This window comes from Heteronotia binoei, chromosome 2, assembly GCF_032191835.1.
Source record: "Heteronotia binoei isolate CCM8104 ecotype False Entrance Well chromosome 2, APGP_CSIRO_Hbin_v1, whole genome shotgun sequence".
Classification (NCBI taxonomy): Eukaryota; Metazoa; Chordata; class Lepidosauria; order Squamata; family Gekkonidae; genus Heteronotia; species Heteronotia binoei.
The window spans coordinates 52,401,218-52,633,493 of NC_083224.1; the positions used below are offsets into that span (position 1 = coordinate 52,401,218).

The 232,276-nt window shown below is 42.3% G+C and overlaps 4 protein-coding genes across 4 annotated transcripts; 1 reads left to right on the forward strand and 3 right to left on the reverse strand.

The window, feature by feature from the left end:
* Window positions 1-496: 496 nt before the first annotated feature.
* Window positions 497-36,883, forward strand: PIGU (phosphatidylinositol glycan anchor biosynthesis class U). Its single transcript, XM_060230976.1, has 12 exons — window positions 497-763; window positions 2,868-2,932; window positions 6,659-6,718; window positions 8,281-8,343; window positions 9,893-10,002; window positions 10,679-10,779; window positions 12,058-12,155; window positions 16,358-16,512; window positions 18,362-18,505; window positions 25,414-25,538; window positions 28,156-28,298; window positions 36,347-36,883. Exons 1-12 carry the CDS (start codon window positions 634-636, stop codon window positions 36,458-36,460), a joined length of 1,308 nt encoding a protein of 435 aa, XP_060086959.1. The 5' UTR covers window positions 497-633; the 3' UTR covers window positions 36,461-36,883.
* An 8,965-nt stretch (window positions 36,884-45,848) lies between these two features.
* Window positions 45,849-94,218, reverse strand: MAP1LC3A (microtubule associated protein 1 light chain 3 alpha). The gene is made up of 4 exons (XM_060230982.1): window positions 93,897-94,218; window positions 75,768-75,823; window positions 49,819-49,925; window positions 45,849-47,066 (listed from the first exon to the last, which is right to left on the reverse strand). Exons 1-4 carry the CDS (start codon window positions 93,934-93,936, stop codon window positions 46,904-46,906), a joined length of 366 nt encoding a protein of 121 aa, XP_060086965.1. The 5' UTR covers window positions 93,937-94,218; the 3' UTR covers window positions 45,849-46,903.
* A 5,629-nt stretch (window positions 94,219-99,847) lies between these two features.
* DYNLRB1 (dynein light chain roadblock-type 1) lies at window positions 99,848-116,378 on the reverse strand. The gene is made up of 3 exons (XM_060232978.1): window positions 116,183-116,378; window positions 106,189-106,356; window positions 99,848-100,235 (listed from the first exon to the last, which is right to left on the reverse strand). Exons 1-3 carry the CDS (start codon window positions 116,376-116,378, stop codon window positions 100,192-100,194), a joined length of 408 nt encoding a protein of 135 aa, XP_060088961.1. The 3' UTR covers window positions 99,848-100,191.
* Window positions 116,379-122,997: 6,619 nt separating this feature from the next.
* Window positions 122,998-214,330, reverse strand: ITCH (itchy E3 ubiquitin protein ligase). The gene is made up of 24 exons (XM_060230983.1): window positions 214,207-214,330; window positions 194,576-194,666; window positions 184,166-184,307; window positions 177,247-177,371; window positions 174,539-174,676; window positions 169,972-170,014; window positions 163,385-163,554; window positions 161,709-161,943; window positions 160,736-160,831; window positions 159,564-159,738; window positions 158,537-158,597; window positions 156,006-156,090; window positions 154,287-154,415; window positions 152,421-152,493; window positions 150,847-150,918; window positions 150,119-150,207; window positions 147,416-147,575; window positions 146,499-146,632; window positions 144,825-144,965; window positions 142,858-142,978; window positions 138,848-138,952; window positions 137,507-137,603; window positions 135,974-136,046; window positions 122,998-127,239 (listed from the first exon to the last, which is right to left on the reverse strand). The coding sequence occupies exons 2-24, from the start codon at window positions 194,643-194,645 to the stop codon at window positions 127,140-127,142; spliced, it is 2,634 nt and encodes an 877-aa protein (XP_060086966.1). The 5' UTR covers window positions 194,646-194,666; window positions 214,207-214,330; the 3' UTR covers window positions 122,998-127,139.
* Window positions 214,331-232,276: the final 17,946 nt, after the last annotated feature.

Genomic DNA, 232,276 nt, shown 5'->3' on the forward strand with positions numbered 1-232,276 from the left:
AAACAGGATTATAACATTTGAGAACATGTTAAAAACTGTGTAATATATACTATGTACAATGCAATAAAAAAACTGCTGACAGCTTCACAGACTAACTGGTACCCTATTCCAGGATAAGCTTCTATGGGTCTCTGACCCACGAAAGTTTATGGAAGAATAAGTTCTGTCTGATAGTCTCTGGACTCCTGTTTAATTGTGAACTCTTGTCAGAGCTCTGGAAAGCAACTGAAAACTACCCAAGGCATGGAAGATTTAAAAAAGCAGGGTCTGGATTGAAAAACATCCACCTAACAAATTGTCTGGTATATGTAGATATGAAACAAGCATCTTGAGTCCCTAGAGCTGCTCGTGCTATAAAGCAATGTCTCGCCTGTCCGTAACGAGAACATGATGACCTTCTGAATGGAACAGACGAGAGGGTACGGCAGCGGTGGGAGAGATAACGCTTCGCCAGACGGCTTTTCTTTATTTTGACCCACTCACTTCGCCGTAGTTTTCAGGAAGTACAGTCGGCCGTAGCGCAAGACAATCTGGGACTTGTAGTTTTCTTTCCTATCCCGTGCAGTAGACGCCCAGCTCTACAGTCTTGCCTGCGAACTACTGCTGGTATTAGGCCGGTGTCCTACCGTTAAGATGGCGGCTCCCTTGGTCCTGGTGTTACTGGTGGCCGTTACCGTTCGGGCCGTGCTGTACCGATCCAGCCTGGCTGGCCTCATCTCCGAGAGGGTGGAGGTGGCGTCCCCTTTAAATGCTTGGAAGCGAGGTGAAGTCCTGATGGCAAAAACACAGGTCTTGGTCCTAGGCGTGGGTATGGAGAGGACCAGGTTTCCCGCCTGGCCTCTGAAGGAGCCCTTCCGCTGACAGTCTGGCATGTGGGTCTATCATTCCACCCCGAGGAGCAAGTCCTGGAAATGTCAGTGGTCCTGATGGGGCCACTCATTAGCCTTGCATGTTTTCTGTGTCTTAGTGAGAGATCTCTCTCTTCCTCCTTTTACCTGCCTTTAACAACCTCTGCGCAAATAGAGGATCCGAACTTTTTCTTCCCATGGAAATACATTAAACAGCGCAAAAGCTTTCTTTATTGGAGCTTTGCCTATTACCCTGGTGTGCAAGGCAGAGGAGCCTTGTCAGAAAAAGGTAGTGTCTATTCTGATTTCTTGCTGGTTAGTTGCTGCCAGTTGCTGTGTTGGAAGGGGTTGTGGATCAGTGGTAGAGCTTCGCATGCAGAAGGTCCAAAGTCCAGTCTTCAGCATGTGCACTTAAAAGAATCAAGTTGCAGGTGATATGAAAGACCTGAGACTTTAGGCAGCCACTGTCGGTACTGCAGATAACACTGACCTGGATAGATGAATATGAGAATGTGTTTGGAGAAAGGGGGCTTTATGGGAAAAGTGCTATAAGGAAGACACAGAGGAATTTAGAGATAGACGGTAACCAGTTGATCAGTAATCAAACATAGTACAAAAGCTGCATAAGATATCTAGAAAATAATATAATAAAATATAATTAAAAAGGTAAAGGTAGTTCTCTGTGCAAGCACCAGTCGTTTCCAACTCTGGGGTGACGTCGCATCATGATGTTTTCACGGCAGACTTTTTACAGGGTGGTTTGCCATTGCCTTCCCCGGTCATCTACACTTCCCCCCCCCCCCCAGCTAGCTGGGTACTCATTTTACTGACCTCAGAAGGATGAAAGACTACCTTGAGCTGGCTACCTGAACCCAGCTTCCACCAGGATCAAACTCAGGTTGTGAGCAGAGTGCAGTACTGTAGCTTTACCACTCTGCGCCATGGGGCTACTATAAAATATAATTACTAAGGAATTATTCCTTACATATTATATTGGATTGAAATCAAGTGATTTCCTGGGAGGTTTGGCGTTGGCAATACATCCCTTGAAGCCCAGTACAGTATTCCTTTTGGACTTTTGCTAACCTCTGGTCTGTGTTCACCTCAAAATGTATCTATCACCTGGTTGTGCTGATAGCATCATGGGCTTTTGATGTTGAGATACAAAATTCTGTAACTAGGGCATAAATCTACAATCCATAGATCATTCAAAGTCAATTTGCTAAGCACATCTGGCTTTGCTGAAGATATTTTCAAAAAACACTGGTGAAATGTAACTGGGCATTCTTATGGAACAAAACTTCAAATATGGAGAATGGCACAGACCCTCCAATTTTTAAAAGACCTTTAAATTCATCCTTCATCCCAGCTCACATTTATTTTATCTCACTATGTTTTGATGGTTTTGGATCAGAAGCCATCTGATAATGCAGGATCCAAAATATTTAGATTGCATAAAATCATCTCCATAAAGCTATTTTGACACCTTACATGGTGATTTTGTCACAGTCATGTACAGTTAGGAGCCTTTGTATTTTAGGTATGTTTTTGGTTTTGTGCTTTTGTGGTACCGTAAATGGTGCTGTTTTGTGCTGTCATTCGAAGTGCTGGAAATGAAATGTGTATTAAAAAGTAACGGGATAGCTCATGATGCAGGTATAAGAAATGAATTTTGGACGTTTGCATTTAAAAACAATTAAGAATTAGTGTCTATACATTTGCTTTATAAATTGCTTTATTGCATCCTTGAAATGTGAGACATGCAGAATACATGGGAAGAGGAATGCCTTTTACTTTCAAATGGTTAACTTCTTTGGAGCCCATTTTCTAAAATTTAGGCTTTTATGCCACTTAAGGATACATGAGGAACTAGATATTTCAGCAGGCAACCAGAGTAGTTATTAGTAAAATACAATTGTGTGAGGCCCTTCTTAAGAAATTATCAGACCCTATGGAAACTCTGTGCATTACTGTAACTTGTCTTAATTTTGGATACCTTCTGTTATTTCTTTTTTTCAGTGGTAGAGGGACTAGCCTTGCTTGACTTGGGTGTGTCTCCATATTCTGGAGATGTCTTTCATGAAGTAAGTACAGTGTTTTGGTTTGCTAAAATACTTGTGATACTATTATATTCCCCCCCCAAATGCCTTTTTATTATAAGAATGATAATCACCATGGGGACAATCTGTTTGCATGTGGGGACATAGGGAAACAGGTGGATGAATTCCCACAAACCCCTCTTTTTTCCCTGCACAGTTCTGCGTCAGGTAGAGTATTGGTTAAGAGTGCTTATTTAGTGTCAAGGAGACTCAGGTTCATATCCTTACAAGTGCCATGGAAGCTCGCTAGGTGACCTTTGGCCAGTCATACTCTCTCATCCTAACCTACCTCACAGGGTTGTTGTGAGGATAAAATGGAGGCGAGGAGGACGATGTAAGGCGCTTTGGGTCCCCATTGGGGAGAAAGGTAAGGTAAAGTACAAATTAATTAAATAAAATGTTTATTAAAGTAATAAATAAATAAACTGCATAACAGAGCAATCTCAGGCATGGAAGGTGTGCATATATATATATACTTACCATATTCCCATGATACTCTCTTTGTGACCATGCCATGGGCAATTACTCAAGCTTTTAGTATCATATAATTTCTATAGCAGGTGAGAGCTGGATAAATGATGATAGGAAAGGGGTGCATAGAACTCCTGGTCTCCGAACTGCCACACAACAAGGAAGGAATATGTCTAGTATTTTAGATTGACTGCTTTCAATGGGCACAATTCCTATGTGTGTGTTGTGTGCCATCAAGTTGCTTCCTGCTTATGGTGACCCTATGAATTAATGACCTTCAGAGCATCATATTATTAATACTCTTGCTTAGGTCTTGCAAACTGAAAGCCATGGCTACTTTTATTGAGTCAATCCATCACATGTTGAGTTGTCTCCTCCTACTGCCTTCAACTTTTCCTAGCTTTATTGCCTTTTCCGGGGAGTCTTATGTTCTCATACCATAACTGATGATTTGTGGGGGGGACTGTTATCTGCAAGAAGACAATAGGTGAACTAGCTATGATCTGTTGGAGCCGAGCTAGAAACTTTAAGAATAACTTATAATAGTTATTTTTTTTATTTGTAAAGGAAAATTAAAATCAACATATGCTGCTAAAGTGAGAACTAGTATAGTATAGTGGTTGGGAGTGTCTGCCTAGAATCTGGAAGACCCAGGTTCGAATCCCCACTCTGCCATGGAAGCTCGCTGGGTAACCTTGTGGGTAATCACTGTGTTTCAGCCTAACCTACTAAATAGGGTTGCTGGGGCTAAAATGGAGGAGGGGAGAATGATGTTGTAAACTGCTTTAGCTTCCCACTGGGGAGAAAAGCAGGGCATCTATAAATAAATACTTGACAAAAGAGGCCAAAGTCAGTCCCACTTACCATCCTTGATTCCTGTTCAGTCATCCAGTATGTTTAAAGACAAAGGAAGGTAGGAGAGCTATAACCCCTTACTTGTCTCATAATGTAGCAGGGAGTCAGAACTGTCCTCCTGCCCAGAAAACTGGCAAAAGCTGATGGTTGCTCATGTGTACTGCTCTCGTGCTGTCAGATCAGTATGGAGGGGCTGGCTGCTGTCAACAAGGCAGGGCTTTGTGTTCATGCCATGGGCGGTGACTCAAACTTTGAATATCAAGTAATTTCTACAGTATAGCAAGGGAGTTCAGGTGGTGGTGGGGAAAGTAGTAGCCTATCACACAGGTTCCATTTCTTGTTTTCCCAAATGATCTATAAAATCTCCTGCAAAGAAGATGGATGGGCTTTGGAGGTGAACCCTCTTCCAGAATCCATTCATCAGCTATGGCTGTTCTGCCTGTTCATTGCCAGAATGATCACAAGAAACCAGCATGGTTATTCACTGGGGTACAGACCTCGGATGCAAGTATTGCTGTATCTCTTCCTATTAAGCTGCTGTAACAGCACAGCTAACAGCATTCAATTATCCATAGTATAGATTATCTATAGTACAGAAGCTAGTTCCCTTCCAAAACACATAAAAACATTGTAAATTGAAAGCTTTTGTGGGGGGTATTGTCAGAGCTGAGTGTACCAGCAGTTTGGAGGGCATTGGGTTCTTCATGAATCAAAATCAAAAGAGTTTCTGGCTCAACATTAGGAAGAACTTCCTGACCATTAGAGTGATTCCTCAGTGGAACAGGCTTCCTCAGGAGGTGGTGGGCTCTCCTTCCTTGGAGGTTTTTAAACAGAGGCTAGATGGCCATCTGACAGCAATGAAGATCCTGTGAATTTAGGGGGAGATGTTTGTGAATCTCCTGCATTGTGCAGGGGGTTGGATTAGATGACGCTGGAGGTCCCTTCTAACTCTATGATTCTATGTACTATAGTAGCACATGCTCTGCTCACTTTGTGAACTAATGCTAGAAAGAAAGCACTAGAAAGATAGTACGTCACAATCCAAACAACAGAGTATTGTGACACCTGAAAGAGAAACATTTATTGTGGAATGAGCTTATGTGGATCAGCACCTACTTTGTCAGTTGCATGTGGTGTCCCATCAATTGGTAAAATGTGTGCACGGGTTTGAACAAGGGAGTCCTATCAGTGAGGGAATGGCCCACTATAGCTGATGATGAACTGCCAAAGCAAGATTAATAGTATACATAAAGAGACAGTTACTTTCCAAGTCAAATTCCAGACCATTCGTTGTCTCTTGTTGCAAAATTAAACAGGTGTCTTGTGGCACTTTAAAGACCACCAGATTTGTTGTGTTGTATGTTCTTCTGGACTAGAGCCCACCCCATCTGATTAAGTGAGCTGTTTCCCATAAAAGATTGTATTAGAACAGTGGCTCAAACCTTTTTAATTATGGGGACCCCCTTTTTAACCTCAAAAAATTTCACGAACACCCCCTCCCCCATTATAGGAGTTGTACTATTTTTATCCATTGAGACAAAAAGCTGCTATAAGTTTAGTAAGGCTGTTGAATGACTTTGTATTATATTAATCACTACAACATTTGTATACATGGAAAACAGTAATACATGTGTGTGTGAGTACAGATTATTTATTTCATCTACAGAAGGTATGGTTTGCTTATTTATTAGACTGAGTCCTTTAATGAGATGGCTGGTATCTGGTTGAAAGGTAGATAGTGCAGACCAGTGACGACACAGTATAAAAAAGCTTCACATGTTTGTACAGTTTGGAGTTAGTGATATAGCTGCCTAAAATGACCCCTTTGCTAACACAGTATTCTGTATTCATGGGAATTTGCTTGGATACTTAGTGAGCTTTCAGTGCTTGAGAGAACAATTGGTGGATGCTTATTTATTTGGATTTTAACACTGCTTTTCAGTAGTAAGTTGGCTCCGAGAGGTATCAGAATTTAATGCAAATAATGATTAAAGTGCAATGCAAAATTGTTTTTATGGAGAGAAATCTCAGTCCTGATGGATCCAGGAGTACCTGGCTGCTCTCTCACCCCATGGCTTTAGCAATGACACTTGGGTTGGAGGAAGGGGGACCTCATCTTCAGAATGTGCAGTCAGATCGCTGGGTGCATCTGTTAAACTACAGGTATCTTATAGGACTTGGCTAAATATTGTGAATGATACCTGAATATGGACTTACATGTTCGTCCATACTTTGTGAAAGCAATGTACTATCCAAAGCCAGATATGCTGTCTTTTTTGTCATTTCCAGTAAATAGAATTTTTAAAAATTTAACAATTAGCTGTTTTTATTTGAAAGTAAGTTGCCACGGTTAATTGTTCTTTTATCTTTATTTGTTTTTCTTAGACACCACTAGTAATATACCTCTTTCATTTCCTGATTGATTATTCTGAACTGGTATTTATGGTAAGTGTTGCTTTTGTTTACATCTACAGTCAAATTGCATCTTTCCCAGAGTTCATTCCTTGATTTTGTGATGTGTGGAGCAGGAATGATTTACATAATACAGTTTTCAGGCACCCAATAAGTGCTGTGCTGTGCAGTACTGGGTTCTTGTGATTGTTCCTGTCATACAAAATGACTGCTGCTTGTGTGATTCTCAGGTGGCAAATGGTTTATGTGAACAATTTTCCCAATGCATTTGAATTTGCATTTGGCTTGAAAATGGCTCCCTGTGTCATCAGGAAATACAGAAATCTGAGTGAAGCTGCATATTTAAGCATATTTTCTAGCAAGTAAGTGCCACTGAACTTAGTAGGATTTACTGCTTTGGCTCACACTGTTATTGTACACATAAATATTTGCTGGGGGAAAATGGAATGTTTGCACTTAGTATAAAAAGACACCTGGGCACTGGTAAACAATGCTCCTGCATTGTAATTAGCAAGGGATTTTGTTTTGACAACTGCTGTGGTTATGGCAACAACACCCTCCAGCTTTATTTATGTGATGTTCTCTTCACATAAATCAGATCATAGTGTACATTAAATTTGTTGACATTAGTTTTAACAGAATTGGTTTCAGTTATCATGGAGTGCTTGCCAGGAAAAACACAGTGAATGCAGATACCACAGTTGTTTCTAGAGAGAATATTAGAAGACACCTGCACAGTGGATGACCCTTTGAGAGTTTATTTAAGCTCAGTTTGCTACGGTGTGTGTCTGTGATCCAAAGCTTGAACATTCTTTGGATCATGTGTTTTTAGGAGTGGAGTTCAGTGGTTGGTTGCAGTAATATTTTACCACGATGTTAAGTTTTATCAAATGATACGCCTGGGAGGGATTAGGGTAATTGTTTATTAAGAAGACTTACCTAAGACCCCCTCCTCAAGTTTCAAAGTATCAGCTATGCTTATCATGTTCTTAATTAACATGAATCATCTCTGGATCACAGTTTTTCCAGCTCCTTGAAGTAGGGAGTGACTTGACTGAAATCATTTTTCCACAGTTTATATAAATAAATAAAAGCAGTTTTTATAAAATTGTGTTATCCATTAGATCTGTTTAGGAAGCAATTATGCAGCCTTTCCCTTCTCCAAATACCCCAGGTAGCTCACAATAAAACTTAAAATACAATAATGACAAAACGTTAGTAAAATCCAGAAATACCTGTCCAGTTAGGCAAAAATCAAGCTTTTTCTAAGACCTTCTGGGAGAAATACATCTTCAAGATTTTCTGGAATGCCTGTTCTTGAAACATTCAGTCTTCTAGGCCTTCTCACAGGAGTTTTACGAAGTGTTGATAATCCACATATCATGATTTTAACGTCAAAGCTTGAAAAATATTTCTGAAGACATTTCTGGCCGAGCATGTTTGTAATCTGAATTGCTGCTTGTTGACCCAGGTGTTGATTTTAATTTAAAATGTAACCTTTACAATGGAGATACTCCATGTTACATCTTTAAAAACAAAACAAAAAAATTTCTATGGTATTTCTTTAATCAACTTGTTGGTGATCCCTTCTTTAGATAACAGATATGTTGACTGCTGTAGCCCTCTATTTGGCTGTTCAGGACTACAACAAAGTTCTGGTAAGTAAAAAAGCATCCTTTGTGGTTCCATTTTTGTTCATGTTGAGGACTGTGCATTTGCTGTGCACCATCTGCTCCCTGTCTTGATCTCTGATAAACCATTCCTTTCTCTGGCATCTATTTAGGATTCAGGTTCTGTGGGCTCCTTCCTGCAGTGAGGTGCCAGTTGCTCATGTGTCATGCATATGTGGTTCCCCTTTGCATTTTACTTTTTAATGACTCCATTGTAAGAAGATCCCTGCTGGATCAGACTAGTAGTCCTCCATCTAGTCCAGCATCCAGTCTAACACTGTTCCAATTCTGGAGGTCCAACAACAGGACACAGAGGCCAAGACCTTCCACTGATGTTGCCTCCTGGCACGAGAATGCAGAGGTTGACGGCCTCTATCATGGAGGTTTCCTTTAGTCTTCATGGCTAGTGGCTTCTGCTAGATGTGTCCTCCATGAATCTGTCTAATCCCTTTTTAAAGCTATCCTTGTCTGTGGACATCACCACATCCTATGGTGGCAAATTCCACATCCTAAGCAGAGTCTGAGTCAGCTGAAGAAGGGTGTAGGATTTCTTTTGTGCATGTAACTGCAAATAGCATTGAAACAGTGGTTCCACACAGTGTTAACATTGTATATCTAATTCTGAACCTGGGCTGTGGACCCAGATAATGGAGTCAGTTGCGTGCATCAGACAATCAGGTTTGCAAAATGCCCCCCACCCAAACATTTTGGTTAAAATATTTTACAGGAGCGCAGAACAGCTGCCTTCCATCTCATGAGCCTTGCAGGCAGGAGTGGAGGAGAACAGGTGGGGAAGGAAGAGAAGGAGGAGCCATGACCACCATCTCCCCCCCCCCCCCCCCGCTCCAATCATCACTTAACCAGCTGAGCTGGGTGGAGTGGGAGCTGCTACCACCAGCCCTTTGTGCTGCTGGTGGGCGGGCAAGAAGGAGGGCAGGGGAGTGTGAACTGCCACCACCCCTTGAACCAGTCAGGCAGAAGCTGTGGTCCTGCAAGCAGGTGTGCAGGCAGTGCATGGAGATCTGAAGCAACCACGACCCTCCCCGCCCCCAGCAGCCACGTGAGACAGATTGTAGCCATGGCACATCTAAGCAGTGTATTGTTTAAATGTGGATGGATGCTTTGGATTTTTAAAAAAAAAATCATCACAAATCAGGTTTGAAGATAGAAAACAACACAGCAAACTCTGAAATGCAACTGGTTGATTATAGTATTGTCTGTAATTCCTATCAAAATTGTATGAATATATTGTGGGAGTTTATACTAAATGACAGAGTTGCCTCAGAGTACAGGCTAGATGCTTTTTGGTGAGGGGAGAAGGTTAATGGGGGTTTGATTGTATTGTTCATTTAAAAAATTATGTTCCACTTTTCTCCCTGAAGGCACTAAAATGACTCACAATAGCAAAAAAAATTACAGTATAAACTGCCAAGTGGATAAGCATTTTCCCAGGCGTTATACTGGTGGACAGAATAGCCGAATGTATGCAAATGCAAAGTGGTTTTTTTACTTCTAGTGTTTTTTCTCTCATGTTCAGTTCAAAAAACAGAAACTTCTCATAGAACTGGATAAATATGCCCCAGATGTGGCAGAACTTATTCGAACTCCCATGGAAATGCACTATATTCCTCTCAAAGTAGCACTGTTGTAAGTATTGTCTTTGCGGATGCAGTTCTTATGATAAACAGAGTGTTTAGTTCTACTTTTCTTGCTCCTTATACTGTTTTAGACATTTTATGTTTCTATCCAAACAAGTCACCTTGTAAGGTAGGTAGGGGCTGAGAGAGTTCTGAAAGAGCTGTGACTGGCCCAAGGTCACCCAGCAGGCTTCATGTGGAGGAGTGGGGAATCAAACCTGGGTCTCCAGATTACAGTCTACCACTCTTAACCACTACACCACTCATGCTCAAAAACTGGTTGGATACATCTCAGTATATTTCAGTTCAAGATTTTCAGTTCTGAGATGAAGAAGTCATGTGCATTCCAGAACTGAAAAGCAAAACAGCAGAATCATACCAGTAATATATCCAGTGAAGCAGAGGATGGTGATGCACTTTATAGAGTAACAAAAAGACAGTTCCCTTCCCCAAGGAACTTGTAATCTAGGTTTTTAATGTGGGAGTGAAGAAGAAAAGAGGGTATATGGCAGGAATATGAGCAAACAGAGTTACACACATGTAGGCTTAGTTTCAGCTGTGGGGGAAGAACTAAGAAGTTAGTCTTCATAGAAGAGGTGGTTATGAACAGAGATGTGATGGAAGAGAGAATGTTGGGCTCATGGAGGTGTTTGGGACTTTGAGCTTGACTGTCGCTTTGTTTTCAGCTATCTCTTAAATCCGTATACTGTGATGTCTTGCATTGCGAAGTCCACTTGTGCCATCAACAACACTGTAATCGCATTCTTCATTTTGGCAACAATAAAAGGTATTACTCTTGGAGAAATGTACACTTCCCTGTTTTGCTTTTTAATACACATGAAGGATGCACCACTGGCAGGATTGCGCTTTGATTTCTGGTCAGAGATGAGTGTGATGCCAAAACTGCGGTATGTTGAAACTTAGTAAGTCTTCCCTATCCCCCATTGTTGGGAGTGCCCAATACAATTCCACTGGAGTTCAGCCACAGTGAAGTCTTGTGTTCTGCAGAGAACAAGCAAACCAAAACATTGGTCAACAAGACATCATCTGGCTACATTGGATCACCATTGTATTGATGCAGTTCTGAATTCCTAGTCTCAAAATACTAAATGAACCTAAAGACTTTCTGCCATCTTGAAAACAGTTTTGAATATTCTCATTGGGAACAGTTATCTGAACTGCTTTAAGGCACATACTGTTCTGGTATACACAGTTTCTTGGATCCTAAGCAACATAAATGACACTTGCTCTTGAGGAAGGCAATTTCCCTGCTTTTCCATTCTGTCTGCAGCCTTCTGTGCCCCTTGAGATTGTGTTTCTGGAGGTCAGTTGATCTCCAGGAACAGTGTGTGTGGTGGGGACGACACAAATGGAAATATCATTCCATTGAAGGAACTGCTGCAGAAGGGCACTTCAGGATCCAAGCCTCTGTTTGCACACAGACTTAATGATCTGTTTAGAAGTAGTCTCATGTTTAAGGACTAATTATGTGTATGCCCAGAGGTTAGTAGAGCATTGCAGAAATCTAATTTTTTCTAGTGCTAAAATTGATGTTTTCTTCTTAATTATTATTTTATTCTTCATACCTTCCAGAAAGGGTTTTTTTGCTTTGTGTGTTCACCTGCCCTTCTGTGCAATTCTTGAATTCATTTATAATCCATTTGCAAGTTGACATGTAGTCCTGCAGCAAGTCCCTTTGCTCTCAGTTTGAAGCCAGAATGAACCGATAGGACAGTGAAGCAGATATCTAAAAAATAAAATAAAATTGGGTAGTCTCCCTTTTTCAGCTATTATGGTGCTGCTACAACCTTATCATATTTGTGATGCTGCATCCAATTATGTGTTGAGACTGGGCGGGGGGAATGGGAAAATAGGTTGGAAGTACATATAAATTATGGGATGCAGGTATTCACAGAAAACCTCAACCTGAATGTTCTTTTAATTTATGTGTCTTAGTCCTAACCATTCAGTGCTTGAAACAATTCCCTGAGATTATAGTATTGATGTTAACTGAAAGCTGGATTAATAACTGTTACATTATCCTCTTTGTCCTCCTATTTTGCAGGTAGTGCCTTCCTGAGTGCTATATTTCTGGCTTTGGCAACATACCAATCCCTGTATCCTCTCACCTTGTTTGCACCAGCCCTTCTGTATTTACTGCAGGTAAATATTCTAGAGGAGCAAGCATTACCTTTTCACGTGGCTTTCCTATCAGTAGATGGAAAGGCTAACAAATAGGAGCTTGATAGATACCACAGTGGCAGGGTTGCTAACATTTTGCAAGGCCTGTAGGTGGGCAGATGGCTAGAATTGGAAAGCAACCTGGAAACTGCTTGGCAGAAACACAGCACAATCTCTTGCAGCAAAAACAAAACCACTGAGCATATTGTAAGCGCTAGACTTGTGCCTGTGCTGATCTGGCTCAAGAGAGGTGCCTTTTGATGACAGCCCTTTTTCCTGAGTCATCTAACCCCCCCCCCCCCTTCAAAACACTGCAGTTTACAATGATTCCATCTGTCTTGTCCTTCTGTAGCAAAAGACAAATGTGGTCACTGAAAGCATCTGGTTTCTCTTTCTTTCCAAATGTTGAGCAGAGTCCTTCAGAGAGCAGGATGCTGATGGAATACTTAATTATTCATGTATACACAGAGCACTGTGAAGACCGAGCAAATGAGATCATCAGAGGGCACAAGACTCTTCCGCAAGATCCTAGGACTGCTAAGTTATAAAAGTGCATGCTTTTGTTAGTCTGCAGGAGGCCAGAGCATCCCACTGCATCCTGCCATCTCAGCTGTACAGGGTTTTATACTGACAGCTGTGACACACTATGCTCCACTTTGCTGAATAGGTCATAGTGCCCAAAGTTTTGGAGGTATAAAGACAACCCACAGGCATGCAACTGGTTAGATTTGCAAATCGAACTGGTTTATTAAAAGCAATAGTATGATAGTCTTAGCAGTAGCAAATAATCATATTAAAATGCATGCAGAACACATTAAGGGCAAAAAGGTACCAGCTGGATATTAGGAAAAACCTTTTTGCAGTAAGAATTGTTCAGCAGTGGAATTGGCTACCTAGAAAGGTGGTGAGCTCTCCGTCACTGGCAGTCTTTAAGCAGTGGTTGGACGAACACTTGTCAGGGATGCTCTAGGCTGATCCTGCATTGAGCAGAGGGTTGGACTAGATGGCCTGTATGGCCCCTTCCAACTCTATGATTCTGTGATTATCCTTTAACTGGAGATGCCAGGGATGAAATTTGGGGCTATCTACATGCAGTCCATGTTCCAGTGCATGTGCCATTGAGCCACAGCCTTTCTCCAAGCATTTTGTGTTGAATATTTGCACTGCTAGTTTGCTATAATGCCTGTTATCAAATTTATTAACAGAGTAATAATTTTGTCAAAATAGATTTTGTTATTGAACTCAATAGGATCTATTTTGAGACTAACCATGGCTGTAGAAGTGTTGAAAGCTTTCTAGTGAACTTCTTTGGTTCAGAAGGAAGGCTTGGTGTCACGTTAAAGATTTCACAAAAACCCTTCATATGGAGCTGTCATACTGAATCAGACCATTGGTCTACCAAAGTCAGTATTGCCTGCTTTGGCTGGCAGCAGCTCCCTAGGGTCTCAGCTACAGGTCTTTCACATAAAGCTCCCAGTTCCAGGCCTGGAGATTTCATGGTGGAGTCTGGGAGAATGGAGTTTAGGGAGGGGAGGGACCTTGGTAAGGTATCAAGCAATGCCGTCCACCTTCCAAAGCAGCCATCTTCTCCTTGAGAAGTAGGGTAGCCGGGTCCTCTTCACTCCCCAGTGGGGGGTGGGTTGCCACAGAGTTTTGCCTACAATACTAGAGAGCCACCATGTGGCATTCCCAGTGTGATGATGTCAGTTCCACAGATTGGAGCCCACCAAATTGGGCGATCTCCTGCTCCCACCTGGGGGCTGGCAACCCTAACAAGAGGGAGAGTAAATGTTTTAAACAAATAATAAGTGACATATGCAGTTTGGAGATCAATTATAATTCTGGGAGATCTCCAGCTCCCACCTGGAGGTTGTCAACCCTGCTTTCAAATCTCCTGTGACTGGAAATGCTGGAAACAGAATGTGAGACCTTCTGCATACAAAGCAGAAGCTCTATCAGTAAGCCACAGCCTTCCCTGTGTTTTGCTCCATCTTCACTTCCTATCTGTAGCCCTGGCAGCAGTGGTAGCTACATTCCCTGCAGCTTTCTTCTTTTTTTATTTCAGATGACACCAGCATGATGGCAGGAAGCTTTGTCCTCATTCTGATTTGGCTTCAGATGTCATCTCATGTGGCATCACCCTAAAGCCAAATCTGCGTGAGAATTTTCTTTTGCTCCCTCCCTCTGGCATTCTGACAGAAAAAAGATGTTGAACAGCATAAGGCAGTTTAGCCGCTGGGGCAAGCACTTCTCCCATTTGCAGAAATGTTATAAGTAGCTGAGGGGTGGATACTGTTTGCAGTCTGCAAACTGAGTGGATGAATGTTGTAGTTCAGGATCAAACTGTGTTTGTATTTTTTCTCCTGAAATAATTTTGGAATGTCACTGTTCACTTTAGATACTTGTAGTAAGGATGCCTGTGCAAATAGTTAAAACTGTTGAATCTAAGTTAAGTTCCTGCCGTCACACTTGGAGAGCTGTTGCTTTCTTCCCACCCAGCTCTGTGCTTAGGCTTTTATTTTTAAGCCCAGCATCTGTGAAAATATAGCACAGTTTCTACAGCTGCATGGTAATGTGAAACAACTGGACTAATAACAGGCATTTCAAAAGCTTGAAAGCTGCTGGCAGATGTTCTGTGTCTCTTAACTGCACAGGAGCTTCATAATTTATTTGGGGAGGGGTTTTTTTATAGATTTATTTTTTAAAAGAGCCCCCTTGCCTTGCCTTATTAATCCTGCCAGATTTTTATTCAGATTGTTGACATTGGATGTCAGGGCAATCTGGCTGCAACATCTGTCACCCTACTGATCACCAGGGTTGATTCAACAGATCTGACGGGCTATGCGGGTGTCCTCTACCTCCCTCGCTGCTCCATGTGTGCCCCCCTTCCCAAAGCTGTGCACTCTGTGGAAGAGGATGATCATCCCACATAGAAGGATGATACTGTTCTTCAGTCAAGGGTACATTGTTGAGATGATTCAGAAAATTGAGGTGTAAAACTCATTGTGATGCTTAATCCCCCTCTCCCTCTGTGGCTGTCAGGGGAGTATGCCTGATCCACCCTCATTTTATCCTCACAATAGCCCTGTGAAGTGGACTAAGAGACAGGGGCTGGGCCAGGGTCACCCAGTGAAGTCCATGACTGAGCTGGGATTTGATGTCAGATCTCCCTGGTACTAGTGAAACATTCCGTCTGCCAAACTTTGTGTGTTTTTGAGGCTGTTGTATCCACATATTTTGCTAACATCTAAAGCAGGGGTGTCAAACTCATTTGTTACGAGGGCCAGATCTGACATAAATGAGACCTTGTTGGGTTGGGCCATGTCAGGCTGTGTGTGTACCTATTTAAGATAAGGTAGCAATGATATAAACTTTATAAAGGACACAGACAAACACAATTAAAGATTTTTTTATTTTTTTAAAAACACCTTAAAATAAAATATGCTTAAAACATTAGTACTCATTGGTCTTAAAGGAACTGAGCAAAGGAAACTGCTCTTTCCTTCATTCCCCAGGGGCCCAGAAGGGAGAGGAGCCTCAGCCAATAGAAGGAAGAGAGGCTTGGCTTAGTAGCTCTGCTGTGGTATTGAGAGAGCCTAGAAAAGCAAGCTCTGCCTCCCCCCGCTTCTTCCCCAAGGGAGGAGCCGCAGCCAATGGAGAAAATAGAGACTTTGCTCTGTAGCTCCTGTGCTATTGAGCAAGCGTGGCAAAGCAAGCTGTGATGCGGAAGGAAGCAAGAGAGAGGGAGTAAGAAGCAGTTGCTCAGGGGTCTGATAGGAGCCCTCTGGGGGCCTGATTCGGCCCGTGGGATGCATGTTTGACATCCCTGATCTAAAAAGTTTTATTTAAAAGTGGGGTTTGCATAAGCTTGCACAGGGAATATACTTGGTGATCATAAACAACTTCTGCTTCTTCTAATTGTGATGCATATATTACCTTTCCTTATTTTTTCTTTAGCTCTGACAAATAAATTGCATGAGTCAAGATCTGAACTGGGTATTTCTAGACATCTAGCGCAGTCTTTTCATCATGTATCTGAAAACTATTATTTCTATTACTGTTAGTGCAGTATTCTTTGCCTTCACATAGCAATATGGGAAATAAGGAGGTTAGATCATAAAATTAAAAATCTCCTGATTTTTAACTGTCAGTGAATTTTTAATTTATTTTTTTCCTCCTCCCAGCGCCAGTTCATCCCAGTGAAAATGAAAAACAAAGACTTCTGGTTTTACACAGTGCAGTATGCAGGGCTGTATTTGGGAAGCCTGGTGGTGATTGTTTGCCTCTCCTTCTTCCTTCTCAACTCTTGGGATTTTATTCCATCTGTTTATGGCTTCATGTGAGTAGAACTTGTTTTTTGTGCCCTGGGTGTGTCCACAAATAAAATCACTGTCTTCCTCCCTAATGGCTTTTTGATAGTCGTTGTAATCCCAAACAAACATTTGACTCAAGCCCTCTATGAGTGACAGATCTCTTGCCTGAGTGCAGTTCCTTATTATTCACTGTTGTGTTTCCATGGGTGAAAGCAGTGCAACGCCATGTACCTGAATGACTTGGAGGATGTTGAAGCATTCATGTAAGCATGAGTTCTAGTTTTTGTGCAAAACATACAATGATGTTGGTTAACAGTCTCTGATGAATGAGCTTTGTGTAATGGAGATTTTATGGGCTGAGAAAAACTGTGCTGAGTGATTCCAGATGAGCAACTCAATAATAGAATAAACTACCCCCTGACTTGAATAGGCCAGGCAAGCCAAATCTTATCAGATTTCCGAAGCTAAGCAGAGCCGACTCTAGCAAGTACTTGGATGGGAGATCTCCAAGGAATATCAGGGCCAGGATGCAAAGGCAGGCAATAGAGCCATTTCTCTAAATGTCCAAGCCCCAGTAGGGGTCACCAGAAGTCAACCATGACTTACAGGCACACACATACGCACACACACAAAATACAAAAATAATAGAATAAACTACCTAAAAAAGATTATAAGCGTCATCTTTGGTAGCTTTTCAGAAAAAAGAAATTAGAGTAGCATCTGTTGGGGACTCCGCTTCAGAGTATCCTGCTTTGGGCAGCTGGTTGAGCTTAATGATTCATTTGATGTGTTTACTCCCTGAGAATTGTCCCTGACATTTGCCTACCCCAGCAGCGGTAGTATCAAAACAGTAAGTAAAGAATTTTCTGCTGACCCTAAGGATTTCAAATAGCTGTTACTTGAAACAGGCACCTGGTTTATGAATGACCATGGTCCCTGGAGATGCCAATGTTTGAAAACAACCTTAGGTGGCATACTGGTTAAACATGACAAAATGGTAACATGAAAGAAAATGCTCTAAGAAACTCAAGAGGTTGTCTATGTTAAAACTCTGCAAACAGAATTTATTCACCAGTATAAATGTCAAAACTGTTGTCACAAAAACACTCTGGACACATTCCATTGATAGATCCTTTGCTCCTTTGGGGAAAACACTAATGAATGCCCGTACGCCAAGGGAAGGCAACTTTCCTATTGCAAATCAGAGGGAAGAGTCAAAAATGTGCTTGGAATGGTCATCAAGTTGACAGTCCATTATCTTCCTTGCCTATCCTCCTCTAAATTAGATCTGAATTCAATTTACTTTCCTCTTCCAGTACCTGTATTCATACTGTGTTCATACTTAATCTTTCTCTGAGGAATTTTTAAATTTTGAGGTCTGAATAACATAAAAACAAACACACCTCACCTGCTGTTTTAAAGAATTTGGGGTTTATGAGAAACTAGAGGGCCAGAGTTTTATTGACGTGTTAGTGCAAAAGTGGTACCAAACAAATTAAACGTCACGTGTCATTTCTTGTTAGTTTTCCAGGCAGCCACTTCTGTCTTCCAACAGCAACAATCACTCTTGTTCCCATAACATAAGACAATCTATTCCTTGGATCTGCTTTTATGACCAGTAGGTGTCACTGTATTGCTACAGGAATAAATACGCTATAAATGTTTTTGTGACATAGAGACAGTTATGAGAAAGCTGCTTTAATTCACTTGTACATTAATAGCCACCAAGGTTTCAGGATTTTTCTAATGGTGTGTGATAGTGTGTTTATATATATGCATATTCCAGTCCATTTATTTATGAGGCTGCTGTTACAGAACAGTTTGGTATATATATGTACCAAATCAATAATTTCAATATTCCTGTATTCATTCCAGCCTTTCGGTGCCAGATCTGACCCCCAATGTTGGCCTTTTCTGGTACTTTTTTGCTGAGATGTTCGAACACTTCAGCCTCTTCTTTGTGTGCGTCTTTCAGATCAATGTCTTCTTCTACACCATTCCCTTGGCAGTTAAACTTAAGTAAGTAGATTCCATTTACCCTTGCTTTGTTTGGGGAAACAACCTTGTGTATTCATATGATGTGTTGCGGACACGTAACAAATTCTAAGAATATTATTTTCTGGAGAGCTGAATTGTTCTCACTGCTTTAGGTGAGCTACACCTTGTTAACTTTACTTTTTTTCTCTTAATTAACAAGTCTTACGCCTTGATTTTGATTATGGTGCCTGGAGTATAAGAAAAATTTACAGGGCAATCCCAAACCTTCCTAAATCCATTGTGGTCAATTGGCTTAGAATTTGTTCAAGATTACAGTGTGAATTTCCTTCCTGTGGAACTCATCACATTGTTACCTAGCACCTTGCTACTTTAATTTAGCCGGTAGTGCACCTCAGGGGTTTTTTTTGTAGCAGGGACTCCTTTGCATATTAGGCTACACGCCCCCTGATGTACAGGGCCTATTGTAAACTCTTAGAGGATTGGCTACATCAGGGGGATGAAGCCTAATATATAAAGAAGTTCCTGCTACAACCCCCCCCCCCCCAAAAAAAAAAAAAACCCTGGTGCACCTCAACTCTCATACTAGGCCTCTTTCACTTTATGAACCCAAATATAGTTAGTCCCTGAAGTTAGTCTCTGAGTTGCCACCAGAACATTGATTTTTTTAGAGGTTCTCCCCATGGTCTGCCTTGATGTACAGGCTAAAAGGGCTGTTTTCTATTAACTTTATTTTAGTCCTGGAAATGCAGTTTATGGAAACAAGGAACTCAATGTACTTAGCAGTGCAGGTCAGCTCTGAAAGCTAGTTTGTTATATTGGATACAGGGAGACTCAGCTCAGTTCACTTCAGCAGCAAACAAAGCAAATAACTTGTTCACAAAGATGTATTCAAAAGACATGGTGACCTCATCAATGAATTCTCCATGATCAGAGTTATAAGAACTTAGTATGGCAGAGATTCCTAGTCTTGCATTATTCTGAAATTCCCTCTCAGAGGGGTTTGTTTTTTGTTTGTTTGTTTTAAAAAAATTCAGGAAACCAGTAGAATGTTTTTGTAAGAAGTATAGTATAAAAGCAGTCCTTCAAATCTGAACATTCCAGCAAACAGGCAGGATGGTCCACTGCCAATCATGCTGGCCTCAGGTCATGCTGCTGAAGTGGCACAAGATTAGTTTCTAGGAAGCTGACTAATTCTGCCTTTTTGCCCTCTGAGTCAGAAGGCTGTCACCATCTGTGGCACCATTGTTTCTCTGTCATTTCAGCAGTTTGTACTGGAAGCTGTGAGTTAGAAAGAGAACCTCAGAGTGGCTACAGAAAGACAGGAGAAGCTTCAGGGCACTGAGACTGGTGGTCCAGATGTCTGGACCAGCAATGGCTCTCCAAGATCTTGGGCAGAGGAATTTTTTAGCCCTGCTCTCTGATATGCTATGGATCAAACCTAGGAGGAAACCCCAAAAGTTGCAGTAATTTGCATTTCTGTATTTGTGTATGTGCACAAGTGCAGGAGAAAAACAGTAGAAGATTTGCATTTTAAACTATGTTTTGCTTTTTATTTTTGCAACTGCCTGGAAGGAATGTTTCTCTGTACTTCATGTGCTCATTGTAACTCTTAACAGCAACACTCTATAAATGAATAGCCTGGACAGTACTATCCCCTCCTCTATAGAAATTCCTTGCCATTTCAGATTGAGTTGGATCTGAAGTACTATGTCTAGATTGAAGCATGCAGAACAGGACTCTCCCTCCCCCAAGCTCCACCCCCTCCACTTCTGCTCCTGGTAGGCAGAAGAACCCGCCCAGGCAGTTGTCTGTAGGTGAAGAGTGTGCATCTTTAGTGGGATGTATGAAATCAGTAAACAGCCCTCACCACCTCCACTAACAGAAATGCCATTCCACTGACAGATGTGTCATTCTGCCAATACGAAAGCAACTTTTTATCCAACATTATTTATTTATTTTGAAGGAGATTAATTTTATTCCTGAGTAGGAATGGGCACAAACTAATTTTGGCTGGTTCACGGTTCAAACAAAAGTTTGCAAACTGAAGTGCCACCATGAATTTCCATGAATTTTGAGTCAGTTCATGGTAGTTATATTTTTACAGTTGTCGTACTTCATGGCTTGGCTAACATTATAATAGTGCCAAGCCATTTAAACCCCTGCTTTCTGCTCCCCACCACTTTTCACAGGGAGAACCTCTACTTTCTGCTCCCTGCGAAAAATGGTGGGGAGCAGAAAGCAGGGGTCAGGAACCGCTATGAACCAGTTCAGTTCATGAACCAACCTCCCAGTTTGTGTTGGTTCATGGATCCGTTCATGCCCATCCCTATTCCTGAGCCTCAACTCTTGATTGCACATGTCTCTTGTGAGATTATTGTTTTTTTAAATTAAATGGGCAATGGGTCTATGTTAGCCTCTTCCTGCCTCAGTGTTAGCTCTTCTTGCCACCTCCCAGTTACACTCTTACAGCTGTCACACTTCAGGGCTTGGCTAACATGATAATAGTGCAAAAAATGTTACCACTGCTTTCACAATTGAACATTTGTACAAAGTGTAACAGCTTCAAGTAGGGATGCGCAATGTCTTATCTGTTTGTCTTGCTTTCCATTTGTCACTGATGATCAGGCAGCCAATTAATCAACAGGTTATTCTCATGGTATGTATTTGCAGGAACAGATTATTTGCAGCCATCAAAAGCTAATTCTTACCTAATGAGGGATCATCTCAGAGTTGGCTTCTAGTCTCTTGCAGGAGAAACTTTACTCTCTACCCATCGACTTGTGTGTTTTTGGGGGGGGGGGGGGGGGGGTTAGAAGCCAACTCAACACTGATTAGCTGGAAGTTGAGTTCTTCTGATCTCACATCCTGGAATCTTTGCTGCCTCCTTGACTTGCTGAGATGCAGAAATTGAAGTGGGGTGGATTATTGAAGCCTAGCTGATGTTCCTTCTCTCCACCCAAAGCTGTGGCCTGGGACTGCAAAGGAAAGGATAAAAACAAGCTCTCTCCCCTCTCCATTGTGTAATGGAGAGTTTTAAAAGCCATGCATCTGTCCCCTCCAGGGTTGCAGAATGGTACTGAAAACCAGTGGGAGACAGTGGGTGCAAGGCCATATAAATTGCTATCACTCTGACAGTGCGGTGTCGCTTCTGGCACGAACCTGGAAGTGATGTCATTGCATTTGTGCAATGCTCTAGGATTCTACTGAAACCCTGGCACAGTGACATCATGTCTGGATTCACACCAGAAGTGACAGTGCACTGCCAGAGCAGTTTTGATTCCCCCCCCCCACCAGTTTTTCCCCTGTTGTTCTACAGGGTGGTGACAGGGGATCAGGGCTGCTAGACTGGAAGTCTTCCACCAGAGTAGGCGACTTGGCAGCCCAAGTCCCTGTTCAGCTTGTGCTGGAGAGAAAACAACTCTTTCTGTCTTCCCTTTTATATGCTCCTACCCAGCTTGGAGGGGAGGGAAGAGCTGCCTTTTGCAACTCCACTACCTAACTATTTTGCTGAGGGAGGCAGAGTGGATAATAAACCAACTCCCAGCTCACCCCCTTATTAGCTGTGCATCAGTTTCTGACCAGAAGGCAGCTGCTAATTTGTCTGGCAGCTGGTCAAGTTGCTCCTTGCAGTCCAAACATATCCCTCATTGGCTCAGTCTGAGTGTGAGTGTCAAACAAAGTAAGTTCATCTGATGAACAAGTTTGCTGAGAAATTTGAGGCATTCCTTAGCTTGAACCTACATCAGCACAAGCATATGATTCCATGTTGCTCCAGCCATGCTCCCTTTGTGGTTATCTCATTTGCAGGTCATGCATTTCTGTACAAATCTGTGAATTTCGTGTAACAAAAATACCATCCATGCTGTCGGTTGCAAGACTGTGTATTCTGTAGTGAAAGTGGACTGATTTCAAAGCCCCTGATGTTGCCAGTAGTTGTTGACCTTCTGTTAATGCTTGGAAGTCTGATTTGATCCTTGAACATCTAAATAGAAAGGACTTTCAAGGAAGCAGTTATTTAGTGTAGCTAAAGGATGCAATTTGCAAGCGATCCTAGTCAATAGCTTATAGTTTTCTTCCTCGTGCTGATCCAGGATGGTTGGTTTTTTTCTTTGTATCATATTTTCTCTCTCCCCCTTCCTTTTCTATTTCCAGTCTCTAAAGAAGAAGGGTTAGAATTAGATCTAGTTAACCAGCATATGCAGCAGGCAACCGTAATGAAAGCTTTCCCCTTAAATATAAAGAAGGATATCTCAGGGCCAAGAAGTGAGGGTTAAAATAACAGGAAAGTGGCTCTAGATTCAGAATTAAAGAAAGGAACCTTCCTTACTGGAAAAGCAGTTTCCAGAAATGGACAATTTTATTTGCCTTTTTGTGTGTGTGTATCCATGTGTGTATGCATGCCTGGAAGTCAAAGTTGACTTCTGGCAACCCTAGCAGGGCTGGGAGGCAAAGACATTTGGAGAGCTGGCTTATGGCCAGTGTTCCCTCTAAACTGAGTTAGTGTGAGTTAGCTCACAGTTTTTTAGCCTCCAGCTCACACATTTGTGTCTTAGCTCCAGAAGAATGATCCCAGAGCAAACTAATTTATGCAGTAGCCAAATTTCTCACAACTTTAATGCCAGTAGCTTACGAAGTAGAATTTTTGCTCACAAGACTCCACAGCATAGAGGGAATATTGCTTGTGGCATGCCTCTGTGTCCCAGCCCTTGTATTCCTTGGAGGTCTCTCATCCAAGTACTTGCCAGGGTCAGCCCTGCTTAGCATCCGAGATCTGGCTTGCCTGAGCTATCCAGGTCAGGGCTTCCTGGACAGTTTTCAAGATGAGGCCAGGCAGTCTCAGTCAGTGGTGCTTTGGCTTTTCACATCTGACTCCACAGAAGGAGTTGGGCAGGACTCTGTGAACGATGTTTATTGCCTTAATTCCTTTCTTCCCAAAGAGGGATCTCCTTTCAGCCTCCTGTAATAAGTACTAGAGGTTTTATCATTCCGCAGTATCCTAGAAGCTTCCATCCCTTTTCTCTCACTTTAACAGTTGCAATCTTAGAAGATAACAGGTGTCCATTTTGGCCCCCTGCTCAGCTGAAGCAGTGCCACATTCTCTGCCTATTCCATGTGTTTGGAAAGCTAAGAATAGTGTGAGAGGGACTCATGTGACTCTGCCCTGTGACTGTAGTGTGATAACACCTCAGTATCCCTCAGCACGAAGGTATAATTCTAAGTCTCTCTTAGGTCATATTTACATCAGCCAGCCTGGCTTGATGAGAAATTTCACAGGCTTGTTTTTGCCCCCTGTCCTTTCCTTCTTTTCATTAAGATTGGAACACGTGCTTGTAGACACAGCTTCACATGAAGGGAAATATAGCTGCTGTCCATTTTGCTGTGGCAGGATAAGAAGTCAACCTTGTTTTTAAATGTGGACAGCCAGCATGGTGGGTGAATGGATAGAGTGTTCAGTTTGCAGCAGGGAAGTCATGGAGCTATGAAGCACAGTGGGTGACCTTGGCTCAAATTATCATCTCTCAGCTTGGCCTACCTTGAAGTGGTGCTGTGAGGATAAATGGAGATAACCTGTGTATTCCACAATGAGCTCCTTAGCAGAAATGTGTGTGTGCGTTTATGTTGGGGAGGGGTACAGATATAAGAGATACTGCTGAAAAACCACCAGAGAATTCAGCCCACCTTAAGACAGTGTGGCATACAGTGTGATAATTTCATTGTTGGAACAAAGACTTCAGTCTGTTCCATTTAGCAATATAGGAAATACGAAAACTGCCAGTAGGGCTATTGTAAGCCCTCCGCTTATATAACTGAGGTAACGGTGGACCAGAATTAATGATAAATGAGGTAATGTGGGTGAGATCTCTACCAGAACTGCTCTTGAAAATTAGGTGTTGTGAAGTGATTTGGTAGATCTGTACAGATCCAGGGTGTGCTGAATTTCCTTTATTCTGGGTCATCAGATGATGTTTATTGAGCCAAGTGCCTAATATTAATAATAGTAATAATGATAATAATAAAACAAAACAGGAAAGCACTGCTTCTTGTTTCATCAGATCAAGTGGGCTCTAATCTACCCCTAAAAAAATAACAGTCTGTAAGCTTAACACAGGAAGTGTTCATTGTTTTAGCTATGATAGAGTAAAATGTCTACCTGTTTGGTAAGTGCTCCAGAAGAAAAGACAGTTTCACACATTCAAGGGAGGAGCCTGTTCAAGCAAGCTTGATGTATGTGACAATAACAATCCAAGGGCTTGTCCCTTCCCACAGTATGTTGCTATGGCTGTTTTATTCCTAAACTGTAAAACACGTCCTCCTGCTCCTTCAGAGGCCACCCTGAAGATGCAGGTGCTCATTGCTTGTGGTGATTATCTGGACCGCACCCCTTGCTGCCATGTTTTCTGACAATACTGTGCACATGCCCATGTGCATGTGCAGTAATCCTGTGCTGGCTGAGGCTTGCAATGCAAACAGTGGAGATAGGTGTGATGGCAGTGAGGGAGAGGGTCAGATCTGGCCTGAATGTTCCTCTATCAGAGAGGGCATAGCTCTCTCGAGTCTGTATTACTTTTTGCTAGCAGGAGTGGGAAGAAGGATCTTATTTGTACATGTTTCATCTAGTTGAAGAGAAGAAAAATCTACTCTGTTCCTAGCAAACTTGCACATTGTACAGCTTGACAGGATAGCTTGCCACCTGCCATGGATTTTGACACTGGAATGTATTCAAACAACATACGATCACCAGCATAGTGTTTTGTGGCACAGACTTTACCTGTTAGAGGGCCAGTTGGCGAAGTTGATGGCCTGTTTGCATTTCATTGAATAACAGGAATGTGTTACTCATCTTTATCTTACACCTGTGCAGGCAGCCTCAGGCATTCCCATAGCATATTGATACCATCCAGTTAACAATCTTTTTGTATCTTTTGTAGGGAGCACCCTATGTTCTTCATGTTTGTTCAACTTGCTATCATTTCCATCTTCAAGTCCTACCCAACTGTAGGAGACATCGCACTGTACATGGCCTTTCTTCCACTCTGGAGCCACCTATATCGATGTAAGTTCTTGATGAGATGGTTTTCTCCTTCCAGCTGCTACTAGCTCATTCACTCTCCCTTCAGAACTTCACAGTCCCTTCTTTGTCGAGTCTGGCCCTATCAGTTTAATCGCAGAAGGCCTTTCTGGACATCCAGGACAGGGTTTGCTCATATTCCCAACATGGACAAGCTGCAGCAGGATTCACAGCAGGATGCTTAACTAACCAGTATGCTAAGGGTGTTGAAATGTTTGGGTTCCAGCCTTATCTTCTTCACTATTTGTTATTATCTGGGAGTTCTCCAAGCACAGGGAGAGTCCAGTCTGCTTCCAGCGGTGTGTTCCTTTAAACTTCTCAGTGTGTCAAAACAAAGTGGGTTTGGCAATGACTTGCCCTTCCCATCATGTGACAGGAGACCAAGGGTTGCTTACTGTTGATAGCATGCCTAACTGAACAGTCATGTTCTTCTGTCCAAAGGGTGTGTGTTTGTGTGTGTGTGAGGCTGCTTTTGCATTAAAAGAAAGCTTCAGAGGAGAGAGGGGGGTTTAGCATCCCCAAATATAATGGTGCAGGTTCTTCTGAATTGGAATTCAGGGCCTAATGACATAGAACTACAGCTGCATGTCATAGGGGTGCTGTTTCCTAACAGCTAGGTCATATAAATTCTATTTCTTGGTGGCTCAGGTGCCCCTTTTTGGAGCTCACCAACTTTACCAGGGAGAGAACCTGTGAAACCTGTTGTCAGATGTTGAAAAAGAATTAGCTACTCAGGCTCTTTCTTTCACTGATTCTTTGAATGTATGAGTCAGTTCAGGATGTTGACGGGTATCAGGTAACTTAGGCTAGAATTTGTCGCTGGCATTTTCAGGGAGCAATCCTATGCGCAACTACTTGATGCAAGCCATGTTATTTAGTGAGGCATATTTCTAGAAAAGTATCTTTGGAATTTCAGCCTTAAAAAGCATTCTTCCTTTTAGGTTGAACTGGGGCATGTTTTGCTGCAGCCAAAAGCAGTAACATCTCTCCAGCTTATTCAGCTTAACTTTTGCCATTTGCACTTGTTCTGTCCCTTTGTAGGTGTTCAGACTGAGAATAAATCATGCTTCTGGATTATTTTAACCGGCTGCTGTGATGATATTTGCAGAGGCAAGCAATCCAGAAGCATTAAACCAGAGGAGGCTTTTTGCTTTGCATTCAGGAGTGATTTGCCTTGGGGGCAGCCTTTGTATTAGCAGCCAGCCAGCTGTTCTTGACTGCATTTTGGATTACATTAGCCCATTTCTAAGGGCCAAACAACACAGTATGTTTGGCCAGGAATCCAGTCATGATTCTCTGAATAATATACATGCCCCCCCCCACAGCAAGGCAAAATGTCCCCCCCCCCCCCCACAGGCCTCTCCTCCCCTAGAGCTGCGGTTCTGATCAGATCTTGTAGCATTGGAGTAACTACGTTCCCTGTGGGTCCGCATGGAAAGACATGTTGTACCAGAATTCCCTCAATCCAACTCATAACTAATGTATCAATTAGCTTGGCCCTAAAAGAAAGGAGTACCTGGCTTGAGTTTCATCTGAAGTGCAACCTGGATATGCAAAGGCATAAGGTCAGTTATGTGAAACATATAAACATGTATAAGAGCAACATGATGCTCTACTTTCTTTTGTGCCATATTTATGATATTTTGTAGTAGTGGCAAAATATGCTAAAATATGGCATGTTCTCTTTTTGGAATAGCTGGCCTGTTCTCTTGAAGAGAGGACATACGAACAGATAAACAGTAACTATATTATTTGCAACTCAAAAACTATAATACACTGGAAGCAAAGGGAGATTTAAAAATCGCTTCCATAATTAATCTCAGCAACCTGATTGAGGTACGAAGAAGTACTGTAATATATTTCTGGTGATGGTGGTGGTGATGGGAGAACTTTAGTGAGTCTTTAGCAAAAAAAGGGTTCAACACTTTGATGATTACATAGCCAACATTGATCCCACCTCAGGGGAATGAGACTTTCAGAGCATTTGATGGGAAGAGCTACATATGGAAACATCAATGAATGAACGAAATTTTGAGAATGTAAATGTTCCATTTCTGGAACAGAACATTTCACAACAGAATGCTTTATCTGAACAGATTTTTACCTGCACATTTAAACAAAATCCTTCACCAACAGCAGATATTCACTGTATACTGTTGTCTTGGCATGATCAGGAAAAAGAAAATTCCCTTCATAAACCACAGAAGAAAGTGCTAACATTTTGCTGCAGTTTAGCTTGGGTGGGGAGGGGAGGAAGCCCGCAGTCCAAAAATAGCTTCCCATTCAGTTCCCCCCACAGCTCTCCACCCTTATCCACCAGTTGTATGGTTTGCACTTTTGTCTTTTGCACCTGTTTAAATCCAAGAAGTGGAAGCGGGGGCTGTGTAATGGGTGCAGAATAAACCTGTCAACACTCTTGTTGCACTCTGGAATTGCCATTAATTATTGGTTCTTGCCAGAGGGATTTCTATAGCTGTTGTCTCTAGAACCACCCTTTAAATTAGTATCTGCCAGCCCATTATAGCTGGTATAGTACAAAGGCAAGGGCTCATCACCATATCATGGAACCCATTTTAATTACACCTCTGCTTTCTCATTGCAGTCCTCCGGAACATCTTCATGCTTTCCTGCGTACTCATCGTCTGCTCTCTGCTCTTTCCTGTTTTATGGCATCTCTGGATCTATGCAGGAAGTGCCAACTCAAATTTTTACTACGCCATCACATTGACATTCAACGTAGGGCAGGTTAGTAAAACAAGGCGAGTACGGCTTGAGAAACCTTGAGTTCCTGGCAGCCTAACCACATGATGCCCTACGAGCACAGAAAAAGCTTTGAATTCAGTGTCTGTTACAGAAATCAATATAATTGGAATCTTAGCTTTCATTTATATCCATTCATTTTTATTTATTTACTTAATAGTCCACCTTTCTTGCTAGGGTTGCCAGATCCCTCCTGGCCACTGGTGGGGGATGCAGGGGTAGGGTTGCCAGATCTAGATCAGGAGACTCCTGGAGATTTGGAGATGGAACCTTGGCAGGACAAGGGCCTCAGTGGGGTCCAATGCCACAGAGTCCACCCTCCAAAGCAGACATTTTCTCCAGCAAAGTTGATCTCAGGAGACTGGAGGTGAGCTGTAATTCCGAGGTCCCACCTGGAGGCTGGCATCCCTGTTTCTTTCTAAGGCAGATTGCATTTTCAAAGGGAGGCTAGATAGAGTTTTCTTGTCAGACCTAGTGGTCTACCTTAGTCCAGCATTCTGTTACATACAGTGTTCATTTACTTCATTTATGCTCAGCCTTTCCTCTCAGTGGGAACAAAAAGCAGTTTATTACGTCGTTCTATTCTCTTCTATTGTATCCTCACAACAGCTCTGTTAGGTATGTATGACTGGGCCAGAGTCACCCACTAAGCTTCCATGGCAGAGTTGAGGATTCAAACCTGAGTCTCCCATATTCTAGGACAACATTCTAACCACTATGACAGACTAGTCAAGCAGATGACCCAGAGGGCCCACAAATAGAACAGAGGCCAAAACTTCCCTCTGTTGTTGCCTTCCAGCCACCAGTATTCAGAGGTATACTACTACTGCATACTGTTTAGAAAAGAGCAAGAGTCCAGTAACACTTTGAAGAATAACAAAATTTGTGGCAAGGTGTGAACTTTCATGTGTCACTCCTCACTTCTTCAGATACCTGTTAGTTTTTAAGGTGCTACTGGACTCTTGCTCTTTTCTACTGCTAGATGGACTAACATAGCTACCCATCTTTTTTGTTGTTATTTTGTGTGTGTTTGTGTGTGTGAGAGAGAGAGAGAGCGTGCAAATGCCTGGAAGTCATGGCTGACCTCTGGTGGCCCCTAGTGGGGTTTTGGATGTTTCAGAGAGGTGGCTTGCTTGCCTGCTTCTGCATCCAGCGTTGGTATTCCTTGGAGGTCTCCCTTCCAAGTACTTGCTAGGATCGTCCCATGGTTAGCTTCTGAGATCTGATGCAATTGGGCTTACCTATCTTGTTTATTTAGTTATCATAGCCAATAGCTATTAATAGACCTATCTTAGCAGCCATCTTGCAGTTGTGGCCTGTTGTCTTCTTAGAAGATCCAGTATGTTGTGCCAGATTATGTTGTATCCTAAGGTCAAAATTTCTTTCAAATTAAATGTTCTCTATTTATTGGGAACCAACTGTGTGTGTAAAGTGCCGTCAAATTCCAGCCAACTTACAGCAACCCTAGGAAGGTGTCAAGCATGCAGTTATCAATGACGAGTCAAGTAGATACAAAACTACGTTTATTGATAGACTGATATGCTCTCGATACAGGTTCTTAAGAGTAATGCCAAAAATACATTGCTACATTACTTTTAAGCCATACTTCAAAGGATTCCCAAGGGTAGGGGCAAGCGGGGTGCTCTAACACATAAACTATCATAAATGACTACATTCTCACAATGTTATCAGTATTTCGTCCTTGCTTTCCCCAGATGTTTCACACTCCCAAGGAGGAATGTATGGAAAGGTGCCGATTGCTTCTTCTCAAGTCAGATTCGTTTCTCTCTAGTCTACTTTCACAAGCAATAAAGCAAGAGGGGGGAAGGGGAAAGAATAACAGAGTCAACATACCCTGGTCCCCCTGATATTTCACAGACCAGCTTTATGGGGGACCCTAAAACAATTAATTACCAGTGGAATTCTACCATGCTTGACAGAAGGGGCTTTCAAGCCAAATGAGGTGGTGTGCCATTGCCTTCCTCTGTAGAGTTTTCCTTGGTGGTGTCCCTTCCCAGTACCAACCCTGTTTAGCTTCTGAGTTCTAACGAGATCAGGTTATAGTATGCCACCTTCCTCCCTGGAACCAATTACAGTTATGGAAATAAGGAAGTGTGGATTACAGATGTGATCATGGTTCTGGCATATCTAAATTAGCTGAACACTAATGTAGGATTAGGATGCTGTTTGTTCTTCTGAAATTCAACACTTCAAGGCAGTCATCCACTTAAACTTCAGTGGAAATTTGGCTTCTAAACTAGGTCCCCTATGCCTAGTTAGCTCCCATCTGTCAACTTTAATTATGCTTTTAATTCCATGGAGCAACTCCCCTCTCCAAATTTTATCCTGACTTCTATTTCTGTTCTATTTCAAGTGACAGCAATTATTTCTCTTCATTTTGCCAACCTCCAATTTGCTTTCAAGATATGTTCCTGCAAAACTGTTTTTATTTTCTCCTGAAAATATCCAAATGCCTCTTTTAATGTGAAAAGATTACACAATTGACTTTTATTTTGATAGTAAGGAATGTGATTAGCATATTTTTATATTGTATCCTAAAGGACATCATGCTTTGAGGCTGGAGTTGACCATTTACTGAACATATTGAGATAGCTTTGAAAGAATCTGATGTGTAGAGAAACCATCTACAGAATAAAGAATTGCTGTGAGTGTTCAGCATGAAGCTGGAGAACACAGTTGCAAAAACATGGCTCAGAGTAAACACAGTGGTCCACAGTTAGTAGTGGATAGCAGCTGTAGGCCACATATCCAGCTTGCACCTTGAAAAGTATGGATTATGCAGTAAAACAGGCATTTCCGGTAGACATTCACAGTAAGGTAAATGCACAGAAGGTTATAGATAACTGACAAACTAGAATCTGTTTTTTGCTAGGTTAACATAGGTGTGACCTGTGCATCATTTAAAGGAATGTATCTGATATATCAGCAGATGAGTAGAATTTATTGTGTGATAAATGTCCAGTGCACTTCTAAAGAGTTAAACCTTTATAAGCCCACTGATTTCAGTAGACTTAATAAACTGTAACTCTGCTTGAAACTGTACTGTTAATCCGGAATCACTAACTTTTAAAAGCAAAAAATGAACAGGTTCCCCAGCATTAAACAGAGTACAATGTAGGCTTCAAAATGACAGGAAGTTGAAAATCATGGTTAATTTTGAATTTGTTTCACCTCTCTCTCTCTCTCTCTCTCTCTCACTTGCTTCATATATTACCACCTGCACTTCTCCATAAGGGCTTGCAGTTTTATGCAACCATCACCACCACCCTGTGGAACTAAAAATGCTTTGGAGGATCAAGTAGAGCTGTAGTCTAGGCAAAGTGTTCTCTGAGCTGTATGTTCCCAAATCATGTTGGCAAGAGCCACCATTTGTGCTTGCTTCTATTCCGCTTCTTTACTAGCAATCTCATCCCTGGCATGTTTACTCAGGAGCAAGTCCCACCCAGTTCAGTGCTCCCAGAATACCTTGCATTGGACTTCAGCCCAAGTTGCAGCTATCCTCTTTGTCTAGTATTTTATAAAGAAGTAGATCGGCACTAGCATCATCTTATCCAAGTTCACAGCAGGAAAAATACATCTGTGCAAATCCAGATGTAGTGGGAAAACACACACACAGACAGCTAAGTTTCAGTGCTCTGGAATGAGCCCCACTATAACTGTGCTGGTCCATGTACTGGCTGCCATGTACAAGCTGCTGAGTATTTTGCTTGTTTACCTTTTCTTATGAATGGATATGCCTTCTGGGTAGAAAACTTATTGTTCTACATTACATTTGTCAGCAGAAGAGTCCTGTAGAGTTTTTCATCCAGAGTTTCTTATTATTGTTTGTCTCCATGGCTGCCTGGACAGCAGGAAGCCAGGAACCAAGCAGATTGTCTTTGTGATGTCACGTTCCTTGCCATTAGTTTTGCAACAAGGATTGTTTCCTCCTGTCTCATCTTTCAAGCTTTCCTGGTCCCTCTTTCAAAACTGGCAGGGCTGGTCCATCTGTCTTGGCCAGGATGTCCTTAAATAACACCTGGAGGGTGCTGAGCCCTCACTGAGCAGCAATTTGACTCCCTGTGCACATATTTGTTCTAAATCACACTTCTTGTGAAAACAGTCCTTGTTCTTCAGACAAAGAAACTTGAAATGAGAAAGCTGCTGCTGTATCTCTTTGACAGACTGGTACATGTGACCACATTATGAGTGTGTATTTGTTATTAAATGTAGCTTTCCTGTTGCCTGGTGTAATAGGTTGCTGAAGATTTGGCTTGGTTGCCCGTTCTTGTGAGTGGATATTCCCTCCAGATAGAAAAATATATGAATGTTGTTAGTCTCACAAATGCCAGGATAGCCCTACAGGGTGGGCTGATAAAGAGTTGGGTGGGCTCATCCAAGGCCATTAAGAGAGTTCAGAGATGATAGGCTCTTAATGGGTGAGCTTTGTGAGAGCCTTTGAGAGCCACATAGTACTTTGCACCAAGCAGAACTGTTGTGAGGAAGTTGCCTTTCCTAGCTTTGATCAACATTTACACGTGCATTATGGCTTCAAAGTCCATTTATCCTAGGTAATTTTGTAGTAGTCATCTGTGTTAGTTTGTCACCAATGCTCCCTCTAAACCATGGAGTCTTGTGAGCAAAAATTCTACTTTGTGAGCAGTGTTCCCTCTAAGTTGTAGAGTCTTGTGAACAAAAATTCTACTTTGTGAGCTACTGGCATTAAAGTTGTGAGCTACTGCATAAATTAGTGTGCTCTGGGGTCATCCTTCCTGAGCTTAGACAAAAATGTGTGAGCTGGAGGCTAAAAATCTGTGAGCTAGGTCACACTAACTCAGCTTAGAAGGAACACTGTTAGTGAGCTACTGACACTTGTTAGTGAGCTACTGGCATTGAAATTAGTTCGCTCTGGGGCCATTTTTCCTGAGCTAAGATAAAAACTTGTGAGCTGGAGGCTAAAAAACTGTGAGCTAGCTCATACTCGCTCAGCTTAGAGGGAACATTGTCACAATCTTGAGATCCAGCTGCTTTGAACTATAAACTGACCCAGAGATTCCCATGCTGGCAAGCCACTTTCCAGGAAACAACAAACTGCATTATCCCTTCAACTGCAATATAATGCTTTCCAAATGGATGTGCCAGCTAAGTTAAGTTATTCCTTTTCTGCCCCAATTTCCTTTAGTAATTAACAAGACATCAGGAAGGGCTAGCTTCAAAGCTGTCGTTGGCTGTGATCACACACACAATAATGCACTTTAGTGTGCTTCCCAACTGTTTTTTTCTGTCTGAACTGGCAAAATCCGGTTGGAAAGTGCATCGAAAGTGCATTATTTAATATGTATGATCCCAGCCACTGTCATTGATTTTGTCCACATTTGCAAGTGACAGTTCTGGGCCTTGTTGTCTGAGAATTCCAAAGCAATTTCTGCCTTCAGTAGTTTGGGGGGTGAGGGGGAGTTGAAGCTTTTTCTATGAAAGTGTGTCAGAAATCATCCATCTTGAGAAAATACTGTCCATTATAGTCCTAGTCCTGTTGTATTTGAATATTGACTTTTAGTTGAGAAACCCGCAATATCTAAACTGCTGGCTTAGCAAACTGCCATCCATGCAGAGGCAGATTAGAATTTAGAACTATTTTAATTCCTGGGTTTGTTTTGTATTTACGTTAATATTTATTTCTCTCTGTTTCCATTTCATTAACATGATCCACAGCAGTATAGGCCTGCATGCTTAGAGATCTACATGCTCAGATGCTCATGCAATGTCAATGATTTGAAGAAAGGTTGGGTGGGAAGGGGGATCCCAGACTTGGGCTCAGTGTGTGTCCCCTCCTAAGCAAACTCTCCAAAAGTAATCATTCCCTGCTTTGGGGATAAAAGAGCCAGGAGTGTGCTGGCAGGGCAGTATCTCTATGGTAAGGCCCCAAAGGAGGAATTTTTAGCCAGAACTTGGTTGGTAGATGGCCCCCAGGTGAACAGGGACAAGATACCACGTAAAAAGAGAAGTGGCCAGAATAGGGTGTGCTTGTTTTGCCAGTTAAAATTCTTTTAAGCACTGTACAAAGCAGGACCAGATCTACATATTTTTTGAGATGGGAGGGCAAAATAAAAAATGGCGCCCCCTTATGGACCATATTATGGTCCCATAGAATACAATGGACTTCATACCCAATTTGGCACACCACCCCTCCGTCAGCGCCCGGGGCAAGCACCCCCCTCTGTTCCCCGCTCCCCCAGATCCGGCCCTGGTACAAAGAATCATAATGGCTGGCTGCTACTGGAATTGCTGACAATTTAATAGACTCTGCAGAACAGGGAATAAGGAACAGTGGAAGGTCAGATATGATCACTTGAGAACCGATGAGGTGGAGTGTCCATTAATGGAATCTGCTCTAGGAGAGAGGAGTGCAGCAGTGGTTGCAGGGGCCTGCCAGGCTGATGGGGGACAGCCAAGCAGTCTCTGGTCTCCAGAATGGCCGCTGGCGAAGTCTGCTTAGAAACCTGGATGATCCACATTCCAAACCTAGATCTCTACTCTGTTAACAGCAGGTGGGGGTGGGAGAGGAATAAACCACAGCACCAAGAAATGAACCAGAAAGACAGCAGGAAGAATGTAAACGTTAGAAGGAATGGAATACAAAACGAGAGAGGAAGACAGATGAAGGGTGGATTGAAAAACATTAGTCCCCTGAGATTAAAGGCTGCCTGAGTCATACCGGTGAATAATTATAGATAGTTGGAAATGCACATATAAATGAAACTGAGCTTGTAGTTATTATGAAATCTACTGTAAAGAAAGTGTTACTGGGAAACCTATTTCCTCTTCCAGAAGTGACTGAAATTATGCCTTTTTATTGTTCTCATGGCTGCCCATTTGTGTTTGTGGTGGCATTTTGAGATTTTGGGATGTACCTGAATTTTTTTTATTTGCAGCAACAGCAAAACTCAGTTTTTTATGATGTTTGTGTTTATGGTTATTTTCTCAGCTCTTACTAGTGTTTTTCCCCTAATTACTCTTAGGTTCAAAACTGTTAATGCATATACCCCTCAGTCTGCTTTTGTATAGATCATTTGTATAGATCATTTTGTGCCATCATATAGTTACCTTCCGCCTCTTTTCGCATAGGAGAGGTGTGGCTTTTGGATATTAATTGTAAGAGGAAAAACCAGGTCAAGTGCAGAGCTTAAGCCCCAGAGCTCAAATGCAGCATGCTGGAAACCATTAAATCATTTGCTGCTCCACTGGAGAAAGAGAAAGTGCCTATATTCTGCATGCAAATAAACATACATAAGGCCTGCCCCTTCCAGTGGGTTCCACCTGCTGTTGCTGGGTGTAGACAGTACATAATAACAATTGGGGGGAGGGGAAGAGAGAGAGGAAGGACTAGTGAAAAAGAGCAGATGCTCCTTGAGATCTCTTTGACTGGAGATGCCAGGTACTGAATTTGAAATGTTCTGCATGCAAAACATGTGCTTCACCACTGAATCACAGCCCCAGCCAAGTATTAGGGCCTCCCTCATATTGTAAGTAGGTAACTAAAGCTGTCCTTGTGAACTCTTACAGGGGTAAAATTGGAAATGTGGGTTGACAACTTAGTCTGTTTATCATTAAGTTATCCTGGGTTATGCTAGCCTGATGAAACAGCCTCAGAGATCTGCACAATTTATATCTAATTGTATATATTTTATTTTGAATTGTGGGGGCTTCAGAGTGGGCTGAGCATGGTGGGTTCGGTATAAAACAACACAACACTCTGTCTTTTTGCTGTACCACACTAGCAATTGGCTGTTCCTCTAGAATTAGATTAATGACTTTTTTGTACTATGGTAAGAGTCATGGTTTAAAAGAGAACACAAACCCTTTATGGGTTTGGGGTGTGCTTGTGATTATAACTTTGGTCTCGGGATAAGTTTAGATGATACCAAACATTGCCAAAGTTATCACAGGGGCAGTCTTTGAAAGTTGGTGGGCTGTACATGCATCCATTTTGTTTTGAACGGATTGATGTGACTCACACTTGGTTTCTTCTGCAGATTCTGCTCATCTCGGACTATTTCTATGCCTTCCTGCAGAGGGAGTACTACCTCACTCACGGACTCTACTTAATAAGAAAAGACGGAACAGAGGCTATGCTAGTTCTCAAATAGTCCCGATATCTGACACAACCTGGAGAACAGACTGAACAGACAGTGCTTGGGGCGAGTGGGCGGTTCTGACAGTTGGGAAAGTACCTTTTGCAAGTGGAAAAAGGGCTGCAGTTTGTGTGGGAATAACCTAATTTATACACTGGTGCAAAGAGTTTGGTTCAAAGAACATAACAGGATAAGAAGTCTGCTTCTGTGGATCACCATCTCTTTTGAAGCTTCTACTTCTAACCATATTTTTGCAGAACACAAGTGATCAGCTCTGAGTACTTCATCAGGAGTTGGTGAAAAGCATTTGAACTGCAACAAAGTCTGTATCTTATGTACAGGAGCAGACAAGGCCATAGATGATTATTTGTACAATTTTTGGGAATGCTGTTGGAATTACCTTTCCTCTTTCTGGAAAGAAATAGCTTCAATAAGCAATTATTTGGTTCTTCTTTTCTTGGACTGGAGGCTCACCTGCCTGATGTTACAGGGTTCCTTGGGCACTTGAAGAAAGGGCATTGGGCTTCAGACTGGAATACTCCGCTCACACTGGAAAACTGGAAGCCTCCAATGTTCTACTGTTCATGATAAAGTGGTTGATTCAGGGTAGTAATTCAGAATGGAGCTGCTGACTGGACCATCCTTGGAGACATGGAGGGGTCAACTCCACAGCCTTAGATACAGTCAAAAGTTGGGTGGAGTTTCCAGATGGGTGGAAGTTTCCAGATAATTGGAGCTTACTCAGTTTTCTTTAGTAACACCATTTACAAAGTCACTTGTGCAGGGTCTCAGAGAAGAGAAATCTGAGTAACACACAAGGTATACGTGGACCAGAGAGGTAACAAGCGGACTCCGTAACCATTTTAGCTTTCAAGTTTCATACGCAAGTTTCTCCAGCCTTCCTCACCCCTGACCATCACCAGTCTTTTTATTCTGGAAGCATACTCTGGGTTCTCTGATCTCTGGGATTTGGGGACAGGGGCTACATTGTATAGAAATTCTGGTCTTCTTCCAAAGGGGAGTACCAGCTTTCCACGGGCTGCTTGGAAGGGGTTTGCAGCAATAGACCATTGCAAATAGCTATTCAAAGTGAAACAAAGATTGTGTCCCGTGGCATCCTTAAGACCAAAGTTTTATTATCAGTATAAATTTAATGTGCATGTACATGTGTATGCACATGAAAGCTGGTAACCAGAGTAAAACTTTGGTCTTAAAGATGCCACTGGATTCAAACTTCGTTCTGCTGCTTTAGAACAACATGGCTACCCACCTCAATCTATCTACTCAAAGTGTTATTCTCTCAGGAGGATATAAATGTGATTGTATTAGAAAAGTGGTTCTGCAAAAATGGCTCTCTCGTCCCACCTGCTTTCAGTGCAGGGCATTCAGTCAGATCTCCTTCCTTTGGTAACCAAGCCACATATATTTTTGTTTGGTAATTGCTGCTATTTTTGAACTGTTCTGACCTGGTGCAGCTCCAGTTGGCTTCTTTCTCTAACTTCTGTTTTACCAAACCATGTGTTTCCCCTTGCAGGGAAGCCAAACGGGATCCAGCCAAACTCCCAAAGCCCTGAAGGGTTTCACAAGGCTCAGCATTATAAAACACATAGCTGAAGAGACTGGACATAGGCCTGCTGTGTTTATAACAAAAATGTGTCCTTGCCCCATTGCCATTTTTGCAAAGCCATTCTGCAGGGCACAATCTCCTTTCTCTTCCAATGGATTTCTTATTAAGGAACTGTTTATAAGGGATTTTTAAAAAGAAAAAAATAAAATATCCTCGCCTTATTGCGCTAGTTAGTGATTTCTAATCTAGTGTCCAGAATGTGGGGGTGCAGTGGCAACTTTCACATAAGCTGAGCTTCCAGTAGCCCAGAGCCCTACCCCAAGGAACTGTAGGAAGGAAGCTGCTCTCCAGACTGATTCAAAAGGGCTGCCAGAGTCAAGCCTTTCCTCAGTTTATGGGGTGGGGGTGGGTGGGTTCCTTGTAGCCAGAGTACTAAATTATGCATTTTTTTCATTTTCTCTTGTGACCTCTTTAAAACTGTGGTATTTACTTTGGGGCTAGAGCTGCTAGCACTACAAAGCTTTAGCCTGAGGTAATGATCTTGATGTTTTTGTTTCAAAAAGAAACCTGCAGGTGCTTGCATGTATTTGTTAGTTATTTAAAATATTTATATCCCACTTTTCTGTGATGGTTTCATTCAGAGGTAGGCTTTGCTTTGATCACCAAGTACCAGAATGTACTTCTTTTCCAAAGCCCTGTCAGCATTCACATTATGTCACATTTCCAGGTAAGCCATTAGACTGTTTTGTCAAGAATGTTGTAGACTGGAGGCACCCAAAGGCCATTCATCCCCCTACTCCTCCTGCAAATCTGGCATCTTCTAATCTTACACTGATAACATTTCTGCAGCTCAGAAGAGAGCATGAACTCTACAAAAGATGTCTCCAGGATAAATTCTTTTAAGATCACTCAAGTAATTTTGTAGATCTTAAAATCTGGGGTGCTTTCCTAGCACCAAATGAAAAATCTATTGGCAGTTCCAAGAACCACAAAAAGAGGCCACTGGGGTTCAGATGTATGTGGAATAGTATTGCTATTGTCCTTTGGCAGAACTACATCTCATGAAACTCCTGCCAAAAAAGTGGTCTGGGTGACTTTGCCTTATGGCATCAAGGAATACATAACGCACAGGCCTCAGATTCAGCAGGAGCTTACAGGACTGCAGCTCCTGAACCTTTCTGAGGGTTCCCCCTCTTCCACCCCACCTACCTTTTCCATTGAATAATAAGTGCAGCTGCATAACAATCCCTGAATTAGGAGAGTCGGCAGCCAGCCACCAGGGACTTTGCCATGCCCCCAGCAGGCCTCATTAACCCCTGGAGAAGCCTGTGCCACCCTTTCTCCACTTCTTACGTGATTTTGGGCGGTGGACTCTGCATATCGCCCCTGGGCTTCCTTGGTGGTCACCCATCCAAATACTGACCAGAGGCAAGCCTGCTTAGCTTCTGAGATTTGATTAGATCAGGCTGGCCTTGGCCATTCATGTTGGGGCTACAAACGGAATAGTCACTGATTATTTTTCCCTTTGAGAATCAGAAAATGCTGGCAGGGGGAGGGGGTTGCACTCTGCATGCAGGGCAAGATTAATGTGTCTCAACCATTAATTACAGCAGATGTGTTTGTGACAGGAGCAGTGAGTGCTCTGCCAAGTGTCCTATATATACGTTTTGTATATTTACTGAGCCTGGGAAAACCAGAAGCTTGTATGTTAGCTAGCTCTTACTGAAGTGCCATAAAACCTTTTTGCTAAATGTAATTAATATAACAATCTTTTCCATGGCTAGCACAGCTGTGTCCTGATTCTACTATTTTGCCCCCTACATTTTCATCCTTTTATTTTCCCCCCTTCATTTTTATCCTCTTACATCCTAATCTGGGTTGGCATGCAGAAGGCCCGGAGCTGCAGTGTCCTGGTACTGAGCAGTTGCCATAGCATCAGCCATTTTCTTTCCTATGTCTGAAGGGCATCTGTCTGCAATAACAGAGGATTGTCTTTTTTTCCAAAGTCAAGTGCCTCTCTTTGGTGACCATTTTAAAGTGGCATGTATATGTGTGCTTGTGTATGTATCTATATGTGTGTATATACACATACACACGTGCACACACACTCTCTTAGGTTATGCTAGAAATACATCTGAAAAGCCCTGAGATTTATCCTCTGTATTTCCTTCCAGTTAATTAAAGTATGTTTCTTTTAGGTCAATATCCCCTCGCCCCCAATCTTTTTATTGCTGACAAGAGAAGGATATAGTTTCCTCACTCCTATTTGGCAGGGCAGGGTGGAAAATCAGAAGTGGCTCAGTGGGCTTCATAGCTCAGGAAGGATTTGAACCTAGATTGTCTCAGTCTCAAGTTTGACATCCCCTCCATATATTTTATTTATTTAGTATATTTTTATTCAGGCCTTCCTTCAAGGAGCTCAGGGCGACATGTTGGCCTCCCCTTCTCCCATTTTCCTGAGGTAGTTAGACTGAGAGAATGTGACTCGCCCAAGGTCCCCCAGTGAACTTTACAGCACTGAGGATTTGAGTGAGGGTCTCCCAGATCCTAGTCCAGTAGGCTAACTAGTCTACCAAACTGGCCCTGATGCACCATAGTGTCTATGCTGATATGTCTACTGAGGAAACTCTCGGTGTCAGAAGAGCTCTGTTGGATAGATTAAGGGTCCATTGAGTGCAACAATTTGCTTGTAAATAAGGCAAGCCAACTGTTTTTGTAAAGCTCAAGAGTTCATATCCTCCAACTATCTCACATACAAAAATGGGGGAAAAGCAAGCCCCTATTCTCACACTAAAGAGCAATATGTGTACTCTTGATTCCCTAGGTTGTTGAAGGCAATACTCCTATGCTAATTCAACAAAAAAGGGAATGTTTTATTGAAGATAAATAAAAAAAATGTAACTCTTATAATATCAGCTAGTCAAAATAGACCCCAGTAGCTGTACTGTGCTCAACACTAGACCAGTGCCTTGGGGCTCATGTGTATGCATTTGTTTGATGATCTTCTTAATGTTAGACTGGGGCAAGGCTGAGCCCTGAAGAACAGCAATTTGATTGTATTAAATCCTATTTTAATTTTTTTTTTTTTGGCCACTTTGGAGATCCTGAATGGGGAGGATAGGCAAGCACCAAAATGTTTTTAACAACTCACAGCTCAAGAACCCTGCATTAACAAAATTTGAACATGACAGCTCCCAAAAAGCAAAAGTAACCATGAAATAGAGACAGAGACAGTAGGGACTATCCCTGGTAAAAAGGGATCACTGGAGCATATGGAAGCCCAGTGTACAAAAAAGAATTTTAGTGCTTGTTTCAGGGTTAGCTCATGGTTGTGATGGTAAGAAAGCTGAGAATGTACCCAGCACTTCCCTGCAGAATAAGACTTTCAGGCAACTGTGGCTGTCACTACTGATCCCATGGAGGAATGCTCCCCACCCCAGCATAACTGCACTAAGACAGCGCAAGTTTTAGTTGTGTCCTCAAGCAACCTACCACACTATCCCAAATGCACTTGAATTCACATATGCAAGACTGGGACCATGCAACTTATGTCAACTCTTGCTTAAGTTAATAGTCAACTTTATTCTGCTTGGGCAATGCTTCAGGGATGGAGATGGGGCATAGCAACTTGTTACAATGAACATAAAAGTGTTTTATCTATATATGAGCTGGCTTTTCTGCAAACAGGGCGTTTAGGGAGGGCTGTTAAACTGGCAAGATTTAAAGCTGTAAGCCCATTTAAAAAACTTGTACCCATAGAAGAAACGGAGAAAAGATTTGACTTTGTAAATAGGGTTGCCAGGTCTGTGTTGGAAAATACCTGAAGACTTTGGGGTGGATCCAGAAGAGGGCAGGGTTTGGGGAGGGGAGGGGCCTCAGCATGGCATAATGTCATAGACTCTACCCTTCAAAGCAGCCATTTTCTCCAGGGAAATTGATTTCTGCCAGCAGGAGATCACTTGTAAAAGTGGGCGATCTCCAGGCCCCACCTGGAGGCTGGCAACCCTCAGAGTTACTATCTGGCTCAAAATCAGGAGACTGGGTCTTAATAGCAGCCCTCTGATCCAACTAACTACCCTACTGCTGATGTGGATTACTCAACTCAAGATTCTGCAATCTTCAATGGAATCACTTGAAACTATAGTTGGAATGTTGCTCTTAGCAATTTCCCTTCACTTGTATGATCTAATTGGGTCTTGTGTTCCATCTGCAAATCTGTTGAAACAAAACAAAAGCCATAGGATATGGTATTGATGCAGGATCCAGTGTATATTTTTTTAAAAAGACTGAGACGCTAATTCCAAGCTTTTCTCTTTTACAAGTCAGTTTCTAGATGAGTTTTTTTTTTAAGTGCATAGGCAAGCTAGGTGAAAGCTGGCAAGCCAGTAGGATTTGCACAGCCCAGTGCACCTGCAGAGTTTGGTGCCCATCCCTGTAATTAGCTGAAGCACAATAAATTGTGCCAGCTTACAATGCAATTTTGTTTGCATTATTAATATAGGTCATGGGTCTAACTCTCAAGGCTGGTTTCTGGCACAGTAGGCAAACTAGGACTGCAGCAGCTCCCCTCCACATGCACCAGCATACACCCATTCTATACAGAGGAAAATAAGAAGTTAGGAATGACCTTCCCTTTATATACGATATTGTTAATATTTCTGTACCAGAGAAAAGCCACTTTTACCTTATTTGATGCCCATTAAAGCCTATTTGCAAGAATAGCTCTGCTGGATGAGATCAAAGATCCATTTAGGTCGGCAGTTTCCCCACAGTGACTGTGTCTAGGAAGCCCAGAAGACAAGGTAATCACCCTGCCTCCCATTGCCCTCTACACACATCTGGCTTACAGAGGCATAGCACCTCTAAAAGTGGAGGACCACTTTAGTCATAATGACTAACAGACATCAACTGACCTATCCTCCATGCATGCCTGCCTTTGATCCACCGTGAAAGCCTTCCATGCTGTTGGCCATGTGTTGTGGAAGTTAATTCCATATCCAATCAAACATTGTATGAAAAGCTTTATCTGCTCTTTAGCTACTGCATCTCAGTGTCATTGGGTGTCCCTGACTTCTAGACTTATCAGAGAAATTCTATCTACTCTCTCCACATTATACATACTTTTATAAATATATGCCGTTACAGCTCTTTTCTCTTTCTCCTGAACTAAAAAAGGTCCCAACACTTCAGCATTTGTTCATAAGGACAGCACTGCAATCTCATGCTCATTTTGATTGTCCTTTTTGGATGCACTTGTTAATTAGGCCTCATTTTCTCCAAAGGAACTCTTTTCTGACCCTTGTGCTCTTTCTTGACTTGCCAACACCACATAACAACTGATCTCTAGACTGCAGATCAGTTCCGCTAGAGAACATGGCAGTTTTTTTGGGGGGGCGGTGTGGACTCAATGGCGTAACACATCCCTTTGAGCTCCTTTTCCTGAGACACCACCTCCAAATCTCCAAAATTTCTCAAGTCCGAGTTGGCTGGATGCTTTAGCTTCTGTGTATAAGCAGATAAGACATCTAATGCTATTCTGTTGCATTCCCCCCCACCCCCATTATGGCTTCATGAAGATACAGTCACAGTCAACAAACAGTGGGCTGTTCTTATTCAGTCCAAACATCAACAGAGCATCTTAACCTCCTTCCCCCACTGTTGGCCAAGCAGCTAATTCATGGTCAGGGTCTGTTGGCTGCAAATGGCTGCTACTGAAATAGTTCTTGATCAAGTGTTGCAGAGGAACAATATGGTTAACAGCACAACTTTCAAAGATATTTTCTAAAACATTGAAAATTAGCCCTTTTTAAGAATAAGGATTAGTAGCAATGTCACCCCTAAAAAGGAGAATAAAGGGCCACAGTTTCCATATGGATTTCCACAGTTGCTCTTCAAGAAGCTTTTTGCAGTTCAAAAGAGAGATTCTGCTGTCCCCGCCAATCATTGACTGTATGTTTCCATTACAATTTCCTGTAATAAGGACATTTCAAAACAGAGATGCTAATGTGTAGGGCAAAATGTCACAAGTTTACATCTCACAACTGCTGCTCATTAGTATACCACTCTCGTAGAAAATGTTTTATTTATGATATCCCTTACTAAATTACTCTGCATATACTGCTAACATTATATCCAAGCTTTGTTTTTCCTAGGCTCAGTCCCGCCTGGGATTGAACTAGTAGGGACCAATGGTTTTATAGTAGCACTAAAACGAAAAGATGTTCCTTGGCTTAATGCACAAGCTTTTTTTCTGCAGGAAAGAGAGGAATGTGAAGGGAAAACAAACCAATCCCAGTGGCAAGGAGGCCCATAGTCCTGGGGCCAAAAACATTAGCAGCAGGTTCTGGTTAAGGCAGGAGATGAAATTGTGAGTAGACTGGCTGCTAGTGGGGCAGGATGGGTCATAATAATAGGGGCCAATGGGATCTGGGGCAGGGAGTAATCATTAAAGGATCTGCCTTCTTACACTCTGGTTATTTGGCTCAAGAAAAATCTCAGGCACATGGCCTTTGTCAGGCACATGGCCTTCTCATATACTATAGCAAAGAAGCCGCCAATGAACTGATTCACTTCTCAGAACCCAGCTTCTTCCTGATTTAAATAGATAAAAGACAGCAATTTTCATTTGTTGCTGAAGCCCTTTACCACCTTAAGATATTTTCCTGGGTGAACAGGCCCAAGTAACGCGTTACAACGCCAGATGCTACCCCTGAACTGCTCAAACAAAAATCAGCCCAATCCACAATTGCAGGCTAAGCAAACATGTTGGACAAACATCTACCTTGTCTCCCCCTCCCACACACTTGATGCTTTCCAGTTTTAATTATTCAGAGCACTGAATGCTGATCATCATATCCCTTTTTCTGTAGCAATACAGTTTACGGTGCAATGCTGGCATATGAGTACACAGGAGAAGAAGTAGAAGTGCTTAGAAGCATTTTAACAGTACAAAGTTGAAGGACTGCCTTCTCCCATACAACCTTGTCCATCCATAACAACAATATGCCATCATCACAACTGACTTAAGGCAACCCCTCAAGAGGTTTTCAAGGCAAGAGACAAGAAATGGTTTGCCAATGGTGTTCTCTACATAGCCACACTATCTTTCTTGGTGGTCTCTGGCCGACCAAGTACTAACCATTGGCAATACTACTTAAGAAAGCCAGTTTGGTGTTGTGGTTCAGTGCACAAACTCTTATCTGGGAGAACCAGGTTTGATTCCCCATTCCTCCACTTGCACCTGCTGAAATGGCCTTGGGTCAGCCATAGCTCTCATAGGAGTTGTCCTTGAAAGGGCAGCTGCTGCAAGAGCTCTCTCAGCCCCACCTACCTCACAGGGTGTCTGGTGTGTGTGGGGGGGGGCGGGGAAAGGTAGAGGAGATTGTGACCGCTCTGAGACTCTGAGATTCAGAGTCAGGGTGGGATATAAATCCAATATCATCATCATCTTCAGTTCCATGCCCTCAGGCTAATCTGGATTATTTAGGCTGTTTGCCTATCAATATATTCAAATGACCCTTTTTATAGATGGGTCTGCCCAATCCATATCCTCCCACCAGTAACCCCATCATGGCTACTTTTAAAGACCTAGTTTCATCTCAGGAATTCCAATCGCAGAACGTGTAAGTTTCACTTTGAGGGTCATTCTAAAACAGCACTGTATTTGTGGGTAGGACCAACACTGCTAGAGCAGAAAATTAACATCGTGAGCTAGTGAGTTAAACAGTTGCACTATCCTATTTACAGCAGTAGCAAAATCTTCCAGAGAGGTCAAAACAGATACCCTTGATCAAGAGACCACAGCTGGGGAGAGAAATCCACGGCTCTCACAACACCCAATTTTAATTTATATTTATTTATATAGATATTTGCAGAGACTCAACTGGGTGTATTTCGTTCTCCTGTCATACACACTTTTTTGGTATTGTAATTTTTTTTAAAAAAAAAAAAAAGGGAAGGGAGGAGCAATATAAATCCGTACATTCCTTGAGTGAATGATCTGAAAGGAACCAAAAGGAAATAAAAGGTTAAGAGAAAGATAGAAATCTCTGCATGCAAGATTGTAAGAAAGAAAAGGAGGCTGGCATTTTTTTTTTTGGTAAAAAAAAAACCCCCACAACAAAATATCAAAACTAATCAAAGACAAAAGAACAAATATCGACAGAAGCAGCACAGGCTTCAGCAGACATGTCAAAAACACGCTAAATCCACTCTCACCTCTACTACATTTTAAAGTGCAAAGAAGCTTGGGTTGTTTTGTTGCTGTTGTTTCAAAACCTACATAATACAAGCAAATTATATCTCCCCCCATCCTGCTTAAAAATAATAAAATAAATCTAAGAGATAGACATTATTACACAGTCCTGTAGAGACGCCTAATTCTACTTCGTAGCACCAAGAATTGATATGCATGTAATTAAAATCAATTAAAACTCAAGAGCAATGATACTTTGACTGTTCTGCAGACTTCCTTTTTTCTAATAAAGGTTCAGCAGACAAGCTCCTCCTCTTCCCCAGGCAGGCAAGGAAATGTTTAATTTTTTCCTCTGCCTGCCAGAAGCCAGGTTGGTTTGGCATTGGACTAAGAAAAAGGACATTATGACAACAGAGAAAGAGAGAGAGAGCGCAGTAGAGAAAGTGAAACAGAGCAATGAGTGTCGCACACAAGGGGTGGAGCGATGGCAAGGAAAAAGTCAAGACTCGTGGGTCACATGTTCACATACACACCGAACTATCTTGGTCTGTTGCACTGCGAGGGGTAGAGGAGCACAGGTCACTTTTGTGCTGCTCCTGGGCCGCAAGCCTCTCTCGGCACTGTTTGCTGAAGTGGGGGGAGTTGGGGGTATTATTTATGCAACAGTTTGGAGTCAGTCCTCTGGTGGCTTAAGAGCTCAGTAGCCAAAGGTCTCCTGCGAGGCATAGACCATGTAGAGGAAGCCATCTTCATCCTTCTCTTGCTCGTAGATCTCAGAGATGGGGGTAGAAACGCTCACCATGCTGTGCTGGTTCACCAACAGAAAGAAAGCCTGTGTAGGATTCAGCTGCAGCCGGCGCCTGGCAGAAGAGGACAAAGGATGTCATTGCAGCTGAGGTAAATACAGAGGCCTGGCACATATGCACAACTCACTCCAGCAACGATTAAGACATGGATGGTCAACCTGTGGCACATGGGCCAAAAATAGTAGGGCTCTGTGGCATTGTTAGACAGAATCTGGAGTGCTGATAGTCTTGACAATGGCACAGACCCAGAGATACAGTCTGGTCTTTCCAGTTCCAGTCCAAGACAGTGGACTGCAGCCTTTCCTGAACTGGGACCTATTAAGCTGCAAGCACATAAGAGGAAGTCATGTGATATCAGAGTCACATGACAGGAAGAGGGGCAGCAAGGGACAACATGAAAGGAAGAGAAGCATTATGGCATGTACCATAATGAGGATCAAACCAAGAGTCAACATCATAGAGGCATCCTCTCCAACTTCTGCATGATCTTCCCTCAACATACTGCTGCTCTTCTTAGTGTTATGTTTGAAGAGCAGCAGCAGGTCTACATAGGCTTCCCAACCCTCCCGCCCTGGCGGAGGACCCCAGGATTTCCAGCCTCTTCCCCCGCTCCCCAAAAAAATGGAAGCGGGGGGAGAGGGGGGAAATGGCGCCAACCAGCGTGGCGAGCCGCCCCATCTCGGAGCGGCCACGCTGCTGCGCTGCTGCCTCTTCTCCGAGGACCCCAGCTCAAGCCAGTTCTGGGGGCCTGAGAGGCCGTGCTCTTCGCCGGCCCCGGGGAACTCAAGCCGCCGCTGCCCGGAGCCAGAGGAGGCGGGGGAGGAGAGCGCCTGCCCGCAGAGGAGATGGTGTAGGTAAGAGCCCTTCGGGCGCGCAGCTCGTCCCGGGAGAGCCTGCTTGGTGTGCCCCCCCTTGGGTGGGGCCGGGTGAGGGCGTGGGGCAGACAGCCCGCTGCAGCTGCAAGTTTTAGAAGCAGGGCAGGTAAGAGGATCCCCCGGGGAAAGGACGAGCTGCGCGCCTGAAGGGCTCTTACCTGCACCATCTCCTCTGCGGGCAGGCGCTCTCCTCCCCCGCCTCCTCCGGCTCCGGGCGGCGGCAGCAGCAGCGGCTTGAGTTCCCCGGGGCCGGCGAAGAGCATGGCCTCTCAGGCCCCCAGAACTGGCTTGAGCTGGGGTCCTCGGAGAAGAGGCGGCGCAGCCCTGCTTTTAAAACTTGCAGCTGCGGCGGGCTGTCCGCCCCACGCCCTCGCCCGGCCCCACCCAAGGCCGCCGGCCGCTCCACAGCTGGGGGGGGCACACCAAGCAGGCCACACCAAGCGAAGAGCGCGGCCTCTCGGGCCCCCAGAACTGGCTTGAGCTGGGGTCCTCGGAGAAGAGGCAGCAGTGCAGCAGCGTGGCCGCTCCGAGATGGGGAGTTTTAGAAGCAGGGCAGGTAAGAGGATCCCCCGGGGGAAAGGACGTGCGGCTGCGCCCAGGGCGCAAGGTTGGGTGATCCTGAGCGCATTTTCGGGGTTTCCTCCCAGTGGGGTGTCCCTCCCAAGCCGCACAACTTGGGGGGGGGGGGGTTTGAAGCGGAGGCGCTGGTCCTCACGTGCGCTTGAACCATCATTCATAATGTTAATCATATTTCTCATCTTCTTCTTCCTAAGTTAAAAAGCACCAGCCTTTTTAGCTTTTCCTTGCAGGGAAAAAAAACACACAAACACACCTCTCTCTCTCTCTCGCATTCAAATTTATATTCCATTCTCCCCACTAGCAGGCTTAGGGTGGATCACTGTACCTTTTCTAATAAAAATACTGACTCTGTCCTTTTCAGTGTCAAGATGATATTTTTTTTTAGTTTTGTACTATGACCCCAAGATCTCTTTCTTGGATAGTCAAAGCTAATTTACTCTCCTTGACCTCAATGTGCAGTATTTCACCCCTTGGGGACCCTATTTTGGGTGGAAAGATAGCATAGAAATGTTTTAAAAATAAAATAAATCAAATTTACAGATTAAATTCAAAGTATCATCATTCCAAAACCTCCTTAAATCTAATCTCAATTTAGGAAAGATGGAATTGAAAAGGTGTGCTGTCCCTTTAAATGTGATGGCCAGAACTCCCTTTGGAGTTCAGTTATGCTTGTCACACCCTTGTTCCTGGCTCCGCCCCTAATGTCTCCTGGCTCCACCCCCAAAGTCCCCAGATATTTCTTAAATTGGACTTGGCAACCCTAGGTCTACATGGGCACACTAGTAGCAGATCCTTCCAAAGGGCGGGAAAATGTGGGTCTCTATACTGGTCTAGAGAAGAGGCAAAAGCAACCCAAGCACAGAGGGCTTTCATGCACTGAAATAAGTACCACAAAGACAATCTTAATTAACTCTGAATTTAGGTATTATGCATATGTTTTAAATAAATACATTCAATTAACCCTTTATACTCGATCTGTGACACACTTTTTGCCAACCAACAAGATTTCTATCCTGCTTCTTCCTTATCTATTGCATTTTTTCCTCATCCTACCAGCAATGGCATTCTTGATAACAGCCCTGTGGGACAGATTACACAGATAGTGACTGGCTGAAAGTCACCCAGTAAGCTCCATAGCTAAGGGCTCTCCTATGTGTGATGGCCTCTTCCATGCATATTTTATACATTATTCTTTTCATTCCATAAGGGATGAAAAGCTGTTCCCATGCTAACCAAAATTAAATTCTGGCATTATTAGGAAACTTGCTGAACAGAAACAAAAGCCTATGATGCTTAGGTTGTAATGTTGGGGGTAGCTCACTAAAGGTTTGCTTAGAGGCATATCCACTTACCGAATTATTTTTACCAGTTCACTCATATTGACATGATCAGGGACTAGAAATTTGGTCTTATCCAGCACAGGCAGCTGTTTCTCTCCCTTGTATCTTTCAATAATGACCTGGTGTGAGAGAAAAACAGAGTTGGGTGAGTTTTTTGTCCTGCTTTATAAAGACAACTCCAGTGGAAGAAGAGTACAGAAAGAAATTGTTGAAGTGGATCTTTTCCTGACCTCCCCTTCCTCACAAAGCCTGTGTTTGTCCCAAAATTCTGCTCAGAGCATGAGGAAAACATTGTAGGCAAAATGTGCTACAAGACAGAGCACTGCAGAAGGGAACTAGGCAAAGTCACCTCCCTTTCCCTCTTCATTGACACAGCCTGTGAGTAGAAGAGGGGGAAGGAGGCAAAAGATTTCCCTCCAGTTCGCTTTGTTATCTGATTCACCCCATCCTATACAGGAGGTTCTCTACATCCTCAGGGAAGAGTTTCTGGACAAAAGGTAGGCAGCTTGGGGGAAGGGAAAGGAAAAAAAATATCAGCTCCCACCATCTCCTTTTGTCAGATCCAACCCAATGCAACCAGATGTTCTGAAGACAAACACAAGAACTAACTGGTTACAAATGCTGGTGGCAGATTCATGAAGGCACAGAAGGTTGTGTCATTCTTTACATCTCCATTTCAAACTGAACCCTGCGACATATCAGCAACATCATGAATCAAACCATGGTAAGTAAGACATTTTTTATTTTTGGCTGGCAACATGCAGTTTCCTTATTTTTTTAAAAAAACAAAACCTGATACACTTTTTTCCCTGTTGCTGCTGTACTTTTTAAAAAATGATTTACTTAATTGTTTTCAATTGCTGGTTTCATAACTGATATTGCATTAAAGACTTGGCTGAGATACAGGATATACATTAAAACAACCCGTTAATATCTGTCAGAATACAATATGCCTATATCCCCCAAATGCTGTTGTACAAACACAAAATGGAGGTCACTCCCTTACAAAAAGTGGGGAATATTCTAAGCCAACATAAACAGACAATGGTAAGATGATGCAACATTTTCACCATGTTGACTGATAAACAGGAAATGGAGAACTCTGAGACTGCCAGATGAAATAAGGCCTCCAACATAACTCACCCATCCCTCTGCACTTCCTAAATCACAGAGACCACAGCCAGTGATTACATCAGGCCTGCTGAACCTCCATCTTTCCTTCTCCACTCATCATTAACTTCTTACTTTTTTCTTCCCACCCATGGCTTCCAGAATGAAAGTCACACAAGAGGCTGCATATACCTATAGAAATGTTGCTTTTCCAACTCCCTGTTCTACTCCAACTGTGGCTGCAAATGCAAAGGAAGTGCGGTAGGCTACTTGGCAACAACCTGCCTGGTGGGGTAGGACACACCCTTGGGCCAAGCAGCAAAACTCACCTGGGTGGTGGGGTGGGACAGGAGTATGCAGCCACGGTAGCCTCAGCAACAGGACAACTTTGGCAGTTTGACCCACTTTGCTCAAAGGTATGGAAGCTGTAAACAAGCCTGGATAGGAGAACAATAGCTCTCTTGGCCCAGTGTTTTAAGGGAGGGTGTGGCTGTAGAGAGCAAGGGAACAGAAAGGGGGAGGGTGGAGTTAACATAAGCACCAGATGTGAAGGTGGGATTCTAAAGACAAAGGAAAGGGATATGGAAGGAGGCTGGAGGGAGGGAGAAAGGCACAGGAACAGAAGGGAAAGTCAAAATGGCCAGTAGGAGAAGGGGGGAACAAGCCAGAGGAGGAGAAGAATTATCTCAGGGAGTTTCCTAGGCAAAGAAGCAAGCTGCAGTCTTTCTTCTCCTTTATAAAATATATTGTAACCCTGAGGCAGGTGAAGATAACCACACCCTCATGTAACTGGAGCTGTCAACTGGAAAGAAAACCATCTATGCAAGGAAGCAATGACTGGGCTGGTACTTTCAAGACCCTATAGACCGCAGGTATGTTCCCTTGCCCCCAGAGGGTACCACAGGCATTCACAGTGACAATGGTGCTTTTGCATGGAGATTTACTCCATGCTTTCTCCCCCAGCCTGCAATCCTCCACACACCCCTCCCCATAACTCCAGAATGCTTTTTTGCTATTTTTAAAAGGCGTTGTTGGCAGTTGGTATACAGGTAAATTTATGACAAAAATCCTGCTGATGATTGAAGGGAAGGGATAGCACCTGATTTGGCACTCCTTCCCTTTCATACTTTCCCAAACCCACTTTAGGTACAAACTTCCAAGAAAGCATACCAAAGCAGGTTTGGGGAAAACTGCAGCAGAGCCTGGGAAAACCTGGAAGAAGCACAATAATGTCATGCAAAAGCTTAAGTTAAACCCACTGCAATTTGTGCATGCAGCATGAAGCAAGCACTCCCATGTGGTAGCAACCCATGTTTTATCCTTATACAACTGGCTCTTTCCCCATCCAGCCAGAATACTCCTATGAATGCTGGCTGCATGCTCAAAGACATACTACTGTACTTTTGTTGAAGTAATACAAAATGAATTTCTGTCTTCTGATTACATACTCACAAGTAGAACAGGACAATTTCCTTCGTCTATCAGATGACTGTTCCAGCCATCCCAATATTTTGTTTCCAACAGAGCTTGTCAGATACTACTAGAAGCTCACTACCAGGTAGGGTTGCCAGTTCTGGATTGGGAAATATCTGGAGATTTGGGGGGTGGAGCCTAAAGAAGGTGACCTCAAGCAGGGTACAATGCCATAGATTCCACCCTCCAAAGCAGCCATTTTCTCTAGGGGAACTTATCTTGGTCATCTGGAGATCAACTGTAATAGAGGGGAATCTTCAGGAGCCACCTGGAAGTTGGCAATTCTGCTATCAGATCATGATGAAGTAGCTATCTGCTGATGGTTTTTTCCAGTTACTGGTGATCAGAAGTATACTGCCTTTTGGGGTTCCATTCCTTACCACGGCTAATAACCAATTAATCGATCTCCATCTGTAAACATAATATGTTTTAAAGCCTTCTATGAAAATGGTAATTATAACATGTTGTAGCCACGGAACCAAGCTAACTGCAGAAACATGCTCGTCTGCCATTGTGTGACTTCCAAGTACTATTGCTTCGAACTGGTTATCTCTAGACAAAATCAGTTGTGGTCCAGAAAGTGAACACCTGCTAGCCACTGTGGGAAATACAGTACTATGAATTATTTAGTCACTGAGTGCATAAAAAATACGCCTCCCGTTAACCAGGAAAGAGGAGAACAGGCTAAAGGATAGATGTACACTGTGAGTGGATCCACTGCATTACCAGTCCACACACCAGACAGCAGTAGTCACAAACAGAGCTTGGTGAGTGATCTAGCCAACGCAACAAGCTAGATTTTTTTTTTTTGCATTTAAAAAGAGATTTTATTGAGACTTGCATAAACAAGTACAATATATAAAAAAAGAATAACAATAAGTAATGATGAGCAAATAAGAAACAATAAAGAAGATTTCACTCCTGTGATTAGGCTGTTACATTACAAGGTTGAATAAAAGCCTAAAAAGAACGTATCAATAAACACATTACAACCAAAAATATTACTAATAATAATACTGCCCTCCACTACCTAAGGTACTTTGTAATTCTAAACTAAGTAACAAAATAGAAAAATTAACAAGGACCAGATACAATAAACTCAAACACAATACACACACACACAAATAAATACATAAGAATCAAGGCTTCTCTTATGAAAACAATTAATGTGAGGGTATTAATGAAATAAATTCATCTTGTGGTAATGTTGAAGTGTGAAGACAAGAACCAAAATTCCTTTTCAAAAAAGGTTCCCATTTACACAACATAGAAGGAGAAGACTTAGACCCACAATGAGATTGAAAACTAATTAATTTATCTAAAATAAAATATTCCCAAAGTTTAGATGCCCAAGTTTGGACAGAGGGAGACTCAGGTTTTTTCCAAGCTAAAGCTATAGCATATTTGGCGGCAGTGAATAATAGGGAAATAAATTTCCTTTGTAATTTAGAAATTAGGATATCACCCCAAATATTTAAAAGGATAAGCTTAGGGTCAGATGGTATTACAATGCCTGTTAACAATAAAACCTTTGACTGAATTAAAGACCAAAAAGGCCTAATCAATGGACACAGCCACCAGCAGAGAAGGTACATGACACGATTGCCACACCCCTTCCAACAAAGGGGGGAACTAGATGGGAAGAGATGAGACAAACGTACTGGTGTTAGGAACCACCTGGCTAACATTTTATATTCCTGTAACTTAATATTCATTGATCTCGATTTGAGAAAAGGGGATTGCCAAATGCTGAACCAGTCTGTGTCATCAAACCTACATGATAATTCTGATTGCCATGCATTCCTACAAGATGAATTAGTACAATAGTCCCTGTTAAGAAGCAAAATATAATCTTTTGAGATTATATATAATCTTTTGATCTGAATGTCCTCAGAACACAAAAGATGTTCAAAGTCCGAAAACTTTGCTCTCAATGCTGGCTTAAAGGAATAACGGGCTAAAAAGCTTTGCACTTGTAAGTATTCCATCCATGGCAAATCAGCAGTGGAAATATGATCAAGTGAGATCTTAGGCTTTGCCCCCCAAGTCGGAATAAAGAGACGGACACAATTAAATTGGTGAAAATATGGGCCACTTTTATTAAAATAACTAGCAACGGCAAGGGCAACCGAACTGCGGCCAGGTCAGGGCCAGGGGTCTCCTCAGACCGCTCCCCTGCCTTTTTCAGCGGGCGAGAGACCCGGCCCCCCAGCCGGAGCTGTGAGCCACAGCTCCCGTTAGGCAGGCCCAGCAGGGAGGCTCGCACCGGAGGGCCCAAACACCAGACGCGAGTCTCAGCGAAAGGCACCCATCCAATCGAGTCTCCAGGACAGTCTGCATTCACAAACCTCGAGCCACACCCAAGGTTGATCCTGACAGACCCCTAACTCCCCAAAAGGGGGAGGCTAACCGGTCCTCCCCAGGCCGCATGGTGCCATAACCCCGTAGAACCTGCCCTAAAAAGTGACCAAACTCTACCAAGGCACCAACCCTAAGCCAATTCCTCAATCCACTGAAATGTTATGCAAGGTAGGCAAAAAACACCCCCCAGTCACATGCCAAAACGCCGGGGAGTGAAAAAATTCCTACCCGGCCCCTCCAAACGGAAGCGACCAGCAATTGCCTGCATAACAAACAGGGCGGGCGGGTGGGCCGAAAACGCCGGGAAGACTGCCGCGGCGCCGAGCGGGGCTTCAGCAACAGCGTTGAAGCCCCGCCCCCTCAGGACGCGCTCAAAAGCGCGCTGAAGATTCCGCTCTCCCTCCAAGGGGGGGCAAAACTTCCCCTTCAGCCAGGCTGCGATGCAGCGGGCTTCAGGAGGCTTCTTTGCCCCCCAAGTCGGAATAAAGAGACGGACACAATTAAATTGGTGAAAATATGGGCCACTTTTATTAAAATAACTAGCAACGGCAAGGGCAACCGAACTGCGGCCAGGTCAGGGCCAGGGGTCTCCTCAGACCGCTCCCCTGCCTTTTTCAGCGGGCGAGAGACCCGGCCCCCCAGCCGGAGCTGTGAGCCACAGCTCCCGTTAGGCAGGCCCAGCAGGGAGGCTCGCACCGGAGGGCCCAAACACCAGACGCGAGTCTCAGCGAAAGGCACCCATCCAATCGAGTCTCCAGGACAGTCTGCATTCACAAACCTCGAGCCACACCCAAGGTTGATCCTGACAGACCCCTAACTCCCCAAAAGGGGGAGGCTAACCGGTCCTCCCCAGGCCGCATGGTGCCATAACCCCGTAGAACCTGCCACAACTAAGGCCAAGTCTCTACTTAGGGCTTAGCACCCACAAAAAGACCCAAAACCCAACAAAAGCCCTTGCCGCAAATCACTCAGAAAAAGCACATTACCCTTTTCCGAGAGATGCACACCATCCCCTCTGTAGAGGTCTTTAGAAATATCCGGATGGGGCAAATAGTGGCCCAAACCACCCTCCATAAACTTGCAAATTTCCTTATTCGCTCGGTGGGCAACAGAACTGCGGCCAGGTCAGGGCCAGGGGTCTCATCAGACCGCTCCCCTGCCTTTTTCAGCGGGCGAGAGACCCGGCCCCCCAGCCGGAGCTGTGAGCCACAGCTCCCGTTAGGCAGGCCCAGCAGGGAGGCTCGCACCGGAGGGCCCAAACACCAGACGCGAGTCTCAGCGAAAGGCACCCATCCAATCGAGTCTCCAGGACAGTCTGCATTCACAAACCTCGAGCCACACCCAAGGTTGATCCTGACAGACCCCTAACTCCCCAAAAGGGGGAGGCTAACCGGTCCTCCCCAGGCCGCATGGTGCCATAAACCCCCAGGCACAGCGCCACACCAAGCGCGGAATCATGGCCGACCAAACTATAATGGTACCAGGCCATCTGTTCCTTATGTACCTGAAATCGTCTCGAGCCTGCAAGATCAATGCCTTGCCCTTAATCAGCCCGAGATCATTCCCTCCCAGGTGAAAAATCAATACCTGCGGAGGAGGGCCCCCAGACCCATGAAACAAAAGGGGAAGCAAGCCAGGCCACTGAAGACCCAGGCGCCCCCTCCATTCTATCGTGACATGTTTGCTGAGCCCCAGCTGAGAGCCAACAGCAGTTCTCCGAGCTTGATGTGCCTCCCAAAACACATAACTGCGCCCGCAGATGAGAACTCTGCTCCTCCGGCCAGGAACAACAGCATCTAAAAGGAAGAAACAGACAAGTTATACAACCCAAACCTCAAAATACCCCCAGCTCCTAACCAAAACTTATTAGCGGAGCAAAGGGCGAATATAACCTTTGTAAGCTGGAGAACGCCAACGGCCCAGGCGTTGAATGGACGAAGTAGGATAACCCAGGGCGTGAACGGACGAAGTAGGATAACCCAGGGCAGCAGCCGTCGAGGCTGCACCGATTCTGAAGGAATGGGTACCAAACCTCAATCCAGACAAACCCAACAGGGCTAAAGCCTTTGATATCACAGTCCAAAATTGATGCTTTGCCAACGGACTGCCCCCAGCGTGACAATACAGCGATCCTTCGCAGCCCTCCCGCAAAGCCAAATAGTCAGCTAATGCGGAAACTGGGCAAAGCTCCGCCTCCGAACACGGACCTAACTCTAGCACAGTCCCCGTGCCCTCTTGGGCAACGTAATATCCTTCAATAACAACGCCCTACCCGAAACATCATTCTTGGAGCTTGCCACCAGTTCACTAACCCTCGGAGCCCCAAAGGGGTACCAAAGAGGCTGCATGGAACAAAACTGCCTCGAAATGAGACGCACACACTGCGCTCCAAACCCCCTTTCAAACCCCGAAGAATATCAGGAGACAAAGGGACCCTAGTATCAGGCATAGGCCTAGCCTCCCTAGGACCACCCTTCCAGCATCTTTCGAATACGAAAATCTGCTGATTCCTCTTAAACCCCAAGGCCTTGCTAGCGAAGGCCAGCGCAGACATGCGTCCCCGAATTGATTGCATGGCCAATCCCTTACCTCTCAAGGAAAGACAATAATGGAGCAACTGCTCCACTGGGAGGGGCCAACAATGCGATACCCTACCTCAGCCCTAAAGTCCTCAAACTGCCACACAGCACGCTCATAAGACTTCCTGGTGCTAGGTACAATGGCTAAGCCTATACACTCTGCAGGCCTTGGCTCTCCAATCAGCCATAGCTCCTGGGGCATTGGCGCCGCTTCCAGATCAGCGTCTGTGGCCAGCTGAGGTGACATCACCTGCAGCCACACTGTTGGTGAATCCGATCCCAAGGGAGTGAAGGGTACAAAGCGGCCCTCATCCTGAACTCCTGGTCATATTGGATCCAGGCCAGGCCGCTGAACATCGTATACCCCTTGTATATGATGTCCATATATTGAATCAACGCGGCGGCCCGCCAGGGCTGCGCACGAGCTATCACTCCCGCATATATGAAAAACCCCGGGAGCCAATTGGCCAAGGTCAGATAAACCTTCCTCTTCCAGAGCTTCTTCTTCTCTTTATCGTCCAACTCCTCCTTGTCCCCCTTCTCCACTTCCCTAATTAAAAGGGGGAATACGACCACATATTCCCATTATAAGATTTTCTGTCTTGTGGCAGGCAGCAGGTGATCACCCAGCGGCAGAGCCACCTCCCCAAAAGGCATAGCACTAAAGGGGACCGCCCCGTATGGAGATGGGAAACCCCAACCTCCAGGCCAAGTCGCTGCCGATCCCTGCTGACCAACCACGGGCCAATTACCCAAAGGACCAACTGACCCTGTGGTTACATCCGGTTGCTCTGCTGCTCTAAGCCCGGAGTAGAAGGAGCCCCCAGCACTGCCCAATGGAGCACCCACCCCACCAGGACCAGCAGACCCCCAAGCCCCCCAAGGCCACACAGGCCCAGGATGAGGCAAAGAGCCTTCCCCCGACTTACCAGCTGATAAAGCAGGCACCAAAGCTGATCCAGTACCTCCCGCACCGGACGACGTGCCCGCACCAACATCAGAGCAAGCAGGCCCCACAGCTCCTCCAGCAGCAACTAAAGCAGATCTGCCCTCCAAAAGAGATAAGCGGGTCAATACATCTGCCTGCAAAGCACGCTTGGACAACCGACCCATCTTGGGCAACTGAGAAGGTGGAAACCCCGATGCCTGCTCAAGTGCCCGCAGCCTCTGAAAAATGGCTGCATTAACTTCATCGTCCCCTTCAGTGTCCGAAGACGAAGGGGGGGGGGGCTTAAAAGGAGGCTTAGGAGCCTTAGGGGCAGGCTGTTTCCCTTTTGATTTTCCACTGCCTTTGCGACCCGACATGTTTGCCAAAGAGCACAGCAAACAGCAGACTTTCTTTAACTAGCTTAGCCAAGCCTGAGGCCAGCAAAGGAATAAAAGGAGGAAAACAGCCCTCAAAATGGCCACCACCCCAGTGACTCTAAAATGGCCGCTGCCTAAACACCTCGTAAAATGGCCGCCCCAAGAGCAAGGGTGTGATGAAGAAGAAGCAAGGCCAAAATGGCTGCCAAGCACCAGGGAGAAGTACAGCACCTCAAAATGGCCGCCCCAAGCACAAGGTGTGAGGGAGAAGAAGAAAGGCTAAAAATGGCCACCCAGCCTCAGGGAGAAGTACTCTTACCAGCACCCCCGAATTTCAGCCTCTCAAAACAGCCGCCCAGCCCTGCCGTTCCCCACAGTCCTGGTCAAATGGCTACCCAATCCCCTGACAGCACCACAGTCCTGAATAAGGCACCTAAAAAAGTCTGCTATGAAAACGCTGTGACAACAACGTCACCCCAGAGGCGGAAACGACTGGTGCTTGCACAGGGGACCTTTCCTTTCCTATGCTAAAGCAGCAGCCCCGTGGCACAGAGCGGCAGAGCCGCAGCACTGCAGTCTGAGCCCTCTGCCCGCGACCCGATCCCGGCGGAAGCTGGGCCCAGGCAGCCGGCTCAAGGTCGACTCAACCCTCCATCCTTTTGAGGTCAGCCAAACCAGTCCCCAGCTTGCTAAGGGGAAGGTGCAGATGACTGGGGAAGGCAATGGGAAACCACCCCATAAAAAACTCTGCCATGAAAATGTGAAAGCAACGTCCCCGCAGAGTCAGAAACGACTGGTGCTAAAGCAGCAGTCCCGTGGCACAGAGCGGCAGAGCCGCAGCACTGCAGTCTGAGCCCTCCGCCCACGACCCGATCCCGGCGGAAGCTGGGCCCAGGCAGCCGGCCCAAGGTCGACTCAACCCTCCATCCTTTCGAGGTCGGCCAAACTAGTCCCCAGTTTGCTAAGGGGAAAGTGCAGCTGACTGGGGAAGGCAATGGGAAACCACCCCACAAAAACTCTGCCATGAAAATGTGAAAGCAACGTCCCCGCAGAGTCAGAAACGACTGGTGCTTGCACAGGGGACCTTTCCTTTCCTATGCTAAAGCAGCAGTCCCGTGGCACAGAGCGGCAGAGCCACAGCACTGCAGTCTGAGCCCTCCGCCCACGACCCAATCCCCGCGGAAGCTGGGCCCAGGCAGCCGGCTCAAGGTCGACTCAACCCTCCATCCTTTTGAGGTCGGCCAAACTAGTCCCCAGCTTGCTAAGGGGAAAGTGCAGATGACTGGGGAAGGCAAGGGGAAACCACCCCATAAAAACTCTGCCATGAAAATGTGAAAGCAACGTCCCCGCAGAGTCAGAAACGACTGGCGCTTGCACAGGGGACCTCTCCTTTCTTCCCATCCAAGAGCTAAACAGGGCCGTCCCTGCTTAGCTTCCAAGACTGGGCAGTCCAGTAGCAAGCAAGGAAAAGGGGGGGGATCCAAATGGACTACTCTTTACCCCAAAAGGCGACGTTCCTAGAGCCCCTGCAAAAGAACAACCCAAAAGAACACCCTATAACAGCCCCCAAGACAAAAATGCTCCAGGGCACACAGCAAGCCCCGGCAATCAAACTGTTCAAGAAAAATGCTCCCGCGACGCGCTCCGCTCCTCTCAGCCGCTCCACAAGACGCTCCACAGGCTCCACGGCCCAGACAGCCCCGACGCGTCAAGAGCTTGCAAACATGCTGCGAGCCCTCCGAAAACGCCGGGAAGACTGCCGCGGCGCCGAGCGGGGCTTCAGCAACAGCGTTGAAGCCCCGCCCCCTCAGGACGCGCTCAAAAGCGCGCTGAAGATTCCGCTCTCCCTCCAAGGGGGGGCAAAACTTCCCCTTCAGCCAGGCTGCGATGCAGCGGGCTTCAGGAGGCTTCTTTAGACGTCCATGTGACAGAATGTCAAAAAATCTGGTGAGATTCGATTTACGCCAAATACTAAATGAATTGATGATAGTACCTGGAATGAAAGGCGAGTAATTTGTAAATTCCACTAGCAATGAAGTAGGAGGGGCAATCCTAGCTGAGCATCTGTTCCATACCCTAAACAAAGCTTTTAAAAAGGGATTACAGGAAGAGGTAAGACATCTGCGATGACTGTTCCAAAGCTATAATGCAACAGACATAAGTTTTCTATCATCTTCCATTAAGCAACACAGGAGAATCGGTAGAACTTAATTACATTGGTTAACACAATGGCTTCATAATACCTCCGAACATCGGAAACTGCCAGACCACCGGCCCAATTGGATAAATGTAAAGTTGAAAAACATATACGGGGTTTTTTATTTTGCCAAATAAAATTGTTAATATCTTTCTGCCATTTTCTCAAAAGAGAAAGGGGGAGTTCAATAGGAAGAGCACGAAAATAAAACATCATTTTAACCATTAAAACTCTTTCTAAATGTGACAAGTGTTTAGTCAACCAAAGCGCAACAAGGTCAGAAAGTTTTTGAAAGCTCCTTATGATTAAATTTTAATACGTCAGACATTGAAAGTGGAATAGAAACACCGAAATACTTCCATTTAGTAATCACCCAACTATAATGATATTTCCTTTTAATGAATGAAGAAACATCAAAGTCTAGATTTACAGGATAAAGAGTAGATTTATTTTGATTGATTCGAAGGCCTGTTACACTACCAAAAGACTCAAGGTGTGAATGAATTTTGGGGAGAGAAGCTATTGGATCTGAAATAAAAAGAACCATGTTATCTGCAAATAGACTAATTTTTATACCAGAACGCCCTACTGGAATACCCTTAAGAAGTTTATAATTTCTAATTAGGACTCAATTGCGAGTGCGAAGAACAGAGGTGACAAGGGGCAACCTTGACGCGTACCCCTAGAAAGGGATATAACCCATGAATTGAGGGCATTAACACGAAGAAAAACACAGGGAGATAAATATAACACTTGTAAGACAGAGCAAAATTTAGGATCGAAGCTCATTGCTCGTAGTAAAGCTTGCAGATAAGAAGGCTCTACAGCGGCATTTCCCAAAGCCAGGGTTGCGACCCGGCACCAGGCCACAGAGCCCTCAAAGCCGGTCCGTGGGGCCTCCAGTCCCCTGGCCGCCCCTCCCACATCACGCCGCCCTCCCCCGGGTAACACGCCTCCGTGCCTCCTTTTCCCTCCCTTCCCCACCTTAGGCAGGTCAATTTCATGCTGAACAAAGCCCTTCCTCTCCCCCCCCCCCAAATCGCTCGAAAATCGGCATGGAGCTCATGCCACACCGGGCCAAGCCGGCGGCACCTCAAAAAGACCACGGCCAAAAAGGGTGCTTGGCTCCTCCCTTCCTGGCACTTCCTTCCCATCCAGGAAGTGCCGGGAAGGGAGGAGCCACGCACCCTTTTTGGCCACGGTCTGTTTGTTCTGCCGCTGGCTTGGCCTAGCGTGGAATGAGCTCTGCGCCGATTTCTGAGCGATCGGACCGGTGAATGGGGTGGGGCAAGGGGGAGGAAGGGCTTTGTGCACCATGAAATTGACCTGCCAGAGGTGGGGAAGGGAGGGAGAAGGAGGTGCACGACCGGGGGGGAGGCGCGATGTGGAGGAAGGCAGGGGAGGGGCGGCCAGGGGACTGGAGGCCCTGCGGCCTGGCATTGAGGGCTCCGTGGCTGGATTTCCCAGCAAGAGTGTTCTTTCTTTCACTCTTTCCTTCTTTTCACCCTTTTCCTTCCTTCCTATTTCCTTTCTTTCTTTCTTTCTCTCTCTCTCTCTTTCTTTTTTTCTAATGTTTCCAATTCTCCCTCCCTTCCTCCCTCCTCCCTTCCCACCTTCCTTCTCTCTCACTGTCAGTCAGTCTTTTTCTGTCTTCCTTCCTTCCTCTCTCTCTCTCTCTCCCTTTCTGTCAGTCAGTCTTTTCCAGTCTTCCTTCCTTCCTTGCCATTGCTAATCTGAGTAGACCTGGGGGGGAGGGGGAGAAGCTTTAAATGCCCCACCATTTCATGTTTTCCCAGGCTGAGAGCATTTTATATTTTTAGTTTTCTGCTGTGTGGTCCTTGTGCTTTTAATTAATGTTTTATTTTTACAACTGCATTGCAAAATCCCACTATTACCCTACCTTTCCTAAACAAAATACTGCAAGAGTTTTAGGCTTGTTTGTACATCATTTCCTGTCTCCCGGCTACACCCCCAAATTTTAGAGGGCCACGAAGGAGAAGTGTAAAAATAACCGAGCCATGGGGGAGGGGGGGAAGTTTGGGAAACCCTGCTGCTACAGTATTGAATGGTTTATATCTAAAGCCAACGCACACACATTAGGTAACTTATGTTCATGACAGTACGAAATAGTGCTGACGAGTTTTTGGATATTGTCTGTTATGTCACGAGATGGTATGAAACCAATCTGCTCAACAGAAATATACTCTCCTATAATCCTGTTAAACCTGTGGGTGAAAATATTAATAAATACCTTGTAATCATGATTCATTAATGAAATCAGACAATATGCTTTCGGCTCGGTCGGATCCCTATATTGCTTGGGTATAACGATGAAGCTAGATCTTTCTTAGTGGAGGTACCAACTCCCCCTCTCTTAGGTTGGAACAATTAAAAGCAGTAGACCTGACCCGAAAAGATCTGACTCAACTGCAAGAAAAGCACCTAATTGTATTGGACCCCTGCATAACAAGATTTACAAGATTATGCATGGGATGGAGAAGGTAGAGAAAGAAATACTTTTCTCCCTTTCTCACAATACCAGAACTCGTGGGCATTTAATGAAATTGCTGAGCAGTCAGGTTAGAATGGATAAAAGGAGGTACTTCTTCACCCAAAGGGTGATTAACTTGTGGAATTCACTGCCACAGGAGGTGGCGGCTACAAGCATAGCCAGCTTCAAGAGGGGGTTAGATAAAAATATGGAGCAGAGGTCCATCAGTGGCTATTAGCCACAGTGTGTGTATATGTGTGGGGGTGTGTATAAAAATTTTGGCCACTGTGTGACACAGAGTGTTGGACTGGATGGGCCATTGGCCTGATCCAGCATGGCTTCTCTTATGTTCTTATAACCAGGCCTTTGCAAAAGCTGCCATCTTAACCTGGCACCAAAAAGATGATAAATTTGGCACCAGGCAGACAACAGCAAGGAGGCTGTTCCAAAGATATGGGGCCACCACCAAAAAGGCCCTTCCCCAGTTGCTGCTCTCCAAGCCTCTTGAAAGGCTGGCAGCTGGACGAAGGCCCTGGGTATCAGGGTAGATTGGGGTCAGGAGGCACTCCAACAGGTATTATGGTCCCAAGGTGTGTAGGGCTTCATAGGTTAGACCAGCACCTTCAATTGGGACTGGATACATACAGGCAGCCGATGCAAGTGGGCCAGAACTGGTCTTATATGTTCGGACCTGCGGGCCCCAGTTATTAACTGCAGCATCTGAATTGTCTTCCAAATGCAGCCCCACATAGAATGCATTGTAATAATCTAGTCTGGAGAGTACCAGAACATAAATTACTGAAGCCAGGCTATCCCTGCCCAGATAGGGGTGGAACTGGGCCACCACCTGAAGCTGGTAGAAAGCACTCTGAGCCAGTGATGCCACCTGAGCCTCAAGTGACAGAGATGGATCAGTACCACTGCCAAGCTGTGAACTTTCTTCTTCAGGAGGAGTATGACACCATCCAGAACAGGCTGTACACCCCCATCCATTTAAAGAAATCACCTATCAACAGCATCTCAGTCTTATCTGGATTGAGTCTCAGTTTGCTATCCCTCATTCAGTCCATTATAGCAGCCAGACACCAGTTTAGTACATCCACAGCTTTACCTGATGATGATGAAAAGGAGAAACAGAGCTGTATGTCATCAGAATACTGATGGCAATGCACTCCAAAACTCTGGATGACCCCACAGCAGTTTCATGTAGATGTTAAAAAATGGGGGGCATAACAGATCCTGAGAAACTCCATGCTGGAGAATGCACGAGGCTAAACAATATTCCCTAAGCACCACCTTCTGGAGACGGCCCTCCAAACAGGTGTAGAACCACTGCAATGGGTCAAGGGAGGGTTTCTTCAGAAGTGGTCTAATCACTGCCTCCCTTAAGGCAGAATGGGACCACTCCCTCTTGTAAAGAGGCATTTATGACCTCCCTGGCCCAGCCAGTTATCCCTCCCTTGCTGGCTTTTATAAGCCAGGAGGAACAAAGATCCAGTATAAAGGTGACTACACCCTCTCATAGATGTGAAAAAGCACCCCACCCCATTCTAGGAGATGCAGAAAGGACTACACTAATTTTTCTTTGTACACCCATACATCCTCAACCCCTTTCCAGGTTTTCCCTGCCCTGCTTCAATCTTTCCTATTCCTGGTTTAGTATAATCTTTAGTCAAGGCACCCGTTCTGTTTCAGGCAGGTGTTGATGTACACAGAGTGAACTCAGGCAGATAACTGGAGCTGGTTATAAGAGCCAGGATGCCAGAGTTTTATCAATAGAGTCTATAAATTGTACAAGAGTTGTCTAAGCAGGGCAAGGTCAGTGTTCTGAAAAATACAGCGGCAGCAGGTCAGTATCTAATGAAATGTGTTGAAGCCACTCTGAAGGGGTCCTCCCTTATAAGCTTAGAGCCCTTCATCACGCCTGCGACAGCTGCTTCATGTCTCCACTGATGAGGTTTCTCCTTCCTCTGCAACTGATTGCTGGTGCTGAGCTCTGAGGTGCACTAATTTGCGTTGAGACTGTAACTCCCCTCTACAGCTGGGCCAACGCTGCTCTTGCGGACCTGGGGATCCTGGAGGAGATAGGGCAGCAGGCTGACCCTAATCTGCCAGCTCCAGGGCGGGGAATGAAACACGCACCTCTTAGCCTCCTAACCGTGATTCCTCATTTGTTTGCTCAGCGGCATCTGTTTAATGGCTGACAGGCACAGAATCCATCCAGCTATTTTTCATCACAGGAGTCAGAGCTGTCTCCAGTGCCTGGCTGATCCACAACAGCACCTTTGTGCACTGGATGGATAGGAAGGCTGAAGGTCCCACCCACACTGGCACCATTTTTCTTTCCTCAGCCTCCCAGGGCCACTATTTTCCTTGCACCATCAGAGATCTTTATGGTTTTTAAGTTGGCAATTGTTAAGATTGATGTAGTGCAGGGGTGGCCAAACTTGTTTAACATATGAACCACATAAAATGAACATCAGATGTTTGAGAGCTGCAAGACATGAACATCAGAGGAAGGAAGGAAGGAAGGAAGGAAGGAAGGAAGGAAGGAAGGAAGGAAGGAAGGAAGGAAGGAAGGAAGGAAGGAAGGAAGGAAGGAAGGAAGGAAGGAAGGAAGGAAGGAAGATAAATGGGGAGGGGAGAAAGAAAGAGGTAGAAAGAAAACAGCTTTAACTTTAAATCAATTCTCCATGCTGCCAGTTGGCTTGGAAAAATGATTTAGAGACAAGTATCTTCTCCAAGCTGACGAACAGGGCGGTGGGGGCTTTGAGAGCCACATGTCTGTCTGAAAATCTACTGGCCAATTATAGTTTTTGAAGGCATGAACATGAAAACTGGTTCAGCCCATGAACCCATCTAGTCTAAAGCTCTCAGTGGTGACATACAGATGTTTATAAAGCACTCTCAACACAAAAGGATAGAGATAACCACCCTGATCTTTGCCCATATCATATAGTAATATACAGTCTGAAGCAGTATATCTCAGAATACTGATGTTATCGATGACTATTACTATGTATCTACCTATAGCTTTTTTAAACTTCCAGAGAAATTTCACCAGCTCTTGTAGCAATAAATTCCAAATCTTAATCATTTGTCATGTGTATGTAAAGGAACTTTCTTTTGTCAACCCAGAAACTACTGAAACTCCATTTCCCAGAATGTACCCAACTTCTGATATCATGTGTTGGGGGGGGGGGTACTTCTCTCCTTCTTGCCAAATTGTTCATGCTATCATAGGCTTCTAGAGCCTTAGCAAAGATAACATTCCGTTTATGAGAGGTTTCCCAGAAGTGGAAATAAAAGAACTATTAAATCTATTGTTCCAACCTCACTGGATGAAGCGATCAACTGTTTTCTTCTTCTCAGTACCCTGCAGACATTTTGACAACTGAGGCTTGGGGCTCTAGGAAGTTCCTCCAGCTTAAAGGAGCCTTCCTCTAATTTAAGTGGTTCTTCCACTGAAGAGACGGCACTTAAGTTGGAGGAAGCCTTCAAACGTTGCTTGGTGGATTGGCAGGAAATAAGCCAGCGTGTACAATTCTGCTTGCCCCATCTCAAATTGTATAGCTAAGGATGGTGCAGGAAAGGAAAACCAAAAACGATCAAGGGGCTGGAGGACTTTTCCTAAGAGTTTAAGGCTAAAGAGTTCAAGGACTTTTCAGTTTAGGAAAGACAGTTACTAATGGCATAAGGGTTTATACAATAATGCATGGATCCTCACTCAAAACACTAGAACCACTGGCTATAATTCAGAACAAACAACCTCACCTCATAGCAAATGACAGGAAGTCCTATAAACCTCCAATTACTGCAGTAGTTACTCAGGCACTCTCTCATTTAGTGCTAAGCACCTGCTGGGCAAGAACTGGTACCTCGTACAATTAAGGGAAATGTCACAATTGATCCCATGAACGCCTTGCATAAGCAGCAATATTTTGCAGTAAATGAGTCACCATGAAAGCTGGAGGGAAGTCGTTGGAGGGAAGTTATGGTGGCTCCATGAAGCAGTCAAAAGGGGTAACTTTGGCTGAAAGCCTAGCATGCAATGTGGAGGGAAATACATTAATACAGTGGGAAGTTGCAAACAACTGGCCCCATCCAGTCCCTTTCAGCACTACAAAAACTTTAAGGGCCTCTCCAAGAGCACACCCATTACATGTTCCAGCTGTATTTTGCCGGTATCTGAAGCCCTTTGCAAAGTAATGTCCAGATCTCAAATTACAGGGGATTGCCTTGATGCTGGGTGGGGGAAAGCAACGGGGAATTACTGAAGGCGAAAGCATTGGTTTTTTTTTTAAAAAAATAATAAGATGACTTCCCAATGCAAGCTTTAACTGAAGAGAAAATACACTAACAAAACACTAACACCAGAAGTGTTTTACTATCTCAAACCAAGCTCTATCTAGTCCAGCATCCACTTCCAAATGCAGCCAGCCAACCACCTGTCAGAGCTTGCTAGTGAGCCATAAAATGCATACCATGGGCATGAAATCTCACGTGCTATCACTCTTCTTGCTATGCAACTATTAAGAAACGTAAACAAGTACTGTCAGTCAACAATTTGTAGCTTCTGCAGAGTCTTTTGACTATCATGGACAAGTGTTGTCCTCTCCTACTGCTCACTGCTCCATGCAACTCTGCTACATAATTGTAACATCTGGAGCAGGATGGTCATTATTAACAAGAACCTTAGCTCATTTTAATAACTTCAGCTTTGCCTTCATCAATAGCATCAACCTCTTGAAGAATTTACTTGGCACTAATTTCCATTTGAATTACATTTGAGAAATGATGTTTCCTGATCAACTGAACAGCATGGGAGAACATCCTGGCTGAGCGTTCCAGCCCACAACAGGAGTATCTTGAACTTCATAAACAGAAATTTCCAAGTCATTTTTATTCCTTTTAAAAGGGTCTGCAATATAATAAAAATATAAGTGCAATAAAATGTAGAGCAGGGCTCTTTAGGACATAGAACTGTCTCATTTTTAAAAATAAAATCTCTCAAGTTTGTCCCCCCCCCCCCCCAATACTGTTCCCTGCAGCATCCAGGAAGGAGAAGGTGTCTATCAATGATAAAAAAAGCCACTACTCCTGTAAGAAAAATAGCAGATAAAAGGACCTCCCCCACAAATCTGGCTCTGGATGTGGATTAGTGCAAGTATACCTTCAGAAACTATGCCAGGCCCCAAAGGGGATGAAAGCTTTGAGCCCATGGGGGATTTTTTAGGCTGAATGGAGTGTTCAGCCAACAGAAGGATCTGTCATGGGAAAAACAACTCCAAATATTCATTCATCTTTTGCCATTGAAAAGATTGTGGGGGAAGGGGAGAGAGCTGGATCCTACATCAGTGAGATGAAGACAGAACGAGTCTTCCTTCAAACCCTGACCATTTTAATTTCATTTTTTAAAAAGACAATTATATTTGAAAGGCAGAAAAGTATGCAGAAGCTTGCAGATAATGCTCAAGTGTCTTTCAGAAACACAACTGGTGATGGATTACAGCCGACTTTTCCGATCTAGGAAATCCATCTGCATCACTAATAGAAAAAAGACAAGCAAACAACGGAAGAGCATAATGCCTGGCTGGCTTCAGGAGCTCTCCCTCTGTGAATTCATTCTATTCATCAGGCTCACAGATAGCTCTTGCTGATGTCTGACAGAAACAGCAGAAGACGTCTCCTCAGTTAACTGCCCCCCCCCCACCGCCCCACAGGAAGCAAACATTTGTATTGGAAGGAGAGGAGGCTGCACTGGACCCCTCACTGTTAGGCAGCAGCTGGCAAGTGTCTGGAGGTGACACTGACATGCCTGACTTCTTAAGGATTTCTGTCAAGACTCTGTTTCAGCAACCCAGGACTGAAAGACACCTGAGAGAAGCAAATGGGATGTTGTTACTACAGCAAGTTTTATTTAACTCCAGCAGCCTCCTGGAGGTGTAAATAAGTTAGAGGTGATGCAACTATGGCCTAGTAGATTTACAGCTGAAGTAAGACAAAATGTACAAAAAGGAATGGGCCTGGTGATGGAGTTGCAGGAACTGACTAATGAGTCTGTAAAAGAGCTGGTGGCAAGTAAGAATCTCCTCCAGATAGTGCCATGGAGGCTTAAGGTCTCCCCATCCCCATCCCCTGATTTTAAGGCCATAAATAATGTACTCAAGATCTCATCCAAGAAGCTGACAGCCCAGATTCTTCACAAGTGAACACTGAGGAGTCATAAGATTACGTCAAATCTGGCATGGACAGAGGACACTGTAGACAGGAGACACTAGTGAGGGACAAGACATGAGTAAGCTGGTGAAATTAGAGAAGGAAGAGACAGCTATGGAAAAGGAAATTATTCTGCCCTGTCATTGCAGGTATGTAAGAAGTAGTTTCTTAAGTAGTATTTTGGTTTCTTTGTTTCAAACTAGGTAGAGCAGAAGGTGAGCTATACAATATTAGTCATGACCTTAGGTCAGTCACTCTCTTTCAGTTTAAACTACGATGTGTTTATTTTTTGTGCTTACAGCCCGTTTTTCTCCCCACAATTGGGATTCAATGCGGCTTAGAACATTGTTCTTTCCTCCTCCATTTTCTCACAACAACTCTGTGAGGTAGGCTGTGCCAAGAGTTCAAAGTTACTCAGTGAGCTTTCTTGGTAGATTCCTTGGGTCACCCGGGATTCTTGTTTACCACTTCATCCACTATACAATACTACCTCACAGTTAATGGAAGAGGGGAGAACCATATGGGCTAACCTGAGAAAAAATGCAACGGACTGCCAGATGTAACAGCAGACGCAATCTATGATAAAATACGAAGTCTTTAAGTATGATAGCTAAACTGAAGATACTCATCATAATAAAATCAATCACTGATTCCAAAGGTACTTTCTGGGATCAATTAATCTATCTGGCAGAACTTTTACTTTTTTTCAAATTACACTTTTGACATATTTAGCCAGGAAATACAAAGATGACTCACAAATGTTTCTGTACTTGCCTTCAAAATCAAGCCAAATAATTATCTTTTCCATTATATAAAGAATTAAGATTCATTCTGCAATCTTACATTAGTAAATTGCTGGATTTGATTGAGGACCAGAAAATGTGTTACCTTCTTACAGATGTAAATATGTTTGTTATCTACAGCAGAGCATTACTGACTCAAGAAAATTTCAAAGATGAGCTGATGAAATAAACGGCTGTTCCTTGTGTTACTGTTAGAGTACTGGCATTTTAATACATTTCATATACTGTATGTGTTTGCCTCTCTTTAAAAGAAGCTTGTAGTGACATTTGGTGTCACAAAAGTGAGACAGATTCCGCCCCCCTAAAAAAAAAATTCTGTTAACATCTAAGAGCTGTAAAGCTAAGAACCCAAGGAGACCCTGAGAGAGACTACATCTGCATGGGAACATTTACAGCTGTAAAAGGACACCTGTGTCCTGACTACAGGAACTATTTTAGAGCAACAGAACGAAGTTTGAGTTCAGTGGCACCTTTAAGACCAACAAAATTTAATTCTGGGGATAAGCTTTCACGTGAAGCAGTTTGTGATTAAACTGGTCAGAAGTTCATAGTTCATTCTTAGGAATCATTCCACAGGAATGGTCTGGACATTCAGGGAAATATTGATCAACTCAGTGAATAAACACTGGCTAAGCAGAATACTTCAGGCAGGAACAGGTGATGTGCTAAGAAGTCACATGGAAGTGAACCAGAATTGCTTAAGCTCCTTCTTCATCCAGTCACATGAATGAGAACTGCCTTCAAGCAGATAATGCCAATTCATGCACAAAATACTCTCTTCAAGAAGTTGTTTCAAATCATTTACAGTCACACCAGAGACAATGGGAGAAATGGGGGGAGGCGCCTCAGCCATGAAAACTCAGCTCAAGAGGGAAGATGCTATGCTTTCTGATGCAGAAGGGGCAAAACTAGACATGACTATGGATACCTGGCTTCCTCCTCACAATCTTTGAGAAGATCCAACCTAATTCAGTACTTAGTAACTGAAGCTGAAAGTCTGGTTACTAAGCAGATTCACAGAGAAAACACATGTTATTACAATCAAACCAGCTGATTAACCACAGTATTCTAACAGCAAATATCTAAGCACACACACAAAAATACATTCTAGTAACCTTTTACATTTTTTTTCAAATTACACTTTTGACATATTTAGCCAGGAAATACAAAAATAACTCAAATGACAGACCATCAAGTTGAGGTATATGTGTGTATATATGTCAAATTTGCTAGAATAGCATGCATAATAAGATGGTTTGATCCTAACCAGTAGAATGTGCCTTGATCCCACTGGAATCCTGAAAACAACTTGGTGCCCTGCAGAACTAGAACACTGCCACTCAGATCAATGTGTATTCCAGGAATATACCATTCACATCTGGAATTATGTATCAGAGTTTGGCATCAAGGAGATATCGCTTTCGTAAAGAGCAAATATGAATTCTTAATCCCTGTGGCTATAAGGAGACTCTTAAAAGCATGCAGCTATGACTGGTAAAGTTGAGGCAGATAATGCCCCCTGCCTCCACCATTTCGATGCTGTCAAAGATATTTTTGTGGGTGATACTCAGGGCATATTTTTCTCTGGTGCTGCTATGGAGATTCTCCAGTGATCACAGGTCACTTACCATGTGGATTGGCTCAAACATTTTGGCCTCTCATGCCATTCCAACAGATAATGCAAGAGATGCAAACAAGAATTCCAGTTTCACATGATCACTAGATGAAGCAGTATGACTGACAAACGAATGTTTTCTATTCACTTATCTAGTATATTATTGAATTCTTCTTCCAAGGTTCTTCAGTGAATATGACAGCAGAATCAGGATTTGAACCCAGACCTCTAGGATCCTAGTCAGACATCACATATTCTATCCACTACACCAAGCTCTCTCATTGGCTTTTTTACAGCTCTTATGTCACTTTCAATTGCTCCCATGATCTCACTTCTTCCATGGATTATGTTATTCTTAGACATCTGACTGATATACCTAGAATTATAATGCTAGTTTCATTTGAATTACTTTATCAATGGGGGGGGGGGGCAAGAGAGAGAGAACAGGAAGATGATCACATTATTCAGGGAAAAAAATGCACTGGATCACTTCCTGAAAAACCTGGGCATTTTGAAGCCTTTGTTTTCCACACAGGGCAGTGCCTGAGGCAGATTTTAGCCACATCAGAGAACCAGGCACAATTTTACTGCAGCACAACCAAAACTGCCTGTAACAATATTTGTACCAGAGATAATCAAATCTTCACAGAATTCTGATTTTTCTTCACCATTTACTCAAATAATCCAAGGTTAAAGGCTTCAGCTATTCATGACTACAACAAGCCAAAGGAGAAAAAAATTTCTTTAAGATCCTGTGATTAACACTCTGTGCCCAAATAACTGTTTTGAAAGGTGAACTCCAAGCAAGTGAGGTATGCTAGGATGCAGGTAGGAAGACAGCTACACACCAGGTTGACCAGGCACAGCCTTCTAACAAAGGACAAGAAATAGACAGTTATGTGCCTCCAGTTTGGTTGGAAATCATGGCTGGTCACTGATTTCAGCACTTGGCAGGTTCTGGGACATTAAGGGACCCAATCAAGAATCAGCACATTCCTCTTTGCTTTTAGTTGGCAAGGGGCCTTGCCACCAAGGTCCAAGAGCAGGCAAGGCCTCTCACCCTCTCACTTATCATGTTCCCCCACACAAAGACAATCTGCCTTCCTCCCCCTTTAAATGTCCCAAGAGATCAAAGAAACCTGGACCCCACCTGGGAAGGTTAACAGAAGCCAGCAAATTCACTAACACAGAAGAAGAGAACTGAGTAGAGAACTAAGAACCAGATCAGACAATGTTGGGGGTTCCAGTTCTGTAAGTGTGCTCACATGCAGTTTTTCTCTTTTAAAATTCAGATATTCTAAGCACTGGATTAAGACAGCAGCGTGAGTAGGGAAGAGGGTAACAATTTGTCTAATTGTAGCAAACATATCCTTACATAATTCATACCAGATATGTGTCATACCTAAGGTCCTAAGGCTGCATCCAGCCCTCCAAGAGTAATCTTGCTGCCTGTGAGGCAACCCTGTCCCCATACCAGCTGCTGCCACCACACTGGTCACAGGCTCAGGACAAGAGAGTTATTATAGCAGCATGCTGCTCTCATCCCGTCAAGCAATCCCACACAGACTATATTTCCTTTCCCTTCTCTCTTCCCTCAGAAGGACAGAGCAGCATGCTGTAAGCTTTCTTGTCCCGAGCAAACAGTTGGTAGGATAATGGCAGTCAGACTATCAGAAACAGGCAAGATGCTCACTCCCTGCATCCCTAGGGCCATGGCAGCTGGGGACAGGCTCAGCACCACAGGGGAAAGCAATTTTCTCAGACAGTATGTGTCTGTATGTGCCATGTGTGCAGACTTCAGTCTGCTTCATGATGCCTCCTGCTTTTCTGTATTACCACCATCAGCCACTTTCTCCAACTGCTGTAGCTGCAGTCTGGGCCTGGCCAGTTCTGCAGGCTAAGGCATGATGGGAGCAGGATGAGTTACTGTGATTTGGGAAATGTCAGAAGAATTTGGAGGGGGGTGTTCCCATGCAAGTTTTGAAGGAAAAGTTAGACCTGTATGTGTGTGCATTCAAGTCCTGGATTCTCTCTCATTCCTGAATGCTTAATTAAAAATTAGTAATGTGGTCCTATGATACAAAGACCCACACATTAAAAGAATATGAAAAGAAACTATTGGGCAGGCACTTCTGTTAACAAAAAGGTTACATTAAATAATTACTAATTTACACTATTATTGATATTATTTAATACTAGTGGCTTCAGTAACACTAATTTAAATCTGAATTAAATTATTCGTAAAGGTAAAGGTAGACCCTTGTGCAAGCACCAGTCATTTTCGACTCTGGGGTGATGTTGCTTTCACAATGTTTTCACAGCAGACTTTTTACGGGGTGGTTTGCCATTGCCTTCCCCAGTCATCTACACTTTCCCCCCAGCAAGCTGGGTACTCATTTACCGACCTCGGAAGGATGGAAGGCTGAGTTGACCTGGAGCCGGCTACCTGAACCAGTTTCCACTGGGATTGAACTCAGGTCATGAGTAGAGGGCTCCGACTGCAGTACTGCAGCTTTACCACTCTGCCCCACGGGGCTCCTAAATTTTTCGTACTAACTAAATTAAATTAATATAAATAAGTACCTTTTATGATTTAATAAATTATGGTACACATGGCACGACTGAATTATGCTTCTGACAGATGGGCCCTCATACAAGTTTGACACTCCTGGGTTTATAGAGTTTCCTTTATAAGAAAACTGCCCAGGAGAACCTGTCTGACATGTATTACAGGTTACTATTTAACAACTGCGCAACAGCTACCAAAGTGGTATTTAGTTCCAAACAGAAGTAAAGTGTGTCAACAAGTTATGCATGAGAAGAAATACACCAAACAATATAGAACATACTAAAATTTAAATTTTCAATGGAAGCCAAGACTATGCTATTAGGTATTCTGCCTAACAAATTACCAGACATTTTAGAAGAGATATTTGAATATATGTTGACAATGGTTAGGAGTATTTACACAGCAAATAGGAAATTAGATGTCTGTCCATGTTTAGAAGAATGGGAAAATAAACCTGCTTAATATGCAGTAACAGCAAAAATAACCACCTACTTGAGAAACAGGTCTATTACAAAATTTGAGGGAAGACAGAGTGTGTATTGTGTACTATGTTATCAGGAGACAAACTAAGAATGAGAAGCAGTCTAAAATATTACATACAAATGTATGGTAATGAAATAGAAGTAGAATTAAAATTTGTTTTAAACTTAACATCTTGAACACAAATGGATTCTTGATATGTAATATATAATAGACCTTCCTTCGCACCTTGATATATTTTTTATCTGCTAAGGGTTTTAATGAATATGCAGAAGTGGTGAAAATACATAATGCTGAATATGTAGTAATGATAGAACTAATGGTGAAAATACATAATGCTGAATATGTAGTAATGATAGAACTAATGATGTAGTCAAAATAAATTACAAAGTGTTGAATACAATCCTATCCCAATAGAAGAATTATTTTACATTCTAGGTAATACTTTAAAATGATAACAAAGGGGATGTAAGGGAAAATATTTTCTGTCTTATAAATTTTGTATTGTATGATTGTCCTCAACAAATGCAATTATGTTGTATAACCCATTTTCTTTTTCTTTTCTGCACCTCTACTGTTTTCTTAAATAAATAGATTCTTTTTTTAAAAGTTGCATGAGAAAGATGAGCAGGTTCAAGAAACTGGCATACATGACCAGCAACATGGCAAACAGTCAACCTGTACAATTGTGTCCTAGAATTCACAGAAGAAGCACTTGTATGTGCACACCCACACCCACAGATGAAGTAAGATACTCACTGGAATTTTGTTTGGATGCTGCTCCCGGATCTGCTGCACCTCTTTACAACGATCCGCTGTGAAAAGGGGGTGGAAATGCAGATTAGTTTTCAAGAAGACACTTACATTTGCAGTCTCAGAGGGCAAATATTTATCATATGAGTACCTGCAACGGTCACCTCAGTGTTTGGATATTATGAGCAATACTGGTTTCAGGTTTACCATAGGTTTCCTGGGCTGGCTGGAAAAATTCGCAGCAACCAGTTGCCCCAGCACCTAAGAATTTACTACTGACACGGCGGCCACTACAAGACATCACAGATCCTCAGACAAATGCTCTCCCTGAGCCCCTCATCCCATCCTAAAACTAAACCCCATGACTAAAACTCAAACACTATCTTGAAGTGAATCACATCCAAAGTTGCCCACCTCTATGAGTTTCAAAATTCCCTGGAATTTTGTTCCTCTAGTGCCCCCACACCTTCTTAATCATGGCTGGCATCTGGGAATCAGAAATAATTCTTTCTGGCCCATGTAAAAATTTCAGAGCACAAGTTCCAAAATGCATAGGCTGTTCATGTGAGAAAGAGAGAGAGAAAGAGAGAAAGAAAGAGAGAAAGAAAGAAAGAAAGAAAGAAAGAAAGAAAGAAAGAAAGAAAGAAAGAAAGAAAGAAAGAAAGAAAGAAAGAAAGAAAGAAAGAAAGAAAGAAAGAAAGAAAGAAAGAAAGAAAGAAAGAAAGAAAGAAAGAAAGAAAGAAAGAAAGAAAGAAAGAAAGAAAGAAAGAAAGAAAGAAAGAAAGAAAGAAAGAAAGAAAGAAAGAAAGAAAGAAAGAAAGAAAGAATCAGACAAACAAAAAACCTTGCTAGCAGAAATATAAAATCAGGCCAAATTGACACAGCAATTTGGATACAGTTATACAAATAAAGTCATAAATTGTAATTTATTATTCATATGGCACAAATTCTCTCTCTTCCTCAAGTGCACAAATCTCTTTGCATACAACATCTCGATAATCTTTACTATGAAGCAGATGAGTTGAGAACAATTCCGAAAGTTTTACAGCAATGTGGTTGATAACTGTATCCTCAGATCATCTATCTAAAAGGCTTGCTTGCAGGATACCCTGATTGACAGGACAACCAGGGGAGCCACGCAAGCTGGCATTTACAAGTAGCTTGTAAAATAGCCTTGTATTATTGTTGCAACATTAATGCATGCCTAATCTGTCCCTCACACAGAGCTGATGACCAGCTTCCCAAAATCAGAAGCTGTAGACAGCCATCTCACCCTTGTTCAGAGACAGGCACAGTTTTGGGATAATGCCTAAATGCTCTTGATGTGTTTGGCACTGCAGTGCAATATGAACAAGTGCCTCTGTTCTAGCCAAATATAATCTGCTGCAGTGATACTCTTCCAGCATTATTTCATGCATTTTAAGAGCCACACAATTCCTCTCCCTTCCTATAGGAAGGCAACTGTACATTACAGCTTTCCTTCAACCAGCTTCTGGGTTCTTTTTCCCTACCTCCTAAGACCATCTCTTCTTCCCACTCAACTTTCAGTCCTATCATTACTCAGATATCAGCACAACTCTTCTAGGTGATGTATTACGACATCTGACACAAAAGATTAGCTATGTAGATAACACAAAATACTGAAATGCTGTGGCAAGGAGGTGGTTGATCCATATGTAACTAAACTGGTCTGCATCATCTACATTGTCAAAGCTGCAATTATAAGCCTTCTACTACACCAGTTTCCCAGGGAAACATTCAAAGTGGAAGCCAGGATTCTGATCTAAAAACATCCATTCGCCTATTTGGAACAGCTGTTTGTAAACAGAAGTAAAAACCAGGACTACTTCATACATTCATGTACTTATTTAGAGGTATCCCGTCTTCTACTGTATTTGCAACCCCTCCCGATTCAGTATCATCCGCAAATTTAACAAGCATTCCCTCTATTTTGGAAGAAGCCAAAAGATCTTGCCCAAGACTTCAGGAGACCTCATAAGTGTGGACTTCCAGTGCACAGCTGGTGCACACTGGCTGCATCCCTCTAGCTCATATAACATATTTCCAATCATCTCCTCACTGGCCTTTTCTGCATAAAATGGCAATGGATACTGCAGCAACGCTATATTTTTACTGGGTTTAGTCTGAGAGCATATTTGTGAGTAGTGAGCCAATCCAAGTATGCACCTTGGCACCAATGTGCTGTCACAACAACTCAATTATGTATAATCTATGCATCACTCAAGTGTACTTTGCAAGCACATTCATTGTCTGCTGTTCATGCCATACCATAAATACCAAATTATATGCATGACCATTTTATAAACAAAGAATCAATGTAGTGATATAAATAATAAAGACTCTAAGACTTAAAAAGCACTTTGGGATCCATACAACAGAAGAAATATGCTAATTAGGGATGGGCATGAACCAGGAAAATGGTAGTTCGTTTGATTGCACGAACCATGAACTTACATGAACCACCATTTTCCTGAACTGGCTTGTGGTTAGTTTGGTTTGGGAGGTGGTAGAACAGCCTCTCATGAGTCAGAGACACCAAACTCATTAGGAATCTTCAGCAAACTCTCCTCCACCTGCCCTCCAAGTTTAGTGAAGACTGGATTTGGGATGTTAAAGTTACAGTACACCAAACCAGGTGTCTCCAGGAAAGCTCAGCTCTAGCTTCAAGTCCAGATCCTGAAACCACAACAAGGAACACATTCCCAGCCTGGAAAGATGTCTAAAATATTGTCCCACTGTGTGTGTGGGGAAAAGGAGTCCCTCAAAGTCTTCCCTAAATCAGCCACACAGCAAACAATTCTCCTCTCATGACAACTAACTCCCCTCTCTTAATGCAAAGTGAAAGCAGCTGAGTCAGGGTCTGAAATTATACTGGTATATAATCTGCTCCCAAAGAGCAGAATTGGAGGGCCATGATTGGCTCCCAGAGTTGTGAATCAAGCTATGGACTACTGCTTTGGGTGTCTCTGAGCTCTCCACCAACCCACTGCCAGTGTTACCTAGGAATTAATTGAATTGGTGCCAGGCTGTCTGGAGAGCAAACCACAAAAATGAACCACAGGAACCTCCATAGGAAAAAAATGTGGTTATTTATGGGTTCAGGAATGATGCAAACAAAGGAACCGGTTTGAAATGAACCATGGATCGACCAGGTTCATTCTCATATTTTTTATTTTGTATAAACAATACAAACACTGAATAAAGGTAAGATAAGATAGAATTATTGCAGTGTTTCATTTATACATAAACAGTCATATTTTGAACAAAAGAATAAATATCAATAAATGAGAAAAAACCATCAATATTGTCTAATAAATTATAACTAACAACATATTTCTATCTATAAAACTGCTAAACAGATCATACATTATTATGTACAATTTACTTATATACTTTTGTTTCAGTCTGGTCTACATTCTATTACTTTTTCATTCCTAACATTTTTTACATGAGGTCATTGTAAACATAAGCATTATAGGCATATGTTGCTCAATCCTGTCTCTTAATCATTCTGGGCTTTGGTTCATTTTTCAGTTCATGAGTATTCCGAATGCTAATACTTTTGATTTTGCCACATCCCTGGAAACAAAAGTTACACCCTGTGAATTAAACAGCTTTCAACTGGGAAGAGAAAAAAAGAGAGCTAAGTAGCTACAAAATTTATTTTAAAATACTTCAAATCTGCTTAAAAAAACAAAACAGAATTAATACAACAAATCTTGAATGCATTTTGTATTACTGGTATAAATAAATCAGCAAACATTCACATAGGTTCCTATTAAAAACAGCAGATAATAACCAGACCTTGAATCATAATAAAAGATACTGAATCAATTGCCATTTCTGCCTGATGTGCTGGACACAAAGAAGTAGTAAGGAAACAGTGAATAAAGAAAGTGGAGAAAGACTGGATGGAGAAGGAAAACTCTACTTAATTCCTAATGGATACTCCTTCATTGTCAGAGGAGGCACAATCTTCAAGATTACTATGGATGAAAAGAAGTGGCCAATGGGTAAAAGATGGGACATCCTTGGCCCTTGACAGAAAAGGACAACCATTTCATACTGAAGCATATTATTATGCCAAGGACAAACCTCAATGGTTTGCTCTCTTAGAAAAATTGAGGTGATATTATTTATTTATTATATTTGAGTTATAGCCTGTCCTTTCCTGAATGAATTCTGAGCGGGTAACAACAATCAATAATACAAAGTTAAAATTGGATTCATATAGTAAAACAATATAACAATCTAAAAACAAACTCTAATTCTGCAATTGGTGGTATCAGTTGCTTTCACTCCTTCTATACATCCCCCAGGTTGCATAAGATATTTCATCAGGGCTTCTGCAGCTGGGAGAGGCCACAGAATAAATTATGCTTACCAATATAATGAAAGAGCAAAAAATTACTTCCACGCAGCTGCTAAATTTACTTTTATATTGCAGGTAACATAGAATCTATGGGGCAGCGTTTGTGCCTAGCTGGAAGCCGCTTTCTTGAGTGCAATGTCTGGCTCACTATTGAGGGCAGCAGGATTTGGCATAAAAGGATTCCTGGTCTGATTCAGCAGGACACCTCTTACAAGGTCTGCTTTGCAGTAAACCCTACACAACCATTCTGTGCACACACAACAGTCACCACCAGCCCTGGGAGAGCTAGCAGAAGAGCTCAAAAGAGGTCAGTATTTGCAGTGGGATTTCAGTATTTGACAGCAATGGAGATAACATATTAACTTTGTTTTGAGGGTAGGTAATTGTTATGGTTCCACATGTTCTCAATGAAGAACAGCAAGTTCCCAAGAGAAACAAGGTAGAAGGTTGCTTCCATCTGCAAGTGAAGAAGATTACGGCCCAGTAATGCCTTTATTTGCAAAGTATTTTAGCATCAGGTTTACCAGCCATCTCTGCAACAGGCTGCCAAAACAGGAGGCAAAAGTACCAAAACAGAGTCCCACAACTTTGTACTGTATTTTGTAATATATTAGGAGACATTTTTAAAATGCAACTGAGCCATTATTTGAAGATTAATTAAAATACTCTGTCAACACAAACATTATATCCTGTCTGCTTTCAGATCACTATAATCTGGATGATGCAAAACACAACTGAGGATGCCAGGATATGGTAATCCATTTTGCTTAGAAGACAGCCAATGTTGTGGAGTCCCACATTTCTAATAGTTTCCTTAATCTCATTAAAGATTTTTAGATGGAGGAACCAGTTTATGAGCAAGGAGAAAGTTCAAAGACACTATTGAGTTATGCAGATTTTTAAAGTTTTTCCCTAAAGATTTTTAAAAGGGAGAAAGGGTTTATGAGCAAGGAGAAAGTTCAAAGACATTATCAGGCTAAGCAGGTTTCAAAGTTTCTCCCTAATCAGAGCAAGACACAGAATGAAGAAGACTAGATTTATACTCCACCCTTCTCTCTGAATCAGAGTCTCAGATCAGTTTACAATCTCCTTATCTTCTTCCACCACAACAGACACCCTATGAGGTGCGTGGGGCTGAGAGCGGCTTACAATCTCCTTTATTTTCTTCCCCATAACAGACACCTTATGAGGTGGGTGGGGCTGAGAGGGTGCCCTACCTTCTGTGCTGCTTTTAGCATTCTTAGGAGAGGAAATATACTTGTTTTGTGCATCTACCCCAGGCCCTCAGGTGGAGCTTTCCTGGGGGACAGGGGCATTTTTGATCAGGGAAACAGCATCAATTCATGTTGTTACTGCTCCCCGCCCTCCTCACAACAGCAGCCTTGTGGGGGAGGAGAATCCTTTCTCTCACCTCTGGCCTTTTGAAACAGTCACAGACTTGCTAATAAGGGAAATTCTCCTCTAGCTGGCACATTTCAAGAGCTGGGCATGCCAACAATAGGAGGAACTGTCTTGCCTGGTCATAATGTGATACAGGAGGGCTAGGGTTGCCAATCCTTAGGTGGGGACAGGGGATCCCCCAGTTTGGAAGCCCTCCCCCAGCTTCAGGGTCATCAGAAAGTGGGGGGAGGGAAGGGAAATGTCTGCTGGGAATTCTGTTATTCCCTATGAAGACTTACTCCCACAGGAAATAATGAAGAATTGATCTGTGGGTATCTGGGGCTCTGGGAGGGCTGGGTTTTTTTTAGGTAGAGGCATCCAATTTTCAGTATAGCATCCAGTGCCTCTCCCCAAAATACCTCCAAGTTTCAAAAAGATTTGACCAGGGGGTCCAATTCTATGAGCCCCCAAAGAAGGTGCCCCAATCCTTCATTATTTCCTATGGAAGGAAGGCATTTAAAAGGTATGAGGTCCCTTTATATGTGATGGCCAGAACTCCCTTTAGAGTTCAATTATGATTGTCACACCCTTGCTACTGACTCCACCCCAATGTCTCCTGGCTCCACCCCCGAAGTCCCCAGATATTTCTTGAACTGGACTTGGCAACCCTAGGTAGGGCCAGGTTGTGGTGCACAAAATACAGTAGAAGCCTGCCTCGCTTTGGCATTCTTTACCAATCTCATTTCAGGTAGTACAGGAGCAGAGAGCAGTTACCAAACTTAGGAAGAGGATGGCTGAAGATGTCTTTTAGTCATCATAATAAGACCACACGCTGGGAAGGAAGTAGCAGTCTACAGAGGAACCACTATACATTAGTCCACTTATTGATTATATGGGCACATCCAGACTCACTGCGCTGCCAACAGAAAGGAAAAATGATCACAGTACACTGCACGCTTTGATCCTAAAGTGCAAGAAATTAGGAAGCAAAAGCAAGTAACCCAAATCACATAAGCCAAAAGAGAACACAGTTAGTTACAGGGAAAATTTTTATAAAATGTTCCATAGGTGGTACATTACACCAGTACTAGTGTCCAAAATGAACAATAGTCTTTCACCTAAGTGTTGGAAGTGTGGAATTAAGCCAGGTACATTTTATCATGCATGGTGGACTTGTGATATTGTTAAAAAAAATTTGGGTGAAAGTTTATATATTTTTAAAAGAAATGTTAGGTATGAATTTTCATTTTGAACCAGAGACAATGTTACTATCTATGATAGGTAAGGAGATACCAAAAGAAGATGAACATTTGGTGATTTATACTTTCACTGCTGCTAGAATTTTAATAGCCAAATATTGGAAGAAAGGGAATTGCCCAAATTTGGAGGAATTGGTGGGAAAAGTGCTTTTTGCCGCTGAGGCAGATATACTTTCAGCACTTCTGAAAGGGCAGGCGAAACCAGTAGTAAGTAATAAATGGAAGAAATTGTACAGATGGATTGAAAGGAAGACAGAAGGGAAAGAAGGGGAGGAAAATTAGGTTGAAGAGGAATTTATGTTATGATAATAATCTACTTTATTTAAAAGTGATAATTAACGTGTTGTTGGAATCCACTTTCACTCTCTGTTTTTTGTTTTATGTTTCATGTATAGGGATTACTCAGAATTACCTGGATGAATGTTTAACTCTTTTGTTAAGATCGTTTGTTTATTCTCAATAAAGTTATAAATTTTTTTTTAAAAAAGCCAAAAGAGAACAAAACTAAGCAAAACAAACCTGACTCAGTCACTGCACTCCTGTACTGTCTTGATAACCTGCATAATTTATTCCAATGCTCCCTTGTTTTCCTTCATGGACACACACATGGACAAGAATGTGAAGGGCACTTGCAAATCTAAAATCTTGCCATCTAGAGATGCCAACTTGGATTAAATATTTTGCAAATATAATATACAAGATAGAGCCCAACAACATCCATTTTCTTCCTACGCCTTACAACCTAACCTGACAAAATCTTTTATGACTTAAGCTTACACCCGGAATTTCAAACCTAATTGACCCCAATAAAGTTACTATCTCATCTGCTCAATTTCTAGAACTGGAGCTTGTGAATCATCACCTGCTTACTAATGAAGACATTCCCTGGCTGTGGCTCCAATTTAGCTGGCCTACTGGGTGACAGGTTTCATCAATGGGTCAATGTTTGCAGGCCTGTAGCTACAAGGGGGCCTGTGGGGGCACAGCCCCCAACTTCTGGGGAAGCTGGTTTGGGGCCCCCAACCAGCCCCCAGGACCTCTGCCACCCTTCTTGCTCTCCCACTGCTCTTCTTGCTCTCACACTGCCTTCCCCGCCTCCATCTCTCCTCCCTTGCTCTGCAGGCTGCAGAGGGCAGTAGTAGCAAGTCACAACTTTTACTTTGGAGGCTGGGAGAAAGAAACTCAAGAAAAGAAAAAGAATACATTCAGACTTCTAAGAGAATGTTATGGAAAAAATGGGTTATTATAATACACTATCAGAGTTATCAAAAAAAGTTATAAAACTTATTCAAGTCCTTTGTTCCCCATGAAAAACAACTATCGCCAAGGCATTCCTTTGCTGAAGGTTACACACTGCTGACTACTAAAGTCCACTGCTACTGAGCTCATGGAGTGGCTAGGTGAGCAGGCTGTGAGACTGAGAATCCTCTGCTTAAAATTTCACTGCGAACTAGAATTCACTGGGAGGAGTCCCTAAGGCAAGCCATAGTTTCATGTCTAACATATAAGAATAGTAACACTGGTCTAGTCTACAGGTTTGTTATAAAGGTTGATAACGCATGTGAAATATGAGGAAAAGAAAGGTACTTGTTTGTTATTCTCTTGTTAAGCCCTGCCCACATGATATCAAGCTATTACACACCGTGAGCAAGATTTGTGATCATCTGTCCTTTGGTCCTGGCACCACCTGGGCATGTCACATGCATCCAGGCTGAAGAAAGCAAGGCAAGGGGGAAGACCAGGTTTTGCAAGATTCTGACTTTGTTTTCATGTTTTTATCACAATCTTGAATTGTATTTTTTTCAGGTCTGATTTACAAGCATAGAGTATATATGTTGTTTTACACAGTAGCACCAGCAAAAAAACAACAACCAAAAAACAAAGAGAGAGATCCCTGCCTTCAAGGAGCTTACAATGGAGTCTAAGCATGACAAGTGTAGCAGAGCTCATAAAAACAGAATTCTCCTCTCTACATCCCTGCATCTACATAAGGAGGAATTGGTGGAACTCCTCCCCCTCCCTACTTGTGAGCAGAAATATGACTTGAACCCACACAAAAAAGACAATATCCAACTTCAGAGTATAACAGGATAAAGGAGAATGGTTTAGCCAGTGGAAGCAAAGAACGAATGAGAGCTAGTCTAGAACAACGCATGGATGTTGTCACTAGAGGTAAAGAGGAAAAGGGGGGAAGAGCACTTAAGGGCTTTGTATAAAAAGGAGATTTCAAGGAGTTATAAAGACTGAAAATAGAAGCTCCTCTGCCACAAAAGCTGTGGGCGAACATGGTAATTTCTTTTAGTGTTGTACATATCATTAAAGAAACATTTATGACTTGCTACTACTCTCATCAATAAAATGTTTATTTTCTGAAACAGACCCCAAGCATTTCAAGTATACCATTTCTTTATCAAGAGCAACATAAAATAAACATACCTCTGTATTGTTGGGGGAGAGCATTATTTGCCATAACTAATGCAACAATTAAATATCTACATATCTATAATATAAAATGTATTACTATGAAACCATGCCTTGCAAAATAGTCTGTCAAACCACAGGTCACACAGAGGACAAATGATTGGCTCTCCTAACATGTAAGTTAAATTTAAAGCAGCTGTGTGTGGGGTGTGAATGATTGGATTTGGCCTGCAGCATAGGAAAGGGAGAGTCAACCCATCCCCCAAGGAGAAATCCTCTCTCTGGTAGGGAAGACAGACAGGTATGAAGGTTTTTTAAAAGACAGATATCTTGTTTTTCTCCCCACTGGAGACCATTCTTCCCTCACAATCCTGTAAAGTAGGATAAACTGAGAGTGATTGGCCCAAGATCACCCAGCAAGTTGCAGGGGTTTCACATCTGGGTCTCCTACTCTGACAAAATAGGAGTCAATTGCACCTTTAATACCAACTTAGTTTTATTTAGAACGAAAGCTTTCGTGTGCTCTAAGCACACTTCATCAGACGAGGAATTCAGCACAGTGAGCAGAGTCGCACATAGCTGGCAGGCAATGGCTCAGAATGTAAAATGGTATAGATTTAAGATCCAATGACAGAATAAGCTGGTCTTAAAGGTGCAATTGACTCCTATTTTGTTCTACTACTTCAGACCAACACGGCTGCCTACTTGGATCTACCCTACTCTGACACTAAGCACTACAAAAATATTGACTTTCAGGTACAATAGGATGCCTTTGTTGTTCTTCCCTACTGGGACTTATAACAGCAGGGATTTTTCTTAATGTTTGTTTTTAATGCGTTGGGCCAACCTCAGAAACCAACATTTTGTGCTTGGCTAGATATAACACCCTTGCTAATCTCTGCGACATCTTCCTTCCTTGTGTTTGTCTCAGCTGTGCATCTTTCCCACCTCCCTGGATGACAGCAAGCAAAATGGAACAACACAATCTGTAGTGAGTCAGGCCTGGGAGGTAAAGACGATGCAGTATCACCTTGGCAGCTCTGATGCTGGAACAAAACATGACCAAGGGTTGTCAAGTTGTTGTTTTTGTTAAAGCACAGAAATAAAAACAGGCAGACAAAACAAAAAGGTTTATGGACTACATCCAAAATCCTGCCACAAATAGAAAGGGGAAAAAAATGTGGAAAATCAATCTGAACTGTAAAAAGTTTTAAAAGACTGTGGGAGCAGGAGTATGTGAGGCTAGGATGTCTTTTAACATTGCATGATACTCTCTCCACAGGCAAAGCTGGGCTTAACATGTGACATGTAAGGAGACAGAAGGGCACATAGGAGCGTTTTGTAAACAGGAATCTTTTGACAGCCCTTGCTTGCTTTTCAGCATATCCCAGGCCTGTAAACTTTGTGCCGTCTGTAAGGAGCATGCCTGACCTCCCCACACTCTGTTTTGCTTCCTGATCCTTTCTTTGGCCAGCAAAGCAACAACAACAACTCTCGTCCCAGTGCAAGATAGATGGTTGGGTGACACCCCTCTCCTTCCCAGAAAGTATTTAGCAAAGCAGTCAGCTGAGGGAGCAAAAAGGGCATGTGCAAAATAAGCTGGAAGAAATACGTAACTGGTGCAGCTGCCTTGCCTGACCCCGCTATCCCAGCTCCCTGCTCCTCTTGGGCTATTTTAATCCCTGCTTGCTTTCAAACAAGATGCCTTAGTAAAGGGGCTGAGCAAGCTGCCCTCCTCCATTTCTCCACATTTGAACCAGCTGTCCTAACAAGAGAAGCCCACATGAGGCATCTGTGAGGGAGAACTCAAACTTCAGTTCTTGCTTGTTTTCAAGGAGGATATGATCACCTTCAGAGAGGTGGCATACAACTCAAGTGGAGATGAAATCTCATACCTAAGAGGCAAATCTTGTGTTTGTTTTCCTGTCTTTGATCAGGTGTGGAAGAAGAGTTTTAGTCTTTTTGATAAACAAGCTACTTCTAGTTATTTTCAGCATGATGGCACAGCAATCATATTATGAAAGGGAAAGAATCCACTAGATAATTATTTCACAGCACCATTTGTATTATTTCTTTGGACCATTTGTCTCACCTTCCCTATTCCGTTCTAGTGGACAAAAATTACCAGAAACAATAAAAGAAAAAAAATCCAAGCCATGAAAAAAAGAGCAAAACAATGTTAAGCAGTAGCAACAAAGGACAGCATCAGGATAAACCAATAACAAGGAACAAATAAGCTATACTACCAATGTAGCCACCCCAAACTACCCAAGTCTTAGCATCTGAATGATAGCAAGAAAAGTGCTGAGCAAATCTCTCAGGGGCGGCCGTTCCACAAATGGGCCACTAAAAGCCCTGTCCCCAGTGGCTCCACACCCTCCTCAAATCTGTTGGTGAAGATACTTGGAGAAGGACCTTCCAGAATCATTTGAATGAGCAAGAAGAACTATATATTATTTTTCCATATGTAAAGAATGACTTGAGAATATCTTTCCTGTGCTTGCACAGTAATTTTACAAGGCAGATTATTACTAGTCTACCTTTACAGTTGCTGACGTAACATATTGTCAGTGAGAACCAATAGAGTGCAGTGGTCAGACTGTCATTCTAGGACTGGGGAAACAGGGCTTCAAATCCTCACAGTCATGAGGTTAGTTTGAGACAGTCACCTACCTCACAAGAGTGCTGTGAGTGTAAAACTGGAGACAGACCCATGAGCATCACCCTTATGTCCCTGAAGTGCAGGCTAAAAAGTGTAAAAAAAACCCAAATAGTATCTCTCTGCCCTGGTTCTATGGTTACACAAAAAAGCAGGGAACCTCGATGTAGGTCAGCACAATATATAATTAGCCACCAAGGAAAATGGCGCTACTATAAATATCCCAATGAACTTTAATGAAATATGTTATTTGTATCTTGTGTTTTTCTTTCTTTTTTTACATATGTTCATTGAAATCTTACTAGAGGTTACAAATTATCTCATCATTATACAAAGGTCAATAGCCATTGATTTGATTGTCATACATAAATAATGATAAAGAACACATATGACAATATTCTGACACAAGTCTTACTTAACCATATCAGTGGAACCCTTGCAACGCCATTAAATTCCTACAAGCCTGATGCCTCCACCAATTTCTAATGTTGCTAATGGGATCTTACGATTGGTTGTTGATGAAGACATCTGAAACATACCATACCAGAAGCATGTCCAACAACTTCAAAACTGAACTCTTTTTGAATAAACACTTCACTTGTTGAACAACTTCAACAATGCCAAAATTGAACTTTTTGAATAAGCATTTCACCTGCTGAACAACTTGGGACTATTGCAGGGCTGGATCTAGGGTGGGGCAGAGGGGGATGCTTGCCCCGGGCACCGACAGAGGCAGGGGTGCCAAATTGGGTATGGAGTCCAATGTATTCTATGGGACCATAAGACAGAATGGCCCATAAAAGGGCATCATTTTTTAATTTTGCCCCCCCCCCCCTCAAAAAACATGTAGATCTGGTCCTGGACTACTGGCATATGTATTCGTTATTATTTATGTATGACAATCAAATCAGTGGCTATTGTACTTTGTATAATATGAGAAATGTGATTTGTAACCTCTAGTAAGATTGCAAAGAACATATGTAAAATGTAAAACATGGGGGAAAAGAAAAAAAATGCTAGATACAAGTGAATATCTTACATTAAAGTTCATTGGGATATTTATAGTAGCACTGTTTTCCTTGGTGACTAATTCTGTAATATTGTATTGGTTCCAAGGTTGCCTCCTAACAATGTTAAGGCAGACAGTGCATTCCTTTACTTCTGGCCTTCAGATAAATCACTCTTTGTTAGAGACTATGCTTCTATGTACAGTGTACACCTCAAAGTGCTGGTCTTATGCTCCCACAACTGCCAAGTTTACTTTAATATACATAAAAGAGCTACCTTTATACTTCTTTAAAAATACCAACAGTTTAGGAATGTGCCTTGATTACTGCTCTGTGTTTTAGTAGGCTTTGATAAACATGCTTTTTAAAAAAAATCAACAGGTGTAGCCTTTTCCCAATACAGTGATGGGGACAACTGCACTTGTTCAGTTTCTGACATATGCAGTTGTTAAAAAACACAGGGAGCTGGCTTGAGGAAGGGTCACCTTCCCAGAACCAAGAGAAACAGTGAGTAGCTTAGGGCAAAGGAAAGGTTTTCACCTAGGTCAATTTGTTTTATGATACTGGCTCAGATCATGGATTGCATTCTCAAATGTGCTTGCACAATACTTAGAATGCTAGACAGATATGCAGTGCCCAGCTCTCCCTGTACCTGAAACAATTCTATGGACTGGTTTACCAGTCAATTACCTATCGAACAACACCACTGAAAAAAAATCAGACTTTCTGAGGGCCACTCTGTTGCAGTGTTGCCCCCTTGGTGGTGTCTGAATTTGATGGGAAGCATACCATACTAACAAAAGATATTTTGCAAGTACTGTAGAAAGACATCCTAGCCTTTCAGAAATGTCAATTTAGTATGGTTTCACTAACACAGGAAGGAGTCCACACAAAATACACAATGTTTGGATACCACAATACATCTAGTGGTACAATTCTACACAAAGCTACTACAATCAACCTCCTGAAATCAATGGTCTTAGACTGAAGACTGCACAGGTAACTGCACTGTAAGATAACTAATGTTCAGGTAAGAGGGGACTAATGTACTTGTTTTGCTGAGATGCTTCTCTGCCCAAGTTTGGTAACATAAGGTATGGACACCAATCCAATTTCAACTAAAATTGACTGGATACCTTTAGTCCAATCATTCATTCCCTTTGGGCCTCATATTCTCAGTGTTCATAACAGGACTGATGGTGTGAAGTTGAAAAAGTGTCAGACCTTTTCCCTAGAAGTCTGTGGAAAGTATGGATTACACCCAGGAAGGAAAGTTTCTGAACTCTTATAAAATACCACAAATGACTAAAACAAGCAGGTGAGGCAGTAATGTTGTTAACCTATATGGATTGACTAGAAATGTTGTTTTAAAGCATTCTGCACTTCCCCAGAGGAATACATAATTAAATCATATGCATCATCAATACTTCCTCTCAAGATGAGACCTATCAAAGGCCCATGAAAGGGTACAAGAGAGACCACATGAAAGGTATGCAGGTGGAAAGAAAATGACAGCTGTACAGATACAAAACACCACCACCATGCAGGTCCTTAAAAAAACAAATATAAACTGGAAAAGGGCAGATAAAGCTGTGAGTCAAACCTGGCTAACTATATGCTTCTAACTGGCATCCTGGCATCAGGAAAAAGGGGTCTCTTTTCCATAACAGGAGCGTTTTCAACTAAGATGCAATCCTTTAAAAGCTGTTCTTTTAGAATACAAGTCTCTTGGCTTGAACACCACAGAAACCTTTTACTTGGAAGAAAATTAAAGCAAATGGATTGCCAAAAGAAGAGGGAGGGGTGGTTAGAAGGACTGAAATCAAATAAATGCACAAATGCAAACTGTTTGGGGGGCAAGTATCCACTCACCAGCTGACACTTATCAAGTTCCTTTTGGAAGCCTTATTTAAAAAAAAAAGTTGAAAGGAGGACAAGAAGTACAACAGCACTGGGGCACAGTTGATCTTTGTGGTCTGAACAACCACTTTTACTCACATATGCAAAATGCAAAGTGAACAAGCACAACATTTTAGATAAAAGAAAGCTTTTGCCTGGCATTTTCTTTGATGAAATGAATACCTGTCTGATAAGCACTCTTCCAAAGAATCTCATACATAAGCAACAAGAATTGTCTGTTTACAGAAGGGGGTGAAATCACACAACTGATCTTCACTAACAAACAGTTATCTGAAAGCCCTTGATGTACTGCTGCAGTTGAAGCAGGAGGACTGCAGAGTTCACTGCAGATTCATCTCAATGGGAACTTCCCAATGGGCTGTGCTCTCACTATATTCTGTGCCAAAGGAAGCCCTGATTTTGCACTCAGAACAAGCATTGTCAGCTGAGCATGCTTCCTTGTTTTGCATAATTTATTCTGCTTCCCACAGCCAGGTGGTCCAATTGGAATGTGCTGGCATGCGCCAGGGAAGCTGAAACTAAATTAAGAGAGTTATATAAGTTAGTAACCCTAAGTAAGGAAGGAAGTTGTGGTGAATGGCACGGAAGTCCCACCCATCGAGAAATTCACATCATGCTCACTCTCTCTGGCTTCTATCACTAGATTTATTTTTTTATTTTATTTTATTTATATCCCGCCCCGAAGGCAGGCTCAGGGCAGCTCACAAGTTAGGGTCAAAAAATGACCAAACAAGATGTTGCCTACTTTTCTTCAAACATCCTTTTGCATTCATAAGGACCAGAAACTTCACCTTCTTTAAAAAGGAAGGTTCTCATTTAAATTCTCAGGATGCTATAGTATGTGCAGTTTCCATATTCATTTAACAATCCCCATTCAGAAATGAAGAATAAATATGGCTCACTACACCACAAGAAAAGGTCATAACACGAGAAAGAAGCAAATCTTTCAAACTGGGCTGACCAAATGACAAACAATTTCTTCCTGAAAGGAAGTGAGGGTACATTCACGCACAAACACCCCCCCCCAACAACCGTTGGAGAAGTATTTCCATAAAATATATACACTAGTCAAGATAATTAAGGATGAAAGAAAAGGTTGTATGAAGACAGATGTAACCTCAGAAACTTTTCAGAACACACATTCTGTAAAGTTTTGATCAGGAATGTTTTCAGTGCAGCAATTATATGCACACACCATTTCCTTCACATGTGTTCTCTGATCCACTGCATGCTGACTCTGCATTAAGCCTCACTGCATTTGACCAGAACAGTACGATTCTAAGCAGCATTACATACACCTGTCTACGTTAACTGAAGTCCATGAGCTCAGAAGGATATAACTCTGCTGAGGTCGGTACTGTCAGTTTCAGCAAAGGGTGCACAGGTTTGCTGCCTCAGATCACCTCCCCCTGACAACACTGAGGATGAAACTTTACAAGCCTTCCTATTTAAACAAATATCACCTGTCCTAGAATCATCATCCAAGCAGCTGAACTGTGAGGCAAACAAGGTAATGTGGACTTTCCCTTGGAGTTCTCTATTACTTTTGTCTGGATTCTCTTTGTAAGTGAAGAGGAGCAATAATTCAGGAAATGGGATTGCTTAGAAACATGGTAATCATATCTGCATAGACATTACCCCCCCACACACAAACAGTATATAAAAATGACCCATGTGAAGACTCGCAGGCATAACAAAGCTTTCAGAAGAGGAGGCGGGGCTCTGCTTACCAGCTCAGATCCAATCAGAAGCAGGAAAGATTTCCACCAGAGGGGAGGGAAGTGGCTCCGTTCCAGCATAGCTCCTTTCTTAAATGCCTCCCCCAAAACAAAACATTTGCCTTTCTCTAAGCAGGGGTGTCTCTGGGCGGGGGAGGTGCTTCCCAGCTCTGCCTCCCTAAGCACCATCATTGCAGCGATTAGACCACAAGAACACCTTATTCCCCTCCACACACACATTTGCAGGCATTACATCACCACCGGGGTAAGGCTGCTGCAGCTGCTAATTCCCTTTGGCTTCCTTCCTGCTTGCCCTTCCTGGCTCACCAGCAGGGAACTTGAGCGCCGAGGCAAAACAAAGAGCCTCCCTTCCTTGGCGAGGTCCAGCGTGACAAGTCCCCCAAAGAGAATGTATCTTAGGGCCTAGAGAACAGACACCCGGGGGGGGGGGAGGGAGGCTGCACCAATTTGGATGGAGACTTCCCAGATGCCGCCGGAGGGGGCTGGGGCACAACGGAGCAGCCGCTGGCACTGGGAGGACTGCGCCTCCCCCCCCCACTTAGATGGTAGAGGAGGAGTGACAACACCTCCATAAAACGGGGTGGGGCGACTGTTGACACTGCAAACCAAAGCAACAATTCCCCCCACCCCGCCGCCGCTTTTTCTCCTGGGTACCTTGGCGCCGTAAGACAAAGGGAGTACTTCGTTACACCCCCCCTCCCCAAACACACCCACCAGCTCCAGGATGCGCCCTTTCCAGAGTCTGATTAGACGGCGTGGCAAAAGATCTGCTCTCAAGCTGCCTGGTTTTGACGCTGGGTGTGGGGAAGAGCGTCTGCCCCAACCAGAAGGACACAGCCAGGGAAGCAGCACCTGCCCTCAAGGTCTCCGTGCCCTCCTAACTTGCCAAGAGCGAAGGTCTTGCTCGGAATTAACATTGGGTGACCTACTAGGGAGGCACGAATACCTGGACGGGTGAACACGCCTTCCTCGGGATTTCTTACCCAGTTACTCCCCCGAAACACAGCTGACGCGCAAGAGGGAGCACGGGGCGGGGGGGGGGGGGAGAGGAAAGAAGCGCCTTCGTAGAAAAGAGAGAGGCCTCGGAGGGACGCAACCCACCCCACGGGAGCGCAAGAATGGCTTCTCGGGAAGCGATGGCCCCTCTCCTCTTCTGCCAATAACCTGCACCAAACTGGGGCGGCGGCGAGGGGGGGGGTGTCTCACTTCTGCCCCTTTTTTTCTTCGCGGGTTTACGAACGGTGGGACGACTCGGCCGCTTCCCCCCAATCGCGGCGCCGGCCACCTTCCCACCTGCTCGCTGCTTTCTCCCGGGCCTGCAAGTGAGCCCATCCGCCCTCCCGCCTCTGGCACTTACAGAAGCTCCGCCGCTGTTTGAAAGGCCGGTCCGAAGGCATCTCGGCCGGGGGATTCGGGCAGAGAAAGCGCCGCGGATCAACGGGGACTCAAAGCTCCTCGGAAGCGCCGAAAAATCCCGACTTCGGGGCGCGGAGCCGCCTGGGCTGGGGAAGACGCCGCCTGAGCGTCTGGGCAGCAGGTGCCTGGAGAGCCGCTGGCTGCGATGGGATGACTGCTGCCTTCGTCGTCGGCTAGCCGAGCGAGAGCGAGTCCCGGAGCTGGCCAAGCGGCGGTGACTTCATCTGCAGCCTCCTTAAAGGGGAGGCGCGGCGCCCCGCCCCGCCCCTTCTGCAGTGCGGCCTCTTTGCCAAGGGCGCACCAGCGGGCCGGGGCGCCTGGGGCTCTTTGCAGCCTCTCTCGCCAGGACCTGGGGGACGAAATGCAGTCGTGGAGCGCGGGGGACAGTGGCACCGGACCACGGGGCACAAAAATGGGATTGGGAGAGGGCAGTTTCCTGAGAAACTTGAGCCCCGACTGCTCTCTGTGCGGTAGTGAGCTCTCCAGGTTTGCTTGGGGTTTTTTTAACTTTTGAAAAGAACGGAAAAAATTAAACGGATCTAAAATTCACATCCAAGCCTCAAATCACATCCAGAGGAAATCCCTTCCCACTTCTAGTTCCGTGTTGATAACAGCATGTGATGTCAATGGCCGCGATCAGAAATTTTGTTTAACTTCGGGTCAGAATCAGCCACGAAGTAAATAAAAATGCCTCTGCCTGAGCATAAGCAGAGTACTCTTCTTGTATTAGTGATAAATCACTCGGAGTAACCGGGGCCTAAGAGGCAACACAAAGTTCTTGGATCAGTGCCCAGTTTTCCCCAGGAATGACTTCCTCCCTTCCCGCACAAATGGAAAGATGAAAATCGCACGCCTCCCAAGCATCTTATGCAACTTCCTCTTTTCGCAAGATCTATTTAACGCCAGGGGGCGCTTGCTGTCGTCACTGAAGTCGAACGGCGTCTATTACCCCTACTGAGCTTTAGTTTTACGTTGCTGGCCCATCGCCTGGGCAGGATAGCCGCTGTCTGGATCTTCCTTCATCACAATGTCACAGTGCAGGTTTGGATGTAATAATCCTACTCATCTGCAGTGTTGGAGAGTGTCTTTATTGAGGGGTTCCCTCCTCCCTACTTAAAGAAGTGGGAACTCATGGCCCCCGCTCAGGTATATGTGCCCCGCAGGAATTGGTTCAGCCTTCTCATAGGTTGCTTCCAGATTAGACTTCCAAGTATGGACCTGACAGCAGTTGTCAACTTACTTGTAACAATCCTGACATTACTGGCAAACTTGCATTTCAGTTACTAGCTATTTCCTTTTCCACATATTTCCACTTCTCCTGGGTTGCAATTTTATTTATTAATTGGGGTTGTATAGTATGTTACATACTATATGCATGCAAAGGATGAGATGGCTGGACAGTGTTACTGATGTAATAAACATGAATTTGAGCAGACTTTGGAGGATGGTGGAAGACAGGAGGGCCTGGCATGACTTTGTCCATGGGGTCGCAAAGAGTCGGACTCGACTGTGCGACTGAACAACAAGCAAACTACATTACAAGACCATGACATGTGCAGTGAGATTCACTTAGAAACCCAGCAACATATTATCAGACCTACTGAATATCTGTGATTATCTTAATCTGTCATCTTAACTCTGGCTTTTAAAACAATGGATTTGTGCCAGAGCTCAGATCCTAAATCTGGTTGTCAGCACCAGGTCCAACCCTTACATACGTCCTTAAACTAATAAGCAGCTAGGAGAAGCTGCAGGATTTCTGAATGCTTGAGTGCTTCAACTCCAGTATGCCTCTTTTTAGAACTCAAGCAGAGCTAGGAGCACACCCAAACATGCCAAGTGGGAACGTGCATCACATAAATACACTCAGCAGGAAGAAAACCATCACAGGCTCCAGCTTCCTGTGGTGTACACTTGGAAATAAACTGGGATTTTTAAGCAATGTGTTAAGTAGGCACACAGGTGTGACTTAATATTTTCTATAAGAGCTGGTGCTGTCTCATTCATTCTTCACTTTAATGGCAAATAAGCACAATGAACTACCCAAATAAGATACATTTTATCAACGTACAATCAACTTTTCAAAATTGTTGTATATTATATTATTGATCCACCAACTATTTTATAATCGTTATTCAATTTCCCAGCAGTTGTAGGAGACAATTTACGCATTGTACAGATCAGTGACGTAATCTGAAAGACAGTGAAATTCAGATTCTATGGCCACATTCTGAATATCCAAAGTGATTCACTGCCCAAACAGATAGAACAAGTGGGAACCCAAGAATGGAATCTGTTGCTTAAAGCTCCAGGTGCTCATTTGCTCATTTTCAAATTTTTTAAACTGTCCAGTGTGTAGATAGTTAGATAGATGATAGACAGACAGACAGATATTGCATTTTTCTGCAAACATGAGACCCTTTTCAGATTTATAGAAAAATCTGTCTTGCCTATTCAACAGCTCCAGTTATTGGATTTAAATATCCAAAGATACACTGAGTTTGCTATTAGAATATAAGTGATATTTGGTAACTACTTTTAGATTTTAAAGATTGTTACAGAAACAAGAAAACACATCAACATAAAACATTCCCCCCATACTCTGAACAGTGAAGATGAGTTTTTATTCAAATAATCAATAACAAAAGTCAACCTAACACAAATACATCAATAATGTGTTTGGAACTTTAATTTCTTATTAAGAAAAGTAGCGCAAAACCATCCAAACGTAAATTTATGGGGTCTTTTCATCATAATTAAATTATGCTGTATTTTTTCCTCATTGCCTCTTAAATACTGACATATCTTTCCTCTGACAGTTGCAGTAAGCACAGTAGCTATTAGTAAGCACAGCATTAACTCCTTGTGAGATGTAGATTATTCATTTTGAGTTAAAAAAGTTATTTGCCTACAAAAAAGCCCTGTGTGAAACAATGGTGACATCAGGAGGTGTGGCCTAATATGCAAATGAGTTCCTGTTGGGCTTTCTCTACAAAACAGCCCTGACTATGGGTTCCTATTAACATTATTTAATTCTTATTCATGATTTCTAATATTGGTGGACTATCCTGTTGAAAAAGATTGGGAAACAGGTGGGGCAGAAGTCGACAAGTTGGTTGAGTGCCAAGTCGTTTGAAGGAAACAATCTTCACTGAAGGAGTTTTCACAGCGTAAAGAAGACGTCCTCATCTGGACTTTTGAATATATGAATTATTTTCCTTTGGGACTTGATTAGGGATTTATGTCTCTTTATTGCTTGTTGCTATAAATCATTAGTTATTTGTCATTATAACCTTCTGGTTGTGTTATTAATTCCCAGGTGGGGGCAGAGGATCCCCCAGTTTGGAGGCCCTTCCCCTGCTTCATGGTCATCAAAAAGTGGGAGGGGGGCAGGTAGGGAAATGTCTGCTGGGCACTCTTTTATTCCCTATGGAGACCGATTCCCGTAGGATATAATGGAAAATTGAACTGTGGCTATCTGGAGCTCTGGGGGGGGGGGTGTTTTGAGGTAGAGGCACCAAATTTTCAGCATGGCATCTGGTGCCTCTCCTCAAAAAAAAAACCTCCCCAAGTTTCAAAAAGATTGGACCATGGGGCCAAATGTGGTCTTTTAAATGTGATGGCCAGAACTCCCTTGCTCCCAGGTCCACCCCAAAGTCTCCTGGCTCCATCTCCAAAATCCCCAGATTTTTCTTGAGTCAGACTTGGCAACCCTACTTGATAGCCATCAAGTGAAATTCCTATCTGTTCACTGTTAGAATGGAAGTGCAATTAACTGTAAAATTTAGATCCATAATGGTCTGCAATGTACCAGGAATCTGTCCAACTGCAAAATTTAGCAGGATGTGTTTGAACTCAGAGAAGTGTAACTCAATCGTTGAAGATTAAAATATCCATCTGTAGAGAATCCAGTTTCCTAAATACATTCTAGTCACAGAGAAATCAGGAAAGAAAAGGATCTTTCCCCATAATAAAATAGCCAAAAAACTGGACTGTTCTTTTTCTTTTTATGCTAGAGTATAGCATTATATTTTTGTGCACATACAGACTTTTTTTTTAAAGGGAGATTTTGCAAGTACTGAAAAAAATTCTTCACTTTGCTCTGATATACACATTTACCAGTTGTTCAGGGGTTGTGTGTGTGTGTGCGCACACTGGGATGATTTGGCCTCTGTGCCCCTCCTTGTGTCTTTCTTGGAGGTATCTGGTTGGCTGTTGAGGGAAACAGGATGTTGGACTAGATGGGCCACTGGTCTGATCTAGCAGGTCTGTTCTTATGGCCAATGATGAATAGGTTATTGTAACTGAGCTACCTAATTGTTACTGGAACTGGGGGAGGGGGGGTGTCCTAATATTTTGGGGGAATATTAACTCTTAAGGAAACTTTGGCTTGTGAGAGGCAGTAAAAGGGGATCTTTGCATCAATTGTCTACCAGGATTGTTCCTTAGAGAACTCTCAGAATAAACCAGACTGTTGCTTAACCAATGGAGGTTTTATTAATACAAAATAATAAAATAATCCACACATACAGAAAATAGATTCACACTGGAGACAAACACACAACCTTAAGATAATACAGAGGTGAGAGGGACACAGCAGGGATCTTGGGGGAAATATAGTTACTATCTAGAGGTTCAGGAGTCCATGAAGCAGGTGATATGAATATGAAAAGTGACTCAAATAGAGTTTGGGGGTGCAAGTCTGTAAGAGGACAAAACAAGACGCATTAAGTCTCTCCAGAGTATCTCCTTAAGTAGGCAAAAACATAACCTGGAGGTATGGCTGGGTGTGTTAAGTGGTTTATACATAGTTTAATGGAAAGCCCATTGTGTAGTGAGGGTGAGTTAAATGATTCCCAGGTGCTAGATACAAAAGTATAATGTTCTATGTTTGCTCAGAGAAGAGGGCCAGGAGATGGGTTTGGGGTGTAAGCAGGAACTGTTAATATTTCTTGATGTAATTTGTCCAAGGTCAGAATGCTAATGTCTGCTGATGATCCTAGATTGCTGGAGATAAAAGGCTGTCAAGTGGTATGGATGATGGCCCATTAATTAAGTTTACAGGATTAGGAAGGGAGGACCCAGAGGTCTTGGAGTTTTGTGAGAGAGAGGAATTTTACCTTTCCTGTGGGCTCTACAATAGATAAGAAATACCTCTTTTGTTTTCAATGGTGGGGGGAACTTGTAGCCTGGAGTCGCCCTACAGTTACACTTGAGCTTTGCTGCTAGGAACCATTTTGTTTGGTCCTTCTCCATCTTTGGTTTATACTGCACACTTCCAGACCACACTCTGGCTTACTCCTAACCTAATTATGGCTGGCACTTGTACATTTAGAGAATTGAGGGTGAAGGATGATGAGGAACATCTTTTTCCCAGTGTACCCTTTTCATGAGGCCAATGAGGCAAAAAAGACAATATTGCCTTGGCAAATACTAAGTAGATAGTAATGTGAGATACTGATTGCCCACTGAAAGACTTCTGAAAGAAATATTGTGACACTGTGGCCAATCTGAAGAATTAACCTCCCACATTTTTTTTACCAAAACTGAGTAAGCCAAAGAAGAATAAGAAGATGATATTGGATTTATATCCCGCCCTCCACTCCGAAGAGTCTCAGAGCGGCTCACAATCTCCTTTACCTTCCTCCCCCACAACAGACACCCTGTGAGGTGGGTGAGGCTGGAGAGGGCTCTAACAGCAGCTGCCCTTTCAAGGACACCCTCTGCCAGAGCTATGGCTGACCCAAGACCATGCCAGCAGGTGCAAATGGAGGAGTGGGGAATCAAACCCGGTTCTTCCAGATAAGAGTCCACACACTTAACCACTACACCAAACTGGCTCTCCTAGGCCATTTTAATTTGTAAAAATAAAATAAGCAACACACACCAAAATAATTTTGACTATGCTTTTAATTCATTTCAGAAGAAAAAGCCACTTTGTATTTAAATAAATGACAAAATAAAAGGGGGACAAAAAGAAAAACATATTTAGGGATTACAAATATACAGACAATAGCAATGTTAATTAGGTTACATTCTTAACAAACCTATCTATTTTTGACATTTAAGTCACCCTGATTATGTCATCAGATTCCTCCATGGAATGAAAATTCAGTCATATTAATCTGCTTACAATTAAAAAAGGATCTCTTAAACATTATTAAGGTGGCACAAGCAGTAAAATACTAATAGCTGTTTTGGATATTAAATAAAAAAGATGCATTAGGAGTTTGTTTTCACTCAGTTGGGTTCTGAACAACGATCAGGAAATAGTCCTTATCTGCAAGGAAACACATAATCATTATCAAACCTTCTGTTGTTAATTCACACAAGATTTTTTTTTAAAAAAAATCTGTACTGCTTATGCTGGCAATGTTGACTTGTTTATATTCACAAGTAAAACCTTTTGACATCCCACTTGGGAAAGTAACCTGCCACTGTTCTCTCCATCACCACCCCTCCCCTTTTCCACAAACTGCTTGTTCCTTAGGTCACAGAACAATGCCTCTCAGCAAAATATGCAGCCACATCCTATATAAAGTGAGGTGTGCCAAACCCACTGATTTCAGTGCTCTTTGACAATGATCTCCAACACAGTACCAATGGACACCACAGTGCCTAGTTACTTCTTCTCCCAAACAAAGAGCCAGTCTTGGCTTTCCTCTACCTGTCTGGAGCAGGAGGTACTTCACAATATTCCAGAAGGCATCACCTTTGGGTCTGTAAGGAGTGTGCATATGAAAACAACTGCTCCATTATAAGGGTGCTTAACTCCCAACATTTTGTAGTTGCTTCCCACGGCAGCCATTTGTGTGATGAAACCCACTACTCTGCCTCAATATTCCACAATCCACAGGCTCAATAAAGTTAGGGAGTTCTGCTCTTTGCTGTGTTCAACTCTGCACAGGATTGGACTGTTTGTGTTTCAGGGCTTCAGGAGGGGATGTGGCTGACACACATGTTCACTTTCAATAACAAACCCTCTTCATGTTGTCTGCCATTTATTTTTTAATTTAAAAAATCTGTTTAAAAAGTCTGGGGGAAAATGTCTGCCATTTACATTACAGTAACTGAAAAACAGGTATGACTACAATGGGAAGGGTGCTAAGGAACTCTGAATCAGTTTTTTTGGGATGACGGGCTTTTCTCTAAAATAGTACTGTGGCATTGACAGCCAATTACTGATATCATATTACTCTGAGAAGCATAGCTCAGGGTCTACCCCACAAAAAAAATTTCCAGATATTTCCCAACCCACAGCTGGCAACCCTTACCAACTTTGCAAGCTAAGCAAGGTTGGCCCTGGTCATTCATTATTTGGATGGGAGATCATCCAAGAAATAGCAGAGTTGCTATGCAGAGATAGGCAATGACAAACCACCTCTGAATGCTTCTAGCTTTGAAAAACCTACCAGGTCAGTATAAGTCACTGTGACTTGATTGGGGAGGGGGGGAGGGGGAGGGGAGGCTGTAGCTGTAACAAAGACATTCAAAGCATTTTAGTTTTGTGGCACAGCAATAACCAGGAACACAGTCAAATATTACAGCTCTTGATTTAGGTTCAATGTTACATTTGAGCAACCTGCAATCACAGTATCTTGGGACAATATCACCTCTAGCAATGTAAGGAAATAGTCAAGATCTATATCTTTAGCACAGATATTCCCTTAACCATGGACTTGAGGGTCTGGTATTTTAGTTTCTGCACTGTCAGACTGCAACAGTGTATAGTCTTTAAAAAACAACATGAAGCATTAGCCTTAAAAGAGTGATATCATGTAGTGTACTGGGAACTAAAACAAGAACCAAAAAGCCTCAGGAATGGAGACGTGTCTGTCTCCTGTTTCTATATTAAAATGTTTAATATAGATCTGGTGTATTAATGAAGAGATTTTGCAAAAAAAAAAATTACACTTCAAAACTCAATATTGGTGTTGATAAAACAGATGTAAATGAGGATGACCTTAGGCCACTCAGCCTAACCTATCTCACAGGGTTGTTGTGAGATTAAAATGATGATGAGAATGATGTCATAAATCAGTTTGGGTTCCCATTGTTGAAAAAAGCCAGGTATAAATGTCCAAATAAATAAATAAATTTGAATAGATTCAAGGCCATAACGAATTTAATAGAAGCCACATTTCTAGCACTCTAGTCTCTCAGAAAGTCTAAATGTGAATTTGCATGATGTCTTTATCTAGGAAATTCCATACTGCTCAGCTCATGATTTTTGGTGATTTTAATGCTCGGCTAGGCAGTAATAATCAGAAACGGATCTCTCATTTTGGCTTTGAAGCGGCTGAATCCCTTCCACTATAATTATGTTTGCCCCGTTGTTCTAAAGATACTTTAACCAATAAGGCAGGTCTTAGATTAATTGAATTCTGCATAGCACACAATACTATAATATTTAATGGTCTCTCCAAATTTCCAGCCACAACTGATTTTACTTTTTTTTCCACACGGGGTTGCAGTGTGATAGATTTTTGTTTGGGTTCACCCAACCTTCTGTAATCTATCGATAACTTTTACATTGATTCCTGCACGGAAAGTGACCACTTGCCCCTAATTCTATCTTTAAGATTGGATCTGGAGGTTAATAAGGTATCATCTTCCCAATCTGTGAAGGCCTCTGAGAATGTTCTAAAAAAAATCAAATGGTCCCCAGCCCTAGAAAGGGAATTTTCTTCCCTCTTTGGGTCTGAAGCACTGTGCAGATTAAGGGATTCAATCATAAATTCCAATTCAGATGATACAATCCTTTCAGGATTCTCATTATTAATTGATTACTGTAGTGCTAAAGCTAAACCTGTGATCTTGTCTAGGTCTAGTTTCTCTAGCTGGCTCAATACAGAATGTTTAGCTTGGAAACAAGAACTGAGAGCACAATTTAAAGAGGCCTGTCACTCCAAAGACCCAACAAAAATTAAGGCCTACATTGCTTGTAAGACAGCCTATCTGGAGCTTATTACATCCAAAAAGAAAGTTTTCTTTCAGAATAAATGGGACCAACTTGACCACTCGATAACATCTAATGATAATAAGGGTTTCTGGAAAATCATTTTAGGTAATCTAAAAATCAATTCTGTTACTGACCCAAATATTTCTGCGCAAACATGGGCTGATTGCTTCTCTAACATTTTTGCTGCTCCATGTGTTTCCCCTCCTATCTTAGCAAACCCCAGTTACTGATATGCCGGTTTAGCCTCCAGTAACTCTAGAAAAAATCAGTGATTTATTGAAGGATTTAAAAGCGGGTAAAGCACCAGGCCCTGATGGCCTTCCTGCTGAGGTATTCACAAAGTTTGCCGATTGGTGGCTCTTGCCCCTTGCAAAATTGTTCTCTTTCATTGATCTGCATGGCTGCATCCCAGACTCTTGGCCTGATTCTATAATTATCCCAATATACAAAAAGTGGGGGTTAGTGTTACCAGAAAATTTCCACCCCATTAGTTTATTATCTATAGTGGGCAAATTGTATGCCAAACATTTAGAACTCCGATTAACTGACTGGATGCGCCTAGGCAACATCATAGGTCCTGAACAGATTGGCTTCTCCAAAGGCAAATCTGCTATGGACCATTGCTGCACTCTGGCCTTCCTTGCTGAAAAATATATGCATACCGGGACTAAAAAATTATATACTGCCTTCATCAATTTGAAGGGCGCTTTTGATTCAATAGATAGAGCCCAACTATGGATCAAGCTAGGTTACCTGGGAATGGACCCTCGTCTGCTGTTTCTCTTGAGGAAACTTCATTCTAATACTTTTTGCCAAGTGAAATTTTCTTCTAGGGGTGACTTGACTAGCAAAATCCCAGTGTTAAAGGGGGTTAAACAAAGTTGCCCCACATCTTTTTAATTTATTTTTAACTGATCTGGCACAATTTTTGAACCCTATTAATGGTCATCCGCCTAAACTAGCAGGCCAAGCGGTCCCCTTATTACTTTATGCTGATGATACTACCATCCTCTCTTGCACAAGTGTGGGCCTGCAAAGGTATTTGAATGCCTTCTATGACTACTGTAATTGTAATTCACTCTCTATCAATTATGCCAAATCTAAAGTAGTTGTCTTTTCAAATTGCTGGCGCCCACAGAGATGGTTTATTGGCAACTCAACAATTGAGCAAACAAAAAATTTTAAATACTTGGGGATCACTTTTAATCATAAGTTAAGCTGGGTTTCACATTGTAACAACACCGTCAACTTGGCCAAATGTTCGGCTGCTCAAATTGAACAGTTTTTCTTTGCAAGGGCAACCAATTAGTTCCAGCAGCAATTAAGGTGTTCAAAGCCAAAACGCTAGCCCAAATTCTCTATGGTATCCCTATATGGATCTCAGCATTTACCAGGAAAGTGGAGGGCATTCAAGCCTCATTCTTTAGACAAATTCTGGGTATGCCAAAATGTGTGTCCTACTTTGATCTCTGCTCTGAAGTGGGTCAGTCTTTGGTGGAGACAAAAGCCTGGATTGCAGTGTTTAAATTCTGGCTCAAAATTCACTTTAGAACAGAGCCTAACAGCCTTCACTATCAATGGAGGCCCAGATAGCAGCCACCGCCAAGTCAGCATTCTTCCATCTGAAGCGGGCAAGGCAGTTGGCCCCTTTCCTTGAGCGCCGGGACCTCGCAACAGTGATCCACGCAACCGTCACCTCAAGACTAGACTACTGTAATGCCCTCTACTTGGGGCTACCTCTGTGCCGGACTCGGAGACTGCAGCTAGTGCAGAACGCGGCGGCCAGGCTGTTGTTGGGACTCCCAAAACGGGAACATATACGGCCAGGGCTACGTGAACTGCACTGGCTGCCGATTATATACCGGGTCCAGTACAAAGTGTTGGTCATTACCTTTAAAGCCTTATATGGCCGAGGACCTGCCTACCTGAGGGACCGTCTTTCCCCGTATGAACCCCAGAGAGCACTGAGGTCAGTCGGGAAAAATCTAATGACCATCCCTGGGCCAAAGGAGATTAAATACCAGAACACTAGAGCACGGGCATTTTCAATCGCGGCCCCTACCCTATGGAACCGACTCCCCGAGGAGGTGCGGGCCCTGCGGAACCTTGATCAGTTCCGCAGGGCCTGCAAGCAAGACCGCCCTTTTAAACTTGCACACTTGGACTGCTAAGAAGATCGGTAATTAAAGATCCGCCAATGCGGTTTGAAGACCTATACCGCTGAATAACTGCACTTATTGGGATTGGTTTATTGTTATTAAGTTTAATGTTTTATATTGTTAAATTTAAGGCTTTTATCTACTATCTACTATTGTATGTTTTTATAAAATGTTGTTAGCCGCCCTGAGCCTGCCGAGGTGGGGAGGGTGGGATATAAATAAAATTTATTATTATTATTCTTGATTGTATGAAAAGAGACCCATATATTTCATCCTGGACAGCAGTGCTTATGTCCAAACTTAACCACTTGGGGATAGAGGTTGATGATTTTTTTACTTCTGATGAGTCATATCTTCAGATGTATTAAACGGAGACTGTGGGAGGTGGAGGAAACGAAACTACGGCCAATAGACCCTTATATTTGCTCCCCAGCTTCCTTAGGTCTTTATGCTTTCTGCAGCAAAATGCCCCATTATCTATCAGACTTAACCATTCCAAGTCATCGCAGAGCATTTATGTTGGCTAGACCAAATGCGTTTCCCTCCAAAGTATTACAAGGGAGATATCACCGAGTCCCTTTAGGTGACAGACTCTGTTCCTGTGGAGCGAATATTCCCGACTCAATTCAGCATATATTGCTTGATTGTTCCTTTTATCATAATCTCCATAAAGATTTATTTTGTAAGCTTTCTTTCTCCCCAGATTTGTCTATTCTGCCACCCTGTTATTATTTAATGAATGATACTGAGGGAGAGGTTAGCGAGGCTGTGGCAAAATTTTTGGCTGACATCCTTAAATTTAAATCTGACCATGTATGAATGCATCTATAAACTCAGTTTCATTTTGATTTTATCGCCAATGTTTAAATTTTTATATTCTGTGTCTTTTTATTTGCAATTGTTATGCCATTAAAGGTTTGGTATGGTCTAAATGTGCTTTATATAGCTGCTTCTCTGAAACTAAGTACATTTGGGCCTGGCGGGTATCTGGATCTTTTCTCCTTGAAGCATGGGCATAATACAAAGAAGACTGACACAGAAATACAACACACATTCTGAGACAAGGAAATCCCACTTCAAGATTTCAAAACTGAAGCTGTCTTCTGCTTTACCTGGTGCAACCATGATCTCATTTTTCTTGGAACGAATCCGCAAGAAGGTGAGGTCATTCTGGGGATCAATGTCTCGCACGGTGCCCCTAGCCTTCATGATTAAGCTGTGCATCAAGCCTGCATACTGCACAGTGGTGGAGTTGTCCATGGTGCTTTTAATGGGAATACCTGCAGAGTTCAAAAAGGATGCTGGGGATAAGTTAGGCTAAGACATTCCTTCCTACCAGCTACTGATGGACTAGCCCAAACTGTAGGTTCTCATTTAAAAAAAAAAATGCATGTTAAATGCCCTTGCCAGATGTCTGTGCTTTTAATAATTCACAATTAACATGTCTGTGCTTTTAACTCAGTAGCTTGATTGTGTGAACACAGCTACCAGAACTGCTTTCTTCCCACGTGAATACGGTACCCATCAAGAGGAAGCATGTCTCTCATGTTATAAAACTTGCCTCTCTTACAAAAGCACAGTCTCCAAATCAACAGAAAGTGTCGCCCTTGTTTTACGAACTCATCTGGTATGTGCAGCAACCTTATTACAAAGGATGTGACAAGCTACCCGAGAGCCTGGGTGGTAGACAATCCAATATGTAAAGGAACTTGGACTACACTCTGATATACTTACTTGGGAGTAAGCCCCAGTGAAATCAGTGGGGTTTACTAGTGAGTAAACATGCTAAGTATCAGGCTGTCAGTTATGCATGCATAAGTCCTTTATTTGCAATGCAAAAGTATAAACTGTATTTTAAAAATGTCATTCATTTTTAAACAATCAGTAGCTTAGTAGTTTCTTACAGATTAAGAAATGTATCAAGGTATAATGTACTCGCTGCAGTAAAGAGAGCCAGTTTGGTGTAGTGGTTAAGTGCATGGACTCTTATCTGGGAGAACCCGGTTTGATTCCCCACTCCTCCACTTGCACCTTCAGGAATGGCCTTGGGTCAGCCATAGCTCTGGCAGAGGTTGTCCTTGAAAGGGCAGCTGCTGTGAGAGCCCTCTCAGCCCCACCCACCTCACAGGGTGTCTGTTGTGGGGGAAGAAGATATAGTAGATTGTAAGCCATTCTGAGGCACTGATTCAGAGAGAAGGGTGGGGTATAAATCTGCAATTCTTCTTCTATATTTACTCCTGTTTATTTTTAAGAACAAGAACTTCAGTGTAGACAGGCTCTAGTCCATGAAAATGAACCTTACATTATAATAAAAACATAAAGTGCCATATCTGTTTATTTTTTTGCGGCAGCGGATAAAGGGAGCTGCTGCCCTGGAAACTTGAATCGAATAGCCAGTGTGATGCATTCTGGTGTGGCTACTGGGTACAAGACACCCTTCACCCTCTAGCTCAGCTTCTCCACATCAACCAATTTATACAGGAGCTCAAGAACAGAAACTGACTTATATTGGCTTGATAAACTGTAACAAAATCCTGAACTGCCCAAATGTCTGGGTTTTTGGGGAAAAAACAGGTTGCTTACCTCTAACTGATGATCTTCGAGTGGTCATCTGTGCAGTCTCACACATGGGTCTTGCCTTTGGCAATGGATCCTAACCTTGGAGACTCCAAAAGCTCGTTTGAGTGTTTTTTTGGCATACTTTCCAGCTCGCCCTGGGGAGCAGGCACCGACTATGCATGGCTGGAGCGAGCGGAAGGTGCCCCTCCCACTCAGTTTCTTCCAGCCGCTACTGACATCCATGCAGGAGAGAAGCAAAGAGCCAGCAGAGGGGAAGGCTGGGTGGGTGTGTATGACTGCACAGATGACCACTTGAAGATCATCAGTTACAGATAAGCAATCTTCATCGTGGTCTCTGTGCAGTCCCACACATGGGTGATTAACAAGCTAAACACAGGAGGTGGGTGCTGGCAATTGGTAAGCAAAACATAATAGTTACTTCACATATAGGCACTCACCTTGCACTCACCTGGAGGAGGATCAGTGAAAGACTGAATGGAGGACTGCCTGACCGAAGGAGGAATCACGTCTAGCATGAGAGTCCAGGGCATAATGAGCGGAGAGGACCAAGTTGCAGTGGCACAAATGTCCTCCAAGGATACTCCATGCAGAAATACCGAAGAAGTCGAGACAGCTCTAGTGGAATGAGCTTTGAGTCTGACAGGTAATGGCTGTTTAGCAGTCTCGTAACACAACCAAATTGCACTAGACACCCATTTGGAAATTCCTTGGGTGGATATCTTAGAGCCTCTATGGGGATTGCCAAAGGCTACAAACAAATTAGGGTCCTTTCGAAAAGGTTGTGTACATGCAAGATAGAAGGATAAGGCTCTCTTCATGTCGAGAGTATGCAGTATTTTTTTACCTGAGTCCTTGGGTTCTGAAAAGAAGGCTGGTAAGGAGGTTGCACTTGAAAGGTGGAAGGGGGAAGATGATCTTCGGGAGAAAGGTGGGGTCTGCCCGAAGAACCACCTTGGAACTATGAAAGACAGTATAAGGTGGATCAGCGCGGAAGGCACATATATCACTAGCCCATTTGCCTGAGGTGAGGGCAACCAATAGGGCAGTCTTCCAAGAGACTAAACATAAGTCAACAGATGCTAAGGGCTCAAAAGGTGGTTTAACAAGCTGAGCTAGGACCAGAGATAAAATCCAGGCAGGAATGATGGGTTTAACTGGGGGATGTAGACGTAAAAATCCCTTGAGGAACGCTTTAGACAAACGGTAAAAAAAAACTGTCTGACCATCAACAGGAACGTGGAATGATGAGATGGCGGACAAATAAACCTTTAGTGAAGAGCAACTACATCCTGAAACCTGCAGGGACAATAGGTACTGTAGAATGGAGGAGATGAGAGCGATGTCAGAATTAATGTCATGAGATTGTGCGTATGCAGAGGAGCGCTTCCATTTAAGAAGGTAAGAACGTCTAGTAGAGGGCTTCCTTGCATTGAAAATAACATGTTGCACCTCTGGGGGCAGTGTTAGGGACGGATTTTCCATGCTGTGAGGCGTAGAATTTAAGGATTGTGGTGCCAGACCTGGCCCTGATGTTGCGTGAGAAGGTCAGGTACCATAGGAAGGAGTGGTGCAATAACTGAAGAAGTCTTGTGAACCATGGTTGCCTTGGCCACCATGGAGTGATGAGAATGCAGTCTGTCTGATCTCGGACGATCTTGAGGATCGAGCATGTGATAAGGGGAAATGAAGGGAATAGGTAATGGAGACCTCCTGTCCAAACAGAAAAGGACAACTAGAATGATTAAAGGTTTGGAACACTTTCCCTATGAAGCAAAGTTAAAATGCGTGGGGCTCTTTAGCTTGCAGAAACGTTGCCTGCTGGGTGACATGATAGAGGTTTACAAGATTATGCATGGGATGGAGAAGGTAGAGAAAGAAGTACTTTTCTCCCTTTCTCACAATACAAGAACTCGTGGGCATTCAATGAAATTGCTGAGCAGTCAGGTTAGAAAGGATAAAAGGAGGTACTTCTTCACCCAAAGGGTGTTTAACATATGGAATTCACTGCCACAGGAGGTGGTGGCGGCTACAAGCATAGCCAGCTTCAAGAGGGGGTTAGATAAAAATATGGAGCAGAGGTCCATCAGTGGCTATTAGCCACAGTGTGTGTGTGTGTGTGTGTGTGTGTGTGTGTGTGTATATATATATATATATAAATAAAATTTTTGGCCACTGTGTGACACAGAGGGTTGGACTAGATAGGCCATGGCCTGATCCAATATGGCTTCTCTTATGTTCTTAAACGTAGAGAAATGCATCATTGCTCCCCCTCATGTAGAAGCGACGGCATTTGGCATTGAGTCATGTGGCAAAGACACCTACACTGGGCTTCCCAAAGCAACAGAGGATGCAGTGAAGATGTGCAGGACTGAGCGACCATTCGTGGTCATCCAGTCGATACCAGCTGAGAGAGTCCGCTAGAACAGGGGTGGCCAACGGTAGCTCTCCAGATGTTTTTTGCCTACAACTCCCATCAGCCCAGCCAGCATGGCCAATAGCTGGGGCTGATGGGAGTTATAGGCAAAAAACATCTGGAGAGCTACCGTTGGCCACCCCTGTGCTAGAGTATTTTCCACTCCGGGAAGATGGATTGCAGTCAGGTAAATGTTGTGCTTGATGCACCATTTCCACAGGGCGATGGATAGACAGCAAAGGCGAATAGATCTCGTCCCCCCTTGTCTGTTTATGTAGAAGACGGCTGCCATGTTGTCTGATGTAATTTGAACATGACGGCCTGTTAGAGAAGGGAGGAAGGATTGAAGAGACCTGTGGACTGCTATTAGCTCCAAGCTGTTGATGTGGAATTTTCTCTCTGAAGGAGACCACAGACCCCTGATAGTCTTGTCCTCTAAATGGGCTCCCCAACTCCACTTCGAGGCATCTGTGGTGACATTTGTAGTAGGGGAAGGCAGGATGAAGGGCATCCCTTGAAGCAAATTGGGCTGAAGGGTCCACCAGTGGAGAGAGAGTAGAACCTCCTTGGGTGCGGTGAGAATCGTATTCTGAGGTTGTCTGTGAGGATGGAAGGCGCGGACAAACCAGAGTTGCAGAGGCCTCATCCGAAGCCTGGCGAACCTGATAACAGATGTAGTCGCTGCCATGTCTCCCAAGAGATTCTGAAACAAAACAGCAGGTTGAGTTGGAGATTGAAGAATCGTAGTGGTGATCTCGACAATTTGCGCACTGCGCGGTAGAGGGAGGAAAACCATGTGAAGGTATGTGCAGAAGTGGACACCTATGAACTGTAGATCTTGGGTAGGGGTGAGTTGTGACTTGGCAAGGTTCACACACAGACCTAAGGATGCTAGAAGGGATAGTGTGGCTTGAATGTCCCGTTCAAGCTGTTGAGGTGACTGAGCAGTCAGGAGCGGGAAGGTACGGGAAGATGGTGATATCTTGGAGGCAAAGAGGTGCAGCCATCACTGTCACACACTTCATGGAAATGCAAGGGGCCATGGACAGTCCGAATGGGAGGGCCCGGTATTGGAAGTGGTGGTGGCCCATGGAGAATCTCAGGTATTGCCCGTGTTGAGGCCTTATTGATATGTGGAAATAGGCATCCTGAAGGTCCAGGGATGCCATCCAGGTGTTTTGCGGGATTAACGGCAGGACTGACTGAATGGAGATCATTCTGAATTTCTTGTAAATTATCTGATCGTTGAGTTTCCTGAGATCTAGAATTGGGCATCTGCCTCCGTCTCTTTTTGGGACTAGAAAGTATCTGGAATAGAACCCCGTCTTTTGGAGATGGAGAGGAACGGATTCTATGGCCCCTTTGCAAAGGAGATCTTGGATTTCATCGTGAAGAAACGAGGATGGTGGTGTCAAAATAAAACAGTGCTGGCGAGGGGGCGAAATGAATTCTATCGCGTAACCTATCCGAATTATGGTAAGTATTCAGGTATCTGTGGTGATCTTTTGCCAAGTCCTGAGGAACGGGAAAAGCCTTGTGTGACTTGGAGAGAGCAGGAGAGAGAAGTCAAAGAGACTGCTTAGAAGGTGGTGTAGTCTTCTTGCTTAGTTGTGAGCGTGACTTTTGCTAGTAGGACTGGTAGGGCTGTTTGGTTTGAGGTCCCTTCCAACGCCAGTATTCTGACTGTTTAGGAGAATGCTAGCGCTTCAGATAGGGCTGTTTCCAGGGTCAGGAGCGGTTGAAAGTTTGAGGCTGCTGTTGTTGGGTGACATTTAGGCGTTTAGCATGCTTATGTCCATCATCTACGGATGTGAGGACATTGTCTGTGGATGCATGGAACAACCCTTGACCATCAAACTGTAGGTCCTCTTTCTTCTGTTTGATGTCAGTTTGAAGGTTGGTTGAGCGAAGCCATGTATGGCGTTGAAGCGTGACACTGAGAGCCTCAGCCATGGTGGAAATTAGGTTGAGATATGTCTTAGAGCCATCGGATGGAGAAAGGCAGTCTGGGCATGGAGTATTGGAGGCAGGGGAGGCTGGGGAATTAGTATGGTCGGAGCCGGAAGACCTAGAACTCACTGACTGAGTCGGAGTTGTCTGGAGGAGGCAGTGGCTGATCCGGAGCCAAAGGAGACGGCCGTTTGTTGGGATCTTTCGATGAGGCTATGGGAGCTGAGCATGGTAGCAATTGGTGAGCGAGGGACTCAGATCACAGCCGAGGGTGTCGTTGCGATCGGTGAATGCTTGTACTCAGCGTAATCACGGTACCGAGTGTGTTGGAATCTGTCATGTGACGGGGATCTGGAGAAGTGCCTGTAAGCCCTTCGGTACCAAGGCAAAGGCGATCTTGATGCCAAGGAGAAGTCGTAACAATAGTGGTAGTCATGACAGAGTTCTGAGTGGATAGGAGAGCGAGAACAGTGGTGAGGAATATCCCTGTCATAGGAAAGAGGTGCCCTGTAGTCCCGGGTCAAGAATTGAGTGGATGTCTCTCAATAAAGCTGTGTTGAGACTTGGGTGGATGACTCATGAAGCTCTCTATACAGGGGAGAAACCCCAACATCTCGATATGTGCTAAGAAAAAGAAAGAAAGAACTGAAAATTATCAAAGACTAATTTCGCAAGCAGGAGAAGCTGAAAAGAATTTAAAAGCACAACCTACAAAACAGGAGTTTCAAAATAAAGTTAAAAAAACACAACACCAACTTAATTTACTGCTCATAGAGGAAATGGAGAAAAAATTGAGATTTGCCTGACAAAACTTTTTTGAACACGCTAACAAACCTGGAAGGTGGTTGGCCTATAGAATGAGAAAAGAGAATGCCAAAAGAATAATACCGGTATTGAAAGATGAAAATGATAAAGAGAAAGTCCAAAGACAGGAGATATGCCAAACTGTGGAACAATTTTATAAAAGATTATATGAAGATAAACAAGTTCAAAAGGTAGACTTGGAAGAATATATTAAACGAAATAATCTTAATAAATTCACAGAAGAATAACAAAATTTTTTAAATGAACCAATAACAATAAGGGAAGTGGGAGATGCAATGGCATCCCAAAAGAATGGCAAAGCTCCATGTCCAGATGGCCTACATGCTGAGTTCTATAAAGCTTATGAGGAGCCTTTACTGTTGCCATTTAAACGTCTTATTGAAAGGATTGAAGAGGAAGCCCAAATACCGGTTTCATGGCAAGAAGCTACAATATCTTTAATTCCAAAGGAGGGTGCAGATTTGAAAGATATAAAAAACTACCGGCCAATTTCTCTTTTAAATCCAGAATGCCTTCGGATTCAAAAGATGCCTGGGGTCAGGTTCCAGGATATCCAGAGACACAGTGCTGTGGACCAACGGAGATTTGGATGGGATCAGAATCACATCTGCGGGTGAGGTTCGAGTTGGGGCATCTCAGTGATGACATCAGTGGGAGCTGCAAGTTCTGCAGGAAGGAGCGTCGGGATGGTAAGCTGTGTCGAAGTTGAGGCCATCGGAGTCGAGGAAGTCATCGGATGGGTAGAAGTCGAGGCCATTGAAGTTGAAGGTGTCGACTTGGTGGAAGGCTTGTAGGTTTTAGATGTAGATTCCTGATGTGTTTTTTTTTTAGTGCTGAAGCAAATGAATCTGAGCGGTGGCTCAACTTCTTGGACTTGTGGCTGGACTTGGAATGGCGGGAAGCAGATTTGTCAGGCTTATGCTTTCTTAGTGATGCTACAGTGGCCGACACAGCCGAATCTCCCTCTCGAGATGGGGGAGGCGGCGAATTGCTGGAAGTGGGCATGGCCTGGAGAGACTTTTCTAAAAGAAAACTCTGAAGTCTGGCGGCTCTGGTTTTTTGCACGTTTTCCGAAGCTGGCGCAGTGGGAATGCGAGTTGACCCTATGAGTTTCCTCAAGGCAGAAAAGGCACTGGGAATGGCCGTTGGTGGATGGGATTTTAGCCCCACACCTGTGGCACTTTTTGAAAGTGGTTTTCCCTTCCATACGCTCCAGACCAGGCCGGGGGAGGGCAGGAAAGAAAAGCTCAGAAATAAGGTTCCTTAAAAAAAAAAAAGATATGGACAAAATATAGTAAGAGGGAAAAAGGGAGAAGAAATACGATACCAAAGGGAACACGAAGACACAAAAAGAACGAGCTAAGGAGAGGAACGCAACAAGGAAGGTGTTGTCCAAGTGGCAGTTAGGAAGAAACTGAGTGGGAGGAGTGCCTTCCGCTCGCTCCAGGCATGCGCAGTCAGTGCCTGCTCCCCAGGGCGAGCCGGAAAGCGCGTCCAAAAAATGCTCAAGTGAGCTTTTGGAGTCTCCAAGGTTCGGATCCATTGCCGACGGCAAGACCCATGTGTGGGACTGCACAGAGACCACAATGAAGATAGGTGTGTTCCATTGAGAACATTTCTGGTATTTGGAACTACCTTGCATGTTTGATATTATTTTAAATGCTCGTTCCCCACAATACATTGTGTGTGTGTGCGCGCGTGTATGTGTCTGTCTATTTATCCTTATCCCTCTCCCCCAGTCCTTGCCTAGGAAAATCATATTTGTCAAAAATGATCTCTTAATAATTATTAAGTACCGTATTTTTCGGACCATAAGACGCACTTTCCCCACGCAAAAAAAAAGGGGGGGGGGAGTGTGTGCGTCTTATAGTCCGAAGGTACATACCTTCGGGGGCAGGGGGCGATCCGCTGCCTCTGCCTCCGATCCGGCGCTTCCCCTGCGCCTGCCTGCCTGGCTCCATCTTCTTCAGGAAAGACAGACAAGGAGGAAGCACACTGCCCTCTCCACAGCTGGTGCTCGCAAAGCGCTGGGTTTGCGGAGGGGGCGGGTGCTTCCTCCTTGCCTGTGTGCCTGGCTTCAGCTGTGATGTTTAAAGCAAGAGCTGGGATCGGAGGGCGGAGGGAGCGATCCCAGCGCTTGCTTTAAGCATCAGAGGTGGAGCCAGGCAGACAGACAAGGAAGAAGCACGCTGCCCCCTCTGCAGCCGGCGATTGCGAAGCGCTGGGTTTGCGGTGGGGCCACGTGGAGCGATCCCAGCGCTTGCCTGAAGAAGATGGAGCCAGGCAGGCAGGCGCGGGGGAAGCGCTGGATCAGAGGCAGAGGCAGCGGATCGCCCCCCAGGAGGAAGGTGCGTCCTATGGTCCGGAGCGCCTTACGGACCGAAAAATACGGGTATATGTAGGTCATGCCTTTATAAGCAGGCACATTTTCAATTCACTTTACAAAATTTATACCCCACCTATCTGCCCAAATAAGGGTCATCAAGGAAGCTAATAAATTTAAAACATACATAATAAAACCACATTTAAAAAAAAATCAAAACCAACAAAAACAGATCATTACAACAATTATATCCAGAGTAAAATGCATACAGAACAATGAAAGAAGATAAATAGTTGATCTTTATACCCGGCTTTTCTCTACCTTAAGGAGTTTCAAAGCACCTTCCCTTCCTCTCCCCACAAAAGATACCCTGTAAGGTAGATGGGGCTGAGAGAATTCTGAGAGAACTGTGACTGGTCCAAGGTCACCCAGCAGGCTTCATGTGAAGGAGTGGGGAATCAAACCCAGTTCTCCAGATTAGAGTGCACCATGATGTGTAAAACTAAACCCCGAGTGTAAAACTAAACCCCGAGGCTCTTAGAACAGAAATGAGAGGCAATGGAAGACAGGTCTCTCTCTTTTTTTGAGGATTCCTTAGAGTGAATATGGACCAGGCTGGAAAGTGGGCCTTATTCATGAAGACATTCACATGTGTCCAGTACATATGTGTCTTTCCAACCACATGCAATACAGCACAAAAATCAACCTTTGACTTTCAAAGTAATTGCGTCAGTAATAAGGACTAGATACTTCACTTTTACCTTTTAAAAAGTGATGCCCAAATGACCTGTGATACAAGAGACCAGAGATTCATAATCCCATTGTTTTTGCTTTAGTTTTTTAAAAGCTGAAAGGTACGGGGGACTTTCAACCGTTACGTTTGTGCTGTTTCCTGATCTAAACTGCTCTTTTCCAGGAGAGGCTGTGGGGGAGGGGGATTTATTTATTAAGAAAGGTATAATGGGTTTTGTGTATCCAGAATGGACAATCAAAAACAGTTCTAATGACACAGTACCTTCTGAATTAACAATAATGATTCCTTGGACTCCCTTCTGACTCTGAATTCGCTTCAGGGTTTCTTCCACCTCAGCCTGGGGGAGAAAATATGCTAATTTGTCATGGAAGCTGCAGTTTGTTTTCAGATAATGTTCTGCAATAACACATTTCAATAAAGGATTCAAAGATATATTCCTCTGAGCACAAAAGTGCATCTGTCTCTACCATGACCATGCTTAAGCTTCTCCTTAAGGCCGTAATTTTCCTCCTAGCATCTGAAACTAAGACCTTGGAAACCAGAAACCTGTTTCTTTTATCTTTCCCATCAGCTTCTCTTACAAAGTTCAAACTTAGCACAAGGTGCAACACACAGCTCTCCTGGACTGAGGGAAAATCCTGACACGTTTTATGGACGAATCTCTCTCTGGCTGCTTTACATATGATATATGAGATTTATTATGCGCTACAGGCATTCATCATCTTAACAAAATCCTGGGACTCCCCACCTATTTTAACTAGCTATACAAAACCAGTTAATACTCTCCGCATGTTTTAAGATTAGATCTGCATGTCACAGAATTACATTCTACGCCATACCTCCTACGTTTTCCTTGACCATGAAATTTGTTTTCATACCTGCTACATAAAGGGTATGCCTAGTAAGGAGCCACTGCACTGCATATGAAGACATAGGTCATGCCCATTCACTGAAACTTAGTTCTATACTCCCTTCTATACACTTCCCCCCCTCTTCAATTCTTTTTATGAGAATGAGATTTTTATTTAATACTGTGGAGAGGAAATATGAGTAATTGTTACTTCTGGATTTTTAAAAATTGTTTTGTGAGGGTTTTTTGTCTGTTCCACATAAACTAGTAAACAGTTCAGGAGATTGTTGCTCCATTTGTTACAATTACAAATAAATATTATTTAAAAAGTAAATGATGTTTGTGATAATTGTTTGGATACACTATATTTTTAATATGCTAATTGTGATAATTTCATGCCAAGTAAAATTGCCCATAGTCATATTTTATGTTCCAAAAGTAACAGAAAGACTTTCAATCTGGAAAAGAAAAAAGAAGTGCTACTATAACATTTTTTTCCAATTTTTCTGAAAATTTCCAGGGTTTTTTTCTGGAAAAAACTGGAAATTTCCAGAAATTTTACATCTCTAGTCATGGAAGCTTGTTGGTGACCATGAGCTAATCACCCACTCCCAGCCTAGCCTACCTCCCAGGGTCATTCTGAGGACTAAATGAAGGAAAGGAGTCACTCTGTCAGGCACTCTGGGTTCTCACTGTGGAGAGGAAGGGTATAAATGAATTAAACAAATATGCACATGACTGCCATGAATTCTGGGAGCCTGGTTGTATCAGATTATCTAAATTCTCAGTTTAAAAAAAATAGCCTTTGCTGTTTTTATTGCAAAGATCTGCCTTTTTCTTTATATATCCACAAGGAAAAGAGCTAGAGACTTTTTCAATGTATGGGAATTCAAAGAACCCAGTAAACATATTTGCTGTAACTTTACAATATGTTATTCTAGTGCCAATTAAAAAATTAGAGCTGCCTGTGGCAAGAGAAGGAAATACTGCTGCGGGGACAATCTCAGGGAAGATCTGAGGGATTTGGCTAACTTACATCTTCTCCATGGAGGACACAACTAACATTTCACACCTCACCAGTTTTCCTTTTCTATTAAGCATCTTTATGTTATTGGGTGAGTCAAAATATTTTTAAGTTTTTTTTTCAGTTGAGTACTTCAGTTTGAGTACAACAGTTTGCTGACATTCCTGCTGAACAGGATTGTTAGAGTTGGCATTTCTGTACACAGTGTTTCTGTTTTCTACTAGTTGCTGCAATTGTCTCAATGGGTTTGGTTAGCCATTCTGATTCTGCACAACTAGAGGTCTTGTTTGCATTTGCTGTTTTGATATTTTGGACTGCACATACGAGGTAGTGACAAAGCACTGCTTGTGTTCAATGGCAGATAGGGAGGAGTGTGTAAACTGGGGGTGAATACCAAGGTTTTTATTCCCTCCTTCAGAAATTCTTTGCTTACATTCAGGGGCCATTTTGTAGAAAAATAGGTGGTGGAGCTCATCCAGGGATTGTTATACAGCTGCACATACTATTCAATGGACAAGGAGCTGGAACTCTCAGAAGGAGGAGGAGGAACTCTTAGAAAGGTTCAGGAGCTGTGCTCCTGTGAGCTCCCACTGAATCCGAGGCCTGCTTACTTTGGATGGTAAAGGTGGGGAGACTGCAAGGGTACAGGGGCAGAGATCATGGCTTTGCCCCCAAGCTCTTGTTATTGACCACCTGACTGCTGAGAGAACTGAAGAAAGGAGACAGAGAAAAATTAAGGCTATGCACCCTCCAAACACTCAGCACCTCATTCATAAAATAGAGTATGGGGTTTGTAATGAGAACAGGTCAGTGCATTAGAGAAAATCAGTGAGTCAATGTTTGAGGTTTCTCAACAACTTTAATGTAAAAGCAGCCACACTTCATCTCTCCAATACAATCCCCCCACTGCTCTGTGTTACCAGAAACCAGCCATGCTAGGTGACACAGTGCATTCAGTCAAACATAAGCACATGTTACAGTGAATAAATGCACATCTAGCATGTACGCACATAATCTGTTTGTGACAAAGAATCAACGTGTTCAGTTTGCAAATGAAACTGCAAAATGGTACCTGGATAAATGTGAGTTTCAGCTGTAAATGTAATGACTAATATGCATAAAGAAAAATCAAGTATACACTGAACATGGATTGTACATGCATTCACTATAATTTGTGAACAAATTTACAGTGATGAAAGGTATACGTTTAGCTCTCCTCACTATGGATTTGTTTTTGTTTAAAAACAAATCTTCTCCTTTACCTCCTACTTGAGCATCTCAGAAAAAGAGGAAAAAACCTTGTTTCATGCCAGTGTGCCCGCTAGTTAGAATTGTCATGATTTCTAGAAAGGGAAAACTTTTTTCATAACCTGAAATTTGGCATGGAGAACCCCATGTGTGGTTACAGTCTCCAGGAATGTAATTGTGACTGCACAGTAGACTGCATCCAGATGAGAACAAGTGACCTGGAGCTGGGCATGTTTCCACAGAAGATAAGACTAAGGGGAGACATGATTCCTGTCTTCACATAGAAGACAGAGTAGACTTGTTCTCCCTGGTTTGGGAGGGCAGGACTAGAACGAGTGGAGATTGAAAGAAAGCAGAATTCAGTTAAGAGCTGTTCAATAGTGGAAAAGAGTGTTTCAGCAGATGGTGGGTTCTCCTTCAGTGGTGGCACTTAAGTAGAATATGAATGGTCATCTGTCAGGGATGCTGCCATTGTATATTCCCACCCTGGGCAAGCAGTGTACAAGATGACCTCCAAAGTCCCTTAAAATGCTGACACATAACAGCACACTAATCCCAATGATATGTGAACAGATCCAATATGACAATATGCCTGCCCAAAGCGGTGAGTCAAATCACAAAGGCAGCTGGTCAGGACTGCTCAGTTCTCCCCAAATGCCATGTTTGGCCACCCAACCCCACCTAGGGAGGTTCCCTTCCCTTCCTTCGACTCCCGAGTCCTAAGGCAGCTCGAACCAGCGCCAAAAGCAATGCCTCCCTCCTTTTCTATCAGAATTTAGAAGGGACGAAGCTACCCTGAGAGAACCCCCCTCCTCATCCTCTCGCTTTTACTCACCATGTTGCAACTGCAAGGGGGAGACAGAGACGTTCACACTTTAGGGATCCTCAGCTGGCACCACAGCCCCCGTCTTTGTGACCAAACGCGCACGCGCGCTGTTCCCAAGCTTGCAGGGCTGGCTGAAATCTGAACCAATCGCAAAATGCAAAAGGCGGGTTCCTCATGGGTCGGGACCTGTCTCATTTCCTGCACCTCCTTGAAACCGGAAGCTCTCGGCACAAAAACAGAGCTGCTGGGAAACGCTCTTCCAAGACCCGGGCAGTTTTGTGTAATATTGCTGCGAGGCGATGTGCAGTTTTCTTCGATGCACTTTAAACCTAGATATTGGTAGAATTTTTTCTTAAAAAAACAAAAGAATTTTGCCGTGGTGTGTGTGAGATTTTCGGAATGCATTTGTTCTTTGTGAAGAGAGAGGAAAAGTTGAATCAGTGCATTGAATTCATGCTGCTTTGAACTAGAACAGGATAGTACAGGGGCCTGGCCAAGGATAATTCTTTTTTGGGGAGGCTAAGCTCAACTACTTGGACAAAGGAATGCTGTACAACAGTGATTCCACAGAAAAATCAGCAAAATCTTTAACCTGTCTCTCTACCTATATGTAATGGTTGGAGTTTTGTTTCACTGTATCTGAAGCAGTGTGCGTGCAAATGAAATATGAACATATGAAGCTGCCTTATACTGAATCAGACCCTCTGTCTACTCAGATTGGCAGTGGCTCTCCAGGATCTCAAGCTGAGGGGTTTTTTTTAAAAAAAAAAATGCGTACTTGCTTGGATCCTTTTTAGTTGGAGATGCAGGGGATTGAATCTGGGACCTTCTGCTTACCAAACAGATGCTCTGCCACTGTCCCTCCCCTTGAATAAAACTTCATTGTCTTAAAAGATGCCACTGGACTCAAGCTTTGTTCTTTTATCTCAATACCAAATAATGCAAGTCCAAAAGGTAAAGGTAGTCCTTTACTAACTGTATAACCTATGATTGCCAGGTAGTGATCTCCCATAATTGTAGCTGGTTTCCAGTCATCAGTTTTCCTGAGGAAAATGGCAGCTTTGGTTGGTGGTATTATACCCCACTGAGATCCCTCCCCAACTCTGTCCTGCCTAAGCACAACCCCCCAAATCTCCAGGAATTTCCTAACCCACAGCTGGCAATGCTGTTTTAATCAATTGAGCTCATTTTTTCATGTAGTGATAAGGCTCATGTGTCTCCCTAAAATCCACTGTGTGGGAAATAAAATGGTTTGCCTGTATTATCACATCCCTAGATGCTGCCAGCTGGCAAAAAGTGAGGTCGTTCGAAGGAATTCTTAATTCTTACAGGTTCTCCCTGAAATCCAACAGTATTAGAATTTTATTTTGTAGAGATGCCCATTTGGAGGTAATGTCTTCCCAATCTATTAGAGCACCATCCTGTGGTGAGAAGTATAAAAACTGCAAGGCTTTAAGTTAGAAGAGGGTGCGTGGAAGAGAAATCCCCCTTTTAAGAGAATAAGGTGGATCAATAGCTATACCTTAAAGGTGAATTTCATAAAAAAGTAGGGGCCCCCCAGCAGGAACACTCAGTGAGTAAGCAGATGTCATTTCCCAGGAAATGGACAGATACCCAACGTTCTTGGTTGGATAGCTTGAACGACCTGTGAGTGGTCCCCAAGGTGAATGAAGAGGAAAATCTTTCCCATTTGCCCACTGAAACTTTGCTAGTTGGTCAACTGATCTCTAAAATTTGTATCAGTTCACCTGGCTGTTGGCTTTGATGTTTTGTCCCTGCTGGTGAAAGAGGAAGAATCTCAAGTGTTTAAACCATCAGCCACCTGGTATTTCAAACATTAGAAAATGTGTTTAATTAGTCTGTGTTTAACTTTTATTTTCCATTGCCTTTTACCAAAACCCATAACATTCTAGTTAAGTGTGCATGACAGTTCCTGCCCAGAATAAAACTTTGTTGGTCTTAAAGATGCCACTGGATCCAACCTTTGTTCTTTTCATTTAAAGTTTTTTCCACAATACCTCAGCTTGTCAAATTCCCAGAGCTGAGAGCAAAAAGGAGAGACAATGGCCACTCAAGTCAATCTGCTGCTGGTGGCAGTAGACTCTCCCTCCCATCTTGGGGGGGGGGGTCTCCTAGCCCTTTCTCTCCTTCCAACCAATGGTGCTTCCTCCTAGGTCTGGAGAGCCAGTTTGGTGTAGTGGTTAAGTGTCTGGACTCTTATCTGGGATAACCGGGTTTGATTCCCCACTCCTCCACTTGCACCTGCTGGCATGGCCTTGGGTCAGCCATAGCTCTGGCAGAGGTTGTCATATGAACATATGAAGCTGCCTTATACTGAATCAGACCCTTGGTCCATCAAAGTCAGTATTGTCTTCTCAGACTGGCAGTGGCTCCTTGAAAGGGCAGCCGCTGTGAGAGCCCTCTCCAGCCCCACCCACCTCACAGGGTGTCTGTTGTGGGGGAGGAAGGTAAAGGAGATTGTGAGCCGCTCTGAGACTCTTCGGAGTGGAGGGCGGGATATAAATCCAATATCTTCTTCTTCTTCTTCTTCTAGGTCACCACACCCCACAGACCCAAATAATAGCCATATGGATCTCCAAAAAAAAAAAAAATCCAACGGTCAAGCTGAAGTTTGAAGCAAGACTCACTGTTCTATCCCATAGCCAAACTAGCTTTCACTTGTTGAGAACTGCTGAATGATGGCAATCCAGAGAAGGTATTCCTGTTGGCAGCTGTGGGAGGGATGAACCCTCTGCTGGATTCAAACAAAGACTAGTTCTTTGCAGCTTTGTGGAAAGCTTCAAAGTGTCTTGGTTCAAGCCCCAACCACATGTATAAGAGACAATCTGGCAGCATGAAGCAAGAGGAAAAACAATTGACCCAGAGCTTTTGTTTCCTCACACAGATACACACTTTGTAAATATTCTTAATTCCAACCCCATTGATGCCAGTTGCACTTTGCTCAGAGCAGATCACCACTGCTGTCACCTCATCTGAACAAAAGCAACTGGTACAAAAACCCTGTGGAGTGAAGGGATGAGGAGGTTTGTGAGGCCTGAAGAGTCTGCTGTGCTGTTCAAGGCTCTTAAGAGAAATTTTTCACAGACTACAAGGAATGACAACAAATACCAGCTTTTTAGAACTTTTATAAAAGTTTGACTTGGTGAGAGACTTTTGACAGTTACCTGAGTATTTGAAGTTACAGTTCAAGGAAAATTCAACAATGGGATTCCAGTACAATATTTTACAGTCCAGTGCTTCAGATCCCAGTTTGTGTACTAATTAGTTAGGGCACATATACATAAACAATGATTCTGGAAAAAAAAATATGCAACCGACCACCTCACAAAAGGGGCTGGAGATACCAATGCACTGACAGCAGCTTTGATTTCAAACCTATTGCAGGATTTTTGTCTGCAATAAAGTGGTGATGGGTCATAAATTCTTATGCACTGAATTGGAAATGCAGATTTCATACAAGCTATCCTGAGCTTTTTAGAAATATAAGGCTTAGAAAAAATTAACATCAGTATACTGAACTGCGTGTCTTTATAAGGCAGTTTCAAATCAGTGTGTCAAATCAGATTGTGACATTCTTATAAGCACGCAACAGCATGAGACAGTAATTGTTGTCTATAAACTGTTGAATCTGGTTTATGCAGACAAGTTCTAATCTTGTGGAAAATGTTGTTCACAGTCCAATTTGCCCAGTCAGCCACCCAGCAAACAGCACAGTATTAGTGTCCCAGATTATGACAATGAGAAAAGTGCGCCAATTGCTCAAATTACTTTTTATTGCAACGTAACATGGCATAAACAGAATTTACAAGGCAAAGGGGACTTTAAAAGCAAACTTTCATTCTGGTTTTAGAGATATTGCTAGCATAATGCTTACAATATATCTATTTGAAACAACACTTCATGGTCAAGATTTCATTTGCTAAATATCCTGTTTTGAGTGCTTAAAATACTTTCCTGTGCTTGGGATATCCAGCCCCCATTTCCCCTGGAATACAGCAGTCAAGACAAACAAGTTTGCCATTTAAATTAAAAGAAATTGAACAAGCTAGCCCCCCGATTGCAAAAATATATACAAGCATTTACCTGTTTCTGAACTAAACATTTGAACCATAAAAATATTAAACAGCCATGCCCTATAGAACTAGGGCTTCAGCAGTTTCAATTAGCACTATCCTTTATTTAAAAATATAGGGCAGAAAGCCTTTTGAGTGATATTTATACATTAGCATTATTCTAGGTCCCTATACAAATCATGAAACATTATGCAGAACACGAACTATTTGCCATAGTTACTCATTACCTCACTTAATTTAGTTCCATTTCTGTCTTATAAATGTTAGATAGCTAAGATTTATTAAAATCAATACACAAAGTATTTCTAAGGCTTTTTCTTCCCCCATCAGCTATATTTCTAACACACTTATCAGGTGCTCTGGCAGTGCCATAAGCAAACATAGCCCTAGAATTCACACATGTGCCCTGTAACTTCTTCTACTAATGGAAAAAGTGGATAATTATTGGGAGAAAACAAATTTTACGTGTATTCCTTAGAATGCACTCTGGAAGGCAGGGGACCACTGATCTTGCCTGTCATTTCCCTTTCTTGCAACTACCAATTGAAGGAAAATGGACAACATACATTACCTCACAGAAAAGCCCTCAAGGTCAGTCAGTTACAAAAAATGGCTTTCAATAGCCTGGAATCCCATACCCTGCCTCCCCCCCAAGTCTGGCTAGGTATTTGCTATCCAGAGCAAGAGTCCACCATGTCAGTGTGCTTCCCTCACACAATAGAGCAATGCTGGTACAAAAGCATGCACTACTGCTGTTTCAAATGTCACCATCTCTCCTATATAGGTTCAGAGCAGCATGCACACCTCTGAAATACAACAACCTGAAGGAAAGGATACAAGGCAGTAAGCTGGGGACAAGAACAAAGTGCTTTCATTCCAAAATGGGAGTGTATTTAAAATACTGTCATAAGTGGCAATGGAAGAAAAAGAATAGCGATTATAAATAAGAGGCTGTAGAATGAGACTTAAAACTAAAATGTGTGCAAGCACCAAAAGGAAGAAGCTCCAGAGAGCAAGTTTTAAGAATGCACCATTTCTACTTTCTGGTGAGTTACTCAATATTCTCAAGTAACATTTGGAAGTCTTCAGGAATTGTCTTTGCAAGGACTAGGTCTCTGAATTATTGAACCTCAGTTTGTCAGAAAAGTACAACTGATAGCTTTGTAGCAATATTTAGGGCACAATGGGAACAAATTCCAGAGGGATGGTTGTGTCACTCAATTGTAGCAATGAACAGGAATCTTGTGGCACTTCAAGATTACAAGTTTTCATTCCAGACAAAATTTTAGTCCACATTGTCACATGTGTGTGGTAGATCCCCACAAGGCAGATGCGAAGACAAAAGCTGCAAACAGTAGAAGTGTGCATTTGGATTTACCATACTGGTATTTTAAGGTGTATTTTGGTTTCCCAAATGTATTTGGGTTTTCTTGGGACCCCCCCCCCAAAAAAAATTCTGAACCAATCCCAAATATAGTCAAGAATCACTGATCAAAAGATCAAGATTCAAAAACAGCTGCGAGGTGGGCCAGATTGCTCCCACATCTCAGCTGTATGTGGGCTTCTGCTGCAGTCCCTTTAAAGTTTAAAGGGACTACAAAAGACATCCCAAGGATCAGCTGTTCTCACCAGCTTGGCTTTGCACAGGCTTCTCCTGCAGCCTGGTTTAAACTGAGCTGCAGGAGAAACCCGCCCAGCCAGAATCTAAGTGCCATGGGGAGTGATCTACTTCCGAAGTCACGGCAGATCCTGGAGCTGGCTTCTACTGTAGCCAAGCCAGCTCCAGAATCAAGGCTAGCTTTTTTTTAAATCACTGTTTTTCTTCTTGCGTCTACTGGACCCAGAAAAATTTAGGGTTTCTGAAAAATCCCCAATCTGATTACCATACCAGTATTGGGATCTGGGATTTTTCAGAAATGCCAATTTCCCCCAAGATCCAATAGACCCAAACTGGAAAATGCTGGTTAAAAATATTTCACACCCCTAGTGAACAACTCAGTCAAAAAGACTGCAAGATTAGAATTAAGAAGCTGAACACCATCTCCCAAGATTTAAAAATTACCTGGTCTTCCTGAATCATGACAGGTGTTAAAGAGTTTAGCAAAACTAGGGCAGCTGCATTATCACCAATTACTGCTCTTACTATTGTTATACTTTTCTTGATTACAACTCACTTTTACATAACTATATCATGCTTGATGCTCTCAAGATTTCTTGCCTTTCAATTCTGCTATTTACATTTTTTTCTCTAACAAGAGCCATCCCAAGGAAAATTTATGCTGGCATAAAAACATGTCAGTCATTAAAGGACCACAAATCTAGATTATTTGTATTGGGGACTAGTAAACCATATCCCTTTTTCCAGATTAAAAAAGAAAGCTCAGCACTGACAGCTAAGTCCAGTCCAATGGCCATTTCTCTGTGTTAGCCATTAATCTACAAATGAATTCACTGAAGAGGCCCAGTGTTTTGTTCACCCTGGTGTACCACGAACAAACTGAAGTTAAAATACACAGACTGGGTGAGAGCAAACTCAAATGTAGAGAAACTTGAGGAATGGGATCCTCATGCTAAAATTAAGAACAGTGCTGAGTCTTGGATGTGTACCTTTGCTCCACATGCCCCCCTATGGAGCTAGCTGAGATGACATGGGAATAAGCTTTGGGAGAGAAGAAACAGTCAAGCTACACTTGGGTAAGAAATGGTTAACACAAGCAAGGGATCTGCTTGCAGTATCCCCAGGCTGAATGCAAGCAAGTGCTATTAGAAATAAGGATGCTGCAGCACTGCAGCTACCAGTGGACTTTCCAGTGCATCAGCAGCAAAGAGATGCTACTAAAATGGAAAGACAAAACAAGTAGGTTTTCTTTAAAAAATAATTCCAGTTAATGAACACAACCCAAGATCGAGATCGAGAAACAGTAACCCTCCTGTTAGTTTTAAAAAAACAAAACAAAAAAACCAGATGCATCAATTTTGGATTTTTCAAATGACTAATGAGAAATCAATAATTAGTAGGCATAACACTGCAGGGTAACATCTATTTGCTTACACACTAGCAATTATTAAATAAAATCAAAAGTCTTCTTTCCTGTAAGATGTGCAACAAGCAGAGGCAAAGAAGAATGCACACCATAGATTAATTCATGTTCTTTGGGTGCAAATCCCACTAATGGTCACTCTTGCCCAAATCCTTCTGTCTCTTCTATGGCAAACAAAAGTTTCTCCTTCAGTTGTTCATAACTCTTGTATGGTGGCAAGTCCAAGCGGTTGAAACTGAAAATAAGCAAGAGTTTCTGCTTGAATTCTTAGCATGTGCACACACACACACATCCAATCACAGTGATTAACATTCCTAAGAATACCATTACCAGACTAAAGAATGGGAGACACATTTCTCTACCTTTATGATACCTCAGTTTTGCTTCACACCTGCAGTCTGGTTAGAAGGAAGATATTATAATTATGCCTAACTTCTATATTATCCTGGCTTTATGATGACTCAGTTTTGTCTCAAAACTGCAGTTTGAATATTATACTTATGCCTACCTTTTATATTAATCTGCTGCATTTCCCCCACTAATTTTAGGAATATATTATTCATTAACGTTTATAGGTTTTATTACATTTTTATCCTACTCGTCCTGCAAGGTCAAGATGGTGTACATGTTACCCAAATAGGCAGTCTTATTGTGCAGGAATTAGCAAAGGAGACTGAGTGAGAAGTGTGTAACTGGAATCTCCTCCTATGTATACCAGGATTTTTCCCTTTAAGAGAACTCTTGAAATAAACCAAGCAGATGTTCAATTGGAAAAGTTTTCATAGTTTGTATATCACTTAGTTGAAAAAACAAAATCTTTAAAATGCAAAAAGAAAAGAAAAGAACACACACACACCCCAAAACCCACACAAGAACTAACTTAAGAGAAGCAGGGAGGAAGGGGAGAGATGTTTAGAGAAGGGTGATAATTACTGATCTTGAACAGGTCTGCAGAAGAAGCAGTTGAAGAGCAAAATGGCCAGAGTTTTGAGAAGCAAAAGAGTATACCCACAGGCAAATGGGGATGTGAGGAGGGATCCATACATACACACTGCTGAATAGCTGGGTGCCATAATTATAGAGCAAAATGTACCTTTATGCAGGGATGATATGCTTGCCAGAACACAAAGATTTTATTGGAGGTGTACAAAATGGTGTGAAAGGCTTGATGGCTCTACAAGTACGGGAGGGAAGGCAAATCAGGAGGATGGACAGATTTAAGTGTTGGCTAATTGCCACTTAATCAAGGGGTAATAGGTGAAGGGAAGCAAGGCTGAGGCTAGGACTGGGGCAAGGACAGGTTTCTTACCTGTAACTGATGATCTTCGAGTGGTCATCTGTGCAATCACACATATGGGTATTCCTCCGGAATGGCCCTGACCTCGGAGAGTTCAAAGCAATCTTGATCGTAGATCTGGCGCGCCTCCCCCTCGTCCCGGGGCGGAGCCACCGTTTGCGCATGCGTGGACGAGGGGGGAGGCGTCTAGCCACTCAGTTTCTTCCCGCCACCGGACAGGTGGAAGACGTGCTAGATGAGTGTCCAGCAGCGGGGAAGGCTGGGTGGGTCTGTGTGATTGCACAGATGACCACTCGAAGATCATCAGTTACAGGTAAGAAACCTGTCCATCTTCTTCGTGGTCTCTGTGCATTCACACATATGGGTGATTAGCGAGCTATCCCTTTGGAGGCGGGTGCTGGATCTGTAAAAAGTATGCAAGGTTAGACCAGAATGTAATGAGAGTGGTACTTACAGTGGTCAGTCGAAGATGGAGCGAAGTACAGCCTGTCCGAAGGAGGCATCACGCCGGGCACGAACGTCAAGAGCGTAGTGCGAGGCGAAGGTAGATGTGGAGGACCAGACCGCGGCATCGCAGATGTCCTCTATAGGGATGCCCTTCGTGAAAGCTGACGAGGTGGCGACGGCTCTGGTAGAATGAGCTCGTATGTGTTGCGGGACTGGTTGTTTCGCCAGTTGGTAGCAGAGTTCTATGGTGGCAACGAGCCACTTAGAGAGCCTCTGAGTAGATATTTTGCTGCCCTTATTATGGGTGGCGTAGGTGACAAAGAGTCTCGGATCCTTACGGAATTCTCGAGTTCTGTCTATGTAGAAAGCTAGCGCTCTGCGCGCGTCCAAGTTGTGGAGAGCCCTCTGGCCTGCGTCCGAGGGGTGCTGGAAAAAGGCTGGTATGGTTGACTGTTTCCCTAGGTGGAATGGAGAAACGACCTTTGGTAGGAAGGTCGGGTCGGGGCGAAGGACCACCCTGTTACTGTGAAAGATTGTGTAAGGTGGGTCCGCCCTCAGGGCACAGATGTCGCTAGCCCTCTTGCCTGTGGTGAGAGCCGTGAGTAGTGCTGTTTTCCACGATAGCAGGTGCAGTGGAATAGATGCCATGGGCTCAAAGGGTGGTTTCATGAGCTGGCTGAGCACTAGAGAGAGGCTCCAGGTTGGGAGGAGTTGTCTGACTGGAGGGTGTAGACGAATGATGCCCTTGAGGAATGCTTTCGTGGCATGATGAGAGAAGACTGTTGTTCCCCCGATGTGGGGGTGGAAGGCAGAGATAGCTGCGAGGTGTACCTTCAGGGAGGAATATGAGAGGCCTGTTCTTGAAAGTGCTAAGGTGTAAGTTAGTACCTGAGAGATGGTAGCGCAGTTAGGGTCAAAGTTGTGTTGAGAGGCGTAGTGAGTGAAGCGCTTCCATTTTAGTAGATAGGCTTTCCTAGTGGATGGTTTTCTACAGTTCACTAGGACTTGGCGGACGTCCGGGGAAAATTCTAAAAACTGATTCTCCAGGCCGTCAATTTGAGGGATGCCGGGTTGTGGTGTAGGACCTTGCCGTCCTGTTGGGAGAGGAGGTCCTGTGTTTGTGGGAGGATTAGGAATGTCCTGTTGGACAGGAACAGGAGGGTGGTGAACCAGGGTTGGCGTGGCCACCATGGGGTTATGAGGATGCAGTTCGTGCGGTCTGTTTGGATTTTCTGCAGGACCCTTGTGATGAGTGGGATGGGGGGAAACAGGTAATGTAGTTTTCCCTTCCAGGTTTGGAGGAATGCATCCCCTCTGGAGAGCTGGGATGGTGGACCTCTCATGTAGAAGTGGGTGCACTGGGCATTTGATGGTGAAGCAAATACATCTATGCTCGGGGTTCCGAAGGTTCTGAAGATTTGTCGGATGTATTGAGTGCTGATAGACCACTCGTGGTTGTTGGTCGAGTGGCGGCTCAGGGCATCTGCCTGGGTATTCTCGGTCCCTGGTAGGTGAACGGCCGTGAGGAAGATGCCCTGGGTGATGCTCCAATGCCACAATGCCAAGGCCCTCTTGCAGAGTCTGATGGAGGCGGTTCCTCCCTGCCTGTTGATGTAGAAGACCGTGGCGATGTTGTCGGAGGTGACCTGGACGTGCTGATTCCGTAGCGATGGGAGAAAGGATCTCAGCGCTTTGTGTACTGCAAGGAGCTCTAGGCAGTTGATGTGAAGGGATCGCTCGTAGTCCGACCATTGGCCTTGGACTGTGAGGGTTCCTAAGTGGGCTCCCCATCCCCACCTGGAGGCGTCCGTGGTGACGATCACTGATGGAGGGGCTTGTTTGAACGGCATGCCCGTGCGGAGATGATGTTCCATAGTCCACCATTTGAGGGATGTTGCGATGTGCGATGGGAGGGTCAGGAGTGTGGACTGGTGCTGTGTGTGAGGATGAAAGGTCCTGACGAACCACATCTGCAGGGGTCGCATGTGAAGTTTCGCGAAGCATAGGACTGCGGTGGTTGCTGCCATTAGGCCTAGCATCCTCTGAAACGTGAGAGCTGTCTGGGAGCGCCGGGCAATGATGGTGCTGGCCAGAGACTGTATGCTGAGTACTCTGTCGTGCGGTAGAGAAGCTGTTTGGGAGACTGTGGAGATGTCTGCTCCTATGAACTGAATTCTTTGAGTAGGGATTAGTTTGGATTTTGATAAGTTGACCTGGAGACCGAGTGTGGCCAAGAGGGAGAGGGTAGTGGAGACGTCCAGTTGGAGTTGTTCCCTTGAGTGGGCGACGATCAGCCAGTCGTCTATATATGGGTATATTGATATGCTTCGTTGGCGTAGTGATGCGGCAACCACTGCCATGCATTTGGTGAAGACTCTCGGGGCCGTCGATAGGCCGAATGGGAGAGAGCGGAACTGGAAGTGCTGCTCCCCGACGGCGAATCTGAGAAATCTTCTGTGATGGTGGTTGATTGTGATGTGGAAGTAGGCATCCTGTAGATCTATGGATGCCATCCAGGAGCGTTCTGGAATAAGCGGAAGGATTGCCTGGAGTGTGATCATACGGAATTTCTTGTAGGTGATGTGGAGGTTTAGTTTGCGAAGGTCGAGGATCGGGCGAAGACCTCCATCTCTTTTCGGCACCAGGAAGTAGCGGGAATAAAACCCGGTGCGATGGTATTGAGGTGGAACTGGTTCTATCGCGTTCTTGTTTAGCAGGGACGCGATTTCTGTCTGTAGAGGTGCGGACGGGGGGGTGGTAAGAAATCTGTGATGTTTCGGGGTGGATGTGAATTCTATTAGGTATCCTCTCTGTATGATGGCGAGGACCCAAGCGTCCGATGTTATGTCTCTCCAGGCAGGGTGGAACTGTTGTAGACGGGTGTATGAGTGGGGATTTGGCTGAAGGAGGGAAACTGGACGTCTCGTGGCAGGGTGGTCAAAGAGACGGTTTTGAGGTAGCTGTGGTCTTTTTGGAAGTTTGAGTGCGTGGTCTGTATTGGGATGACAGTTTGGACTGGGGGGTTTTTCGTCTCCATGAGGTTTGCTGTCTGGGAGACTTGGTACCCTTATGGTAGGTGGACTTCCAGTTCCTCTGCCTGTTGAACTGGGGTTGGTGTTGGGAGACCCCCAAGCGTTTCGCCCGTTTCCTGCCGTCATCGACTGATGTGAGGATGTCGTCTGTGGCCGCGTTAAACAGGCCAAGGCCGTCGAAGGGTAGGTCCTCAATCTTATATTTAATATCCGGTTGGAGTGACGAGGACCTAAGCCACGCATGTCTGCGTAAGGCTATAGCTGAGGCCAAGGCTTTGGAGGAGCACTGTGCAGCATGGCGAGCTGTGTTGATCTGCTGCTTGCTCAGTCTTGCTAATTCCTGTAGGGCGTTAGTGGCTGGTTTTTGTGATTCCTCGGGTAAGGAGGGTATCAGGGTGTTGAGGTAGGTGGTTAGATTGTATGCATATGCTGAAAAGCATGCCGTGTAGTTTTGTATCTTTGTTGCAGCTGTAGTGAGCGAGTATATCTTTCGCCCTATAGTATCGAGCTTCTTGCCCTCTCTTTCCGGGGGCACTGGATGTCTCGTCTGCTTTGACTTCGAGGAGGAGTGAACTATTATGGAGTTGGGAGCCGGGTGGGTGAACAAGAACTTTGCGTCAGGTGCGTGGATCTTGTAAAGGGCTTCGACTCTTTTGGAGGTTGGAGGTACCGATGCCGGCTTGTCCCAGGCTTCCTTGAGTGTTTCGAGGAGGACGGGAAGCATAGGAAGAGAGGAGCTTGATGGGAGGTCTGCATGTACGAGGTCAAAAACGACATCAGAGACCCTGGGTGCGTCTGTGTTGAGTTTCAGATTCAGCGCGTTCGCCATATTGGAGACTAAGTCAAGGTAGGATTTCGGACCCTCTGATGGAGACAGGTCCGCTGGCTTAGCTATGTCGGAAGCCGGAGATTGTAGGTCCGATCCCGAGGAGCGGTCGGATTCGGAGAGTTCGGCTTCGGAGTCGTCGTCGGTTCCGTGCTGCAGGTCTGGTTGGGTTTCTACAGGTGGTAGCTGTTTGTTGGGCGCAGTGTGTATGGAGCCCGATGGTGAGGGCTGTTTCGGTTCGAGGTCGAGGCGACTGCGTTCGTCATGGGGCTGAACGAGCCTGTCGTAGTCGAGGTGGTGTGCGCGCGGGGATGCTTCGTAGTGTCGGGTTCGATCGCGTCTGTCCGCGTGGTCTCGGTATCGAGGGGAGTCGTGGTAGCTGTGGTAGTAGCGTCCTCTCGAATCCGAGCGGTAGCGGTCGTGAGAGAGGGATCGTCGGTGCCCTCGTCGGGTCCGGGGAGAGCGAGATCTAGACCTCGACGGGGAGTAGTAGGAGTATCTCTCTCTACGGCAGCTGTGGGAACGGTGACTGCGGCGGCTGCGGGAACGTTGACGGCTGTCCCTACGGCGGCTGCGGGAACGTTGCCTACGGTGGCTGCGGGAGCGTCGGCGACTGCGTGAGCGTTGGCGGCTGTGAGCTCTTGGTGTGGGTTGCCGGGGTAAAAGGACTCTCGGAGTCGAAGGTTCCCTGATCAGGGATTGGGCTTCCAGCGGCTTAGAGAGGTCTATGAAGGCGCGGGGGTCGAGTGGTTGGTGACTCCTTGCAAGGGAGTGGGCCTCGAGTATTTGGTCGGGTGGAGAGTTCGTGATTGACGGCGACTTGGAGGAGATGCGCACAATCTCCAATGGTGTGATGTTCGGTGTCGGTGTCAATTTCACTGTTGGTGTCTTGGGAGCCGAGGCGGAGCTCGTGGTCGGGTTCGATGTCGATCTTACTGCGGTCGAGCTCGTGGTCGGGTTCGAGCTCGTGGGTTGCCCAGATTGGTCGGAGGGTCGGTGCACAGACTTGGGTTTCTTTATGCTGGCGGTGCTCGTCGGATCCACGTGGGCGGACTCGGAGCGGTGACGCTTTTTGGTGCCGTCCGACTTTGTGGTGTGTTTACCGGACTTAGGCTTGCAGGGACCTTGAGCCACGGAAGCTGCCGGCTGCGCCGTTCCCACGTGGAGTGGGGAAGATGGCGGAAGCTGGTGTTGCGCGCCATGCGGTCGGAGGGAGGCTTCCATTAGATGGCTCCGGAGTCTCGCGGCGCGATTCTTGCGGGCCTGTTTGCCGAACTGGCTACAGTGGACGCAGGAATCCGTGTGGTGGGTCTCCCCAAGGCAGAAAAGGCAGAGGGAGTGCCCGTCAGACGATGGGATCTTGGCGGAGCAGTGCGTGCAGCGTTTGAAAGTGATCTTGTCCCTTCCTTCCATCCGCTCGCGGGGAGGGGGGGGGTGAGGGAGAAAGTCCGAAAGATAGTGAGGGAGGTTTTTTTTTTTTTTTTTTATACGATACCAGGTGAAGATGAAAGACTGAAGTTGGAGATTTGAAGAAAGAAGTAGGTTCGCTGGAGATTGCAATGAGGAAGTTGGAGATCAACGAGGTAGGTGCGATCGGGTCAGCGGTAAGGAAGAAACTGAGTGGCTAGACGCCTCCCCCCTCGTCCACGCATGCGCAAACGGTGGCTCCGCCCCGGGACGAGGGGGAGGCGCGCCAGATCTACGATCAAGATTGCTTTGAACTCTCCGAGGTCAGGGCCATTCCGGAGGAATACCCATATGTGTGAATGCACAGAGACCACGAAGAAGATCCCACTGTTCTAAAATCATGCATCTCACCAGGGCAAGGAGGGGGCAGCAGGAAGCCAGCTGTTCTGACTTGAGTTTTGAAATTGTTTTCTCAGGCTAATGCCTGGCTGGCATTCATCTTGGTCCATTTTGGCCCAAGCAGTACCCTGCACTAAGATATTGGGTTGATACATGGAGAGGTGTTTCTGCTCTATAAATGATAAACTATCCCTCTGCAAGAGGACTGTCTGACTGCTAACATACACACAGCTGCTTCCTTTACCCACTTTAGCCTCACAAGGTCACCCTGCGAGTTCCATGACTGAACAGAAACATCTTTTGTGCTGCTAATACAATGGTCTTTCTAGGCTCCAGCACTACAGCACAAGGGCTATACCCTCTTCTGTGCTGTTAGTATGATGAAGCCCAGTACCTTTGTAACTCAGAGGGTGCAAACTTCCTGTTTTGCATTTTGAAAAACTATCATTTTACAAAGGGTTTTTAAAGTTTAATCATCATGTGACACTATAGTTCTGGAATATTTTTAATGAGGATTTCCTAAGCACCATCATCAATGATGTCACGATTTATTTTGTCAAGTGTTTGTTTTGTTTCCTATGCCACGGCATTGCCTGTTCCTGTTACTTAGATCTTCACTCCTTTCAGGGATAGGATTCATGGCTGACCCCAGCCTCCTCCACATCATCAGGGTTTTTGGTAGAAAAAGCCCAGCAGGAACTGATTTGCATATCAGGCCACCACACCCCTGACACCAAGCCAGCTGGAACTGGGTGTTCCTGCTCAAAAAAGCTATCATCATCATCATCATCCAGGGTTTTTTTGTAGTAGGAACTCCTTTGCATATTAAACTACACTCCCCTGATGTAGCCAATCCTCCTGGAGCTTACAGTAGCTGTGTACTAAGAGCCAGCTGGCTTTGTTCTGTATGTGCTAGCAAAGTTACAGAGTTATACAGAGCCACTTGTTAGTTTCAAAATGAATAGATAGCTCTTTATGAAGATGTGGAGATGGCAAAGATGGAGAGCAACATGCTCCTTCTGTGTGTGTGTTTGTGTATGTGTGAGAGAGAGAGAGAGAGGGAGGGAGGGAGGGAAGGAGGGCATTCCCTGAAAGTACCAGTGTGTACTTAGATCTTTTGATGCTGGCTTTCACCTGTATGCTGTATTTACTGTAATTTTAGTTTGTATCAGAGGAAATAGAAAGGAAATGGGTTAAAATCATTAGCTAATGGAAATATAGGATCCTTTGCTGTCTGTGTTAAGATGAAGTTCAGTTATATTCTCTTTATCAAGTATTAACTGGATTCCAAATCTGAACCACTGATCAATTCATGCATAACAGAGGCAAACCCACATTTGCCAACAAGTATGTCCTCAACAAGAAACTGGAATAAATCATGTCTCTGTGATAAACGTCCATGATGCGTTGACAAACTTGTGACACACTGATATACATCTGCTACATTCTTCAGAGTACAGAGAAAATGTTTTGCATGAAGTAACCCTCAATACCTTGTTAGAACAGTAACAGGAAAAACTGATTAAAACCATCATTTTCTCATCTAATATAGTTTACTCACCAAGTATGGCTTCTAGGTAACCAGTTTTCTTTACCAACTTTTTCAATACAAAACTTTTGGGGTCCATTACTCCCTATAATAAAAAAAAATCAGATTTAAGATATTATACCAAAATGAAAACTGCATCAGGTTGCCCACAATAGGATTCATATTGTAAACACAGCACCTGAGGATGAATATTCAGGTCTCATTAAACTGTATCCACAGAAAAGCTTCTTGATTTCTGTTAGAAAGTCAGGTGCAGACATACTACATTCATTACACTAGCAGGCACTGACTGCACTATTTAAGCCACCAAGTCCTTTCCAGAAAGGAGCTGGTATTGCCATCATAGAGACATGTGGCAAAACAGTTATTATAGCAAGGACAATACAGGGAATGACTAATGTACCATCCTAAGCCACTCCACATAATTACACTGGCATTAAGTACTCCACAATGGGCACAATTCCAAAAGGGTAGCCATGTTAGTCTGTTGCAGCAAAAACAAGCCAGAGTGGCACCTTAAAGACTACTGCAGATTTTATCATATCCTTTACTATACCAACAGACTTCTAATTATCAGGCAGCAGCCTTTAATAACAGAAATACAACAGAAAGCATGAGAGGACAGACTTGCTTAATGAGCAAAATACATGAAATTGCTGCACTGCATCAATGCAAAGCAATTTAGCTTTGTGTTGGTGGTAATACACACATGGGCCTTTCTAGAGCTTAAGAGAGGAAGCAACAAGGGGTCACTTTCAGAATTTAACAGGCAGCAGTGGAGGGGATACATTTTCAGCGCTGATCAAAAGCAAGCATCTTGTTGGAAGTTCTATCAGCAGTATTCCTTGTATTAAAGTTGATGGAAGCAGAAACACTACACTTCTGGAGCTCTATATCCAGTCCCAGGATACTGAACTGGACTGTTTCTAAACTGAAACAGTCAAGCAAGGCAAAAAAGACAGACCAGTTCTGACAGTTTTCTTGCACCTCAGTCTGACCCACTCTATTCAACAAAGTAAGGACAATAAAACAACCCTTGATAGTAAGGACAATAAAACAACCCACTTCAAAGTACAAAGGGAACAATTCTGAAGCACGCAACTGTTGCACAAACTGCTGTGCTGAACTCTGGAGGAACTTTTCAAGGTTTTTAGATGCTAATTTGTAATTTTAGAATGTTGTGGTTTTAATTGTTATAGACATATGACGGAACCTGCCCTGAGCCTGCTTGCAGGAAGCACAGGATACAAACAAACAAACAAACTAATCCCAGCTATCTGCAGATCAACAGAAACATGCAGGCTGTGGTTCCTCAAAATTATGAAACTGCCTTCCATTATAGAAATAAAGCACATTTAACTTGCTAAATGCTTTTGGTCACAACAGCCTTAAAACTCTTAATCTCATTCAAAGGACAGGAGATAGAGGCAGGTGGACATGTGCCAAAATATCCCACTATCTCTGAACTACAGGGATTTGAACCCAGATCCCAAAGACAGCAGGTACACTGGCTCTCAAGCATTTCATACAAATAATTTTGCATACCCATGAGATCAGCAAATCCTCCAACCGGTAATCGGCATGTTCCAGTAACGAACTGTAGCAGTCTCATTCTCTTCTCATTATCTATTTCCTTCACAAACTGAAAGAGAATGCATTTAAAAAAAACCTGTAAGTAAACACATTCTGTCCCTAGTGCCTCTGAATGGGCACATGCAAGCAAGTGCTATGAAAGAAGCTCAATCAAGAGTTACTTGTTTTCAACTGCATTAGTGCAGGCTTCTTTTAAAAAAGAGAGAGAGATATAGCCAGGAGGTACTTAGTTTTCCCATGTTCATTTTAATAAATGCTAAATATGAGAATAGAAGATCATGAACTTAAGCATTACATGGCAGTAGATCAGAACTGTCAACCTTCTGCTAAAGTAACTTCAATCATAAAAATGGACAAGTTAAAATGTATTATTACTAATTTTTGCCACTTTGGTTGCAGTTTCAAATGGGCTGTGGGAAGTGCAGAGATGGGGGCAGAAAAGGCAATTGGAAAGAACTGGGGGCATCTATTAAGGAAGTCTCCTTGAAATCATTGTCTGGATAGGATTTTGAAGAACACAATACCAGTGAGATCTGATGTATCTCACTATAATGTGCCCCAAAGATGTATAAGCGAAAAAAATTAAGAAATTCTGCATAGGAAGAAAGCATTTTTCAAAGACTGGCCATGTCTTAACTGTGTAACCTAGTTATTCTGTATCTCTTTGTTTTTCACTGCAATACCGGCTACAGAAAAGTTCAGATTCCTGTGTACCTTAATCGAGTAAGAAATAAGTAACTATAAAGCAGTAGCCATATTAACAATACTTCAAAACAATTTTTTTTTCAAAGGATATTTTGCTTTGGTGATTATCTGTCAACCATTATTATGATTTTTACTCTGATCACCTAAAACCTATTTGGCTGGATCATACAGCCAAAGAATGCCACCCTTATCCCAATATTAAATTGCTTAAATACTTGTAGTATCCCCTCACATCATTCTGAAGGGGAAGCCACTACAGTTCCCATTTTACAGACTGACAGTAGAGGCTGAAAGATTGTGATGCACACAAGATCACCCAGGAAGGCATATAGATTGGAAAAGGAATGAACTTGCCTAGGGCCAACCCCCATCAACAACAGGCCATATTGTTGTGACACTAACTGAACAGCAGGTAGTACAGTCTGATGATCGCTTGTAATTCGGATTTAAAAGGATAATATTTTGGCAACTTTTTCAAACAAGAACCAGGAGGAAGGGGGTCAACAGTTCTACAAAGAAGACCCAGTAGTAAAGTTTTGGTGCTAACAACAATTGTATACGAATCTTCCATGTTAAAGCAATACAAACCTGCCAAAACCACACAATTTGTTTGCTTGTTCTGGTGTAATGCCGGTAGATGGTATGCCTTTGCCAGTCAGTTAAGTCAATCTCCTGCATACCACACAAAAGGACCTTTGTAAACAGAAAGGCAAACATCAGTTAGGAGTTGTGGTTAAGGAATGACACAATACCTGTCAGGATTATTTTTTTTTTTAAGAAGAGATAAAGCATTTAGGATTTATTTGTTCTTGTTTAAGTAAAGCTAATTTTGACCATCCAAGCACAAAACAGTTTGGATGAGTCTTATACATACCACAAGAACAGACCTAACTTAATACAAGCCTGTTTTTTTCCCCAGTTCAACAGTTTTATTGAAAAATAAATAGTTACAGAATTAAAACACATGGAATAGTGTTCAGAAAAAACAATAAGTGATCAAGTATTGACAATTAATGAAATGCCGATAATGATAATTCAGTACTATCTAAATGTACATCACGCCCAGACACAAACTCCTTGCCCAATGCATAATTCAAGAAGGGCAACCATTTATCTAATAACGAATGCGATCCAGATTTTTTAACATTAACAATAGTATCAGCCAGCTTATCCAAAACAAAGTAGTCCCAAAGTTTAGTACGTCAAGTTGTCAAACTTGGTGGCTCAACTGCCTTCCACCCTATACCATGGTACATTTTTGCTGCTGTCAACATCAACATAATCCTTTTAGTGAATTATGAATTTTAAAATCTTCCCATATATTAAGAATATTATAGCATTGGAGAAAGTCCAGAAAAGGGCAACTAGAATGATTAAAGGGCTGGAACACTTTCCCTATGAAGAAAGGTTGAAACGCTTGGGACTCTTTAGCTTGGAGAAACGTCGACTGCGGGGTGGCATGATAGAGATTTACAAGATAATGCATGGGATGGAGAAAGTAGAGAAAGAAGTACTTTTCTCCCTTTCTCACAATACAAGAACTCGTGGGCATTCGATGAAATTGCTGAGCAGACAGGTTAAAACGGATAAAAGGAAGTACTTCTTCACCCGAAGGGTGATTAACATGTGGAATTCACTGCCACAGGAGGTGGCGGCGGCCACACGCATAGCCACCTTCAAGAGGGGTTTAGATAAAAATATGATGCAGAGGTCCATCAGTGGCTATTAGCCACAGTGTGTGTGTGAATGTGTGTGTGTGTGTGTGTGTGTGTGTATATAATTTTTTTGCCACTGTGTGACACAGAGTGTTGGACTGGATGGGCCATTGGCCTGATCTAACATGGTTTCTCTTATGTTCTTATGTTTAAGAACATAAGAGAAGTCATGTTGGATCAGGCCAATGGCCCATCTAGTCCAACACTCTGTGTCACACAGTGGCCAAAATTTTTTTTATATATAGATACACACACACTGTGGCTAATAGCCACTGATGGACCTCTGCTCCATATTTTTATCTAAACCACTCTTGAAGGTGGCTATGCTTGTGGCCGCCACCACCTCCTGTGGCAGTGAATTCCACATGTTAATCACCCTTTGGGTGAAGTACTTCCTTTTATCTGTTTTAACCTGTCCGCTCAGCAATTTCATCGAATACCCACGAGTTATTGTATTGTGAGAAACGGAGAAAAGTACCTCTTTCTCTACTTTCTCAATCTCATGCATTATCTTGTAAACCTGTATCATGTCACCCCGCAGTCGACGTTTCTCCAAGCTAAAGAGTCCCAAGTGTTTCAACCTTTCTTCATAGGGAAAGTGTTCCAGTCCTTCAATCATTCTAGTTGCCCTTTTCTGGACTTTCTCCAATGCTATAATATCCTTTTTGCGGTGTGGCGACCAGAACTGCACACAGTACTCCAAATGAGACCGCACCATCGATTTATACAGGGGCATTATGATACTGGCTGATTTGTTTTCAATTCCCTTCCTAATAATTCCCAGCATGGCGTTGGCCTTTTTTATTGCAAACGCACACTGTCTTGACATTTTTAGTGAGTTATCTACCACGACCCCAAGATCTCTCTCTTGGTCAGTCTCTGCCAGTTCACACCCCATCAACTTGTATTTGTAGCTGGGATTCTTGGCCCCAATGTGCATTACTTTGCACTTGGCCACACTGAACTGCATCTGCCACGTTGATGTCCACTCACCCAGCCTCAACAGGTCCCTTTGGAGTTCCTCACAATCCTCTCTGGTTCTCACTACCCTGAACAATTTAGTGTCATCCGCAAACTTCGCCAATTCACTGCTCACTCCCAACTCTAAATCATTTATGAACAAGTTAAAGAGCATGGGACCCAGTACCGAGCCCTGCGGCACCCCACTGCTTACCGTCCTCCATTGTGAAGACTGCCCATTTATACTCACTCTCTGCTTCCCATTACTCAGCCAGTTTTTGATCCACAAGAGGACCTGTCTACTCCATGACTCTCAAGCTTTCTAAGGAGCCTTTGATGAGGAACTTTATCAAAAGCTTTCTGGAAGTCAAGGTAAACAACATCTATAGGGTCTCCTTTGTCCACATGTTTGTTCACCCCCTCAAAGAAATGTAACAGGTTAGTGAGGCAAGATCTTCCCTTACAGAACCCATGCTGAGTCTTCCTCAATAACCCGTGTCCATCAATATGCCTACTCATTCTGTCCTTGATAATGCTTTCTACCAACTTTCCCAGCATTGAAGTCAGACTGACTGGCCTGTAATTTCCCGGATCTCCTCTGGAACCCTTTTTAAAGATGGGGGTGACATTTGCTACCTTCCAGTCCTCAGGAACGGAAGCAGATTTCAATGAAAGATCACAAAAAGCTCATGGGATAATGCAATACCTATTTTTTATTTCAGACAATATAGAGGCCCAAAACTTTTGCCCAACTCGGCAGGACCACCAATTATGGAAAAAGGACCTGGTTGAGGCAGCAGGCCAACCCAGTTGCAGCTGCCTTCTATACTTTGCATCTTTCCAGTGGATTTATATCAGGCAGCCACCATTTTTTAAATGTGCCTGCCCTTCAAATCTTACACCATAAATGTATCAAAAGCAAAGGCATGAAGATATCCAAATTAAATTATCTAAAGAAATGTAAGAGGAAATCTGGTCTTCCTCTAGTTTAACTTCTAATATATTTACTGTACGTTTCCAAGCAATAAAACTATTAACAGGATGGTACTTACCACCAACTATTTTACACAAAATAAACTCTTCAAATTCACAATATTGTTTGAAACAATGTGGCCAAATTGCAAGCTTTTTACATGGCTGGTGGTCTTGCCCTCTTACAAAAATTTTGATTCAAAGTGATCTCAGAGATTAACAAAATGCTCCAAGAAAATATCCCATTTAAACCGGAAGCAATTTTACTAGAGCACTGGAATAAATTAAATAAAGAGATTTAGAGAATACATATTGTATCTATTTTACTTTCCACAGCTAAAACTTTAAAAGCTTATAAATAGTTAGATAAATTCCAACTCCTCAGGCTTGGTTTAAAAAAATATGGGATTATTTTATGTTGACTAAATTAACATTTTCCTTTTCAAATGTAACACCAATGCAATATGAGAAGAAAGTTATTGAACCATGGTATCCTGTAGTAAATTATATGAAGGAACATGAAATCTTACCAAATAATGTTTTATATGAAAAATGATATATCTTTAATGGATTAACATAAACAAATAATCAAACTGAAGTAGAGTATGTTATTTAATGGTATATTGCTTTGTATTTGTTTGTTGATACTGTTTGTTTTTTGTTGCATTTGAATTTGTTAAATTAAAAATTGTTAATAAAAAAAATTCCTATTTATTTTATTACTTTAGATTTTTATCCCGCCCTTTTCGCAAGTGGACTCAGGGTGGCTAGTGATCAGTTCAGATATCTATAATTACAATTTAAAACCAATAAAACATAATTTAAAAACATTTTATGGTGTTGATTTATATCTAAATAGCTTATATCTATATATTTTATGGTGCTGATTTATACCTAGCTCTAAATCTCTTTATTTAATTTATTCCAGTGCTCTAGTAAAGACAATCTTACCTCTAGTTCCTTGGCATCAAAGTACTGCAAGTACGTCTGTGGTAAAATCTCATTGAAGCCTTCAAAGAAAGCTTGGGTCTGTTCTTCAACACCTCGGGAAAGTCTCCATTCTGCTACTAGCCTACAGCAACAAAAGTCACAGTTATTCATTCAAAAACTGTTCCATCCATTTACACAGTCATATTTCTGTAATTAGTAGTATAATTCATTGAAACAGGATTGGATCCCACTGCACTGCTTTCCTTTGGCACAAGGATGCTTTCTTTTGCAACAGGATCTTCAGTCAGCAGAAGAGCATCATGCATCTTTGTGTCAGAAGAAAGCATCACTGCTAGTTGAATGTATCTGCTACTGGCAGCACCAGTGGCACAAAGAGCTCCAGCAGGTAACTTTAAAGTTATAAATAAAATGGGTGATTATTAGAGGTTTGCCTGAGAATATCTTGCATATTTCTGAGAATTACCAGACAGATCTTAAAACAGAAGAGAGGCAGGAACAGAATGCTCCCACAACACAGTTGTTTGTCAGGCTTCTATTGCAGTCTCTTTAAAGTTTAAAGGGACTGCAGAAGACAGCCTGAGGATCAGCTGTGTCGGTAGGGAGCAGACTCTTCCTGCTGACTCGGTTTAGAGCTGGCTTCTCCTGCAGCTGGGTTTAAAGCAGGCTGCAGAAGAAGCCAGCCCCAGGATCTGCTGTGCTGCTGGGAGCAGATTGCTCCCCACAGGCTGGCTTGGTTTTGCATGGCTTCTCCTGCAGCCTGGTTTAAATTAGACTGCAGGAAAAACAAGACCAAAATCTTCTGTGCTGCTGGGAGCAATGTGCTCTCTGTGGCACAGCAGCTCCTGGGCTCACTTCTTCATACTGGATGAAGATTCTGGGCCAGCTTCTTCTACAGCACAGTTTAAACTGAGCTGCAGGAGACATCAAGCCAGCCCCAGTTTTTGAAAATAGTATTTTTCTTCTAGGGTCTACTGGACCCCCAAAATTCAGGATTTTTGAAAAACTCCCAGATCCAAATGTCATACTGGAATTGGGATCTGGGATTTTTTGCAATAACCACAATTTTGGGGGGATCCAATAGACCCCAGAAGAAAATTATCAGTTTAAAAAAAATTGCACACCCCTAGTAATTATTCACACTGTTCCATGTAGGGGTCTAGAATAAAAGGTCCTTCAGGAAAGACTTCTGGAATTGATGGCCTCCTAACTTTCATTCATTTCTATGATTTCAAACATCTGTTGCTTTCTCCAGTGTAAAAGTTGGCTAAATTCTGCATTATCTCTCTATTTTCAGGGAAAAGGGCATTTTGGATCTCATGCAATCATGCATATAAGCAAGATGGAACTTTCCAAAGTGCTCATATACTGGGAAACAAGTGCTGTTGTTACAGCAGTCAGAAGATGCAATTATCTTTAGTAATATCAAGGAAGGCTGAAATACACATTCAAGGTTTTAAGGATGGAAGAATAGTGTGAGTTACTGAGATATTTGTTCTGTACCAACTGAGAATTAAACTCTGCTACATTGTATACTTCTTTAAAGTAAAGGGCTAATGCAAAGTAATCTACAGGCCACATGGGTGTAGTCAGTCATGCAATTTCAGCCAAAACCTGTTGGAATTGTTCCGTTTTAGAATCTGCAGCCTAGTAATCAACTACTCACTGTATCTGAGTGACATCCCAGCATTTACTGCAAGCATTCAGGATCAGCACCTTAAACAAAAAGCCTTAACATTCTAAGGTGAGAGCCCTTTGGCTCTTAGCTCATGGCTCCAAGCTGATGCCTTTGGGCAAATTGGATACTGTTATTTCTTGTTTGTTTATTTATATTGTAATTTTCTTTTTGCGGTTGTGAGCTGCTTTGAGTCTCTTCACAAAGAAAACCAAGCTTGAAATTTTTAAATAAGATGTAATAAAAAATTAACATTATACTAAAAACTGTACCTGGAAACCACCTTTGCACTTACCTAATATATTCTTCCTTGTTCTCCTCAGTAACCAAGATATTACTGCCATTGGGCTTCAAATCATGGCTCTTAATTTCACCTAAAATTTCTTTATCCACTGAGAAATACATTTCCAGACCGCATTCCTCAATATTGTTTTCCCTACAAGAAACAAAGAAGATACGTTGGATTCTAAATATCTTCTCTGTAAGATATCCACGTGCACTAGGAAATAAGCCTCGTTAATTTTAATGCCTGGTCAGAAACCACTGTTTTTCAATTACAGGACTTAGATGTTTCACATTAGGTTAAACATTATTTAAATTTGTTTCTTCATCAACATGGGGAGGTAGAGGAGAATTCTACTGTGAGATTTCCCAATTTTAAAGTCAAATTTGCATCACTACACTTATCACAATGCTGAAGTCAGAAACAGTTCATGTAATTACTCTGGAGTCATTCTCTTCAATGTGCAGGCCTGCAGCTATGTGTATGCTGATGCTGCTAGTGGCATTTCCCCAAATCACAATATGATTTCTTTTATCACTTGTTATCATAGGAATTGTTGGCTATTACTCCACATGTTATAAGCAATCTGAGGTATGGCTCATATTTCTGTTTCACTACGATGGCATGCTTGATTCACAAGGTCTGTCTAAAATGTATTGGAAAAGGCCTCGTCTTCTACTTTAGTTTCTTAATGCTGTGGAAAGTATCCCACCCTCTCTCTTGCTCAGCAATATTCTCTATTCTGCATAAAGGAGGCTTGCAGAGTTGGTATTTCCAACAAGTAAAATGTTTGCATGTGAAGCATACAGGAGTTTGTTTAAAATAAAAAAGAAATGTGATCCAGCATTCAAAGTAATAGCTTGAATAGTGCAGTGTACCACGCCGTAGATACTGCATTAATCATTCATACATTTCCTTCCATTCTTTCTGCACAGATGAATGAAGCAGTTCCTTCATCTGTTTTTAGCTGTACTTGAAATTTTAATGTATCTGACTTCTATGTGATGCAGTGTGACTACAAACAGAGTGTCAATCTGTATGTAGGATGGTATTACTTCAGTTATCAATATAAGATTTGTAGAAAGTAGTTTAATAAACTTTATTAAAGCACATAAAAATCAATTTGGCTTGGTTCAAATTATGAAGCGTCTACACTCATGCAATAATGTACCTTGGCAGAGATAGTATACAGGGCATTGGATCCATAGACTCCCTTTGGCTAAATGTGGAGCCTTCCTCCTGTGGGAGTTCCCTCGATCTAAATTTTTACAGTACAATAGAGCCAAAACTAATTTTATCCTGAAAATTCTTCTCTGTGTCAGATTGTGGCTATTATAACTGAAGGAACTGTTGGTCAAGTGATTTAACTGTATTTTGCTCAATATCAACGAAGCTGTCTAATAATAGTTAACAGTATTTGATAACTGACATGTAACTGCATTTGATGTTAGTAGTTTGTATATGATGCAGCACAAAATTAAAAAGGTGCATACAGCACCCAGATTTTGAGACAAAGTTGCTTATGAAAATGCAAATTCAAATGCAAACAGTGCAATTAGAACATTGATAAATATCAAACATTAGTTTCTGCTTCAATCCATGAGCAACACAGAGAAAATGTTTGCTTGAGAAAACATACACTAATAAATTTCTGAAAAGTTCCAAAGAAATTAGTCAGACACTCACTTTACCCAGATGAGTGAGTTGTAAAACTCTGGATCTATGGATTCTAAATCTTTTAGACCCACTGGCTTGTTGAGGATACGTTTGTAAAATGGTAGAGAAAAACCAGTGTCTATAAATTTTCCATGGAACAATGCCTGCAAAAGATAGAAACCAGTATCATAGTTTATATAGCAGTCTCACTGTACACAAGACTTTATCCATACAATCCCACAACCAGAAAATGCCAAATGATGGGACAAAGTTTGTCTAAATGCATTAAAAAAAAAATCTCCCCAAACCCACTAGCTGTTGTTAGGTAACTTTGCTGCATTTACAGCTTTCTGGTGGTGAGGAGATGAAAGAAGCAACACAGAAAAGTATGGTGGTGTGATTCTACCCTCAGCGCATGCAGAGCAGGTTAGAAATTTCATTTGCACAGATTGTAAATAGAAGACAAAGACCCAATCATAGTGAAGTCATCTGTCTGAGCTACAATCTGAATCCACTTCTAGCCAACATTCTCCATACTGGTTTCATGCAATGAAGGTCTATTTAAGACCCTCTGCTTCTATATACATATTTGATAAAACATGACAGATGTTATTTGATTTATGTTTACACCCCATCAGTCCAAAACTAGAAGTGATGCACAGCAATTTAAAATGTAGAAAATATATTCCAAAAATGCATGTGATTGTCACATTTAAAGGTGGGAGGAATAGAAGTAAAAGCTTGCTACTTGTTGCAAAGGACTTGCACAGATGCACAAGAAAAAAAAGAGAAAAGGGTTCATGCTAAGAGGGCTTACAGTCTCCCACACAGATATGAAAAACTTTTGCCTCAGGATTAGAAATAAGAGAATGACTTGGACCACTCTGCAGTTCCTCAAGCTCCTCAGCCATGATTCTCATAAACCCCACAACCAGCTCTGAACTCACCATGGCAATAAATCTGCCAATAAAGCGGAAGTATTTCAGGTGGTCTGGATTGATGTAAGATGCGGGGTTTATCTGTAGGCAGTAGTTATCCTTCCCTGCATATTCAAACAGGCAATACATTGGATTCAGCACTTCATGCGACAACAGAAAGAACCATTCCCTGGAACCACACAAAGAACTCACGGTCAACACCACAAAAAACAAATAAGTTTAGACGCTGCTCAGAGAGCACAACACAACTGGTTTTCTACAGCTACAATCTCTGCTCAGAATGAGATTACCCTGGGCTTCAGTTGTAGTTAATTACTTATTTGCATATGACTGGTTAAAGCATTGGTATGAATTATTGCTCTTTCCTTGAAAAAACTAATTCTTTCATCCCATGTATATCTCATAGTTATTGCTAAACCACCACTGAGCAAAACTCCTAAATTTAGATTAGATGGATTGGATCTAGCACAAGACTTCACAAAAGGTAAGGGATACAGTGGATCTTACTCTGCCTTTCTTGAGAAAGCCAGCAGTTTGTCCTGAACCTCCTGAGAATTAGAAGTGCCTCACAAACAAAATGTACCATAGGAAGGGGCACTGCAACACCGAGGAAGGATCATGTAAACATTGCCTTTTACAACCCATGGCTTCCATCAGCACAAGCAGAAAAGAGAGCTGAATATATCAAATGCACCCTTTGAACACTGCAGAGCCACGTCCTGTAGCACATTTTGTTTGCAAGACTCCCCTCAATCTTCAGAAAGGAGTTGCAAGACAAACTGCAGGTTGTTTGGTAAAGATGTGGAAAGAGCCTCTATGGCAACATTTTCTATGAACTATTCCACTGTACTTCTGCCACTCCGCTAGGTTTCCAGTTTTTAAGTATTACATATGTGATATCATTCAGTGTTTTAGCTTTAAAACTGAAGAGCATACTGACTGATGGCATCTGGATTTAGAGACTTTACAAACACGATGGCCAGAGAAGACAACAGCATTTTAAAAGTTCTGTACTTGCAATACCAAGTATGGAACAAAAAATGATGCTTGTTTTGAATGCTTTTAAGTACTACATTTGAGGACTGGTATTAGAGATCATTAAACATCCTTTTTGCTACCTCAGCTGAAGAATCACATATTTGTACCTTACAATTTAGTCCCATTTGGCTGTTGCACACCTCCATTTATCAGATACTAGCCTGAAACCTGTGCTTTGCTACGGCATTTAACTACCTTTAACAATTTTTGTTTGTTTTAGGTAGGTAGGAAGGGTGTTTTGTTTTTGAAAGATTTATAAACTCAATCACCATACCGACTTATGAAAAATGCCTATTCTGGTTTAGAGCTGACTTCCGCTTTTGGACTGCACTACAACCCTGTGAGGAAGGTTATGCTGAAAGTCTATGAGTGGTCTGAAATCACAGTGTGGACCAAAGCAGGAGGGAAGCAACCTCAGCAGGGTATAATGACACAGAGTCCAGCCTGCAAAGCAGCCATTTTCTCCAGGAGAGCTGATCTCTGCCATCTGGAAAGCAGTTGTAATTCTGAGTGACCTCCAACCTTCACCTGGAGAGTGGCAACAATAGTTTCCCAGTAGGAAGTGGCTGGTTTGGAGGGTGCAGTTTATGACACTGTATCTGTCTGAGGCCCCACCCCTCCTCAAACCCTACCCTCTCCATTCTCCACCTCTCAAATCCCCAGAAATTTCCCAACTTGGAGTTGGCAACCCTATCTCCTTTCCAGCCAACTCTCAACCAGCCAACCACAGAATGAACACACTCCCTGAATTTTGGGTTTCCAGGTCCAGGGGTTTGGGCTGGGCATTGATGAGTCAGCAAAGACACCTGTTCAACTGTCTGTAGTCTCTATTAAATGATTTTGACCTCAGACTACAGAGCTCCACAGCTGACCAATCAGAGAGATGGATGTGGAAGCAGGCAGCAGCCTGCCAATCACACAGCACAGCTTTACCCCTATACGAAAACACATTTTACCCCTTTTCACTCCCTTAGGGGTGGAATTTCTAAAAATCCTTTCTTAGTGGGAACTTAACATAAGAGAAGCCATGCTAGATCAGGCCAATGGCCCATCCAGTCCAACACCCTGTGTCACACAGTGGCCAAAAAACCCCAGGTGCCATCAGGAGGCCCATCCTGGATAGAATGCACTCCCTGAATTTTGGGTATCTAGGTCCAGGGCTGGGCGTTGATGAGACAGTCAGGACACTTGCTTTTATATAGATAGATAGAAGGAATAAGAGAACATTCTGGTTATGTATGTCTAGGATGGTTGCAAAGTCATGTACATACAAGTACCTACAGCTCTACATTCAAAACTTTTTCCTTTGTATCTACTGGCCTATCAGGAACAAAATTATACAGAATTTTTTTTTAAATTTAAAAATTATTTTTCTAATAAGGTGCATGTGGGGTGGAAGGTCAAAGCTGTGAAACATACAACCTGACATGTTTTCTAAAAAGCCTTGCTACCTAGTACTTTGGGGTTTCAGAGAATAGCAGAATAGCAGAGAATGGTCTGCAGAAGAACTAGATTCCATTCCAGTAGTATTCTGGAGACCAACAAGATTTTCAGAGTATCTGATAAAGGGAACTTTGACTTTCAAAAGCTCATACCCTAAAAATCTTGTTGGTTCAGGTGCTACTGGACTCAATTATTTCTGGGTGTGTGTTTTATGAAATAAGGAATCCTTACCGTGCGACACCACCATAATCTAATCCTTCCTCTCCAGGGAAGATGACCCACAAGCGCCTTCGTAAGTCCTGAGGGCTGAGACTCATTATCTTAGTAGGGAAAAGTCAGGTAATTAATATTTTCACAATTGTCAGATTGAAAGAAATTAAGGATACATCTGCCCACAAATCTCCAATTTCCTTCACTATGTTTTCCCTTGGAATTAAGCCCAAATAAATGATAACCATAAAAATTAAGCTTGTTATTCCTGTTTGGTCCTTGAATCTGTTAAACATCTCCATTATGCTGTATGCTAATTTACTGTTCATATGTATGGACTGGTAATTTCCATTTCATTGTATCTGAAGAAGTGTGCATACACACAAAAGCTTAAATCTTGAATAAAATTTTGTTGGTCTTAAAAGGTGCCACTGAATTCAAACTTTGAAAGGAATTTGGTTATTGTGCCACCTTGCAGTTCTTAACATTCCCAACCATATAAGCTAATAATATGAAAACAGCTGTTTTATTTGTTTTACTCATTCTTTCTGGAACATGATACACCTAAGGGGGAGACTATGAAGTTGCTCCCTGCCATTATCTCTTTGAGCAATTTGTTTGAAGAGTGGACTGGAAGTAAAAGCAAGGAACTAGTGATCAGGCAGAGTAAGTTGAGGGTCAAACAAAAGTTAACTGCAGATACCTTCCCTGCATAGTTTCACAATAAGTACTCAAGCACAGTTCATTACCTGTTGAAAGGAGTCTTCAAACAATGTTTTCCTGCTGACTGTGATTTTTATGTGCTGGGGCACAGCCAGTTGCTGAAATGCAAGAAACAGGTTTAAACACACACGTAAGACATTCAGGCGCACACAGCAGGAATTATGGGAACAGCATACCACTTCGGAAGATGGTGGAAGACAGGAGGGCCTGGCGTGACTTTGTTCATGGAGTCGCAAAGAGTCGGAATCGACTGTGCGACTGAACAACAACAAAATACCACAAATAGAAACAGTTGATTTATGAAGCATAATCAGCTTTTTAACAAAGATGCCATTAGGTAATTTTGGACTGTCGATTTATGGTTGGTACAGCCCCCTTTAGATGGTATTACATACTAAAACACAAAGCACAGACCAGAATTCAAAAAGCTCATTTCATCCTTTCCTCTTCACAGACAGACAGGCAGAAGCAAGTTCTACTGTGCATAACAGAGCTTGCCAACCACAGCCTGTATTTAGGCTCCCTGCTAAGCTTGTACGTTAGGAGTCTGCTCTTCTGGCCCAAAATCTGGCCCCCAAGGCACCACCAATCTTTGATTTATTTATATGTAGGCACCTCAAAGCTGCTTCACACATATAGTGTCGTTTAAGATGGAAGAGAGAGAGGGAGGGGGAGAGGCAACTCTTCTTCTCATATTAAGGGTTCACTATGAAAACAAGAGTTAAGAGTTCAGTTCCATATCTCAAGCTATAACTGTTTTGAACTCTTATAGAAAACTGTAAGTCCTAGACAGCAAGCAACGTCAGGGGGAAAGCCCACATCTTTGTGCCTTGCTTGCTGGCCTTCTACGGCAACTGGCTTGCTACTGTGTGAAACAAGTTGCTGGACTAGATCAGTCCGATCCAGCAGGGCTCTTCTTATATTAGTGTTAGTTTTACACCATCAGTTGAACATGAAGAAATACCTGCTATACTGTTTTTTACTCTTGCTCTTTAACAGGGAAATAAATTGGAATTTTTAAAAAAGCTTGTTTGCAATTTGTTCCTAGTCAATTGGATGAAAATAGTAATGAGGATGAAAAATGTGCAATTCAAGCAGAAGTCTTAACAAATTTTATCTTGCAAGTGCTGCAGGGCTTTTTTTCCGTAGTTGTAGACTTCTGTTGAAAGGATAAAGAGATAACATTACTTGTTTGGATAGTCATCCAGCAAAGTATTTTGCTGATGTAATTAATACCTTTCATCTATCAAAATCTTGCTCAGAATTTGCACATAAGATACACTTTAAAACAAAAAACCATTTTATTTGGTAGCAAATTATTCTAAAATTTGATTTTTGTGATAACTGTTGATAGAGGAAACAAGAGGGAAGAGGTTATATTTTCTTATGCCCTTGCCTTCGCTGGTGATCTGTGAGCAGCTACTATTACAAAAACCACTTTGTTCCTGGAGCAGAGGGTCCCCCTGGCATCAACAATCATGTGTGTTATGTTACATAACATATTTCTCATAACCCTTACCCTAAGATTACAGTAAAGATGCTGCTTGGGTGCTATTAAGATGTTGTACTTTTATAAATGTATTTCCAGAATAAAAGTTACCTGACACCAAAACCGGAAATACTGGACTTTTGCTTTGAAATCACGGACATAGGCTATCTGAGGTCCATTGTCTCTGAAAATAAAAAGCGAAATTACATCTGTGGAACACAACTGTGCCACATACATCAGCTTCACCATTTACCAGAGTGCTTCGCTTAAGTTAATTAGCTAGCTGTTGTAAAACTGGAAAGCATCATTGTAAGAAGAATATTTACATACATACATCTTGCAATGCAAGCAACATTTTTAAAGTTACAAAATAGCTCATTCAATCAGCATCTGGACAGATCCTCAGTTTTGAGAAACGTGAAGAAAATGTGGATCTTCCGACACACTAAACACAGTCCTCAGTTTCCCATTCTTCCTTGCAGTCAATAAATGGGTGCCTTTTAGACAGTAGCTTCAATCCAGCAGTGTGAAAGATTGGGAAAGAAGATGCTGCAACATTTAGCATTTAATTTTTATGATCTATAGTAGAAATTTTAATTTTTTACTTTCAGTGGCAGTATTTCAAACCTGTCAAAGTATGTACTTTATGTATTTTAAAGTGGCAATTACGTTAAGCAATGTTTGGCAAGTCATCTTAATGATGTGTATATGTATCAAAGGAATGCACAAACAGGTTGCATGATTTGGTGTTTTTTTTTAATTGTATCAGAAGAAACACCTTGTGAATGTAGAAAAATAATGGCAGAATTGTTTTCACTTGGCACAAGCAGAACAGCGAGGGATAATTTAAGCGCTTAATTTAGCAAGCATGGAGATCCGCCACGGGATCCAACCCACAGCTACACATCCTACCCACTGTCTTCAACAAAATGTGAAGCCTTCCTCTAACAAGTTAGAGAAAAAGCCACATAAACTGAAGGCAATCTCCTTAGGCTGGAAAAAAGTTCCAAATTTGGCTGAGCAAAGAAGTAGTAGGCTACATGCCCACCAACAGGGCCCAAATGCCCATGAGCAAGGAGAGCCCAAAATCTCCCACTAGAGCTACAACATCCATTGCATTCCATCTTGTTCCCAAGGGTCCTCTACCTAACAAGAACTGTTTTTTTTTTTTTTTGGTAGGCTAGAGTATGGTAGAAGTCAGAAAAGATTAATTCTGCAAGCAGCACTTTGCTTACAGTTCTTTGGATTGAATTTATTTTCATTTACTTTTTATTTGATTGTCTATTTTGATTTACAGATGCAGTCTAAAGGATATAACACAGTGCGCAGAAGGGAGATAGACCCTGAGGAAGCAGGGTTAAACTCAATTTGAAAAACAGCATTTCCAAGAAAATGAATATTTCACTTTTCTCACCTCTTAGACTAACCAATGCTACAGTTTATGTATAGGTAAATCAAAGCCCATTCATAACAAGGTTGAGGTGGTAGCTACCTAAGCATTTGTTAATGTTAATTTGGGTTAGTTTATCCATCAGTGTTTAAAATCGAGTCAATACAACTGTCTCAGAAACACTGCCGAATGTAACTGCCACTTTAAAATTATGAACTTGGACAGGTATGAAACAGTCACTGAAAATAAAAAAATTAAAATATCTACTATAAATCATACTAGAATCCCAGAGTGAATACAGAAGACCCCAACAGTAGCTTTGTTTTACTTAAAGAAAGCATACAAAGCCCTGACCTGAATAGCCCAGGCAAACCTGATCATGTCAGATCTTGGAAGCTAAGCAGGGTTGACTCTGGCAAGTACTTGGATGGGAGACCACCTTGGAATACCAGAAGGAGAGCAGAGGCAGGCTTTATTGAGCCATCTCTCTGAATCTCCTCTAGGCTTCCAGTAAGGGCCAATCACCAGAGGTCACCAAGACTTCCAGGTGCAGACACACACACACACACCCTCAAGAGAAAACTTACAGGGCAGACTTTCCAGTACGAGGATCTATATATGTTGTTGTTCTTCTGTTGTGATCAACAAAATATGGAATTCCATCCACAGTGAATCTCATCTCCCAGCCCTCTGGTAAAGGTTTCTCATTCAACTGTCTGCAGAAACAGATATAAAGATATGAATCCACATTATACATATTGTCGGCAAATAGTACAAAATACTTATTGATAGAATGCCAATTATGATTAAAAGATTAGTTATACCAAGAAGCAAAGAAGGTAAAACCAACATCACAAAGCAGAAAACTGTTTGCTAGCTTATGATTTCCCACCCTCAAGCCATCCCAAAGATGTTAATATACTTATTTAATCACGTGATTAGAATAGAAAATAAAAATTACACCAGACAGCCTAGTCAAAATAACATGGCTATTCAGGAGGTTCCACTATGCTCATCTTCTTCAATTTTTGTTTAGTTCTTGTACTACAGTCATTGTCTCTTTAACAGTCACAGATTAGTGGAGGGGGGGAGTGTGTGTTTTTGCTCTACAGAAGGAAAAGTGAATGGTTCCCAGATCACAGGGGTGGGTGGGACCCCAAAAGCTCTACCAAAGTTACTGGAATTATGTCCTCATGATCTTAGGGTCATGGATTTGGGGGAGCAGAGACAGGTGTGTGCAAAGTACCATGTTTGCCAGTTTCATGGATAAAAAAACTACAAATAGTTTACTAAAGTTTCCTGTGAGAAACTGCAGAATTCTACACCTAATAAACCAATTTCTACTCTCCATCTCTGGTGCCTATTTGGTGGGAAATGAGAGCTTTGGTAAAGTTCATGGCATACTGTCTTGAACTCCATACTAAAAAATCCATGGGCAAAATCTGCCATACAGGCATGGTTATCAAGAGGAAGGGACAAACTTGCTGATGCCCAAGTCATCTGGAGGGTCCTAGAAGCAGTGCTAAGCTACATTTAGCTGAAGCATCTCAATTTATTTTACTTCCAATGCAGCTCTGAACTGCAGCCACTAGGGAGCAGGGAACACAGAGCACAGTAAACAGCAGTAGCTCTGACTATCTCCAGGTCATACCTTTCTGTAAAGTTTACTACAAGGAGGAAAAATATCCTGATAAACTCATCAACCAAGACAGTATTTTGGCAAGACCAGACCAATCAGCACAGCTCGTGGTTGCTACAGTTACTGTAAAGACTGCAGCCTCCTAACAATACTGTTGTTTTCAGCAGCCTGTTTTCCTCTTCCTTTCCTTCCACCCAGCTCCATAGTTTTGTCTACTCAGTCACATCTTGTACAGGGATAGCCACGTATGCTGTAGAGAATAAAACAATTCTTCCTCTTTTTCACATTTTTCTTCCTTCATTTTGCTTTCCTCCTTTCATGATTGACCTTCATGTCTTTCCTTCCAAGGTGCAAATACGCACATTCTCTTTATTGATTTTATTATTTCTGAACACATTCCTGTTTTTTGCAAGAAGTTTGCATGACCGTTAATGATAGGATGTTTTGGGGATCATTAATTCATAGGGGTGCCATAAGTCAGAAGCAACTTGATGGCACTTCACACACACACACACGCCCCAATTGTAAAACTAGCTATCTCTTGTTTGCTACTACTGCTTATAGCTTGAACACACACAAATCCTATTTTAGTAATCAATGTTGACTTGGTTTTCCTTTTCTGCTAGGAAAAATGAAGAGGTTTAAAAATTAAAGAGAAAAATCTTACCCTTGATTTCTAGGATCTTCCCACTGTGTGATACGAGTATTATGGTTTACAAAATATACCCTGCCATTGCTGTCTGTTCTTTTTTCTGGCAGAAAATAAAGTAATGTTAGTAGTTCTTATAAACTGAAAAGTCAATTCAGCTGTACAAGTTGGACTCCTTAGGGTCTCCCTTTAAGTGTAAATTCAGTACAAGTCCATCAGGAACAATCTACACGTGGTATCTCCTCAATATTCAGTCTCAGAGAAATAATGTTCCCAACCCTCCTGATCATGGTTTGGAAGATCAGGAGTGTACATGTCAGGCTTACACACTCATTACTATCTTCTCTTTTTCCACTGTGGTTCCTTCCCAGCTAGCCATTACACATGACCCAGGCAAGCAGTGTTTGAGAAAAACCTAGCTAGTCTGGAAACTCAAATAGCAAACCATGATTCACAATTCCAGTTTACATACACATACAAGGAATGGTCCATCAAACTAAGGAATGCTTTACTATAACAGGCAGGAGCTCAAGCAGTCATCCTTTACAACACCTGCAACCTTATCTTTTTAGCTGAAGACTGCATGCAGAAGGTTCCATGTTCAATGCAGATGTTCTGCCATGGAATTAAAGCCCCTCCCTAGTTTTTAAGCAAGCTACTCAAACCGCACTTTCCCCAATTCACACATAAAGGAACTATAGTTTCCTGAAAATGAGGGAGGCAGGGGAGGAAGGAGGGGCACTGCCAAAGTACGGATATGTATAGTTAAGCCAAAATTGATTGCTATGTATCAGCAGAATCCAAATGTATTAATGGAAAGGCACATTGCAATTTAAGTTCTTTCCCTTCATCAATTGTCTTCTAGTACTCAAAAGAAAGCCTAGACTAGAAATTTCTTCAGACACAATTCACCATCCTCTTGTTGATTCTTGAGTCAAAATTCATTTTAAAAAACAGATCCGATGATTAATATTAGCAGTCCTCCTCTAAATTTATGAGGTAGTTGCCCCAATTTCTACTCCAACTGAGGAAACCTTATTAAAAGTTCAAAGGTGCTGCTCAGATTATTTCAGAATTTACAGTGTGATTTATCTATAAACTGCATATACTTTAAAATGGATCTTAGGAAACATCTGCATGTGTGGACGGACTGGCACAGGACTCCCCACAGAGCTATCTCTTCCCATCGGAGTGCATATATTTCCGCATGTCCAGCCGTTATTAATAATGAAACACATGCAACTCTTGTGTCCTCATCCAGCCACAATCCAGTCTGTCCTCACTATGGGCACAAGACAGCAAGGAGGAAGAAGATACAGGAGTCACACAGAGGACTCAATTTTTGAGTAATTCTCCGTATACTACTGTGCGTATCAGAAGGCGAGAGAACAGAGCTGTATATCAGTCCTTCCACAAAGGGATGATTGCGGGGATAGACTGCCCTATCTGGACTGAACCTCTCCTGGCAGAATGGGTACTTTCTTCCTATCTTTAGAAACATCTGCACTACCCAAAAAAGCTACTCTTGAAGGTCAGGGGACCCTTGAAAACAAATGTGGGTTGCAGCCTGAGTGGAAAACTTGAAAAAAACAAGTCCCTTCTTGGATATCTAGATGTACCTTCCATTTGTGGAAAGGCACCTTTGGATCCAACCTATTGCATTATTTATGTTTGGTAAGAATATACCAAAGATATTGATCTACAAAATCAGAAAGAAAAGAAATATGTTTGACATCAATTATCTCCTGTATCAGATTTCCTCAGGAGAATGAAGAAAATATTCTGTATTCCAGGGAAGAACAAGTACTTCAAGTGATCTTGAGGACCACCATAGGTCTACAGAGTGCAGGAGAAACTGTCTTACTGTTCTTGTCTGGACAGGAATCTGAACTTCTACAATTCTGCAACTAAAGTAATAAATGCATCCTGGTCTTATAAACTTACTATATAACAGGAGAAAAGTTCTTCTTTTCTTTATTTATTTTATTTACCTTAAATTTCTATCCCGCCCTCTCCGCAAGCGGACTCAGGGTGGCTGTCAATTTAGATATTTACATTTACAATTTAAAACCAATAAAATACAATTAAAACATTCTAAAAAAACATTCTATGGTGCTGTCTTTAATATAGGCAGATTCTTTTCCTGATGGAATTTTCTATGCTAAATATTACACTTTTTGCCGTAGCTGTAGATACATAGAACTTGTCAGATGAGGATGCAAAAAAGCCCTGAACTAATCAAACTAATCTGACACATTAAAAACAAAAAATTATTAAAATATTTATATCCCGTCTTTTTTCTTGGCTCAAGAAAAAATAGACTACAAGGTATAGGTATTTATACTATCTCTAGGTCACATGCAAACATTCATTGCTTAGATATTTCATAACTTGTTTTTAAGAAATCTTGTTTCATACTACATGTACTCTGGGACTTAACCAGCTAATTAGAAAAATGAACACAGATCGGCATTTTATTTTGTTTTTAATAAGAAATTTGTTTTAATTAAATGATCTTGAGGACCAGCACTCATAAAGAAAGTCCTTACCCCATCCATGCGGCAGGGGACCAAGAGGATCAAATTCTTTGTTCTGTGTGAAGTCTTGATTCTACAATCACAAGATGATCGGTTATAACAGCCATTGACTGGAAAATCTAAGATACCAACATTAGAAATCTCAAGAAGAGCAGATTTCCTCAGATTACTCATTTAGATTGTAGAAGTGAAATTATTTGTTTCAATATATGCAATGTTTAGCTAGAACAAAAGGCAGGATCCAATAGATTCATTCTAATAATGGTGGCACCTTCCTCAGGTGTAAGAATCCCTCCCACTGACTTAAGGGACTCTTTCGCTCTAAGCCAGTTGCATTAGAAGGGAGTGCAGGATTTTCAAGTTTTAACAAAGAAGAGTGAACGTTTTATATTTTTCCTATGATTTTAAGCTGTGAAAATAGCTTGGCTTTGATCAAGTTGATGAGTCACGTCCCTTGTGGGTGAGGCCCCACTCACACTATCTAGGGACCACACCCTGTGAGGAGATTTATTGAAATCTGCTGCTAGAAAGCACTAATAGATTGCTTAACTTGCAATTTTGAGTGAGAACAAGGTTCTCAGGCCAGAACATAATAAATCTCAAATTATATATTAAACTTTGACTATGGGAAGCTATTTTCAAAACTTATCTTGCTAATAACTGAAGTGCTTGTCTAAATTTGGCTTGTTTGGAACCAACACCACCAGTAATGTTTACTTGCAACTGAAAGCAGGAACCCATACATGGAAATATTTCTAGGTTCTTCAAGATATGAAGATACTTTGACTGACACAGTTGAAGGTATAAGTAAGATTGATTAACATTTTTACTTTGTATAAAGGTAGTTAAAACTTTCCATTAGTGGAACTGCTGCACTTAGATTTTACTCCACTTCTTTTTGGTTCAAGGATCTTAGCAGGTTTCTGCTTAGACTTTTAGGCCAAGGGCACAGACAGCATCATTGAACTGAAATCGCTTTCTCACCCACCTCTACCCCCCCAAATGGAACAAATTTCAATCCAGTCATCAGTGTTCTCACCCCATATATGAATCTCTGATTAAACTGTTGCATAGCTCCTTGAAGCTGGCTGCGCTGAAGCTGCCATTGTTCGTAATTCCGAACAGATTCCAAAGTTGGCCGCTGCCAGGTTGTCGTTCTGGTAAAGTGGTCAACGTAATAAATTCTTCCCATGTTGTCAACTCTGCGTTCCCAGCTAATAAATACAGACGAGATAGTCAAATGCATACACTGACCTCATAATACCTTATCAAAATGCACTACAATAGGAATGAAATAGGTGAGCTTGTACCACGTAAAACAGAGAGTAGCATAACAGCTCTGCAGTCTTGCTAGAAGAGTGAGGAGAAAGTGGTTCACTTTTAAGCACCATCTCTTTCTGTTACCCATTCTGCAGTTTTCATAATTTATTTTAATTTTGAGTTAACCTTCAGCAACTAAGTTCTGAATGAGTAATTAATATCTGCAGCCAGAATACTTATTTCACTATGCTGAAGAAAGGTAACATAAGTATTTTAATGCTCCAATCAAATTATTATTTGACCATCCCTTTTTAGGAATTCTTGGGAAGTGCCTAACATAGTAGCCCATCTTTTCAGCAGGATGGGCATTTTCTTGCACTTTGGAAGTGACGACCTATATTTAGACAACTTGCACGCCAATTCAACAGAGACCTGCCAGAAGCAGCTCACAAAGTAAAACACAGTAAATTGTAAAAACAGCATAAAATATTTATAATTAAAACATAAAACCACCCCTGGCTGTAGTATGTATTAACATGTATCAGAGCACATTTTGGAAAGGATGGGCTATAAATAGAAAATAATAAATAAATAAATATATCCACAAGGCTGCCCCCCGCAATGCCTTGGGGTGATTTTGGCTCTAGTTTTTGAGACAGGCAGCAGTAAACAGTGTAGCAGGCCTGCCTATGCTAGATCCATTCCTGTGGGTCCTCCTGCATCTTCTTGAGAGCATCATATGCCTCTGCTGCTGTGCAGCAATTGCCCATCCATTTACCAAAAAATTATAGCTAGATTTAAGATTCACCATACAAAAGGGCCGAATTCAGAAGTCCTGCTCCCCATCACCAAACAGTGGCATAAACCACATAAAAATAGAAAATTTTACACCCACATAAAAACAGAAAACAAAACATTTGTTAGAGTTTCTCAGCTCACTCAGTAACTCACCCTGGAGGAAGAGGCTCTGGCCTGTCCCATGTAGTTCTTTTTTCAACATGATCTACATAATACACTCGACCATGTTGGTCCACTCTTTGCTCCCAGCTAGAAATAGACAAAGAGTTATATATAACATTGTTCAAAACTATTCAACCCTGAATTCTTGCTATCACACAGATTTGCAACTGGTTCCTACACTGTATCTAATATTGAGACATCACCTATCTACATTTAACAGAAAGATACTGCCTAATATCACACTGATCATCATTTCTCAGCAGTCTTTCTAGCATTAATACTGCTGGAGATGCCATAAGGTATAGAGCTTTTTAAGCCACACAAATTAGAATTCTGCCCAACACTGCACTATACCATATTGCATTGAGACTAAGCATTTCAAGATCAAGACTCCATTCAACAAACTTCAGGCAGTAGCAGCCATGTTAGCTCACAAGAATTTTCATCCCACTTGCACCTATTTACTACAATACCCATTTTCCTCCGTATGCACACTCAAGCAGTACTGGAGCACTCCATCCAACTGTATTTGGATAGCAGGAACCATACCAGCTGCCTTGTTCTGACACTTTCATTGTTACAGAAGTTAGTTCCCAATGTTAGTGTATTCAGCAACATACAAAAGTTTTTGGTGGTGGCAGCAAATGAAGGCGAAGTCTTCAAAACTGTTATTACACTGTGTTGCATACAAGACTCTCGAAACATCCTGCTCATGCTGACTACCTACTACCAACTGTACCGTGTGCTACTCTTCTACAGTATTAAAAATGCACCTATTTTCATGCATCAAGTGCTGTACTTGATGGCTACAGGATGAGTAGCCAAACAGAACACTTTATCCAGATAGTTGCCTTGGGGGAAAAAACACCCACTGAGAAACACTGTAAGAGGTTTTTCATTAGACAACAAAATCTGATTAGAATGAAGTATGTATTATAAGATATAAAGAGCAGTGAATTCTTACCCTGGTGGAAGAGGACCTTGACTGACTGCATGATGTGGCTGCGACACAGGAGTTACAGGCTGAACTTGCCTGGATATTGGCGGTGTAGTCAAAGCACCTGATGCAGGTACAGTTGCTCCTGATGTTGCCACTTCCAAGTTTTGTTCTGCCCCAGCATTTGCAGTTGAGGTTGGCACCAATCCTATACCAACCCCTTCTGGTTCTGTGGATGCAGATGATGGCCCATTGGTACATGCTGCAAAACAACACAATGGGGGGGGGGGGTTATACTTCATACTGTTCCAATTGTAGTTGGACAAAATATGAATAGAGAAGCTTTTGAATATCTAATTGGAACAAAAAATGAAATAGTGAGATTTTTAAGCAAAGCAATTAATACATGAGGCAAAATGTTGTCTGGGTAATATCTCTGCAAACTTTCAAATTCACATTAAGCACTACGTAGAAAGTTACCACTACTACCATTTACATTCATAACTTTCAGATAAACAGATGGTTCGGTTTAGTTCTGCAGCTTCCACTCCAGGGACTCTGCACACCCAATTAGTTAAAACATGAAAGGGATTTCTTTTGCAGAAACATCCTTCCTCTCCTCTTGACCACAGAAGGACTGAAAAATTTTGAAAAAATATTCCATAGACCGCAGCTTCAGTAGGAGTAGACAAAAAGCTACATCTTCATTTTTTTGTGGTGAAAAACTTCCATAATTTAAGCATAACACAGTGAGTTTTCTCAGAGATGCTTCTAGGCTTTTCCTTTCAATAGAAGTCTTTAACTAAATGGTAGACAAAAATATTAGGTTTCATCAATGCAGGCCTGGCGCTAGGGTTCTGCTGCCCAAGGCAGAACCCTGCGCCCCCCCGGTGACTAATCATGCATGAGAAGCGAGCGCACTGCAATGATGTCACCTGGAAGTGATGTCATCACAACAGGGTGCGGCGTGCCCCCTGCCCAACAGCCCTGTCCTGCTTTATAATGAGCTGAGCAGGGGCTGCAGAGAAACAATATTCCCCCCACCCTGCGGCCCCTGCTAAGCTCCCTACAAAGCAGGACAGGGTTGCTGGATGCCTTCCCTTGCCCAGCATGCTCCAAGTTCGGAGGACGCTATGCAGGGGAAGCCACATTCTCCCTGGGCTTTGAGGGATCGTGGGATCTTCCCCAAACCCTTAAAAGAACACTGGGCACCTTCCCCTGCCCAGTGTGCTCTGAGTTCGGAGCACGCTGGGCAGGGGAAGTTGCATTCTTTCCTGACTTTGAGGGATCGGGGAGCTCCTCCGACCCACCTTTAGAGCCGAGAAAGGCTCAGGAATGACGTGAGCGGGGAGGGGGAACCTGCCCCCCACCCACACCTTTGTGGGAGCTGGCTACCTCAGGCCAGCGTCTAGTTTGCTGACTCCCATGTCTAGTTTGCTGACTCTAGTTTGCTGGTCCTGCATCAATGCTAAAGCATACTCATTATGATCTAAGCCACAGTACTACAAAAAAACCAATATTCAATAAATTAATTTCTTAAAATAATCTGTGGAAATGGATCAGATCCTTCAATGTAAGTGGAATATCTTTCACTATATTTGATACAGCTTTAACATAATAAAGTGGGGCGGTAACATAATAACCCTAAACTTGATTTTACAGGCAGCAGCTTTGAAAAAAAAAAATCCCATTGGTATACATACCAGATGGAGCAGAGGGCCTTCGTGGAGTGGGTGGAGGTGGTCGAGAAGGTCTTGGAGGTCTAGCAGGCTTAAAACCTCCATTTGCAATTAATGGACCATCACTGCCATTAGCTACCCTGCTTTCTTTAGATCCAGAAGTCTCACCATTTTCAGAACTGTGTGTGTTACTCCTAGAGAACAAACAAAGCAAAAAGCATTACAAAGACCCAAAGGCTGCAATGGTTCTGAGTGCTTTTGCCCACCCTTGGCTGGTGTGCCAGTTGCGCCCATTCCTGGCTCAGTGTGGTCTAGCCACAATGATCCTTGCCTGGTCTATCGCAATGCGCTCCACTCAGGTACAGTTGCTCCTGATGTTGCCACTTCCACGTTTTGTTCTGCCCCAGCATTTGCAGTTGAGGTTGGCACCAATCCCATACCAGCCCCTTCTGGTTCTGTGGATGTGTTTGGAGTGTTTGGAAGCTGCAGCTAGTGCAGAATGCTTCAGCTAGTCTGCATGTTGGAGCCAATTACTGGGAGCATATGACTGATATACAGCAATTACACCAGCCACTGTTCCACTCCCAAGTCCAATTCAAGATGCTGGTTTTGTCCTTTAAACCCCTACATGGCTCGGGACTGGGGTATCTGGAGGATCATCTTCTCCCAGACGTTCCCGCATAAGAATTATAATCACAGGGAGAGTCCTCCTGACTGTCCCACCAATTAAAGAAGCTCATGTGGTGGGCAGTTTTAGTGGCAGTGCCACTGTTATGAAACAATCTCCCCAAGGAGGTGTGCCAGTGCCTCCTTATTGTAATCTTCAAGAGGCAGCTGAGGACAATTTTATTTAGGAATGCATTTGACCAATTTTGTTTTTAGGCTTTTTAAAAACAACAACTGGCAGTCCTAATTGGAGTTTTTAAATTCTGACCTGTTATGTTGTTTTATTCATATTGCCTTTATTGTGTTTTTTATCATCGTCTTATTTATATTGTAAACTTCATTTCAGAAGCTAAATTCCTATGATCTGCAAGTGTAGCATGCTCATGGAAGCTGATCTCTTCCTTTTGCCTTCCCCCTGCCATCAGTACACCCCCAAACCTGCTAAAAAGCCAATGCCAGTGGGGGTCCAGGAAGCCTCACAAGCAAATGCCATGAGGCACCCTCACACTGAGGACAAACAGTCACATGAAATCACCTAACTTCCTTCCTTCCAGTGATGAAAGAAACAGGGTGGTGGAAGGGTAAAGAGGAAGATTTAACATTTCCCGTTCCTCACTGCAGCCCTCCATGCCTCTTTGGCGTTTTGTTCAGAAGGCTCCCCTGACCACCTGTTCTGAGAGCTAAGAGGGGAAGCAGGGAAATCTCTACAACTCTGACTGCCTTCCTCTTGCATCTCACAGGATCCTGCCCACAGCAATTAATGTTCAGCTATTTGCAATGCCCTTGGAAGCAAGACTTGCTATGATCCATCCAGAGAAGCAGGATGCTTGCAGATGGAATGCAAAAGATCCAGTGGTATTTGTTCTCCTGCATACAATCAAGACATTCTAAGTAGATATATGAGGTGTATATATCACTATCCTAGGCATAAAATGTAGGTGCAAATAAAGTTAAGTCTTTGTTTTCTGCTAAATAAATATTAATTGATCTACCACTAGATATTCAGATGAAGAAGTCATTTCATGTTTTGTAGTAATGACATTACAATATGTGAAAACTCTATATGAAATCTTTAGGTGGCATCCTTTATCTTCTACTGTACCTCAACCCACAGGTTCTTACAGAAGCTCAGTCACAATTCAAAAATGACTTATGTGGGAAAGAATTATATAGAGGTGTGCACAATGGTCCAGCAGTTTATTATATATTTAACTCTGAACTTAGCCCCAGAATGCAGATCCAAAGGTCGGGGGCGGGGAGGGGGGCTTTGGAAACACAATAAGGGGAGATGTTTCTGGAAACTTGGGGCAATTTTAAGAAAAATCTTGAATTCTAAAAAGTTTTAAATAGGGGTGGGGTATGTATTTTTTTTGCTGCACGTGCATGCATGCTTGCATTCCTGGAAGTCATGGTGACTTCCGGTGACCACTATTGGGGCAAGGACATTTCAGAGAGATGACTTGATTGCCTGCCTCTGCATTCTTGGTATTCCCTTGAGGTCTCCCTTCCAAGTACTTGCCAGGGTCGGCTCTGCTTAGATTCTGAGATCTGATGAGATTGAGCTAGCCTGGGCTATCCAGGTCAGGGCAGTTTTAAAGAGGTTTTTAAAATGCTACTATTTCATGAAATTACCTCATGAGACTTCAGCAGCTTTCTGAATTGCCTAGGCAGTAACAGATATCAGCGATTCCGTCTGCAGTGTCCTAACTAGTCCAAAATGACTACCACAATTTCATTTCAAAAGGGGGAAGCAGTGGCCTGGACAAGGAGGAGGTGGGGATGAAACTGAAGTGGAGAGGGGATGGTGGCTAGAAGGTGGGAAGGAAGCATAGGAGGGAAAACAGCAGAGGCAAGAGAAGTAGGCAGAAGGGAAGGAAGGAGGGAAAGTGAAGCTGCAGGGGCTGTGAGGACGAGGAAAGGAGGGAAAGCTGAGATAGCATAGGAAAAGGAACAGCGGGATGAGGATGAGGTTCATCCCTGCCATGAGTCCTCACAGGTCTTCCAGTTTTTCTATTGTACTGTACAGAACACAGGCAGAACATTAGCTCAATCAGCTACATAGGGTCAGGTCATACCATCTTCTCATAGCAAATAAAGCAAAAGCAAACATACACATGCCAGTAAAATGGAAAATGCTACAAAATGTATTCCTAAGAGAAGCCTGCTCCAACTTTTTTTCTTCAGGGATATGACGCAGGGCGTAGTAGAAAGAGCTGATGTAACTTGCTCCCATTCCAAGTAGTTTCCATGATTGCAGCCCCAGTATTGGGAACACCTCATTAAGCTAGTAATAGCTTTTGTGTAATGTTTGAATGAGTATCACTAGTATTAGTAACCATGGTTCTAGAAACCCTTAAGGAGACCAGTATATATTGCTTAATGCCTATACAAACAGGACTGCTACCAAATTATGCTATTCTAATAATTTTGCAATATATTTCACATGTTCTCACATACCTTTACAGTAAAATTAAAAAGGGCACTGTGGCAGAATTTTAGGGGAGATGAAGCCATTTTTGGCTTAAGTTCCTATAATTCAATTCTCTCTCACAGCCTGGCTGTGCCTATAGCCTGGCTATTGATGCCCACTGTCCCAGCACAAAGTTTACATATTAGGAGGCATTGGTACTAAAATTTAAGCCTAAACATATGTAATGCTTATCTCAAGGGCTCCTCAGCCATTACCCTTGTCTGAGGTTGCCTGGGGCTTTTTGACCCCACAAATGATAGACTAAATCTGGGCATGGCTCCATATGCCAATGAGGGGCAGGATCATATTTTCATCATATTCTTGACTAACTGGAAAGCTGTGCTTTGCTATGGTATTTAACTACCTTTAATCCAGTTATAATACTGAATTCTGAGTGACCTCTAGCCCTCACCTGGAGATTGGCAACAACAGTTCCCCCAGGAGAAAATGGCTGGTTTAGAGGGTGGAGTATATGGCATTGTACCTGTCTGAGGTCCCATCCCTCCTCAAACCCCACCCTTTCCAGGCTCTGCTCCTCAAATCTCCAGGAATTTCCCAACCTGGAGTTGGCAACCCTATATCCTTCCCAGCCAACCAGGAACCTACTTTGATCTGGCTCTCTGACTTCAGCTTTCCATCTCCTCCCTGCAGCCTCTACCTAGGGAAAGGCCAGTCTTTCTCTGTTGTGAAGACCAAAGCAACTCACCTCATTCTCCTCTCCACCTTTTGATCTGCACAATAACCCTGTGAGGTAAGTTAGGCTGAAAGTCTGCGACTGCTCTGAAATCCCAGTGTGGAGCAAAGCAGGAAGGAAGTGACGTCAGCAGGGTATAATGACAGAATCCAGCCAGTAAAGCAGCCATGTTCTCCAAGGGAGCTGATCTCTGCCATCTGGAGAGCAGCTGTAATTCTGAGTGATCTCCAGTCCAAACCTGGGGAGTGGCAACAATGGTTCCCCAGGAGGAAGTGGCTGGTTTGGAGGGTGGAGTCACTATGGCATTATACCTGTCTAAGGTCCCACTCCTCCTCAAAACCCACCTTATCCAGGCTCAACCCCTGAAATCACCAGAAATTTCCCAACTTGTAGCTGGCAACCCTATCTCCTTCCCAGCAACAGCAGCAATGTTATTACACAGATCCAGGGGTTTGGGCTGGACACCTGTTCCACTGTCTCCTGTCTGTTAACTGATCTTCACCTCAGAACATAGAGCTCCACAGCTGACCAATCAGAGAAATGTGTGCGGAAACAGGCAGCAGCCTGCCAGGCACACAGCACAGCTTTACCCGCTACAGAAAACACATTATACCCCTTTTCACCCCCTTAAGGGTTGAATTCCTAAAAATCCCTTCAGAGTGTGCGCTTACATCATGGAAGCAACACACTTCCCATATTTCAAGTTTCTAGGTCCGAGAGTTTAGCCTGGGTTTGATAACTATATGTGGCTAGCAAGGTATACGTATGGCTTGTTTTCTCATTAGAAGAAGAAAAAAACAGATTGGATTTATAGCCCGCCCTTCACTACCCAAAGGAATCTAAGAGCATCTTACAATCTCCTTTCCCCTCCCCTCCTCACAACAGACACCCTGTGAGGTGGGTGGGGCTTAGAGAGCTCTCCCTGAAACTGCTCTTTGTCCAGAACAGCTGTGAGAGAATTATGATTGACCCAAGGTCATTCCAATCAAATTCAGTTCTCCCAGATAAAAGTCCATGCACTTAACAACTACACCAAACTGGCTACACACCAACCACCCCAAGGATTTGATGGGTAGTTGGAATGTACATTCCTTGACTTGTTAGAAGTGTGCACAATTCTACATATTGGAGATGATGCTTTTGTATGATTTGCTCTAAGATTTTCATATGATTCTAAGAAGGGCTTTTTTTCTGCTGCAGCACACAGGAGCAGAGCTCTGCCTGGGTTGGTCAGGGCTCTGGCTGGTCTGACCTGTCCCAGGCAGTGTGGCCTAATATGCAAATGAGCTCCAGCTGGGCTTTTTCTACAACCCCCCCCCACACACTGATTCTAAGGTTCAATAAATAGATCTAGTTTGAAACATCTGGGCGCTCTCTCTCTAACAAAGTCTAGTCTCTGGGGCCTGGTCACTAGAATTCCACAATAGGAACTATTACAGTGATTACTGTTACACTTGATAAGAGAAACTTATCTTAAACGAAGATAAACTTGATTTGGAATTAATATTTTCTACCCAAACTGTTCTCAAGCCAATTCCGAAATCTGGGAACCTCTGCCAGAAGACCCTATGCTCTGTACCATCACACCCTTCCTTTTACACAAAGGTTACATAGTTAAGGCCTCTCTGCAAACATTTCTTTCTCTCAAGCATTTGGAATGTTGAAAAGTGTTCCAGGGCTCCTGGTACCTGAGCATGCTCATGACATCTTCCTCTGACAGAAGAGCCACTTACATTGGAGGAAGGATCCTTAGGCTAGATTAAGGCTTTGCACTCTGGTGACTGGAGTAGTATGATAGCAGCCAACTTTACAGGTGCAAGGAGCCCTAAGACACATTTTTCAAGACATCTGACATCCTGAGTTACTCAGGAACCCTGAAAATTTACATGTCCAAAGGCTCCGTGCTTACTGCTCATTATCAGAGACTAAATTTACATTCCATGCTGAAGAAGAGCTTCAGGGAATGAAGCAATACAAACTGGAGAAACCAGAATTCTAAGATGGATAAATGCAAAGTTTAATACTACCTAAGGCAGTCACATCTGAAAAAATAATGGAAGAGAGCAGAAGCAGGCTAGTGAAGTGCAGTAAACAAGATGATGGGTTTGGCAGGGTCTGAAAGAAGGTTGCAAATGCACTGATTTTAAAAGTAGAAGTTTCAGAGTTTGAGCTTAGACTTTTAATTCATACTGCAGTTCCTTTCAGTAAAATTTAGGCTTCACCTTAAACTGTAATTGTTTGTTTCATTGTTGTATGGGAACAATCAAAGTACATATCTGTGCCAAAGAGTCTATTTGCTTATATTCTCTCATCCTAATATACCTCTCCAGGTGTGTAAATGAATTAAGAATTTTAAAGCTTTTTGTACACAGCAGAGTGGTATAGAAATAATATTCTGAGAAGTCAATAATTAGAAGTCAGAATTCTACACAGATTTCACCTGGCACAGGAAATGAAGAGGTGATAAGAAAGCGTATATTAGACAACTGCTATAAATTATGTATACACCTATTCTTTGCATTCCTTATCATTAGTGAAGGTCTAAATAAATTCTCAGCTTTCCTTTAGAAAACTTGGCTCATAACCTAAAGTGCTTTAAAGAGCTAGGAACTCTTCTATAATTCAAGTTACTGAAGATGTTTTCTAGAACATGATTTTGTAACCCCAAAGAACACTTCCAGACATTTCCCAATATAATGGATTATCCCCCAAACTGACAAACCTCTATAAGACCCACTAATTGCAACTTCAAAAAGAACTATCAACAGATCAAATGCTTACCTTGTTTCGTTTTTTGTTCTGGAGCCATCATTCTGTGAGGGACCTTTAATATTAAGAAAATGTGATAAACTATTTAAAATTTATGTAGGCTCCAAAAAGATACAAGTTGAGGAAGCCTGTCTCTTCCAATAATTGTCTTTACAAAATTTCCCCTACATCATTCATGTTTTAAATACAATAAATAATATCACATGCATGATTTTTTTCTTGAAAATATCCTATTAAATACATCCCAACAATGACAGCGTTTCTTGTTTGTCAGTTTTGAAAAGTCTGAAGCCTAGTGTCTCAAAACCTATACAGATTTACTTGGAAGAAAATTTCATTGACTTCAATGGGGTTTACTGTCAAGTATGTAATTTGTTATTTTTAAGGACCCTAAATCAGGTTTGGTATTCTTTTATAATATTAATACTAATACCTTTCCAAACAATAGCCAAGCGTTACTATTCCTGAGTGATAAACATAAGGAGTACTTTTCAGTATAGTGTTGTAAAAAGTGACTGTGACAGCGAACCTACCTATAATAATAATACTAAAGTCATAGTTAGGACCTCCAGTGTAACACAGTTTGTATAATAATACTTAATATATAGATGTCTGAAATTAACACAATAACTAAAGGACTGCAAAAGAATAAACACTGCAGAAGGTAATGTTTTATGCAAGCCTGATTCTCAAAGACAGGAAAGAATTAATAGCACAGAAGTAAGGACAGGAAAGAATAGCACAAAAGTAAAACCTAATATAAGCAGAAGTGTTGACATTTGAACTACAGAGTCTACGGAACATAAAACAACAGATTGTTTTAAAGGTTTTAATGAAGTCTTCAAATAGGAAAGCTGCTTTATGACATCGTGGTTACCTGCCTCTGGCCCCATAGATGGCAGGGAGCCACACTGGGCTTCTGGAAGAAGTGCCTGGCAATGGCCACATGGCCATGGAAAGAGGCAGCCCGTCACCCATGGAGCCAGCACTGGAGGCCTGGAATGTTGCCTGCAGCCGTTAAGTTCCACACCGGGGGAGAGGGTGTTTGGGGGGGTTGCTTGCTCACAAGAAGGTACCAGGAGAAAAGAAAACACACCCCAGTTCTAATTCCACTTTATTTTAGAGGAAGCACCTAGTGGGAAGGTTGCACCAGACACTGGAGTTTGCTTTCTAGGTGACAGGCGCCCCCTTAACAAAAAACTTCTGGCTAAGGGCTTGGATAAAGGGGGAGGGGAATAAATGTGTTGCTTGCTTTTAAATGGTGGGCAGGCATGCTGTATCAAACTTCAGCTATCAGTCTCCCTAATAACAGATACAAAATACAATATAAAACATCTGTAAGAAAAAGTGAGCAAGTTTCTGACAAAAATTTAACAAGGATATCTCCCAGGACAATCCAATATATTTATGTTGTAAACTAAGCACTGATATTCCATGCTCTCAACTGCATTTTCAGTTCGCCTACATGAACAAATATATACAGTAACAGTCCACCACAATTCTAAAAAGAGCATTTCAGTGCCTGAAGGAGGAAATTTCACATGTCATTCCAACTTCCAAACTAATCTGGGTTAAACTACCAATAAATTCTCCTACAGAAAAAACTAATTATAATGAACAGGCACCGAGGAAGAAAAGCAAGAGCTTTTGAGCTGCTACCCATTTACTTCAACAAGGCTTCTGTCTCTGTTCTACTGCCCTTAAGGGAACTCATGGCCTGATGCATGAGGCAGTCACCTCTCTTTGCCTCATGGCAGGGCCACCTTGGGAGCTGTCAAAAGTGATTGTGTCAAATAGAGTCTCCTTCCATGAACACACAAAGTTTTGACTAAACAGAGGGGGGTTGATATGCAGCTCTACAAAGAACGTGGATGTTTTCATTGGTCTTGCTCTTGTACAAGTTTTTAAAATGTGCAGTAAATAGTATAACTGTAAGATAAATGAGCAACTGCTGAGGAACTGTACACCAAGAGCGGTTGTAAACAGTTCAGCTTGGAGGAATTTAATGATTGGCACTCCCAAAGGTTCTGTCCTGTGTCCAGTACTTAGAATATTAAAAGACCAAAGACAATAAAGACAATACAAATAAACTTCAAGAACATAATTCAAAGTGATGAACAAGTTGTAAACACTGGGCAAAAAGAAATGGATCAAATATAGAGCAAAGGTACATTGTGGTAAGAACACCCGGTATAGTACATATCATGGGCATGTCTTAACAAATAGCAGTGTGGGGGGAAAGGCCAAGGGTCATGACTGACAAGCTGAATTAGAATCAGCAATGTAGCGCCCCTGCAAAGCAAGCAAACACCATATTAGCTAATAAAGAGGGCATCTGCCACACTCCTCTATGCATTTCAGATAGTATTCCAATAAAATTAAAAATCTAGTAGCATTTTAAAGATTAACAAAATTTATGGCAAGTATGACAACAGCAGGTGGAACCAGATTAAGTGTGATATGCAGAGAGATAGTAGGCACGGAGAATCGGCATTGGCTTGGCAATGGCCAAATGGCCATGGAAAGAGGCAGCCAGTCACCCATGGAGCCAGCAGTGGAGGCCTGGAATGTTGCCTGCAGCCAATAAGTTCTGGGTGGGTTCCACACCGGGGGAGAGGATGTTTTGGGGGGGTGCTTGCTCACAAGAAGGCACCAGGAAGGTTACCTTCCAGGGCATTCAGTTTTTGACCTAAAAGTGGCAGTTATCTTGCAAAGAAATTTCAAAGGGAGATTAGAAAGAGAGACTGCTGAACTACAATGGATATTGAAGCTCAAGACAATGCACCCACCTGGACTGAATCCAGACCTAGGCTTAGTGACTCCTATCACACCTAATCCAATCACACTTGTTATTATCATTTGGCATCTGAAATTACTTCACTTTCCAATATATAGGGCAGACACTCATATTTTAGCTGCATCTGAAGTGAGGACTCACAAAAACTCATACCCTACTACAAATTTTGTTAGTATTCAATGTGTTACTGGATTCTTTTCTACTGCTACAGACAGACTGGCATGGCTACCAATAAAATTAAGTTCTGGTCACTCTACTACAAGATGAAAATGGAAGAAGGTAAGGAGAATCTAAAGTGCCAACAATATTAGAATTCCGGAGAATGGAAGAAATTAGGAAAAGAGTTGGAGCTACTTTGTGCTCTGGTACAAATAGCACACAAATCTTGCCAAACATCAAGTATATTATTGTCCTTTTTTCCATTAATGTGCACTGCAATCAAGCCTCATTTTTATAAGTTAAGGAGGAACAAGGACAGAAATATACAGAGTCATGCTACACATTTGATAAAGCTCAAAGCCAAAGACATGAAAAGCTGTGTTGTAGACAACAGCTCAGTTTTCCTCATGCACAAGACATATATTTTAATTTGTTAGCTGCCTCTAGTGCAGGGGTGGCCAAACTTGCTTAATGTAAGAGCCACAGAGAATAAACATCAGATGTTTGAGAGCCACAAGCCACAAGACATGAACATCAGACATTGGAGGGAGGGAGGTGGAGAAAGAAAGAACTTTACCTTTAAATGCATTTTCCAAGTTGCCAACCGTCTTGGCAAAGTGATTTAAAGAGACGAATGCCTTCTCCAAGCAGGGTGGTGGGGACTTTAAGAGGCATACAACATGTATGAAAGAGCAGCATGTGGCTTCTGAGCCATAGTTTGGCCACCCCTGCTCCAGTGGCTCTTGTGAGTGCAGAAAGGCAGGATATAAATTTAGTAAGACAAAAATAAATTAACGGGCCCAAACTGCAGCTAAATGTTATGCTTGGCCTTTAACAATGGAATCCTATGTACACTTTCCAGACAACGAAGTAAGCTTCAAGGGAGACCTGCTTTGAATTATTCTGTAAAGCAGTTTCCAGCAACAGAAGAGGCTGAGTAGATTCTGTTTCACAGAAGACTACATAGCAGGTTAGACGAGCATTAGGTTGATTGGTTTAGATGGAATCAAACCATGATGTAGACAGATTGACCACATGACCTTTTGAAGCCTACTGTCCCATTTCTAGATATGAGGATTCAATGTCCTGTGACAAAGATAGCTAGGCAGGACTCCTACTTCTGGGAGGGATCATCTGATGATCCATGAGACCTTTTCAGCTCTGTTAACCAAATTAAGGCAGTCTTGCAGACAAGTCTATGAAGTTACTAGGCCTGTTATTCCTACTTGCACTTACACATCTTCATTAGCACACAGTGCACACTGAGAGTCTACAAAAAAAAAAAGAAGAAAAGCAACTCTAATTTACAAAAGGTTCCCTATTGGGGGTAAAAGTAAGCTGTGAGTACTTCTCAGAAAAAAGTTAAAATGGGACTTCCCATCTTCTGCTCTGAGCTCTGTCCCACTCTGAGAGTAAGACAGTACCAGTAATAAATTTACTTTCACCCCTTTCACCTGAAGAGATTCTTTCTTACTCTTCTCAAAGCTGATAAAGACTGAGGAAAATAACTCAAGGAGTGCTTTCCTTAAAACAGCCTTAAGTTCTTAAGAGAGAACATGAGAAGCTAACAACTATTTATACAATGTAGCAACAGAAAACACACATGATACACGTATTACTCACTTCTTAGACTTGGAGCATCCCCATTAGTTAGCAGCTCAGGATCTACTTGCATGCCATCTAGACAAACAGACAAGTCTCCAATCACTTCAACAGGTTCTTTGTCACCAACAAGAAGCAAGTTCACGATCACTTCTTCCACTATTGAGAATACAAAAAGATTTACCACTTAGTGCTTAATATAAATGAGTACAATTAGCTACAGTTAGTTAAAAACATTCTGCAGAAAAGATCTTACATAAAAATACAGTTCAGTAACAAAGGCAATAATGCAATTTTTCTTTAAAAATCAGCTTATTAAACAGGCATTATTCCCTTATTGAGAACAGTATTCCAGAGTCTCTAGCTCTCAAGTTTTACACTGAAGATCACACTCAGCTATGTTAACCAAGATTACAATTCTGTTTATTCTCATATGCACTTACATCTGATGCACTTGAAAAAATAGGAATACTGAGCTAGAATACTATACTTTTCCTTAGAGGTCAAGCCCCAAACCATCACACAATAAAGGCATTCCCAAACTTTAAAAAATGAAAAAAAAAGTTAAATGACATGCTAACCTAATTTCTATAGCACATTTATGTAGTGCAAACCCTCTTTTGTAGTTCTTATTTATCTTCATAACAATTTCACTGGAAGAAAACTCTGTCCATAAGTAGCTTCAACATCTACAGAAAGAATCTTAAGTATACCACCCATGTACCAAGTTTGAGTGTAGACATATGTGGCTGCTGCAGCACCTCTTTCCAAAGCACGAGAGTCAAGGCCTAAACAATTTCTGAAACTATAATCAACCAGAATGGCACAGCAAAAAAGCAACTCCTAAACAATGACTGGATGTTTAATCTAGTCACAATGCAAATAGCATAGGATGATGATACTGTATGTGGAGTAATAAGTTTCTCTACATGTGGTGTACTGAAATATAATTACATAATTATTCAGTGCTTTTATTCAAAGCCCAACATGAGGGGAAAGCCTAAAAATACCTTACAGGGGAGAAGCATCTGGGAAGAACGTCTCAACCAGTTAGTAAACAAGCTTTTGCTTTATTTTCTCTTCCTGTTGTATAAAGCTTGGATGCAGTCAGAGGCACAAGCCAAAGTGCTCATGGCCCCTTTGCTCGCAGCCTGTGACCTCGGATGAGCTAACACAATGGATCTACAACCAGCTCAAGATGCAACTTGTTTTTTGTTAAATTATACTGTAGATTTGTACTGCCCTCCCCCCCCAAAAAAAAATCAGGAAAAAAAGCAAAATATGAACAGGTACTTAAAAAAAACAGAACTGGACTTGAAAGCCTTGATCTTTACTTAGTGCATATATTTTAAAGACCTCCAAGGACATATGGAATACTAGAAAAATGAATGAGGAATATAGAAACATTGTATAGTACTACATGAAGTAAAGAGGACAATGTACAATTAAGTGTGCTTCTTATAAATCTATATGTAGTATAAAAATTTCCTTACATATACTGTCCAGTGTTCTTAAAGATGATCTCCAACCCATTTACATGTTTACCCAAACACCCCCCCCCCTTTAAATTAAATATCTAAAAACTATTTTTGACCTCAGGTGCAGGAGTAACTATAATGGAAGCGCTGAAGTTATTTCTGTACAGTATGAACACCTATTCCAAATGCTGATTAAAAAAATAAAATTAGCTACCACTAAAGGAGATTAGAGAGTGTCAAAGACTGCAACAAATGACTGAGGACTCAATTAACAGATGCCACTTCCAGGATATTTGAAGAACTGATTACTCCTGTCTTACTCTGGTTATGATAAGCAACATAAAAATGAATTTCATCATGGATTTCTGTTCCCCACAAGCAGATTTTACATGAATAATATTATGTAACAGAAACATTTTTTTATCATACAGAAGTTTATATGAACAGTGATGTATTCAACCAGCAGCATTAGGACTCAATATTCAAAATCATAACCCTAAACTGTTTAGAAAAAGCTGCTCACTTCAAAAATATACTCTTTCAAAGCTACTGGATCCCCTATCTTTGCTGCAATATAATATTAACAAGAGCATGTTTGGATTGCTACCATAAAACACTGTGGTAGCCATGTTGTTCCATAAAATAATCTCCAAATTTATGCAATATTGTTTACTAAGACAAACAAAATTACATTATTTTTTGCTACTTTGGTTCATTCTATTAAAACATATTACACAACTTTTATTTTGGAACAATAAAAACATGTATCACATTCTGGACAGAGGCTACAATTCAGAGGTCACAACCTCTAGGGCAGTCTCCTCTACACTAAGCCAAGATTGAAAATATCCTAGTTTGAAAGAATCTATCATAGCTTGTTATTTAATGCTGACTTGAAGATTTCTCCAAAGGTATAATTAATTAATGCCTACATGCTTATTTGCATACAGGCATTTGTTTTGCACTGGTACTAGAAAGAATCTATATAGCTTGTTCTGGGGCACTATCTTTCAAACCAGAAAATCTTCAGGCTCAGCTTCATGCTTGAGAAAAGGAAGAGGATAAACCATGAATGTCTGAGTTTGTGACATCTGAATACCATTAGTCACACTATAAGATATAATAAGAAGCAGCTTTAAAAGGGGTATTGTGACAAAAATTTTCAAATTACAATTTGTTCAATTAAACTATTCTTTAAAAAGGACTGCACATGTACACAAAATTATCAGGTATGCATTACTATACACTTACGCTTCATATTGTTTGCTTTGAGTGTCTCATGAACATCTAAAGTGGCACTTCCCAATAAAACATCAGATTTCAATGTCTGGTGACTCCACACACGAAAATTTAGTTTGCTGAATGGAGTGACAATTCTAGAAAAACAAAATGTAATACATACTTTGAAAGAAGCACTGGAAATCTCACTGAATTACTGTTTTCATTTACAAGGGTATAGGTTCCGTTAAACTTATGCTATATCAAGACTGTAAGTAACCCCTCACTTGAAACTATTTGAAGAAAGTGACTGATAGTGTAGTGGGGCCAACTTGGAAAAAGAAACTGGCATATGGCATCACAAGATATCCATATCTTTATTTTAAAAAATACTATAATGTCAGACATGAGATGAAGCTGTAGGAGAATTTTATGGAAAGCACCACATTCTGAATTGCAATAATTTGTAATAAGCAATGAGCCTTCATGATAATTAGACTAACTCTATACACAGTAAATATAATTAATGATGTACTGTACATTGCCTAGAGTCCGGCATCGGCTGGGAAAAGGCAATCCACAAATAATAACAATAATAACAATTTCTCTCACTACCACATGAGTAACTGTGTGCAGAACTTAAGAATAAAACTGTAAATCCCTAGGATGAGGATAAGGAATAAAGGTGGGTTTTTTTGAGACAATGGCTCTCCAGCAGTTTAGTACACTTATTTCAATTAACTGAACCAGGGGACGACATTAAACCATTTGACATTTTGTCCACCAAATTTAATCTCCCATCCACGGCCAGTTGGCAATATAAACAAAAGTCTATCTGCTATTTTGGGACCAGAAGTTTTTGCAGCCTTGGAATGGACACACACACAGAATTTTGCCTACATCCATCCTTAGAAACTTTTTCTAGGCAACCTATCCTTTTGTGTAATTTTCTAAGAAACCAAACCAAATTTAATTTGAATTATATCCGCTCCCAGTGGCACCTAGAACTGAATCCTCCAATTCAACTGACTCAGGGGCAAACGACATTAAAAGCCATTAAATCCACCACTGTGTATTTTACAACAAAAACTCTCTTGAGAGTGTATTGGTATCCTACAAAAATTTATCACGCTGGTCTCACTGAGAATGATTCCAGTTGATGCTCCCAGAAGCCTGGAGCTAATCTCATTCACATGTTTTGGAACTGCCCTAAAATCACACGTTCTGGCAAGAAATTATATCCAGGAGCAATTTCACATTACCTGCTAATTTAGATTTCACAGCCAAGAATCTAATCCTTGAATATATACCAATTCAATGGGAATGCTTGAAATATCACATATTTTGGAGCCAAAAGGGATCTTGGAAATCTCAAGTATCCCCCTTTGTAGATGTCTGGGTCAATGATATGCTGGAACTTTATACAAAAGAGAGAATAGCATATAAAAGGTGAGAAGCTCCCAGAACCTTCACTGCCATTTGGCATGAATTGCTGTACCTATTTGAACAATGATATTTCCTCACCTTTATTCTCTGGTCAGTTGAATCCATAATGCTACACTTTATTTCCTAACCTACAATCTTGCCCTATCTTCTCCCCCCCCCCCCCTTTCCTTCTTCAATAGAACACAGTAGGGAAGTGGGAGGGAGGGAGCTATATGAAACTTGTTTTCTGTGCTAACTTTGTTGTGTGGAAACAATAAAGATCCTAGTAAAAATAATATAACACTATTTGAGAGATATTTCAGTCCACAGCCAGATTTCACGTGCATAGCATTGAAGGCTTAGAATGGAATACAATTCCCTGTACTATCTTCACTAGACAACTGGGATATGTAAGCTTTCTTGTTCACTCTCCATGGCTTGCAATTCATAACTGAGATACAAATAAGAGTGTTTTGATGTGTACACCAAAATGTCCTGGGATCCTCTTTTAACAGCAGTGGTCCACACCCCCCAAAAAGTCATTCATTCTCTTAAAAACCTTTTTAAAAATGGTCAACATACAAACATTACACTATAGAACACAAACCATAACTATTTTAAAATAGACACAAAAACATTACAAAGATAAAACATAAAAACATTACAAAGAAAACATAAAAGTGCTTGAAAGTTGCAAAATAAGACTAACTGTAATGGGATGTTGTTTCATGAGAAAGTAAGTGAAAAAGTATATAATCTATCAATTCACGAAGTATGTATAAATAAACAGCAGTTGATAAAAAACAAAGACATCAAATGGGTGAGAATGGCTGAAGATCTTTTCGTTGCTGGACATAAATTTCAAAACTGGAAACCACTGTTCCACAAAATTTGAGCAATGTGGTTCAGAATCTGCATGAGAGATTTGGTCTGATATCTCCTTCATTATATAGTAGTCCCACGCTCTTCTGTACCATGATAAAATTAAAGGAGGATTTGTATCTTTCCAAGATGAAGCAATTATTCCTTTCTCAGCTGAACAAAGGATGACAATCAAGTCCCCTTTGCAAGGGTTAAATACTGCAGTTTGGCCATAGGTTTAATAATAATGATTCAGGTTTCATAGGGATCAACTAACTTGTAATATGATGGATTTGAATAACAACATTTTGCAAAATTTCTTTATAGGAATACAATACCACCAGCAGTGCATAAACATATCCCCCACATTATTTCCAACACAGAGGTTGTATTTTAGAATCCATATAGTATAACTTTATGTTAAATACCAGTGTGTAAGGATTTTAAAAGATTGAATTTTAATATTTATTTAGTTGTAAATATAGGCAATCATCGAATTTTAGACCATTCTATTTCAAAAATGTCATAACTACAATATTGTGCCAAGATTTTAGATAGGAAGGCTGTTTTGTCCAGTCAGTTAAAATTAAGATCTTATAAAGCTTCAAAATCAAGCCTTTATAATTACTAATGTTGTGTTTAAGTAAATCTTCAAAATCTTGTAAGATCTTCCTTTATTTGCAAGGTATTCTGTTAAATGTTGGGTTTGAAGGTACTGAAACCAAGGCATCTTATCTCCTATTCTTATTTATAAAGAAATTTTATCCATAATAATCCCCTTTCTTGTTAAGTCTACCAGGTATACTAAATTAGAAACTCTCCAAAATTTAAATGGATTGTGATGTTCCCCTAGTTTCAACCAGTGCTGTCCTGAGACTGAAGATAATGAGGAAACCGGGGAGCTATTTTGGTTCTTCTTTTATGCCAAATCTGAAGAGTATTAGATAGGTGTGTATTACTATCAGTGTAGCTTGGAGTATGTGAACATCTGTTCCAAATAACTTCATGAAGGGGTTTGAGATGAGCAGAAGTCTACAGAATTTTTTTTAAAAAATTTAGCATTATTAAATTTGTAAGTTTCACAGCTTCACAGCAGAATGTAAAGTCAAGGAGATGAAGACCTCCTGATTTAGAAGGTCTATATTACAGAAAAGCCTATCCTTGGTTTTTTATAATTCCAAATAAAATTGTTCAAAGTTTTCTGCCAAATAGTAAATTTTTTGTTTGAAACTGGGATAGATAAAGTTCTAAAACAGAACAAAACGTTAGGAAAAATATTTAAACAAATTAATTTTCTCCATCAAAGATAAATTTAGTCAACATGCAATTAGAGGTATCAGCCAAGGTGCCTGCTAATAAATTGGAGTACTTCTTAGAGCAAGGGTGTCAAAGATACGGCCCGCGTGCCAGATCAGGCCCGCAGAGGACTCCAATCAGGCCCTGCAGCAACTGGCTGTCGTCTGCTTCATTTTCCCTTGCCCGCTTTTTTCGGTCGCCATTTTGTGTTTCTTCCCAGATAAGCCAGAGCAGCAAAGCAGCCTTCCCCTCTCCCCCCTCCCTTTTCCCAAAGGGAGGAGGAGGGAGGAGCAGCCTCAGCCAATGAGGGAACTTGGCTCTATAGCTCTGCTGGGTGATTAAGTTTGCCAGGCTCAATTAATCATTCTGCAGAGCTATTGAGACAAGCCTCTCTTCCTTCTAATGAATGGCTGAGGCTCCCCCCCCTCCTCGTGCCCCGGGGAAGGAAAGAAAGAGCCAGAGCTTCCTTTGCCAGTCACCATCATCAGGAGAGCTACAAAGAGTGCTTTTAAGACTAGCAACATTTTAGTGAAGGTATGAACATTTTGCCTTGCTACAGAGAGAGAGAGAGAAAGAGAGTTTTGTTGGGTTTGTTATGATTGTAACTTGGTTCCCCTCCTCTTTTTCACTGTACTCATGCTCTCCCATCTTTCTCAATAGGAAAGCATGTGAACTATTTAGAAGAGAAATATCAGCATTAGGCTGAGAATGTGTTCCACCCCATGTTTACCCAGCAAATTTTCCTTGATTTTTCTTTCACATTTTCCTTTGATTGGGGGTCTTGAATTTAGACTTCCCAGACAGTAGCCTGACACTGACCACTGTACGTGGCTGTCTCTCTGTTCTTGTAGTTGTTTTTGGGGGGGAAGTGGGTTTTTTTTAGTTGTAGTCATTTTTCTGGGGAAAATTATAGTTTTGTAGACAAGCACATAGCCCTCAGTCTGTGCCATGGTGCCTTCACATGTTCTTGACTAGTATGTGAAGCAACTTCTGTACAAAAGTTCACAATGCCCAACTGCTTCATGTTCCTCTGGGTCTTAGGCTCAAACCATTGACCATGAGATATCTGTAATGAATGTCAATGAATCAAAAGTAGATTTGCAACTTACAGATGTGCACACCTGAACAGCACATATTCAAGACTGGTACAACACAGACATTGTCTGCAGGTTTTGATGCAATAATTCATAGCAAGAGGTGACATTTATCAGAGACTGTAAAACAAACTACTGCAAGCGTGCTAATATTTTAAGCATGTTTTATTTTAAGCTAAAAAAAATCTTTAATTGTGTGCCTGTGCCCTTTATAAAGTTTATATGTCTGCTACCTGGCATTACATTTTATGATACACATGGCCCAGTCCAACAAGGTCTCATTTATGTCAAATCCGGCCCCCATAACAAATGAGTTTGACACCCCTGTCTTAGTTAATTCATCAAGGAAGCCATTTCTGCTTGGGGCTTCGTTGTTGTTGTTGTTTAAATTAATAATAAAATGAACCAAGATATTTTTTTCCATAGCTGCTTTATGTTCTAATGAAATTTTGTTGGTTAAATTGTTCCTAGTTAGGTATTTAATAGTCAATTCTGGATATGGATCATTAGTGCTAACTTTTTATAGTAATTAGTAAATGAAGTTATAATTTTTTTTGAATTTGTAAGGATATTACTGAGGTAATTTATATACTTAGATTAAGTTTTTTTCCTTAATTTTCCAAGACAATACCCTTAAAGGTTTTGAATTTGTAATGTTTCAAAATCTTCCTCTCATCTAGTACGGTAGATTTTTTTTGCTCCCTTTAAAAAATATTCATTTTCTTTAAAAAAATCTAATTTTAACAACAATTCTCTCTTTAACACAAGTAATTCATGAAAGACATGGCACCCTCAGGTCCCCTCTGACAGAGTACAAGTGGCTACAGCCAAAACACTACCTCATGCTCTTACTAAGTGACTCTTTACCCTCCTTGCTTAATTAAAGCAATAAAGCATATAGCAGTTATTGAAAAACCTCTCAGTTCAAAAAGTTTTTGACATTGTTAAGTTTTTAAAAAACAACAAAGCCCAAGACAGAGATGGCTTCCCTGATGAATTATATAATAACGACTCCAATTTATTAGATGACTCTGGAAGTCCCTTCCAACTCTATGATTCTCTAATCATATAGAACACTTTGGAAATGGCTTAGAGAAAGCAAACAGTACAAGAATGTTTGGGTATCTGTGGAAGGATTGTGGCTACAACTGCTATCTGACAATGAAGGGTGGACACTTTCAACTTTTGATGGACATCGGCTTGTAAGAAGGCCAGCAGGGGGCCAAGGCCCAGGTTGAACTGCCACCACCCCATGAAGGCTTTCCAGGTAGCACTGTAGATGTGTCTTGTGGAGGTTCTCCTAGAGGCTATGATGGTCTCCATGACTTCTGACAAGTACCCAAGGTTCAGGAGCCCATTCCTTTCAAGAGTCCCATGGTCAGAGCCCCTCTGGCTCCAGGTGCCAAAAAACCTTCCAACAGGCCTTTACTGAAAGCTCCACTAATGATGGAAACCATAGCCTGTATAGCCAAACTGAAGCCACAAAGATCTCTCATAGAGTCACAATAGAGAAGACTACCAGCATGTTTGGATAGTAAGCTAAACTATACAACATTGAGAACTCTGAATTCTTTAGTAATGTGTTATTGTTGGATAATTGCTGAAAAAATTATTTACATTTATAAACAAAAAATTGTATAGGTGTAGTGTAGTGTATGTAGTAAGAGTCCCATGGCACAGAGTGATAAAACTGCAGTACTGCAGTCAGAGCCCTCTGCTCATGACCTGAATTCAATCCCAGAGAAAGCTGGTTCAGGTAGCCGGCTCCAGGTTGACTCAGCCTTCCATCCTTCTGAGGTCGGTAAAATGAGTACCCAGCTTGCTGGGGGGAAAGTGTAGATGACTGGGGAAGGCAATGGCAAACCACCCCGTAACAAGTCTGCCGTGAAAACGTTGTGAAAGCAACGTCACCCCAGAGTCAAAAAGGACTGGTGCTTGCACAGGGGACTATCTTTACCTTTAGTGTAGTGTAGTGTAGTTTTTTCCCAATACTTTTGAAAAATTCCAAATTTTCTTTTGGGAAAACAGAAAGCCCTCAGGCTTTTTCATTCTGTAAGAAGCATTTTACCCATTCTAAAAGATAAAATAGTGTTCCCTCAAATTTTCAGTCTGAAAAATGGGGGGGGGGGGCAAGGCTTGAAGAAGAGCATGGTTTTATTACTGAATTCTGCTTATTCAGGGCCCTCACATTTCTAAAGTATCAGTTCATTTCAATCTGAATTACACTGCTAATATTAATAACAGAAACAGAAAGCAAAATATGTTTCCAAACCTACACTGTAAGATGCTGTTTCCATTTTGGACTATTTGTATTGTTGCATTTTTCTGTCTTCTTTGACTGTCCATCTACTGATACTTCCACATAAGGACTAGGTCCAAACCATTTGTTTTTGTTTTCTTTCAACTTTGCAGAAATAACTATTAAGAAAAAAACAGAATGAGTCAATGTTTTATTTTCTTCAACACTCAAAACAATTACCTAGACTGACAGAACTTAGTTTTTTAGGCAAAATGCATCTTATACATTTAAAGAAAACAGTATGATGCAAAATTTGTTTCCAGATGCAGCAATGACATTGTACAATAGATTTATATTTTCATTCAATCCGCAGGATTAGATTCTACTAGTTTTTCTAAAGGCATAAAAGAAAGAGCCCATTTTGACTGCAAAAAGCTATGCCAGGGATCATGGGACCTACAGGGACAAAAAGCCAAGAAATGAAGGTTGTAGTGAGAAGTAACTGGGAGAGATTACCTCTCCTCCTTCATGCCCCAGCAGAGAAGCAAGCCGGTAGGATCAAACCCACTTAACAGAAATAGACACATTGTTTGAAAATATCAAAATATTTTGTTTTCTGATCACAGATTCTATATTTAGATTATGTACCAGCAGGCTCATTCTGGAGAAAAATTCTAAATAAATGTTATGTTATTATTTTTCTACATCATTATCATAGAATCATAGAGTTGGAAGATACCTCCAGGGTCATCTAGTCCAATCATTCACCATGCAGGAAACTCACAAATACCTCCCCACACACACCCATTGACAACTGCTCCACGCCCAGAAGATGGCAAAAAAAAAAAAAAACCCTCCAGGATCCCTGGCCAAACTGAAAAAATAACAAGCTTTCAGCTGCTGAAGTTCTCAAGTTACTGTGAACTAGATGTTAGCTGCAGTACTCCAAGAGTAAATCCAGGTGGGGGAGGAATCAATCTTGGCTGTTCAATTGCAGCATTGATACTATCCAACATACCAGCTCAGCCTTGATCTGCATATAGCTCTTTGCATTGACACAGTTCATCTGCATTTCTCTGAACAGTTATGTTTTAACTAGAATCTGAAGATGCCTATCTCAGCTGTGTACTGCCTTTCCACACACACATATGCATCCCACTACACCATACCATCCATCCCACCATCCTTCCTAACAATGACATCTGCAGCAGCACTCATGCAGAATTAGATCAATAAAGCTAACATTGTATGTCTGTTTTACTAATACAGCTACACAAGCACAACATAGTGCCAAAGAAGGTGCTGAGTCTCTCACTTCAGTTACAAAAGTGTTTGAGAAAATGAAGCCTGATTTAGAATCATGGAGAGTGGCTTATAGGGTATAGTACAAGGAAAATATACCTGATTCCACAAGAGAAGCAATCTGTATCACTTAATTTCGCTTTTCAAACTATCACAGTTTTACCACTTCACCACTCAACATGAGGGGGGGGAGGAGTACTGAAAGACAAATGGTTAAGCTCATCTCACCTCTAATTCCTCCATTAGGACAATCTGCACATGTGTGGAAAAGGTCAAGAAATGGTTGGTAATATGCCTATTGGTAAACAGCAAATCTCACCATTCACACACCAAAAACATCCGCTCAGGTGAACCCACTATTTCTATAGTTGCCTCTTTACACTGTGGCCCCAACATCCAATGACATTCCCAAGGACACTGAACCCCACTCCCCAGCAATTTGAAATCTGAAACAAGAAAAGGGGAAATGAGAAAAACCTAGGCATCAACCCAAGTGTTCAGTCAATCACATTGCTTAATTACAGCACACAGAGAAAGGCCAGTAGCACCTCAAAAACTAAGGCTATATTCATATATCACATTCATGATACTCAGATGAACTAGAAATCCTCAGGCTCTCGCCACCTGGCTGCAGAACTTCAACTGAAAACTTCCTGACTTAAATTGTTACTCCAATTTGATGTGATGTCTTAATCTGGGTGCCTTAAACTGGAATTTGACTCATCCATAGTACCCAGGAGTTCCAAACCAGTTTAATCCGCTTTAAAGTATCTGTTACCCTCTTTAAAAGTCTCTAAGCACTGTATGAAGTAAACTTCCAACACAATCAGACAGCTTCATAATTATGAGAAGGGTCAATTCTTCAAAGAGGCAGATTGACAGGCTGCTCTGAGCAATCTGATAGGACAGCATCAGCTGAGCAGACAGACTCAAGAGAGCTGGATGCTGAGGAGAGTCAGATTTGTGCCTTGACCATAGAAAGTCAGAATTCTGCCTTGACTGAGAGAGTCTGATTTCAGCCTTAGCTCAGAGTGGTTTAACACAGACAGCAGAACTAGCGGAAAGTGGCTAGGAGGTTTGAAAAGTGTATGGAGATTCCCATTCAGGCCAAGTAAAAGGGAAAGATCTTCTAAGGAAAGATTAAGATTCCCTATCCAGTTGAATAGGGAAAATAGCTCCAAAGAGCACAGAGATCCGTGGTCTGGTATGAACAAAAACTGCCCATAGAGACCTAAATAAAAAAGTAATGTTTCAAGAGAAGGGGTTGGGTACTGAAAAGGGTGTACCAACCTTCTGGGAAACCAGAAGTATTTGAGAGATACTAAAGAAAGTGTGATGGAGCGTTAAGGAAAAATACGGGAACAAAAGCCTCTCAATATAAAGTTTCAAGAAACTGAAAAAAAGAAACTCTCATTAGTTGGTACAGAAGAACTAAATTCTGTGCAAAAACTCATTTTACCTCAGAAATTTCAGTCCCAGAGTTCACCTGAACTTTCCCCTCTATGTTAAATAAAATATTTCATTCTTTTTGCATTTTAAAAACATCAAGTGCTATATATCAGTGATTTACATTAAAGAGGGCTCCTGATTCTTCCCTCAAGTTCCTGGGTTGTGCCAAAAAGCCAAAATACTGAACTGTCAAAGAGTGCAACAGTCAGACTTCCACGAAAGCTTATGTTCTGAATAAAACATGGTTGGTCTTAAAGGTACCACTTGACTCCTGCTTTGTTCAAACACAATAAAAGTAATACTATTTTAGAGTTTTCTTTCCTCAGATGAAAACATTCCTGATAATATGCATACCTTCAAACCCAGAAAGCCAGGAAGATGCAGGCACCCAGCACAAGTTTATGCTGTTTTCTGGTCCCTATGTGTATGTCTCTTAACATACAGTGGAAATGGTCTATTAAATGCAGTTAGGAGGAGTTGTTATCCTTCCCTGTTTCATCCACATCCCTGTCCTTAGCCAACTGGGTTAGTCTTAGTGGCTCTTCATGCTCAAAATGACATACGACTCATCAATTTTTCATTAGATCTGCCACCTTCTATATGTATGTATGAGTGAAAGCATTTGCTTAACTTAGTAATTCAATTTTACTTTCTTCCAGGGAGGGTCACAGTTTTATAACCACCTTTGTTCTGGAGTAACACTCATGTACGTCACAGTAAGGCTAAAGTCTAAAATGAATTACAGGAAGTAGGATCCAATGTATTTATTAACTATTTAAACATGGCAGTGCCTAATGAAACAATTTCTTTTCATGCAAGCCAGCAAGCTTTGAACAAAATGGAATGCCATTCACTATTTTTGCTTTTAACATTTCCGTTTATTTTTCTTATTTCATTTTTTCATCTTTTAGAACACCTTATAACTTATTCATGTAACTTGATCATTTAAATGTAGACATAAAGGTTGTTAATAAATGTTTTAAATTAATACCATAGGCCAAACTACAATATATACAAGTGTCTTTATATTTTATACTAAGCGAAGAACTTTATACTTGCTATCCCACTTAAATTATAACATAGCTTTAAAAATTAAGTTATGAGTTGTTGTTCTCATTTTGCTGCTCAAACCACACCAAATTTCAGTCTTTGCTTTAATCTCTAACATGATCTGCATAGCAAAACAAAAGCAGTAATAACTATATCAACAATGAGCCATTCTTTTGTAGCATGCCTGACAGCACCAATTGCTCAAGTGTCAAATGAAGCCTCTTTTGTCAATGTTGCAGGGAGGGGAGGCCCTGAGGTACAGACAGAAACAACAAATTGTGTAAATCTCTGGTTATTTTTCCTGCTCTTGAAGTCATACCTGACAGGTAAAGGAAAACTACTGAGGATTGCTTTTTTTAAAAAGCCACTGCTAAAGCTTTCAACTAGAAACCAGAAATATTTGTTAACAACTGCAGAATTATGAATACTAAACAGCAGTTTGTACAAGATATATCCTGAAAAAAACACTCAAGAAATATATTAAGGGTTAGCTCACTTTGCTGTTTGCTGGTCTTCTCTGATATGTTTGATCCTGAATGGTAGATCAGAAATCTACAAACAGAAACACTACATTTTATAAGAACTACATTTTTGATAAACACATATTAAATACTAAATAAGCTAAGCGATTAAGGGCCACAAAAATGGAAATTCTAAACTATTATGAATGTAAGTAAATCACCAATTCTTTAAAATATGAGTATAGTTCTTGGATATGCCTAAAGTTACCTCTCTTCACACTGAGAAAGAATGCCAGCTGTTTGTTGCTATGTGCTGATTATAACCCAGGTTCAATGATTCTTTGAAAAGGACCACAAAAACCTGCTTACAAGACAAAAGCTGCAGAGAATCTAAGTATAGTAACAAATCAAGAACTCCATCAAACACAGCATGCTTCAAGTTTTTATAAGCAGCTGAACACAGAACACTGATATTACTGAGGTGCAAATGACAAGAAACATTTAACACAAGGAACACAAACCTCATGAACTAAATAATGCTGATCTTTAGCAACTCGTTTTTTCTTCTGTGGTAGACATTACAAAAATGATCTTGTGAATTTCAGAAAGCTTCTTTGTTGGATATTTCCTTTCAACTATGCACTGTTATGTTTTCAACTTTATGCTATTGCCTGGAAGAAACAATACTTTCCCCAGCAACACACTTCCACTTTGAGAGCTATCACCCAATCCCAGCCAAAGCTGCATCATTCCTTCCGACAAAGACCAGGATTCACATGGCCCTCATGCATGGTTTCCCCCCTCCATTTCATATAATATATTTTTATTAGAATTTTTGTACAAATAATAATAAAAAAGAAAAACAAAACAAAAAACCTTATACAAAAAAGAAACAACTACAGATTTTGAGCCCCCCTCCACTTCCTGGCTTGTCCTAATCACAGCTCGCCACAACTTCTGAGTCAGGCAAGCTAGCCAGAAATTTCTTCAAAAACACTGGTTTGAAACCGTGTTTTTAATGTGCTTACAAACCATGGTTTAGTAGCAATCCTGGTGAATCCTAACTACAATTCACCCAATAAAGATTTCAAATCAAACTAGTTAGAACGTGAAACTAAGGAGGGAATCTAAACAAAATAAGAAGAGCGAGTACATGAGTTGGCTGTGGTATACTTCGGATTCTCCAATCCACTGTCTGCTACATCATCATAATGAACCTCTTAGCAATCTACACTCCAGACTACCCCAGTGTCAACCATGAAGTCTTAACACAGCATTTGATAAGTCCTTGCAACTTAATGTAAAGCTATCAATAAGAAATGCCACTGTTAAGTTTAATTTCATTACTAAAATTAGCACCCAAAATAAAAAGTATAAAAACAAAATTGTATCCCATTTTTGTACTGAGCAGGTTCCCCATTCTAACCAGTTTCCTTTACATTAACACCTTTACATTAAATTAAGTAACAGATATTTGTGGGGGAAATACCTTAATATCCTAAAGACTCTCAAAGTACTATAGGTAAATACTCTTCTATTTCAAATAACTGACCCCTACTTTATCATGCCTTATCATGCTAAACTTATTCAAGAAGTTCTGGAGAATGTGGTTGATAGTCCAGTGGAAAGTATATGGGCAAAAATAAGGGAAGGCCAAAGGATATTGTGGTTGGAATCTGCTACAGATCGCCTGACCAGGGAGAGGATTTGGATGCTGCCCTCTTTGAACAGATTAGTAGTGTAGCCAGACATCAGAACCTTATAATTATGGTTGACTTCAACTTCCCCGATGTATGGAGACAAGCTTGGCAAGGCAACAAGAATCATGCAACTTCCTGACATGCCTGGCTGATAACTTCCTTTCTCAATTGGTGGAAGAAGCCAATAGGGGCTCAGCCATACTAGACTTAACATTAACCAACAAGGAAGAGTTGGTAGATGGGGTGAAGGTGGTGGGGACTTTAGGGGGAAATGACCATGTGCTCCTAGAATTCCTCTTGCTAGACTTCTAGGTTAGATTTGTAGCCAGACTTCTAGGTTAGATTTTCGTAGAGCTAACTCTGATGAGCTTCAAGGCTTGATGAGGGATGTATCATGGGAGAGGGTGCTGGAAGGGAAAAGAGCGAGTGTAGGGTGGGCTCTTCTCAAACATGAGCTTTTGCAAGCTCAAGCCCTCACTATTCCAGCAAGATGGAAACATGGTAAGGGATCCAAGAAACCAGTGTGGATGAATGGAGAGCTCCAGAATAAGCTGTGAGAAAAAAGGAAATGCTCAGGAAATTTAGGACTAACCTCTAAAGAAGATTATATGAGGGTTACTAGGTACTGCAGATCAGCCATCAGAGAGGCCAAAGCTCAGTATGAGCTGGGTCTGGCTGGAGGTCTCGCTACAACAAGAAAAATTTCTTCAGAGATGTGAGAAGCAAATGCAAAGTAAAGGAGGCAATTCAACCACTCTTGGGAGTAAAAGGAGAAACTCTGATGGAGGACAGGGAAAAAGCAGAGAGGCTTAATGACTTTTTTGCCTCAGTTTTCTCACTGAAGAAGAATTACAGCCCATCTAGAGTTGGTGGAAGAGTTAACAGAATGCCTGAGAGCCTCGTTTATATGGACAGAGAAATTGTGGAGAGGCACCTGGCTGCACTGGATGAGTACAAATCCCTTAGGCCAGATGGTGTGCACCCAAGAATGCTCAAAGAATTTCCTAAAGAACTAGCAGAGCCTTTGTCCATTATCTTCAAGATCTCCTGGAGAATTGGGGATGTCCCACAAGAATGGAAAAGAGCAAATGTTATCCCAATCTTTAAAAAACAGAAGGATGAACCGGGAAACTACAGGCCGGTTAGTCTGGCTTCTGTTGCTGAAAGATTTTTGAGATTTTAAAGGGGTCGATCTGTGAGCATCTGAAGGATAACTTGGTGATTTGAGGAAGGCAGTATGGATTTGTCTCCAACAGGTCTTGTCAGACCAACCTAGTTTCCTTCTTTAATCAAGTAACAAGCTTACTGCATTGTGGGAACGCTGTTGATGTGGTTTACCTGGATTTCAGTAAAGCTTTTGATAAGGTTCCCCATGGGCAAACTGGAAGACTGTGGACTGGACTATAGGACAGTTTGGTGGATAGGAAAATGGTTAGAGGACCGTACCCAAAGAGTGGTTGTCAATGGAGTTTCATCAGATTGGAGAGACGTATCCAGTGTAGTGCCGCAGGGCTCGATTTTGAGCCTGGTTTTTGGGTCCCAGTTCTTTTCAACATTTTTATCAATGATCTTGAAGGGGTGGAAGGGCTGCTCATAAAATTTGCTGATGATACCAAATTGGGAGGAGTAGCAAACACCCAGGAGGATAGAGTAAAAAAATTCAGCAATATCTGAATAATCTGGAGTGGGCAGTTGCGAACAGGATGCAATTCAACAAAGATAAGTGCAAAGTCTTACATCTGGGTCACAAAAATGTGAAACACAAATACTGGATGGGGGATGCACTTTTGGGAAGTAGTGTGTGCGAAAGAGATCTTGGGGTACCAGTGGACTGTAAACTAAATATGAGCAGTCAGTGGGATGCCATGGCAAAAAAGGCAAATTCAGTCCTGGGTTGTAACTTGTATCAAAAGGGCTACAACATCAAAATCACAGGAGGTCATAGCTCCAATGTATACTGCCTTGGTCAGGCCACACCTGGAATATTGTGTGCAGTTCTGGAGGCCTCACTTGAAAAAAGATGTGGACAAAATCAAGCAGGTGCAGAAGAGAGCAATGAGGATGATCAAGGGCCTGGAGGAAGTCCCTATGAGGAAAGGCTGAGAGCCTTGGGAATGTTCAGTCTGGAGAAGAGGAGATTGAGGGGGGACATGACTGCACTCTTTAAATATTTGAAAGGCTGTCATTTAGAGGAGGGCAAGGAGCAGTTCCATTTGGCAGCTGAGGATAGGACCCAAAGCAATGGGCTCAAATTACAAGCAGAAAGGTACCAGCTGGATATTGCAGGGAGGGGGGCAGAATTTACAGTCAAAGTAGTTCAGAGGTGGAACCAGCTGTCTGGAAGGTGGTGAGCTTTATGCATCTCTTCATCTTGGTTACTTTTGAATGAAAGTATAAAAATTCAGCCATTTTTTCCTAAGGAGGCCATATAAAAATGGTGACCAGCAAAATGCATTGTTCTTCAATACAAAATATTTTTTAAGCTTTTTCTGTAGCATTAAAGGTTCCTCTGCACTTGTTAACCTTTCAGTTCTCTGCCCTGACAACATATGTATTTTTCCCTTTGCATCCCTCTCTTCTTGAGCCTTTAAAAAGCTTCCCACCTACAGATCTCTCTGCAACCCCAAGGCTTACTGCCACTACCACTACCACTTTTCTCTATGCTCTGCTTTCTTCTCCCTCTCTGTTTCCTTCTACATTACAGCTTGTTTTACCAGGCTTGCTCAATCATACAGGAGCTACAGAGCAAAGCCTCTATTTTCTCCATTGGCCGAGGCTCCTCTCTTGGGGAGGAGTGGGGGAGAGCTTGCTTTGCCAGGCTCTCTTAATCACACAGCAAAGCTTGTGAGCCAACCCTCTCTTCCTTCTATTGGCTGTGGCTCTTCCCCCTCTTCATCCCCTGCAGAGGGAGGGAAAGAGCCAGAGCTTCCTTTGCCCAGTTCTCTTGATCATGTGAGATACAAACCACCTTTAAGGCCAACAAAGTTTTAGTCAAGGTATAAGCTTTTTGTCTTGCTACAGAGAGAGGGAGAGAGAGTTTTTTGTTGGCTCTCCTGGGTTCAACTGGGTTTGCCTCCCCCTTTTCACTGTATGCAGGCCTTCACTATCCAGTCTTTCTCAGTAGGAAACCATGTGAACAATTTAGATGAGGAATAACAACAAGCCAGTAAGGTGGATTAAGCTGAGAGTGTGTGTCCTCAAATTCACCCAAAACATTTCCTTTGTAGACTGGGGATTTTTAACCCCAGTTTCCCAGATAAGTAGGCTGATACGAACCACTATATTGCTGTCCCTCTATTCTTGCATTGCCTCAAAGGAGTTGTAGTTATTTCTCTGTGGAAGATTATAGTTATGTAGACAAACACATAGCCCTCAGTCTGTGTCATGGTGCCTTCACATGTTCTTGACCAGCACATGAAGCAACTTAGGTACAAAAGCTCACACTGCCCAGCTATTTCATATTTTCCTCTAGATCTTAGGCTCAAAACATTGGCCATGAGATTTCTGTAATAAATGTCAATAAATGAAAAGTATGATTGCAACTTACAGATACACACACCTGAACAACATACGCAAGACTGCTACAGCACAGACACTGTCTACAGATTTTGATGCAATAATTCAGAGCAAGAAGTGTCAGTTATCAGAGATTGTTAAATAAACAAAATATTGCAAGAGTGCTAACCTTTAAACTTTTAAGTTTAAAAAAATCTTTAACTGTGTTTGTCTCTGTCATTTATAAATTGCATATCTCTACTACTTTGCATTACATTTTATGACACACATGGCCTGGTCCAACAAGATCTCATTTATGTCAGATGCATCCCCCATGAGTTCAACACCCCTGCTCTATAGCATTCTCTTTACTCTTTCTGCACTAGCCTAAGCTTCTCTGAATCCCATGTCTGCACTTCTGTCTTTTCCTACTCACAGATTTCTCCGCTACCCATCACTCAGCTTTCCCATTGCTTGAATCATTCATTTTTTGTTCCATTTTTGCCCCCTTGCCCTAATTTTCTGAGGTCTATGGTAATAGCACTAAGTGTCCACTAACTCAGTAATTCACAGGCACAAATGTCAACACACATACCTATCAATCAATCAAAATCTTTATTGGCATAGATGTCAACTCACATATGAAATTCTAGAAAGGAGGAACCATGACATACAACAAAGTGAATAAGCTGCCTCTACCCAGGGAGGGGGGAGAACAATAGCTTATGAGCACAGATCGTTCTTTGTATGCAGGTGCCAGATTCAGACCAAAGTACCTCACCATTAAAAAGAAGCTTAGGTATCACTCATGGAAAATGTCTCTGCCCAATGTATAAATAATTTAATTCAGCATACTTGTATGTTCACCTCTGCTGATAGGCCTCTGAAATTCCCATAGAGGGGTAGAAAAGGGTTATATAGACACAATTCCTCCATGAACCAAAAACAGTTGGCCTATGGACCTTACATTATACTATTCTAGTCACTTACCAGTGACCTGAAGTTGTGATTTCATAGTTAGTCCACTGACAGACTCTGATCTTGACCCATTACCAGCCATACCACAGGAAGGTTCATGAACCTGAATGAAGAAATAAGAATGTCACTCTTGCTGCAGAAAGTAAAATTAAGAACGGTGACTGCAAACCTAAATATAGCAGAACTTCACTCCACATGACATCCAAACAGTATATTAAACTATTATCTAGATACTCCGACCTTTCTTCAATTAGCCCAGCTAGCACATAGCTCTACTATCCTTTAGGCCTTCTAAGGATCGGGACTAATTTATCTAGGTTTGTGAATACACAACTATACATGTAGAACAGCCAAATTCCAGTCATTATGTTGGCCTGGAATGGTTTCACAAGGAGTCCTAGAAGAGAAACTAAACATGGTACCTTCACTCTCAATCCCAGGAAGGTCCAAACAAGTGGGGGACCAGTCAACTAGTGGCAAAAAAAGGCAACTTTATTCCCCTGGCAGATATTTTGAAGTCATAGAATCCCAACCTTTAAAAAAAAATGGGACATTTGGCAGGAAACTGAAATATATGCAACGCTTCTACCAAACCTAAACTTATTTTACTGATTTAACAACATAAAACACATCATTTATTATACTCAGCATATAAAATCACACCATTTGGGATATTTATGGAATGTAAAAGTATAAATATCTTAGCTGCAAAGATACCCAATATGAGTGTTGCAAATGGCTGCTTACTTTAGCCCATGTATAAAAACTTTTGCCATTCGAGAGGTAAGAAATAAACTGAATTCTGTAGTAAAGAAAAGTGTATTTGTACAGAAACACCCTCCAACAAAAATGCCTAACTATCCATCTGAGCGAACTCTTCCAAAGTATAGAAGGGCATTCATGCTTGTGTGCCTGAATGCCCTACCCTTCAGCAGTGATGTCAGGAAGATTCAATGGAACTCCATATTCACATAGGTGCTACAATTGTGGCAACAACAGAATTGATTCAAAGAGCTGAACTGATCTCTCCATTAGTTAATCAAAATGTATCTCTTCAGAAGCTAAATTATTTTGGCTGTACTCAGAGATAAAGATAAACAAAACACTTTGTGTGTGGCAAAATTTCTGGCAGCTGTTAAGTTACATGGCAACTTTTGTAGTAATTTTTAGGCTTTCATTTTGCAGGGTTGAAGGTCTGCTGTTTATTACTCTGGTTGTGGAAACAGTAACCAAGAAGTAATTTGGACAGAAACAATGTCATACTGGCACACAATAAGGACTACCAGCATATTTGGATATCGAGTTTTAAACTTAACACAGAAAGCACTACTGGACTAAGGTGCTAATGGATTCAAATTTTGTTCTATCAAAAACACTGCACTCTTTAATAATATGTCATCATTAAACACATAGCATATCAACTATGTCAAAATATTCATATTTAAGCAATAAACATTCTTGAAAATTTGCTGTATATACAATAAATGCAGGAACTATCATTATCTAATGCTGTAAGTGTGTTTTATATAAAAATGGTCACACTACATATTTAGAATTAAACTTTGCCTTTAAAAAATTCACTCATTCTAACCGGGGGGGGGGGGGAGATTCAAAGCATTGTTTTTCAATACTCCTCCAAATTTCTCAATTGTTCCATTTGAAAAACTGAACAGAGTTCTCAGACTATTTCATGTTATACATCGGGAGTGAGTACAACCTTGTCTCTTAAAGCATTTTACTCATTATCAAAAGAGGTTCTTTGTACAATGCTTCCCTAATTTTCCCAATTGGAAAACCTGAAAGAAGCCCTCATACTATTTTCCTCCCAAATATTTCTTGACCTTCACATACCTAATCATAGCATTGGAAGGGACTTCCAGGGTCATCTAGTCCAACACCCTGCACAATGCAGGAAATCCACAAATACCTCCCCTACCTGAAAGTCAGTTAACAGATAATATAACATTCAGTGAATTTGATACCGGATGCATGCTTACTTTATTTCAAATAATCCAATAAGCCAATGGTCTTGGACAACATAAAACATACTAATGCTGCCCTCTAATTCCAACCTGAAGCTATTGCACCCTCAAAACTTGCCATCACAAATTTGCAACAACATATATCACACTAATACTGCCATCTAATTCCACCCTGAAGCCGTTGCACCCCAAAAATTTGCCACCACCAGTGTTATGAATTTGTATTTGCTCACTCCCCACCATCTCATTTTTCCAATTTTAAGCTTTTCTTAAAAACAAACAAAGCCCAAACTTGTTCTGCATTTTGGATATTCCTCAAGTTTGAAAGAGTAAATAAAACAGAAATTGAATTAATTAAAAATCAGATCGCAGTAGAAAAGAAGAAAAGTCTAGCAGCATTAAAAGTGTGGTAGGGGTATGAGCTTTCATGAGTCACTGCTTACGTCTTCAGATATAGCCAGAACACAGTATAGTTTTGAAACAAATGTTATTCACACTAGAAAAACAGCCCATGTGATAGAAGTATTTCAGAATGCACAAACTGACACTTGATAGCATTTGACAGGGTTTTTCAAAAAAGACACAATGTGGAAAGCATGAATTCTTGCAAACCACACATTTAAACCAAAATGTTGAACAGGCCCCAAATAACACTTACTGTTCCTTTCCAATTTTAAAATTATCACAGTGCAATCAATAAGCAGCTAGCACTTTCAGGCAGACGAGAATTAATAATTCAAACATTTGCTTGGGTGATGTCAGCAGTGGTTTTATTCCTTCCGGAAATCTTTAACTTTGGGAAATATGCTTTACAACCAGGAACCTCTTAGAACCTGATGTATCAATGGCATGCATTTTCATCTCATACATACACATTTTTTCCTCACTGGAAGGGGTAATATTAACTACTCGAAATATGAAAATTATAAATCATGTGAAAGGCATGGAAACTCAGCTGTCTCAAATTCACTACTTTTCTTCATCACTTCAGCATCTACATGGAAAACACTTTGAGCTCATACACAACTATTTTTTCAACATTTGTTCCATGTATTTAAAGTTTTTGTATTTTTGTATTTAAAGTTTCTTCTCTATATAGCTGGAGATTACAATAAATGTCTACCATTATTAGGTATTAAAGCAATAAAATTTCTGTCAGTAAAGAATCACAAACCCAGTCTATATTACATACTAATACAGGAGGAGGAAGAAACGACATTACGCGTAACGGATAATTCTGTAAATTCTCAGCATGAGAAACCAGTAACATACCTTTATCAGTTGCTTTCTATACTGGCTCTAACATTCAATTAAATTGGTTTTTAAACCAATAATGAAATGCTGATATATTGGGAAGAAGTTAGGCTATGGTTAGAACTTAGTTTCTCTTGTGGTGATAACATCCAGAGTTATCCCATATTTATGTATAAACTACAAAACATTTGTCACAGTTTTAATAAAATTACAGGAAACTGAAGAGGCCAGCATTGGGTTTTGAAGCAGCAATAATTACAAAATATGTCATTAAAATACAAAAGCATGAAGTCTGTAAAATGTCTGAATCCTAAATTTTGGTGCTGGCTCTTAAAGCCAAAGAAAACTGGTCAGTCTGAATTACTAGATGACACAATGTCTATTTTGAAATGTTCTAAACAAACCAGAATATGCATTGAGCATCTTACTGTACAGGCAGAAAAACAGATTTTGTATTTTAATGTTTCTTCAAAACACAATATCCTAGGTAGGTCTCGAACCTACCATTCTTAGGTAAGGTTATAGAGAGGGCAGTGGCGTCACAGTTGCAGAGTTTTTTGGATGACACTTCCGCCTTAGACTCCCACCAGTCCGGCTTTCGTCCAGGTCATGGGACGGAGACAGTGCTGGTCGCCTTGGTAGATGACCTCCAGCGGCATCTGGATCGAGGCGGCGTGGCGGTGCTGATGCTGTTGGACCTGTCGGCCACATTTGACACGGTCGATCATCAGCTACTGGCCCGCCGGCTCGCCGACGCAGGGATTAGGGGGTTGGCCTTACAGTGGCTTTCCTCCTTCCTTGATGGACGGGGACAAAGGGTGGCTATTGGGGGAGAGCGGTCCCGGAGGCATCCACTAGTGTGCGGGGTGCCACAAGGGGCAGTTCTCTCCCCGATGCTGTTTAACATCTATATGCGCCCCCTTGCCCAGATTGCTCGGAGGTTCGGGCTTGGGTGCCATCAATATGCTGATGACACCCAGCTCTATCTACTAATGGACGGCTGACCTGACTCCGTCCCAGAAAACCTGGACCTAGCACTGCAAGCCGTGGCAGGTTGGCTCAGACTGAGCGGGCTGAAGTTGAATCCAACGAAGACAGAGGTCCTTTGCTTGGGTCGCGGTGCTCTGGGAAGGGAAATCCCCTTGCCGGTCTTTGACAGTGTGCTGCTGAAAGCAGCCCATAAGGTCAAGAGCTTGGGGGTTCTTCTGGAGCCTTCATTATCAATGGAGGCACAGATAGCGGCCGCTGCCAAGTCCGCGTTCTTTCACCTTCGATGGGCGAAGCAGTTGGTCCCCTTCCTGGAGCGCCGTGACCTAGCAATGGTGATCCATGCTACGGTCACCTCGAGACTGGACTACTGCAACGCCCTCTACATGGGGCTGCCCTTGTGCCAAACTCGGCGGCTGCAGCTGGTGCAGAACGCGGCGGCTAGGCTGTTGCTGGGGCTCCCAACGTGGGAGCACATACAGCTGGGGCTACGCGGACTGCACTGGCTGCCAGTGGCATACCGAGTTCGCTACAAAGTGCTGGTTATCACCTTTAAAGCCCTATATGGCCGAGGACCTACCTACCTGAGGGACCGTCTCTCCCCATATGAGCCCCAGAGAGCGCTGAGGTCAGCTGGAAAAAAACAGCTGAATGTCCCTGGGCCAAGGGAGGCCAGATTGAAGGCCACCCGGGACCGGGCCTTCTCTGTCGCAGCTCCACTGCTGTGGAATCAACTCCCTGAGGAGGTGCGGACCCTACGATGCTTAGATCAATTCCGTAGGGCCTGTAAGACCCACCTTTTCAAGATAGCCTTCAACTAATGACAAGCTAGGAAATGCTGCTGAAAATGCTTTTAGTTACTGAATTCCACTGAAGATCTAATGTTTATAACGCCGCATTGTTAATGTTAATTTTAATAATCTGTAATTTGTTTTAACCATGATTTTATAAGTATAATTTGATGTACAGTGTATTTTATGTTGTGAGCCGCCCTGAGCCTGCCTCGGCGGGGAGGGCGGGATAGAAATAAAAAATTATTAAATAAAATTATTATTATTATATTATTTTTATACTACGAATAAGGCCTGTTGAAGATAAAAATACAATGGGCTCTAGAAAGAGGCTTTGGATAAGTCCCCTCCCCCTTGCTGTCTTCCTATCCACTCACCCAAGAAGGCATTCATTTCCCCCACACACACACCTCAAGGGAAGCTGATCTCTGCCATCTGGAAAACAGTGATCTCCAGCCTTCACCTGGAGGCCAACAACAACGGTTCCCCAGAAGGGAATGGCTGGTTGAGGGATGCAGTGTATGGCATACCTGTCTGAGGTCCCACCCTTCTTCAAACCTCATCCTCTCCAGGCTCCACCCTTAAATCTCCAGGAATTTTCTAATCTGGAGTTGGCAACCCTGTCTCCTTCCCTTCATCTGGCCCTCTGACTTCAGCTTTCCATTGCCTTCCTCCTCCCTGCAGCCTTCACCTAGGAAAGGACAGCTTACATCATTCTCCTCTCCCCCCTTTGATCTGAAAAACAACCCTGCAAGACAGGTTAGGCTGAATGTCTGTGGCTGGTCCAAAATCACCCAGTCAGCTTCCACAGCAAGGACCTGGGTCTGGTAGACCCCGCTCTGAATCCTTAACTACTATGCCCTCCTCACCACAGAATCTCCAGGAATTTCCCATCAACTTGGAACTGGCAGCCATAGTTAGGACTAACCCCAATGAGTTCTCCCTCAGAGGCCCTTAGTGATACCTTTCAAACCAACACTCACTCTCTCTGATAATGTTGTTGGTCTTAAGCACAGGACTTTAATCTGTCTCTCACTTTCCCTCCCTATTGGTCTCTCTGTATCTGGCCTGCTGATAAAGGATGCCATTTTTTCAGGCCTTGGATTCAGTGGGAGCTCACAGGAGCGCAGCTCCTGAACTGTAGGACCGTGTAGCTGGAATGGTGTCTGCTTGCTATTGTAACCCCTAAAGGCGTGGGAGGGTCACGCGCCCAGTTACCCAGATTCTGTAATGTCTGGAAACATAGACGCTCTCACACCGATCACATTGAGACAGTGGTATTTCAGGAACTTGCTAAGCTACTGTAGATTTTGTACATACTAAGCAGAATATTTTACATGCTTCTTGTGAGAATCTTTGTGTTGCTATGTCTTAAGCTGAGATATTTTCGGATACCTGAACCCTATATAATAAAGGAAGTTTGCCTTTGCAAGCTGAGCATTTTCTCTTCAACACGCGTGTTGTGTGGTTCATTCCAACACTGAACCTTTCTGAGAGTTCCACCTCCTGGTCCACTGAATAGTAGGTGCAGCTGCATAACAATCCCTGGATGAGCTCAACCACCTATTTTTCTACAAAATGGCCCCTGCCTGTTTCCCTTCCAGAGGTCAAGGAGGAGTCCACAGCCAATCAAGAAAAAGCCTTCCCTCAGCCAATCGTAAGAAGGCTGTCTCTATGGCTCTTTCCCTCCTCCTCCATCTCTCAGCCAGTCAAGGGAAGGTTTTCTTTCTCTCCTCTGCAAAGCAGAGCAAGAGGCAGCTTAGCCGGTGGGAGAGTAGAGAAAGCCATAAACTGCTAGAACTAAGGCTGGTTGCTTTTGACTGACAGGAAGGAGCTTGGCTGGCTAGCAACAGCCACTTGTGTGGGAGAGAGGAGTGGAGTCAACCAATGAGTTGATGATGATGATAATGGATTTATATCCCACCCTCCACTCCGAACAGCTCACAATCTCCTTTATCTTCCTCCTCCACAACAGACACACTGTGAGGTGGGTGGGGCTGAGAGGACTCTCACAGCAGCTGCCCTTTCAAGGACAACCTCTGCCAGACCTATGGCTGACTCAAGGCCATTCCAGCAGGTGCAGGTGGAGAAGTGGGGAATCAAACCTGGTTCTCCCAGATAAGAGTCACACACTTAACAACCACCAAACTGGTTCTCCATCAAAGGCCAAAATAGGATTTGAAAGGACCTCCCCCATCACCTTTTACTGAGAGAACTAAGCTTGGTTGCTTTTTACTGAGAGAAGAAAGGTTAGTTGCCTAGCAGCAGCCACTGCCTAGCTGTTTCCACAGAGGGACAATCCTCATCTGTCCTGGGGTCAGCAGTGGGTGGTGGAGAGCAGAGTCAGCAGTCTCATCAGTCTTTGGTAGTTTATGACAACTTTATGTCTACAATACGTGGAAACGTGCATAAGGCTTTAATTAACAAAATCATATGCTCTGGGGAAAAACCATACTGAATTTTTAAAAAACTGTCACCTACTCTGTGTTAAAGGCACAGAGTAAGTGACAGTTTAAGATGCACAGCGACTGACAGTTACCTATTAACCTGCAAGCACTTGTCATTACTAGCTAAGTTTCTGTGATATCGCAGAAGCATGTAGGAAAGAGACTGGACTCCAACACATTGAAATGAATTCACTGTAACTATTGCCTGAGCTGCTGTGATGCTAAAGCATGTCTGCTTGCACTGTAAACTGCTAAGACACTGTTAGACACAAGAGCCTAAGGAGAAAATATGGAAAGGACAGGCATGAAGGGCCAGATATCCAATCAATTCTGCTTCCTCAAGGTTTATTATTCTTTTTACTGCCTAAGGAAAAGTGGAGTTCTGTTTATGATACTGGGACCACTCTAACCATTCACCAAGTAGCCTTCCTTCAGCCTAAGGAGCCTGCTTCCAGCAGAAGAGCCACTTAAGTTTGAGGAAGGCTTCAAACTTGAGCCAAAAGAAAAAGTGGGATATAAATATTTTAATTAATCTATTAATTAACTTTGCTTAGTGGCATCCTAAGATCCACTCCACTGTGTCAAACACACATGTGTCTGTTGCTGGCAGGAAACAGTGACCCAAGTTTAGATTAAGCTGGTTAGAATAACTAGCAATTTCATTTGACTATATCATATTTACCATTTTTAGCTGTACCTAGAAAACATCCCTTGTGCTTGGAGGATAGAAAGCATTTTAACCATACATACGAAGTAAATGCAACAGGCAGAGCTATCTCATTTTGTAACTAAGACAAAGCAAAATTAACCCTATGGCTAGAACCAGGGCTTTTTTGTAGAAAAAGCCCAACAGGTACTCATTTGCATATTAGGCCACACCCCCTGGACACCAAGCCAATCGGAACTTAGTTCCTGCTCAAAAAAAGTCCTGGCTAGAACACTAAGGACAAGAAGTTATCAAATAACAAGATTCATATGTTTCATTGGGCAAGCTATGTTAACAGAAAAAGCAAAACAGATCAATAAAGCTTAAGGGTACCTATAGCTTATTGCCATGGTCTGAACAGATGTTTAATTCCACTGTGCAAGCCAAGGAAGTAAAGCCCTGAGCACTGTATCATCTCAGAAGACATGTAAACTGCTCTGAGCTACTAACAAGAAGAATATGGTAAAACTGTAACAAATAATATACTATATGATTTTGTGCCGTTACAATGGTATTATATTTCTAAATATAGAGACCATCTAAAATGTAGATAACCTATATTAAGTACATTGAACATAACTGGAAAGTCTTTGCATACAGGTACAACTACCGGTACATTTTTTCTCACAATCACCATGATAATTATGTTATCTTGCTCTAGAAATTCACTCTGCATCCAAGCCGGGGGAAAACAAAATTCTATTGTTCTTAAGCATCTGTTGTATTTAAGGTGCTATAACTTATTTACAACTCAGAATTCAAATAAGCATGATAATAACTCCAAGTTCATTTTGTTTATAACCCAATCTACCAGAAACATACAATTTGTAGCCAATGCAGACTGAGTTCTTCATTAAAAGATAATTCTGCAGTCTAATGGCTCTAGGTGAAATCTCATACAATGTTTGAGATTTTAATGGTACTCAGCATGGGTACAGTCTTTTCTCCCACAAGCCACCTTATCATACAAAGGAAAGCCAATAAGCTACTTTGATTATGACACACTAGACCAGAGGTGTCAAATGTCCAGCCCATGGGCCAGAATTGGCCTGCTCGATGTCTAATCAGGCCCCGGGGCTCTTTTCTCCCCCCTCTTGTCTTCACCATTTGAAGCTCCCATGAAATGTCCTTCTCTTTCAATTCCCTGTCTTTTTTGCCTTGTCTTTGCAAGCTACAGCAAAGACAAAGCTGCAAGGAAAACATGGAACAGGCTCTCCATTAAAACTGTGGGGAGAACATGGAATGAATTTTCCATTAAAGTCTCTGCACCCAGATAGATAGGGCCCAGGAACCTTAATGGAAGATCCATTCCACGTTTTCCTTGCAACTTTGTTTGTGCTGCAATGTGTTTCAATGGAGTGGAGATCAGCGTTCCTTTATAGACAACTGAAGCTCAGGCTTCCTGGAGCTGTGTCCTTGCAAATAAAGAGTTGATGTTTTGAGCCAGTTTGTCTCTGCTCAATGAATCTGACCTAGTGAGTACTCTAACCTGGGAACCCACAGCCAAAGGGCGACATTACAATGCATAACCATTGCCAATCTGAGTAGACCCCGGGGGGCAGGGGTGAGAAGCTCGCACTGCCATTTCATTGTTTTCCCAGGCTCAGAGCATTTTATATTTTTAATTTCTGCTGCGATCCTTGTGCTTTTTCTTGATGTTTTATTTTTAAAATTGCATTTTCAAATCCCATTATTCCCCCATCTTTTTGTTCCAAACAAAATATTGCAATAGTTTTAAGCACATTTGTATTTTAACTTAAAAATTAATATATCTAATTGTGTTTGCCTGTGTCCTTTATAAAGCTTCTATCTTCACTACCTCACATTACATTTTATGTCACACATGGCCCAGCCCCACAAAGCCCCACTTGTGTTGGATCTGGGCCTCCTAACAAATGAGTTTTACACCCCTGCACTAGACAGCAGTCGAAAAATCACTGCTCTTTGACAGTCTGAACTGCATTTAGCATTTTTAAAAACATACAAATAGAAAAGGATCAACTTTTTAAAAAGCTGCATTGTTTATTACTACACAAATTCTGAGTTCACAAACCTGTATTATCCAGATGCTGATAGCTTTATAAGCTTCACAGTGAATTTTAAGGAGTTTAATTTTTCACAACTTTATCAAGCCTACTACTACACCGCCTTCCCCCATCATTCCTGCTTGAATCAGTCCAGTGCAAAACAAATGATTCATTAATAATCTTAAGGGTCTTCTTAACTCTGTGCCTAGCCCTATTAAGACACATAATGTGAATAATCAAAAATACTCAATTGTCCTGGGGCATAAATTTTTTATTAATTTAAAACTTTGCTCTCTAGAAATGTAAGCAATTGAACTCTGAACAGCTGGTGGGGGGGCAGGGTCATTTTCGCTACCCTGATAAAATGCTCAGAATTCAGCACACCAAATTTTCAATAAATCTATCTCTTAAAAGGGAAGCAAGAATATTTTACTATGAAGTTCTTAAATACTCTCATACCTGTAATGTTATAACCCTTATCCAAGCATATGCAACCAACAGCATACCATACAGCAACTCCCAAACTATATTCCAAAGAACTGTTAATGCACCATGGAAGGAAGGTGGCATGGTACAGCCCAATCAAGTCAGACTTCAAAAGCAAAGCAAGGTCAGTACTTGGAAGGGAAACCACCAAGGATGACTCTACAAAGGAAAGCAATGGCACACCACCTCACTTGCCTTGAAAGCCCCTTGCTGGAGTCATTATAAGTCAGTGCATTGGCACTTTAATGCCCCATATTAATGCCCCATAACTAATTAATTCAATGTTTCTGTAATATCCAATATCTGAGGTGGCAAACCATTGCATCTCTGCATGATTCAATGTGCTGGCCTTATAGATAAGTGAAAGAGAGGCCCTCTCCATTGGTCTCACTGGGAACAACTGCCATTTGTCTACTTCCTTCTCATAGACATTCTGCATAATTATTATGGAACAGTTTTATAAGTCATCCAAGAGCTTACACCTGTTTGCTTCTTTACACCTTCTCTTCTTGTCCCCCTTTCCTGTTTTGTTTTGCTCACTATGCATTGGCCAGTTGTTACACTTTGGGTGTCATGGCAGAGAGGAAGAATATATAAATACATTAAATAAATGAAATTATCACCTTCAGCAGGGGAAGAGTAATTCTTCCAGGCATCTGTACTAGTTGTAATTCTCAAAGTAGTAGGATCATCTGCCTTCATGGAGGGTGCATACTGCAGCACTGTGTGAGTCACTGCTCTGGGCATGCCAGATATACCAAGAGCAACAGGACTCTTCTTATGTATTCTAAAAGAAAAGCTACTGGGGTATAAAAGTAAACCACATCTCCATATCTCTAGTTTTAATTTAAAATAATGTGTGCCTTGATTAGTAGAAATTTGAACAATACTGTCCTGAAGTCCACTGAACATAATGGAGAGCCAGAAAAGAAAACATTTTGGGAAATACCTGGCCTTCAAAGTCTTTTCGAAGTCTGATTAATATAACCCCAAGGATGAACGGATCTGAAGATCTTCTAGATCAGGGGTCCCCAACCCTGGTCTGTGGACCAGTACTGGTCCATGGCCTGTTAGCAACCAGGCCGTGAGTTGTATAATTATTTCATTATATATTACAATGTAGTAATAATAATAAGAAGAAGACGACATTGGATTTATATCCTGTCCTCCACTCTGAATCTCACAATCTCCTTTATCTTCCTCCCCCACAACAGACACCCTGTGAGGTAGGTGGGGCTGAGAGAGCTCTCCCAGAAGCTGCCTTTTCAAGGACAATTCTGCGAAACGTATGGCTGACCCAAGGCCATTCCAGCAGCTGCAAGTGGAGGAGTGGGGAATCAAACCTGGTTCCCCCAGATGAGTCCACACACTTAACCACCACACCAAAATAAAGTGCACAATTGTATCAACCCAAAACCATTGCCCTCCCCCCCCCACTGGTCCATGGAAAAATTGTCTTCCACAAAGCCGATCCCTGGTGCCAAAAAGGTTGGGAGCCGCTGTTCTAGATCAAGCCTCTGTCCCAACAGCAATATTAACAGAGTTCTGGAGAACTGTCATTTTGTCTAAAGCTACGCTGATAGTGCAATAAGAATTACAGTGATATTCAAGCACCTGTCCCATATTCATTTAGAAAAATGCTTTCCCTACTTGATATAAGTACAAACAGGTGCTCCACTTAGGATGGCGTGTAATTACATGTCTTTTGTACATTCTGTGGGTCTATAATAAGCATGAGAATATAAACTTGGCAATGATTTGGTTGTTCTGGACAAGTTCCTAGTGACAAAACCTATTATCGTAACTGGCATCTCCTGGCAGTTTCTGGAGCAGGACTAAATACTTCACCAACTAAAAACATCCACAATCTTAGAAGACATTAAACAAAGTTTCACAAGGGTTTAACTAAAAGTAAAACCAAACTCTCACATTTCAAAAGAGACACCTTCTTCCGAATGTACCTTTCCAACCAACTACTTTATGTGAGCCTCAACAAATGTACTCTGGAACATTTTACAGCATATAAGCTTTTCAGTATAAAATTTTTCATACATAGTGCTCCTTGCCCTCAAGGATCCATTTTAAATATACAAATATGAGAATGCAGTTACAACATTTAAACTGGGAGATCAGTTTGCAATTCGTGTTACTACAATTGAAGAGTGAAAATTCTTATCTTGTAAAGTAATTCCTCAAAGCTATTCTAATTTCCATTAATTTACTTGAAGCATTCTGATCTCTAGGCAACCCGCTGTGGTTAGCAGAGACAGGACCACTAAGATATACAGCTATAGACAGCTGGCAATAGTCTTTATATATGGCAGTCCTCTGCACGTTCTTCCCTTTGAGAAAGTCTGAAGAGCTTGCTGACTCCTAATCCAGTATAGGATGATTCAGTAAAAACTGTAACTTTCCTTATTCTGCATATCTTATGGATAAAAATGCAACTGAAACTCAAAATGTGTATCTCAAAAGGTAAGATTTCAGCCACATACAAATTGTAAAATGTTACTCCACCTAATTGATATCTCATTTTCCACAGCTAACAAGAAACTTTTTTTTAATCACCATGGCTATCTCAAACATAGCTATGCACCTAATGCAGTTTTGCTAGCACTTACGGGTGTGGGGGCACCTACTACTGCCTGCTCCATTTGTCAAAATCTTTTGGCAAAGCCTTACTAGGGTGGAAAGGCAGCACAGAAATATTTTAAATAAATAATGTTTACTATATTTAAAAAAAAAATCTATGAGGCCTCTTCTCTAAGAAAATTAGTTGTGAATTATTTAAGCCTGAGCTACTAAATAAAAAAAAAGTTTCAGTTCTTCAGTTTCCTAACTATGTGTTCACTGTTTTATATCACATATATACGTAACTCCCTTTACTCTGCTATTTAATCCAGACCATGAATTCCTGTTAGAATTGCTACTTTTATACATAAGCATACACTGTAGGAGTAAAGAAAACCCATTCTTCTACCCTCCCTCAAAAATACTTCAAGGGATTAAAGGTATTAAGAGGTAACAATTATGTTAATTTAGGCACAGCTATTGCACTGGAGGGAGGGACAACCATGTCCTCAAAGTCAGAATGGGCAGTAATTGTGAGCTTCCCTCTTACTGATGCAGGATATAGTTAACAAATGAAAACATGCAGGCACTTCCAAATCATCCACTGGTGCTAACAACCAGGCTTCATACAACTGAAGCGATGTGTGTGTGTGTGGGGGGGGGGGGCTTGCTTTTCAGCACACTTCATTTAAGAATGTTTTAGAAAGACTCTCTAGGGGTAAATGCAGAGACAGCTGTGAGTTTGCAGAGTCCTACTTAATAAATGAGTTCAATCCCAGCGAAAACTGGGTTCAGGTAGCTGGCTCATGGTTGACTTAGCCCTCCATCCTTCTTGAGAGGTCGGTAAAATGAGGACCCAGCTTGCTGGGGGTAAAGTGTAAATGACTGGGGAAGGAATGGCAAACCACTCCGTAAAAATTCTGCCATAAAAATGTTGTGAAAGCAACGTCACCCCAGAGTCAGAAACGACTGATGCTTATTTATTAAGTAACAGTAAATCTACAGGATTTATGAATCCTGTAGATTTACTTTTACTGAATAAATCTATAGGATTCATAAAAATACCCTTCACACATGGAGACATTCTTACTAGAGGTTCTGAATCAAGGCAAGTCAACTCCCAAATTCATGTCAGAGCTTTTCATAATGTGATCACACCATACTTATGCAACAGTGCATAGACAGCTAACATTTTAGTGACCTGAGTCCTTGCAAATCAGAGGACGTGAACATTACAGCAATGAAAGTGTATAGTCTCTACTTGTCAGACAACATTCAACTTTTACAGATTATGCCCAACTAATCTGAATGAGTGCTGCACTCTGTACAGTGTTTTGTAAACCTGTACACCCTCAGGCTAGTCAATCAACTATCTCTAAAGTCGTGTTTTCACTAACATTCACCTATGCCACTTGCTGCTCATTTGGGGTACAGCAATCTAGCATACAGTAGTCTGTATCAATTTGCAACTTGTCAGCTCTCAGCAAGAGGTCTCTCTCCCTTCTCATCCAACAACTGTTGAATACAGATGCTAGTAATTGCTTCAGTATGTTGTTGATAAATAATTGGATAACAGTCCCCCACCATGCATAGAATGAACTACTGTACTACGTTAAGTGTAGAATTTTTGTGAAGAGGAGAAAGAATAGGAGGAGGAGGAGGACTGCAGATTTATACTCCGCCTCTCTCTCTGAATCAGCGTCTCAGAGCGGCTTTCAATCTCCTATATCTTCTCCCCCCACAACAGACACCCTGTGAGGTAGGTGGGGCTGAGAGGGCTCTCACAGCAGCTGCCCTTTCAAGGACAACTCCTACAAGAGCCATGGTTAACCCAAGGCCCATTCCAGCAGCTGCAAATGGAGGAATGGGGAATCAAACCAAAGATAAGAGTCTGCACACTTAACCACTACAGCAAACTGAATGGGTTTGAGGGACATTATGTAGTACTTGTACTAGAAATAACCCTAAGCACTAATACATCACTATATGGATTATTTCTGCTTGCAGTAATTCTTAGGAATTACCAATTGAAAAATGTGTAATTTTTTAGATTTTAAAAAGATACCACAATTCCTCAAAACCAGTGCACAGATGGTTTAGAACAGGAAAAAGAACATTTTTCCACATAATCCATAATTTAACAAATTCATTACTACAAAATATAGTGATGGCTGCTGGTCTAGGTGCCTTTATTCATAGATGAATACTTAACTAGCCGTTTATTAGCCATGCTCACTAAATGGAACCTCCAAGCTTCCAGGAAACGTGCCTCAAAATACAAGTAACTAGAAGGAAACAACAGGAAAAAATACTGCCTTTACATCATCTTTGTGTGCTTTCTAGAATCACCTGTCTAGTCAGAGTTGGAAAGAGGATGCTAGATTAGATGGCCCTTTGGCAAGGTTCTTACAACATGCCAACAACTGTCCCCTAATGTAGGATTTTCTCAAGTGTCAGTATCTTCCAAAGAATGAGGGCCTAATGTGCAGAAGTCATAAGATGCAGACCATGCCTTGGTTCCCTAAACTGGAGTACAAAGATGTCTCAGAGGTCATAGCTTTTTCAGCCAGCGAATTATACCAAGCATATACTGAAACCTTGAAAAAAAAACCTTAACATTCATTAGCAAACTCAGTCCAGTGTGATTGTTTTGTATTTATTTTTGAAAAGAAAGTGAGTTAGATATTCAGCAAAAGGATTTAAAAGAAATATTTTCTGACTGGTATAGAATATGGACAAGACAAAATTCTGACAGACAGCTACACTTCTAGATGGTCATCACCAACAGCACAGCAAACCTACTGACATCAGTTCTGTCCCCCTTAAAGTCTTGTCTTCTATTTTATAAGCTGGTTTTTCTTGTTTTGAACTTTAATTTTTAAATTTTATTTGTGTACAACTATCATGCACTGCAGGATAATTCTGGTGAATTATTTCAGTAGTATTTTACTAATATCCTTCCTTTGGCTGTTTGCAGCGAACATGTCTGTAAGAAATATTGCTTGTAATTGAAGAATTCCTCTGACAAAAATAGGAAAATGCTTAGAATTTTAGCATAAACCTAAAACATAATTAAAAAACAAAATGAAAGACTCTTGAGAACCCACTTATTTTAACACAAACGAGATGTTAATTTGTATTTTTTTTTTAAAAAGGCAAAGATAGTCCCCTGTGCAAGCACCAGTCGTTTCCAACTCTGGGGTGATGTTGCTTTCACAACATTTTCATGGCAGACTTTTTTATGGGGTGGTTTGCCATTGTCTTCCCCAGTCATCTACACTTTTTCCCCAGCAAGCTGGGTACTCATTTTACCAACCTCAAAAGGATGGAAGGCTGAGTCAACCTCGAGCCGACTACCTGAACCCAGCTTCCGCCAGGATCAAACTCAGGTCGTGAGCAGAGCTTAGGACTGCAGTACTGCAGCTTTACCACTCTATAAACAAGTAACAAAAAGGATTTTTATTGCAACCATAAGCAAAGTTGAAATTAATGGACTTAAGATGGACGTATCTGTGTTTAGGATTGCATTCTTATAGTTTAACAAATAACTTGTAGCAAAATAACTTGTATAAACTTCTCTGGAGAGCCAGTTTGGTGTAGTGTGCAGACTCTTATCTGGGAGAACCGGCTTTGATTCCCCACTCCTCCACTTGCACCTGCTAGCATGGCCTTGGGTCAGCCATAGCCCTGGCAGAGGTTGTCCTTGAAAGGGCAGCTGCTGTGAGAGCCCTCTCCAGCCCCACCCACCTCACAGGGTGTCTGTTGTGGGGGAGGAAGGTAAAGGAGATTGTGAGCCACTCAGACTCTTCGGAGTGGAGGGCAGGATATAAATCCAATATCATCTTCTTCTTCTTCTGTATATAAGCAGCATGCTGCCTAATCTCCAGAATGTTTCAGAAATACCTGCCTTTGTTGTTTTCCACTGCCTCTCCTCTCATTTGTTCACATTTCCAAAAAGAAACATTAAGTAACAAGCCACCTTTAAATACAATTCAAATTCCTAGTAGTCAACATTATTAAGAAGTTGTACTTTGTCCAGAGCATCATTGTGTTATGTAACAGAACTTGCTTCAGGTTGGTTTCTTCCAGCCTGCACAACCAACCACTTCAATTTCATTCTTAGCCCATGATGTTCAGTGAAGCTTCAAAAGTATCTTCTCGCTGCTTCAGAACCTCCTTACTGCTGAGATGCACCAGCATATATTTTACAGACTTATACATGGAACAACATTCTATCACCTTGGGATATTTCACACATCTACTTGCAATACTTTCTCTTTCCAACAGCTTTTGCAGTTTCTGGGGTCCCAGAGGACCAAAGCAGCAATGCTCACAACAACTGTGAGAGTGTGTGGGACTGGCACAAGTTCACCCAGCTAGTTTCATGGCGAAGTGGAGATCCAAGCTTGGCTCTTCCAGATCATATAATCACTGCACTACATTGGCTCTGTAAAAAACTCTTTAAGCTCAATTCATTCAAAGGAATGGGGAAAGAACAGAACAAATTGTAAAAGAATATTTCAAACTGTCCATTCAAACAAACATTTCCTTGGAAATTAAATCCCACTGTTTTGAGGTCTTTCTTTCAAGTAAGAGTATATGGGCCTACAGCCTTACAGCCCAGTACAATGCAGAATTAGCTGATGTAAGATCAGTGATTTAACGAAGTTAGAGTCCAGTGGCAACTTTAAGACTAACACTTGAATAAAACTGTGTTAACAGGGCTTAGACACCCTAAACTCAGTGGTAAGCAGTTACCTAAAGCAGGCTCTACTGAAATTAATGGTATTAACATTTTTCTGCTACTGCAGTCATAGACCATAAAATATGTCTCTCTCTCGGCTTGGCTTCGCAAACGAAGATTTAAGAAGGGTGCAATAGTCCACGTGTATGTAATACCAGATCATAACCTCTTTCCCCCACAGAGGGCTGTTTTTCTCCAATACAATTTTCTTCAATAAAATTGCTATTAGTTTAGAACATAACTTGCAAGACTTAGACATTTAAAATTATTTTACAAAGTGTTTAAGCCTTCCTTTTGCTCTTTCCTAAGTCTCAAAGGAAGGGGCCTAAGCAATTTAGAGTTTTGGAACAAGGACTGACCCTGAACTAAAAAGCAGTTCTCTTCTATGGGAATTTTTTTAAAAACTCAATATGCTGTACTCCACCCTGAACCCTACAGGGAATGGGCAGAATAGAAATATACTAAAATAAATAAATAAAACTTCACTTCAAAATACTTTTCTTAAGACTTCAAAGCAACATCTAAGCTTCACAACAATCTAGGCAGAAAAATTCACCCCGCAACAATTTCACACCAGCTACATGTGAGGTTAACAGCAGTGAAGCCCCACCCCCCCGGCAAAAAAAACTGAAATGTTTGTAAATACACAGGGCCATGGGCTAATAAGTGACAGCTAGACAAAGCCCACTTGATATCGGCAAATACAGTTTCACAGTTACGTTAAGCTCTCAGCTGGAACTTCACACATCTAGTCACTGTACCCAACTGGCCCGTTTCCAAACAAAGAAAAGGTGTTTCCCAGTAACAAACAAAACCAGCTGTCAATAACAAAATCGCACAGCCCAATACAAATAAAAACAATACTACTCAGGAATGATATTCAGCTAGATAAAACACATCTTGAAACTTTGACAATGTCAAGATCTATTCAGACCTCAATAAACTACAAGATCTAAAAGAATAGAACCTAAACATTAGCTAAATAAGTCGAATTGGTGAAAAGCTCACGGCCGCACCCTTTCCACTCTAAGTTAAAAAATCATCAAACGGCCCAGAACGACTGATAAAGATTAGGATACCTCGCTCGATCCATCCTTTAACACCCAGGCTGTGGATACCTGGGAGAATCCTGTTGTACGCCAACCCACCTTACGCGATCTTTCAATATCTGTGTCTCTGGACAGCACCAAAGAAAAGCCTTAAGGTGCCGAAGAAGCAACAACCTAACACTACCCCGGGGGGGGGGGGGGGCAAAGGAAGGGAGCAGAAGAAACAGGGAAAGATTGGGGGGGGGGGGAGACACAGCGCTCAGTCCGACAGCAAAAAGTCGAAGACCCCCAAGGTAAGTTTTAAAGAGGCTAGCAGGCTCTGAGAAGCCAGCAAGAGACCCTTCCCCTCCCCAGGATGCCTTCCCCCGCTTTCCTTCTATCACGTACTCTTTCTCAGTGTCTTTCCCCGACGGTTGCGGCACCTGCTGCGATATCTCCGTCCGTCTGCCTCCCCACCCCGCCCTTGCCAGGCCCAACTCAGCCCCCTCCGCCCAATGCTCAAAGGAAGCACCTCGCAGGGGAACGAAAATAGTCGCTATCTCCCAAGGCCCACCCACTTCCTCGCCAGGCTACAGAAGACAGCGCAAGATACTTCTTACCAGCCAGAAAGGCGACGACTCCTCGCCTAAGATGGCACCCACTCCGAGTCCAACCTGAAGCAACGACAAACCAAAGTCGTATACAGCAAACGCATGCGCTAAAGAAAGCCGAGAGAGGGCGGAGAAGACGGGTGGGACTACGACTCCCAGCACACCGCTGGAAAACTCAGTCGCATTCTGATTGGTTCCTCCGTGCTCGTCCCAAATACCCTAGTTCTCTGATTGGGTCTGACATTGTTGTGATTATCTTGTCAGGAGGAAGCGCTGATCGTTTGTGAGGTTTAGGTCTCTAACGGTGCCTATCGTCCCGCTATCGCAGACAACTGCGTGAGATGGGCGACTGGATTATTACAAGTACACACGTTATTGTTCGAACTATGAGGACAAGCTGCTATTTTAGAGAAAATAAGCAGGAGTCTTCTTGCATATTAACTATTAACGTGTTTTTTAAGCATGTAAAAGCGTTAGCTTCCGTGAATAAAATCAAAACGTGTTAGTTTTTAAGGGGCCCCAAGTCTCCTGTTTTATTTTTGCTGCAAAAGTTTGACATGGCTACACACTTCTGGAAATATGGTAGGCGAGCACAAAGATCATTCTACCTGCGCACCTTCGTACACACAGCATTGTTTGGAAGACGTGGTTGTCTCGGATACCGCTACCGCCGGACCTTCCGGGCCTTTGTTTAACGCTGGCCCAACTGGCAGGAAATCAGTAGGTGAAGTTCTTAAAGCGTGTCTTTACTTACCAGGACATAGGAGTTTTAATTTATGTCACAAATTAAATTAGTCGAAGTAGATAGAGAGGAACAAAGACTAATTTATCCTCAGTGGATCATCAGAGTCTTCAAAAGTTTTGGGGTAGCCGTGTAGGTCTGCAGTAGAACAGTTAAGATTTGAGTTCAGTAGCACCATAGAGACAGATCAATGATTTTCAGGGTATAAGCTTTCACGCGTCAACGCTTCCTTCATCAGTTTATATATAGTATGTTATACTTTTCCTTCCAGCATATCTGCATGTAGGAAGCAGGCTGTCTTGCTGAACGTATGCTTTTATATGGAGCTGTCAAAGGAGCGTGAAAAGAAAAAATGAAATGGTTGTGATAACTCTAAAGGAAGAAAACATTTCAAAGATTTCAGGTTTTCACGGCTGGTAAAATCATTAGGGTTTGTAGAATCTTTCGAGCTCAAGTGCCGTGTTCTACTGGAGAAAGTTTTCCTTCCAGACGTTTGGAAACGTCTGGAAGGAAAACTTTCTCCAGTAGAACACGGCACTTGAGCCCGAAAGATTCTACAAACCCTAATGAAGAAAACATTATTAACTAATTGTTCTTGTAAAGGCTGGTGTAGGATGCTCAGCAAACAAAGCCTTTCACAAATAATCTAAACTGATTTCCTCTTTTGCCATCTCCTTCACCCCATCTCTGCTACTTATTTCCTAAACTGACTGTGAGACTGCTGGTTTGGTGCAAGGGGCTAGAGGGTGTCAGATGACAGAGATTTGGGTTCAAATCCTCATTCTGACATAGGGTTGTGACTCTGGTTTGGGAAATTCTTGGGACCACTATCTGAGGAGAAGGAACTCAGCAGTACTGCGATGCCCCTTACAGTCCACTCTCTAAAGCTGTCATTGCCTCCAGGGTGACAGATTGCTTTATTTTGTAGACAGGGTTGCCAACCAGAGATGAGGACTGGAGATTTCCCAGAATTCCAATTGATCTTCTGGCTACAGAGATGAGCCCCCCTAGAGGAAACCCCTGCTTTGGAGGGTAGACTCTATGGCATTATTCCTTGCTAAGGTCACCAGATTCCCAAATCTCCAGGAGTTTATCAAACCAGAGCTGGCAACCTTGCTTGCAAAGCATGTTTAATTCTAGAAGGTCTTTGGGCCCCACATGGAGGTTAGTGGCTGTTGTGGAATTCTATTGACCAGGCCACCACCTGGAACCCCAGAACCCACCCAGGGTTCTCCCTGGAATGAATGGGGGTGACCAGAGAGCAGACTTTGTGTGTGTGACAGAGAGAGAGATCAGATGCTGCAAACTAGATCTACTTTTGAACCTTAAAATCATACAAAGCATACAAAAATAATCTCCAATATTTAGAATTGTGCACACTTACAAGTCAAGGAATGTACATTCCAGCTACTCACCAAGAACCCATCAAATCCTTGGAGTGGTTGGTGTGTAGCAACTAATAATGAGAAAACAAGCCATACATATACCTTGCTAGCCATGTATAGTTGTCAATCAAGAATATGACCCTGCCCCTCATTGGCATATGAAACCATGCCCAGATTTAATTACAATCTGTGGGGTCAAAAAGCCCCAGACAACTTCAGTTAAGGGTAATGGCTGAGGAGCCTCTGAGATAAACATCATGTATGTTTAGACTTAAAGTCTAGTCCCAAGGACTTCTAATACGTAAACTTTGTGCTGGGACAGAGAGCATCAATAACTGGACTATAGGCACAGCCAAACTGCAAGGCTCTATGAGAGAGAGAAGTTAATTACAGGAACTTAAGCCAAAAATGGCCTAGTCTCCCCTAAAATTCTGGCGCAATAACCCTAGGCTTACATGAATCCCACTGGGTAATCCTGAGCTCATCACTGAGTCTCACTACTCCTGGTTGTTTTGCGGATACAATACAAGAGCTGTTCTGATCTCCTCTGTGGAATGGTGGGATTAAAATGGCAGAGATGGAGAGATTTTCCCCTCTGTTAAGGTTATAAACCTTCTAAATAAGGAAAGTGGCATTTGTATGTAGCATCCTAGCACAGGGGTCCCCAACCTCCGGGCCATGGACCAGTACCAGTCCGTGGTCTGTTAGCAACTGGACTGTGAGTTGTATAATTATTTCATTATATATTACAATGTAGTAGTAATAATAACAATAACAACAACACACTGGATTTACATATCCTGCCCTCCACTCCAAATCTCAGAGTGGTTCACAATTTCCTTTATCTTCCTCCCCCATAAGAGACACCCTGTGAGTTGGGTGGGGCTGAGAGAGCTCTCACCAGAAGCTGCCCTTTCAAGGACAACTCTGTGAGAGCTATGGCTGACCCAAGGACATTTCAGCAGCTGCAAGTGGAGGAGTGGGAAATCAAACCCGGTTCTCCCACTTAACTACCACACCAAAATAAAGTGCAAAATTGTATCATCCCAAAACCATTGCCGCTGCCCCCCCTCCGGTCCATGGAAAAATTGTCTTTCACAAAACCAGTCCCTGGTGCCAAAAAGGTTGGGGACCACTGTCCTAGCATATTGTTAAAAAAAATGCATGACTATCATAGCAGCGCCATTTTTTGTCTATTCTTTCCGGTATTTGACAGTATGCTTTAAATAAATTATTTTCAAAGAAATTATATTGGACCAAAGAAAATTTAACAACAAAAGGTCTGTGGTGTCTTTTTGAGGACCAACCAAAATAATACAAGGCCATGTGCAAGCTTCTGAGTTTTCCACAGTTTTTCATCAGTCTGGACATTTTAAAAACCAAAATAAAAGGGGGAAATGTTAGAAAGACATTTTATGCCTTGATTTTAAAATATCTTACACTGGATTTACTTAAAATTGCTTTCAGTACTCAGTACTGATTCCAGATGACTTCTGACCAAACTAGAAGGATTAGCAGCTCTACTTCTGCTGTCTTCCTAAGACAAACCAGCCAACTCTGTATAAAAAAGACCTACATCTGATATCAGAAATGGCAACATTTAGATATTAGTGAGAGACTTCTTCATCCTCTAGGGTACAGTACTACTGGCCTGTAAGTTACCACTTTTCAATAAAAGAACTTCAAATGGAGATTCCAACATGAATATGCTAAATTAGTATTCATCAAGAAGCTTGAAACTATCTAATTAAGGCTGCAGTAAACATAATGGATTCCTCTCACACCATATCCATGACGATATTCTTATCTTCTGTTACTGCTGTTGTGAATCATCATTGTTCTTATCTTAAATACAACTGAGCTTTGCATCGAAATGTCACAAATTGTTTTTCATTGTTTTGATTTCACTTTTTTCCAGATGAGGACATACTTCCTGCATTCTGAAGAAGCAGCCTTAGTCCACAAAAGTTGCCACAATAGCAATACCATCTTAAGCAGAGTTATACCAATCTAAACCATTAAAGTAAGTGGCCTTAGAGAGGTGTAACTCTGCTTTGGATGGCGCTACAAATCTTTTAGCCCTTATTGGTACCACAAAGCTTTTCTTTGACTTTGGAGAGGGCACTCAAAGCAGTTGATGGGCAATAGATTCAGGATGGAAAATAGTTCTCTACCAACTAAGTAATTAAACTGTAGGATTCACTGCCAATGGACATCATGATGGCAAGAAACACAGAAGGCTTTAAAATGGGGTTAGAAAAATTAATGGAAGAGAAATCCATCAATAGCTACAAGGGAAACTCCACAGTAAGTGAAAGCAAACCTCTGGATACCAGTGCTGGGAGGCAACATCAGGGGACAACCTTAGCCTCTATGTCGGGTTATCAGTCTCATTTGTTATGAGGGACAAATCTGATGTAAATAGACCTTGTTGGGCCAGCCCATGTGTGTCAAAATGTAATGCCAGGTAGCAGAGATATAAACTTTATAAAAGAAACAGACAAACACAATTACATTTTAAAAAACCCCTAAAAATAAAACATGCTTAAAACATTAGTGTGACGGACTCAGGAACTTAGCCTGAGTAGCTGGGGAACAGGCCTGCAGCGATTGGCTGGAACGTTGCCTGAACAACGAAAAAGTATCCATATGAGGCTTGCTTAGCAGTGGAACACCTCAGGATTTTAGTCTTAGCCAGGGAGTCTTCAAGAGACGTCTTCAGAGAAGGAGTCTGAAGTGAAGACAGTGGGCTTTGGCTGGTCAGTTGTAAAGACAACTGGACGAGGTGCTTAGAGCAGCCAGAGAGGCTGAGCTTCTTGCGGGAGATAGAGCTGAGTGGTCTCTGTCTGGAAGAGAGAGATTTCAGGCAGTTTGAAACTCTCTGAGAGAGATTTTGCCAGCGCATCAGGCAATCTCCAAGTACAAACTAGATCATACAAATACACACTTTGGGGAGAACTGGATTCTGGTGGTCAGCAGGGTTACCCAAGACTCGGACCAGAAGACTAGCTGTGGGGCTGAGACGCATCGGTATTGAGGGGTGCAAGTCCAGGAAGATAGCTAGTGTGAGAGGGTCTGTGAGGGAGAATATTCTGACACCATTCAGGAGTCCTCTATATGTGTGTGGAAGAGTGATTGAAGTTTGTTATTTTTATGATTTGGCTTTGCCGAAGCTAGGGTTAAACAACTGAAGTAACAGCATTCTAAGTGCCCAGAAGGCACTGTCTGCCTGAAGTAGAATCTAGTAAGATTCTGAAGCCTGCGTGTTTATTGTTTATTTTTAAGATCTCCTGCCAAAGTAATTGTTATATTTTACCTCAGCCTGATAAGTCTCTGTATTTAGTAATTGATTTATTCTGCCAACCAGCTGCCAACTGATTTACCTTTTGAATATTGAACAGTTATAATTAATATTTTATCCCTCTTCCTTGCCTTTTGTTAACTAATAAATATTTTTGTGGTTTTTGACTTTAAAACCGTCTGGTGCCAATTTTTGAGAGTCTGACAGGATTTCTGTGAGTGTGACTGGGGGACTGAGGGAAGGTGACCAGGGAGAAATTTAAAGTGGTCGCCCTCCCGAGTAAAGCCTCTGACTGGGTTCCTCACAATTAGCACTCAGTCTTAAACGTGCTTTCTTTGCATCTCTTCCATGGGATCCAGGGAACTGGGCAAAGGAAGCTCTGGCTCTTTCCTTTCTTCCCCAAGGGACCAGGAGGGGGAGGAGTTTCAGCCAATAGAAGGAAGAGAGGCTTGGCTCAGTAGCTCTGCTGTGCGAAGCAAGCGCTCTCCCCCCCTTCCTCCCCAAGGGAGGAGTCTCAACCAATGGAGAAAATAGATGCTTTGCTCTGCAGCTCCTGTGCAATTGAGCAAGCCTTGCAAAGCAAGCTGTTATGCAGAAGGAAATAAGAGAGAGGGAGAAAAAAGCAGATGACAGCCAGTTGCTCGGGGCCCTGATTTGGCCCTCAGGCTGCATGTTTGACACCCCTGCTCTATGTACTGTTTGTTGGCCTGTGAGGGCAACTGGTTAGTCACTGTGTGAAACAGGATACTGGATTGAACGGGCTACTGGTCTGATCCAGCAGGGCTCTTCTTCTAGATGGACTACTGGTTTGATCCAGCAGGGCAGCCCTCTTAATTCTTTCTACTTATAAAAAAGGATTAGATAAATTCATGGAGAGAGTTATGTCATACAGTCTAAATGGAATTTTAAAATCATGGTGAAGACTAGTATATTTTAATTACTAAATTCTAGGAACAAACAGCACAACAGCTATCATTTGGGGGCTTGTGTCCTGTTCCAAAAATGCACAAGAGAAAAACAAAAGCAGCAATTGCTCTCCATATTCCCAGTTGACACATTCTCCTGGCAGAACTCTATGTAAAGCTTTCCTGTAAATGTACCTGCATGTTGCGAAATCCTGTGCCATTTAGTTTTTAAAAATCAACAACACTAAATATATCAGAGCTTTATGAATGATGATGATGATGATGATGATGATGATGATGATGATGATGATGATGATGATGATGATGATGATATTGGATTTATATCCCGCCTTCCACTCCGAAGAGTCTCAGAGCGGCTCACAATCTCCTTTACCTTCCTCCCCCACAACAGACACCCTGTGAGGTGGGTGGGGCTGAGAGAACTCTCACAGCAGCTGCCCTTTCAAGGACAACCTCTGCCAGAACTATGGCTAACCCAAGGCCATTCCAGCAGGTGCAAGTGGAGGAGTGGGGAAAGGTGAGGTGAGGGAAAGAAAGTCTGCACATATTCAAAGACATACTCCCATTGTAGTATGATATATGGTTCTACAGGGTGAGGCAAAAAACATTGGCTGAACTAACCACAATGAAGCCGTTGGGCAGACTGCTGACAGAGCACAAGTAAGAGCACATTGCACCTACTCTGTGGTGGTACCAAAGTCAGCTCACTTGTCTTTCACCATTGCATCTGTACAATGCCATCCAGTGTAATTTATTTTTACAAAGGAGCTTTTATCCTAGGATCTTGAAAATGTAGACCCAGAAAATATACAGACCCACTGAGATGCTTTTGCGATGCATTTTGTGGATAAAATGGCTTTTATCCACCATGACTTGGATTCCCTGTTTGGTACTGTTCAATTTCAGGATATCATTGAAATGCTGTTTGGTCCGAGTTGTATGATGACTTTCAGTTGGTGAGGCCTAATGATATGGACAAGCTGCTCAGAAGTGTGCAACCCTCCACATCTAGACAGGGTCGCTAGTCTGACCCAGCAACCAGCAGAGACATAGGGATGCCATCAGCAGAGTTGCAATGTCAGTTCTGGGAAGAACCCAGGAGTGATGTCCCTGAAAGTGGCATCACACTGTTGGCCTAATTATAATTTTTTTTGTCTCCCAGCAGGAAGATGACAGCCCTGATTAGACTTGACACTTGCCCTTCATGGATATATAAGAAGAGCTGGTTCTTATATCCCATTTTTCTCTACCCTAAGGAGTCTCAAAGCAGTTTATAATCACCTTCCCTTCACCTCTCCACAACAGGCACCTTGCGAAATAGGTGGAACTGAGAGAGTTCTCAGAGAGCTGTGACTGACCCAGGGTCATCCAGCAGGCTTCATGTAGAGGAGTGGGGGAATCAAACCTGGTTCTCCAGATTAATCTGCTGCCTTTAGCCACTATACTACACTGGCTCTTTCTCACATTGGTATTGAGCTGAGTTGGATTGATCCAGTGGGTCTGGGAGGTAATAAATGCCTCTCTGCAGGAGGGTGTAGTCCTCATGTGCTTGCCTCTTGAAGAAAGCATCCCTGGCTCTACTGATCTGAACAACTATTGCCCAGTGGCCATTTTTTGCCAGAGTGCTTGAGCAGGTGGTGGTCAGGCAGCTTCAGGCAGTCTTGAAGGAAATGGATTATCTAGTCTCTAGTGGAGGCCAGCATGGTCGCTGTGACCTCACACAGAGTACAGGATTGGAGCCCACAACAGGCTAGGCAAGGCCCAGGCCTCCCAGCCTTGCATCCCACCATCAAACAAACTCAAAAACACCACAAAACAGTTCAACCTGAACTTTATTTGCAAGTTCACAACCACTTCCATTCTGCGCACTCCAGAGGATGTCCCCCTCAGTCTCCCTCCTTTGTCCATCCCAGGATACATTTGACCACCTCCTTTAATGTTTGCCCTAACATCAAGACCCGCTTTGGAGACCCCCTCCCCTTGACCTTTCTAGTCTTTCCTAAGGGCATGCTGTCTTCTCCAACAGCTGCAGGTACTGCTAGCCAGACATGTCCCACAGAATGGGGTATTGAGTCAGACTCTCCCTATTAAGGGAAACCTGATCCATCCAGGTCTTGGGCTATGTTTTTGTCTCCAGTCCTGTCTGTTGGCCTGCCAGGTTTCCATGGCTTCACATCCTGTGGTGCTCCTTCTTCCCACCATCAGCCTGGGCTCACTTCTAGCCACGGATCCATTTCAATCTGGATTCAGGCCTGGGTTTGGGATGGAAACAGTTTTGGTCACCCTGATGGGTGGTCTCTGTCAGGAGTGACTGGAGACTGTGTTCCCTGTTGATTCTTCCAGATCTCTCTGTGATGTTCAGTAACAATGACCATGGTATCCTTCTGGAGGAGCTGGTTGAGTTGAGAGTGAGAAATACTGTGCTTCGATGCTCACAGGGTGTCTGTTGTGGGGGAAGAAGATAAAGGAAATTGTAAGCCACTCTGAGACTCTGATTCAGAGAGAAGGGTGGGATATAAATCAGCAGTCTTCTTCCACTCTTACTTGATTGGCTGATTACATAAAATGGTGCTGGGGGACTGCTGTTCGTCCTATGGCATTTATACTGTAAAGTCCTGTAGGGTTCCATCTTGTGCCCCATGCTTAGACTGATACACCAACAATAGCCATTCCTTGAAAAGTGTGATCCAGCCACAGTGATATGTGCTCTGATTACATCCAGATTATAGTAGTGTAATGCCCTTTATGTGGGGCTGTCTTTCAAAACAGTCTGGAAACTTCAGCTCCTTCAAAATGAGGCAACCAGTCTGTTGTCAGGAGAGGGATACAGCAATCATATCAACTCAATGCTGAAAGATCTCCACTGGCTACCCATCTGTTTCCAGACACAATAAAGGTTTGTACCTTTAAAGCCTTAAATGGCTTGGGGCCAGGGTATCTGAAGGACCTCCTCTTCCCATATTGTTCAGCCTACCAGTTTAAAATCTGCTTTCTGTCTGTGCCTGCCAGAGATAGGACATTTTCAGTAGTGGCACCTTACTTGTGGCATGCCTCTTCTCTTCACCTATGTGCTATCAGCCAAAAACATTTCTGCTCACTCAGACTTTAAATTAAAAGGCTGATTTTTAGTTATGCCAATAAAGGTTTTTGGAATTGGAATTGAGTTGATTTTTAAACACTATTTCAACCCTGAAAATGTTGTTTTAAGTTGACTGTGATCTGTTTTTATAATATGTGTTTTTATGCTGGACTGAGGCTTTTAAAAAACTGGATTTTAAATAATATCTTTATATGTTGGTTTTTTTGCTGCCTTGAGCAAGTTCCTGGAGAGGTAGCATTGAAATGTTCTAAATAAATAAACAAAATTACTGGCGCAATGGTAGTAATCCAAAGGAAAAGATCCATTCTCTTTGGAAAAATAAAGCTTGCGCTGTGTAACCTTTACAGCAAAATTTGGTTCTGAAAGATAACAGTGCCTTCCAGGCTCAGAAGCACTGTTATAATAGAAGCTGAAAAACAGCTCTGCAGCCTTGATGAACTGGCAGCAGAGGCAAGACTGACAAATACCATACCGCAAAGCAACAGCAGTTATTATGCCTAGCCCAATCTGGTCTTGCAGTTGTTCTCCTTTTTTACAATGTAGTGCCTTAGCAGTATTAATTCATGCTTTTTGTAATCATTTAGTAAGATTCATGCAAACAGGTTAGACCAGACTTTGAACTTGATTTCTATGTCTGTCATTTTATTTCAGCAAAGAGGTTTTTTTACTTCCTGGTAGCACTCCTGTTCTAATTACCTGCTTTTCTTTCCTGCTTTTTCAGTGAATGATTTTTTAAAAAATGAAAGAACATTAGTTTTTAAACAAGAATCTAATCAAGTTTTTAAAAATACCTTTATCTAACAGCTCAAGCAGGAATACATCTATTCATGTTTTCTTTCAAGTATGCCTGCAGCAGGGGTCTCCAATATGATGCCCATGGACACTGTGGCACCTACCGACCTCCTTTCCTGATGTCCACCAAGTGTTTTTAGAAGGGCCAGATGGGACTTTTGCCCCGTCGGACTTCTCAAATGCCATTGGAAATTTGATTGAATGTGCAGTTTTTAAAAGTTTGGTTCAACAGCAGCTGCCCCCACAGGACAAGGCTCTTCCCTGGCTGTTTCTACACTCAGGGTTGATTCTGATTTTATGAGCATTGAATCCGCCTGCAGAAAACTCCTGTTCAAAAGTACTCTTGTAAAGTGAGGAGCAACTCCAGGGTGAAACCGCTTTTGGCGTCAATCCAAGAAAATTAGTGCAGACGACTTAAAATAATGCAAAGCAAGACAGAAGTGATGGTGGTATGCAATGTAGATGAGCATTTTAAATGTGCACCAAGAGAGGATCTTCTGTCAAGTTTAGAAACAGCCCCTATGGAAATGAAAGTAAGCTGTGCATGCAAGAAAACATTTTTAACGTAGGTCACAATTATGTGCAACACCACTTCAGGGGGCAGGGGGATCCATTACACAGTATTTCCCCCTTTTTGCCCATCCCTCCTTCTCTGTCAATAATGGCTGCCAACCTCCAGGTGGCACCTGGAGATCTCTCGCTATCATAATTGATCTCCAGACAACCTTGGGAGAAGATGGCTGCTTTGGAGGGTGGACTTTATGGCATCATACATTGCTGAAAGCCTTCCAAGGCTTCCCCACCCCCAATCTCCAGGTATTTCTCATCCCAGAGCTGGCCACTCTACCTGCCACAAGCCCTTTAATTTACTTTTGTTTGCACATGCTGCTACAGAGTGTTGTCCCTTTAATCTGGCTCAGTAGCTGCTTCCCTAGGTTTAAACTTGTCTGCTAGCCTTGCCTCACCTAAGAAGCAGTTCTTGCCGTTGCTCTCTACTGCCCATTCCTCTTGCTCTCCAGTCCCAATTGCCTACACATTCCATGACAGCTGTATCTACTCTTCCCTTGAACAAGCTCTCTTGACAGCCTCCTTTCCTCACAATACTTTCATCTCTCAGTCAGACCACCCACCTGCCTTTTTATCATGGTCTGGCCTTGGAAGGAGGAAGCTGCCCCATCCATTGAAACCCTGCCCCCACCTCAGCTGTTTCAAAACTCGGGAGGCTGGTAGCAGTTCAGGGCTCATGTGTGGCTGTTCTCTGTCACATGTGTTCATTTGGAAAGGCATCCTGTTGTACAGAGCATCTGACTAAGAGTTAACTATTAGAGTTATGCATAACTATGTTCTGACATTTGGAGGTTGATTCCACCACCTGTGGCAGCCATTTTTATGATTGCACCCAACACTCTGTGTCAGAATGCTAAAGGTGTCTGCAGGTTCAAAAAAGGTGAGAAGAATCCCTGGCCTACAGGTCCATGGCTTAGAATGACATCCTAAACTCTGAGCAAAAATCTATAGCAGGGGCATGAAGCTTAATGGGATCCCTTATCTCTAAATTTCAAGTAGCTAGGAACTGGTTGTAGTTGCACACTAGCATAGGAATGCAGCCATGTATAAATTAAATTTTTATGCATCATTAGAATTATATCACATCATGGGTAAATAGTGTTGGGCTTGAACAGTAAGTATATGTTTGATCTATGTTTCTACAATGCGTGTCAAATAATATATACGGGTTTGAAATCAGTTCCCTTTTTATGTTTTTATGGCCCAGGACTGCCCCTTGACACTAATAGCAGTTTTCCATGTATAACCCTGGGTAGACTGGACTCAAACCAGGCTTTAGATCAGTGAACCTTGCTGTGGCATGTATAGGTAATGTTGTGCACTTCAATCGGTTTCTTGGCGCCTCATTTTCTTCTTTGCCAGACATCTCTCCCCCAAAGCAGAGATGGCTTTCTTCTGCCTTATTAAAATAGAGGATGTCTCAGAAGAATCCCAGAGGTCTTTGAGTTTGCAGCACCCATTAAGAAACAGCTGCCCTCACTGTAAGAGAGTCTTGGCTTGCAACATCTCAACATTTTGTCATGGCAGCCAATTTTGTGGAGGTGTCTACTGCCCATCCACAACATCCCAGAAGTGCCCATAAAATCAATAAGGCTGGAGAATTCTGGTTTATACACTTGTACAAAAAACAACAAAACTCAAAATTATCTTGCTGGCCAAATAGGGTTGCATGCTAGCTTGGCAAAAAATGTCCTGCTCCTTTAATAGAGACTGGTAACGTGGAAATGGGCTATTTTCATAGCATGGTGATAAATAACATCACTCAATTAAAACAACAACATCCCATTAAGCCTCTATTAGATGGGCAGGGCATTTTTCTCTCAGTGAGTCAGCAACTCTACCAGTTACTCTGTCTGAGCCTAAACTACCTCAATGGGTTGTTGCGAAGATAACATGGAGACGGGGAGAATTCTATATCCCTCTCTGAGCTCCTTGGAGGAATGATGGGATACGTATATACTAATTAAAGTAAATATAAATAGGTATGCCCACATAAATTGGAGCCCTAGTTCCTGCACCAGGGTCACCCAACACGTTTCCATGGAAGAGTGGGGATCTGAACTTGAGTCTCACAGATCCAAGTCTAAAGCTCTAATTGCACACTATGACACTCTAACAACAGGTTCACTACCACTGCCAGTCTCAGCAATATGGGGCCCATTCATGAGAGAGAGAAAAAAAATCTCTCAATGCAGCTTGGATGATGCTTAAAGGGGGCTGGGGAAGTTTATTGTATCAAGTGTCCTGGGGCTCAAAATGCTTTTACTGTGTGTGCATTTGGACTAAATGGCCTTCATGTTCTCTAGTTTTAACCTCTGGTCTCATGATTGAATCTTTCTGGTTGAGTGAGTCATGTGTGTGGGGTAAGATTGCTCAGGATGAGCTGGGTGCTGAAGCAGATTTTTTTTGTTTAAATTAAGTCATGATTTTTAAAATTGATGCAAAGAAGGAATGGAAGCTTGTTTTCAAATAAGAGTCCTCCTGGCTTGGAAAGTTACTGTATTGTTTCTTGTGCTTTTGCATTTCCTGTGTGGATCCTTTATGCGGCTCCTTTATACATTCTGGACTTTTTTTTACAACATTGTGACTCATTAAAATAATTTTCAGCATAATATGCAAAACATCATCAACAGAGGAGCTTGTGAGCAGCCGGCACCCATGAAAGACGGAGACCAATTACTAGTCTATTATTGGGCACCCCTCTGTGAACAAAACTGTTGGTACAAAAATAACTTCCCACAAACTTGTGGTGTGCAACCCCTGACTCCAACCCCTGTTTTGAGAGGTTGTGCTAAAATTGTTCCAGCCTCATGGAGACCACAGTGCAGAGTTCCCATGAAAATGAGAACCAACTCTGTACCACATGCTGTCAGTGTATCTACTATAAATGTAACATACAAATCAGATCTTGCATCTTAAATGTGCTGCAGCTATCTATTTTTAGAGTAGTAATCAGTAACAAAGTTGCCACTTCTGGCTTGCAACATTCCTGGAGATCTGAGCAGGTGCCTCAGAGTTTGGGAAGGGAAGACAACTGAGGGGGGTGGGGATGTGATGCCATACAGTCCACTTCCCAAAGCTGCTCTTCCCTTGAGGGGAAACTGGTCTCCATAGACTGGAAATTAGTTGTAATTCCAGGAAAAGTGCAGGGTTCACCTTGAGGTTGGTAACCCTAAACTGGTTATTTACTTTTTTTTCTAAATAATGGAACAGAGGCCATGATTAGCATCTTCAGCAGAAATAAATTAGCATGCAATGTGACAATGTTACCCTTAAGTGTTGTTCTATGGGATTTGTCCATGTGAATGGCACTGTAGCAATCATCATGAAGACTGCAGTCATCACATTGCTTTTCAGATGTGGAATGGGTGGAAGTGGGCAACTACATAATTACACCCCAGCTTTCATCTGGAGGAGGAATAATCTCTATAGCTATGACTGTACCTGTGCTTCCAACTGTGTTTGAAATTGGCAAGTGTCCTTGCGAAATTGCAGTCTTTAAATCTCTACAGTTGCAAGTTTTAATATCTAAAGCATTTCCTTAAGAACAACAAACTTAACTTGAGCCAAATGCAAAATCACTGGCCTTGAAGCCAAGGGACTCAGGGCCAAAATACACAATATTATGACATGGGTACCCAACCCAACTTGTAGCCATTGGCATGATCAATGCTCTGGCCTCAGTCTTCTTGGCCTTCTCATCTCCTTGAAAACCAGGACTTACCCTGCAGATTATTACTTGGCAGCAGGGCTTTTTCTGAGCAGGAACGTTGTTGCTCTCAGGGGGTGTGGCTGGGTTGCTCTCAGGGGGTGTGGCCTAATATGCAAATAAGTTACTGCTGGGCTTTTTCTACCAAAAAGCTCTATGCTGAATACTGGTGATGTCAGGGTGTGAGACCTACTATGCAAATAAGTTCCTGCTGGGCTTTTTCTTCAAAAAAGGCCCCGCTTGGCAGCATGGCTTTTTTTCTGAAGAAAAAAAAAAAGTACCAGAACTCTCAAGAAGGAAATAAAGGAGTAGGGTTGCCAAGTCCAATTCAAGATATATCTGGGGACTTTGGGGGTGGAGCCAGGAGACATTGGGGGTGGAGCCAGGAGACTTTGGGGTGGAGCCAGGAGACATTAGGGGTGGAGCCAAGATCAAGGCTGTGACAAGCATAATTGAACTCCAAAGGAGTTCTGGCCATCACATTTAAAGGGACAGCACACCTTTTAGAATGCCTTCCTTCCATAGAAAATAATGAAGGATAGGGGCACCTTCTTTTGGGGCTCATAGAATTGGACCCCCTGGTCCAATCTTTTTGAAACTTGGGAGGTATTTTGGGGAGAGGCACTAGATGCTATACAGAAAATTTGGCACCTCTACCTCAAAAAACAGCCCCCCCAGAACCCCTGACACCCGCGGATCAATTTCCCATCATTCCCTATGGGAATCGTTCCTGGAGGTGCATAATGACTGTGGGGGTGGAGTTTCCCCCGCCGGCCAGCTGGCTGGGGGAGGGGGGAAGCCTGTAAAACCAGGGGATCCCTCGCTGGGACCTGGGGATTGGGAAGCCTATAAAGGAGAAACACATGGGTGCCTCTCACAAACTTTTAAACAGCCTTGTGAACTGCTTGATCCAGCAAGGCAGTCCTTCCAGACCTGAGCCTAAATAGGCTAAATGATGATTGGGCCGGCTGCACTGAAGGTAGGTGCTGAATTTCCTGAGGCTAAACTGTGCTTTGGCCAGGACCATGCAAGTAACTATCACCATCTGGGCACCGTCCTAGCTGTCTTCTGGGCAGTTCATAACTGAAGGCCTCTGTAGTGCTGGGCCCTCCCTGTTCCCTCTGACTCTCCACAGCCACTGACTTTGATTCCTCAGGCTCCTCCCCTGAGGACTGGAGTCAGAGTCACTGAACTGCTCAAAGGGGGCCATTGCAACTGGAGGAACTCACCTTCAAAATGTTCTGTTGCTTCTTTTGGCTCACGAATGCTGCAAGGGGGAGGAGGGGTTTCAGGCTTCCCTGTGGTGCCATTTTTGCCACTGAGGACTTATAGATCAGGTCAGGCACCATATTGAGCATTTTGTCTCTCAGATCACCATTGTTATTCGGACACTATATCAAGGCAGGGGCCTTATTTGATAGTTTCCATTTACCACTAAAAATGATCTAACCCATAAAGTAGCATTTAAATATGGTATAATTGTTCAGTAGCAGAGTCTGCATTTGCAGTGAGACTTGCTTTAAGTTTTGTTCCTTCTTCTCCAACTTAGCCCAAACATGCATGGCTCATTCCTGACACTGAGAATATGTTGTCACCCCAAAGAGTGGGCAGATGCTAATTAGTAATCATATTTTAAATTCCACTTCAGCTACTCCTACTCACTACTGGAAGAGTCAACAGGGGAAAATAATAGACTTCCTGAGATACAATATCAACAAAGTCTTCTGTGTAAGATAGAAGCTATCATCACTTCCTGAAGAACAAGTATGGTGAATCAAAATTACAGACTAATTTTTTTTTATCTGGCAGTTAAAAGTGCAGTAAATAATATTGGCTCTTTAATGCACAATTGGAAGATGGGCAAGGAAATTTCCAATTGCCTTAGAAGAAAAAAATATTGAGTCCATCACAGAGCTTCCATGGGTACAAGGACTTTTGCCTGTCAACTATGACTCTCTTGGTTCCCCACTTTTATGGCAGTGTGAACATATGAACATATGAAGCTGCCTTATACTGAATCAGACCTTTGGTCCATCAAAGTCAGTATTGTCTTCTCAGAATGGCAGTGGCTCTCCAGGGTCTCAAGCTGAGGTTTTTCACACCTATTTGCCTGGACCCTTTTTTGGAGATGCCAGGGATTGAACCTGGGACCTTCTGCTTCCCAAGCAGATGCTCTATCACTGAGCCACCATCCCTCCCCCAATGAAATGTCAAATGTTAGGATCTGAGAATGTTGCACTCGGTAGGTGGAAGTCCTTGTACTTGCTGAATGCTGCACTGAAATCTGTAATCAAATAAACCAAACTTGTTCCATTCTTACCTAGACTATATCAAGGCAAGGGTCTTATTTCATAGCTTCCATTTACCGTTAAAAATGACCTAAGCATTAGAAGAGCAAATGAGGTTGTAGCTCTGAACAACAAATTTTCATGTTCTTCAGAACTCTTCATCAGGCTCAGGCCTCATATTCAGTGGGAGCTCACAGGAGCACAGCTCCTGAACCTTTCTGAGAGTTCCACCTCATTGTACATTGAATAGTATGTGCAGCTGCATAACAATCCCTGGATGAGTTCCACCACCTATTTTTTTCTACAAAACGACCCCTGATCAGGCTGGTTGCTTTAAATATAAAAGAAAAAGAATGAGAAGAAACAAACATGCTGTAGGCCCTGGATCTTGAAACTTGATTTTAATATCCTATTTAGAACATCCAGAAAAATTGAACAAACCAAGTGGTGCTGGGTTGCTGCTTTTCCTCAACTAGTTACTATTTTGGTTGGTCATTTTAAAATGGCATTTGTTGTTGGATTATGCTTTCAACCAGCAGAGTCACCTGGAATCTTTATCCAGTGTGTATGCATTTTATATATCTCTCTGTGGATCATATCATCTATTTTCAATAGTAAGAAATCATCACCATTATCCAGCCTAGAAGAAACCTGGCTTAGACTAGTGATTACAATGCCAGACCCAATACACCATTCAACCATTGTTAGCAAATAGGAGCAAGCTGGGAAGCTGTTTAATGTCCTCCCATGAACTCGTGAAAAGTGTCTATGAAGGGAAACTTGTGGGAGGTAGGAAACACCCAGCAAGCAGTCACTTGAGATTCCAAAGCAGAGCTTTGCACTGATGTAAGCCTTAGGAACAATCAGACAACAAATTTATCTTGGACGTTATTATAGGGAATGGAGTGGATGGGATTCTCCTTCCCAACTTTCTTGGAGCCAGTTCAAGCACTATGGTACTTATGGCACCTTCTGTTTGGCATTAGTTGATTTAAAATAAAAATCCTGATCCTTTGAAACTTTGGCCCTAATTTTTTTTTAAAAAAAAATCAGGGCCAAAGTTTTAAAGGATCAGGATTGTATAAGACCTTATAGTTCTAAGTAACTGCATGCTATTCCACATCCTCTTCAGAATTCTGCAGGATAAGTCCCTGGCTGGGACAACTGACGTCCATACTCAGCTTACTTCTGGATCCTGGCATTATTTATGTATATTCCTTTCTCCCAGTGGTGACCCAAAGCAGCTTAAAACATTACTTTCTCCATTAT

Excerpts from the sequence above, each read along its gene's own strand:
- MAP1LC3A (XM_060230982.1), bottom strand. The coding sequence starts at position 93,936 with ATGCCTTCGGACCGGCCTTTCAAACAGCGGCGGAGCTTCT. Across the intron at positions 75,824-93,896 it reads CAAACAGCGGCGGAGCTTCT|CGGATCGTTGTAAAGAGGTG; the intron begins GTAAGTGCCAGA and ends CCCTTTTCACAG. Across the intron at positions 47,067-49,818 it reads GAACTGGTAAAAATAATTCG|GCGCCGGCTGCAGCTGAATC; the intron begins GTAAGTGGATAT and ends CTCTTCTGCCAG.
- PIGU (XM_060230976.1), top strand. The coding sequence starts at position 634 with ATGGCGGCTCCCTTGGTCCTGGTGTTACTGGTGGCCGTTACCGTTCGG. Across the intron at positions 8,344-9,892 it reads AGGACTACAACAAAGTTCTG|TTCAAAAAACAGAAACTTCT; the intron begins GTAAGTAAAAAA and ends TCTCATGTTCAG. Across the intron at positions 28,299-36,346 it reads TGACATTCAACGTAGGGCAG|ATTCTGCTCATCTCGGACTA; the intron begins GTTAGTAAAACA and ends TTTCTTCTGCAG.
- ITCH (XM_060230983.1), bottom strand. The coding sequence starts at position 194,645 with ATGGCTGGTAATGGGTCAAGATCAGAGTCTGTCAGTGGACTAACTATG. Across the intron at positions 138,953-142,857 it reads TTGATGCCAAGGAACTAGAG|GTCCTTTTGTGTGGTATGCA; the intron begins GTAAGATTGTCT and ends CTGTTTACAAAG. Across the intron at positions 136,047-137,506 it reads AGGATTTGCTGATCTCATGG|GGAGTAATGGACCCCAAAAG; the intron begins GTATGCAAAATT and ends TTTTTATTATAG.
- DYNLRB1 (XM_060232978.1), bottom strand. The coding sequence starts at position 116,378 with ATGCACTTTTGTGCTCAGAGGAATATATCTTTGAATCCTTTATTGAAA. Across the intron at positions 106,357-116,182 it reads CATTATTGTTAATTCAGAAG|GTATTCCCATTAAAAGCACC; the intron begins GTACTGTGTCAT and ends TGAACTCTGCAG. Across the intron at positions 100,236-106,188 it reads TGAGATCATGGTTGCACCAG|ATAAGGACTATTTCCTGATC; the intron begins GTAAAGCAGAAG and ends GTTTCCTTGCAG.